The sequence below is a fragment of the Ursus arctos genome, unplaced genomic scaffold, assembly GCF_023065955.2.
Source record: "Ursus arctos isolate Adak ecotype North America unplaced genomic scaffold, UrsArc2.0 scaffold_5, whole genome shotgun sequence".
Classification (NCBI taxonomy): domain Eukaryota; kingdom Metazoa; phylum Chordata; class Mammalia; order Carnivora; family Ursidae; genus Ursus; species Ursus arctos.
In genome coordinates, this window is record NW_026623067.1 from 15,530,234 (window position 1) to 15,818,591 (window position 288,358).

The window sequence follows — 288,358 nt, forward strand, 5'->3', positions numbered from 1 at the left end:
ATCTTGTTGCTACCTTAAGGAGTCACAAAGCCAAGGAGAAGGAATAGCTTGTTAAAATATTTGAAATGTTGAGAATTACTGCTCAAAGACCTACTTTATTATTTTTGTACTTCTGGTATTCCTATATGTAAGCTGGGGCGGAGTTGTACCTGCCAAGAATTGACAGAAAGAAAAAGAGGCTGCATATCTCAGTTTTCTGCAGTATTTTACTTGTATTTAGTTCAGTAAACATTGTTTGTTTATTTATTTATAAAGATTTTTAAAATGTAATCTCTCTACCCGATGTGGGATTCGAACTCACAACCCCGAGATCAAGCGTTGCATGCTGTACTGACTGAGCCAACCAGGCTCCCATCAGAAAACACTTGAGCCTCACTAGAGCTAGATTGCCCTGGGGAACTGGAAAATTCTGAGATAAATAGGACATAGTTCTTGCCCTAAAGAATCTTAGAGAATAGAGGATAAAATAGGTTCTAAAAATGCGAGCAACATAGAGACTATGGAACAGAAGTGGGAAACATTGCACCTTTTTTTGTGAACGAGAACAGAGGTGGCATCTGAAGGATTGAAAGATGGGTAAGATTTGACAGGTAGACGGACAATCCTTCTACTTAGAAGACATTGCGATTGTCCCCCAGCATCCATCCCACGCCTCTCTTAGGTCATAGCAATGTCATTTGGGGAGATCAGTTCTATCTCTGCTTCCTGGATACCTTCGCTCAACCTCTATATCCTGATAACTCCCAAACATACAGCTTTAAGCCCATGATTTTTAGACTCTTGGCTACATCTTCTATCTGTACATTTTCATCGGGAGTTCTCAGAAGTATATCGGACTGAGCATGTCCCAAATGCCGTAAATTTCTCCCATCTGCCAAAAAGCCATTATAGCAGACAAGTGCATCCACTTGTCACGTTTCTGGGATTTATTCCCAGTAGCACCTTCTCTCTGAGTTGAACCCCCCATCCCCACTAATTAACCAGTTGGTCAGTACTCTTTCTTTTAAGTCTTTATAATTCCATTTCCTCCACCCACTGCCGTTGCCTTTATTCAGGTCATCAACGTTTCTTAATCAGAAATTAAAAGTGGGGGGCGCCTGGGTGGCACAGCGGTTAAGCGTCTGCCTTCGGCTCAGGGCGTGATCCCGGCGTTGTGGGATCGAGCCCCACGTCAGGCTCCTCCGCTATGAGCCTGCTTCTTCCTCTCCCACTCCCCCTGCTTGTGTTCCCTCTCTCGCTGGCTGTCTCTATCTCTGTCGAATAAATAAATAAAATCTTAAAAAAAAAAAAAAAAAGAAATTAAAAGTGGATCTCCTTGCCCCCAGTCTTGCATTACTTCCAGCCTATCCCCCATCCCCTCACCAACTGTTAGTGATCGTTCTAAAAGGGACATTTTAGATGACACCGTGCTGGCCCTGGCTGCCGATCTCCCCTGCTCCCAGTGTTGTGGTGGTGTTTTCTTGGCCATTTTACTTGTTTATGACTCAGCTGAAGTCTCTTTCCCCCATAGGGCACAGCCTTTGATGGCCTTGCTCAGAGTTTCCTCCCCATTTTTGTATTTCACTCGGCTCTGCAGGGTTCAGCTGAAGCCACTCTTGGCCAAAGTCATGTTTAAAGCCCCTTCTGTGGCCGTTTGGGTTTTTAGCCTTTAGTGGTATGTGTGGTTTGTTGCAAATCAGGGAGTTGTGTCGTTGTATGTTAGTTTTGCCCACCTTGCCTCCCACGGTGGCTCTTGGGAGGGCAAGCTTGGGCGTATGCACAGTCTTCCAGACTACTGGCCGTGCTCGTGATGTTATTTGTAAGCCCGGCTGCCTTGGAGTCGCCCCCTGCACAAGCAGCTTATTGTTCAGCCCGTGTTTGGTCCGAGTCTGTGCTGGAGCCCCTTGTACCGGGAGGCGTCCGCCCGGTGGTGGTGGATCTGTACGGCTTGGGCTGCTTTCAGGCGTGCGCCATCCCGTTGTGACCGCTCACGGGTGGGTGTAGGCTGGCATGCGTGCACCACTTTCCTGACACCCACGTCACCTCGAGGACCGAAGCTAATTTCCTTTATTTCATTGTTGCTTGTAAATATTGCAGAGGAAGAGGGAATGTGTCAGAGGCACAATGAAAATTGGCTATGTCTTCAGGATTGAAAACGCCTATTCAGGAGTGAGATTTCACAATCTCTTTTTTCAGTTATAGATTTTCTGTGGAAATCTGAGCCTACTAGTTGCCGCTTAATCGAGTTTTCCTCTCCTTATTGCTAATGCACATTAAATTTTAAATTGGCCATATTATAGCCATTCAAAGACTACATTTCCCAGCATCCCTTGCAGGTAGGTGTGGCCATGTGACTCAGTTTGGGCCAGTGAGACGTAGGTAAAGGTATCATGTGTGACTTCTGGGAAGTGTCCTTAAGGGGAGAAGCGGGCTCTTCTTTGTCTCTCGTTTTTGCCTCTGGAACGACTGTATAATGGCTGGATCTTAAAGAGTTTCTTAACACGTGATGGGCCAAAAAGTCAAGGAATTCTGGGTCCCTCACAGTTTGTGGAACTGCTCTACAGCCCTGGGCTATCCATCTGTGGACATTTAAAATGAAAGAATAAAGTCACGTTTTTAAGCCAGTATTAATTTGCCTTTACTTTCACGCAGCGCAGAATCTAATACTAATAATCTAATCTCATTGATGTAACGCTAGACCAATTTTTAATTAGAGAGTGATAAACATGGTGTTAGGCTACGTTTGAAAAAGCACAATGCCATTTTGTGATGGAAGTGGTTAATCAAAGATCAGGATGAGGGATGCCTGGGTGGCTCAGTTGGTTAAGCATCTGCCTTACGCTTAGGTCATGATCTCAGGGTACTGGGATCGAGCCCCGTGTCAGGCTCAGAGCCTGCTTTTTCCTCTGCCTGCTGCTCTCCCTGCTTGTGCTCTCTCTCTCTCTGACAAATAAATAAACAAAATCTTAAAAAAATATATATATATATAGCGATGGTACACTGTTTAAAAAAACAGATTTCCGGTGTAATCGACATATAATTTACAACTGCACGTGTTTGAATTACTCATCTTGTTAAAGTGTGACATATGTACACACCTGTGAAACCATCATCTCAATTAAGATAATAAATATTTCCATCATGGGGCGCCTGAGTGGCACAGCGGTTAAGCGTCTGCCTTTGGCTCAGGGCGTGATCCCGGCATTGTGGGATCGAGCCCCACATCAGGCTCCTCTGCTGTGAGCCTGCTTCTTCCTCTTCCACTCCCCCTGCTTGTGTTCCTTCTCTCACTGGCTATCTCTGTCAAATAAATAAAATCTTTAAAAAAAAAATATTTCCATCATACCCAAAGTTTCCTCTGCCTTTGCAATCCCTCCTTCCTGCCTCTTTCTTCTTCCTGCTCCCAATCCCTGACTCTGGGCAATCACTGATCTGCTTTCTCTCACTTTAGATGTTGCTGAGTTATTTTTATTGCTGAGTGGCATTGCACTATAAAAGTATATCACCATTTCTTTAACCATTCACTTGTTGATAATCGCTAGGTTGTTTTCAGTTTGGGGTATTACAGATAGGGCTGGCATAAGTCTTTGTAAATCTTTGTGTGAACATCTGCTTTCACTTCTCTTAAGGAAATGCCTAGGCGTGGAATGGCTGGGCCATGTGGTCCGCTTACGTTTAATCTTTTAAGAAACCGTAAAATGGTTTTCTAAAGTTTTACCTTCCCACTGAGTGTACAAGGGTTCAGTTCCTCCACATCCTATTACTTGATATGGCCAATCTTAAATGGTAGACATTGTAAGAGTCTAATAGGTCTGGTTTGGTATCTCATTGTGGTTTTAATTTGCATTTCCTTAAGACTAGTGATGCTAAGAATCTTTTCATGCTTTTCCTTGGTACATGTCTTCTTTGAAGGTGTCTCTTCAAATCTTTGGCCTAATTTTTATTGGATTTGTTTTTGTCTTTTATTTCCTATTAATTGTTGCTTCTTATTTATTATTGAGTTTTGAGAGTTCGTTATATATTTGATTATAATTCCCTTATCAGACATATGATTTGCAAATATTTTTTCAAGTCTGTGACTTTTTTTTATCTTCCTCTGAACAGTATCGTTCAAAACACAAAAGTTACTAATTTTGATTAAGTTCCATTTATCAATTTTAATTTTTTAAATCAATTTTTAAGAAATATTTTGTTTATTTATTTGGTAGAGAGCACAAGCAGAGGGAACAGCAGAGGGAGAGGGAGAAGCAGGCTCCCTGCTGAGCAGGGAGCCCGATGCAGGACTCGATCCCAGGACCCTGGGATCATGACCTGAGCCAAAGGCAAATGCTTAACCGACTGAGCCACCCAGGCACCCTTGATTTATCAATTTTTAAATGGATCTTTAACCCAAGTTTCTCCTACGTGTTCTTTTATGACTTACAGTTTTAGGGTTTTTACCTTAGGTCTATGATTCATTTTGACTTAATTTTTGTATATGTTGTGAGGGATGGATTATTCTTTTTTCTTTTCCTGCCTCCCTTCCTTCCTTCTTTCCTTCCTTCCTTCTTTCTTCTTTGAGTCGATTAATTTTTTTCATTCTCAAATGCATGGTTTGTATTTCATTGATTTTCTCTATTGTTGTCTATTTTTCTATTTCGTTTATTTCCATTCTAATCATATTTTCTTTTATTCTGCTCATTTTGTGTTTGCCTTGCTTTTCTTTTTCTAATTTCTAATGGACGAAAGCAGTGGCAAGCGATTTGAAACTTTTGTTTTTTCTAATATAGGTGTTTAGTGCTATAAATTTCCATTGAAGTCCTGCTTTTGTGCCATCAATTTTTTTTGAATTGTTGTGTTTTCATTTTCATCTGGTTCAGAGTCACTTCTAATTTCCCTTTTGATGTTTCCTTTAAGTCGTCGGTTTAGAAATGTGTTATTTAGTTCCCAGTTATTTGGAGATTTCCCAAATGTCTTTCTGTCGTTGATTTCTAACTTAATTCCAATATTGTCAGAAAACATACTGTGTGTGATTTGAATCCTTCAAACTTTATTGAGAATTGTTTCATTGCCCAGAATATGGTCTGTCTGTTAATGTTCTGTGTGCCCTTGAAAAGAACATGGGTTTTGCTGTCATTGGGTATTATTACCTTCTGCAAATGTCAGGTCTGGCTGGTTACTAGTGTTCAAGTTTTCTGTGTCTTTACTGATTTTCTGTCTATTTGTTGAATCAGTTATTACAAAATGGGTGTTGAAATATCTATCCCTATTATGGCCTATCTACTTCTTTTTGCAGTTTTGCCTGTTTCCTTTATGTATTTTGCAGTTCTGTTATTAGGTCCATGAATCTTTACGATTATTATGCCCTCTTAATGAAATGACCCTCTTTTTTCCTTTGCGTGTGTGTTTTGTCTTTTTTTTTCTTAAAAATCTATTTGTCTCATGTAAGATAGACACACGCTTGCTGTCTTTTCATGAGTGTTTGCATGGTTTATCCTTTCCCCCCCCCCTTGTAACCAATTTGTAGCTTGTTCAGTCTTTTCTCCTAGCTTCAGGAACCCATGGAATACATTATAGCAATGTTGAATTATCCTTATTTATGAATGCTACATCTCTGTAATTTCTGAATTGGTTTTATTTGTGCTTTCCCCCCTCTCCTAATGATAACGTCTGTTTTTTTCTGCTTCTTCGCATGCAGAGAATCTACTAATTTTTAAGTAGATACCACACATTGTGAATTTTACCTTGTTAGGTGTTTGGGACTTGCTGTATTCTAAGAAATATTTTTTTTAAAAGATTTTATTTATTTATTTGACAGAGAGACAGCCAGCGAGAGAGGGAACACAGGCAGGGGGAGTGGGAGAGAAAGAAGCAGGCTCCCAGTGGAAGAGCCCGTCGTGGGGCTCGATCCCAGAACTCCAGGATCACACCCTGAGCCGAAGGCAGACGCTTAACAACTGAGCCACTCAGGCGACCCATCTAAGAAATATTTTTGAGCTTTGTTCTGTGATGCAGGTGAGTTGCTTGGAAACAGTGTGATCATTTCAGGGCTTGCTTTAAAACTGTGTTAGGTGGGATGAGAGCAGATTTCAGCTGAGGGAAATCCTTAGCCCACTACCGAGATGAAACCTTTGTTATCGTTCTACCTGATGAACTACCTGTTAGGAGATTTTTCACTCTGGCTGATGGGAACAGGAATTATGTCCGTTCCTCTTTAAGCTGCAAGCATTCTTCCTTCTTCTGTTTTTAGGTGGTTTGTTATGTCCCTGAACTTGGGCTGTTTCCTTATGTGCATGTGCTGATGAGGGCTTAGCGGAATACTCAAGGGAGGCTCTGCACATTTCTAGAGTTCTCTGTCTGTGTAGCTCATTCCTGTCTGGGACTCTTGCCCTGCAAGCTCTACCCAGCGTCCCACTCTGCCTCCTCACCTCTGGGAGATGGCTAGACTCTGCCTGGGCTCCTCTTTCCAGAAGGAGAAGCAGGCTCCCCGCTGAGCAAGGAGCTCAATGCGGGACTGGATCCCAGGACTCTTGGATCGTGACCTGAGCTGAAGGCAGATGCCTAATGACTGAGCCACCCAGGCGTCCTTACAAGAGGTTTATTAGGGGATGTCAATTGTGAAGGATAAAAATGGGGAAAAAGCCGGGTTGCACAGTGAAGGTTTCAGACTGCGTGAAGATCGGAAGCCTATGAGAGGAAAGGGGAGTGGAAGAAGGATCTGGGGCAGCAAGCGCTTTAGACCACGCTGCAGATCTGATGAAGTTTCCAGCCGGCCGGCAGGGGGGCGCTACACAAAGACTGCTAGAGAGCGTCTTCTGCGGGACAGAAATGGCCAAACCTGTCGTTTCACTGTCTGGGGACTCCATGGGAAGAGCATGGCTTTGCTTAAAAGTTCTGGCAGATTCTGAAGGTGCTTAGAACTGTAGCCCTTAGATGCAAACAGAAAGTTCTTTTTCTAAGAGAGATTGACCAGCATATCTCTCCGGCTGCCAGTTTCATGGTACTGAATGATTACAGCCTCTCTTAGTAAATAATTCCACTAAAACGAAATCTATACTGTAAGTTGTAACATATATTCTTTGTTGACTGAACCCGTGAACACTTATCTGATAAAGATTTATTGACTTCCTGCTCCATGCTCAATACCGTTCCAGCCTCTAGAAATACGGTGTCGAGTAGACATTGTACCTCTCTCATGGAGCTCACATTCCAGTGGGGATGCATTCAGTTGAGCCATGAAGTTATCGACTTTAGATATTACACAACCTAGCAAAGTATATACACCAAACTTGAGTTCTCTGGGACTTGACGTCATTGAGCTTGACCAGCAGGGTCGTCTATAGGCAGGCGCCCAGAGACGGTCGAATGCAAATACGCATGACCTCTTCCTGCTTCACTCCACTGTTCCCAGCCACAGAGCTGAGGAGCTGCCGCTGGAAAAACACATACAAGCTCACCAGCAACCGGGGAGCCTCCCTTCCTGGACAGGGAAGAGAAACAGTCTGGCATTTACTCATGTAAGCCCGCCCACCTCTGAGAATCAGGACTTTTGGTCTTGGAGCAAAGCCTAGGTCCTGTTCCAAAGGCTATATGACCTGACTTCATAACAGGGGTCAGATGACAATATGTTAAGAGCTCCAGCTGCGCCCAGGTTCCTCACATTCTCTGGTATATGCTCATTTTATAATGTCAAGCAGCCAATGCTTCTAATTCCATTCCAAAAAGTGAAAATTCAATTCGCATCTCCCTGGCTCAGTCATATACACACGAAATCTGTCATTTAATAGAAGTGTTCCTATTTGTTTAAAAAAAAAAAAAAGCAATACAGAGAGACTAGGAAATTGTAGGTGATAAAAACTTATAAAAATGTCCAGCATCAAAAAAGGCTTTTTAATTTAATGTTGTTATTCATTGTCCAATTCACTCACTCTCGAGTAAGGCACAAACCAGATTGGCCAGTCGAGAACATAGTTCTTTAGGAATGGGGAGCTGTTTTCAAAACCAAACATGAGAAACCATTATGATGAAAGTCAGCTTTTTTTTGGAGCATCGGGTAATTCCAGGATTAATTTCACTGGTAATAACCATCAAGCCTAACATGTCCCTAAGTCCTGAGACTCCCTCACTTAGCCACTAATTGACCTGGAAAGAAATGTTAATAGATGATACGCGGTCTAGTAATGCAGTTTCCCACCAAAATCTAGTTGCACGCCATTCGTGGACAGACGGGATTTAGTTTAACACGCCTCGAGGGCTAGAGGTAGTCCGAGCTCTGCGGAGAGGCAGACGCTGTAAGATCTGAACTTACAACAGAATCAAGAATAAATTAAGGGGGCACCTGGGTGGCTCAGTCGGTGAAGCACCTGCCTTCGGCTCGGGTCATGATCCCAGAATCCCGAGATCGAGCCCCGCATCCTGCTCCCTACTCAGTGGGGAGTCTGCTTCTCCCTCTGCCTCTCAACCCGCTTGTGGTCTCTCTCTCATAAATAAATAAAATCTTAAAAAAAAAAAAAGAATAAATTAGGGGCTGGGATATTCAATGGGAAAGACCTCCCACTCCTCCCCCAAAACCCAGTCAATTATGCAAGTATCAATTTGTCCCCTTTTGGTCTAGGTTTGGGGCAATGCTACTGAACTGCTCTTTAGTAGACAGTAGGAGGTGGGATCTCTCTGAATCTCAAGCTTAGAAATTTCTGTTCCCATACAAATTGCCGAGACAGAGGAATATATTCTGTGTCATCCAGACCACCTGACAGTTTGACATGGTTTGTAGTACACTCATTTTTGAGGATAACAGATTCCAGGTTATTTTTAGGTTTTTAGCAGGAAGACAACCTTTTATTATATTGATAGAGTAAAATGCTGCCGATCCTGGCAGCTTTATGAATTCCATGAGCCAGAGCGTATGATTGGGGATCCAACCTAGTTGGATGGGGTGTATGGTGAGGAGCTGGAAGGTTTCACTGAGGAACAGATAGACACGTCAAAGGAGTTGGGGCAATGGTGGTGATTGGCGGTAAGAGCAGTTCAAGGAGAGGCATACTTGGTGGCAGGCCGTCAGGCTCCAGAAAGCTTGACATTTTTGAGGAACTAAATAAAAGACGGCATAGCTGTGAATAAAGAGAAATAGTGCCAGGTGAAGCTAGAGAGAAAAGAAGGAAGTTGATCACAGCAGGTGTTGTGAACAATCTTCTTTTTCCAGAAGTTCTCTCTCTCTCTCTCTCTCTCTCTCTCTCTCTCATTCCCATTCATTCACTTTTTGGAGCCAGTCACTGTTCGGAGCGCTTGATATATTTTAATTTATTTAATCCCCACCACAATCTAGATGCTTTTGTTTCCCCCATTTTACAGATGAGGACATAGGTCAGAGGGATTAAAGAACCTGTTCAAAGTTCCATAGCTACTGAGTGGTTCGAGTCCGGCTTCCGATCCCGAACTCCACTTCCTCCCAGGGAACAGTGGGATGCAACAAAGGATTTTAAGTAGAGGAGAGACAGCATCCATTCTGTGTGTCAGAGATGGCTCTACCCAGAATGTAGAGAAGGAATCTGGCAAGAGCAGGTAGACCGGTCAGGGGTCTATTGTAATATTCTCGATGAGGAAAGATGGTACCTGGAAATATGGGAGTGACTAAGGAGATGAGATTAACTGAGGGATGTTTAGGATTCACACTTGACAAGACCTCGTGACCGGAAGGTCAAGGGTGACACACAGTACTGGTAAGAGCAAGTAAGTGGATGGTGGTGTCATTTACTGAATCGGGAGCACTGACAAAGGACAGTATTTGAAGGGAAGGATGGTCGTATCCACTCATTATGTGTTGAGTTTGGAATAAGCATTTGAATGAATGAGTATGGAGCAGACGGCTAAAGTCTGGGCTGGATATATGAACTTGGGATTCATCCCAAGCCATGGAAAGAGACACAATTGCTGGAAAAGAGCATAGACTGAGAAGAGAAGGGTGAAAAATGGAAAACAAAAGCTAACCTATTTATACCTTGGAAGAATCCACAGCGTTGCCTTATTACGCTGGAATACATTTTCTGAATTATAAATTAGTGACTGCAGACGGCGGGAACCAGGCTTGTAATTAGAATATTAGTTTAAATCTTGGCTCCGTGGCATCTTAAAAAGCAAATGAGCACCAGACATGCTTGCTTACGGTCAAGCACCAAATGCCGCAGAAGCTTCTCTGGGATGCTTCCCGTCATCCCAGCATGGGGATTCATTGTGATCTCTACTCTGGAGTGGCCCTGGATGAGAAAGGCAGATCATCACATATGAATACTTCATGTCACAAAGGACCAAACGGACCGCCACCATTATCGTTAGCTCATCTCTTAAGAGTTACGAAGTTGCAACTGCCCTAGAAAATCGAAGCCACGAGCTTCGATATTCAGATCCAGTGGAAAATGGATCAATTATATTTTCTCTTTCTGACTCCTGGGTAGTAACTTATGGATACTCCCGGGACACAACACTGTAAATGTATTAATCTTATGTGCACTATAGCTAAGACTGCCTCCAAGCCATACACAGATAGCATCTGCTATAGAATGATAACAGCTGCGGCTTATGTCGTTGAGCAAAGTTCTGTTAGGAAAACGCTTCAAAAGTTAAAACTGAGTCGTGATTCATTTAGCCCAGATTAGAGGATCGATTACAAAAGTTCTTTTGGAAGAATGTTAAAGTAATTAGGCCAGTTAAATTATAATGTTCAAATATCTTTATTATTATTTTTATTTTATATTTATTTATTATTTTAAAGATTTTTTAAAAAATTTAAAATAATAGTGTGTGATTAAAAATGAAAAAATCTATATCTATCTAAAATCTCTACCTATCCATAGATAGATAATATATCTCTATAATATATAATAACATAATATCTATAATATATTAAAATATATAACATATATATTTCTGTTATTTGTTTGCTTTGTCTTAGAGTAAAATCTGCCTCTTCTCTGGGACATGGGAAATTTGGTATGCCAGGAAACAGTGTCTTGATTGTATCCTCTTAGGTTTGTGGTGTCGAATACACACATAGGAAGGGGTAGGAGGTTTGGGAACAGGTGAGAACAGATGGGAATGTGGTCCAGCACACTAACTAGGGTCATTCAGTATGGGCACTTGGCAGACACACAGTAAATACTTTCAGATTGGACGAATAGATCGGAAGAGAAGAGTTCACTGTGTTTACAAGTTAGATTCGCCATCATTCATTAATGCTTTTAGTGAAAATCTACCATGTTATGGACCCTCGTCTTATGAGCTTTACCAGTGCTCAAATATGATGTATGTAGAACACACCTAAATAGAAATAAGTCTTAGCTAATCTGTTTAAACATACACCCACCAGTATTGTGAAATGACAGAGAGAAAAGTTGGCAGAGATGTGGTACAAATACTTTTTGGAAAAGATCAGTATTGGGGTGCCTGGGTGGCTCAGTCGGTGAAGCATCTGCCTTGAGCTCAGATCATGATCCCAGGGTCCTGGGTTCAAGCCCATTGTTGGGCTCCCTGCTCCGCTGGGGAGTCTGCTGCTCTCTCTCCCTCACCCCTAGCTTATGCTCTCTCTCTCTCTCTTGCTCATTCTCTCTCTCTCTTTCAGATAGATAGATAGATAGATCCCTAGCTTATGCTCTCTACTGAAGTGGGACATATGCGTCCCCTACGATGTACCTGTTATGTTGGATAGTGTCAGGGAGCGAGAACTCCTGTCGTCTTCAAAGTCCTTCTAACTAGAGTAAGAAAATAAAATTGACATGAGACAGACTAACAGGAGAAAATAAAACTTAATAGGCGTACGTATGAGAAATCCACATACACATGGAAATTCCAAAGATAGCCAAAATGAGCTATATATGCCATTCTGAACTAAGAAGAAGGGGGTCGGGGGGTCTGGGATTTCAGAGGAAAGGAATGCACTTCACAGGATGATAAGAAGAGCAGATGTTTGGTAATTTGGTATTTTCCCTACCCTACAGTTGGGTCACTCAGATAAAATTTACCTCGGTTAATAACCCTGATTCTGGGAAAGACCCCCCCCCCCATTTCAATTCTTCTGTGTAGTTAAGGGGAGGACAGATATTTCTCTTGAGCTTACAGGATTTCAAGTGCTTTCAACTCAAAATAATCCACATGCTCAAGTGGCACATTCTTGGGGAGCCTGTCCTGAACCCCTTCACTATCAACAGAAATGTGTATTTGTGTTCACCAAAAACATCTACTAAAAGTGCACAGCACTGCTAGTCATCAGAGCCGTACTGGAAACTACCCATATGTCTGTCAACACTTAAAGGGAAGTGGGATATTGTATGGCAGTAAGAATGGACACTAGGTATCTTAATAGGGAAAGAATACTCTTTTCAACAAATGGGGACAAGACAACTCTACGTTAATAATTGGCTTTGGAAAAGACCTTACACAATTTGCAAAAAATAATTGGAGATCGATCACAGACTTAACCATAAAAGCCCAAACTGTGAAGCTCCTGGAAGAAGAAATGGGAGACGATCTTTATGCCCGTGGTGTACAACATTTTTCTTACATAGGACACAAAAGCGCTAACCGTAAAATAAATGGTATATGGGACTTCATAAAACGTTACAATCTGGGCATATCAAAAAACAGCGTTAAGAAAATGAAAAAGTGAGCCAGAGTGGAGAAAATATTTACTCTACCTGTCTGATAAAGGACTCCTGTCCAGAATATAAAAAGAACTCCTGCAAATCAATAATCAAAAATACGAAGAGCCTAATTTAAAAATGGGCGAGCGACTTCAACAGGTATTTCACGAAAGAAAATGTAAGCTCATGAAAAGATGCCCATCATCATTATTTGTGTTGGAAATGCAAATGAAACCTGCAGTGAGGTGTCAGTCCACACCCACTAGAATGGCTACGGTTAAAAGGACTGATAACACTAAGTGTAGGTGAGGGGATGAAGCAGCTAGAATGCTCACCTCTCAAGCATTTTTGCTGGGAGTGCAAAATGGTACAACCATTTTGGAATACGGCATTACAGGTGTTCCTGCCTTAATCTCCTTTACCTATTTTGCCCATCCCCCCAGCCCTTACCTTCTGGCAACCAGCCATTTGTTCTCGGAATTTATGAGTCCTCTTACATTTTTTTTTTGTATGTTTGTGCGTTCATTTTAGACTCCGTATATAAGTGAAATCATATGGTATTTGTCTTTCTCTCATGTATTTCACTTAGCAGAATGCCCTCTGGGTCTGTCCATGTTGTTGCAAATGGCAAGATTTTATTCTTTTTTATGGCTGAATAATGGTTGGGTAGTTTCCCATAAAAATAAACATACATCTCATTTCTTTTGTAGTATTTTTAAAAAAGTGATCTCTCCCCCAACTTGGGGCTCGAACTCATGACCCCGAGATCAAGAGTTGCACATGCTACCCACTGAGCCAGCCAGGTGCGCCATTTGTTTCTTTCTTTCCTTGCGGAATTGGCTAGGACCTCCGTCATTGTGCTGGGCTGAAATTGTGATGGTGGCTGACTTGTGGCGTTCTCGATCTTAAAGAAATGCATTTCAAACATCTGTATAATGTAGAATTTTGATTGTATGTTTTGTGGCTATGTCCTTTACTAATTGAAAGGTGTTCCCTTTTAACCTATTTTGCTGAGACTTTTTATCACTGTTAAGGATTGTATTAATTTTGTTTAGCAAACATTCTAAATCTAAGTAATCGTAGGATTTTTTCCTCTTTTCCTCCAGAGTGGTGAATTACATGAAAAAGTCTAACTCTTTGAATATCCTGAAATAAGCCCAACTTGATCATAATATATGACTTTTAATACATAATATATGTTTTTAATTAACAGTAGGATTCCATTCAGATAGGTAATATTTTATTTATGGTATTCCCAGGTGTCTTCATAAGTGAAATATGAAGGCATTTGAAGGAAATTTGAAGGAAAAAGATAAATGTTTATTATTTGCAAATGATGGTATTATTTACTTTACCAAAAACAATCCAGAAAAATCAACATGAAATAAGAGAGTTCATCAGGGTCGTTGAATATGGTATCTTTCCATAAAAAATGCCCAAAATAACCATCTAGGAAATATATTAGTTACTCTAGGGGCACCTGGGTGGCTCAGCTGGTTAAGCATCTGCCTTTGGCTTAGGTCATGATCTCAGGGTCCTGGGATCGAGCCCCGCGTCCAGCTCTTCGCTCAACGGAGAGTCTGCTTTCCCTCTCCCTCTGCCTCCTCCCCATGCTCTCTCACTCAAATAAATAAATAAAATTTTAAAAGGAAAAAAAAAAGAAAATATATTTTCTTTCCAAATAGTATCCAAACTATAAGTATATTGGAATTAACTAAAAAAACAAGGCCTCTATGCAGAAAATTTTATTTTATTTTTTTTATGCAGAAGATTTTAAAACTTGAATGAAGAAGCTCAAGGATGAAGAGGTACTCGATATTCTTTGATAAGACAAATTGACGCAAATGTCACTTTCCCCCCAGTTACTCCGTAAGTTCAAAACAGGCGATCAAAATTTTAGTTGGAGCTATTGTGGAATTTGATGAATTTATTCTAAAATTCATATGCAGATTGCATAGTTGATTATTAAAAAGAAGAAGATTATAAGGAGGAGCTAGGCCCATGAGATATTAATGGCACAGAGCTATAGCAATAGGACATTACGGTGTGGGTAGGAGACAAATAGATCAATAGACGAGAACAGAGAACTCAGTACCCAGGGCCGAGAGCCTCTGTCCTGGGTCTTCTCTGTTCTGTTTTCTTCTTTTTTCTATATGTCCCTGCTGTTCTCATGTGGTTTCTTGGGGGTAGACCTCAGCCGTAGCACCTCTGTGTCTGTTTCTCTTTCTCTGCTTATGAGCTCTTGCTCAGTGATACCGGAAGCGAGGCTTTGCTTCCTTCCATTGGGCTCTGGAAAACGTCTGTCACACTTGTTAACCCCGGGGCAGCATTGCTCCTTCATCGGAATGCATACACATTGAAGGATGTATCAGATACAGGGGAGAGCGTACCCGGGAACTGGTCTGCCCTGGAGACCAGGAAGCTAGGGGGTCTGTCTACCCACCCAATCCATCATTGGTCAAGGAGGAATGCTCCCCCCTCTTCTCTAGCACTTCTAGTTGGCCCCTTCTGTAGTCTGAGCATACTCGCCCTGCTAAGAAAGCCCTTGGTCTGAGAGCCAAAGGTGCTTGCTGTAAAACACTGTTTGTTGGCTCAGATGGGGAGGCTGGGCACCAAAACCACCATTATGGTATCTTACTGCCACCATCTTGGTCCAAATTCTAGAAAGCCTAGTAGAATCCTGGGGTTTTGAAGAAAAACCATAGCTATAGTTAGGTGGTGGTGTTCTTCGCCTATTACTTGGAACACCCTGGAAATGACTGGAGTTTGGGCCGACTGCCTCTAAGCTGCGATGATTTGTGTTGAAAATAAAGTCTAGTTTTTCTTCATGGAAACACCTTATAATTGAGCACCACCAGCTCTAAGGAAATGATCTCTTCCCTTTGCCGAGGCTGAGTTACTTATCATTGTCAGCTTTTCAAAAGACTCTCACTTGTCTTCCCCTTTTAGAGATAAAGTTCCTACCCAGTTGCCAATAGTTCTGATTTACACCAAAATCAAAAGGACCCCATTCTGACTGCTGAGAGAACCAGCCGCCCAGCCATTCTCGTGACCAGGGAGAGTCCCTGTAGGCAGAACTCCTGTTGAAATAGAAGTAGAACATTGATGCCTATCAGAAATGAATGGAGATTCCTCTTGGGAGTTATGCCTGAGATATTGGCTCCCTTTGCCAGCAAATCACTTAGTGACAAAGCTCCAGCCATGACTGTCCAGGTGAGGGCAGCACACGTAGAGGAGAAGGCTTTGGACTGCCAGAAGAGTGCGACCCAAGACTCCGGCTGACCATGTGGTAGTTCTGTGATACTGCGTGTGTATCTTAACCTCCCCACCCATCCGTTTCTCCTTATGTGCCAGGCAGGTTAACCTAGTTCGCAGGGCCATTTTGAGAATCGGTTGGGATAAAAGGAAGCAGTGCCGATATCAAAGAAGATGTTGTTGGTGCAATAATAATAAAAAAAAACCTTGGGGCACCTGGGTGGTGATGCCTGGTTGAGTATCTGACTCTTGGTTTCAGCTCAGGTCATGATCTCAGGGTTGTGGGATCGAGCCCTATGTCAGGCTTCACACTCTGGTGTCTGATTTAGATGCTCTCTCTCTCTCTCTCTCTCTCTCAAATAAATAAATTAAAAGAAAAAAAACGTCTCTTCTTACAGGCAATAGATTTTACTTGTTCAAGGAGTTTAATAGTCATTGGCTTTGACCCTTTCTGGGGGAACTCTAGGATGTGCCAAATTAATGCCGGGACTGAATGTATTACCTGTCATCTTAGGGCTGGTCGTAGCCAAATTCATATTATGAATATTCATGGGTTTTTCAGGACTTCAAGAAAAAACTCTTGCTTCTTTCATGGGCGTTTCCACTGTTCTTTGTAGAATTACCACATGGACCTAACACTGGGTTTTTCAAGCATGATGCTGTTAGATAGAAAATACAGCTGGTGATAGGAAATCCTTATCAAGCCAGCAAGACTTGGAAAGGAGGGCTTCAGAAGGCCCTTTGCCTGCAGGTTAAGTAAGAAATGCGTTCCCAGCCTGCCAGGCAGGTGAAATAGGTGGTCCAGCGGACTCAGTCCGTTCTGTGAATGGGTGGGCATCGTGGTGTCAGCAAATACAAAGGAGTCGGAAAAGTCAGGACTTCACTAGGAGGGCTCTTGGCTCTGGGAGCATCGCTGGTAGCTTGAGGTTACACGAGGTCAAATCCTGCTCTAACTACGACCGAGACATTCAAAAAGAGCATGGTGCAGGGAACAGGAAAGCTCATTGATCCTTTGGTATATATTTAAGCATGATAAAAATCAGGAATAGCCGTGTTGCAGGCTGAAATGGATAGAGAAGGCCTTTGTGTAGAAGGTGGGTCTTGTGTTGTGTCTTGAAGATGGTAGGGGTTGAAATGGCCAAGGAGAGAGATGAGGAATTTAGGGGCAAGGAGAACAATGCACCAAAACCAGATGCATGGATGACCATAAAGGAAAGGCAAGGGGAAGAACAGCCTTGGCAGAAGTGAAGGGTATTTGTTCGGGGGTGATGGGAAATGAGGTTGGTGTTGCCGGAGGTCACGCGAGATGGGATAGGTGTGGCAGGGACTTCTCTGGAAAGCAGACTCTGAGTCAGAGTCTATGCATATAGGGAATTTATAGGGACGTGTTCTTGGAATCTTGGGCGTATTGGAATTTCCAACATCTGTTGGAAAGGGAAGGCAGCAGGACTGGGCAGAGAGAAGCTGGACAGTGGCGTAGGGTCAGTCAATCCCCACAGGGAGCTCTAGAGCTAGGCTGGCCCTGCAGAATTATTACAGCCCTTTATACTCCCTCATCATTTTGTGTTACCTGGCTTGCCCCAGATAGAGGGTGTGATCTTGGCCACGGTGTCTCTCTACAGCTAAGGGCACCGGCCTGCAGTGAGGTGGGGACCCAGATGCTGGCTGTCAGCCTTCAATGGTCCCAGTGTTGTGGGGATCAATTCTTGAGCCCTTAAGTGATTGGTGGAGATCGGGTGGTACACCACCGTGTCTGCTTCAGGTGGGTAATCAGTGTAGCCCCAGATGATAAAAAGCCTGAGGACAAGGTGATAATATGGTGAGGGGACCAAGACATTCCCCTCAGGTACAGAATTTAAGGGAACTGTGGAAACAACTCAGACATAAAGATAAATTATATATATATATATTTTAGATTTTATTTATTTAGAGAGAGAGTGTGTGCGAGCAGGGGGAGGGGGAGAGGGAAAGGGAGGGAGAAAATCTCAAACAGATTCCCCTCTGAGTGAGGCACCCGACGCAGGGCTCCATCCCATGACCCTGAGATCAGGACCTGAGCGAAAATCAAGAGTTGGTTGCTCAACCAATGTGCTACCCAGGCGCCCCAGGGTAAATATTTTAATGCAATACTTGAAAAAAGTCCCAAGTCTGTGCAAAAAAATCCATGATGAGATAAATGTCGAATTTAAATAAAGACAGGATCAGTGTTACTGATTTTTCCTTTTGCCCCAGGCTCCAATATGTCTTGGCAAAATAGTGTCCAATAAATATGATTTATCCTGTAGGAGACGGGAGATCCTTGGGAGTTCTCCTCCTCTCATTTACCTATCAAAGCAGCACAATTATAACATTAAATTTGTTTTCATTGAGCTCTTTACTCAAAATCTGACAAGTGGGACTCTTGTTTGTAAGAGATGGAGAAGCAACCAACTCAGCTTTGTTTACCCAATGAGCACAGGGAATTTATTGCCCTACAAAGAATTCAGGATTCAGGTCTGGTTTTATCTAGGGACCCAAATGATACCTTTACGCCTCAGTTTCTCTTCCTCTCTGGGGTGTCTTCATTAAGTATCAACTTCATTCTTCCACGGGCTTTTCTCATGATAAAATAGATGGTGGGGCCCTCCCGAGCCTCTCGTTGTCCATCACCTAAAGGATAAGGGATTGCCTTCTTCGTCCAAAACCCAGCAGAGTTATTATCTGATTGGAACAGAAATTCAGCCTTGGGTCTGCGACCACTGTGACCAGGTGGACAGCATATGCTGATTGGCTTAGGTCATCAGGGGCACACAGCCCTCTAACTGAGTCCAGGTCATTCTGTACGAACTGTGTGGGTTGGTGGGGGTGCTTCTACAAATAGAAGCTGCAGTGGTTACCAGGGTCCCTACTGCACGTGAATTCACATTTCCCTGTTTCTGTCCAGTCTGCGTCCATACAAATATATATGTAGTAACAACGTCGCGCTGATCATTCAATCATACTATATAGCATTTTTATTTTAAAAAATATTCAAGTAACACGAATACTGTAAAAGGCGAGTAACATGGAGGAGGAAGTAAAAATCTGTATTCCGATGGTATAGTATGTTTTACAGTGTCCTTCAACTTCCATTAACATTTCATTCACTGGTATTGTTACTTTTACTTTTTAGTGAATTCAACTTAACGTGTTTCACTTAGCAATCAATATTCTTGAATATCTGTCAATATTAGTACTCACATTTAAAAAAACCTACAGCATGTATTTTATGGTATGGTTATTTTTGTAAGCATAACTTTAATTGAAGCATAACCACTTGATGGACATTTGGTTTTTTTCCCAAGTTATTCAGTACTATGAATTGTGCTGCAGTCAGCATTCACTGTACATGTGTTTCTACACAGAGGAGAAAAATAGAAGCCAAAGACAAATCTAGAGATTAACAGTTCATTCAAATAAATGAATTTATTTCAAGAAAGGATCTTAATTCTACCCTTTTTCTCAAATGGATAATTAAATGTCTCTAAATACATGTTACAGTACATCTTTCCCCCTGTGGTTTGAAATGTCACTTTTCGTATTATATTTCCATATAAAAGTGTGGCTATTTCTGGATTGTCAAAATCAGTACTCTGTTTAATCTGGCCGTGGCATTACACTATTTTTGCCTTCTTTACCTTCGAACATATTTTATATCTGGTAAGGATAAAACTCCCACCCTCTTCACACCATTTGTTCTTACGTTTTCACAAGTGCTTAATACATCTTGCTCACTTATCACTTCTTATAAATTTTGGAATCAACCTGTCAGATTCCATGTAAAATCTTTTTGAGATGGCATTGATTTTAAGATGAATTTGGAGAAAATTGTCATTTATCCAAGTCCTCTTTTATGTTCCTCAGTAAAACTTTCTCTCTTCTCTGTGAAGATCTTGCATGTTACTTACAGTTTAAAAAAAAAGTTATTTTATTTTTTAAGTTATTTATTTATTTATTTATTTGAGAGAGAGAGAGAGAGAGCATGAGAGAGTGCAAACGGGGAGCAGTAGGCAGAGGGAGAGGGAGAAGCAGGCTCCCCGCAGAGTAGGGAGCCCGACATGGGGCTCCACCCTAGGACCCTGGGATCATGACCTGAGCCAAAGGCAGACCCTTAACTGACTAAGCCACCCAGGTGTCCCTAAATTTTATTTTTAAGTAGTCTCTACACCTGACATGGGACTCGAACTCACAACCCTGAGATCAAGAGTCACATGCTCCACGGACTGATCCAGCCAGGCGCCCCAACTTATGATGTTTAGTTTCAATTATGTTATGGTAGTGGTTTCTATTTTGAAGGGGACAGGTTTTATCTTACCACATTTTCTGATTGGTTTCACTAATGGATCTCGATTTTAATACATTGACCTAACAAGCATCTTCATTAAACTCTTACGATACAATGCAACATGTGGTTCTTCCTGGCCTCTTATTTAAGATCTGGGTATTTCCCAATCTTCCTGGATGTTTCTAACCCTATGGCGGTATAGACCCCCTCCAAATAAGCTCTTATGAGTCTCTTGTCCTTCCTGATGGCAAACACTTTCATTGTTGCCTAGTCTGGCTGGGGATGAGGGAAAAATGTGTAGGATGTCGTCTGACTCAGATGACCTTGCTACAGCATGTCAGCTAAGAATTCTGTCCCTTGCCCTCGACTCCTTGTCCCTTGTATTTATCGTCTCTGCAGATAGAGCACTCTTGGTATGTCTTCCAACATTTTCAGTGGTATTCTCCTGAACATGTTTTGGACTGTGAGTAAAACGTTCAAGCGATCTCATCCATTTTCTTGCATCTCCCACCCCCTCTACAATTGCTCATCTGTCAAGGGTTCTACTTCTTGTTTGTGTGCCCAGTAATGTGTATGGATACATAGAAAAATACAGAGGCATGAGACGGGAGGAAATATTTAGATAGAAGCCAATTTTTCCCCCAGCTGGATAGTCCGTTGTTCTATTACCATTTATTAAACCCTGCGTCTTTCCCCCATGTTTTGAGAGATCCTTTGTAAAGTGAATTTTCAAATCTTATTGGAATTTTGATTGAATTTCTTGTGTATGTAGATTAATTCAGGTATAATATATAAATTTAATATTGTCTTTCTAGCCACGGACACAATGTATCTCAGCATGGATTCACGCCTGTCTTACATCCTTTAGTAGTCTTAAAATCTTTCTCCGTAAAGTTCCTGGATATTTTTTCTGTGGGTTTATTCTCAGGTGCTTTATTATTTGTGTTGCAATATAAATGGGATCTTTAAAAAAATTTTTTTTATAATAATATTTTTTTATTATATTATGTTAGTCACCATACAGTATATCCCTGGTTTTTGATGTAAAGTTCGATGATTCATTAGTTGTGTATAACACCCAGTGCACCATGCAATACGTGCCCTCCTTACTTTTAACTGCATTTTTGCTGTAACATAGGAAGATCGTTATTGTTTTTCCCCATTCTCTTTTCTTTTTGTTGTTCAGTTTGGGTATTTTTATTAAACCATATTTCCAGTTCATAAAGCCTTCTGTTAGATTCAATCTGCTATTAAAGGTATCTATTCTATCCTTGATTTCAGTATTACAATTTTCAGTTCTAGAACGTCCATTTGATTCTGCTCACTCCATTATCCGGGATCCAGAATTATCTGTGAATTTTCTTTTATTGGCTATTTTTTCTTTCAGTATTTGTCATGTGAATCCTGTGTCCTCGCATGCCTAGTAATTTCTTATTGAATATGGGATGTTGTTTATCTAACAAAAGTCAGAGGGGTGCCTGGGTGGCTTGGTTAAGCGTCCGACTCTTGATTTCGGCTCAGGTCATGATCTCAGGCTTGTGAGATCAAGTCCCGTGTGGGGCTCCGTGCTCAGCATGGAGCCTGCTTGAGATGCTCTCTCTCCCTCTGCCCCTCCCCCCCGCCCTCTTTAAAAAAAAAAAGTTGGAGACACCAGCTGAAGCTATTTTCCATCGGAGAGACTTTATCTTTTCCTCTACTGGGAGAAAAAGCATGGAAATGATTCCCTGGGTACAGCGAGAGATGAAATCAGACTCTCACCTGAGCTGTAGTTTGGTTGAGACCTGGTCTACCTGGGTCTCCCCTGTTCCAAGGTTGTGGCTAGTCTGGGCTGTCATTCGGGAGTGTGACAGTTATTGGCTGCAGGACTGACGGATGGAGGTTTTATTCTGTTTTTTAGAAATCTTAGGCTTAACTTTTAATTTTTCCTATCCCACGGAGCTGCAGACTTTGACAGTTACTAGGGGAGCCCCCCAGTGTGTTTCCCGTCTCTCTAATCTCTGTGCCCCTCTAGCCCCACAGAACCACCAAAGCTCTGCTGTTTTTTCTGTTCCTCTCCTGGGGCCCGAGTCTGGATGGTAAGTCTCTACGTTGGCTTGGATCGGTGTGTTCTCCTTACCAACAAAACAAAAGAGTTGCAGCTTATCAGTGTGAACTATTTACTCCCTCCAGGGATTTTAATTTTATAAGGCTTTTCCTCTGGGCAGCTATTTTTTTTTTTTTAAGATTTTATTTATTTATTTGTCAGAGAGAGAGCGAGCACAAGCAGAGGGGAGTGGCAGGCAGAGAAGCAGACTCCCCCCGTTGAGCAGGGAGCCTGATACGGGACTTGATCCCAAGACCCTGGGATCATGACCTGAGCCAAAGGCAGATGCTTAACCGATTGAGCCACCCAGGCACCCTGGGCTGGTATTTTTCTTTTAAGCCCCAAGGGAATGCAGAACGTTCTACTTTGCCTTCAGAGATTTCCTCCTTAGCCTGATAGCCTCCTGCCCTGCACAGCTTCGGAACTCAACAGATGTGGAGGGAAAACCGTCCGTGTGTTGGCAGCCCCTCTAGTGGACAAGTTGGCCTCGACCTCCCACCGTGACCACTGAAAGCTCGGTGGCGTCTCTGTCCCCCATCTGTGGGTCCTCTGCCTAGGACAGGGCCTGATTCCCAAGCTTCTACCACCTTCCGCATCAGCTCCTGCCCCCATTTGGTCTTCAGTTCCTCTCTGAAAGGTTCTCTTCTCTCTAGAATTTCCATCCCTATAGTTCTCATTGCTTCCAAAGCTGTGGATTTTCTAGCTGTTCTGAGTGTGAATGTTCAACCACTTACTGTGTGTTACCCAAGAGTAGAGATGCTGGACCACTTACTTTGATAAGCTGACCCTGAGTTCAGCACAGGGTTTTCTTTTCCTTCCTTCCTTCCTTCCTTCCTTCCTTCCTTCCTTCCTTCCTTCCTTCCTTCCTTCCTTCCTTCCTTCCTAAGACTTTGTTTATTTATTTGACAGAGAGAGAGCGCCAATGCATGAACAGGGGGAGGGGCAGAGGGAGAGGGAGAAGCAGGATCCCTGGCGAACACAGAGCCCAACGCAGGGCTCCATCTCACGACCCTGAGATCATGACCTGAGCCGAAATCAAGAGTTGGATGCTTAACGGACTGAGCCACCCAGGCGCCCGTCACCCGGTAGTTCTTTGTTTAATCTTTTGAGGCACCTCCATACTGTTCCACGGGGGCTGCCCCAATTCACATTCCCACGACAGTGCCCGAGGATTCCTTTTTTCCCACATCTTCCCCTTGTTATTGTTTTTTTGATGGCTGCTGCTCTGACAGGTGTGAGGTGCTCTCTCACTGTGGTTTAGGTTAGCATTTCCCTGTCGACAATGATGTTGGGCATCTTTTCCCGTGTCTGTTTCCCCTCTGTGTGTCTTCTTTGGAAAAATGTCTGTTCAGGTCCTCTGTCCATTTTTCAATCAGATGGTTTGTTACTGTTTTTTGTTCTTTTTGATGTTGAGTTGTGTAAGTGCTTGATATTTTCTTGGATATTAACCCCTTATCGGATATATGATTTGCAAATATCTTCTAATGGATTCTACTTTCTACCAAGCCTTCTGCCATAACTTCTTTCTTGCTCTGTGCTTTATTTCCAGTTTTTTTTTTTTTTCTTGTTTGGCAGGAATTCATTATGGGCTATTTTTTTTTTTTCAAAAAGTTTTTGTGGGCGTTATTGTCCTTGGCTGTTTTCACATTTGAGTGTGTCTTCTTGTTCCCTTTAACTTGGATTATAACTTGTCTGAGTATGATATCATTGGTTCCCACTTGTTCCCCTGGGTCATGTAGACATGTGTCCAAATCTTCTAGCTTTGATCATTACTATGGGGGAGACTGAGGCTGGTGTGATTTCTCACGCTTGTGGATAAGTCGTTCTCTAGATCTGGGTGCCTAAAGAGTTCTTTTTTTTTAATATCATTAAAGTTTATTTCCCAGAAATCTTTTTTTTAAAGATTTTATTTATTTATTCGACAGAGATAGAGACAGCCAGTGAGAGAGGAAACACAAGCAGGGGGAGTGGGAGAGGAAGAAGCAGGCTCATAGCGGAGGAGCCTGACGTGGGCTCGATTCCAGAACTCCGGGATCACGCCCTGAGCCGAAGGCAGACGCTTAACCGCTGTGCCACCCAGACGCCCCTACTTCCCAGAAATCTTGATATCGACCTTTTTAATGAAAAAGAGAAGTTGGTTTTTTTTTTTTTTTTTAAAGACTTTTATTTATGTGACAGAGAGAGAGACAGCCAGCGAGAGAGGGAACACAAGCAGGGGGAGTGGGAGAGGAAGAAGCAGGCGCCCAGTGGAGGAGCCTGATGTGGGGCTCGATCCCAGAACGCCGGGATCACGCCCAGAGCCGAAGGCAGACACCTAACGACTGCGCCACGAGGCGCCCCAAGAGAAGTTGTTTTTATCTGTAGGTTCAGCTCTTCCTTCATTTCAGAGAAGTCTTGAAGATATCAGAATATTTTGGGCGTCAACTTTTGGGTCCTTTACTTCAGAGAACTTGATTACCTTTGTGTTGTATTGTGTTTGTCTTCTTCATCTCTCATTTCTCCTCTAATTGCTGTATTTTTTCTTGCATATTCATTGTGACTTTCTCAACATCGTTAATTTGCTTCTCAGCTCTCTTTATTTTTTGCTCTTTGAAATTAAGTCTTACCTTGGCGATCACTGGCAATAATTCATGTCTTATCGAGTTATCAGTGTATTGTCTTATTTCTTATATCTCCTTTTAAATTTCATTCTTTACTTGATAGTCTTGTCCTTGAGCTCTTGTTCATTGAATGACAGGCTTCCACAATTCATTGCAGAAATATACAAGGAATCGTCTGTTGCTTGGGTTATACTTGCCTCATTCTAGGTAATCTCTCTCTTTGGTGTGCTCTTTCTCTTACTTTATTTGCTTGCCTATATGTTTCAGTCAGAGTCCTGGCAGGAAATGAATGATACATGCAAAGTGGAATAATTGAGGAAGTTTAATAAAGAAACTGTAAACATATAGGCAGGAGTGAGGGTTGCCCAAACCAACAAAATCTAGTACCCTTCCGCCAGCATCAGCAGGGAGCCACTCCTACCCCCAGGCCCGAAGAGGCAAAAAGAGGGCATGATTCTTGGAGCCCAGAGAAGAGAGTTGCTGAAAAACCCGCATGGTAGAAATGGCGGCTTGCTGTACAGAGACAAGCTTAGCCAAGGTCATAGGAGGTCACATGAGAGAGGTGGGAGTGAATACCTTAATCTTAATTTCTCATTTCCTAGAATTTTTGCAGGGGTCTTCTAGTGGGAAGACAGAAGGCATGTGTGCATAACGGTCAACCTTCCAGGGCATGGAGAATGCAGGAGGAGGGGGAGAGAGAGGGGACGGGGAGGAGGGCAAATGGGAGACATCCCCCAGCACAGAAAACTTGCCGAAATGCCATGCCGCGGCCCTTCCTCTTGCTCACGTTTGAATGACTCTGTCCAGATCTTCTTTATACGCTGACACAATGTGGGTTGATTCTCCTTGGCACTCATCATACCTAATTGGAGTCTGTTTTCTCCCTCCCTCCAAATGATATTTTGAGAGTGACGTGTTAATTCCATTTTACTTTTCTGAGGCTGGAGGCTATGGGAATGAATACGGGGAGATGGGGATGGGCGAAATTTCGAAATATGATCTGAATTTTGCTCTCTCTCCTCTGATTTCTATTGAATTTCCTATTTCAATGCCTTCTCTATCAACAAAGGAATATGTCCATTCCTAGGCTTTGACTCACTTCCTCAAGATTTTTCCCCCCACATCTACGATTTTAGATTCTATAACAATACTACTTTTTCTTTCTTTAGTGAGGATTTTACTTCATCTGGTGAAATTTTCATTGCTTTCTACTCTTTTGCAATGCATGAAGCTCCCTTTTTTATCCTGATTGAATATCATTGCAACTCCCCCTGTTGTATTTGCAATTTGCCTTTCACTCCTTGTGATTTTCTTTATATAGACAATAGTTTCTTGGGTCCTTTAGGGATACACGTTTCCCTAAATAACTGTCTATTTCTTGTGATAAGTCATTTCACTCACCCACTATTACTCTGGATCTTCAGGAGAATGTTTCTCTCCCTTTCTGCATATATTCTCATAAGTCCAAAGCTTTCTTCTCACTTTTATTCAGACAAGGCAGGAAATAGCTAGCCTCTGTCTTTGTCAAAAGACTAGATGTGTGGAATTCCCTTGGCTTTACCCATTGTCAACTTGAGTACCGGTCAAAGCCCCTTGTCAAATCTCCTGTTCAGAGGAGGGATTGATGTGGACAGCATCCAGCCAGATTCCTAACTTCGAGCAGGCATTTATGTAATGCAGCCTGACTGGACTGAGGTGGGAGCCTCCCTTGCTCCCAGTTCTTGGCTATCTGACGCTCTGAACAGATGCAGTCCATGAGAAGCTATAATTACAGGGTGAACCCCTGCCAGGGATTTTTCTGCCAGGGAATTTCCATGCCCAACTCCAGCACCTCATTGTAGGGTCTCCACGTGCTAGATTAGACTGTATCGCTGTCAGTGCATGCCTCCCCATCCCCCAAGTTTGGCCTGATGATGGATGGATATAGAGAAACACAACTGGGGGTGCCATGATCTTCTTCCTTGAGGAATACAATTAAGAACCCACGGACCATTTTTAAATGTTTTCAGGGGCACCTGGGTGGCTCAGTCGTTAAGCGTCTGCCTTCGGCTCAGGTCATGATCCCAGGGTCCTGGGATCGAGCCCCACATCGGGTTCCCTGCTCGGCAGGAAGTCTGCTTCTCCCTCTCCCACTCCCCCTGCTTGTGTTCCCTCTCTTGCTGTGTCTCTCTCTGTCAAATAAATAAAATCAAAAAAAAAAAAAAGAAAGAAAGAAAGAAAGAAAGAAAGAAAGAAAAGAAAAGAAAAGAAAGAAAGAAAGAAAGAAAGAAAGAAAGAAAGAAAGAAAGAAAAATGTTTTCAGAGTCCGGGTCCCTGGATGAGGACCGTGTTTGTAGAGGAGAGCCGCCATATCTCTTTGCGTTCTTTCAGACGGGACAGATCAGAATAGCTTTTGTCAGCCTCACCCCATCACTGTTCCCAGGTAATGGAACCTCCTCTCAGCTTCTGCAGTGGTTTTTGTGGCAATCTGAGTTTTCCTCTTCTGGGTGTCTTCATTGTGGGAAGTTTTGCACTTTTCCACTGGGAGCCACACTGTACTGGTCCTTGAAAATACAGAACAGGTGAGAAATTTGGACATAGAAAATATGCACTCATCCTCTCTTGGTCTGATGAAACCTCAAAAACTTCTTTAGCCACCTAGACAGACTTTTCTTGGATGGGGTTGCTGCCTTTAAATTTGTGTCACACGTGAGTCTGGAGGCCTTATTTACCATGTGCATGAACACTTTGAGTAAATAAACTTTAATAATTTAATGCTGACTGAATGGATCAATAAAGAGAGGTATGAGTTATAATTACGAAATTCCTTGCCCGGGTGTTTTGTAATAGTGACATTGAACTCCATGGTTAACTTCTCTGGGTTGTGACTGATGGAAGCAGATCCTGGGTTTTTTTTTTTTTTTTAAGTTTATTTATTTAAGCAATCTCGGCACCCAAGGTGGGGTTCAGAGTCATCACCCTGAGATCAAGATCGCAGGCTCTACTGACTGAGCCAGCCAGATGCCTCCAGGTTCTATTAATTAATTGTGGGCCTCCTGATATTTTGGCCACCCCACTGCTGTCCTAGGTGTGATACACTGAGACCAGAGATACTAGCTCGGCTCCCCAGGGAACCCACAGAAAGAGATGAATTCTTTTTAGTGGTTCCTCCCACCGAGAAGCCTATCGCTAAATTGCAGCAATATTTCTTCCTTCGATAGCTAATTTATCTTTTTGTTTCTCTGATGCTAAAAATACAAATTTTATGTCTCCTCTTCCGTAGATACGCCTGTGCCCATCCTCTCTTTTTGCCCGTATAACACATGGCAAATCCCCTCATTTGTCTTACCTTTTGAATAAGCTCTGCTTTGACAATGCTATTAAAAAAATTGCAACCCAATTCCCTACTTTGACTCTCTCTTTATGATGCTCTGTTATTATTCCATGGTATATGGCATCTTCTAACAAATCATAATTTATATGTTTATAGTGTTCTTTGTTATTTTATGTCCCTCCTTATCAGCCTTGCTAGGATATGAGCTTTATAAGGGCAGGCTTCTTTGTTTTCTTCGTGAATATATCCCAGGCATCTAGACCAGTGCCTAGCAGATAGGAGATGTTCAATAAATTCTTTGTTTTGGAAGGTATGAATGAATGAATGAATGAATGGACGAATGATATGTCCTTTTTCCTTTCTGTGCTCTTTTCTCAGTCAGTACTTTAAAGCCTTGTCTCCTCTGGAATTTTGGTTTTTGGTTCTTTTTTCCCCCTCTGTAGTGTTTAACTATTGTGATGTTCTCTTCTTTGGACCCTAGAAACATGCTCGAATCTCTCTCCTTCCAAAAAAAAAAAAAAAAAAAAAAAAAAAAAGTATATTGGTCCCACTTCTCTATTTAATGTCCTCTCTCTCCTTCCCAACATCATAAAACTTCTGGAAAGGGTGCATGTCTTTTTTTTTTTTTTTTTTTAAGATTTTATTTATTTATTTGACAGAGATAGAGATAGCCAGTGAGAGAGGGAACACAAGCAGGGGGAGTGGGAGAGGAAGAAGCAGGCTCACAGTGGAAGAGCCTGATGTGGGGCTCGATCCCACAACGCCGGGATCACGCCCTGAGCCGAAGGCAGACGCTTAACCGCTGTGCCACCCAGGCGCCCCGGGTGCATGTCTTTTAACCTCATTCCCCTGTTCAGTGCTCTGCCATCTGAGTTCTCTTTTGGCCACAGAACTGAAATATTTACTGCAAACTGTCTTGTTATCTCTTAGTCTTTGTCTCCTTTCATCTCTTTGTGGGCTCCAGTGGTGATAACTATACCCGCCATCTTGAACTTTTGTCCCCACTGATTTCTGAGGCTGTGTTGGTTTTCTTCCTGCCCACTGCGTACATTCTTTCTATCTCAGCTGTAGGGACTTCTCAACTTGGCCCCTGAGGGTTGAGAATTTAGGGCCACCCTTTCTTCTTTTTTTCCAACACTCTCTAGCTAATTTCAACCCCCCCCCCCGTGTTAGTTGCCATCAATAACCTAGCTTCTCACTTGTTTTGCCAAGTTACTATTGAGTATTTTCAACTAAGTGCCCAAAAGCACTTTAATACAACAGACCTACGAGGAATCTTATTACTTTTCCAATCCCTACACTCCCCGAACCCCATCTTTCTGCTTTCAGTTGCTTAACTAATGGCAGTCCCATCCTCATATTTTCCCTGGGTAGAAACATCAGGCTCATTAGTGACTCCCCCCTTATGCTTAAATGACTCATCCAGTTTGTGGCACTTCCAACAGAAGCTTACCTTTATCTCCCAATTTCCATATGCATTGGTTCCTTACGGTTTAAATCTGGATTGCTTAGATGTTCCTTACACTGATCGTGCTTTCAGCTTCTAATTCTTATCTTAATTCAATAAGCTCCTCACCCAGGCCAAGTAAAACCTTCAAAAACAGCTTCTGTCCCAACGAGCGCTTATGAAGCACCTATTTCAGTCCCATCAGAAAAAAATAATGGTCTCTACCTTTTGAAGACCATGTTTATGAGACCCGGGTATAAACAGAATGCACTGTGGTAAGTGAACCAATGCTAGCGATGGGAACAAAGTGAAATGAGGGGTAGTCTCAGAGTCACATGCATCTGTCACAGTGGGGGCCAGGGTATCTGGATTCCTAGTGAGGTACTCCCTCCGCTGTGATGGTTTCACTGACATTTCCTGCATGCCAGCTACTTTCCCCTGTGGATTTTTTTTTTTTAAGATTTTATTTATTTATTTGAGACGGAGAGACACAGATAGCAATAGGGATAGTGAGAGAGAACACCAGCGGGGTGGAGAGGGAGAAGCAGGCTCCTCGCTGAGCAGGCAGTCCGATGTGGGGCTTGATCCCAGGACCCTGAGATCATGACCTGAGCCGAGGGCAGACACTTAACCGACTGAGCCACCCAGGCGCCCGTGCTTTGCTTTGTTTTTGTATCATGTCCCAAATTTATCGTTGCTATCTGCAAAGATCGGGGCCAGTCTGTACTTCTTGCCCATGTTGGAAGCAAAAGTGAGTCTCTTATATTCTTGGCAAAACATGCCAGTTGTATGAACTATTTCACCGAAGGCATATTTTCTAGACCATTTCTCATCTCCTGCGGTCTTTTTCCTGATGCCAGCTGTTGATGGCCCTCCCAAGTTCAAGTGCTTGGATTAGAACATATCATGATGGCATCACACTTTCTAGCCAGATGACATTATCAGAAATGTTACTGTACTTTTTCAAATAGATTGGACATTGAAAGGAAAGACCCAAGTATAATAAGCTTTTTTCCTAAGTCAGCTGGTTTAAGGTATCCCTTCTTTCCGATACCTGATATATCGCTTTTGAATTCCACAGCACTTGATCTTTCCTTTGCTAATTTGACAACATAACTTTCTGCGCACATCTTAGATGACCAGTGATTCCTCAGTGAGTATAACATCGCGTCACTTCTGTTTCTTGATTCCTCTCCTTCATGGCTAAGAGGTATAAGCCACAGATAGAGCTAAATGATCCAAGCATCATCCCTGAAAAAATCAATTTATATTTACTCAGCTTGTTCAATCAATGTTAAATTAAACCAAATCATGACATAGAAAATGAGAGCTGGATCATACCAAGCCACTGATTCATTCAAGACAAAGCTATTTGCATCCCTCTTTAAATGGGGCGGTAATTTTTGATGTTAGAGACTCAAGCGATGGCTTGAAAATCGTGTCAGTCCGTATAAAATCTTCTCAGCCTCCTGCATGTGCAACGCAGCACAATTACAACGTATCAAGTCTCTGTGGGTTTTGACAACAATAGATTGGGCTTTCTAGAATGTTGAGTCAAAAATCGAATGATTATTAACTGAGGACTCAAGGGAATGATAAAAATGATAGGCTCCTTATTAGATAGGACATAAATTGACAATATGGGGCGCTTGAAAGCATTATCTGAATATATTAGGAAGCCAGCAGTGTGGCTGAAACACCAATTAGACCTCAGCTTCACAGTTCGGGACAAATAGACCCATTATCAGCTGAGCACTCACTGTAGTGTGCTTGCCATGGTTCCTAACAGAGAACAGAAGGCGAAGGGTGTTCTTCTGTGGAAATGGATTCATTAATTTAGTCACTCATTCAAAAAATGTATGTGTCAGGCAGTGCGCTAAGATGAGTAAGACATGATTAAGGAACTTGAGATTTAGTTGGAAGTGACAACATATTACCAAATGTACCGTCTCGGGTGGGAAGTGACTCCATAGCAGTGTGCGCCAGCAGCGGTGGGCTCTGAGGGACGAGGTCAGTGTATCTGGTGGGGCCGCAGGGCAGGTAGAAGTTCCGGGAGGTCAGGGGTCGGGAAGTCAAAGGGCAGCTGGGATGAGTAACTGTTGGTCGGGCATAAGTGGCAAGAGGGGCGCGGTAGGAGCAGGGAGCTGTTGGTGGAACACCAAGATGGCTTCTCTTGAGGACCCATCAGTCGTTGGGCTGATAGAATATTGGGGTCAAGATGTGAGCCTGGAAGCGAGAGTAAGGGTCATATTGGGTTGAGCTATTTAAGCAGGGAAGGAGCAGCTTGGAATCACAGGAGGCAGGCGCTGCTGTGGTGGAGAGCAGAGACTTTGGAGAGACCAGAGTCCCAACTCTGCCACCTCCAACCGCATGTGAGCTTGGTCTGCTTACTGACTTTGTTTAAGCTTTAATTTCACAATTCAGAAGAAGGGTGATGTGTCCGCCACCCTCATCTCGTCTAACTCCTCCCTTCTTCACCAGGCTCTGACTACCCTGGGCATCTTTTCTGCCTTCCAAGGAGGAAAGCTCTCTCCTGCCTCCAAGTCTTTGCTCTGGGTATTCTTTAGCTTGAAAGGCTCTTGGTCCAGCGTTTTGGGGTCTGGCTATGAACTCATCATTAAGCTTTCAGTTCAAATATCCTCTCCCCAGGGGCACCTGGGTGGCTCAGCCGTTAAGTGTCTGCCTTCGGCTCAAGGCCTGATCCCAGGGTCCTGGGATCGAGCCCTGCATCGGGCTCCCCGCTCGGTGGGAAGCCTGCTTCTTCCTCTCACACTCCTCTTGCTTGTGTTCCCTCTCTCACTGTCTCTCTCTGTCAAATAAATAAATAAAATCTTAAAATAATATATATGTATATCCTCTCCCCAGAGGGCCTTTCTTGTCCACCATACCTACGATGGTGCTTCCCACCGTCCCTCCCCCCACCGTCAGTCTCATCGCTCTGTCCCAGCTCCTTCTTACCCTTCTCATCATCAGAAATGATCTTGATTTATGATTGACTTGTGCATTGTTTATCTCCTGCTACTAGCATATAAGCTTCAGAGTCCTGTCTGTATCTCCATATACTTATTTTTCTGGGGGTAGATTCTCAAAGTTTCCTTTGAATCTGACAGTAGCCTGTGTTCCCAGTAAAACACAGCAATCAGATCCTGATGTAGATCCTGATAATTCATTCCTTTTATCCAAATAAATTCCTAAAGGCTCAAATATTTAGATATTTTGGAAAAATGAAGCCAGGAAGATTCTAGAATTGCACTGTCCAGGACGGTAGCCACAGGCCACATGTTGCTATTTATATTAAAATTAATTAAAATTAAATAAAATGGAAAATTCAGTTCTTCACTCTTATTAACTACTCAACAACCCGTGGCTACCATGTTGGATAAATGCAGATGTAAAACGTTTCCATCACTGAGAAAGGCCAAGGCCAAGCCTGAGTGGATTTACTTATAGTCTTACAGAAAAAGCTTTCGAAGTGGTCATGAAACCTAGAAAGGGTAAACTTTGATACATTTAATTATATGAAAATTAGAAACTTCTGCATAACCAATTGCATCATCAAAAAGGAAGGGAAAGTAACAAAGAAGGAAAAACATCTGCAAGGTGTATGACAATTAAAAAGTTAGTTTTCTTAGGTTTATATACAATTCACATGACTCAGTAAGTAAAAGAAAATGACTTGGGGCGCCTGGGTGGCACAGCGGTTAAGCGTCTGCCTTCGGCTCAGGGCGTGATCCCGGCGTTCTGGGATCGAGCCCCACATCAGGCTCTTCCGCTGTGAGCCTGCTTCTTCCTCTCCCGCTCCCCCTGCTTGTGTTCCCTCTCTCACTGGCTGTCTCTCTCTCTGTCAACTAAATAAATAAAATCTTAAAAGAAAAAAAAGAAAAGAAAATGACTTGATCGAAAATGTTAAAGGAAAGAGAGCCAAATGTCAAAGACAGCAGAAAGATGTTTGACCGCTTTCGTTCCTAAGAATCCGCAAGTTCACACAGTAGTGATGTGCTACTTGAAATCTATTAAATTGGCAACAGTGAATAGTCTTGGTACTCCTGAATATATGGAAAGTTGCCCTATCATATGCCTTCCTGAATGCGATAAAGGTTCTAAAGAAAAGAATGAAAAACAAGGAATTAGGATATATTTCGGTCAGCAGCTCGGGCCGCTAGAACGAATGTACCACAGATGGGATGGGTTAAACAAGAAACATTTCTCCTAGTTCTGGAGGCTGGGAAGTCCAAGCTCAAGGGCCAGCGTATCCAGTCTCTAGGGAGGGCCTGCTTCCTGGCCTGTAGATGGTTGGGCTCATGATCTAATCCCCTCCCGAACTCCCCACCTCCTAATGTAATCACACTGGGGCTTAGAACTTCAATATATGAATTTTGAGGGGGTGCAGACATTCAGTCCATACCCCAATGTTGTTGGCTATCATTAAAAGAAATTTGCCCAACAGACACCATGTTATAAACATGACTCTATACCTTGTTTTTCATCTCCTGTTAGAGTTTTGAGAATTTTCCATGTTAACCCCTAAATATCTATTTCGTGTTTTATGGCTGTGTTGTATTTTCTTGTGTGCATGTCCCTTCGCTTATTTAACTCTTAGCTGTAGATATTTATTTGACGCCTCAAGGATGGGGCATGATTCATGGTGGTTCCATTCCTACCTTCCCTTCTCCCGCCCTGACTCCCCTTGCCAGATCCCCTAACTCCAGCATTTGCTTTAGGAGTTGGTAGGCGACCCTGCCAATGGGACATGAGAGAAAGTTAGCAGAAGACTTCTTGGAAAATGTTTGCTTCTATAATTAAAGCAGATACTAATTGGAAATGGTCCCCCCACCACCAGATGTGATCACACCGGCGGCCATCTTGAGGCCATGATACAAGCTAGCCTAAGTGACCAAGTTTATGTTCCAATGATGACAGAGCAGAAATAAGGAAAGATCCTGGGTCCTTGATGGGGTTGATGAACACTTAATTATTCCCAGAGCTAACTTATTTCCATATTCTTGTTAGATGAGGTGGTAAGATATTCCTATTCTTTTAAGCCGATTGAATCAGAATTTTCTGCTACTTGTAGCCGAAAGCATCCTAATCTGTACAATTGGCGTATGTGTGGCTTTAAAAAACATCTTATTTTGGAATCCTTATAGACTCACAGGAGGCTGTGAAAACAGTGTAGAAAGCCCCGCATTCCCTTTAACATTTCCCAGTGGTAACACTGTCTACCTATAGTCCACATCAAGCCCACAAAATTGACAGTGGTATAATTCGACAGATCTTGTTCCGTTTTTTTACTATTTTTCCATACATTTCTGTATGTGTGCGTGTGTATCTCTACGTGCATAATTCTGTGCAGTTTTATCCCATATTGAGATTTGCATAGCCATCACCACAATCGAGGTCTAGAGTTGGTCCATCCGCCAAAGGATCTCCATCAGGCTATCCCTTTATACCCCCCCCACCCTGACGGCCACTCATATGTTCTTAGCCTCTATAGTTTTGTCATTTTTAGGTTGTTATATAAATGGAATCATACAGTATGCAATTTTTTAAGAATGATTTTTTTTTTAACTAAGCATCATGCCCTCAAGAATCATCCAGGTTGTTTCACACATAAATAGTTTGTTCTTTTTATTGCCAAGTATGTTCCATTATACGGATGTACCAAAATTTGTTGAGCCATCCACCCAAGGACATTTGGGTTGTTCCCAGTTTTTCCTATTTTAAATAAAGCTTCCATGAACATTCACATAGAGGCTTGTGTGTGTGTGTGTGTGTGTGTGTGTGTGAGTGAGTGTGTATTAGTGTAAGTTTTTATTTCTCTGGGCTAAATGCCCAAGAGTGTGATTTCTGGGTCATTGAGTAAGTCCGTGTTTAATTGTATAAAAAACTGCCAAACAATTTTCCAGAATGTCGATACCATTTTACCTTTTGACCAGCAATGTTGAAGAGTCTTGATTTCTCTGCATTGACCAGCATTTGGAATTACACTACCTTTTTCTTTTTTTAAGTTGTTCTCACGAGTGTGTCGTGATCTATCTCACTGAGATAGTTTTCACTTTTTCGAAGGATGTAGAGAAATTACTAACACTGGTGGCATCGAGGGCAAACAGTTTGAAACGAGAGGGAAGAGTAGTACTTTTTTGTAAACTTTCTGTTTTGTTTGGATTCGCTTCCTCGCATTTACTCGGGCAGCAGGATTATGGGCCATTGTGTTAGCTTTATCTTTATACTTCTGCTTGGAAATCCATAATAAATGTTTAAAAACTCTAATACTCTTTCACCCTGCAAGTGAATGTCTGCCTACCTCCCCCTGGGTTGACACCAGAATGAATGTCAGGGAAAAGCTGTAAGCTTCTAATAAGGTTGGCTGTCCTGGTTTCACATTTCACTGTCTTAACACTCATTTGCCCAAACGGAATGTAATTATTCCCTTGTGACTACAAATTTGCCAGATTACATCCTGTTCTAGACGTGACTCCATTCGTTGTCTTCTGAAGTCACACAAAGCAGAATATATTTTCTTGTTAAATGCCGTGCTTAATAGCATTTTGGAATTTAACTGCTTGTCTTTTATGCAACTGGGAGGGCGCGCCGAGCTCATTGCCTCCTGCACTGCCTTCCTTGAAATCTGTTTGTTTTCCCCCACAATACCTATTTTTACTCACCATTGGATCATTTGAAGAGGCATGTTTATACCTCCTTGGTTTTTTGAGTCAGGTCGCATGAAAGTAAATGGGTAAACACCGGTTGTCTGCTGTCTGAATCATGAATCTCAGCAAGGCCTCAGCAAGGCCTGCAGACCCTCTGCATTCGTCAGAGGCAGAAACGTTCCCTCATCGAGCACCACGGAAGGAGCAGGGATGGCATGAGGCAGAACGGTGTGTACCTGGAAGGAAGAGGGCATTATGGCTGCGTAGAATCGTTTCAGCCACCTTCAAGGTCATCACCTTTTCTTTTCTTTTTTTTTTTTTTTTTAAGATCTTATTTATTTATTTGAGAGAGAGAGAGCGCGCGAGCATGAGGGGGGAAGGGTCAGAGGGAGAAGCAGACTCGCTGCCGAGCAGGGAGCCCGATGCGGGACTCGATCCTGGGACTCCAGGATCATGACCTGAGCCGTAGGCAGTCACTTAACCAACTGAGCCACTCAGGCGCCCAAAGTCATTGCCTTTTGACCCGAATGGGCTGGTTGTGTGGTAGGCCGTGCTGATTGCTCACACATGTCCATGTCCTTCAGCCAGATCCCAGCAGGAGCACACCTGTGGTCAGACAAGTTCGGTTCATCACCCATTGCAATGAGGGAGAACACACACCACGGGGAAACCATGGGTGTCTTAGTGAAAGGACTGTAAAGTCTACTGTAGGAGTTGGGTGATTTGGCAGAGGACCTGAGGAAGCTGGGCTTTCCTCTAAATTGGCTGTCAGAAAGCAGGGGTAGGGGCGTCTGGGTGGCTCAGTCGTTAGGCATCTGCCTTCGGCTCAGGGCGTGGTCCCGGCATTCTGGGATCGAGCCCCATATCGGGCTCCTCCGCTGGGAGCCTGCTTCTTCCTCTCCCACTCCCCCTGCTTGTGTTCCCTCTCTCCCTGGCTGTCTCTATCTCTGTCAACTAAATAAAATAAAATCTTAAAAAAAAAAAAAAAAAGAAAGAAAGCAGGGGGAATCCAACAATTCTATAGTTGGATAAATCTTATCCATCTTATATATACGGAGATTGGGTCTCTAAATCTTATCGACAGACTGGAGTGAACATAGAGCTCTAACTGGTAAAGAACTAGCCATCACTCATCTGAGCCAAGAGGGGGGCGGTGCTTGGCATTTTGTGGGCAGCACGATGACCTCGATGTTGTGTCCGCTTAGGAAAAAATTATGTAGCAGCCTAGTTTTGTCTCGTTGAATCCATAGTCTCAGGGGAGCCTTGTCTGAGGTTGGTTCACTGTGAGCTCGTGAATGGTCCACAAAAGAATAGTGTGGTCTAGCTGTGGCTGCCAGGCCAGCTTCTCCATGTCAGTGGCTCCTCTTCTATTTTTTCTGTCTCGCATGGGTGAAAAAGTTGAAGCAGCCACACCATAGTTTGCGACAGTGGACCATAGCTCGGTGTATGCAGGACTCATGTGGCTTTTAAATATATTTCATTTATATGCCATCGCTTTTTGGCCTGGGTTTCAAATAGGGTGTCATTATTCCAAGGTTAAATGCAAACGGAAAATTCATGACTCTCCCATCATCCTGGAAGTCAGTCTCCAGAGCCTGTCTGATGCAGCCTTCTGCCTCCAGGCTAAGCTGCCCGTAATGACTGTGAAAAATTGGTGTCTTTTCTGCTTTTAATGATCTAACTGAAGGGAAGAAAATGCCACTGTTGCCCTCAGAAGGCCACAGCCTTCACTCTGACCCTTTGAAAATGTTTTTCTATTCCGTCCTCCATGGAGACGCTCTCTCTCCTGTGTAATTGAATTCATTTCTTGGAGCGGGCGTTAGGACGAAGGACTCAAAACCAGGAAGGCTTTGCACTGAATCGGGCCAGCTGGCCTGTTTCATTTTGTATACAGTGTGTTTTACAAAGGGAAGAGATTTCATATAAAATTCATCTTGTCACGTCTCTCGAAGAATCAGAATATTTGGCCACGTTGGACAGCAGTCTGGTTGGAGCTAACAGCTGTTCTTCAGGCTATCTAGAGATCACCCTGGTCCGCCTCCCACAGCCTCTGATCCTCATTTGTGTTTCCTGCGTAGGTCTCAAAACCTTGAGCTTTCAATCCTGGCATAGACTCCTTTTCTCTGCTGTTCGTATATATTTCTCAAAACAGACGATGGATTATCAGGGGGTCCTTGGGGGAATATTCAGTGTTATTTAGTGAACAGATCTTGCTAGAGTGTTAATTGAGTTTTAGGATTTAGAAAACACAGTGTTTTTATATTAAACCCAATATAGATATAGAATATAATAGGAAATGGATTTACAGATCAATCTAGAAATTTAAAAAAAACTTCTTGCTTCTAGAAGCTTCCTCAGGCTATGTCCCAGACCAACCCATGGGGTGATCATCGAGGAGAGATGCGTACCCTCATCTTTGCCGCTGGTGTCACTTTGGTGAAAAGTTACAGTACTCATGTAATAATCTCGAGTTTATCTTTTCCTATTCTTGTGGACATTCAGAGTGTCACAGAATTTATGAGATGGAAGGAAATTTAGATGTCAACTAACTTCTAATTAACCCGTTTATTAGGAGTATAAAAGACCAATGCAGACGCCAGTCTGGCCGAGACAGAACCCAGATACCCAGATTTCTAGTCTTGTCCTATTAAATGTATAATTGTAAACATAATGGCAAATAGAGTTACAGGAACTATTAGGTAGGATTACTGTCTCTTTGGTTTGATCATTCTACTTGTTAATTATAGAATAGTAGATAGACAACTTACGTCTCAAAGAAATTCAAAGGTGAGTAGTATGACAAATAGTTTTTGTTGCTGTGTAAGATAAATTATCTCAGGTAAGTCTCAAATGGAAGTTTCTTGTTGCACTGGGAACAGTATATGTGACTTTATAGGCTGGCACCTTTGGATAGTTTCACCCATGAGTTTTCGGGTCATCTGAAGTACAGTCGTTTCTGGGCAGAGAGAGCGAGAGAGCAAGAGAGCGAGAGAGCAAGCAAGCATTACAACTCACACTGGACTTTTCAAATGTGACTTGGAATATTTTCCTCCCCTTTGACAGTATAATGAAAATGGCATATTTATCGATCAGAATTCGTGCCCCTGATTTAACGAGTCACACATTTGTTTTCTCCTTTATGAAGAGTAGTCTCTTGAAAGTATCCTTGGTATAGAGTTGGTGATTGAATTACATTTGCGTTAAGTGTCGTTGAAGAGTAGTTGGTAAGATTTTGAACAATATGATATTACAAGAGAAGGAGTTTGATAGATGATCTGTGGTTGCAGAACCCAGAGTCTGACTTGTGAAGCCATTCTCTGATCCCAGAGGAGCTACCATGAGTCGTACTCGAAGAGTTTATTTCTGGACAAATCTCCAATGACAAATTGCTTCTTTTCCAAGTTCCTTTAGTTATTTATATCAACTACTAGGATGGATCATAATTACTTTGTCTTGAAAGAAAATGATAAATAACCAATGCCAGAAATACATGATGCATAAAGAGTATTTCACATCATGGGCAACTTCGAAACTTCTATATCCTTCGTAAGTGGCTCTCTATGGTGAAGCATGGTTGCTGCAGTAATTACGCTTGAAGAATATTCAGTCTTGCTTTTCTTTTTTTATAAAGGCACAAATATCACTGATTCGGATAGGAGCTCTAGGGGCTCACTGGATCCAAACATATGAGTTGCCTTTTATAGGTCGGGGTGGCTTGAGTATAATTAATTTCATATGATTGAACCTCAACTCTTTGATTGCCTTCCTCATCACACTTGTGCACCTTGATGAACCTTATATTCAGCATACAAGGTTCATGATCAAGAACAAATTTGTGATCTTCTCTTGCAAAGCTGGTGTCCCTGCCTTAGGAGATGTCACCACTGTCCATTCAGCTCCGTAAGCTGGAAACCTGTACCCCATCTTTTATACCAGATGCTGTGAAATTTGGTCCCTGTCTATGTCCCTGTCTATGTCTATAGCACTGCTATGTCCAACCCTATAGCTAATTGTCATTTCCCCAGATCGGGGTGTGCCATATTTCTTGGCACCGTTAATCTTCTGCATGTGCTGCACTCCCCACTTGGAATCTTCTCTGCGTACACCCGTTACTCCCCTCCTTTACCACCTAGATTTTTATTTATGTTTCAGAGTCCTTCAGCTTTAATATCTTGGGAAAGCCTTTAGGTTTTCACTAACATGTCAAATTCCTTTTAATATCTCTCCCGAAACTATGTTCTTTCTCTTTCCAATGTTTGCCTCAATTTTTGGGGATGGGGCTCCTGGTATTTGGTGGTATTCTTCCCATGCAATAAAATCCACCCTTTTCACGTGGCTCGTTCATCCACCACTATAGTCAGGATCTATCATATTTTCTTTGGCACAAAAAGTGACCCATGCCTCTTTGCAAGTCTTCCTTTCTCCCCATCCTTCAGCCTCTGATAACCATTGGTGTGGTTTCCCTATGGTTTTGCTTTTTCCAGAATGTCATGTAGATGAAATACATAGTATATAGCTTCTCTTGTCCTGCTTCTTTTACTTGGTGTAAGGGTTTTGAGATTCACTGACATTTTTGCTTGTATCCGTAGTTCATTCCTTTATTTCTGAGTAATATTCCACTGTATGGTTATACTACGGTTTGTTTACCTATTCAGTCTGCATTTGTTGATGTATATTTGGGTTGTTTCCAGTCTCCGGCTTTTAGAACAAAGCTGCTAAGAACATTCGCATGCAAGTCTTTGTATGGACATATGTTTTGCTATATCTCGGGTAAATAGAAGAAGCAGGATGAGTCGTATGGTAAATGTAAATTTACCTTCATGTGAAACCAGCCAACTGTTTTCCAAACGGCGTATGCTATTCTACTATTTCGTATTTCTATCAACCGTACATGAAAGTTCTAGCTGCTCTGTACCCTCGCCAGTAGCTGATACCATAAGTCTTTTAAAATGTAGCCATTTATACAGTGTATTGATGTTTCATTGTGGTTATTGACTTATGTCTTCCTAATAAGTAATGGTGTTGAGTGGCTTTTCATGTGCTTATTGGCATTTGTATACCTTCTTTGGCAAAGCATGTGTTCAAATCTACCCATTTTTTCTGGGTTGTTTGTCTTCTTACCGCTGTACTGCAAGAGTTAAAAAAAAAGGTAGCGTGGGTACAAGTTGTTTTTTTTTTTTTTAAATCAGATATTTGTTCTGTCAAGCTGTTTTGTGGCATTGTTGTATGTCCCTGAGAGCCGTATGTGAGAGTGCTAATTCCTCCACGTGCTCGGCAACACTTGGTATCGTCAGTCTTTTTAATTTTAGCCATTCGCATAAGTGTGTGTGTTTCAAATAGACTTTATTTCTTAGGACAGTTTTTGATTCACAGAAAAATTGAAAAGGTAAAATATGAAAAGTTTCCATAAACCTAGCTTCCAATTCCCACTATTATTAACTTCTTCTTCTTTTTTTTTTTATTTTAATGTTTTTTTATTATGTTAGTCACCATACAGTACATCCCTGGTTTCTGATGTAAAGTTCGATGATTCATTAGTTGCGTATAACACCCAGTGCACCATGCGATAACGTGCCCTCCTTACTACCCATCACTATTATTAACTTCTTACATTAGTATGGTATATTTGTTACGATTAATGACTCAATATTGATAAAGTCCATACTTTATTTAGATTTCTTTAGTTTTTCCCAAATTCCTTTTTCTATTCTAGGATGAGATCTAGAATACCAAGTTGCATTAAGTCGTCATGAATCCTTAGGTTCCTCTTGGTTGAGAGATTTTTTTTTCTTTAAATATGCATTTTCCTAATAACTAGCAATGAACATCTTTTAATGGGCTATTTGCCATCTGTGTATCTTCTCTGGTGAAGTGTCTTTTCAATTTGTTTGCTCATTTTTTATTGCTTTTCTATTATTGAGTTTTGAGACTTTTTTTTTTTTTAATATTCTGGGTACAAATCTTTTATCAGATATATTCTTTGCAAAGCTTTTCTCCGGTCTGTGGTTTGTGGCTTGTCTTTTCATTTCCTGAACAGTATCTTTTGAAGGACAGAAGTTTGCAGTTTTGGTGAGGTCTAATTGAACAGTGTTTTCTTTATATGGTTCATGCTTTTTGTGACTTTTCAAGAAATCTATGTCTAACCTCAGGTAAATCAATTTTCTCCTTTGTTTTTTCTAAAACCTTTATGATTTTAGTTTTTGTATTTAGGTCTTTGGAAGTTATTTATTTATTTATTTATTTATTTATTTATTTATTTTTAAAGATTTTATTTATTTATTCGACAGAGATAGAGACAGCCAGCGAGAGAGGGAACACAAGCAGGGGGAGTGGGAGAGGAAGAAGCAGACTCATAGCGGAGGAGCCTGATGTGGGGCTCGATCCCATAACGCCAGGATCACGCCCTGAGCCGAAGGCAGACGCTTAACCGCTGTGCCACCCAGGCGCCCCATGGAATAAAATTCTTAAACTACATCTAAGTGTTTTCCTTCTCTAAATTCTGTAATTCTAGGGATATTAGATGTGCAAATGTTATCTGTTCTTGTGTTAAGAAGAGTATGTAGCAAGAAAACTGAATACACAGAGATATACACAGGTATACAAGGTTGCCCAACAAAATACAGGAAACCCAGTTAAATGTGAATTTGGGATAAACAACAAACAATTTTAGACATAGTAAAAATGATCTAACATAATAAAAATTATTTGTTGTTTATCTCAAATCCACATTTAACTGGGTATTTTGTATTTTTACTTAGTAAATCTGGCTACCGTAGGACAGAGAGATGCACACATAGGAAAAGAATCAATTCATAAGAAGAACTAGAGGCGGGTTCTTGGATTAGCGTGGTTTATGTAATTCCTTCTTAATTGAACCTTTAGCAGCTTCAATATAATTTTTCACCTGAACTCAAGGGGTTTTCTAGATGGAACGACAATCCTTTCCCTTTATTGTAAGACTATCTTGGTTTCTCTTAAGAAATAGTGATTTTTAGTTCAAGCAGGTATTTCTCATTGCCCTTCATGATTTAATTTGCTAATTGTGCTGTCACGTACAAGTGCATGTTAGATTTTTACCTGGGGCATAGGTGTTTTTTCTTTCTTTCTTTCTTTCTTTCTTTCTTTCTTTCTTTCTTTCTTTCTTTCTTTCTTGTAAGGATTTTATTTCTTTATTTGAGAGACAGAGTGAGTGAGAGAGAGAACACAAGCAGGGGGAGCAGCAGAGGCAGAAAGAGAAGCGGGCTACCTGCTGGGCAGGGATCATGACCTGAGCCAAAGGCAGACGCTTAACTGTCTGAGCCACCCAGGCGCCCCTATTGGTGTATTTTTCTAAGCAGCTTAGTAGGTTGCTGGCTGAATGAATATTCTGCCTTGGGGAGAGATGGGGTTGACTCTGTCAATAAAACCCATTGGCTTTCTTAATCTCCTTTGTTTTGGGCTCTTGTACCTATTAATCACAAAGAAGCTGCTTATCCTTCATCATCTTGGCTTTGATGGATATGTTATAGAATAAGCCCAGACTGCAGCCCTGAGTAATCACTTGGGGCCTCCTGCTTATAAAGGCTCAATAACTATACAACAGAGATACTGTTGATCTACGAGCTCTTTTTCTTTCATGCTTTCCTTACTGCACGTACCCAAATGACAGAATATCTTTATTCTGTCTCTGTGATTGGCCATTGCTTATTTTCACTTTGACATGTAATGCAGGGGAGCTGAATATGAACACGGGCTTCTCATTTGTAAGTGAGGTTCTAGGTGTTTGAGGGCTGGCGTGCTTTTACAGACAAAATTTAACTCATTGACAAGACTAAGTTCTCTCTTGTTACGGCTCTAATAGGTAAGGACGGAGAGTAATCTCTCTTAACAGGCTCTGGCTTTGCTGTCAGAAAAGTCAAAACTAGAGCAGTACGATGAGGAAATGAATCGATTCGCTCCTGAGACAAAAAAAAAGTGAATACAAAAGAAAACCCGCTTGATGGTGTTGGAACTCAACTGAAAAAGGAAATGAATTTGGGGAGAGGGATGCGGAGATTGTATGAATCTTCTATAATAGGATTTCCTAGTGGTTTGGTGAACAAATTGAAAAGTCCACAATTCCTTCCCTACATTTGTGTCTGAAAATCACGGCCAGGAGAAAATGCCGAGTCGAAGGTTCACACATTTCCGAAACACATTTAGTAAAATAGACTTCTTGCTGATCTCCCTTTGGCGATCACTGAGGCACTTTTATGACATCTTCTTGAAGGTTCTAATGTTTTTTTTTTTCTGCTCATGCATTTAATGCAGTCTATTTAACGCTGTTTTTTTAAACTCCAACATTGAACTTTAATAAGCATTCTGTTTCTGCCCTTACCAATTTAGCGTATCTTTCATCTTTATCTTATCAGTTGATCTGGACTTTCCATGTAGGGCTGAAAAGAAGAGGACTCAAGAACCTAATTTCTCACTGATCATAAGGTGTGTGGTTTCCTGTCCTACAAGATGATCTCACCCCCTGGATTTCCCTCCTAAAATCGTCATGATCTAATAGAATTGTTCCTTGATTTCCCCTCATTCACCCCGCTGTTCCTGTATCAAGGCTGATCTCCTACCATGAGCCCCATTCAATGAAAGCCTCAGTAAATAGCTGGTTAAAAGTTTGTTCTTAACTTGATCTGTTTCTTTCTGTCTCCGCAGACCTCTCCCTTCCTCTGCTTGTCTTCGTCTCTTGCTCGGGCTCCTGCAGTAGGCTTCTAGCAGTCTCTCCCTTGCCACCATCCTCCTCTCCAAAGCACACCCGATGATCGTCTTAGGTCCCCCTGTGAACAGCTCTTGTCTGTCTCCCCAACTGCAAATGTATGATTTTCTTTTCTTTTTAAGATTTTATTCATTTATTTGTCAGAGAGAGAGAGAGCAAGAGTGAGAGAGAGAGAGAGAGCACAAGCAGGGGGAGCTGCAGGCAGAGGGAGGAGCAGACTCCCCACTGAGTAGAGAGCCCCATGGAAGACTCAATCCCAGGACCTGGGGGACTCGATCCCAGGACCTCAGGCCATGACCTGAGCCAAAGGCAGACTCTTCACCGACTGAGCCACCCAGGCGTCCCCGCAAATGTGTCATTTTCAAACATTTATTTAACTCACGAATGGGGAAGCCAGTGAACTCATAAAGTTGGTTCAAAGAAGGATAGGAACACAAATGTGTTGAAGGTCAGTAGAAAAACAAAAGCAAAGACAACTGGAGTAAGAACGCCGTAAGTTAGGTACAATGTGGGTAAAATGCTATGGAGGATTAAAGCCCTAGTCTTTGAGATTATTTGCTCTCCCAGGCAAAGATCAGTCTGTCAATTTCCTGCAAATTTTCATCTCTCTTTACAGAGATGTCAAATGGCTGGGCTTTAATCAGTGGTAAATAGAAGGTGGGTTACGATCCCCGAGAATCCGATGATTTTTAGTTGACTTCTTAAATAAGGTATGCATATGACTGGAAAGCTCACATGGTCCTCTTTTGGCTTCTTAAAAAAAGATTTTATTTGTTTATTTTTGAGAGAGAGAGAGAGAGAGAGATCACGAGCAGGGGTGAGGGGGTGAGGGAGAAGCAGACTCCCCGCTGAGCGCTGAGCGTGGAGGCCTACACAGGGCTCAGTCCCAGGACCCTGACTGAGATCATGACCTGAGCTGAAGGCAGACACTTAACCAGCTGAGCCACCCAGGCGCCCCTGGCCTTGCCTTCTTAATTATCCAGACTCATCTCCTGGTGTGCTTCCCTTTGGTCACCTCCTTTCCATGTTTTGAGCTTTTGTGTTTCCTCTTCCCTGTGCCTGAAATGTTTGGCAGACTCATTCTGCAGATCAAACCTCTTGGGTGTCCTGTGTTCAATGTTTGCGTTAAATCCCTGTCTCTCACCTGCGTCTGGTTCACTCCGGGGGTCATCATCCTGCTCCTTTATTCCTCAGCAGTGATGAAAACCTGTATGCATATTTGTCCGCACGTAGATATGAATGCATTTGTCTTGTCACTAAAATACAAGCTACACGAGGCCAGAGACATCATCTGTCTTGTTCATTCCTGTGTTTCTCTTGGCAGGAACAATGGCTACTCATGATAGGTGTGTGATAATTACGTGTTAAACGAGTGAATGTCTAAAGACTTGTCAGAACGTACTTTCTAAGAATTTCGGGTTTTGTTCACATTGCATCGGAACAAGGGCTGTCGTGTGTTCTTCAAAGAAGGCATATCAGCATGGGATATGCTGACAAATAGAAAAGTTTCATACCTCGAAAGCCAGAGCTCCTTTTCAGGTAATCAAGCTCCAAACCAGAAATCCTTCCCGAAAACACATTTCCAAAGGTCCAATCCGACAATCAAAACACGCTGTCCTCGATTCTATGTAAGATCTGGTATGGAGATGCCAGTTATCCCCGTGGCTTGTGGCCCTTGTAGAGATGCGGGTTTCTGTCCTCCACCACCCCCAGGAGATCCGAGTGCTACGGTGTGTCTGGGGCCCAGGAATCTTCATTTTAAATAGCATTTGGAGACTCTGACATTGTTGGTCTGTGGACCCCAGGTTGAAAAACACGGGTCTAGGAAATCCAAGGCTCCAGTTGTCTGCACGATGCCTCAGGGTTGATCAAACACAACCCTGGGAAAGCCTGTTTGGGGAGACTGGCTCCCAAACCCAAGGTCTTAAAGTAAGTGGTCACGTGTTCTGAGCAGGCTCAGGAAAAGGGGCGGAATTACTTAGAGATAAAAGGTTTGCATAGTCTGCATGACTTAACTGAAAGCTGCACTAGCACTGAGCTGGAAATGATAAAAATGAAAGAGTTTTAAAATTCGTAACTGCTTAAGGGACCTCGTCCATGTCCTGCAGATTTTCCCCCCATTGATTTTAGCATCCGATTTGAAGATTTCAAGGCCCTTCTGTGATACATTTTGGTAAGACATGATAAGCTCTTTGAACAGCCTCTTGAAAAGTTTCTTCTTTTTGCTGTTCACATCTTGTTTCACCCAAGTTCAGCTGGGCAGAGAGCCCAGAATAATTCAGCAGCTTTAGCGAGAATCCGGATGGTCCCCGTGACTTTCTTGCTGGAGGAGCGCACAAGAAAAAGACACCCCGTAGTCCCATCCCTGTTCCCACACAGACTGTGTGGTGTCTCAGCTGGCATAATAGGCAAAAATAAAGTAATGCATAATCTTGCTCGAAGGAGACTTTATTTTCAATCAGTGGTGTCTAATATAAAATAAGAGGAGGCAAGAGCAAAGGATTCATTCTACCTCTCTTATAAATATTGGGTCTAGACCAGCCTGGAGTTGGAAAAGGGGATGTGGGGGGCGCCTGGGTGGCTCAGCGGGTAGGCGTCTGCCTTCGGCTCAGGGCGTGATCCCGGCGTTCTGGGATCGAGCCCCACATCAGGCTCCTCCGCTATGAGCCTGCTTCTTCCTCTCCCACTCCCCCTGCTTGGGTTCCCTCTCTCGCTGGCTGTCTCTATCTCTGTCGAATAAATAAATAAAATCTTAAAAAAAAAGAAAGAAAGAAAGAAAAGGGGATGTGGGATGATCAGAGGGAAGTGAGGAGTCCCAAAGGACAACTTATGAGCGTCTCCTGCCTCTGAGGTGCTGTCCTTCCTGTTCAGCCAATGAAAGAACAGCTTGCCATTTCTGATCCTCTAAATACTTCTATCAGCTGTTATTGGAGCAGCCATTTTGGCCTTTCAACTAGTCCACCGGGCAGACAAGCACTCTGGCTAATTTTGATTTGCTGAATTGACTCAGTATTTCACCAAATGTGGATACATCTGGTGGCTGCCTTGGGCCGTGAGGACAAACTTTGAAAAAGGAGGAACTTGCATGGTATGGTTGAAACAGGACTAGACTGGGATTTGGGACACATGGGTTGTTATCCTAGGTTTGGTACTGACCAGGTCTGTGATTTCAACTGTCAGCTCACCTCCCTGGGCCTGCATTTTCTCATCTGTGCAGTTACCTCTGAATGGCGCTGTGCAGTTCACAAGTGATTCTTTGGGTCTTATTTTATCTGGTACACGTAAACATTCCAAAAGGAACTGGGACGCGTATAATTCGTATTCCCCGTGTTATAGATAAGAAGGCAGGTGCCCGTTCTGGTCATGACGAATTCCTATCAAACCAGCTCTTCAAATAAGAAGTATGCACTGTAGGCAAACGTTAAAAAAACCACCCAAAGCATGAGACTATACCCTCAAATAGGCCAGTTCTGGAAGGGGATTAACACTTGGCAGATAGAGTAGGATCATAAGAGGATAGCTGTAGGCACGTGTATATACTCGGGTTAGTATATATATATACAGAGAGAGAGAGAGAAAACTTTTTTGTGCAAAAAGTTTTATTTTACATTTTACATTTCTCTTGCTTTCTAATAAATGTATTTAAGACTGAAAATGTTCTTCTTTTTAAAAAATTTTTAAATTGTGTTCAGTTAGCCACTGTACAGCACATCCCCAGTTTCTGACGTAGTGTTCAGTGACTCATCAGTTGTGTATAACACCCAGTGCTCCTCACCCCATGTGCCCTCCTTAATGCCCATCACCCAGTCACCTCATCCCCTCACCCCCTTCCCCTCTGAAACCCTCAGTTTGGTTCCCAGAGTCCAGAGTCTCTCATGGTTTGTGTCCGTCTCTGATTTCTTCCCATTCAGTTTTCCCTCCCTTCCCCTGTGGTCCTCGGCGCTATTCCTTATGTTCCACAGATGAGTGAAACCATATGGTACTTGTCTTTCTCTGCCTGACTTATTTCGCTTAGCATAACCCCCTCCAGTTCCATTCAAGTCAATGCAAATGGTGGGTATTCATCTTTTCTGATGGCTGAGTAATATTCCATTTACATATGGACCACGTCTTCTTTATCCATTCATCTGCTGAAGGGCATCTCGGCTCCTTCCACAGTTTGGCTAGTGTGGTCATTGCTGTTATGAACACTGGGGTGCATATACATAGAGTTTCTTCCTCTGTTATCTGAGAGAGTCTAAAAGCAGCACTGCCTCCGTGGCAATGAGCAAATTCAACACCCAGATTTTGGTTTTAAATACCATCCTCCTACAAAGAGAAACAGGACTCCTTGGAGAAATGGCTGATTCTGGGGTCGGGGCAGGGAATGCAAAAGATAAGCCTGGAATGTCTTGTAGTGACGGAAAAGAAGTCCTCAAAAAAATTTTTTTTAATGGATGGGGTGTATCAAAGGGACACAGGAGCCAGCTGAAGGAGCTCCCAGTGGCCAAAGCTGGAATTATTTGAGAAATGGAATACATGGTTTAACATTGGATTCTTTTTTTTTAATAATAATTTTTTATTATGTTATGTTAGTCACCATATAGTACATCATTAGTTTTTGATGTAGTGTTCCATGATTCCTTGTTTGCGTATAACACCCAGTGCACCATGCAATATGTGCCCTCCTTACTACCCATCACCAGCCTATCCCATTCCCCCAGCCCCCTCCCCTCTGAAGCCCTCAGTTTGTTTCCCAGAGTCCACAGTCTCTCGTGGTTCATTCCCCTTCTGTTTACCCCCCCTTCATTCTTCCCTTCCTTCTCCTACTGATCTCCCTGCTATTTCTTATGTTCCATAAATGAGTGAAACCATATGATAATTGTCTTTCTCTGCTTGACTTATTTCACTTAGCATAATCTCCTCCAGTCCCGTCCATGTTGCTGCAAATGTTGAGAATTCGTTTTTTCTGGTAGCTGAGTAATATTCCATTGTATGTATGGACCACAACTTCCAGTCATCTGTTGAAGGGCATCTCGGCTCCTTCCACGATTTAGCTATTGTGGACAATGCTGCTATGAACATTGGGGTGCATATGGCCCTTCTCTTCACTACGTCTGTATCTTTGGGGTAAACACCCAGTAGTGCTATGGCTAGATCACAGGGTAGCTCAATTTTTAACTTTTTCAGGGACCTCCACACTGTTTTCCACAGTGGCTGTACCAACTTGCATTCCCACCAACAGTGTAAGAGGGGTCCCCTTTCTCCACATCCTCTCCAACATTTGTTGTTTCCTGCCTTGTCAATTTTTGCCATTCTAACTGGCGTAAGGTGGTATCTCAGTGTGGTTTTGATTTGAATTTCCCTGATGGCTAATGATTTTGAACATTTTTTCATTAACATTGGATTCTAACACAAAATATAGAATAAGCATCCCTGAGTCCATATGGATGTAAGTTAATAACGGAGTAGATACATAAGGAGAACACACAGAAATTCTACATAGAACTAAAAATAATTTATACAGATGATCTCTCCTGAAGGGATGGAGCAAAACTTCCCACCTCTTACGGGTAGGCTGCTCATCGTCACTTCCTTCGAAATAGCATAGTCTGGAAAGAGCCAAAAGGAGTCACTTTACACCTGCCAGCCACCACCTCAGCCAGGTGACTGGGGCTAACATCATCTGTGATAAGTCCCATTGACAGCATGTACCCTTGATGTAATACGGGGAGAATGGCACTTGACCTCTGTCATCTTCCCTCCCAAGAGCCCCCAATTCCATTTGCATCATGAGAAAAACATCAGACTAACCCAAATTGGGGGACGTTCAGCATAGTAGCTGAGCAATACGATTCGAAATTGTCAAAGTGATTCCAAACATGGAAAGTCTGAGAAACTGTCACAGTCTAGAGGAGCCAAAGGAAACACATCAACTAAATGTAATATTGTACTCTGGATAGGATCCTGCAACAGAAACAGGCATTAGGTAAAAACTAAGGAAATCTGAATAAAGTACGGACTTTGGTTAAAGATAGTATTAATAGGGGCGCCTGGGTGGCACAGCGGTTAAAGCGTCTGCCTTCGGCTCAGGGCGTGATCCCAGCATTCTGGGATCGAGCCCCACATCAGGCTCCTCCACTATGAGCCTGCTTCTTCCTCTCCCACTCCCCCTGCTTGTGTTCCCTCTCTCGCTGGCTGTCTCTATCTCTGTCGAATAAATAAATAAAATCTTAAAAAAAAAAAAAAAAAGATAGTATCGATATTGGCTCATTAGTCTCGGCAAAGGTAGCATACAGGTGTTGGCATTCGGAGAAACTGAGTGTGCGGTATCTAGGAACTTCTGTCAATGTTTGTAACTCTTCTGTAACTCTAAAAGGATTCTCCAGGGGCACCTGCCTGGCTCAGTCGGAAGAGCATGGGGTCTTGATCTCGGGGTTGTGAGTTCGAGGCCTGCACTGGGTGTAGCAATTACTTAAAAATAAATAAAGAAATAAACTTAAAAAAAAGATTCTCAAAACGTTTAAAAATGCATGTGTATGGGAGTAGGGGAGCATTTCTTAAAGTCTAGGAAATACAGTGTTCGGATTTCTGTTTGGCTCTGTTGGCTCACCAAAGACAAGTAGTTGGTTCTAAACTTATTAAATGATCTTAAGTCAGCAAGCACTTTAATAACTTGGAGCGTCCCAGGAGACTCTTTTTGTATTTTCTTCCGATCTGTCAATAATCCCAGGAGCGGGATTAATTTGCTTTGGGCTCAGGTAGACAGAATTCGATGCATGATCAACGTGGTGCTTTCCTGAGGAGACATTTCCCCCAAGAAGTAAAAGAGCTTTTTGGGGTACTTCCTAAAAACCCAGAGGATTGAAATAAAAGGCAGAGATAAAAATTTTTAATTATGCTAATGAAAAATGAAGTGTCGGCAGCCATTCACCACATTAAAATGTTTGTAGCAAAATTGATGAAAGCAAATATAAAAACAGAAAGATAGTAAAAAAAAAAATCAGGGTGATATAAATAGCATAGTACATCCTTGAGAAAAATAGCTCCGGATGGGGACTATGCTTAGTTAAGACAATGAATGGTCAGGAAGCGATGTCTTTTGTTCAGACCTACTGCGTCCCGTCACAAAGCAATCAAATTTTAAGTCTTGAACACCCTAACTTTTAGTAGCTGTCGGCAGGTGTGCAGGGAAAGAAATAATATACAAAAATTAGCTGTTTTATATTGTGTTCATGCTTTCGGTTAGGAACCCCACTGTGAAACCAGAAAGATATTATAGAAATTCTCAACCGTCCCCTGTATAGTTGCTGTCAAAAAAGGTGTTGTGCGCGCGTGTGCGCGCGCGCGCGCGCGCGCACACACACATTCACACACACAGCGTACTGCAAACATGCAGACCACACATGCAAGCCCTCAGCATGCTGGGGGCTCAAGAGGGGATGGACAGCACTGCCTAATCCAGAGAGTCAGCTAAGTGGAGACGGGTTAAGAAACCTTGTGGTCCAAGTGTATCAGGTAAGTTGCTCAGGTTTTTCAGCCAAATGTAGTGCTGAGACTTTGAGAGAAGGGGGCTCAGGACAGGTAAGTTCAGCGTAAGAGAATGTGATTGTGAGCTGGGTCGAGGACCGTGGGGAGTTGCCCAGGAGGAAAATGCAGCGTCGGAAGTTAGCATGAAGACCTTTGAACAATCAGTATGGTGGGTCAGGTCTTTATGACAGACCTCGCCAGGGAAGAATAAAATGCCAATTTCCAATTTTGTCCTCAGCCACCCTCCACAGGGAAGCTCCAGTGTAGCCTTGTAATGGGAGTAACTGGTTTGGAGACGTTGTCGTCGTCTTCGTCGTCGTCGTCTTCTTCTTCCTCTTCCTCCTCTTCTTCTTCTTTTGTGTGTATGTGTGCCTTCAAGATATTCTTTCTCCCTTCCTCCCACCCTCCCTCCCTCTCTCCCCCTTTCTTTCTTTTCCCTTCCTTCTTCTCCCTTCCTTCCTCTCCTCTCCTCTCCTCTCCTCTCCTCTCCTCTCCTCTCCTTTCCTCTCTGTTCAATTATCCAACATATAGTAAGCACATCATTAGTTTTTGATGTCGTGTTCAGTGATTCATTAGTTGCATATAACACCCAGTGCTCATCACCCCATGTGCCCTCCTTAATACCCATCATCCGGTTACCCCATCCCCCCACTCTCCTCCCCTCCAGCAACCCTCAATTTGTTTCCTATAGTTAAGAGTCTCTCATGGTTTTTCTCCCTCTCTGATGGTTTCCCTTTCAGTTTTCCCTCCCTTCTCCTATGATCTTCTGTGCTGTTTCTTATATTCCACATGTAAGTGAAATCATATGATAATTGTCTTTCTCTGATTGACATATTTCACTTAGCATAATACCCTCCAGTTCCATCCATGTTGATGTAAATGGTATGTATTCATCCTTTCTGATGGCTGAGTAATATTCCATTGTATACATGGACCACATCTTCTTTATCCAGTCATCTGTTGAAGGGCATCTTGGCTCCTTCCACTGTTTGCCTATTGTGGACATTGCTGCTATGAACATTGGGGTGCAGGTGTCCCTTCTTTTCGCTACATCTACATCTTTGGGGTAAATACCAAGTAGTGCAATTGTTGGGTCATAGGGGAGCTCTATTTCTAACATCTTGAGGAAGTTCCATACTGTTTTCCAGAGTAGCTGTACCAGCTTGCATTCCCACCAACAGTGTAAGAGGGTTCCCCTTTCTCCACATCGTCTCCAACATTTGTTTTTTCTTTCTAGGAGTGATCGTATGGCTAAATGGTGCTTTTGACTCTGTGGCATTTTGAATTTAGTAAGAACGCTCAAAGCAGTCAGTCCTGCATGGGATATGCTCCCATCCACCTGTGCTGGCACGGGTCCCTGACCTTGGTGGCAGGAATGTCCTCCCTTGCCACGTTGGGCTTTCCAAGAACACTGAGCAGGTTGGCAAGCTGTTGATCTCTCTCTGCCTCTCGTCAGTCAGCCTTGTCACCGGAGCATGGAGAGGCATTGACAAGAAGACTGTTTTCCCCAGAAAGCAGCCACTGGAAAGGGAAGGGAGAGGATTTTAACACATCAGCCATTTCTGGGGTTCCTGGGTGACAGTTTGTTGAGTAGGATGCAGGCAATGTACCATATGAAGCTCCCAACCACTGATTTTTCAACTGACAAATTAACTAGGGGATTTGCTCCATCATTAACTGCTTGACTGGCTGTCTGAGAGTGCAGACTGCTTTGGACTGATTCTTGGTGACAATCTTGTTAAGCTGTGACACATTATGTCTCTAATGTCTTCATTCTAGTATAAAATGCTCATCTAAAGTCCATACAAAGGAAATGTCTTTATAGGAGAGAATAGTCATATTTCAGCATTCGACTTAAAACCCCCCTTTGCATATTACTCGTGGAACGATTCGGAATACGAGAGAAAAGGAAATATACTCACCAAATATAATACACCCCACATTTCCCATAAGGGCAAACACAAAACATGAAACAATCCCTTAAGAGGCCAAAATCTGGTGATTCGTTGATACCCCACATTTGACCGTGGTGATGTTAAAAAGCAAAAAGCGTGGACCAGAGTGGTGCCCTTCCCTTCATACCCCTTTGGTCATGGAAGAGGCATGATTTTGAGAAGTAGACTGATTTAAGTACACTTTTCTTCTATAGGGTGGTTCCTAATGGGTTATTTAAATTAGAAAACCCTCGATTCCTCACAAAGAATAGTTGAGATGCCTCCCTCACTTTGGAGGGTGTTATCAAGAGTTGGGTCTGTGTCAAATGAAGCTGAATTCATTCATCATCTCTGAGTTGTTTCCTTACTTCTAGCACACACCTGGACTCGCCATTATTTTTTTTAAGATTGATCTATTTATTTTAGGGTGGGGGAGGGACAGAGAGAATCTTAAGCAGACTCCCCGCTGAGCATGGAGCACGGGCCCAGGGCTCCATCTCATGACCCTGAGATCATGACCTGAGCAGAAACCAAGAGTTAGACACTCAAACGACTGAGCCACCCAGGCACCCCAAACTCTCCATTATTTTTTTTCTCCTTTTCTTTTTCATCCCCTATGTCCATAAGCTTCAGCATTTCTTTTGTTCCCCTTACTCCTGCTCTTTCCCTTCCTCTTGAGGTATAAGGATAGAGGGCTGGAGACATTCATTCTTCTTGTGCGCTCAACCACCTTGACCAGCAACAGATCGTTATTGGGTTCCTATGCGTCGCTGTTGTAACATTAGACGCTTGATATGTATTACCTGGTTTTCTTTTTTTAGTAATCACAAACTGTCAGTTTAATTAGCCCCATGGAACGATTAAAATTTACATTGCAAGAAGAAGAATGTGCTAACTAGACTTACCGCAGTGGTCATTTCACAAGATGTACAAATGTTGAATCCTTATGTTGTATGCCTGCAACCTGCATTCTATGGCGTGTTACATGTCAATTACCTCTCACTTTAAAAAAAAAAAGATTAAAAAAGGAAGAATCAGAGAGATTGCGTAACATTCTCAAAGTCACACCAACCGGAAGTAGTAGAGTTTACATTTGAAGGCAGATCTGTTTGAGCCCAAGGACCAAACTTTTGAATTCATAGATTTATATTCATTTTCAATGAAGTCCAATCATGTATTGCTATTACACAGTCTTGAGCTTTTACTGTGAGCCAGTCACGGTGTTAGAGATTCATGTACAGGATTGTACTGAATTCTCAAAGCAATCTTCTGCAGCAAGAACACGTGCCTCGCTGAAGTGGCTTTTCTGTGGTCACACGGGGAGGACATGGCAGTGCTTTAGGGCAGATGCTAACTCTGGGGCCAGTTGACCAGGATAAATTTCATGCACAGAGCTAGACATACCCAGCCACATCCCTGACTGTGTCATCAGGAAAAAGGGACACGTGACAACGGCAAGATTCTACATCGTGTATTTTTGAACAAAGGTGTTCTTTCTGTTTGAGTTTGTTTCCCAGAGGGCCCATGCTCTATCTGATGTTCAGTTTCTTCAGTGACTCTGGCTAGATCGGGCTTGCTCTGGGGTGAAAAAGAAGACTGTGTCAGCTAAGTTAAGTTATTTGAATACCAAATGTGGGTTCTCCTACGTGAGTCATTTGCTAATTGGTCTTTTCTACCTCAGAACCGAGCCTGGTGTTTCCTGGTACATTTAAATAACCCTTGCTGGGGCGCCTGGGTGGCTCCGTGGGTAACCATCCCACTCTTGATTTTGGCTTGGGTCATGATCTCAGGGTTGTGAGATCAAGCCCCGTGTTGGACTCCATGTTGGGCTTCTCGTTGGGTTCTGTGTTGGTTGTGGAGCCTGCTTGGGATTCTTTCTCTCACTCCCCCTCCCCACCCCTTCTCTCCTTCTCTCTCAAATGAATAACTAACTAACTAATTAACTAATTAACACTTGCTGACCTGGTACTTTCAGGAGATCCTGCAATCCTCTGATTATAAAAAAGTATTTATACATTTTTAAATGATGAATTTGGGGCCGCGGGGTGTAACTATGAGCATCCTGGCGATACCAAGTGCTTTTTAGGAGCTGAATCTCATTGCTTGCTTTTATGTAAAAAGCATCAGACAGAGGCACAGAAAACAATGACATTACATTCTAAAACTTGGAGAAGTCAAGCATTATTGGACATGTTAACCATGGATTTCTTTGAAAAGCAATTTATTTTATAAATAGAATTAAAATCCCAGCCATCACATGGGCTTCTTCATGCAGAAAACGCTTTGCATTCTTCTAGGTTTTGCCCAAAAAGTCATTTTTTTTTAAACCTGGCAACTGCATAGTTTAAAATCGTATAGGTCCAATTGGGCTGCTCTTAAATTATGGATGGACTTAACCAAGCATGGTTCATTGTATTGCACTTGCTTTTAATGGAGAGCTGAACAGTGGGAAGCCTATCCAAATGCTTAATCAGAGAGCGGTCCCCGACACGAAAAGTTGCTGGAGTCTTAACACGCAGTGAGACCTCACACAGAACTGTGCAGGGCTCAGCTGCACAGGGCTGACACTCCCACAGCTCATTCCAGCTCTCTTCCTTGCTGCACAGTCCATGTATGGGCAAGCCATTCTCGTGGCTCTTGGGAGATCAGCTCACCACCACTCAATCTCAGGGCTGGGGATTCTTCTGGAATCCATCTAGGTTTCCAAGTGGATTTGAATCCTGGCTCTTCCAGTTAACCAGTTCTCTGACCACAGGCGGGTCAAATAGCCTCTCTACCTTGGTTTCTTCCCCAGTTAAAACGGATAGCAATACTTATAGGATTATCCTAAAGATTTAGCACAGCTCTGGACGAGTAGCAAACACGCAGGAGCTGTTGCTAACTGTTATTACCATCCACGGGCAGAGTTCCTATTTACTCTAACATGTTGCAATATCCTGCCATTTCTAATATCATTTGAGACCAAGATTCTGCTCCTTTCCAGGTAGCTCATTTCCATTTTTAAACCGATGTTTAAATTTGTTCTCTCTCGCCTCGTTAAAGGTTTAAGACAAATTATCATCACCCTGTGAGGGAATCTCAAACATGCATTCCTTATTATAAGTAAAATGTTAAGTCATGCCCTGTGAAAATTATTCAGGCAGTTTTTAAATGCCTGCAAACAGTTCCTTGAGAGTTAGAGCCTCAGAGTTGTAAGGATCTTGGAGTGGCACACTTGGCCCGTGACACGCGGAGCTGAGGTATGTTGGAAATAAACACAGTAGACGAAACCCTGACTTTGCACCCGTCTGTGTGCTCAATAATGTGGATAGAAAGAAGCTAGGCACGGTTCTCGACTGCTGTTGGGTTAGCTGGGGAATGCGTTATTCAGCTCGTCACAAATTTATCGTTATAATGAATACTCGCCTGTAGTGTCTGACTCCCCCTTCTCCCCATCTTTGTTTGGTGGCCCCTGTGTTTCCACCCAGACCCGGATCAATGTCCTATTCCCAAGCTACGCTGGAAAGTGTGGACTTTTCCTTTTGGTCCACTGCCCTACCCCCGCCTCTCCCATCCCTTCCTGCACCCCAGAGAGTTTGAAGGCAGGACTAGAACACTTCCCCCAAGCTGGCTGGCAAATGCCGTGGATCTAAAACACTTGATTGAATTTCCAATGGTGAATTTCTAACTCCACCGACAGGCAACCAGGCAGACAGCCATTTGACACCGATCCCAAGAAAAATGTGTTCTCTCTACAGATCCCATAGATCTGGCACCAGGACTGCCTGTCCCTAGATTCTAATGAAGGTCAAGGTGAAGCCGAATAGAATGGACAGAGTACTTAGGACCTCTTTGTGTTGAAAGCCAATTATTAGTCCTCTTTCTCTGAACCTGTTGTGATGTGAAAGACTGTTCGCTTAGTAAAAAATGCTTTGAAATTTAGTTCTTCTTATTATTTTTAGCTATAAGCTATTTATCTCTTCATAGCAAAGACTTAGCAAAGACATAGCAAAGACATAGCAAAGGAGAGAAAGACTTGTCATTCTTGCGCTGGAATTGGACTTCGAAGGATTAGGAGACCAAAATAGGGTTTTAAGAAATTACTATTCCTTTTTGTGAGCGAGCTTGTGATTTTCTATACTGTTGTTAGAGTGGTATCGTTGAGTGAAGGGCGGTTAGAGTAATGGACCCAGAGTTCTCTGCCTGGACGATCAGAAGCTCCCCAGCTGACAGACTTTCACCCTTTCTAGATCCCATAGAGATCATGTGTTCTCAAAACAAAACCAGAAACCCAAAAGCCACAAATAACACTTGCACCACCTTATAAAGCCTTAAAGCTGACAGACAGGAAAGGAGAAAAACAAGGTTTAGAAATACTCCAGTTCAGTGGCCTTTAAACTTTTACGCTCACAAACCCTCTAACAATTTTGAAAAACATTCACATGTTTTAAAATTGGCGTGCAATTTTTTTTGTCATAAGCTTACATAATGCTGAGTGTGATTTCTGATCTGTTGCAAATATTGACATTTAAAAAGAAAGCATCATTCTTTTTATGTCTACAATAGAAAATAAACACAACAGACATTTGAGAGCCCCCAACATCCTTTAAAATATACATGAGAAGACTCTCTAACAATTAGTCATTTTGCATTATCTGTGCTTCTCCTCAAACTTGCGTTTCCATTTCAACTTCCTCACAGAATTTTATCTGAATATAGTGTAACTTTATTTATGAAAGTCTTTCATTAACGCTGGCCATCCTCTTATACATTTCTGTAACTCTGTATATGTGTTTAACTTTTCAAAACATTTGTTGTTACCATAGGTTATAAGACTTGAGAAGTCTTTTTTCAAGTGAGTTATTACAATTATTATTAACACATGATCAAAACAATACTGATAATACATATTGATAGTTATTAAGCATGAAAGGTAATATTTTATTGAAAATATATGTAGTGACATGAATGGAGTATCCATTGATTGAAGGAGTTGATGGTTGAGCTCTTGGTTTGGTGCCCCAAAGCTGTACTCCGAGAAGACACATCTAAGATTCTGGGCTGGTTGTAGGGTATGCCTTTTTCTTACAGATTAAGAGCTGTAGTAAAGGGTGGTGGGGGAGGGGAAGGAAGAGAACTTTTCCAGCAGTTGAGTTTTAAGAAAGAAAACACATGAAGTTGAGGATTCTGGGATTTATTTCTCTAAAACTCTCCATGCCCAACTCTCCACTTGGAGGGTTTTGGAGAACTCTGGGGGTGCTCTCGTATGTCAGTTTGAAGACTGCTGATCCAGTCTACAGACATCTGCTCATTTTACAAATGACATTGAGGCTCAAAGAAATGAAAGAGTTTGTTCTAAGTTCCATAGCAAATGAGTGCCTGACGATCACCTTAGGCATAAACACCCCCACACTCACTAGAACACATTTTCCCGCATCTCTATTTGGGCTATAGGCCTTTCTGACATCCCTTGGAAACTTGTTTCCTGTTGCTCCTGCAAAGCTGTGTTTTTTTTGTTTTTGTTTTTTTTTAAAGATTTTATTTATTTATTTGACAGAGAGAAAGACAGCCAGCGAGAGAGGGAACACAAGCAGGGGGAGTGGGAGAGGAAGAAGCAGACTCATAGCAGAGGAGCCTGATGTGGGGCTCGATCCCATAGCACCGGGATCATGCCCTGAGCCGAAGGCAGACGCTTAACCGCTGTGCCACCCAGGCGCCCCTGGAAAGCTATGTTTTTAAAGTTATCTTTGTTCTCCCTTCCTCGGACTGCTGTTGCATAAACTACTCTGGTTTCCGTTTCCTTGCACTTTTTTTTGTTCACTTATGCATGTTATTTATTTGATAAATATTTTGAAATGGGCTCTTTGTTTGGTCTGGGCTTTATCTGATAAAAGATAAAGTGGCTAAAGTGACTGAAAATTAACTTGGTTATGCTCAACAGTTTTTTTTTTTGTTTTTTTTTTTTTAAGATGTATTTATTTAAGGGGCGCTTCAGTGGCTCAGTGGGTCGAGTGGCTCACTCTTGATTTCAGCTCAGGTCATGGTCTTAGGGTCGTTAAGATCGAGCCCCATGTGGGGCTCCACAGTGAATTTGGAGCCTGCTTGGGATTCTCTCTCTCCCGCTGCCCCTGCCCCTCCCTGCCCCGCTCATTGCACCTCCCCCCCCACCAAAAGATGCATTTACTGAAGTCATCTCTACACCCAGCGTGGGGCTCGAACTCACAACCCTAAGGTCAAGACTTGCTTGCTCTGTCAACTGAGCCAGCCAGTTACTCCTGCTCAGAAGTCTAAATAGGAGGGGGTTTTGATTTAAACAAGGGTTGGAGGCATTCGCCCTAGAAGAATGTTAAATTCTGGGTGTCGGAATGAGTGACCATATTCTGTGCAGTGGCTGATAATGGCTTTATTTAAGGTTGTTACTTATCACAGAAAAGAGTTTTGTCCAGACTCCTAATAGCTGTCTGAATTCGTGTTCTAAAGACTATTTTTTCCCCCTGAACTATCATTCTTTGGACATATTAACTTGTATTCATTCAACACAGCCGCTGTGCGGTGTCACTTCTGATATTAGCTACTAACGAAAGCGAGAAGAGAGAGCGAGAAGAATACTTCTCTTGCAAACACGGGTCTTTTTTCTCTACGAACAGCACAGTCCTCTGCTATCTTCAAAACCCCAGAGCGAGGGTGGGGAGACTGTTCCCTGTGGCTCCGTCCTCTGCGATGCCTCGTACTGGCCACCGAGTGTCACTCTTGCGCTTTTTGCTATTGAAAAAAACAGTTCTTACTGACAAAGGGCCACTTGACTCTGTCCCAGGCCTGATTCCTAGATTCTAGTTCTCATTGTGGGTGGTTACATCTTAACCAGCTTTCCTGTTTGACCTCACTTTAGCAACTACGCATTGGTGCTTTGGGTCCCGCTGTTTGGGTCAATGGCATGAAGAGGACGTCGCGACAGCGAGATGATGTGATGGATGGGGACCTTCGCGGCCCACTCACCTGGGTGAACTGGGTTGCGCAGCTCATTTCTCATCTTGTAGAAATCACTCTGACTACCCTCTGTGCGGGTGACCATTCAGAGTCAATCACCTGTAGGTTCCTGCTGGTCGAAATGAAATGCTGGCTATTTATAGCCCAGAGCCGTATAATTTCAAAGGGGGTAAAAACTGATTGTTCTTACCTGTGTAAGACCAATTACAGAAGAAAAATACAGAGCATGCTATTGAGAAATGAATGGATTTTGATAAGAAAACACGCTGTCCCAGAATGTCAATGACGAGGTCCTGACTCTTTTGAGTTTTTAAGCCTATAGATGTGGGGTTTGGGCAGGAGTGAATAGAGTTGGGTGTTAGTAAAACAGACTTTCATAGTTGTCAATGTTAGTAACATTGTAACATTGTAAGTAACATTCCCACCTGAGCTCATAGGTGGGAATATGCTTTGGATACACATGAATGCCAGTGTTTCTAGAATGTACATTTCTAGTTCCATGGTTAATAGATAGAAAGTGATATTTTGAGCTCCCTGCCAATGGGTTAATCACATTACAGTTTTGTACAGCCATTCTCCAACCTGTCATTCATAAGGCAGGGCTGGAAGCTTCCGTACTGGGTCCAAGCTGATTAAATGTGATCCAGGGCTATGACGGAGAGATGAGACTCTGTGCTTACTGCATGTCTCTGGTTCCCTAAAAGTGCGTCTTTACTGGGGCAAGCTGAGGTGAGTAAACTGAAAGTAAGGGCCAGGATAAAATGGGGAGCTATGCCCATTGACATCCTCTCTTCCCAGATCCTATTCAGTAGGCATTAATTGTTAATATTGCATATACATTTCTTGGTTGCTATACTCAGAGAAGGACCGGCATGATCTAGCTAAGGGACTTGGAGTCAAAGGTCGCTGGCTCTTTGGAAGCCACATTGGGTCACGAAATGAGCACAGACTTTGGACTGCTACAGGTCTAGGACTTAACCTCCAGTTCAGTGCCTATTAACTCGATGACCTTTAGCAAGTATCTTAAGCACTCCAAGACTTGGTATAGTTTTAAAATAAAGAGTGATAGCAGTAATTTTTCAGGGTAATGATTTCCAGGGTTATAATTAAAATGTGCGCATATATTATTATTAATATTTTTAATTTTTTTTGAGAGAGAGGTGCAGAGAGAGAGAACTGGTGTATAATAAGCACTCAATAAAAAGTATAAACAACTGGATGATGAAAAATATTTTTTAGTCCCCTTTAGGATGTCTAAGAGCTATATTCACACCACCATGAGGTAACTATACTCCGGCCATTCAGTGAAATGAAGGAAGATGGCCGCACCCTGGAAAAATGGCTGTTAGTGGGTATATTAGTTTTCTATTAATGCTGTAACTAATGGCCGCCCACTTAGGGGCTTAAAACAGCACAGTTTTATAGTAATTCAAAGAGGACTTAAATTAAGTGGCTTCAAGGAACGGGTCCCCCAGGTGGTATTCCTGGATGACATTAGTCTTTGTTTCGAAGGAGTAGAATCTTCTTGATGGTGGCGAGGCGAGGGAGGGACAGGGTACCCACAGCAGGCAGTGTAACCATTGTTATGCGGGTTATCATTGGTACTATAGGATAATGTGGGCATGGGAAATTTTGTCACCATAGCCACAAAATGATTATAAAGATGACTCTCCAGGCTTCTTAGTACGGTCCTAGGGAGATACACAGGGAACTTTGAAGGCCATGGGCCACTCACGTGGAAAGAACACACGTGGAAAACCTGAAGGTCTGTGTGAAAGCTTTGAAGGAATGCTTTGATTCCTAATGTTTCAGGGTAGATATGACTACAAGACAGAATCAGAGAGGGAGGCAAACCATAAGAGACTCTTAATCATAGGAAACAAACTGAGGGTTGTTGGAGGGGAGGGGGTAACTGGGGGATGGGCATTAAGGAGGGCACGTGATGGAATGAGGACTGGGTATTACATACGACTGATGAATCACTGACCGCTACCTCTGAAACTAATTATACATTGTATGTTGATTAATTGAATTTAAAAAGAAAAGATATATGTGTATATATATATATAATATATATGTATAATACCATATCATATATATAATATTATATATTATATATATATATATTGTAAATATATAAATATAAATATAAATATATATATATGATATGACTGTGGGATGATCCCAGGACAGATTATAAGGGTTACAGAATTGAAGACCTCACTCACTGTCTCTTACACTAAGGTAAGGGCACAGGAAGGGAAGAAGGGGGACCCTAAGAAATAGCATAGAGACACTGGGCTGATGTGGGTAAGACCAAAACATCTTGAAGTTCCCCCAAATTCCCTTTGCCTCTGGAAGGACTTCTGTAAAAGCCTTTCCGTGACTACACTGGATGCACCTGCTCCCAAACCCATGCTAGTTCTCTTCAGCACCCATCCCTCCACCTCTTATTGCCTCTGGGGCACTTATAAGGCTTAGAAATCAGCATGGCTGGGAGGCTTACATAGAAGGGCTGCTCAGAGCAGAGATAGCCTAGAGATGAAAAATGTGTAAGACCTCAGCAATCTCTAGCACCAGGAGGAGCCTAGAGAGAAAGTGGGGGGTGAATTCTAAGGGCGTTTCAACAAGGGGATGGAAGGTAAGGCTCAAATGGGCCAAATACACATCGTTATGGGTGGACAGCCGAGCAGTCAGGATTTGATGTGCTCGGTCAAGCTCTGGGAAGGCACATTTATCATCTGCTCGGTTCGCATATCTAAGCATCATCTCAACAATGGCCTTGATTTCTAAAAGTCGAGAGAGAGAAATTTCCCCCAGAACGTCCCCGGGATGTGAGGCTGAGGCTTTGGGGAAACGGAGGTGTTGCAATGATCTATAATTTGCAACCTGCTATGCGGCTCCGTAGCCGTACTTCCTGGGAGAGGCTAGGGCACACTCTTTTCCCCAAGAGATTGATAACGTGCATTGGTCTTTGACAATAAAGGGAAATTTTTAGTTTTTCAGTGTCATGTGTTATAACTGTAAAACTTCCTTCCTGAGCCCTCTTGTAAAATTTTCAAATAGCTTTTGTTAGAACGTTTGCCGAAGCAAACTGTGGGGATAATGTTATAACCCATGGGGATTTATTTAGAATACCAGACAGAACAGGATTTAAAATTGATGGTCGTAAGTTATGAGATATGCCAATGGCCGTATGTAAAAATGTCATTATTCTAATGCTGTCCTCCAAAATAGATCCTTAGTAATGGTTTTCGGTAGCTTGAACTTAAAGACACATTGCAAAAGCCGCCTTTATTTCGATCTGGCTACTGTCAATAAAAATGCTATGAGTGTGCTATTCTTTTTATTTATTTATTTTTAAAGATTTTATTTATGTATTTGATAGAGAGCGCACAAGCGAGGGGGGGAGGGGCAGAGGGAGAGGGAGAAGCAGACTCCCCGCTGAGCAGGGAGCCTGCCCAGGAGACTGGATCCCAGGATGCTGAGATCATGACCTGAGCTGAAGGCAGATGTTGCTTCACCAACGGAGCCACCCAGGTGTCCCTGTTTTTATTTATTATAATAATGCTTGACGATTGCATATCTGTTTATGTTCCGAAAGTATTTTATTATTATTATATATTATTATATTTTAATTTATTAAAATTATTCATATGTTCTAGCACACCTTTGTTTTCAAATGCATAAGCATAGGGTTATAATTTGGAGAATACTCATAAAGGAAATTCTTACACAACCGTCACTCTGGTCAAGGAATAGGATCCTGCCAGCTTTCCAAGGCTCCCCATTTGCACCTGATTCCAACTGTCGCCCTCTCCCCAGAATTAACCAGCGTAGCCTACATTTTCTTGCTCTTCTTTGAAGTCTGGCTACTTAGGTGTGCAATTTTAGGCAGGCTAAGTGAATTTTGCCTGATTTTGCCTTTTTTTCCCCAAATTTTCATTGAAAGAGGGTCAAGCCCTGAGAAAAGGCACAGGTGTCGTAAGTTAAATTAGTAAGAACTATTTCTTGCATTACTAAAGAAATTTAAATATGGACCGAGTATGAAATGCTCTCAAGGAATTCTAATTTTAAGTACAATGACGTTCGTTTGGTAAGTAGAAAGTATTTTCAATTTTAGAGATGCAGACTACCTCCTTAGGGGTGTGATACCAAGACGGCATTCACTTACTTTAAAATACGGGTATAAAGGAGGGCACGTGGGGTGATGAGCCCTGGGTGTTATACGCAACTAATGAATCATTGACCATGACATCAAAAACTAATGCTGTACTATATGCTGGCTAACTGAACATGATAAAAAAAATAAACAGTAGATTGGTAAAAAAAAAAAAAAAATTCTTTTTTGAATTTGCATGAACAAATAAAATGAGTCGTAAAAATCTATATGTGCAAACCACAGTAGGTGAAGAGAAGGTTTTCGAGGAAGATCTGTCGTCCCTCACCAACCAACAACTATTATGTACTTAATATAAACAGCTTATATAAACTTAATAAACAGTTCCCGGCTGGCTACTGGATCCTGGTGGAAGACTGAACCAATGGCTCTGGGTCTCCACGCTGAGTACGTGACCTCAGCTGCCAATCGTGAACTGCGTTATCTAATCCACTGAGCCATAAAATTGGACATGCACAGCCACGCTCTATTACGAAATGAAAGTGGAATATGGGGTCTGGGTGAGCAGGTCCAAAAGGCAAAAATAAACTACAAGTTCAGGTGACTCAGGTCCCCATGGTACCAGCTTCTCATGCTTCGCTGCCTCTCCCTCAATGCCCACCTTTGACTGCATGACTGATTCCCTCTGACTGGTTAAAGGAAGAGGGGAGAGCGTGGTCCTGGTTACAGGTGTATTTGCCCCCTGTGCTAAGGAAAGACAGCACAGTGAGACTGCGCTCTCACTGGGTGTGCTGGGGCTGCGGTGGGCACTCTGAAGGGAGATGCTCCCAGTGGGCACAACTTAAGGTGGTACATCTCTTGTCCACTTGGTGTTAAGTTAGATGGCCCAAGGTGCAAGTCTACACTGACTCACGGACAGCCGCTAGCATGTTGACCTGCCATTCAGGGATTAGGAACACATCGGAAGATGATGGAGAAGGACTTCTGGGAGCAAGAGATGTGGCTATTCCCCTCTGAATGGCACGGAGTATAAAGATATTCGTGTCCCAGGTGAATGTGTCCCATAGGGCAACCGCTGTGAAGGAGACCCTCAGAAATCGGGTGGACAGGGTAACCCATCCTCTAGATGTCAGCTTCTTTTCCCAGCCATCTTGGAACCAACCTAATGGATCCATGTACCACGTGACCATAGCAGCGGGGATAGAGGCTACTCATAGGCTTTCCTTACCTGGGCTGATCCGGCTGAAAGCCCAACTTTCTAAAACCCAAGGCTGGTGCTGAGCCCCATATGGTACCATTTACCCAGTCAAGCTGGCTACCTTGTGGTGGATTGTTTCTGTTGCTGGGTTTCCGATAATGCTAGCATTTGTGAACTAGCAGAATGCCTGCTTTATTCATTGCCACCGTAGTCCATGAGACATCACCTCTGACCAGGCGACACATTTTATGGCAAAGAAAGTGACGCTCATCCTCATGAAATGGTCTTACCCTGCTACCCTATAGTAGCTGGCATAATAGAGTAGCAGAGTGCCCAGGAAAGACTCAGTCATGGGGCCAGCCGGAGCAGAGTGTCCTGAAGGATTGGGGTGCTGTCCTGAAGAACGAGATTCTTGCCTTACACTAATAGCCGGTATATGGTGCTTTTTCCATAGAATGCATTAAGGCAAGGGAGGAAGGGGGAGTAGCCTCTCTTGCTATTATCCCTAATAACTCACTTGTTTTTTTCTTTTTTAAGATTATTTATTTATTTATTTGACAGAGAAAGAGAGAGGCAGGCAGCGGGAGAGAGAGAGAAGCAGACTCCCAGCTGAGCAGAGAGCCCGACGTGGGGCTCGATCCCAGGACCCTGGGATCATGACCTGAGCTGATGGCAGACACCCAACCAACTGAGCCACCCAGGTGCCCCCCAATAACTCACTTGTATTGTTTTGATTTGTCGTTGTTTTGTTTTATTTTGTTTTTGCTTCAAGTCCCCATGGCTGATGAGTTTAGAGGTCCTCGTACCCAAGTGAGGAATGCTTTCACCATAGTCCTAGTTCTGAGCAACTGCAAAATGAGACCACCCCCCAGCCATTTTGGGCTTTTCATGCTGGTGAACTGACAAAGAAATGGGTCTCTGTACCAACTGGGGTAAGTGGTCTTAACGTCCAAGAGGAATTGTGTTTCTGCTACAGGATAGGGACAAAGAAGGTTGTGTTTGGAACCCAAGAGAAAGACGAGAGTACTTCTTTCTTGCCCTGTAGTATCAGTCAATGGAAAACTTTGGCAGTCCAGTAGTATGACCAGTAAGTATACCAATTTTACGGGAATGAAGTTTTTGGCTGGTTCTCTATAAAAAGAATGGCAGCCAAGGTGCTAATGGACTTTGAGGGAGACACGGAATGAGTGATAGAAAAAGGCCGTAATAGTACCAACTTCGGTATTGGCACCAGCTGCAGAGAAAGCGTTGGTAATCAATTATTTTCCCCTACTTCCATCCTCTTATCGTCTACAAAGAACCCTGCCGATACTGACATTTTAGATTTCAGATGGGAGTATGAGCACATTGACATCACTCTGTGCGAATGTGGGAGTTAAGGAAATGCATGTCCCTTGTACTGGGGACAGATGTTTTCCACCCATTTGAAAAATAAGACAGGACTTAGGGGGTGAGGGGATGGATTCTTCTGTCTACCTGCCATTTATCATTTCAGAGGTATCTCCAGCCTTCTCCACCCTTCTCTATGCCACGGGAAGCTGATCTACATGGATTGCATAAAAAGCCATCTTAACTTTTGCATTTGGCCAGTGGGGAGCCCCAGTCAGAGATTGGAGGAAGAGAGGAGTGTAAGTTTATGATATTTATCCCCCTAGCCCTGTCTTACAGAAGGAAGCTTCTGCCTAGCGGGTTCCCCTTATAACGTCTCTCAATAGTCATTCTTCACGGCTGACTCTGTTTGAGTGCTAGTTGGCTCTTCCTTCACTAGGGACCTAGGCTTGGTAATGATGCCACTGTTATGAACCACATGGTACTCCCTATCTTCCATGTTTCTCTACACCCTACTCTTGCCTTTGTAAATGATCTCTTGATGAATCCTCCTCAAATTGTCCTCATTCGGTGCCACCAATTTCCTGCTGGTGCCCTGGTAGATACAATGGATGACATTAAAACATGTGTGCGTGCTGATGGGAATGATCTCGTAGAGAGGGAAAACTTGATGCAGAGGAGAAAAAAGATATTTGCAAGACAGAAGGTCTTACGTGGATGAGAGGGGATGGGAGGCAGTAGCAGGTTTGGCCTTGGTAAGGAGCAGGGAAGATTCATCTGTTGTAGTAGGGTGGAGGGCAGAATATATGAGTTGAAGACCAGGTGGTTTGCTGCTTTCGTTGTTACATGGGTATAAAAGCTGGGTTGCTTCTCTTTTCTCAGTGAGAAATTAATAAGTGTAAGCTCATTATCAAAGACTTCTTAAACAGGACATAAAGAGCACTAATCATAACAGAAAAAATGATCACTTAGACATTATTAAAATTAAGAATATCTGTGGATCACAAACCACCAATTAGAGAGTGAAAAGGTATGGTTTAGGCTGGGAGAAGACATTTAAGAAATACACAAATATCCAAGGATTCATATCCAGGATATACAGAGAACTGCAAATCGATAGGAAAAAGACAAATGACCCAATGAAAAAAAATGGATAGAACACCTGGACTCGCACTTGACGTAAAATGATATCTAAATGGCTAAACACGGGGCGCCTGGGTGGCACAGTGGTTAAGCGCCTGCCTTCGGCTCAGGGCGTGATCCCGGCATTATGGGATCGAGCCCCACATCAGGCTCCTCCGCTATGAGCCTGCTTCTTCCTCTCCCGCTCCCCCTGCTTGTGTTCCCTCTCTCGCTGGCTGTCTCTATCTCTGTCGAATAAATAAATAAAATCTTTAAAAAATAAAAATAAAAAAATAAATGGCTAAACACATGGGGGTGGATGGTCAATATCATTATTTATTAGAGAAATACAAGATAAAATCAAAACGTAATGCCACTACCCTCAAGTAAGAATGGCTAAAATATAAAGACTGATAATAACAAGTGTTGGCAGAGAATGGGACTCAGCTTGGGGGAGTTGAGGGAGTTGAGTGTCACAGAGAGAGAGAGAGAGGCAAGGGATGAGCCTGTGGACCAAGAAGTGATTGGCGTGCTGGTGCACAACCTCAGCAAGTGCGGTGGGAAGTGAGCACAGGAGAAGGGTGATGCAGGGTGAAAAGCTCAGTGGTGGGACCTCGTGTGCCCAGATAATTTTATTTTTACTTCTTTTCTTTTTTTTTTTTTTTTAAGATTTTATTTATTTATTTGACAGAGATAGAGACAGCCAGCGAGAGAGGGAACACAAGCAGGGGGAGTGGGAGAGGAAGAAGCAGGCTCACAGCGGAGGAGCCTGATGTGGGGCTCGATCCCATAACGCCGGGATCACGCCCTGAGCCAAAGGCAGACTCTCAACCGCTGTGCCACCCAGGTGCCCCTATTTTTACTTCTTTTCTATTAAGTATCTCTACACCCAACGTGGGGGTCCAGCTCCCAACCCTTCCACCAACTGAACCAGCCAGATGCCCCCCTGATAATTTTTGGAGTCTTAACTCACTGCTTGTACTTATTAAGTATTAAGAAATCTCATCTCCCCATCTTGTCTCCATGCATCGTACCTCAAGGCGGTGGAGACATTAAGTCCAGTCTTTTCAGGATGCCTAGGAGGATTCTTGCCCTGGTGGGTATTTTTGTTCCCGTTGTGTAGATGCATAGCTTTACAGTGTCTGTTACTCCGTATAAACACAGCATTAATCTTACGGCGCGATCTTACGCTTATAGTAAGGTGAAGGTATTCAGTCCCGGGGAATGCAGCCGGGCAGTAACTTCATGATGAAAGTGTGACAAGCTGATGAGAGGTGACTTTTGGAATGGCTGAACTCTCTTCAGTACTCATTTCATATAAACGTAAACATTCACCTGGTGTTAAAAAGTGAATGACTAATTTACATAATAAAGAAAGAGCTACTTTAATTATTGTTCTGCAGAGAGTCTCATGGTTGTTAGACAAGCTGCCAGGCTAACATATTGGCTTTTAAATTATTTCACCCATTCAGCCAGGAAAATGGTTTTATGCATTTTTTTTTCTTCCCTGAATACAATAAAGAATGAAAGATAGCCGGCCTGCCTCATGAATACATAATGAACAGTGACTAGAAGAGATGAGTCTGGTAGCACCTCAAAGAGTAAATCAACCATAAACTAGCCCCTCGTTCATTTTCTGCTCAGGAAGGTGCCATTGTTGTGAATTCGAGGCAACATGGAAAGACTCTCACTCTTCGGGAAGGCGTTATGCCCTCGTGACCTACAGGGCAGGTGCAAATGGCGTTCTCATCCCGTGTCACCTGTGGAAGGTAGGCACCTTGGCTGCTGTGTTTTGCTTCTTTTCTGTTTTCTTGGATTATTTTGCTCTCTCTCGCTCTCTCCAAAAATGTGCTTTTATTTCTTTAGCAGTATAGCTGAAGTCCGTTTTCTAGAAGGACTGCTTAAACAGATTCCATGCTATTATTGGAATAATTAACATTGTAATTAACATCTTATGCTTCTTAATATCTTATGCTTTATCACTCTTACTAATTTATTACGACTGAGGATTAACCTATTACACACTTGCTTTATTTGTAGGTTTCAAATTGATACCATTTGATTCCCTGATTACATTATGATAATTGAGAATCAGGGCATTGTCTGGGTACAGCTATCCCTGCTTATCCGAGGTTTCAGTTACTGAAGATCAGTGGTGGTATCTGACACATTGTCAGAAGGCCAGGAGTAGCCTATCACCGGGTCACAAAGCCTGTGTCATTCACCTGACTTCGTCTCATCACACAGGTATTTTATCATCTCACATCAAGAAGGGTGAATACAGGGTACGATATATTTTGAGAGAGAGAGAGCACATTCATATAACTTTTTTATATTATTATAACTATTTCATTATTAGTTATTGTTCATCTCTTGCCGTGACTAATTTATAAATTAAACCTTATCGTAGGTATGTAGATATAGCAAAAAACATGGTATATATCAGGTTCAGTAGTATCTGTGGTTTCAGGCATCCATTGGGTGTCTTGGAATGGATCTCCTGCAAATGAGTGGGGACTGTGGTACTTCCTTCACTGTGTATATCACTGTGCCTTGCATTCAGTGTCTTTATTTAAGAGGGGAAAGATGGATAATGGCTGGCTGGCTGGATGGATGGAGAGATGGAGAGATGGATGGGTGGTTGGATGGATGGATGGGTAGTGGATGGATGAGTGAATCTGCGATGCCTGTACGTCTGATTTGGTGAATGGGTGAGTAAAAGAGAACAAAATAGTGACGTATCTGACTATATTCCTTTTTATTTGTTTTTGATTTTATGTAGAGTAGTAACCTAGCTAATTTCCGAGTAAATTTTTTTAAGATTCTCTTTCTTTCTTTCTTTCTTTCTTTCTTTCTTTCTTTCTTTCTTTCTTCTCTTTCTTCTCTTTCTTCTCTTCTCTTTCTTTCTTTCTTCTCTTTCTTCTCTTCTCTTTCTTTCTTTCTTTCTTCTCTTTCTTCTCTTCTCTTTCTTTCTTTCTTTCTTTCTCTTTCTTTCCTTCCTTCCTTCTTTCCTTCTTTCTTTCTTTCTTTCTTTCTTTCTTTCTTTCTTTCTTTCTTTCTTTCTTTCTTTCTTTCTTTCTTTCATAATCTCTACACACAACATGGAGCTTGAACTCACAACCCCAAGATCAAGGGTCACTTGCTCTACTGACTGAGCCGGCCAGGCACCCCTCAATTAAGTATTTTGAATCCAAGTAATAAGACCTGTGCGTCAGGAAAGGCTCTATTTACCAAACACTAAATATATTTTTTAAAGATTTTATGTACTGATTTGAGAGACAGAGCAAGAGAGAGCACGAGCGGGGGGGTGGGGAGGGTCAGAGGGAGAGGCAGACTCCCCACTGAGCAGGGAGCCCAATGTGGGGCTTGATCCCAGGACCCTGAGATCATGACCTGAGCTGAACGCAGAGGCTTAATGGACTGAACCACCCAGGCACCCCCAAACGCTAAATATTTTAATAACAAAAACAAGGCAGTTATTGATGTATTTCTAAATGCTTTGATCTTTAGTATTTCCAAATACCTTGATCTTTTGATTTTGTAATCAAAATAATCGACTCAGTGAAACTCTCATGGCATAGAATAGCAGTCCCACAAAACATAAGGGCTCTCAGGGGGTGCCTGGGTGGCTCAGTCGGTTGAGCATCCCACTCTTGATATTGGCTCAGGTCTTGATCTCATGGTTGTGAGTTCGAGCCCCACACTGGGCACTGCACTGGGTGTGGAGCCTACTGAACCCCCCCCTCAAAAAAAAAACCCAATGAAACAAGGGCTCTCAGGAGACTCAAATTATTCCTTCCATACAGGTCAGAAAAAATCAGGGCAGTAACAGCCGTAATATTTTATAAAAAGATTGCTTTTTATTGTAAAAAAATTATTCTCATGAAATAAATTTTAGACAATTTAAAAAATGTACAGGAAGTAGTCATGATCTATAACTCCAACGCTAAAAGATAATTGCCATAAAGACACAGTTAACCCTTGAGCAACACAAGTTTGAACGGCATGGGTCTACTTACATGCAAATGTTTTATAGTACACACTCTAAATGTATTTTCTCTTCCTTAGGATTTTCTTAACAATTTCCCCCTTGCTTCGTTTATTGTAAGAATACAGTATATAATACATATAACATACAAAATATGTGTTAATGGACCGTTGATGGTGTTGGTAAAGCTTCCGGTCAACAGCAGCCATTAGTAATTAAGTTTCTGGGGAGTCAAAGTTATATTCAGATTTTTGACTGCACAGAGGTGGGGGGGTTGGTACCCCTAACCTCCGTGTTGTTCAAGGCTCAACTGTACTGCGCCATCTCTGAAAAAATTTGCTGTCTCTCTTCTGTGTGTGTGTGTGTGTGTGTGTACACAGGTGTGTGTGTGTGCTAGTCTGAAGGATAGGTTCAGTGTGGGGACTCAGCTCTCTGTCACCCTGAGCAGAACAAGACATCAGACACTAGGGAGAAGGCTTGCCCTTCTTGATGCCCGCAGCAAAGACTGCTCTCAGATAGTCACCTACTGTCATCCGCGGGCTGTTTTTCCCTCAGGGAGTCTTAAACCTTGTGTTTGAACCTCAAAATTATTGACGAAGCATACTTTTCCCTCTACTGCTGATCTTTGCTTCTTCCCAGAGCCCAGAAGACTGCAGCCCCATCTTTCCTAAATGCGTAGCACAGTCAAAGGTGGAAAGGTTTTAGGCTCAGGCACCTGGGCTGCCATTTTCCCGGAAACCTTGCTTTGGATCCTTATAGAATGTCTTCTGTGTTTACTATCAGCTGGGCTAAAACCAAACAAAAAAATCAGTCATGTATTTATTAAAATATTTTCACCAGATTGCTACTTTAAGCTCAAACACCAAACCTGTGCTGGATCCTAGTATGGTTTCTTCTGGAAACTCACCTTTCAGGCTTGACTCAACTTGGGACGAAGACAATAATGTTGACAGTGCCCCAAAGGGTCATAGGCAGAGAAATTCCATTGCTACTGAGAGGATCTACCTTGGTGAGGTCCTTGAAGGGGCCTCCTGATTCTTCTGGCCTCCGTGGGGCTGGAGGTAGGCTGCCATAATGGGTAACTGCTCCCCTTTTCTGTGGCTGGGAGAATACTCCTTCTGTGAGATGTGGAGAATGGAAATAGTCTCTCAGTACCTAAAAAAAAAAAAAAAATGAAAAGAAAAAGGTAAGAGGTTTTCATTTTACACACCTGGCCTTACAAGTGTGGAAAATGCTATGCCTGCCTATATGTCTCAGTGGGGAGACCCCGACTGCCTGACCCGCACGAGTGTGGAGGCAAGACAGGACCATGAGCAGATGAAGAAAATGTATGACCCATTCAAGGGGACCGTGCAACATGGAAGAGCAGGACCTGGCTGATCAGAACAGATGGCTCCGAATGAACTAGAGCTAATGGAAGGGAATTCAAATAAAAACCCTTGGGAACTCTCAAGGAGATGAAACTAGAGCATTAAAAGTGCTTAGGGAGCAAGATACCATCCTCTCTGCCTTTGAAAATTGGATAGATGAACTTAAAAGGAGGACGATTTCTCCAGAGCGCAGAATTAGTACTTTGAAAAAAAAAATATCTCACAACAGACAGCTAAAATACAGAGGCAGATAATCACGTAGGAAACAGTAAGGGATTTGGAGGATAGCTCCAGGAGAATTCTGCCAAGGATCCTCAGTTCAAAGGCTCGAGAGAAATTCTTAAGAGATTCCAGCAGGGGGGAAAAAGGTGCTATTTATATATGAAAAAGCATTCCAGTAGCTTCTCAGCATCCCTTGAAAGTAGAAGACAATGGAATAAACTGTGTGAGTCATTGAGAGGGAAGAACTGTGACCCAAGAACTCGATATCCGGTTGATGTATCATTTATCATTCGTAATAGGCAGGACTGTAAAGATGAGCCCCTCACAGCACACCCTCCCCATTGATCAAACACTCATCTAGATACTAATCTAGATACTGATCGGAAGGGATTTTGCAGATGTGATCAAAGACCCAAGTTAGTTGACCTTGAGTAATGGAGATGATCCGCATGCATCCGCCCGAACCAGTCGGTGAGCTCTGTAGAAGCAGAGAGTTTTCTCTGACCGGTAGCGGAGGGTGAAGTCAGAGATTCACACCTTGCTGGCTTTGAGGATGAGGGGGACCACCTGTGAAGGAACGGGGGCAGCCTTTGGGAGCTCTGAGTGGCCCCTGGCTGATGGTCAGCAGGAAGTGAGGACCCGTGATCTACAACCCCAAGGAAAGGAATTTGGCCCCCACTCTCAATGAGATTAGAAGTGGATTCTTATCCAGAAGTTGCAGATAAGAACCATCTTGACCTCGATTTCTGCCATATGAAAACTTAAGCAGACATTCTAGCCAAGTTGGCCTGAATTTCTGACCATAATTGTATTATGGGATAATAAATGGGTGTTGTTTTATATCGTAATGTTTTTCCCCAGTTTTATTGAGAAATCATTGACGTCTATCACTGTATACATTTAAAGCATCTCACATGATGATTTGCTTTACATATATTGTGAAATGGTTACCACAGTGGGTTCGGCTAACATTTGTCATCTCATATGCTATAGAGAACAGTTAAAAGAAAAAGAAGAAAGAAATGTTTCCTTGTAATGAGAACTGTTAGGATTTACTTTCTTAAGTTTCCTGTATATTACACATCAGTGTTAGCTATAGTCGTCATGTTGTACCTTATATCCCTAGTACTTATTAATCTCGTAACTGGAAGTCTGTACCTTTTGACGGCCTTCCTCCAATCCCTCCTACCCCATCCTCTGCCTTTGGTAACCACAAGTCTGATCGCTTTCCCTCTCTCAAAAAAAAAAAAAAAAAAATCCACATAGAATGTGCGATCACACAGTATTTGTCTTTTCCTGACTTATTTCACTTAGCATTATACCTTCAAAGGTCCTTCCATGTTGTCACAAATGGTAGGACGTCCTTGTTTTATGGCTTAAGAATATTCCTTTGTGTCTATATACCACGTTTTCTTTATCCATTCATCCACTGATGGACGCTTGGGTTGTCTCCAAGTCTTAGCTATTATAAATGCTACAATGAACATGGGGGGGGGGGGGCAGATACCTTTTCAAGTTAGTATTTTCATTTCCTTTGAATATATACCCAGAAGTGGAATTGCTGGATTATATGGCATTTCTATTTTTAACTTTTTGATGATCCCCCAGAGCGGCTGACCCAATTTACATTCCCAGCAACAGTGCATGAGGGTCCTTTTGGCTCCATGTCCTCACCTGGCATTTATCGCTTATCTTTTTGATGATGGCCATTCTAATAGGCATGAGGTGATATCTCGTTGTGGTTTTATAACTTGTGAGAGTTGTGTTGATTTGCTTTGTAGCAATAGAAAATGAATACAAAGATATTTTGAAACATAAATGTTATCAGAGAGCGTTCTATCCCATGCCTTATTTTTTTTTAAATTTTATTTATTTTAAGTAATCTCTCCACCCAACATGGGGCTCGAACTCACGACCCAGAGACCAAGAGTTGCCTGCTCCGCCAACTGAGCCAGCCAGGTGCACTTCCCCCCCACAATTGCCTTATTTTGAAGCAAATGCTCGCATTGAATCGAAACCGAAATTTGAGGATAGAGGAGAGGAAACAGAACAGCAAGGAGCCCTTCATTATTAGTGACTAAACGTACATGAAAAGAACTAACATTTGTTAGATGAAGGTTAAGACGAGTGTTAATGAGTTAGCCTGGTACTTACCAATTCTAAACGATCTCAGCAACACCTGGGACGTGAAAGGTGAAGCATAAGGACCGCTTTCTGAATGTTTTATCTGCTCAGCAAGGACAGGAATCAGAGGGAAAAGCAAGACTTCCGTTGAGGACAGGTGGTAGGATGGAGGGAGTGTTTCATTCTTTCAGTAAAAGCAAGGAGAGGATGAAAAAAAAAAAAAGGAGTGGAGACAAGAGGAAACTTTCCACTAAGTTTATTAAGTAGTAAAAATAAAGTGAGATAGAGGAAATAAAGCCACATACATTGTTTGTGGCAGTAAGTGGTAAGTGCTGAATTGCCCTGTTTGAATTCCCCCATCAAAAGACAGAGACTGTCAGATTGAGTTAAAAATCCAGTCCTGAACAGGAGGGGGAATGAACCATGAGAGACTGTGGACTCTGGGAAACAAACTGAGGGCTTCAGAGGGGAGGGGGGTGGGGGATTGGGATAGACCGGTGATGGGTATTAAGGAGGGCACGTATTGCATGGTGCACTGGGTGTTATACGCAAGTAATGAATCATGGAACATTGCATCAAAAACTGGGGATGTATTGTATGGTGACTAACATAACAAAATGAAAATTATTTAAAAAATTAAATTTTACCTATTTGAGGTATACATATGAATATTCTAAATACAGCTATATAATCTAAAAAAAATCCAGTACTGAAGTTATTTGTAAGAGATATATTTGAAACAAAAGGAGAAGGAAATGTCAAAAATAAAGGATGGGTGTTATGGTATATATCCTTCGTATAAGCCCATGTCCTTTATTTCTTTAAAGCCGATAAACATCTTAGTGGGCTGATTTTATTTATTTATTTAATTTATTATTTTTTTAAAAAGTAATCTCTACCAACATGGGGCTTGAACTCACAACCCCAAAATCAAGAGTCCTGTGCTCTACTGACTGAGCCAGCCAGACGCCCCAAGCCCATGTCCTTTTAAAATGATTTTATGGTGATAAAAATTTTTTGTCTGCTTGCCCTGGTTTTAGTTTTGCTGTGGAAATTGATATATTGTTTTACTAGTTTGGATCTTATTTTATTTTATTTTATTTTAAAGATTTTATTTATTTGAGAGAGAGAGAGAGAGAGGATGTATGTGGTGGGGGAGGGGCAGAGGGAGAGGGAGAAACGGGCTCCCTGGGAGCCCGACTCGGGTCTCGATCCCAGGACCCCGGGATCGTGACCTGAGCTGAAGGAAAACACGTAATCAACTGAGCCACCCAGGTGCCCCTAATTTGGATTTTAGACCAGTTTCTGATTTTATGAAAGAATATTCCACCATCGCATTCAACATTTATATCTTCTTGGTTTGTACTTCCTCTAAGGGTAGCCTAGAGTGAAGATTGACACGGTAGAAAACCCAGCAATTATTACTGGGTAGTCAGCAAAAAAAGTAACATTCAGATCTCCTGGCAAGACCACTAGCACTTCACAGAATCACTACAAGGACTTACTTTGCTATACCAAAATTTGTCATTTTTTTAGTCTGCCACTCAAAGGTGTTTTTTTTTTTTTTTAAGATTTTATATATTTATTTGACAGAGAGAGAGATAGTCAGTGAGAGAGGGAACACAAGCAGGGGGAGTAGGAGAGGAAGAAGCAGGCTCCCAGTGGAGGAGCCTCATGTGGGGCTCGATCCCAGGACTCTGGGATCACGCCCTGAGCCGAAGGCAGACGCTCAACGACTGAGCCACCCAGCTGCCCCGCCGCTCAAAGGATTTGTATGGAGTGTATTATGCATATAAACGTCTTGATCTTAATTTTATTTGCAGGAGTGACTTGTTGGTGGCAGACAGGACACACTTACAACATGGTGGCAGCTCCCAGGCAGTTGGACGAGGTCGTGGTGACTTCTCTCCTCCACCTTCCAGGTGCCCGCTAGCGTGTCCTGCTTCCTTGCTTTCTACTCGATGTTGGTGGATTCCTTTGAACCAGTAACATCGCTGTATTGATTAAACTTTAAGCCTCATGGCAGAATTATGCTTTTCTCAATTTTCTCAGTGTCTCACCTGATTTTCTTGGGATTTGAGATTTGGAAGAACATGCATGTCTCCTTGGAAACGCTGCAGAGTAATTCCCCCAAGGACACACTACCCTTATGTTTACCCTTCTGTGCTTTCTCTCTCTTCTATAACTTTGACCTTCCTCCTGGGATCATCAGTTTTTTGCCCTGGGGCAATTTTTACAGGTTTCTCTAGGGACAGGCTACAGGTTATTGAAAATGGCTTTATTCATCCTCATTCTTGAAAGATGACGTTGGTGAGTATTCAATTCTAATTTGATGGCTACTCTCTGTCAGCATTTTAAGGCTGATTATTGGTCTGTCTTTGAACTTGCCCTGCTGTTTTTGGGAAATCAGCTCCTCTTTGTGTTGACTTCTCTGGGCAGAGAGTAACCCGTCCTACCTTAGATTGGGGGGGGGGCGGTTGAAACGGGGGGAGGAGCAGAGGGCAAGGAGAGGGATAGAGAGTAAATCTTAAGCAGTCTCCATGCCCAGCCTGGAACCCCATGCGGACCTCCATCTCACAGCCCTGAGATCATGACCTGAGCCAAAATCAAGAGTCAGAGGCTTAACGGACTGAGGCACCCAGGCGCCCCCCCCTTATTAAGTAGGCTCCACGTCCAGTATGGAGCCCAACATGGGGCTTGATCTCACAATCCTGAGATCAAGACCTGAGCTGAGATGACCTGAGCTGAGACCAAGAGTCACTTGGGGCACCTGGGTGGCTCGGTCTGTTAAGCATCTGCCTTTGGCTCAGGTCGTGATCTCAGCGTCCTGGGATGCAGCTAGCGACAGGCTCCCTGCTTGCCAGGGAGTTTGCTTCTTCCTCCCCCTCTGCCCCTAATCCCCGCCCCCCCTTGTGCTCTCTCCCTCTCTCTCATGAATAAATAAAATCTTTAAAAAGAAAAAAAAAGTCGCTTAAGTGACTGAGCCACCCAGGTGCCCCCGTATTACTGTTTTTAATGACTATACGTACGTATTTAACTATGTTCGAGAAGAGTTCTATCTGTCTTCATAGCAAACTCCTGTGTTCGTTATTTCCTCAGAGTGCATAAAAGAAAAACTAGAATAAGTTTTCTTTCAAAATCAGAGAAAACATATAACAAATGTTCTTAAATTTTTTGGTAAATGTATTGTGTAAAATGTGGATTCAAAGTCTTCTTGGTTCACTATGATACCGTAGCAGAATAGATCCCGAAATAGCTCCAACCCTTGAATTCAATTATTAAAATACAAGTTGATCAACAAGCTAATACAACGTAACTTGTCAAAGTTATTGCTCTAAGTATACATTAGATACTTGCTATCTCACTACTTTAGTCAATTAGCAAAGACTACATTTTAGATAAAGCATTTGTTAAATTATAAATTAATAACATTTCCTGGGGCGCCTGGGTGGCTCAGTCGTTAAGCCTCTGCCTTCGGCTCAGGGCGTGATCCTGGCGTTCTGGGATCGAGCCCCACATCAGGCTCCTCCACCGGGAGCCTGCTTCTTCCTCTCCCACTCCCCCTGCTGTGTTCCCTCTCTCACTGGCAGTCTCTCTCTCTGTCAAATGAATAAATAAAATCTTAAAAAAAACACACACACACAACATTTCCTGCATTGGTTCAGCATACGTCGGTCTTACTGTAACCCCACTACATTTCAAAATAAATCACTGCTTTCCAGAGAGTACATTTTGAATGTGTTCCCATTTGATATTCTGCAAAATGTCCATTTACTCTATACCATATTTTTTCACAGTTGCTAGGAAAGAGTATTTGTTCCTCTCAGGAAGCGTGAAAAATTTTGCTTTCTTTCACTCTCTATTCATTTTTGAGGAGGAAAATTAAATTTTGTGTGGGTGGCAAGTTCAGTATTTGTGTGCAGGATTGGCCCAGTATCGAAATGAAAAATAGTGGTGAAATCAGTGTTTTCTCTTTCGAAGATATGGGTGAGTTTGATTCTACGTAAGTGGCGATAATCATTAATTATTACTTACAGGACTGTGGAAACAGAAGCACGTTATTGTTCTGAGATTATGAAATGGAGAATAATAGCCTTAATTTGTTATGCTCAGGCACACACTAATTCATTTTTTTTTTTTTTAAGATTTTATCCATCTATTTGACAGAGAGAGAGACAGCCAGTGAGAGAGGGTACACAAGCAGGCGGAGTGGGAGAGGAAGAAGCAGGCTCCCAGCAGAGCAGGGAGCCCGATGTGGGGCTCGATCCCAGGACCCTGGGATCACACCCCGAGCCAAAGGCAGATGCTCAATGACTGAGCCACTCAGGTGCCCCCACGGTAATTCGTTTAAAAAATAAGTATTAAGAGCCTGCCTTCTCTTAGGTACTGCCCTAGGTCCTGGGGGGACAGAGCAGTAAATAAAATAGAGAATCCCTACCCTCATGAAATTTGTGGTCTATCAAGGAAGGCAGGAAATGAACGAGTCTTACCCATTGCCTTCAGTATAGGTCTGTCTTCCAGGGCTGGTATTAGAGTTTCTGAATCATCTCGTGTTGTACAGAATCACTTAAAACAGGACTGTATTGGAAAAAGCTAAGCTCTGATGAGTTAATAGCAACAACAACAAATGCTTCTTACTGGCTTAAAACAGCACATTGGAACTTCTCGCTGAAGCTAGATATCCAAAGTTGGTTGGCAGAAGGCATCCGTTCTTCATAGTCTGATGGAGGCAACAGCATCTTAGCATACTGTCCTTTCAACTGGGGTTATATAGGGTCCAACTTAATAAGGAGGGAGCTAGAAATTCTTGAAATGGAATGAAATACTTCTGCCCCAAAGGGACGTATGTCATTTCCACTGACATTTCGCATAGCCATCCGAATTTCAGCGGGCTGGAAAAGTGCAGTCATCCGGGTAGCCAGAAGTAGACGAGAATGGAAGAGTCGTAGGCACCGGTGATGTTTCCCACAGACCACGAACTGGATCACCAAATCATCAGTTCCTGCTTCTTCCCACCATGTTATACGCTTCACCCTTGACAAAGGAGATGATCTCCAATGCTCATTTAATCATGGCATGAAGATCGAAGTCCTGAAAATACTTTTAGAGGGAAATCTTTTGCTCACTCTTCTCCATGGCCCTTAGCTCTCCCCTCTTGGAGGGTCTTCCTTTTCTATTCTACTGCTTGGCCAAATCTGAAATGAACACTGTGGAATGTGCTCTTGGCTCCATCACATCATTTTCTGTGGGTGGGCGTCTGGGTGACCCAGGGTCATTTTAGGTCTGAAATAGTCATGGGTTTCTGGTTCTTTTTTTAGTACAACTCTCTCAAACCTTAATAGGGATCGTATCTGTTTGATGCTAGCAATCTCTATCAGCCGGGAGCTCCAGCCTTCATTCATTTTTTTTTTTTTTTTTAAGATTTTATTTATTTATTTGACAGAGAGAGAGACAGCCAGCGAGAGAGGGAACACAAGCAGGGGGAGTGGGAGAGGAAGAAGCAGGCTTCCAGCAGAGGAGCCCGATGTGGGGCTCGATCCCGTAATGCCAGGATCACGCCCTGAGCCAAAGGCAGACGCTTAACTGCTGTGCCACCCAGGCGCCCCCAGCCTTCATTCTTTTTAGGGCAAGGTTCCCCCAAGTGCTACATGGACAACATTGGTCAAGCACATCTCTGCCTCTGCTGTTTGACTTAATGGAAGGCACCCCAAGTCTGTTGGCATTGGCGCAAGAGCCACAGCCTAACCTCTTAACCTTGAGTCTTTTTCTCAAGTTGAAAAGTGGTTGATCAGGACTTCCACTTCTGGCCATGATGGAGTAACCTGGGCCAGATTTCACCTCCTGCTTTACACAACCAGAAAACTGGGAAGCATCTGTTTTCAGACACTGGGTATGAAGCAGCCCAGGATTGCCATCACTGACAAAAAGGAAACAAATGAGCTGAGCTCTACGATGGCCTAGCTTTCCACCTGGAGGCACGTTTGGAACCGTGAAGCAGGAAGAGGATGCCGAAAAGAACTGCAGTGGTCTCAAGGAGTCGAGAAAACAGAGGTAAGCATTCAGGGTGCCTAGGTGGCTAGAAATTATGGAGAACAGATCGAGAGAGGAAAAATGCCATAGAAAAAAGCTCCAGAAATCTGACTATGAGTTCCCTGGACTGTTTAGCTGAATAGCCATCTGCTTGTGCCTGGGATGAAATTCTAGAAGTTCAAGCAAGGGAGCTACTGGAGCACCATGAGCTGAACAGTTCCCAGAACCCACCCAGGGTCACAGTGAAGAGTCCCCATTAACCACTCAGTAGAGACCAAGAAGGGCCACACCTCAGTTGTGGCCTAACAAAGCTTACGAACAAAACTTGACAAGATCTGACTCAACAGCAAGTAACTTCATTGTCCATCAGAACAAAGCCCAGACTTCTTTAAGGAATACAACAAAATCAAGAATCAACAGTATAAACGTCACGATATCCAGGATACAAAAAAATTACTAGATACAACACATTGGGAAGATAAGACTCATAAATAGAAGAAAAATTAGCCAACAGAAACAGACCCAGTGGCCAATAAAAATCTGTGGTGAACATGCAGTCTTTTATTTAAAAATTTTTTTAAAGTAGACTCTATGCCCAACGTAGGGGTTTAAACTCATGACCCCAAGATCAAGAGTTGTGTGCTGTACCAACTGAGCCAGCCGAATGTGCTGGTATTTTGAAATATCTATAAGGAAAAGAATTTTGACCTTGAAATCCTCATGCCATACACAGAAATTAACTTGAAATGCATCATTCATGTAATCATGAATGTTAAAGTTGTAAATCTTCTAGAAAAATATATAGGTACAAACTTTTGACTCTGGGATAAGCAAAGTGGGTTTTTTGTTTGTTTTTGTAAACACCCAAAGTACTTTATCATCATTAAGACAGAAACTATTTGAAAGACATCATTAGGAGGCTGGAAATAGGAACCACAGATTGAAAGAAAATATCCAATACATACATAAAATACATATAAGAGTTCTTTATGTATATTCTAGATATACGTAAAGAAGTCTTACAGCTCATAACAAGAAGACAAATAGCCCAATATGATATGAACCAAAGATTTGAACAGACATTTCATGAAAGAGTGTATACAAATGGTCGGTAAGCACATGAAACAACGCCCAACATCATTAGGCATTGGAGAAATGCAAATTAAATTCATGAGATACCACTATACACACATTTGAATAGCTACAATGAAAAGACGGAGAACCCCAAAGGTTGAGGAGTATGTGGAATGATTGGAACTGTCATATATTGCTTCAGGGAAGGTAAAATGGGACAACCATCTTGGAAAACTCTTTGGCATTTTCTTATCAAGATAAACATGTACATATCCTAAGACCCAGCAATTCTGATCTAGATAAATTACCCAAGGGAAATAACATCATGTGTGTCTACATGGAGGCTTGTTTATGATTGTTCAAACCAGCTTTACTTTTCATAGGCAAGAAGTGCATATGGTCCAAATTTTCATCACTATATGAATGGATAAAAAAATTGTAGTAGTCCCCACAGTGATATAGGACTTAGCAAAAAACATGATGACTTTGTTTGTTTGTTTGTTTTAAAGATTTTAGTTATTTGTCAGAGAGAGAGTGCACAAGCAGTGGGAGCAGCAGGCAGAGGGAGAAGCAGATTCCCCACTGAGCAGGGAGCCCAACGTGGGGCTCGATCCCAGGACCCAGGGATCATGATCTGAGCTGAAGGTAGACGCTTAACCTGCTGAGTCACCCAGGTGTCCCCATAATGACTTTCTGATACATGTAACAATGTGGATGAATTTTTAAAACATTATGCTGGGTGAAAGAAGCCAGACACAAAGGCATACATGCTGTATGAGTTTATTACATGAAATTCTAAGGAAACCGCATTTAATCTGTAGTGATGGAAAGCATATCAGTTGCTGATGGGGGCAAGGGTAGAGGGAGCTTGGGAAAGGGATGTGAAAAGGTTCTATATTTTGATTGGCTACGTAGAGTTGCCAAAACTCTCCAAATGGTGCCCTTAAAACGTGAATTTGATTGTAAATAAAGTAGATTTTTAAAAATATGGTCATTTGGGGGCGCCTGGGTGGCTCAGTCGTTGAGCGTCTGCCTTCGGTTCAGGGCGTGATCCCGGGGTCCTGGGATCGAGCCCCGCATTGGGCTCCCTGCTCCACTGGGAAGACTGCTTTTTCCTCTCTCACTCCCCCTGCTTGTGTTCCCTCTCTCACTGGCTGTCTCTTTTTCTGTCAAATAAGTAAATAAAATGTTAAAAAAATATATGGCCATTTGTATCTTTTTTTTTTTTTAAGATTTTTAAAAATTTTTATTTATTCAACAGAGATAGAGATAGCCAGCAAGAGGGAACACAAGCAGGGGGAGTGGGAGAGGAAGAAGCAGGCTCATAGTGGAGGAGCCTGATGTGGGGCTTGATCCCATAACGCCGGGATCATGCCCTGAGCCGAAGGCAGACGCTTAACCACTGTGCCACCCAGGCGTCCCTGGCCATTTGTATCTTAAAGGCAATTGTTTTAAAGATTTTATTTATTTATTTGAGAGAGTGAGTGAGTGGGAGGGAGAGGGAGAGAGAATCTGAGGCAGACTGTGCGCTGAGCACAGAGCCTGATGAGGGACTCGGTGCAGGGGTTCGATCCCAAGCCCTCTAGCTCATGACCTGAGCCGAAACCAAGAGTCTGATGCTTAACTCACTGAGCCACCTGAGTGCCCCCACTTAAAGGCATTTTTCAGCTTAGCTTTTATTCTTCAAAGTCACGTAAAAGTTACCTTTTAACTTTGCAAGACCCTGAATATTTTGTGTTCTCTCTACTCTGTTCCACTCTTACGTGGAAGCCAGCTAATTCTTTCACAAGCTCAACTTTTTTTATTTTACCTTGTCACATACAGGTAAATGTGTGCGTCTTCCAGGGCTGCATCACAAAATACCACCCACTGGGCAGCTTCCACTACAGAAATGTGTTTTCTCACAGTTCCGGAGGCCAGAAGTCCAAGATCAAGGTGCTAGCAGGATTGATTTCTCCCGAGGCCCCTTTCCTGGGCTTGCTGATGGCTTGTCCCACCTGGTTTTTTTCTCTGTGCATTGGCCTTTGGAGTCTGTCTGTTTCTCTCTCTCTTCTTATTAGGACATCAGTCGTAATGGGTCAGGGCCTCAACCTTATGACTTCATTTAGCCTTAATTACCCCCATAAAGGTCCTCTTTCCAAATGTAGTCACACTGGGCATTAGGGCTTTGACATAGGCATTTTGAAGGCATACATTTGGTCCATTCGATTCTGTTCTCTGGCCCCCAAATTCATGTCCTTTTCTTTCTTTCTTTGTAAACTTAAAAAAAAAATATTCACTTATTTATTTTTGAGAACGAGAGTGAGCGAGAGAGAGCGCACAAATGGGGGGAGGGGGAGGAGCAGAGGGAGAAGCGGACTCCCCGATGAGCAGGGAGCCCAGACGTGGGGCTCGATCCCAGGACCCCAGGATCATCCCTGAGTCAAAGGCAGAAGCTTAACCGACTGAACTACCCAGGCACTCTCGTGTCCTTTTTGCTTGCAAAACGTTCACTTCCTCCCAGCAGTCCCCAAATGCTTAAGTCATTCTAGCATCAGCGCCAGCTCCACAGTCTCCTCTTAATACCTTATAAATCAGGACTGGGTGAGATTGGAGGCATGATTCATCCTGAGGCAAAATTCCTTTCCAGCTGTGAATCTGTGACACTAGACAACAGTCATGGTGGGACAGGTGTAGGACAGACATTCCCATTCCAAAAGGGAGAAAAGGACAGGACAGTAGGGGTGACCGGTCCCAAACAAGTCCCAAGCCTGGCAAGATGATTTCCATTAGGTCTGTTTTTTCCCCCATTAGATCTGAAGGCTCAAGAGTAACCCCCTTTGGCTGCATCCTCTGCTCTCCAGGCCCACGGGGGCATGACTGGGTAGCAGCACTGTCCTCTGAGGTCTGGGTCACGGCCTTGCCCCTGGCTACATGAAAATGAGGAGACAGCCTTGCCCTCCGAAAACAAGGAGATGGGCCTGTCCCCAGGTCCATGATGGCAGTGACAGCCCTCTGGATTTCTGAATCACCCTTGGGTCCATTCTTTCCATTTCTTGACCGACCATATAATGCATGTTGGAAGCCAGACAGCTCTATTGTCCCACCCTGTAGAATCCCAGAATTCTCACAGCCTTCCCTCATTTCATCCTACCTCTGCCCCCATTTACTCCATACTGGTAGTGTTCCTGCTGGCATAAGACCGTCTCTATACCTCACTTCTGCCTGGATGGCTGCTTAAACCAGTGAGTTAAACCTATGATCTCATTATCAAATAATTTTCCAACCATACCCTTGGTGTTCTCTCCAGGTCATGCTTTCCCTTCCTTCCTCCCTTCCTCCCTTCCCCCCTTCCTCCCTTCTTCCCTTCTTCCCTCTCTTTCTCCCTCTCTTCCTCTCTCTCTCTCTTTTTCCTCTCCCTCCCTTCCTTCCCCTCTCTCTTCCCTCCCTCCCTCCCTCCCTCCCTCCCTCCCTCCCTCCCTCTCTCTCTCTCTTTCTTTCTCTCTCTCTCCCTCCCTCCCTCTCTCCCTCCCTCCTTATCTCTTTCTCTCTCTTTCTTCAATATGGACAGGTGACCATTTTCTAAATCTTCAAGTTCTGGTGGCTTTTTGCTCAGTAATGAATTTCTCTCTTTCTTCTCTCATTTTACTATAAGCAGTTTCTCCTAAGATACTAGGCTGTACCTCCAACACTTTGCCTAGAAGTTCCCTCTGCTAAATATCCAAGTTCATCATCTTTAATTTCTGCTTTCCAGAAAACATAGAACACAACTTGGTCAAGTTCTTTGCCACTTAGCTGGCAGTCTAACTAGGTCTTTAAAAGACCATTCCACCATTCTCTCAAGAGAGGGGAGGGGAGGTGGGGAACATGGTCATACCAGTGAATTCTACGAGCATGGGCCCATTGCCTCACTTATTTGCTGTAAAGTGAGTTCCTTGATCCGAAGCAGTGCCGTGTGGAATACCATGACAGTGGATAAGGCATGATGTCAGTCCCCGGATGGGAGTTTGGGCAGAAGCGCTGCATGCAGGGAAGAGAAATCCATATCCAGAGTGTCTTTTCCCATATGAATGACACGTTGCCTTGTCCATGGTGGAAGTGGTCCAATGTAATCAACCTGCCACTAGATGGCCGGCTGCTCATCCTGGGCAGGGGTGCCATATTGACTCAGTTTTGTTCTCACTGCTGGCCAACTGGGCGTGGCCTGGTCAGTTTCGGTGAATGGAAATCCGTGTTGCTGAATCCATGCATAACCATCCCTGCCATCATGGCCGCTTTGTTCCTGAGGCCCCCGGATGACGATGGGGTGGGTAGAAAGAGAGGCTAACTAGTATCCATAGAACAGGTCGTCCTATCCAGTTAGTTATTAAAATGCTCCTCTGCTGGGTTGCTCTTTGTCGAGCATTCCCCGGGGGACACAAGTACCTTCACATTTTTTGCCCATTCAGAGAAGTCTATTCACGTAACTCATCACCAGACCTGTCACCAGTTTTCCACTGGTGCTTGTTCATTGGTCCATAATCCACCCCCAAGTTTTTGCAGATAACAGTGTTACCAAATATTTTTCCACTGTTTTTTATAACTTCCATGATCAGTTTCCCCATTATCCACCAGAACAACTACTTAAGCTAGCACTACATGTTTTAAGATTTTATGATGACATCATCCCACTTCCCGTGGGGAGACCCACCCGCCATGTGGCTTCAGGATGAGAGAGTTGGAAAACTCCCTGTTGGTAAGGTCGTAGAGAAGTAGGATCCTCTGTGTACTCAAGATTAGAGGAAATCTGGATATTGGCGAACTTCCGTATCGTCTACCTTAAGAGCATAGGGTTAGACATTAACATTGGTTCCTTCCTTTGGATCACCCAAAACCGATGCAAGTCTGTAACCAGAGCACCGATAAAAGCAGTGGCCATCCTAATACACTCGATCCCTGAACAACACGAGCTTGAAACGCTGTGGGCATGAGTCAAACTGTGTTCTGTGTTGGTACCGTGTATGAGGCTGGGCCTGAAGATAGCAGGACAGGTTCTTTCGAGGGAAAGATGGACATTTTCACGCTCAGTTTTCAGTGTCAGCTTGACTGGGCTGTTGTCCCCCGTCATGGAATCTGTTGTATATGTGACCAAAGTGTGTAATCAGTTTCAGCAAGGTGGATTATCCTCGATCATCTGGGTGGGCCTGACTTAAGCAGTTGAAAGGCAGAACTCAGACTTCCCAGATGAAGAAATTCCACCTTTAGGTTGCAGCTTCACCCTGTGCCTGAGAGGTCCAGCCCGCCCTGCCCTTCCCGATGGCCTGCCTTATAGATTTTGGACTTGCCTCGCTGGTTTTGGGTGTAGGCTACTTCCTCGCGATCATTCTCCTTATATATATACCTTCATATACACCTCCTACAGGTTTGGTCTCCCTGGTGGAACCCTGACCAATACAGACATGATGTGAGATGGAACAAGGACACACTGGAACCCAGGAGGACCAAGGAGAGCCTGCACCTCCCAACCTCCACTCTGACGATGCTGGTGACCTGGAGGGAAAGCTGGCGCCTCCCGTCACGGAGCGAGCACGCACTTTGTTCGGGAGCTGGAGAAGCAGCAGGATCCAGCAGGAAATGCTGCAGCCCTAGTTGCTTTGTCATGCTGACACGGTGAGCTAGCAGATGCAGGACGAGGCGCCTGAGCTCCTGCGTCACCTGACTTGACATTGACCTTCCGAGTATAAACATGGCTGCTGCTTCCCTTGCACGCTCCAAACCTTGTGCACATTTTCCCCGTGCCCCATCCTAGCCCGGAGCCATACGGAGAAGCGGATTCGGGGAAGCATTGTTCTGGCTTAGCTAGGTTGACCCAATATAAAACCACCACCACCACCACTACCATCAGCTATCCTGGGGGAGGATTTCTTAGAAGCTTCCACATGACACTGTATTTTATAGCTCCTTGGCCAGAATCCGCGGGCCACCTCCGACTGCGTGTCTAAGAATCAAGGATTCTCTTCTAAAGAAAGGGAGATGGATACTGGGGTCAATGTTTGAGGACTACTCTTTATGGGACCTAGTTCCTACCTTGTAGAGCCGAACTTTCAGGAGGGGAAAGAAGACACTAGACCAACCGCTAGTGAGCTTAGAATTTCCAGTTAAATTGAAATACTTCCCCGGGATGGTCCCTTGGAAAACTTCACAGAGCGTTTTTATGTTTAAAGAACTTTTCGTAGATCAAAGTATTATCCTCAGGATAGCAGTGAACCACGATAAGCGGGCTGTCCCTTACCCTGGGCATCAGAGTGTGACAGATCAGAAGCTGGACTTTTGAAAGGCTTTTTGAGCAAGTGTTTTTCCCCCCTGGAAGAAGAAGAGGAAGGGTTAGTGGCCAGGGGCCTCCCAAGTATACAGAATGCTTTGGGTATCCGCTTTAGTACAACGGAAATGAAACCCATTTAGATGATGGGTTTACAGAGATGGGATGGATTTTATTGAAATGCCTCTTTATACGAATTCAGCCCAATCAACTCCAGCTCGTACTTGGGCAGTAATAATAATATGTCATGTCTGTGGTGCTTCATCACGGGCCAGGCACCGGTCGAAGGAGGTCATGTAGATGATCTCATCTATTCTCATAAGAACCACACGAGGAAGCTGCTGTGACTATTTTTCACATTTTACAGAGAAGGAGCCAATGCACAAATGGGTAAAATACATTCAGGAAGATCATATTAACAGCCGGGATGAACTCAGGACATGGGGCTCCAGGCCCTTTCTCTTGCATTCGCCTGGTGCCCCTCTGGATCCTGACTCGTCCCAGAAACAGCATATCCAGGACCTTCTCTTTACTAGGGCAGGAAAGTGAATACAGGGAAAAAGCATTTCAATGACAAGGTCCTAAACCAAAAGGGGTTTCTGTATAGCCCACAGATAACTGGAGAGTTCCATTAGCAGAAGCCCCATTCTTGGATCATTCTCATTAAATACAGTTAAATAAATAATAACTTCTTACTATATTGGGATCAGTTCTAATAGAAAAACATGGAAACTGACGGTGAAGGACAGGGAAGGAAAGGTATAGGTGGGGGAGCTTAGCACCCCTACTGGGGACCTGCAGGATTGCCCTTAGGTGGTCTTAAGGCTTCCTTCCACACCTATGGGGCTGGAGGCTTGGCCCTAAATTCTGTGTAGACGGTCCGGGTCCTGTTTGGCGTTCCTCCGAAGTTCCCCGGGGGCCCTGGGATTTTGCACAGCACAGGGGCTGAATAACTAGTTCAGGAAGGAGTACTTGAAGGAAGAGGCTTGCGAGCAAGTGACTAGCGTTAGAACCTTCTAGACTGGTGCAGTATGCCCCATTTTATGCTGAAGGTACCATTGGGAAAACAAAAACAGATGTTGTTTACTTCCATTACCAGGATCCACTGGGACCAGGAACCCACACGCAGCACCATAACTAGCCTGTTATGTCTGGGGGGTTGGTGTGGGATTTGACACAGAGCCCACCCGGGGGCGTGTATATGCTGACAGACAGCCCTGTGACCCCCAGTAAGAAGGCAGCTGGAGGGCAGAAGATATGATTTTGCATTGCTCTTGAAATGGCTTCATACCTCTTTTCCCCCCCCCCCCTTTTTTTTTTTGGCCATGTGCCTGGCAGACAAAAACCCCACCAGGCTGAGTGTTGCAGAAAATACGAAAGGAGCCTGAAGCCAGAAAACCCAGGGTGAATTTCGTCTCCGTTTCCAGGCCTCTGATGACAAAAGGCCCCCAGCGTGACAAAGTGCCCGCCTGCAATTCACCTGTCTTGAAATCCTCTCGCTTCCCTCCCTCTCTCCCTCTCTCTTCTTTTTGTACACGTGCCAATGGAATATAGGAAAGAAAGACTGAACAGTAGCCATCAAACTCCGGAGGGCTAGAGACATTTCTGCCATTCAGAGAATTTATGAAAATCCCCCGTCTCTGGAAGGCTCTCCCGGCTGGGAAGGCTCGGCGCGGCTGGTGAGTTCCCTGCAGCAGCTGGGAGCCGAGCTATAAATAGCGCGGGGCGGGAAGCGCCGGGCGGCGGGGGAGCGGGCGGGAGATCCCCGGCTCTCCCCTCCGCCCGCCGCGGCGCGTGCTCGGCCCGGGGAAGCCGGCGCTGCGGGCGGCGTTAACCCCCACGGCGCCTCGCCGCTCCGAGCGCCACCGGGCCCCGCGACAGGGCGAGCACGCCGGCGGTGGACCCGAAGACGCCCTTCTGACCGTGCCCCGGGAGAGCCACAGTTTGTGCTTTCCCGCCCTCCCTCTTTTGCCTCGGAAGCTCTGGGTAACACCCGAAATTCGGCCTTGAAACACGCCGCGCGCGCGCACACACACACACACGTATTTGCTCCGTGTACTCCCCCACCTCCCCCCCTTCTTTCTTCGAGCGGCTTAAATCCAAACATTAACCTTAAAACCATCCCCAAATTTGGTCTTGGGGATCATGTTGGCTTTCAGATTTCAGCCCAGGGTTTCCTCCCCCGCGCTGCTGGGGCTGCTTAAGGACAGTTACTTTCCCCGGGAGGGACCGGTCAAGTGGAAACTGTGTGTGTGTGTGTGTGTGTGTGTGTGTGTGTGTGTATGCGTGTGGTTTATTTTGGGCGCATGCACACCCCTCCGTAGCCTCAAGGTCGGCAATACCCTGCCGAGCACTCCGGGTCCCCTCCGATCGGGCTCGCCCCTGCCAGCCAAGGACTCACAAGGAGGGAGTCCCCCAGTCCCGGCAGGGCAGCCTGCGAGCAGGTGCGGTGTTGGGTACTCTCGGTGCGGAAGAGGCACCGGCGAAGAGCTGGGTCTTCCGAAGGTGGAGCCCGAGCAGCCGCCCCCGCCGCACCCCCAGCCCGGCCCCCGCGTCCCCGACTCTCCGGCGGGTGCTCGGCGCCCCGGACTCCGGGAGGAGGAGGGAGGGGCACGGCGCCCTCCCGGAATCTGACAGCCAGAGAGGCAGCTGGTTCCCGGCCAGGACTCCCGATCCTTCTCAGATGGAAACAGTTTCTCCCAGGGAACCTGCCGGAATTCTCCGTGGAATCTCACTTGGGCTTTGCCTCCTGGCGCATTTCACCAAGGCCGCGTTTACCACTTTGAGGCAAGGAAGGCTCCAAATGGAGCGGGGCTCCTGGTGGCCGAACGAGGTAAGCTTTCCACTAAGGTGACATTGACTGGGGGGTGGCACAGATTTAATGGGGACTATCCTCTCGCAGGCAGGATGGGGAAATGAAGTTTGCCTTGGGCTTCCCAGGCCTCTTTCTGCTTGACCTCCCCCCCCTTCCGCCCCCACTCATGCCTTAAAAAGAAAAATTACCCTGGGTGGGTGGGAGGTGGAGGGACTCCCTTAGGTTTTTATTTTCAGCATTTTAATGTTTTGCACTAGAGGCAAGGGCCTTAGTGCGACCAGAAATCTCCCATCTCCCCTCCATCTCTTCCACCTTCTGCCCTTTTTCCCTTGCCTTACTTCTCTGCTCCCTTCTTCCCTCATCCAGCCTACTTTTATTTCTTTGCCATCCCCCTTGCTGACTTGGCTTTCTCCTCTTGGAAAATACACACCACAAGAAAAGGAGAGAGGGAGACGTTGTGATTTTGTGTGTAACGCAGCCCTGGGGTTGTAGGGTGTATGGATTGATGGCTTGTGAATCATTTATTCATGAAGCATTGTTGAGCCCCTCCTCTGTGCTGTTAATTTCAGCTTCTTGGTGGGCCGGGTGACCAGGCCGTTTTTGGGAAAAGAAACCGCCGCCCCCCACCTTCCCCCCCAAGTACTCTCCACTTTCCTCCAGGCTGCGGGAGGGAAGGGGCATCTGCAAGACCAGTGTGGGTATAGAACCTGTGGGAGGAAGAGGAAACTCACCAAGGCCAGGCTGGTTTGGTTTCTGGTGCTGGGCAGCCAGGGAGTAGTGATATCAGCATTCACACATGAATAATTGTAATTGACGTTTATGGGGTGTTTGCTGTGTCTGTGGCATTTTCCGAGAACGTTGCAAGTATTAGCTCATTTAAACCCCATAAGGACCTCATGGAGTAAGGATTGTTATGATCTCGTTTGTACATGGCACAACTCAGGAACAGATGATTTTGGTAATGAGTTCATGATCACACAGCTGGTAGTAGGGGAGCTGAGATGGCAACTCAGAGCGTCTGACTGTAGAGCACAACTCTGAGTCCTTTACGCATCTCTGTCTCCAAGTACTGATCCATCCCCTCTGTTCTAGGCCCTGGAGATGGGAGGAGGGAGCAAAGCAAGCATGATGCTTGGAGCTTGTATTTTAGCTGAGGGAGACAGACAGACAATGTATCAGTTAACCAAGTAGATAATTTCATAGTAGATAACCACCAAGGAAAGAGAGCAGAGTGATGTCCTGGAGAGTGGCCAAGGGAAGTTCTCTTTGTGTGGCCTTTGGACATTCAGGCTGAGACCACAAAGCATTGAGGCGAGGAAATAAATAGCCAGGGAACATATGAAGTGACAAACATTCCCTTTAGTGATCAGGGGAATCCCCATCAAGGCCATGTGGAGATATTTTGCTTGTGTTCCCGGTTGAACACGTATAAGACTTTCTCCTAGGTATAAGCGTGGAAGCAAGTTCAACTGTTTGATCGCAAGTAAATAAATATTCAGGTTAGGATATAAAGCTAAACTGTTTTCCAAAGTCATGGTACCAATTCATACTCCCACCAGTGATGCTGGAAGGCCCTGTGAAGCCACATCCTGTTCGATCATTTCATAATGTCAGACTTTTTAATTTGGGGCCAAACAAATGGATATAAAAGGCTATCTCAGTGTGGCCCCATAATGAAAACCTGGAGAGTGGACGAATGTTCCTCACACAGAGGAATATTATACATCAGTCAACAATGAATAAATGACATAATGATATGATTGGATTTTAGCAATATATTATTAAGTGAAAATTAAATCTAAAAGATTACATATAGTATGATCATCTTTTATGACATTAAACACTACTGAAATAAAAAACCCTAACTATTTAGGAATATGCTGGCTGGAAGCCTTACTGATAACATAAAGCCTTACTGATAACAGGGATTAACACGTATTTTATATGTTAAATGTATTATATACTATATTTTAATGATCATACCTTTTCGTTAATTTTTTTTAGTATTCCTAGGCTTCGTGGTTCATTTGTGAGTTTTTTCAAATTGTTGCAAATCTCCAAAAAGTTTTCTAACATATTTATTTTAAAAAAATCCACATGTAAGTGGACCTATGCAGTTCAAACCCATGTTGTTCAAAGGTCAAGTGTATGTATAGATGCAATCACATTACATAAATAGGAAAGCAAGAGGATGATGAACGTGGGATCTGTGCTTATGCCTCCATCCAATGGGGAGAAGCCAGGGGACCATATGGTTAGTTAGACCCAAGTTAGTGGCAAGGTCCCAGCTGTGTTTTAGCTTGACACCGGGTATGCTTATGACATGATTAAAAATGACTAGTAAATAATGACATGCGACAAGGACTGCATGGGCTAGTGATGACCGTAGATGCTCAACCCAATAGTAAGACTAAATCTGTTCAATGTAGTGTGGTCCAAAGTGGCAGACACCTGAGTCGCAGGGCAGGGAACTTGATGTTTTGAAGGACAGGAACAGTGGCCACAGTCAGGGTGGGCCAGCAGGTCAGGCAGGGCCTTGGAGGTCAAGTTAGAGCTTGAAGGGTTTTGAGCAGGGAAGTGAAAGTGAAGATTTTTTTTTAAAGATTTTATTTATTCATTTGACAGAGATAGAGACAGCCAGTGAGAGAGGGAACACAAGCAGGAGGAGTGGGAGAGAAAGAAGCAGGCTCCCAGTGGAAGAGCCTGATGTGGGGCTTGATCCCAGAACTCTGGGATCACGTCCTGAGCCAAAGGCAGACGCTTTAACGACTGAGCCACCCAGGCACCCCAGATTGGGTTTAAGATTTTTAAAAGGCCACTCTGGGGGCACCTGGGTGGCTCATTCGGCTAAGCGTCTGGCTCTTGATCTCAGTTCAGGTCTTCTTGATCTCAGTGGCCTGGGTTCAAGGCCCGCATTGGGCTACAAAAAAAACAAAACAAAACAAAACACAACAAAAACAAAAAAACCCAGGCCACTCTGGATGCCATGTGGAGAACAGACTCTGGGACGGTCACTTGGGAGGCCACTGCGGTAGGTAGAGAGAGGATGATGGCCGAGAGTGTGACTGTGTTTCTGCAGGTTGCGTATTGCCCAGCGCGCTGGTCTGGGGGTCAAGTGGAGGTTGCGGTCTAGCCTGGGATGCACTTGCCAGCGAACATCCTGGTGCTGGGCGCTGAAGGCCTGGAGGAAGGGCGCCCTTTCAGATGTGCGCCAAGGGCTGTGTAGGCTGGCAGCAGCCCAGTGGTGGATCTGGGTGGTGAGAATGAGCTTGAAGAGAGGTGAGTGTATGCAGGACATATTTTGGAGGTAGAATGGACGGGACTGTTGCTGGATTAGATGTAGGTGTTCGAAAGGGAAGGAGAGGAGTCATAGGTCACCCCTGGATTTTTATCTGATGGTGAGGATATCGATGCTGCTTACAGAGAAGAGGAAGCCCAGGGAAGACGAGAACATTGTATTTTAGATGTAGTAATTTTGAAATGCTCTTAGAGGGCCAAGTAAAAATGCTGGGTGGGGAGCTGGGTGTGGGTCTGAAGCTTGAGGGAGAATTTGGGGCGACAGTCATAAACACCGGAACTGTAAGCCCACAGATGGTAGAGTTCAAGTCCCTCCCCTTGGTTGTCTTTGTCAGATTGTGAATGCCTTCCGGGTGGAGATACTTGGCCTTTCTTATCCCCGGCAGGGTGTGAGTAAAGTAGGTGTTCGATACATATGGGTTGACCAGATGATATAAATAATACAAGCGTGGAGCAATAGAGAGGAAGTGTCCTGGGGGGCTGGACCCTGCCCATGTCTAAAGGTGGAGGCTGTGTGGTTTCTAGTCCCTCCCGAGGGTGAAGCAGGTCTGATGGTGGTACCAGTCCATTAGGAGGATGTGACCCAAGGGTCTTGGGGCCGGTGTCACGTGTGGGTACCTGGAGTTACTCAGAGCAGCCAGAAATGGTGAGGAGGGGAGTGAGGACACAGAGGGGCCAGGAGAGCCCCGTGGATCAGAGGTGGGCGATGGGGTGGGGGTGGTGGTGCATGAGCTACAGACCAGAACTCGGCCCAGGCTGCGGCAGGCCTGTGGGCACAGGGATAGAGCGATACCAGGAAGAAGAGGGAGGACCAAGGGGCTGAATGAAAGGATCCAGTAGAATGGGGCCGTAAGATGAAGGTCAGTGAGTTGCAGGCATACTTGATAAACACCAGGGAGCTAGCCTGGGTGTGGCCACAACATGCTGACCACTCCAGTCCCACGGGACCTGGGGCTCTGTTGTCCTTCGTGGCACCCCATGCCCCATATCCCTGCCAGGCCTCCTCTGCAGGATTGCCTTCCCAGAATGCTCCCAGTGCCAGGCCTGAAGGGCTGGCCCCTCCCTACTGCATTTGGGCCTGCCAATTGCCTCCCAGGTCACCACGTCCCATCTCCCTGCTGACATTGAACTCCCTGGCCACCACGTCCTTGCAGTTCACATCTCTCTGTTGGTCTGTCCTCTCTCCTCAAATGACCAGCCCTCATCCCTACTCGCTGGCCCATCTGCAGCCCAGCAGGGCGCCTGGCTCATGTCATGTGTGCAGATCCCAGGAGGGAGAGATGGAGGAGGAGGAAAAATTCTTTCTTGCTCGGCCGATCAAGATGAGACCATCCCGTTCTCACTGATGATGAAGGTATAGGGACCTCTCTGCTCAGACAGCCAAGACCAGTATTGCTTATGACTGTAGGCTTTGGAGAAGGAACGGGGCTAGAGCCTGATATGGCACTCGATCGCACGATCCTGAGATCATGTCCTGAGTCAAAATCAAGAGTCAGATGCTCAAGTGACTGAGCCACTCAGGCACCCCTGGCATTGTGAGTTTTCAATGAGCTAATGAGGCGAAGGGCCTGGCAGGGAATATGGGTCCAAAGTTGAAGTATTCTGATCTTCCAGGGCATTTCATTATCAATGCCTCTTTTACTGACTGACTTCAAGGAATGCTTCTCATTTTGAGAATTTAGGCTCCTTGTCCAGAGGAGCCGAACATGCTGGAAATGAGGAGTAGCCATGTTTGGTAGATGGGGAGCTGTCCCTGGGCACGTGGGTACCTGCAGCTTCTTTTCACACATGGTTTCCCACTGCAAGTAATTCACGGCCAGCCAGGAGCCTGAATAACAACAGTGAGGATTCAGAATTTATTCATCCAACATCCCATAAACAGTGATTGAATGTCTTCCTATGTAAATGGAGATGCAGTGATGACTAACACACTGTCCCTGCTTTCAAGGAAATCATAGTCTAGTTAGGGAGGCAGATCAATAGACAACTAGAATCTACACATTCATGGGATCACTTTGGGTGCAGGCCCCCAACCCCAAGACACCCCCCCGCAAGGTTACCCCCAGTGCTGGGAAGAATGGTGTGATCTTAGTACTAGAGAGCATCCCTCGTATCTGCACGTATATTTACAATGACAAATCATGTTCACTTTGAATTATTTCATGTGATATTGATATCAGCTTTATGAAATAGGTAGAGCTTACTGTTCTCATTTTATGAATGAAATCTAAGGCTCCAATGAGTAGCTGCTTTTAAATAAGGCAGAGTGCCTTATGCGAGACTCTGCTGTGATCTGTCTTCCAGCCTCTTCCATTGTCTTTCCATTGTTCTTATTCAGGGGTCTAGCTCACCACCTTTGGGGGCCAGGGTTTAGTTTTGATTCTGAGTTCACCCCCTTGGATTGGATGGCCACGTTTAGCTTCCCTGTTGGGACCTGTGCTCTCCGGAGACCCAAGCTGACAACTCATCCCATGCAAGGGGCTTTGTGCAACTCTTCCAGTCTCCAGGCCGCCATCTTGGTTCTGGCCGGGAGGCACAGCCCAGGTGAGAGTCATGACAGTTCCCCTTAAGGGGATAGAAGCTTTCATCGACAGAAGCTGGGTTGATTAGCTATGCTTGGGCAGCTGGAGAGCAGAGGAAGCAGGAGAAGAATCTTTTCATTTCTCAGTAGTATTGCTGGACTATTCTCTTGGCTGGAGAAAGAATGTACAAGTCACTTTAGCCTCCTTACGAATGGAATGCCTTATTTACATTATATCAGAGGTTTTAATGACAGTGGCTAGGTATGAAATACCTAGAAGTCTTGTAGAGAGAATACATCAGCAGTTAAAATCTGCTTAGGGTTATTTACACAATGAATATGTCTTTCTAAAAAATTTAGGGAAAGTGAAGCTCCCAGACATACCTGTCACGTGATCGTAACATGGGGACGTGAGCTTATAGAGAACAGGTGTTTTCCCAGTCTACTTCTGTATGTTTTATCTTTGTGGAAGATAATATCATGGGTATTTTTGCTGCCCACAGATTGTGTGGGTGGGGCAGCTCAGACATCTTCTGCCAGACCTGCAGTGCAGCAAGATGAGGATTTTCACTGTAGCAGGTCAGAAATCTGGAAGGAGCCACCTCTCTCCCCCTATCTTGAACCTTACCGCAATAGCTCTCGTAACACTATCTTCTGCTGGAGGCAAACCAATTAACTGGTCATTACCTTTGAATATCCATAGGAGGTTTGGGAAACATGGAGAAATAAAAGCCATCGTGGATCAAAGATGAGTTCTGAAAAGGGCTTTTTAAAGTCCACTTGCTTCACTGAGTTAGGGATCAAGTTATATATTAATCGACTGGGAAAGAAAACCTGCTGAAAATTTTGTTCTGTAGGCAGGGAGTGTAGTCTGATTAGTAAAAAGTCTGAATTACAGTGTGCGTGAGTGTTTTAAGAAATACTTTTGCTTTACTCTCAATTCATGCAGTAATAGGACCGACAAAGTGTTTTGCGTTCGAGCCTTCATGTATTAACGTCAGTTGGGTATAAACAGGTGAGTCCTTACAACATTTATTTTTGTTTTAAGGTGGTTAAAATTATAGAGTATTGATTTGCTCGGGAGAGCTCCCCCTTGTCCTTAGGCACACGTCCACCCAAACGTGTTCAAAAGAGCATAATTTCCAAATGACTGAAACCTCCGTCATTCTTACTATAAATTCAAATTGAAAACAAAGCATCTAGTCACGAATAAAACTTGATTTTTCTGCCTAACTTTATTTTATTTTATTTTTTTTTTGCCTTCCACTTTGGAGAAAATGTTACCACCTGAGTTGTATTGATGGGTTTGTTGTGTTTTGGAGGCCATAGGCCTCGCCAACTGCAGACAGCTGTGCGTAGCCCACCTTTCACTCCAGATTCCAGCGTCTGTTGGGGGTGTAAAAATTGTTTTATACAGCCCCGCCAACGAATGACTGAAATAAAGACCCAGCCCCGAATGATGATTATCATGTGTGTGTCTGTGCTGGCTTTTCCCGGTCAAGATGTGTCTGGCCAGTTAGCCTTGCAGCAATCCCCTGCTACGCTTCCCGTACCTCTTACTGCAAACCAGAAATCTGATTTTGCTTTGTATGGGGTGGGAGAGATTGAGGAGGATGAAAGCATTTTACCACAGGCAGGGCTTCTTGAATTTATGCTTTCAAAACCCAGATTCCTGGGCCCTGCTCCCAGAGATTCTGACTCAGTGGCAGAAATTTGCCCAAGGTCCATCTCTAACGAGTGCCCAGGTGGTGCTGAGGTTACTGGTCTGTGGAACGGGCTTCAAGCGGCACTAGCCTAGGTCATTAATTTTGAAGAAACTCCACTGTAACAATGGAACTGCGGTTCCTGACTCCCCAGAATGTGACCAGTACAGCAGAGGCAGGTAAGGCCATGCTTAGGGTGACCAGCTGTCCAGTTTGACCCCCTCCAGTCCTGGTTTTAGCCCTAAAAGTCTAGTGTTCCAGGGAACTGCTCAGTTCTGGGCTCACGGGGAATTTGGTCGCCCAAAAAGCATACTGGGCTGGCTTCTCATGGTTGCTTTGGAGTGACGGCGTTTCACTTAAATTTTAAACCCAAGACAAGCCGCTGAGCATACTGTGAAATGACGTGTAACCGTGTACAACTGAGGACTGCCGGGTCGAACCTTCAGCTTTTCTTTTTTTTTTTTTTTAAAGATTTTATTTATTTATTTATTTGACCAAGATAGAGACAGCCAGCGAGAGAGGGAACACAAGCAGGGGGAGTGGGAGAGGAAGAAGCAGGCTCCTAGCGGAGGAGCCCGATGTGGGGCTCGATCCCAGAACTCCGGGATCACGCCCTGAGCTGAAGGCAGACGCCCAACCGCTGTGCCACCCAGGCGCCCCGAACCTTCAGCTTTTCTAAACCCCTTTTCCCACAGGTCGTGGTAGATCAGGCTGCCCAAACTCGCCTGTACTTCGGAATCACCTGGGGAGCTTAAAAAAAAAAAAAAAAAAAAAGACACAGGTGTCTGTGCTCTTTCCAATTGTGAGTTAATTGGTTTAGGGTGTGGCCTGGGTTCCTGAAGTTTTCAAGTCCCCTGATGAGTCTACTCTGCAGAAGTCTCGCGAGCCCTGTGGTCATTGGTTGTCAAAGATGGCGGCCACACCTCCCTCTTGCTGCACGCTCGCCGTTATCGTTTCCTGTCCTTGAGTCACACTGCCCTCGTGACTTGCTTTGGACAATAAGACGGTGAATTCTGGGTTCCCGAGAGCGCAGGCCGTGAGAGGTCGCTTTTGTTTCCTCTTGGAAGCCAGCCTGCATGGGAGAGCTCCGACCACCCTGAGTGCACAGCGCTGTGAGAAAGTTCCAGCTCATCTGGGGCGGGCGGGCCACCTCGTGAAGGGGCCGTGAGGCACGGAGAGGCGAGTGACGCTCTCGGATCTTGAAGCCCAGCCCGGCTAACAGCTGAATTTGGCTGCGTGAGTGACCCCAGCTGGTGCCACCAGGATCGGAACCAAGCAGGCAAGCCTCTCCTTAGCTTTGCCTTAAGTCCTTTTGTTTTGGGTGGTTTGTTACAGAACAATGTGTAGCCCCCACACAAGTGCAGTCCTTGCACTTACTGGTAATAAAAACAGAAAGGGGGCATTTTGGAAGGCCCGGCGTTAATGAGGAATAGTCTCTTTGCTGTCTCCAGGTTAACGTGCAAAGCCCAAACAAACCCACATTGCTGAATATTCGAAGGAAAATTATTAATCACATCCCTAAAATTACTGGTGATAGTGTGCAGAGATTTCACTCTTGGCAGCACGGTAGCTTCAACAATGCCGGCTCTTGCATCCTTTAGAAAGCAGAGCCCAGGGGAGAGTTCTAGAGCGCTGTCAGTCTGTCCGGGAAGGGCAGTCCCGGAGTGTGGGGGTGAGCAAGGCAAGAGAAAAGATGACATGATGTTGTTGAATGCCAAGGGGAACACACTAGCTGCTGTTGACCAGTGAGCTGGGGGGTAAGGCATCCTGTGTCACTCCACATGCCTGCCTACTTGGCATGTGGGGATTTCTCCAGAAGGCTGGCAAGGAGGAACCGTGGGGGGGGTGGGGCGTGTAGTTCATGGAAAGAAAAAGAAAGAGGAACGTAGCTTCCCAGCTCCCTCTTATTTCTCATTGAGGAAGTCTTACCCCACGGAGGGGCTAATGCCATGTACTCAGTGGCTGCCCAGGGGATCCAAGCACAATCCCACACCACACCTTGTTTCCTCCACGTCCCCGGGGTGAAGGGACACCTGTGCGCGGGTGAGGTGTTTACCAAGACAGACAGACAGACAGGAGGAAGAGGTTGAGGGAATCCGAGAAGGTGGAGAATAGTTTTGTGTGTTTTTTTGGTTTGGTTGTTTTTTTTACCAAAATGAAGACTGTGGACTGTCTTTCTTCATGACTGTTCTTGCCAACTATATTCTGAAGCTGAGCTAGGATCCATTAGTAGAGATGCCCATTCTGCTGGTAGCCCCATGCTCAGTAGCCGTTCCAACGCAAACGCAAGACTTGTCTTCGCTGGTCTTTTCCCTCCCAGTCGTCCCACCCAACGCGACATTCTCCCTGGACATTTGCAGAATGGTCACAGCAGCTCTGTGTTCATCTTCGGCTCCCAAGGAGTTGGTTCTTATTTTACTGTTTTGCAGAGCGAAGTCTTTTCTGGAAGAGAAGGCAGGGTGTGCATGCTTCATACAGCCCTGTGAGAACATCCATTCTTCTTGACGAGGTGTTACTGCTTTTCCTCGTCAGGTCTCTGCAGCGGGGAAGGAGATTTCGAGTGTAAACATCATGCCGTGTGTAGTTAGTTCGTGAGGCCGGGTGGTTCCTAATATCAGTGCCTGTCTAGGACTGGTTCCGTTCTATGTTGCAAACCCAGCGCCCTCCCTGACCCTAGGAGCCAGTAAGAGAATCGGAAGTCTGTTAACACATCAAAGGGTTTATTGTTTGGTGCCATCATTTTGCTGGAAAAGAATTGCTTCCACTGGTTTCTCAGTCGTCTGTTTTTCCCCTTTCCTTTTAATTGCTTTGTGTGTATAGCAGCTCACCTGACTTCAAAAGGGCAGACAAAGAGAATTTGGCCTAAGGTCTAGGAAGTTAATCCGGTCATTACTTGGCCACAGGAAAAGCAATCTGCCCTTCTGTTTCCCATAATTGAGGTGATTCATTGGTGATAGAGGGCCACCATTTTCCTTCCCTATTTGGGGTGCCAAGAGATGGGCTTCATCTCATTTTTACAGAAATATTTCTAAGTCATGGGGGCGCCTGGGTGGCTCAGCCTGTTAAGCGTCTGCCTTTAGCTCAGGTGATGATCCTGGGGTCCTGGGATCGAGCCCTGCGTTGGGCTCCCTGCTCAGCAGGGAGTCTGCTTCTCCATCTCCCTTGCCCCTCCCCCTGCTTGTACTCTTGCTCTCTCTCTTGCTCTCTTTCTCTCAAATAATTTTTTTTAAAGATTTTATTTATTTATTTAACACAGGTAGAGACAGCCAGCGAGAGCGGGAACACAAGCAGGGGGAGTGGGAGAGGAAGAAGCAGGCTCATAGCGGAGGAGCCTGATGTGGGGCTCAATCCCATAACGCTGGGATCACGCCCTGAGCCGAAGGCAGACGCTTAACTGCTGTGCCACCCAGGCGCCCCTCAAAAATTTTTTTAAAAAGAAATATATCTAAGTCATAAGCATGAAAAGTCTCTTACGGCATAGAGCAAGATAAGAGTGTTTGGTAGAACAAGTCCTACTTCAGTTCCCTCCCCATGTTGCAAGCATGTGCATGGTCTTTGGGAAAGAAAAGTCCGAAGCCTGTGGTATCGTTTCTAGTGAAAATTACTACGTTTATTTCATTCTCAAATGAAGGAGGTTTGACATGCATTTCATGTCCAGTAGTAGTCTCTGCTTCCTAGGAGGACGGACTTTCTACGTGTCCCCCTGAACAGGTGATAGATCCTTGGACCTAATTGTTGCTGTTGAAAGGAAGGGAAACTCCATATGTGAACGGAACAGAGGTGTTGTCTTATTTGACTCTTTTCTTTAGTAAATGAAAGAAGTCAGGTTCAAGCAGACTCAAAAAAGAGAATTGGTTGGCTCAGAGAAGACAAAGGCTGTGTGTCGGACCAACTGTATCCAGGATTCAAGCGGTGATATAAAGACGTCTCTCCCTTTTTCTTTCTCTTATTTTTTATCTCTAACTCTTGGTTCATCTTTTGTTCATGATGGCTTCGTTCTCAGGCACAATGCTCTCTCCTAGTTCCAAAACGTGCACTAACAGAGCTACGTTTTACCTCTAATGCTTAGTTGTGCTTTAACAAAAATTCTAGGGTTGATTTTAAATGGATAGGCCCTGTTCAGATTTGGGGGGAATCAGAGAATAGAAAAGGGTTGATTTCTCTAGGGAAAATTCAAGATGCTGTACAGAAATATGGAAAAGGATGTCATACCGGCAAAAAGAACAAATACCCACTACTCTGGGAAAGGGGCTCACTACCTCCTGGCTAAGAAGACTTCGGCTTTGAGAACTCCTGTACCCGTTTTGACAGTTATGTGACAGTGGACCCAAGTTTCAGGGGTAGACTCACATTAACTGAGCCCAGAGGGACTGATGTATAAACCCAAGTGCTGATTTATTCAGGATGAGAAGGACATTCATATAATCTCAAATGCCAACGTTGAGAGAGCAGTCCATGTTCTCCTTTTAAGCAAACCACAAGAAAATTCAGTCATAAGAACTCTGCTAAACAAGGGTGCTAAACAAGGTGGGTCAGAATGAGGGGAGATAGTGTAATGGTCCACAGTAGACTCTGCCTTGGGAGTCAGAGGACAGAACAGCATTGTTCCTGGATGGTAGATAGTCTCTGTGAGATTGTGGGCTGCTCTTCTGGCCAGTCTTTATCAGAGTTTGGCCCCAACCCACTGCACCGGCAACCTGACAAAACACAGATTTCTGTTTCCACCCAGACTTGCTGAATTGGAACCAATAAGAGGAACCTCCATTTTCAGCAAACTCCTTTGGGTTTGCCTCTGCTGTATGCAAGTGACTTCTCTAAAGCGAATCCAACCCTTCTGTTCACACAATCTTTATTCTAGCAGGATGTAATTGATTAGATTTCTACTTAGTGAATTATTAAACATCTTGGTTTTGACTACCTTTCCTAGCTCTCCATGTAAGTATTTTTAGATTCATTTTAATTCTTAAATTCTGATGAGAACGTATGGTAGAAATTTGGAAAAGAATGGAAATATATTAGGGTTTTAGTAAAATCGTCTGTAAGCTCATTGTTCTTTCTCTGTGTATATGGGTCCGTCCACTCTTCCCATTCAGGGGTCTGGGAATATTGTATATAGTGTTCACTTTCTGCTACATTTACTCTAATTTAATTTGAGGGCATCTCCTCACACCTTTCACTCACACGGTATTCACGTCTTTCTACAATTTCCGTTCACATATTTATGGATAGAATTTTATTCCCCCAGATCATTAATCCTGTATATTGTGTGTAGTTTTTACAGGTGTGGGAGAATGGGATTTTGTGTTTTACTTAAAAATGAAACCAATAGAAACACATTTATGTTTCAATCAAAAATGAGCTTTTTCTAGGAGGGAGATCTTTTAGATAAGTTCTTAATAACAATATTGTAACAAAGTCACAGAGGTCACAGTTGACAGTTAATTGTCTTAAGGTTGTAAGTACATTTAACCTCCTGTTACTGAAATTGTTTACAAGGAAAAGAACTGTTTTTGCCATGAAATACTCTAACAGATATCTTTTCCAATAACAAATGTACTTAGCCTCAAGATCAGTCCTTAAAAGATAACTATGAAATGAATTTCTGAATATTACATGAAAGATTTTCCCTTTCTGGAAGATAGACTTGGGCAGAAACTCAACTTTGAGCTTATAAGCTATAGAAGGAATAAGGGTTTAACAGAAAATTTATGGCCACATAAAAATTTTATGGCTACCTATAGTCTGCCGTCCCATCGATGGACTCTTCTAGGTCAGCTTAGCTCCGTCTACACTGTGGGCCTCAGGTGTGCAGCCAGAGCTGCCCACATGTCCGCTTACACCCGTTTACATGGGTCAGAAAGCCCTGGCTGCTGTTGCTTCTGATGCATACGTTTCAGGGTCCCTGGACGCAGCTCCCACCGACATGGAGCCTTCCTGGGAGCTGCTGGAGGGACCAGGCAACAGTCCTGAGGCAAGTGGGGGGGAGGTTAATGCATAGTGGAATGGACTTCCGCCAAGAGAGCCAGGAGAGGAAGAGCTGGCGGATAAATGGCTTGCCTTTCTGCTCCTTCCTGCAGACTATCCCAGGGTGCAGGGGTGTGTAGAGCCTGTCTGGGAATGGCATAGAAGACCCTGCAGCCAGTGCGGTCTGCAGTGAAGCCATCACCAGCTCAGTTGTGCACACCCTGGGATTTGCTCTCCTTTGGTTTCTGCCTCACTCTGGCTCCTCTGAGATTCCATCCGCCCCCCCCCCCACCCGTCAGAGAATTAGCGTGTGGCCTCTTCACCTTTTTATGGGCGTGGGTAAGTGAGTGATTCGCCTCCCAGAAGCACTTGTGCCAACATCTCTCCAGTTTTTAAATGTTGTTGAAGATGAAAAGCCTTTGACTATAAGTTCCCAGGACTTTGCACCACTTAGGATTCATGGTAATTTTAAAAAATTTCTTGCTAATAATTGGAGCGCCTAGGGAGTTTAGTCAGTTAAGCGTCTGCCTTCGGCTCAGGTCAGGATCCTGGGGTCCTGGGATCGAGTCCCACCTCGGTCTCCTTGCTCAGCAGGAAGTCTCCTTCTCCCTCTCCCTCTGTAGCTCCCCCTGCTTGTGCTCTCTCTCTTTGTCAAATAAATAAATAAATAAATCTTTAAAAAAATTAAATTTCTTGCTAGTAAGCTTCTGAGGCCAGTCTTCTTTTCCTGCTCTTTAAATTCCTGTGGGTCTCCGCACTGGCCATAGAGATCAGCAGCAGTATAATTTTCCAGGTATACGGTGAGAATCTCAACGTTTGTGTACATTGTTTTGGAATGCCAGTTGCCTACCTCCAATTTGCCAATCCTGCCTCGAGAGGTTTTAATGTGCTTTTTGTCTTTGAGTCACTCTAGGCATGCACATCACCTGCTTCTCCACTACCCACCATGGTGGGTGCCAGCCACGCCCATTTGTCATTCCCTCATCAGCTCAGAGGTGTAACAAAGGGAGTGTGGGCAGTCGCGCAGGTCCCCAGGTGCTCCTGGGTGTGACGCAAGGATACCAGTAAGCGAAAGTCGTATTGTAATTTTATGCTAAGTAACTGTCTGTAGGTTTAGTGCAAGTTGATTTATTGAAAGACAGGATGCATCCTCCTTTTCCTATCTATTTCTGAGTGAATTTGGGGAGATAACTCAAACGTTTACATCGTACTTGGATGCCTTTTATTTTCACCATGTCACGGCTAAGTTGAGAGCAACAGCGATCTGATGACTCCACTTCCTTAGTCAGTGTGCGTGCCTGCTTCTCTTCCTCAGTGTCCCTCCTGCTCCCTAATTTTGGCGGTCAGGGTCTCAACTTCAGACTGCAACCATGATCTCCTAACCAGGCTTCCTGCCGGTCTCACCAGCTTCCCATCTCTGGGGCATCATGAACCCACAGCCATCTTTTGAAATGGAAATCTGGTCCCACACATGGTGGGGTTGAAACCTTTCAAATAACCCCACTGGCTTGTGTACCAGCATGGGATCCGAGGCCCTCCTGGGTTCAACTGCCATTACTCGCCAGGAACTGGTACTGGTTTTTGCAGGTGCACAAGCTTGTATTGGGCCAGTGTTCTCAGCGGTTATCGGTACCCTCAGAAAACGAATCAAACTCCTGGCGATGAAGTGGTCCACCCTACTGACAACTGATCTGTTGTATAGGGAGCGGGATGTTACAGAGATGTGTCATTAAGGGACGGACCTGGGTGCGTGGTCCCTAGTGTGTGCGTTGGGCAGGTGACCAGACCTCTTTGTCAAATGCCAGTGTATTTACATGGAGAATTGTGGAAACGATACTTTTTATTACTGAGGTATGTGAGGAATGGATGTCCCCCCCCCCTTTTTTTTCCCATTCCAGTCATTGGTACAGAAGTTAATTAAAATTTTCCAAGTTGAAGTTGCTGGTCAATGGTAGATCCAGGATTGAAACCCAAGAAGTTTGGGCCCAAAGTTACTGGGCTTCACCCATGGCCCTAAAATATTTTCTTAAAATTGACTGCTTTTTCTGTTTTATTAATGTCAGCGTCATGCAAAGTAATGGTGTTTGTGAGATCTTGGGATTTGATGTATTAGACCTAGATGTGTGTGTATTTGACAGATTAGGTAAGTAAAGCTAGTTAGTTGCAAACAGGAGAATCCGCTCTAGCTAACTTTATTTTTTTATTATTTTTTTTAGATTGTTATTAGAGAGAGAGAGAGAGAAAGCACAAACAGGCAGAGGGTCAGAGGAAGAGAGAGAAACAGACTCACTGCTGAGCAGGGAGCCCGACTCGGGGCTTGATCCCAGGACCCTGGGATCATAACCTAAGCCGAAGGCAGACGCTTAACCAAGTGAGCCACCCAGGTGCCCCAACTCTAGCAAGACAGGAAGAATTTTTATTAAAGGATATTAGAAAGCTTCCAGAATTTCTGGAAGGCCCAGAGATTCTGTCTTGGGAACAATAATTCAGGAATCCTGGCAGCTCAGAAGCCTGCAGGAGGAAGAGCCCACACCACTGACACTTCTTTTGCAAGAACATTCTTTGCTCCCCTCCAGCTGCCCCTGAAGGACCTTCGCCACCTCCGGCCTCATCAGGAAATCCGAACTCCTACTCTGGGGCGCCAGATCATGTTCCTTCCCACACTGACATTTTGTGACAGTGGGTCTGAAAAAACTTCAGTTGCATGTTTGCACCGCCGCTGAGGGAATTCAGGGAATATGGTGTGAAGCGAAACCCTCCGAGTGGAGGAAGGCAACTTCCAGGGGCCTGAGATAGGGATGAAGTCAAAATACAGTGTCTGCTGCCACGTACAGCAAAAATGCATGGGTGTCTTACCTGTAGTCTTTGTATGTACAGAGCCTGTGTATCGCGTCTGGGGAAGAAAGAGAATGGATACTTACCTGGGGCTTGTATGTCAGGCTCTCAGTAGGGGTGGTAATGATATTATGGCTGTCTTTGGCTTTGAGTGAGAGCATCTTCCCTGGGCTGCTGCTAGGAGGACTCTGTCCAGTTCTTCTTCTCATCACACTTATAAGTGATACCCTTGGAGGTAGAATGGGGTAGCTGTGAAGTGCATAAGCTTTGGAGCCAAACTGCTTGGGTTCTCGTCCAGGATCTACCTTTGGCTGGCTCCTGGAACGTGGAAAATTTAGTTAACGTCTCTGTGCCTCAGTTTACTCATCTGTATCATGGAGGTAATAGGACCTACCTCCTGTGGTAGCCACAAAAGATAGTAAGTTAGGGGCTCCTGGGTGGCTCAGTCAGTTAGGCATCTGAATCTTGATCTCAGCTCAGGTCTTGATCTCGGGGTCCTGGAATCGATTCCCACGTTGGGTGGGGAGTCTGCTTCTCCCTCTCCCTCTGCCCTTCTCCCTACTTGTGTGTTCTCTCTCTCTCAAATAAATAAATAAATCTTAAAAAAAAATCTTAAAGTGTCATATAAATGTTTGTTACGTAAATTCTGTGGTGCTAAGAATGTCTATTTTCAGATAATATTTATAGCAGTTTTCTCCCCTGCCTACCATCCTATAGGACGTGGTGATCACTGCTTGTACGGAGGGACTTTCCTGGTCACTTACGAATAGGAGGCAGATTTGTTATTGTTGAGGTGGATTGGCCATCTCATATACCATATGTTATATCAGATATATACATATATATCTCATATATGTTTATATGAAATCCAAGGCAGGTGTAATAACTCCTGTGCTCCTTCAGCCGGTGTCTTCTTTCTTTTCTTCTCTTTTTTGCACTCAGTGGCATTTATCTTACTGGAATATCCCCATCGGATAAGCCCCAGAGGTTTGCTTTGAGGGGATCAGCATTCCCTCTGCTGTAGAACCAAGGAAAAGCATGTGGGTGGTGGTTAAGTAGCTTGATTGTGCTGTCGCTCATTTATTTGCCAACTTTCTTTACCTTGGAGTAACTTCTCCTTTGCCTGTCCTATTGATATATTCCCTCTCTCCCTTTCAGTCTGTATTTCAGACTTTATCCTGATTGTTCGATTAGCATGGACTTCATGGATGGCTCTTGATAGTATTTTTATGGCTCTGACTTCCTGTTATAATAACCTTTTAGAACCTGGTTCAGTGTGGATTCAAAAGAGCCTTACCTTTTACAGTCCAAACACCTGAATAACACCCTGTGTCTGAAGTTTCTGCTCGTGCTTACTTCCCTCTGTCTATGACCACCATCTCCTCCCTGCACAGTAGACACGTGTCCGCAGAAATTCACGTTTAAAACTCTTCACTACTTAACATTTGTCTTTGAGACCCCTTGAAAGCAGGTGTACGATCTGTTCATTGTCTGGTACAGTGCCTGACCCACAGTAGGTGTTCAATAACTATTAATAACTAGTAAACTGAGTGGTAAATACAGATAAAGCTCTTTCAGGAAAGAAAGAAAGCAGTATTGAGTATCTACCCCCATGATAGAAAATAAGCTACACTTAACACTTGCTTAAACAAACAATTCGAAAATCAGGAGACAAAATATGATTCCCTCACTTGGTCCACTAAACCCAGGGTTCCATTTGAATACAGTTCTGGTGGTAAGTGGGAATAATTTTTCTTCAAGTTTCTCAAGATGGGGTTCTAGAGATTATATCTTCAACTTCTAAAATTTCACCGGTGATTTATTGGAGCTTCTGTTTTTTTGAGGGGAAATTATCTTTCTGGTTTTTTTTTTTTTTTTTTTTTTTTTTTACAAGCCCAGGGCGGGGCAAAGGGAGAAGCCGACTCCCCTCTGAGCTGGGAGCCTGATGCTGTGCTCGATTCCAGGACCCTGGGATCATGACCTGAGCCGAAGGCAGACGCTTAACCCACTGAGCCACCCAGGTGTCCTTATCTTTCGGTTTTAAATTGCCTAGTTGATTTTTGTTTTCTCTAAGGGTCTAAGAAGGGAATTTTTATTGACTTAAAATTAACATATAACATTCAGATAGAATTAACACATAACATATAATTAATGTATAATATATAACATAATACATAAACATATAAGTTTCAGGTGTACAGTGTAGTGATTTGCTATGTGTGCATGCTATAAAATGATCACCCCAGTAACCTGTCACTACATGTTACAGATTTTTGTCCTCGTGATGAGAACTTTTAAGATCTCCTCTCTCAGCCACTTCCCAATATACACTACAGTATTATGAACTATAGTTCCCATGTTGTGCATGACCTCCTGTGACTTATTTTATCACTGAAAGTTTGTACCTTTGACCTTTTTCACCCATTTTGTCCACCTTGTGTTCCCCCTGCCTCTGGCAATCACCCGTCTGTTCTCTGTATCTGAGTTCAGGGGTGGGTGGGTGTGTGTGTATCCAGTGACGGACGCTTCGGTGTTTCCACGTCCTACCTACTGTAAATCAGCTGTGGTGAACCTCGGGTTGCAGGTGTCTTTTCTAGTTAGGGTTTTAGCTTCCTTTGGATAAATACTCGGGTAGAATTGCTGAATCATGTTCATTCTGTTTGAGGAACCTCCGTACCGATTTCCACAGTGGCTGTACCGGTTTGCATTCCCACCAACAGTGTAAGAGCGTTCCCCTTTCTCCACATCCTCACCAACACGTGTTGTGTCTTGTGCTGTTGATTTTAACGGTTCTGACGAGTGAGGTGGTATCTCATTATGGGTATTTTAAATGCCATAATTTTAAAGTGATGAATAAAACTAGGCACAACTCCTTTGCTCTGAGCTTCTGAGTTGACGGCATCTACGTTGAGAAGAGGCACCCTCTACCAAAATCTCTCTTAATGTATTACGTGAAATTTCATCAATAGTCTTAATCTTGCATGAATTTTAAAGGCTGCGGTGCAGGAGGGGTGGCGAATCTAAAGGTAGCCTATGAAAATGAAAACTTCTGCAAGGAGATGAATACCATGAGTTGTCAATTAAAAAGAAAAACACAAAGCGACAAAAAAAAAAAAAAGAAAAAAAAAAAAGAAATCCTTTCAACGCATACAGTTAAATAGCACAGGAAGCACCAAGAAGAGGATTTGGAAGGACAGATGGACCAGAGGCTAAATGTGGACTTGATTGTTTCAAATCTGTGGACGACCGGCCTTTGTGGATTTTAAAAGAAAAATGTTCGGGGCAATGACACTGACCCCCCTGACCCCCCTGACCCCCGTTTTCAGCCCTTTTCGTGATGCCCCAGCTTGGTGTGGTAAAGCGAGCTTCCTTTGAAGTGTGAGCTGAGAGGCCAGTTCCGTGTAAGAGGAAATTGACTCTGAGTTCTTTCTTCAACTGCCCAAAGAAATTAATGTCCTCAGAAGGACCTGGAGGACACAGTCAGAATTAAAAATAACTTGGTGACAATTTAACAGTGAAAAGAAGAAAGTCCTTCTCTCTTAAACCCTCTTCGGAGGAGACCAGGCTCTAGCAATTCAAAGCAATTCAGTGGCGGTGATTTAAAAATGCAAAATTCACCTTTATTTTGAAAATGAATCGAAGTTCTTGAACTTCATTTCTTGCAAACGTTACGGGGTTTCCGTCCCACTGAACTGCAAGGTACAAGAAGGCAGGTGCATCTCTGCCCTCCCGTCCTCCCTCCTTCTGGTCTTTGTTGTATCTACACTCTTAGCTCAGTGACTAGTGCACAGTTAATTGATAAGAAACATGAATCAAATGAGCGTCCGATGAAACTGCTGTCGTGCTCGGTTGAACTGCCAAACGCAGACTGGAGATGGAAGAGATGTACGATTGAGAGCCGTGCGCCTCAGAGATCTGAAAATTCCAACTGGCCGTGAGGACTCCTGAACTCCTTAGAGTTGTCATCCAGTGACTTGCCTGAAGGCATGAGCTCGGAGGGTTGGCTTTTGGAAGGGCAGGAATAATAGGAGATACAGGAGCAAACCATCCACGAGGAATTTCCTGCATTTGCATTTCCATGGGTAACTTTGGACGGAGTCCCCAGGCTTCCGGGAGGCTGACAATTTGCAAAAAGAATTTCCAATTCCTCTTTGATCTGCAGGCTCACAAATTTTATTTCTCTTGGAAATTTTACTATAAAACCTTCAGCCGAGTTAAAGGCAGGAGTAATTTCACCTCTTTACTTGGCAGCGTGAGTTTGGGAATAAAAATAAGGTCACCTTGACAGGGGACCACCTGTATTTCTCGGCGTGATCGGTTGTGTGAATGGCCACACATTCTTTCCCTCGTTCCACTCCTGTCCCTAGAATGTAACGTTATAAATCCTCTTACCGAGAGGTAGTGTCTGTGTTCTTAGCCCTCCAATCTGAGTTGGCCATGTGAATTATTGTAGCCGGTGGGGCGTTAGTAAATATGCCTCAAGCAGAGTCTTGAAAAATGCTTGCACGCTGGGCTCGTGTTTTGTGGCTCTGGGGACCATGTTGCGGGTTCTGTGAACAAGCCTAGACTAGCTGGCTGGATAATGAGAGGACACACAGCCCAGCTTCCAGCCAGAAGCAGAGTCACTTGGCTCACGGCAGGTATATGTCTTGAGCTTACGGGGGCAAATGTCCTGCAGCGCCCAGCCCAAATCATGAGCCAGATATTGTTTTTGAAGCTACTAAGTTTGGCATGGTCTGTGATTCAGCAATCGATAACCACACTTGACCTTGCTAGGGCTTCGTAGGAATTCCAGCCTTCTTAAATTCTTCCCCAGTTGTCCCAAGGTTGGGAGCGGGGGGCAGTGGATATCGTGGCTCTTCTGTGATGTGTAATACTCTTGGCTGCCATGCCTGACCACATTCCACTTGGGTTCAAGTTTCTGGTGCTGCCGGCGTCTTTGGTAGATGTCAGCTCTGTTGCTGGTTGCACCAGAGACAAATGATATCCTTCCTGTCATCTGCCAGAAAAGCCCACACCGTAATGTGCAATCCACTTCCTGTTGGGACCTCTGCTGTGTATTTATTAGGACAAAGTGAGAGACGGATAATTAGGACAAAACCGGAAGAGATGGGATTTGAGAGCTGGAGGGACCTTTAGAGGTCACATATTCCAATTTCTCATTCGGCGAAGGAGGGTCCTTGGGCAGAGTGCTTTGTTCCTCGTCCGAGGTCCCCTGATACATGAGTGTCGCGTCTCCTTGTTCCCTATTTAGGGATCGCTTCTACCTCTTTTTAATCCATTTTGCTTTTCTTCTATCACTTAACGTTTTCCAAAAGACACGTGTAGGTTTTTGGAAAACGTGTTAAGAGTGATGAATAAAAAGTCTGGGGGTATAGTGAATTACCCCGGGGAAGGAATTTGATGGCAATGGTAGAAAGATGCCCATTTTTCTTTCTTTCTTTCTTTTCTTTCTTTTCTTTTCTTTTCTTTCTTTTCTTTTTCTTTTCTTTCTTTTCTTTCTTTTCTTTTCTTTTCTTTTCTTTTCTTTTCTTTTCTTTTCTTTTCTTTCTTTTCTTTCATTTATTTGTCAGAGAGAGAGAAAGAGAGCATGAGCAGTGGGAAGAGGGAGCAGGCTCCCCGGTGAGCAGGGAGCCCCATGTGGGACTTAATCCCAGGACCTCGGGACCATGACCTGAGCCAAAGGCAGATACTTAACAACTGAGCCACCCAGGTGCCCCCAAAGATGCCCATTTTCCCTTTTACAGCTGTATCACTCTACTTAAATGGCTGTTTTATCTGAGAAGCACTCTGGAAATGGAGATATGGCACAAGCAGGCCCTACGATGTCTGGAGCCAAGCAGGCTGGGGTGCAGTTGGCATGATGTGTTGTGGAAACTTGCAGCACTACCACTGGGGGGGGGGGGGGTTCTGCCTTAGCTAAGATGCTGATTCTGCACCAGAGCACATTTGTTCTGAATGAGGGGTCCTGGAACACCCCAACACTACTGGGACCTCATGTGGCAGTGAGGCTCAGTGTGGTTGCCAGTGTGGACAGCCACAGGAGCCACACCGGATCCTGGATCGTGGGGTTCTATACCGTAGGGGCAAAAGGGTGTGTAGGATGCAGGGCCCTGAGACTGCTGGGGTGTTTGTGTCCTACGATCAAAGGGCAGAGGTGCGACAGCACCTGCCGCATTGCTGTCCTGTTCCGCACAGTCCTGTCAGGTGACAGGTGGCCCTTTGGAAGCCTTCCCTTTCCTTTTCATCTTCAGGATGATCACTGGCACTGGCTTTCATTTGCAAGCTTGGGAATCAGGGGAAGCGGGGGCTGAAGCCGCTAAGGGAGGAGTACAGATCTGTGTTCTGCGGGGGGCCCGGGCCCACCCAGCACTGGAGCAATGGGGCTGTCTCTTTGAGGCTTCACAAAGCAGGTGTGGGGAGATGTGACTGTGTCTCTCAGCTCCGAATAGCAGGAGGCCACCTGTGGCTGAGGATAAGAGAAGAAGCTGGCTCAGTTGGTTAAGCATCTGCCTTCGGCTCAGGTCATGATCCTGGAGTCCTGGGATCGAGTCCTGCCTCAGGCTCCTTGCTCAGCAGGGAGTCTGCTTCTCCCTCTGCCCTTCTGCTACCCCTGCTTGTGCTCTCTCTCTCTCTGACAAATAAATAAAATCTTAAAAAAAAAAAAAAGAAAAAAGAAAAAAAGAAGGAGCTTGGGGAATACCAGCTTCTATCTTCATTGGTTACTTTGTGTCCTTGGAAACAGAGATTGGAGAGACTTCATTCTTTCAAACACATGAATTTGTCTTCGGTATATTTTAAAAACATTCCCAAGCTTTTCTTTCTGAGTATCTATCTATCTGTATTTAATTTTATTAGTTTTTTATTTTAATTTATTTTATTTTAATTTAATTCTAATTTTATAAATTTATAGTTATATTTTAATTAAATTTAATTACTTGTATATTTATTTTAATTAATTATTTTGATTTACATTAGTGAGTTAACACAGCGTTATATCAGTTGCTGGTGTACAATATAATGATTCGACAATGCTATACCTTAGTCAGTGCTCAGCATGTTAAGTATTCTTTAATCCCCATCACCTATTTCACCCATCCCCCCACCCGCCTCTCCTCTGGTAACCATCAGTCTGGGCATACTCTTTTATCTACGTTCTGGGCAGGTTCTTGGTTTAATAATGCTGCTTCAAATAAGACAAACATTCCTCGAGGGAAATGATCAGGTCAGTTACAGTACAGATCCGAGGGGACCCTCCCTTGTATCAGTGTAGCCCAGAAAAATCAGGGCAGTCCGGTCATAACATTTCAATTTCAAGCTTCTGATAGGTATTAACAAGTGATTAAATAGGATTTAAAAAATAATGAAAAATACCTTACGGGTCTCGCCTCCAATTATAAACCCAAATTGAGAATTACATCGATGCTTTAAGGTAAATTACATCTCCCTACAGAGGACACATCTCCCTACAGAGAACACATCTCCCTACAGAGGAATGACCTTGGGGGTGGATTGAGGATGTGGGGCTGACTCATCCCGTGCTGTTGACATGCCCATTGGTGGAGTTTTGGTTCTTGGCTGGATTTCCTTTCCACGTATCTTCATTCAGGCATTTGCTATGCATTCATTGCCCATTTTGGGTCATCACTGAGCTAGGTGCTAGGAATCTGAAAGGAGGGGAGGACACAGTCCAGACTCCTCCCCTGATGCCCTGAGCCCTGGAGAGGACAGATGATGAGCAGGGTACCAGACGGTTGTGTATAGTCTCTGAAGCTAAGTAGAAGGAGGGATCAATTTCCATGGGGATGGGATTTTATTTTATTTTATTATTTTTTAAAGATTTTATTTATTTGAGACAGAGAGGACGAGAGGGGGGAGGGGCACAAATGAGGGGCAAAGGGAGAGGGAGAAGCAGACTCCCCACTGAGCAGGGAGCCCTCTGTGGGGCTCAATCCCAGGACCCTGAGATCATGACCTGAGCCGAAGGCAGATGCTTAACAGACTGAGCCACCTAGGCACCCCCATGGGGATGAGATTTCAGAAAAGAGCAGGTAGTTAAGCCTTAGAGGCTGTTAGAAGCCTGAGATGGATATGTCGTTTGTAGAGAGTTTGGAGGCTTGGAGGAATATTTAGAAAGTGGTTTGCTTTCTGCTGTGGCGGAAGCATAGGTGTGTAGGGGAAGGACTCGGTGGCAGAACGCGAAGCACAGAAATACAGAGTTGGGCCATATTGCCAGGGGTTGGGATTTCAAATTGGGAATGTGGACTTGGTCCACCATACCCTTTTAACGTAGAACACCTGCTGACGTCCCCTACGGAGAAGGCATTTATCAGAGTTCTTAGTGAGAAAGAATGTGCCATTTTTGGGTATGTGTCTATCAACCTTATGACCCTACCAGAAATTCACCTGCAAGTGGACTTGACTTTTATAGCCTAAGTATACTCATAGCTTACTACCTTTAGCCTTAAACGCAGCCAAACTCCTAACAGCCTATGTACAAAGCTTCGCAGAGACATCCACTCACTGAGCTTCTGGGTCCAGCCAAGGATACTCTCTATTAAGTGAAGTTTATTTCTACCTCAAAGTGGAGGGGGCAGAGTATTTTTTAAGGATTTTTGCATTTCAGACAGTTGACCAGAATTTTAAATGTATTCTAATAAAAACTTCAAAACCAGCCCTTCAGAAACATAACAGACAAGCAGTGAATATCATAGAGCACTGTTAGCAATGATAAAATACAGATCAGTTGCTCTGCTAGTGATATATAATATGTAATCAGGATCAATTTAAGCTCGTTCTTAACTTAGCAGGACAGCAGAATGGAAATGGCATGGGCTTTGGAGTAGGACAGACCTAGGCTCAAATGCTAGCCCTTCTCCTTTCTGGTTGTATGAACCTCAGCGAGACCCAGGTATTGACTCTGTCCCAGTGACAGCCCCTTTAGCCATACAATGGGCTAACAATAGTGAGCATTTAGAGTCAGGAACTAGCTGTTCTTGTTTCATCCAGTCTGTGATGCCTTTAGAACATAGATCACATACCCCATGAAGACCAATGCCATGTTTGATTTTACTTACCTCATTGCCTGGCACGTAGTAGGCTGTCAGGGAAGGGGAGAGGGAGGAAGGGAAGAAAGGAGGGAATCCTAAAGATCATTTACTGGAACAGTTTCCAGATCTTTCTTGCCACAACTATAATGTCTAAGAGGAAAATCAATGAGCAGTAGCTGTTTAAGAGAGAGACACTCAGGCACAGGGGTGTGGGGGTGAAGGGGTGGGGATCATGGGAAATGAATATATAACCTAGGCAGTCCCAGTCTGTTCTGTCCTCTGTGATGCATGCCTTCATTTCTAGTAGACTCACCCCTTGCTCTTGTGAGTTTCAAAGGTTGGAATTTACCTATTTTGTGAAGAGAAGACTGGAAGGGAAGAACCCCAGTGGATTCACATTAAAATCCTGCTACTTGGAGGTGGGAAGAGATGGTCTCTCAGCCCCTGGGAGTATCTTTTCCAAAGACCTGGGTCTGCGGGTGTCTGTGTGGGAAGGTTTTTATTCAATTTTATTTATTATATTGTTCAGTTTCTTTAATAGACTCGAAACTGTGTAGATTCTCAGTTTCTTTTGTGTAAGTTTTGAGTCTTTCAGGGAATTTGCTCATTTCATCTATTTTGACAAATTTATTCATAAGACATTATTTATAATACAGTCCCTTATTGTCTTTATGATTCCGTAGGATCCTTAGTGGTGTCTCCTCTTTTGTTTTTGATCAGCCTATCTAGAGGTTTATCTTTTGAAAAAACAATTTCTGATTTCATTGGTTTTTTTCATTATTTGTCTATTTCTTTAATTTTTCTTGTATCTTTATATTTCCTTTCTACTTATTTTGTGTTTAATTAGCCCTTCCAACTTAAGATTTGAAGCTGAGATAATTGATTTCAGACAGTTTTTTTTTTCTTGAATAAGGGTTTGAAGCTATAGATTTCCCTCTGAGCGCTGCTTTGCTTGAGTCTTACAAATTTTGAAATTGGTGTTTTTATTTTCATTCAGTTGAGAATATTTTCAAATTTCTCTTATTTCCTTGGTGACTATTTTTGGAAGTGGGTTTTTAAAAAATTAATAGACTGCTTTTAGAACATTTTTAGGTTTACAGATAATTGAGCAGATAGTACAGAGTTCCCAGTACCCCCTTCTCTCCGTTGCTCACCATTTCTCGTCTATTAACATCTTGTATTGGTGTGCTACGTTTGTGACAGTTGATGAACGATATTGATGCCTTAATATTTACTAAAGTCCATAGTTCACATTAGGGTTTTCTCTTTGTTTTATACGGTTCTGTGAGTTTTGACAAATGCTTAATGTTGTGTATTCACCATGACGGTATCATACAGAACAGTTTCACGGCCCTAAAAATCCCTTATGCTCCACCTACTTACTGCCTTCTCCCCATCCCAACCCCTGCCAATAACTGATCTTTGTCTTGTCTCCATAGTCTTGCCCTTTCCAGAATGTTAGACTCATACAGTATGTTGCTTTTTCAGACTGGCTTCCTTCATTTAGTAATAAGCATTTAAGATTCCCCCTGGGTCGCCTGAGTGGCTCAGTTGATTAAGTGTCCAACTCTTGATCTCAGCTCAGGTCTTCATCTCAGGATCATGAGTTAAGGCCCTGTGTGGGGCTCCATGATGAGCATGGAGCCTACTGAAAAAAAAAAGATTCCTCCTTGTTTTCTCAGGACACATTTCTTGTTTTGCTTTATGATATTACATTGTATGTACAGTCTGTTTATCCATTCACCTTTCAAAGGATGTCTTGGTTGCTTCCTTGTTTTTTTGGCAGTTATGCATAAAGCTGCTATAAACATATCCTGGGCAGGTTTCTGTATGGATGTAAGCTTTCAGATGGGGTGGGTAGATATCCAGGAGTGTGACTGTCGGACCATATGGTAAGATTATGCTTCGTTTTGAAAAAACTGCTCAAGTGGCTGTAGCATTTTGCCTTCTCACCAGCAGTGAGGATTTTCCTTGCTTTCCATCCTTGTCAGCATTTGGTATTGTCAGTTTTTTATTTAAGCCATTCCAATAGGTATGTCATGGTATCTTGTTGCTGCTTTAATTTGCTGTTCCTTAAGGATGTGTGATATGGACCAACTTTTCATATGCTTATTTGCCATCTGTGTATATCTTCTTTGAGGTGTCCATTCAGATCTTCTGCCCATTTTTTAATTGGGTTGTTTTTGTTTTTCCTAATCATTGAGTTTTAAGAGTGCATATTTTAGGTACTGTCCTTTAGCAGATAAGTATTTTTCACATACATTCTCCTTGTCAATGCCTTGTCTTTTCGTTCTGTTAACAGTGTCATTCACAGAGTAGAAATTATAACTTCAGTAATGTCCTACCTTTTTTTCCTATCATTTATCAAACTTGTGGTGTTTCTCTAAAAATCACCAAACACAGGCCCACCTAGGTTTTCTCTTATGTTAGCTTTTAGGAATATCATAATTTTGTATTTACATGTAGGCTTATGATCCATTTTGCATGCATTTTTATGAAAGGTATAAAGTCTATGCCTAGATTAATTATTTTGGTGTGTGGCCATCCCACTGTTCTAGCACCATTTGTTAAAGACTATTCTTTCTCTATTGAATTGCCTTTGCTCCTTTGTCAACAATTAGTTGACTCTGAACCTATTTCTGCGCTTTTCTCTCTTGTTGCATTGATAAATGTGTCTGTTCTTTAGCCAACATCATGCCGTTTTGATTATGGTAGCTGTATGTTAAGCCTTGAAGTTGGGGGCGCCTGGGTGGCTCAGTCACTTGGGCATCTGCCTCCCACTCAGGTCATGATCCCGGGGTCCTGGAGTTGAACCCTGCGTCGGGCTCCCTGCTCAATGAGGAGCCTGCTTCTCCCTCTGCCTCTCTCTCTTTTTTTTTTTTTTAAGATTTATTTATTTATTTATTTGACAGAGAGACAGCCAGTGAGAGAGTGAACACAAGCAAGGGGAGTGGGAGAGGAAGAAGCAGGCTCCCAGTGGAGGAGCCCGATGTGGGACTCGATCCCAGAACCCCGGGATCACGCCCTGAGCCGAAGGCAGACGCTTAACGACTGCGCTACCCAGGCACCCCTCTGCCTCTCTCTCTTGTGCGCACACACACTCTATCTCTCAAATAAATAATTAAAATCTTAAAAAAAAAAAAAAAAAGCCTTGAAGTTGGGCTACGTCTCCTCTCCAACTTTGTTCTTTAGTCTATAGTATTGTATTGGCTGATCTGGGTCTTTCGATGGAGACTTTAGAATCACTTTGTTGATTTTCACAGAATAGATTTCTGAGATTTTGATTGGAATTGTGTTTATAGGTCAAGTGGGGAAGAACTGACATCTTAATAGTCTTGATTTTTTTTAATCCACACACAGAGAATATCTCTCTGTTTATTTTGATCTTAGTTGATTGCTTTTTTCAGAGTTCGTTAGTTTTCTTCCTAGAGATCACGGACCTATCTTATGAGACTTAAGTGTTTCATTTTTGGGTGCTGTTGTAAATGGGATTGTTTTTAATTGCAAATTCCACTTGTTCATCGCTGGTGTACAGGAACGCAGTGGACTTCTGTGTGCTAACCGTGTCTCCTGAAATTGTACTAGAATCTCACGTAGAACATACTCTGTAAAATTTCAATCCTTTTAAATTTACTGAGACATATTTTATAACCCAGCGTATGATCACACTTGGTAAGTGACCCAAGTGCTCTTGAAAATAATTTTATTTCGCGTTTCTTGAGGAAATGATTCTGTAAATGTCACTTAGGTCACTTGGCTGGTAGTTTTTTTTTTTTTCCTTATGCCTGCCTTATTGTACTAATTTTTTTTTTTAAAGATTTTATTTATTTATTCGACAGAGATAGAGACAGCCAGCGAGAGAGGGAACACAAGCAGGGGGAGTGGGAGAGGAAGAAGCAGGCTCACAACGGAGGAGCCTGATGTGGGGCTCGATCCCAGATCGCCGGGATCACGCCCTGAGCTGAAGGCAGACGCTTAACGACTGCGCCACCGAGGCACCCCTTATTGTACTAATTTTTATCTTTTATCCCATCAATTGCTGAAAAAGGATTATGGAACCCTGTAACAGTCATTGTTGAGAATTAGCTTGTGCTTACTGGGACATACCGTGGGTTAAACCACTGTCTTAGATAATAGAGTAGTTGAAGAATTTAAGTTCAAGAATCTTTTAGAATTTTTCTATTCTTCTTTTATATATTTTAAATATAAATCAGGGATTTGAGTATGTTGTTTGGTTAAAACGTTCCTTGATAGCTTTGTGGTCTTAAGGGTTTTGTGTGTGTGTGTGTGTGTGTGTGTGTGTGTGTGTGTGTGTGGTTGCAGGTTGAATGACTATTCTCATGTTTGTATCTTAGGAAAAACTGAAGGGCTTGAATCAGTAGATATCCCTTGATTAAATGGGAAAAGCTGAATTTTAGAATGTGAACTATCCTATGTTGTCACTCCTCCTGTCTTTTCATGTATTTAGAGGAAAGGCAATTCCATAGATTTATAATGGTCGAAAACTAAATGAATGGTCTGTCTTCTAGTGCTGTATAAGTCGTTGGGTAAGGATTCAGGAAAATCTTGATAGTTTTACAATCTACACATCTTAAATGTGAGGGGGGAAAAATCAGGATCTTTTGATTCTCTTAAGTTTCTTCTGTGGCACAACCACAACAGTGAACTAAAATTTCCAGAGAAAGAAATGCATCAGTATCTTTATAACCTAAAGAGAACTAGTGTTGTTGCTTTGCAGAAAACAGACACGGACCATTATCTCAAATTGGAAGGCTGGATAAAATCTTCGCAGGTTTATGGACCCTACAGGAAAGACAGCCTTGGTAACCATTCCTGCGTATTTGTGCTTCTTGCTAAATTTCCTCTGCAGAGAAAGTTTATAATTAATCACCTTCGATTTCAACCATCTTCTCTCAATTAGACCCGAACAAGTATTGTGATACTTCTGATTCCCAAGTCTCAAGATGTGCTGAGAACCAAGAGCCCCATCACCAGAGTTGGGCACTGTGAACAAAATCTAAAAACTGTCTCCTATTATTCTTTGTCTTTATATCATCCTTGGTGTATCGTGACAGTTTTTGAATGTAGGTTAAACTGCATATAAATCGAACAAGGAACCTTTGAGTAGAGTTCTATGGTTTGCACAGTATTTTTTACATTATTTTCATTCTCCTGTTGCCATCCTGAGAAAGATGCTGTAGAGATCTGTGATACCTATAGGTTTCTCTCCTTAGCACATTTTCCTCTTTGCCTTACTCGGATACCAAAGCCAGCCTTCCAGTTTTCCTTAGGGAAATCTCTGCCTTGCTCACAGGGTTCCAGTAAGATCTGTGAATCTCAGTCCCTTGGCTACAGAGTCGGGTGGGTCAGGAAACCATTACCATTGCCTAGTCAAAGGAACTGGTTAAGAGATTGCGTATGATTCTCGTGGGCCCTGTAAGCGCTCTCCCTGGCAATTTCCTGCTGAAATTGATGCAGAAAGAACAACCTCTTGCCTTTATGCTTGTGTTGCCAGATGGATATAAATTTGGAGCGGCTTTGAAAATCCAAGATGCCTAGAGTGGGCTAGATGGAATGAGGTGAAGGTGTTGAGGCGAGCAGAGATGGAGTAAAAAGGTAAAAATTACTCAACAGGTTGCACTCTGGGATCCAGCCATATCTGAGCTGTGTTTCATGAGCTAATAAGTTCCTATTCCCTTAAGGTGGTTTAAGACGGGGGTCTTAGTCCGTTCAGGCTGCTGTAACAAAGTGTACCATAGGCTGGATGGCTTCTGGACAACAGAAAATTATTTCTCGTGGTTCTGGAGGTTGGAGGATGGTTAAGTAACCAATCTCTATCTATACAGAGTGGGGGAGACTTGAAGAAAGCCTATTCTCCTTACCCCTAACCATTCTGTCTCTGTTACCAGGCTGCTCAAGAAGAAACATCTGGGCTGTTATTTTGGGTGGTTTTTGTTGTTGTTGTTGTTGTTGTTTTCTTTTTCTGGCTGACCTCGGCCTGAGGGTATAAGCTTTTCTGCTCACACCCCAGCAGGTGGATGGCAGACGTGTGGCTCCTTGGCTCTGTTGTGACACCACGTGTCCTGGCTCCTTGACACCTGAATCCCAGGCCCCACGTCTTCCTCTCAGGATAGATTACCCATCAAACCACATCCACCAGGCCTGAGTCATTGGAAATCTGATTCTGGAGATGCTTGGGACGAGCATGCTTGGGATAGACCCACGCTGACCATTTTATCTTAAAAGGGGTCTCCCAGCATTTCAGAGTCTTTCAGAAGACACCCTTAGTGGGCAGGTGAAGGAGGAAACAAGAATTCTCCCTATTTGTTTCAACATGTGTTGGCTGGTCCCTAGATGGTCCTAGATGGTCCCTGCCATCCTGAGAATCCAAATGGCAGTGAAATGGACTTAGAATTGAGGAAGGAATACTTCCACACGTGGTGAACAGTAAGAAAAGGGACACGTAATGTGATTTTTTTTTTTTTTTGAAGATTTTATTTTTAAGTAATCTTTATACCTAGTCCCGGGGCTCGAACTCGTGACCCTCTTGCCAAGGGTCATATGCTGAGCCTGCCAGGCACCTGCAGTAATCTGATTCTTAATGGTTAAAGACACTAACACTCCCAGTGCAGTTTTGCTGAAGAAAGGAGCTGTGCCGTAAGTGAATTTAAAAAAAACACTTTACGCCCCCCAAACTTCATAAAAACCTATTTTGATCATGATAAGGCAGAAATCTAAGATCTGTTGTCCACTCTCCTGCTTTGCTTTCTGATTCAGAGCTCTCCTGATGTAAACTATTGCCTTAGAGACTCGTTGGCTGTTTGTAGATGTTAAAAAAGCATACTCTGCTTTTTAAGATTTTTAAAGATTTTATTTATTTATTTGACAGAGCACAAGCAGGGGAAGTGACAGGGAGAGGGAGAAGCAGGATCCCTGCTGAACAAGGAGCCCGATGTGGAGCTCGATCCCAGGACCCTGGGATCAAGACCTGAGCTGAAAGCAGACGCTTGACCGACTGAGCCACCCAGGCGCCCCTCCTGTATGTTTTTAAATGCTCTTTTTGTCCACACCAACTGCTCCTTTTTTTTTTTTTTAAAGATTTTATTTATTTATTCGACAGAGATAGAGACAGCCAGCGAGAGAGGGAACACAAGCAGGGGGAGTGGGAGAGGAAGAAGCAGGCTCATAGGAGAAGAGCCTGATGTGGCGCTCGATCCCATAACGCCGGGATCACGCCCTGAGCCGAAGGCAGACGCTTAACCGCTGTGCCACCCAGGCGCCCCCCAACTGCTCCTTCTTATGGCTATTAGAATGTTCTTTGCTTTGAATCTTCTTATTTCATACATAGTCTGAGACTTGCCCCCAGCCCTCTCTTAGGGAGTAAAGGTAAATACAAAGCTTCACTGGCCCCAGGGAGAGAGAGAGCGAAAGTACAACGTGGCCAAAGACCGCCTCCAAAACAGTATTATGCTGACCACTTGCATGGTTTCCGGCTCTGCGCCTTCTCTCATTTAAACCTCACCACGAGGCTTAGGGCAACGTTGCCAAATGCTTCATATGTATCTCATGTTGTGCACGGGACATCCCTGTGTAGCTCCGGGGGGAGGGGGGAAGGTAACTTGGAGGTAAAACAGAGCCTAAACTTGGACCTCGGTGCCCTGGATCGTGGGGCAGATTTGGCAACATGAGGGAATTACAGATTCTGTCCTGAAAGGTTCTAGGGGACAAGTTCTACTTCCCAGGGTCCCAAAGCAGGTGGCAGAACTGAGATTCATTCAGATTATTCCGGAGGCTTTTCACCATCATCTGTGTGGTTGTAAATTCCTTACCAACATTTTCTACCTTGTGTTTTTGCTTAGTTGGCTTTCTCTAGGGCTTGGTCTGCCTAAGGCCTTCTAGCTCTTCTTCCCTGGGGTGGAATTCTTCTCCCCATATATTCCATTCACCTGTAGACATATCTCTCTGTGTCCCCAGTATTGCCTATATGACTTGCAAACTGGGCCCTGTCTATGCACCTGCTGTATCTTTTCAGCATAGTTCCTAAGATAGTTGAGTTGTTCAGATCATTCGCTTTTCTGTGAGTCTGTGTTTTATCAAGCACCTCGCCACTAAATAAATAAGTAAATAAGTAAACAAATAAATATTTTAGAGAGAGAGAAGTGGGGAGGAGCAGAGAGAGAAGGAGCAAGAGAATCCCCAAGCAGGCTCAGCACGGAGCCCGTCACGGGGCTTGATCCCACAACACAGAGATGGTGACCTGAGCTGAAACCAAGAGTCAGACTCTTAGCCAGCTGATCCACCCAGGAGCCCCTATGCATACATATATTTTAAGATGGGCTGCGTTCTATATCTGGCCCATAGAGAGTGCACATATGGATTTGCAGACACCTTGCCATCATTCAGTGGCCCCCTGGAACCACAGGTCGAGAGCACGGCCTTGGAGCAGCGTAATTTAACGGGCGGAGCAGCGTAATTTAACGGGCAGAGCGCCAGGCTCAGCGGTCAAACAGGCATGGGCTAAAACTCATGACTCTGCAGCTCCCTGGGTCCCAGGATCCCAGCCACGGATCTCAGCCACCCCCCAACAAGACTACCTTTCTCTAAGGCTCGTTGCCAAGTTTCGGTGGGATCAGGCATTGAATGGGCTCAGCACGTAACCTCAGGGCGGAGACCTCTTCCTGTATGGCTGTCCAAGGTTGGCGGTTTAAAGGCTATAAAACAGAACTGTGTACCAATTTTGGCCACGGGGCGCCGATCCCGGGCTGATGTGGTAACACAACCCGGAATTGAAAGTTGTATTATGTAATAAAATCAGAACAAGGACTTGGGTTGTCCCGATGGTAGAGAGACTTATAACCGAGCTGTATGATGCTGGCATCTACGTCCCAGAGACAGGGTATGGGCTGTCATTCCTCCCACCTCTCTGTACAGGCTATCCTGGCCTGGTGGACCTTTCTCGTCACCCCCAGGTATGGACAGGAGCGCTGTAGCCTCTGGACGGTCCCTCTCACCCTCCTGATGCTGCCAGGCTCTGCCCCCCTCCACTGTCCTTTCACTCCCTCCACATCCCCCCCCCCCACTGCCGTTGGCTCAGGCTTCTATCAAAAAGCCAGGAAGCCCTGTCAGGCTCTTTCTGGGCCTCCCTACAAACCTACACCAGGAACGGGGAGCAGATGATGTGCCGCGTGCTTGATGGGGAAGGGGACGCAGACATGGCAGGGAGCGAAAGATTCCCCCAGACTCAGTGCATAGAACTGTTACGGAGCCTCTCTGCGGGACTCAAGGTTTACATCTTCTGCAGGTGGCAGCTCTAGGGGCAGGGGGTCTGGAGGGTCCAGAGCCCCCACGGGTTTCATTCTTCCTCAGTAGGAAGTCCCTGAAACTCTGCCAGAGAAACTCTAGGGATCCACCAAGCATGTTAAAAACCGGCAGATAGAGAGGAAAAAAGGCTCTGAGAGAACATGGATTTTTACATAGCAGCTGAACGAAGCATACTTTCTATACCCCACCTAGCCCATGTAATCTTTCCATGACCCTCATGCAGGCTCTGCTCTTACCTGCATTCTCTAGGCGATAAAACTGATGGACAGAGACCTGGTAACTGGCTCAGGGTTACGCAGCTCATGAGCGGGAGCTCTGAACTCAGGTCTGTCCGACCGTCTGCTCTGGCAATTATATCTTTGGCTGTGAAGGGACCCTGAATATATTAAGTCTGACGGGTAGACCTGATCTAATGGTTAGACTTCACAATGGGTTCTTTTGGAAATAAGCCTTTAAGAGAATTCCTCCGCCCCAGGTGACATTATAAATTAAATATTAATCTTAAGTTAGTTTTCCCATGATGGGAAGTGGCTGTGGCTGGGAAGGTGGCTCCCGTAGGGTCCGGTCAGTTCTAGTCTGTTTAGATTATAAATTGACCTACAGATGAGTCACAGCGTTTAAGCACTGCTGGGAAACTCAGGGTGACCTGTGGTTGTTGGGGTACAGGTGTCCTGTGTGTATGTCGAACACTCATTCGTGCTTTGTGGATAGAGCAAAGTTCTCTATTCGTTTAAAGTCTTCAAGCACAGACTCGTTAATCAGAACTTCTGTTCTGCCTTACACTTGGAGACTGGCCACTCGCGGCTCCCAGATTCCCCAAGTGACTCGCCTTTGTTAAGCACTTTGTCGGTCGCCCCTTTGGTTCCTCCTCTCCATTTTCTGCTGATGGGTCTCCAGTGCCCTAGATTTCTTACAACTCCCGCTATTCGGTTCTTTTTGCTGCAGTAACAAATGACCATACACCTAGTTGCTTAAAACAACACAAATTTATTATCTTACAGTTTGGAGTCCAGGAATCGAAATTAAGTTTCTTAGGGATACAGGCAAGCGTGGCATTTATTATCTTACAACCTGGAGTCCAGAAATCGAAATTAAGTTTCTTAGGGATACAGGCAAGCATGGGAGGGCTGGTTCCTTCTGGATGCTCTAGGGGAGAATCTGCTTTCTTGACTTTGCGAGCTTCTAGGAGCTGTCTTTGCCCCTTGGCTCTTCACCTTTTCTCCCTCTGCTTCCTTACTTGGGTGTGTCTGACCCTCTTTTAAGGGTGTGATTCCATTGGGCTCACCTGGATATCCTCTCCGTCTCAAGGTCCTTATTCACCTGTTCAAAGCCCCCCCCCCCTTTTTGAACCATGTCAGGTAACATTCACAGGTTCCAGAGAAAGGGAAATGTCCGTGTGGCTTTTCTTTTTTCTTCTGAAGGGCTTCTCAAAGAAAAGAAAGGTTCTGTGATACCATGAACGTGACATGGAACTTGGAGCAAAGACAGTTGACTCCACTCTTGAACCTGACACGACCCTCATTGTCAGACCGTGAACAGAGCGTGTCAGTTCTCAGGGTTGTGTAATTGGGGCTTTGGATTAATTCACTAATACCTTTCCCGCTAGGAGATTGCCTAACTTGACAAATTTATTTATATTAAAATATAAATGACTTGAAGCAGTTTTATTGTAGGTTAGACTTTCCTCCAAAGGGTTGAATTTATTCTAAAAATAGTTCATCAAGCTTGATGTGAGAATTATTTTCTTTAGGCAAGGAAACACACTCAGAACTGTTGGAACGACACCACACAGGCAACCAAGTTCTTCAAGGATTAAGGCATGTTCAACTTGGGGCCAGTCACGTACATGAGTATATAGGCCAAGGCTTCTCAAAGTGTGGTACGTGGTTCCCCTGCAGTTCGTTCGTTAGCTCTTTCTTTCTTTTTTTAAAAAAGATTTTATTTATTTATTTGACAGGGAGCACAAGTAGGTAGAGCAGTAGACAGAGGGAGAGGGAGAAGCAGACTCCCCACTGAGCAGGGAGCCCAGTGCGGGACTTGATCCCACGACCCTGGGATCAGGACTTGAGCCGAAGGCAGACGCTTAACCAACTGAGCCACCAAGATGCCCCCCCTTCTGCAGTTCTGTCACCTGGGATACTTGTGTAAAACGGACATTTCTGAGCCCCAGCCCAAGCTTATTATAAGGTCTCATAATCGTCATGTAACAAGCGGCCCAAGATGAATCATATGAATAAAGATTGAGAATCCCTAAAAAATAATTACTGATTGTGGGTTATGGGAGATAGACTGAAAAAAGTTATGGTACTCCCCTTTCCCAGCTCATGTCCATTTTGCAGATAGAAAACTGAGGCGTGGGGGGGGGGGCGGTCTTGCTCAAGTCCAAACAAGTACTTTGTACAGAGTCAAGCCAGCAAGGGGGTCTCTTGACTTTCTGTTTAGAGCTCATTGACAGTTGGGCTAGGGAAGTTTTTCTTCTGGGGAAAAAAAAAATTTTTTTTTTTGGCCCAGATTCCTTTTTTTTCAACATAATAGCCCCTGCATTTCAAAAGCTACCTAGTCAAAAAGATGGTCTATAGAATGAATGAACATAGTATTTTCTCTAATTGAGTTCCATTATTGATGTTAGAAAGGTCATCACACAAAAAAAGGTTGCTTTTAAATAACCTTTTAAAGAAATAATTTGACTTATCACACATTAAAAATAATATTCAATAGTCATTAAAATATACATGCTTTAAAATGGAAAATACAGCTTGAAATGTGTTCCTTTGATATTCATGCCATAGGCCTAGGAGATACCCTATGTACTCTTGAATTACCATCTATCATTTTATCTTTATTCCCAACTTAAACAGCCCTATAAATCTCAATCTTAGAGATTCATATGAGATAATTGAAATTAATTACCTACGAACAGTGAATGAAAGTAGGAAAGACAGGAATGAGGTATAGCCGAGAATAATTTTAACGTAGATTTGACTTTTGAGCCATGTTAATGTTTTACATCTTCCAAAAGAAAAAATTTGAATTGCAGAGAATGAGGAAAATCCCTAAAATCAGGGGACTTGAAATACACATCAAATTTGTAACCATAAAGAAGAAATAGTCCAAGTCACTTTTATGTAGGATTCTCTGATTTTATCCCTGCAGTGGGATATATTCTCTTTCTCTCTCTTTTTTTAAATGATTTTATTTATTTGAGAGAAAGAGAGACCCAGCTGGGGGGGGGGGAGGGGCAGAGGAAGAGGGAGAAGCAGACTCCCCACTGAGCAGGGAGCCAAGGTGGGGCTCTATCCCAGGACCCTGTGTGCATGACCTGAGCCAAAGGCAGGTGCTTAACCAACTGAGCCACCCAGGCGCACCTAGTGGATATATTCTAAGAGCAAAATGAATTCCAAAGAAAGATTAATTTGGTAAGCTTGTTGAAGTGGTATGGGTGTAGTATTACTGAATTTTGTGTATTAGTGGATTAATCAAAGAAGTGCATATATTGTTCTTGGAAGCCAGTATTCTCAATTGTGGAGGAGGGAAAATAAATATATGGAATGAAAAAAGGAGAGGGGTAATTCCTGCTTTGGATGTATCCGTATGGCTATATTATATATGTAGGTACATATGTAATTTGTGTGTGTGTGTGTGTGTGTTTTGTGCACCTGAAAGTTTACAAACGATGAGTCCCCAGTGTCTGAGTGTCAGTGGGACCTAGAGCCCAGGCCTTGGTTTCTGAAGAAGATGGAGATGTCAACGGGTTCAGGAAAGGACCCCCACTGGCCTAATTTGGACAATTTGAACATTGAAAGAATAGTGACAACAACACATTAAACGTTTAATAAAAAAAAGAATCTGTAAGGCCACAATAATACAAGATTTTATGTATTTACATAATTTTAAATATATCCATCTTATAGATCTTTTAAAAATATTTGCATAATTTTTACATATACAAGTGTAGGTATCTACTTCTGTTAAGTGCTTCAATAAATACATTTTGCTATTACTATTACTATAACTGTTATTTCATATGATTGTAAAAAACTGAGTATGCCTACAAATTCTAGGCTGAATATTTTTTTCTTTTTTTATTGAAGTGTAATTAACCTTGTGTTCTATTAGTTTCAGTTGTACAATATAATTCAATTCTACACATTTCCCAGTGCTCATCACAATAAGTGTACTTTTTTTTGTTTTAAACATTTTGTTTGTTTATTTATTTGAGAGAGAGAGAGCACAAGGTGGGGCTCTCTCAGCCCCTGCTCAGCAGGGACCCTGTTGCGGGGCTTGATCCCAGGATGCTGGGATCATGACCTGAGTCAAAGGCAGGTGCTTAACCGACTGAGCCACCCAGGTTCCCCTGCAATAAGTGTACTCTTAATCCCTATCATCTATTTCACCCCTCCCTCCACCCCCTCCCCTTTGGCAGCCATCAATTTTTTCTCTGTGTTTAAGAATATGGGGTTTTTTTGGTCTCTTTTTTTCTTTGTTCATTTGTTTCTTAAATTCCACATATGAGTGAAATGATAGGTATTTGTCTTTCTCTTTCTGACTTATTTCACTTAGATGATACTCTCTGGATCCATCCATGTTGTTGCAAATGGCAAGATCACATTCTTTTTTATGGCTGAGTAATATTCCATTATATATGCGTATACACACACACACACACACACGCACACACCACATCTTCTTTATTTATCTCTGGGCATTTAGCTTTCTTCCATATCTTGTCTATTGTAAATAATGCTGCAGTAAACATAGAGGTACATATATCCTTTTGAATTAGAAACTGAGTATTATTTGATATATATGTAAATTTTATGGATGTAATTTGGCAGTTTTTATAATTTATACCCCAATGGGGTTCATTTTACAAATTTGTGAATAGTCAGGATTTTAGCAATAGGAAGGAGTTCAAGGAATATTTGGTTTAATATTCATTCATGCCACAGGTATTAAGACTGGTACGGGACAGGACTGTCATAGACCTGGTGCCGTGTGTATACTACTCATCTCTAGGGGGCGCCATCCACCTAACAGTTGACACCCATGGCGCCTGTTATGGTTTGCAAAGCATAAAATGCAATGCATATGTTTGCATCACCCTAGTTCCTGGAGATAAAATAGTGAAAAAGACAAAAGAGCCCCAGCTCTTGAAAGCTAGGCAGTCTAGAGAAGAAAATAGACCCACGAACAGGCAAATATACAAGTGAAAAAAAGTAACAATGACTGGTTTCTATGGAAGCTCAGAGGAGGGGCACCTACTTCAGGACTGGGGGATGAGGGGAGATGCCCAGAGAAATGAGTTACATCTCTGCTGAGGTCCGAATGGAAAAGAGGCTGGGGAAAGCACAGAAAAGGAGAGAGAGAGGGAGGACAAACGCTCACAACAACACGATGGCAAGAACTTGGAGGTGAGGCAGAGGACCGCGCTCGGGGACTAGAAATCGTTCTCTTGCAGGGACAAAGAAATGCTAAGAAAAGCTAGAGGCTGCAAGAAGTAGGGTGGCTTGTCCCGTGTCACCTCCTCTGTCGCCTCCTCTGATTCATTCATGAGCATGTTAACTTGTGATAGATTCAGTCATCCCCAGTGCAGTGATCTCCTCTGGGAAACATGCTGTCGGCAACTATGTCGAGCTGTAATCTCCGATAATTGCTCCCCCTGGACTAGAGTTTGTCAGTTGCGGACCCCCGCACCTGTGTCCTGCCCATCTTTGCCCACCCACAGAGCCTGCCCATGTTGTTTGCTAGCAGTGTGTCTTCAAGGATGTTTTGGCTGTTGAGCTCTTGAGGTCTCCAATACAAATAACTGAGACGTAAAGAATTATTACAGAGAGATGTCTGATCTGGATGTGAGGTACCTGCATATTCAAAAGCTAAAAGCTAAAAGCAAGGAGGCTAAGAGCAGAAACATAGCGGCTTCGTGGACAGCATCCTATTTGCGGGGTCTGTTCGCTTCCACTGTTCTTCCTGTCCGCTGTCGATACAAGTCATCTGTAAGTCAAAATTGAATTGCTGCAATGACTAGTCAATCTTAAGAGAGTCTTAAAAACTCAAGGTACATTATATTTCCATTTATAGCAATGTTTAAGTAATAATGCTTTTGTTTAATCAAATTATGTTGTAATTTTATTTTAAGAAATCAAATATATTTCACGTAATTTTTTTGCTGTCAGAATACTAGGGTAATTTGTTGCTAATGGGTTATCGTATTTGCTTTTTTCTTTTATTAGGTTTATGCAATTTTCAGGAATTCAAGTTAGCCCTGAAGGAAGTTCATGAATGTCTAAGTAAGTCCCCAGTCCTCAGCTGGTTTTGCTTGGCAATATATGTTCAGTTCCTTTGTCTGCGTTAGTTTAAAACAGAACTTGTCATTTTCATCCGCATTATCCTTTTTTTTACAGTTATTCTGCGATAGTCTATATTCTGCAGTTATTCTAAGGTGTATTCTCTATTTGAAGGTATTCTGTATTCTGTATATGGTTTCTGTCAGTCAAATATGTTCATTCGTCGGTTGTTTTTCCAGAGTTGTTATTGTGGTCTTAGTGTAGTTATTCAAACTGTGTGTGTTTGTTTGACTGACCATGCTGCTGAAATACTCTATCAATTCTCATCTTTTCCCCAACAATTTACTCTGAAAAATTGGAAGCAAAACTGCAAGTTGAAAGGATTTTTCAGTGGACAGCTGTGTAATTTCTACTGTTAACGGTTTACCCTACCTGCCACTCCTTTTTAGTTGATTTTTTTTTTTACAAAACTTAATTCTCTTGGGTTTTCTGGGTAAACAATTACGTATCATGCAAATAATAATTTTTTCCTTATTCATATTATAGCTTTTCTTTCTTGGCCTAATTCCAGAAATGTTTTTTCAAAATTATGGCCACCGTTGACTTTGAATTAGAAGAATATCTCGCTGGCTGTCTCTATCTCTGTCGAATGAATAAATAAAATCTTAAAAAAAAAAAAAAAAAAAAGAATATGTCCAGTACTTTATTCAGCATGATGCTGATGGTGATTTTACTTCGATGTTCTTTTTTATATCAGGGAAGGCTTAATATTCACAGTGTAATATTTCTTCATCGGGGATAGATGTTGAATCTCTTCAGATAACTTTGGACATTTATGAATACTCAGAGCTTTTCTGCTTTGATTTTTCTCATCGACTTACTAATTGATTTCTTCATTAACTTAAGAAATGCTTATTAAATTTTTATTTTGTCCAATGTACCTGTGCTTGGTACTGAACTTACAGTGATAAAGAATTTCAAAGGTCCTGATTTCTGCCTTCTAGGTATTAGAGTGTGGTGCAGTTTGTCTGATAAGTGGTAAAAATAGATGTCCTGTTAAGACATCCCGTCCTTAATTGAATAAAACCTATTTGGTCTTCGTATTTTATTTTTTCAATATCTGGATGAGTTATATTTTCTAATATTTTTGTAAGGATCTCTGCATTTTTAATTTACAAATAAGATTGATCAGAGCCTTTGGTTTCGATTCGTTCTTTGGGAGGGGGCTGAATTTGCCAAATTCGCACACGTGGGTTATGCTTGCTTTGTAATTTTTCTCTCTTTTTCTGTGACCTGGAAATTTGCATAGCGTAGATGACATGGCATGAAAATTATTTCATGGCATGAGAATAATCTCTTCCTTGAACATCAGAAACAATTTGTCCAGGGTGCCTGGGTGGTTCAGTCGGTTAAGCGTCTGGCTTTGGCTCAAGTCATTGATCCCAGGCTGCTGGAATGGAGCCCCTCATAGGGCTCCCTACTCACTGGGGAGTCTGCTTCTCCCTCTCCCTCTGCCCCTCTGCCTGCTTGTGCTCTCTCTCCCTCTTTCAAATAAATAAATAAAATCTTAAAAAAAAAAAACCAAAAACAATTTGTCCAGGCAAACTTCTAGGTCAATTTTCTTTAATTCCAAATGATTTGTTTTCCCAGAACTTAATCAACTGTACTTAATTTTTTCATTTCTACACATTGCGTTGCACAAAAAATTCTCTGAAAGTTTTAAGTATTAATGATTGTGTTTCCTTTTTAATTTGTAATGCTTGTAAAATGGAAGCTCTCTCACTTCTATGCTACATAAATGCTATGTCCTAACGAGGGAACGGGTGATATGTTTTAAATAACCCAAGAGAATACCTGATATGATTATTTTTGTATAAACAAAAAAGATAAACATTATATACATTATATACATATAAATGTATATACAGGATATACATTGCTTATACATTTTGTATTAACAAAAAAGATATACACAAAATCTGAAATTTTGTGAATCTGTTAACAGTAGCTAACTTTGTAGGGAGAATAAGGGCTGGGAAGACTCTTAATTTTATACTTTCTTGTACTGTTTTAGTTTTCTAAACTAAAACATGTGCATTCATCCCTATTTTATTTTATTTTTTTGAAAAAGTCAACAAGAGTTCTCTGAATAACAGGATAATGATCGGTAATGATTATGGGCTGTGGTGCTTTCTTTTTATACGTTTCTGTATTTTAATAAATCTGACACATTTTATTTAAAATTGTAGACATATTATTTTTTTTTTAAGATTTTATTTATTTATTTGACAGAGACAGCCAGCGAGAGAGGGAACACAAGGAGGGGGAGTGGGAGAGGAAGAAGCAGGCTCCCAGCAGAGGAGCCTGATGTGGGACTCGATCCCATAATGCCAGGATCATGCCCTGAGCCGAAGGCAGATGCTTAAGGACTGCGCCACCCAGGCACCCCTGTAGACATATTATTTTTTTAATTAAAGGTTTTATTTATTTAATTGAGAGTGAGAGAGAGTGAGCATGAGTGGGGGAAGGAGCAGAGGGAGAGGGAGAAGCAGGCTCCTCTCTGAGCAGGGAGCCTGATGGGAGCTCAGTCCCAGGACCCTGGGATCATGACCTGAGCCAAAGGCAGATGTTTCACCAACTGAGCCACTCACATGCCCCTAGACATGTTTTTTTAAAATTATCTGTGAATGAATCACATCTTCTTCATCCATTCTGTGTAAATGGACTATTACTCAGCCATCAGGAAGGATGAATACCCACCATTTGCATTAACATGGATGGAACTGGAGGGGATTATGCTAAGTGAAATAAGTCAATCAGAGAAAGACAATTATCATATGGTTTCACTCATATGTGGAACATAAGGAATAGTGCAGAGGATGATAGGTGTGGCGGGGAACTGAATGGGAAGAAATCAGAGAGGGAGACAAACCATATGAGACTCTTGACTCTGGGAAACAAACTGAGGGTTGCAGAAAGGGAGGTGGGTGGGGGGATGGGGTAACTGGGTGATGGGCATTAAGGAGGGCACGTGATGTGATGAGCACTGGGTGTTACACGCAACTGATGAATCATTGAACATTATATCAAAAACTAATGATACCTTGGCTAATTGAGTTTAAATACCTTGGCTAATTGTATTTAAATAAATTTAATAAATTTAAATAAATTAAATATTGAAAGGGTAAAACATCTGTGAATGTCTCTTCAAATGCAGAAGGAAAAGAAAAACCATAATAAATTGGGGTAGTAGCTAGCAGAAGCACCTCCATTCATGAGTGCAGACCTCTGTGTCCATATAGGGATAATATTAATCTTTGAGGATCAAGGAGAAGAATGGATCTAGAAGTGTGGTTGCCAAAGGATTCTTCTGGATAGTGAAGGAAAAGGGGCGTGGATATTGGCAGTCTCCAGGAATCATTCCACTCCCTCTGTTTCTGTATCTTCTAAAAATACAGGGAAGCACACTAGGGATCTGGTAGTTTAGAACTCCGGGGGTCCAATACAGACTTTATTTTCAGAAGGAGAAAATCATTTTTTTTTTCTGGAATACAGTGACGATTTCCCTTAGGACAACGAACACTGAAGTCTTGGGGGAAGCGACTGCATTTACTTTATAATAAATTGTAAGCAGGTAATCAATGTGAGGGTGCAGTTTCCCTGTCAATCCCGACAGTGCTAGAGGCAAAGTGTCCAGACATTTGGAAGTAGCACCACAAAACTTTTGATCTTAAACGTCATTTCTGGGTCGGTTTGCTGATTAATGCCTGTGCTCTTCCTTTTAAGAATTCAAATCTATTCTCTGGCAAGGGTAACATAGGAATATAGTAGTGATATCACTTATGAGTAAGTGGACGATGAGGAGTCTGTGGCCTTTTTTTTTTTTTTTTTTCGGTGAGGGGGTTGGGCAATGGTTTGTAAACCTTAGTATGTGTCAAAATCATCTCGAGGGTCTGTGAAAGCCTAGATTTTTGGGTCTCATTTCAAGTTTCTAATTCAGTAGGTCTGGGTGGGCCTTACAAGGCCTTCCATGATGGTCATGCTGGTGATCTGGAGACCACACTGGGTTCGAATTAGTGGTTTAAGGCCTTTGGGAAGCCAGCTTTGTGAAGTTCATCCACGACCACGATTAGTGGACTGTAGTGTTTGACCCTCCATTCCCTGGTATGTAATTACAAGCCTTTATTTTTTTGTTAAAGATTTATTTACTTAGAGAGCAGTGGGGGGGGGGGTTAGAGGGGCAGGGAGAGAGAATCTCAAGCAGACTCCCCACTAAGCGCCGAGCCCAGTGCGGGGCTCGACCTCACCACCCTGAGATCGTGACTTGAGTGGAAACCAAGAGCCAGACACTTTACTGACTCTGCCACCCAGGTGCCCAATTACAAGCCTTGAATAAGACCCAACCCACCGATTCTCACACATTAGTGACAATAGGCATAAGTATCACCCGAGGAATTGTTGGGAGCAGGGAGCCTGATGTGGGATTCAATCCTAGGACTCCGAGATCATGACCTGAGCCAAAGGCAAATGCTTAACCAACTGAGCCACCCAGGCACCCAGCCTTTGAACTTTTAATAAGCATCACAGATATTTTCCATGCAGTGATCTAACAACTATGGCTTGATTCAAAATTATTTTGTTGTCATTTTAGGGGTTGCTATTTCTTCATATTTTGCTCTAAACTTTATTATCCGCTAATGTCAGAACCACATAGTCAAACACTGATGCTTCTTTATAAGTAAAAGAATAACAATTTTATTAAAGAAAAGCAGAGTATTGCATGGTGCACTGGGTGTTATATGCAACTAATGAGTCATTGAACTTTACATCAGAAACCAGGGATGTACGGTATGGTGACTAACATAAAAAAAAACAAAAAACAACAACAACAAAAAAAACAGAGTTGAAGAGAGTGATACTCTCTCCCCTCCTCATCTGGCAAAGCCTAGCTGATCCTTCCCTACATTCCTGTTCCAGAACATCCCCAAACAACCCATAGCTTTGCCAGAATTAAAACCCAGTGTCTTTGAAAGCATCACATTCACACAGCTGGCCTTGTAAGACCAAATTTGTACGGCAGAAATACAACTTGGAAGATGCGGGCAGGGAGTGGAAACCAAAGTAGAAGAAAAATAAATGATCCCTTTATATACATGTGTAGACACAGATGTTGAGAATCAATAGAAAAATCAGAAAGAGTCCATTTCCTAGGCCAAGGTCGAGACATTGTTTTATCAATAAAAGTTTGGGAAGTTTGAACTGAAAATAGTTGACTTTATTCCTGTCATTACAACAAGTCTTTAAAACCATGGTATTTGAGGCCCTTACTTCAGAACATCAATGATCTGAATGTCAAGATTCAAAATTAGAAGCTATTTTAAGTCTACACATACACAAAAACAAAAACAAAAAAAACCCCAAAAAACCAAAAAAAAAAAAAAACCCACAAAACCAACCAAGAAAAAAAAAAAACAGTAGTAAAGAAGAAAATTGCATTAGTCTCATTTTGCGTGTGTGTGTGTGTGTGTGTGTGTGTGTGTGTGAAAAATGAATTTAATCATTTTCTAAGTGCAAATGGCAAGTACAGGAGTAAGCCTTTGGGCCATGTAACATTGAGGTGCTCCACTCTGGCACAAACTCTGGCGGTATATCTGTCATTGTGTATCTGGCTTCTGGGATGATTTATACTTTTTTTCTGGCATACATTTTAATCGAAGTATAATAAAGTAATGTACAAACAATGGGTTCTTACTTATGTATACAGTCACCTTTCATATCAAAAAAGGGAGTATCCCCAGCTCCCAGAGGAAAGTTCCTTCATGTTCTTTCCAGTCAACACTCCCCACAAAGGGAACTGCTGTTCTGCAGACTTCTATCAACATGAGTGTGTTTGTTTTTAAACATAGTATGATTGGAATTACAGGCAATGGACTCCATTGTATTTGGTCTCTTTAACTCAGGTTTACGTCTGTGAGATGCATATGTGTTGTTTCGTGTTGCAATACTTGGTTCTGTTTTATTGCCGTATGATAGTCCATTGTTTGAATTTTATAGTTGACCTGTTCTATGGTTCATGAACATTTGGGTGGTTTTTCACTATTTGTGTATTAGGAAGAGGACTGTAATAAACATTCTTGGACATGTCTCTTACACATATACATTCATTGATGTACGGTGTGTATCAGGGAGTGGTATTGCTGGCTCCTAGGATTAACATAGAGCTTTCTGAGTGTTCCAAAGTGGTTATAGTAATTTCAAAGTGGTTGTATGAGTTTTAAATAATAGCAGTAGTATACGGGAGTTGTTGCTTCTCATCCCCACAAACACCTGGTATTATTATGTTTGTTTTATTTTTATCTATTTTGGCAGGCACATATCATATTGTTGCTTTAATTTATATTTCCCTGATAACTAAAGCAGTTAAGTCTTTTTATATTTGTTTATTGGCCATCTGAGTATTCCTTTTTGTGAAATTCCTGCTCGATCCTTTTACGCATTAAAAAAATAGCTTGTTGCTTTCTTTGTATGCTTAATGATGCATACAATATATTTATATATTGTGAGTCTTCTATCAGATACATGTATTAAGAACATCTTCCACCTGGTGGTTTATCTTCCTACTCCCTTTTTTTCTTCCTACTCTCAACTGGAACTTTGGATGAACATAAATTTACATTTTAATGAGGTCCTACTTATTAACTTTTCTGGTAAGCTTGATGCTATTTCTTGTTTAAGAAGTCTGGCAATTGCAAGGTCATGAAGATATTGTAGTTTTTTTTTTTTAATTAAAATTTTTTAAATTATGTTAGTCACCTGTGGGCCGTCATCATTAGTTTTTGATGTCGTGTTCCATGATTCATTGTTTGCGTATGACACCCAGTGCTCCATGCAATATGTGCCCTCCTTAATACCCATCACCGGCCTAGCCCAATCGCCCACCCCTCAAAGATATTGTAGTTTTATAGAGACTTTCTCCTTTTACCTTTCAGACTGAAGTCTTTAGGCCATCTGGAACTGATTTTTATGTATGAAGTCTAAAGGCCATTTTTCCCCCCTCTCTTATATGAATATACAGTTTATTTAGCATTGTTTGTTGAGGAAGCCTTTATTTCCTATTGGCCTGTAGTGGCATCTTTGTTATAAAGTAGGTAGCCATCCCCATATTCCCCTGATGGCGTATTCGTCTATTCTTGTGCCAGTATTACCTTGTTTTTGTTCTTGTATCTTTATAATAAACTTCATTATCTCTTAGTGTAAATCCTCCAAGTCTGTTCTCCTTTATGATTTCCTTTTCTAGTGTTTATCCTTCAGGTTATCTTTTGCATTTTGCAATGAGCTTGCCAGTTTATACCCAAAATAAAACTGCTGGAGTTTTGATTGGGATTGCATTAACTACATCGATTTGGGGTTCTTTGAAAACTTTACAGTATTAAGTGTTATCATCCTTGCATATAACATAATATAAATCTCTCTTTATCTAGGTCTTTGATTTCTCTGTGATGTTTTGCAATGTTTCTGATTACATTTCTTTGATTAGATTTACTACAAAGTATTCAATGATATATTAAACTATTAGATCGGTTTTGTTTTGAAGTTTTCTAATTTTGCCATATGGAGTATCCAGTGACCTTACTCAAGGTGAATTTGTATCTTAATATGTCACCTGCAAATAATGATAGATTGGTGTCATGGTTTCATAATTTGTGTCATGGTTTCATAATACGTAGCTTGTATTTCTTTTTTATAGGTAAGCTATCCAGGGCAGTCAACTTGGAATCGAACTGGTGTTTTTGGTGTGAATACAATGGCAGGGGAAATCTCAGAAGGAAAGATTTTGTTTTTCTGTCAGTAAGATGTTTTCTGTAGTGTGTGTGTGTGTGTGTGTGTGTGTTTGTGTGTGTGTATGTTTTGTTAGATTCATGGCTTACATCTATTTGTAGTTTGCTGAGGGTTTCTTTTTTTTTCTTTTTTTTTAATGATTTTTTGTTATATTATGTTAGTCACCATACAGTACATCCCCGGTTTCCGATGTAAAGTTCGATGATTCATTAGTTGCGTATAACACCCAGTGCACCATGCAATACGTGTCCTCCTTACTACCCAACCCCGGTCTATCCCATTCCCCCACCCCCTCCCCTCTGAGGCCCTCAGTTTGTTACTCATAGTCCATAGTCTCTCATGTTTCATTCCCCCTTCTGCTGAGGGTTTCTTTTCCCAGAGGGAAGAAATTGTTAATTTCACTTAAATAGTTGAATTTATCTCCATAAAATTAATCACCAAGTCTTTTGTGTTTTTTTTTTTAACTGTGACAAAATTTATACACAGCAAGTTGTACATACCCGAGGTTTTATAAATGTGTAAGTTTTGCCCATCTATTCAACAATATTAGATTTAGGATATTTTCGTCACACTAAATAAATCCCTTGTGCTCTCCCTTCCAGTCAATCTCCACACATTTTTGACTTCTTCTACAAATTGGACTTTCCTTCTGTTGAACTTCAGAGAAAAAGAAAAATTGTATTTTTTGGAGGAGGATTCTGGTTTTTTGGTCTCAACATAATGGTCCTGAGGTTGATCCGTTTCATTGTATGTATCAGTTTATTCTTTTGATTTTTGAGTAATATGCTATTGAATGAATAGGTCAAAATTTATCAATTCTGTCAGCTGACAGTTGGGTTCTTTGCAGTTTGGCGTGCCTGTAGTTAAAAACAATCTTATAATGTAGTCATATGCAATCTTAAATCTTGAAAATACCATATTGTGGACATATGTGTTGATTGCTCTTGGGTAAATAAGAGTGGAAATAACGGATCACAAAGTAGGTATACTTTTAAAGTTAGAAGACATGGCCACGTAGTTTTCTGAAGTGATTTATATATTTTACAGCCCCATCAGCAGAGTATGGAAGTGCACTTGTTTCCCTTCTCATCAATATTTGGTGTTGTCAGTCTTCTTAAGTTTAGCTAGTTAGAGTCGTAAAGTCCCTAAATCCTTTTCATTTGTACTAGTAATATTAGGCTCCATTTCTTATGCTTGTTAACCACTTACATATTTTCTTTTTTGTAGTATTCCAGTTTTTTGCCCATTGAAAAAATTGAGTTTTTCATTTTCTTGTTAACTTGTAGGAGTTCTTGTTTTTTCTCAAATTTAGATTCAATTAGGCAATGTATAGTACAGCATTAGTTCCAGATGTAGCATTCAATAATTCATCAGTTGCATGTAAACACCCAGTGCTCGTGTTCTGGATAAGTTCTTTGTCACATACACGTGCTGTGAATATGTTCTCCTAGTTTCTATCTTGCCTTTTCTAGAAATAAACTTTTTACTTGAAAATAGATCTAGGTTTACAGAAAAGTTGCAAAGATTGTACAGAGTTCTCATATACCCCACACGCAGTTTCCCTTTATTTATTTATTTATTTAAAATATTTTATTTATTTATTTGTGAGAGACAGATAGCACAAGCAGGAGGAGCAGCAGACAGAGCAGGCAGAGGGAGAAGCAGACCCCCCACTGAGCAAGAAGCCCGATCTCAGGATCCTGGGATTATGCCCTGAGCCAAAGTCAGACGCTTTACCTACTGAGCCACCCAGGTGTCCTTGCTGTTTCCCTTCTATTAATATCTTACATTATTGTGGTACATTTGTCATAATGAATGAACCCATAGTGATGCATGTTCTTTGACTAATGCCTACTATTTTACTCATAATTCCTTCATTTTTACCTACTATCCTTTTTTTGGTTCTGGATCCCATCCAGGTTATCACACTACATTTAGTTGTCTTATATCCTGAGTCTTTTCTTGGCTGTGATGGTTTCTCACACTTCTCGATTTTGATGCCTTCGTGTTTTGAGGAGTACGGGTCAGGTATTTTGTGTTCTGCCCTTGTCTTGGAATTTGTCTGCTGTGGGTTTTTAAACTTTTGTTTAATTAAAAAATTTTTTTATAATAATGTAGACCATGGTGATAGGATTTTGGGAGCAAGACCAGAGAGGTAAAGGGCCGTTCTGATCACATACCAAAGGTGCAGACTTTATTAACATGACTTAGCATGGTTAATGTTAGCCCTGAAAAGCTGGCTCGAGGGACTTTGTCAGGTTTCTCCACTGTAAAGTTACTCTGTTCCTTACCAGACTCATTAGAAGAAAGTTACTACGTGCAGTCCACGCTTCAAAGAGCGTAAACTCATGCTTCACTTCCTTAAGGGTATCTACCTAATTTTCTGCAACATGCTTACTTGATTATCATTTATTTTATTTGATTATGTGTTTACATCAACACAGCTTAGTGTGTGTTTATTGTACACTGTGGGTAATAATCCAATACTACATTATTTATGTTTTTATCCTCGTATTATTTCAACTTCAGACTTTGGGCACTTCTTCGGTTGCCTCCTGTGTTCCTTTGACATACTTCCATCATATGGTGTTCTTTGTTGCTCTTAGTAATTATTTTTTAGCAATTCTTTATTCCTTACCCTCTGCACTGTAAGATGCTCCAGGCTCATCTGGTATGTTTCTCGCTCTACCCCTCGAATCTGCCATTTCTCCGTGGAGCCCTGGTTCCTTTTATTGGAGAATGTAATTGCCAACTAAAATCTGTGATTTAGTTAACTTGTGGCTATGAGGGTGTCATCGATTCCAGCTTTCCTTAGCTGATAAAGCAATGAAATATATGTATCTGAACCCTGAAATATACACATATATAGATGTAGATATCCATCTGTATCCATATTAAACTAAACGTGTGTTCCTACAGATGCGTCCAACTCTAATCCAGTAGCATGCGGATTGTTCCAGGCTTCTCTTAACCTCCCACTCCAGCAGTGGGAAGCCTGGCTCCCACCACCAGCCATACATTTCCGCAATTTTTGGATTCCAGGATGTATGAATAGTGGTTTCAGCATTGTATCTCTCTATTGCTAGACTAGGGGACAGTGCTTATGTGTTATGCCTTTTGCCTTTAGTCTTGCAACCTCCGCTCATTTCCAGAGTTACTACTTAGATCTTTGCTTTGTTCCCTGACCACCTCAGTTTTACTCCTTTGTAAAACAGCATCTTTTATCAAAATCTGCATTCCATTCTGGGATTCCCTGAATGCCTAAAGGATTTTTTTCTAAGTTTGCATATGTTAAAATTGACTTTTTCTTTGAAAGTTTTATGGATTTTGACAAATGCATAATAATATGTACACACCTTTATGATACAATACAGAATAGTTTTACCACACTAAAAAATCCCTTATGCTTCATTTATACCTACCCCCAGATCTCCAGTGATCATTAACGTGTTTACTGACTCATACTTTTGTGTTTGTGATAATGTCATTTAAATGAAATTTTACAGTATGTAGCCTTTTAAGACTGATTTCTCATCAATATGCATTTAAGAATCATCCATCTTTTTGGGGCACCTGGCAGGCTCAGTTGGTAGAGTGTTTGACTCTTGATCTCAGGGTTGTAAGTTCAAGCCCCACGTTGGGTATAGAAATTACTTTTAAAAAAATCTTTAAAAAAAAGAAAAAGAATCATTCATGTTTTTAAATGGCTTGGTGTCCCCCACCCCCCCCCTTTTTTTTTTTTTTAACAGATTTTGTTTGTTTATTTTAGAGAAGGTGAACAGAGGGAGGGGCAGAGAAAGAGAATCACAAACAGAACTCCATCTTGAGCACAGAGCCTGACACGAGGCTCGATTCGACGACCCTGAGATCATGACCTGAGCCAAAATCAAGAGTTGGATGCTTAGTCAACTGAGCTGCCCAGGTGCCCCTTGGTATCTCCTTTTTGTGTGTTATTCCGTATTGCGTGTCAGTGAATAGTACGCCATTACATGGATATATCACAACTTACATAATCACCTACTGAAGAACATCTTAGTTGCCTCCAGTTTTGCACAATTATGAATAAAGCTTCTATGAACATATGTATACAAATGTTGTGTGGACATAAGTTTTCAGATCAATTGGGTAAATATTTAGGAGTGCGATTGATGGGTCATATGGTAAGACTATGTTTGTCTTTGGAAGAAACTGCTAAACTGTCTTCCATAGTGGTTGTACCATTTCGCGTTCCCACCAGTGACGAAGGAGAATTCCTGCTGCTCTGCATACATGTTGCCAGCATTTAGTATTATCCGTATTATCCATATTTTGGATTTTCAACATTTTAATAGGTAGTTGGATCTTCTTTTCTTTTTTTTTTTTTTTTTAAGATTTTATTTATTTATGTGACAGAGAGACAGCCAGTGAGAGAGGGAACACAAGCAGGGGGAGTGGGAGAGGAAGAAGCAGGCTCATAGTGGAGGAGCCTGATGTGGGACTCGATCCCATAACGCCGGGATCACGCCCTGAGCCGAAGGCAGATGCTTAACCGCTGTGCCACCCAGGCGCCCCTGGATCTTATTTTCATTTGCATATCTCCTAATGACAAATGCCGTGAAGCAGCTTTTTCCATGCATCTTTAACGTCTGTATGTATTCTTTATTGAGCTCTCCGTTATTTTTTCTGTTTTTCAGTTGGGTTGTTAGTTTTCGCATGGTTGAGTTTTAAGAGTCTTTGTGTATTTTGGATACAGATCCTTTATCAGATAGGTGTTTTGCAAACATTTTGTCTCAGCCCGTGGCTTATCTCTTCATTCTCTTCACCCTGTCTTTTACAGAGCAGAGGCTTTTAATTTCAATAGAAATGAACATCGGCTTTTTTCTTTTTGGAAAAAGTTTTGGTGTCGCCTCCAATCACCAAATCCAAGATCACGCAGATTTTCTTCTACATTTATTCTGTAAGTTTGATATTTTTGCTTTTTATATTTAGGTCTCTGACTCATTTGGAGTTAATTTTTATGTAAAGTGGAAAGTGCTTAAGTTCAATCTTTTGTGTATGGGAGTCCAATTATTGCAGCACCATCTGTTGGAAACACTGTCCTTTCTCTGCTGGATTGCCTTTGGGCTTTTGTCAAGAAGTAAGTTGACTATATTTGTATGTGTCTGTTTCTGGGCTCTTTATTGTGTGCGATTGGTCTGTATTCCATTGGTGAATACCATGCTTTCTCCACTACTGTAGCTTTGTAGTAGAACTTGAAACAGGATGACAGTAGTCACCCAACTTTGTTCTTCAGTGTTATATTGGATACTCTAGGTCTTTGCCTTTCCACATAAATTCTAGAATCAGTTTGTCGACAGCTACACAATAGCTTGCTGTGGTTTTAACCGGTATTCTGTCAAATCTGTTGATCAGTTTTGGAGGAATTAATATCTTTTTTCTTTTAGATAGAGAGAGAGAGAGAAATTGAGAGCGGCAGGCAGAGGGAGAAGCAGGTTCCCCGCTGAGCAAGGAGCCCAATGAGGGACTCTATCTCAGGACCCCGGGATCATGACCTGAGCCAAAGGCAGACACTTAACTGACTGAGCCACCCAGGTGTCCCTGGAGCAATTACTATCTTAATGATACTGAGTCTTCCAGCACGAGCGCGAAATAGTTCTCCCTATATTTTACTTTGGCTTTGTTTTCTCTCCTCAGTGTTTTGCATTTTCTGCATATACGTCCTGCACATATTTGGTTAATCTGAGAATTATAACAGATGTCTCTAGGAGTCAAACAGAAATGGATTAGGGATTATCCTGCTTTCCTCTGCATCCAGCTTTCTTTGTCCCACTTTTGAATGACATATTTGCATTTGAAATATTTCATGTTTTAATGCTATTTAGAAAAAGGCTGTGCATACATAATAATGAGAAGCAACCCTTAGTCTCAGGGATTCAGATTCAAAGAATACTGAGCTGCGGAGTGAGTGCCCCCAGAAATAGGCTGCAGCCATTCACCTGCAAAGAAGGGATGGCCAGCAACGCAGGATTGTGTAGTTTTTTTTTCCAAGAAGAACTAAAAATCCTGATTTTTAAAAAATATGAGATATCCCTATCATTAAATTTTGGTGATTAGTTAAAACAAACACTGTGAATCTAGCCCAGGGGGGCAAACAATGAATTTGGTGACTATATGAATTCAATGGGCCACCAGTTCATGTCTCTTAATGTTTATTAAATAGGGAAATGAAGGCCCCGATAAGGTGGGCTAAGGATTTGCTCAGGGGTTCACAGATAGTTAAAAATCAGACATATTCCTGATTTCCAGATCACAGTTTTTGTTTTTTTTTTTTTATTTTTTTCTGTTATCCTAGGCTTTTACCCAGGTAAGTGTGCTGATTATCTTCTGTGTAGTGGGAAAGAGTTTGAGCTTTAAGCTTACCAGGTAAAATGTAATTTTAATAACCAGTATATCAGTCATTTACTGCTTCATAATCTATTCCCATGAGTTTAACACCTTCCCACCATACACGTTTATTATCTCACTTTCTGTGGGTTGGGAATCTGGGGACAGATGAGCTGTGAGGGTCTCCCACTCGGCTCAGTCAAGGTGTTAGTCATATCTGGGGTCTCATGTGATCCCTGACATTATCAGGATGGGAGGGCTGTGTTTCAAAGGTCATGTGGTTGTTGGCAGGATTCCGTTCCTTGTGGGCTCTTGGCCTGAGGGCCTTAGCTCCTTGGCTGAAGGCTGCCCTTAGTTCTCCATCACAGAGCCCACTCCAGAGGGCAGCTAAATTAATCAAAGCCAGGAATGGAGAGAATCAATGGAGAAGCTCTTCGAGCAGGAAGAGTTACAATCTTAGGTAACAGAATCGAGGAAGTGACTTTTCATCCACTTGGCCTTATCCTTTTGCTTAGCAACGAATCATGGGCCTTGCCCACACTCGGGCAAACGGGCTGGTTTTACACAGGGTTGCGAATATCCGGGCCTGGGGATCATTGGGACCATCTTAGAGTCTGTCCACCACAACTAGTTTCAGAAATGATTATATCCCTTCTCCAGACACGCACAGCCTTTCTGTTTTGGCCAGAATGCCCTAGAGTAATGATACTGGGGCATATGATCAAAGAAATGCAAGAGGGCGGGACAAATAGGGAGGAACCAGGGTTTGTGATTGGATTTGTGCATTCACGTAGGGCAGCGACTCTTAGGAGGAAGGGTTTGAATAACAGAGATTCAGCTGAAAACATTCCAGGGAGTCCAAAAATGGGTCTCCTTAATGTCCCAATAGGAGCAGAGGAGAGGGATAGAGAATCCGGCCAATGACGCAGACGTTCACCAGCTGGGGTTCTGTCAGCAGGTGACAGGTGCCTGTCACGGCACGGGGGCATCTCTAGCGGCACTTGAGTTTCTGGGAGGAACTTGCAAGAACGCAAGCAAGGAGCCAATCCGGGATAGGATCACACATTAAAAACACAGATCTAAGGAATAACAACTGGGCACAAATTATTAGAACTGGGGCAAGAATTGAGGGAGAGGTCTTAGGCTAAGAAACAGATCTCCAGCCTCAAGTGCAAGGTCATGACCAGGTCAGGTGATCCCAGAGCAATTAAGGTTCTGAACTTACATTTCTTTTGCCCTCTGATAGGAAGGAAGCTAGGGACCGAGATGGGGTGAAACCTGCAATTCTGAGGAGAGGGGGCCCTCGCGACAGAAAACTGCAGGATCTGTCATCAGGTGACTCCTCCAAGGCCTCAGGGAGCGTGGCGACAGAAGCAGTCTCCCGTCCAGCTTGCTTTTTTTTCTCTCTTTGACACACTGTCTCCAGGGCCCCATGAAACACCTTTCCCTCCAGCTCCCAAGGGTGTTTCTATTTTAAGCGTCCTTTCAAATCGTGGCATAAAAGGGCCTCCTGCCTGCGTATTGGAATTTCAGATATCCCGGGAGAGGGAGGAGAAGTTACGCGGGAGAGTGATATTCTGTATCTCTTTCTTTCTGAAGTCCTACCCAGGGCTAGTCACTTCTCCTTCAAGGAACTCCTCTGCCCATCTGAACCATTGTGGAGCTCACCTGTGGTGCTATGAACTGTAGTAGTGCTGGAATAAAACTGAGAAAGAGATGCAGACTCTGCCCTCAAGATTGGTGTAGTGAGGGGTCGGACATATCAGTTATTCACCCACACTTGGTGAATATTGGGCTCGAGTTAGGGCACAGAGTAGGAGAGACATGACTTCCTAGGCATGGGTCCTTACAGAAGAATGGACGTGGTCACAAGCACTATTTTATTCCGGGTTAAGGAGTTCACTGTTTTTCCTAAAATGTTATGGGGATGGAAGGGACATAGTTGGGTTTAAAAGACCACTTTGAGGGCCTCTGGGTGGCTCAGTCGGTTAGGTGGTCTGCCTTTGGCTCAGGTCATGATCTCAGCGTCCTAGGATCGAGTCCCACATGGGGCTCTCTGCTCAGCAGGGAGACTGTTTCTCCCCCTCCCTCTGCCCCTCCCCCTCCCACTTGTGCTCTCTCTTTCTCTCAAATAAGTAAATCTTTTTTTTTTTTTTAAGATTTTATTTATTTATTTGACAGAGAGACAGCCAACAAGAGAGGGAACACAAGCAGGGGAAGTGGGAGAGGAAGAAGCAGGCTCCCAGCAGAGGAGCCTGATGTGGGGTGATCCCAGAACGCTGGGATCATGCCCTGAGCCGAAGGCAGATGCTTAATGACTGAGCCACCCAGGCGCCCCTCAAATAAGTAAATCTTAAAAAAAATAAAAGACCACTTTGCCTGTACAGTCAAGAATAGATTGAAGAGTGAACAAGAGAAGGTTCAGGGAGATCAGTAGGATGGATACTGTTTTAAAAGCCTGTACTAGGGTGGTGCGGCTGGAAATATAGAAAGTAAATTTTAGTGATACTTTAGCAGGTATAAATCAGCAGGCCTGAGGCAGGCAGCGCTTTCTGCTTGCACAACTGGGTGGATGATAGTTCGAGTCCCTGAAACGGACGAGACTGGAAGAGACCCATGTTATAGGGGAGGAGAATTTTTTTTTAAGATTTTATTTATTTATTCGACAGAGATAGAGACAGCCAGTGAGAGAGGGAACACAAGCAGGGGGAGTGGGAGAGGAAGAAGCAGGCTCACAGCAGAGGAGCCTGATGTGGGGCTCGATCCCACAGTGCCGGGATCACGCCCTGAGCCGAAGGCAGACGCTTAAGCGCTGTGCCACCCAGGCGCCCCAGGGGAGGAGAATTTAAGAGTAGGTCAGGAGTTAAAATTCAGATTTGTGATTTTGAAAATTCAAGAGGTATTGGAAATGTCCAAGGAGAATGTTGGGTGGACATTTGCTAGATAGTTCTAGAACGCAGAGTAAAGGTAGGAGCTGTTGGTAATTCTGATAATATTTGGATAATATCATCCAGAGAAGGGCATAGAACGAGAAGTGAAGGGAAATAACAAGGAGAAATAAATGGACCTGAATGCCACATATACTTTAAAAAGTCTTCTGGGTCAGGGCACTTGGGTGGCACAGTTGGTTAAGTGGCTGCCTTTGGCTCAGGGCATGATCTCAGGGTCCTGGGATGGAGCCGCACAGCAGGCTCCCTGCTCATCAAGAAGTCTGCTTCTCCCCCCTTCTCCCCCCTCCCCTACTTCGTGCTTTCTCTCTCTCTCAAATAAATAAAGCCTTTAAAAAAAAAAAGTCTGCTGGGTCCCAAGGTCTATTGGCAAAACACAACCGATCTAATTTGATTTTTTTCCCCCACTAATTTTTTATGGCGACTTTGGGCCTGAAACATTTCTCTGGGGATAATCTCGTAAGTATATAAACTGAGTAAAGCAATCTCAAAGGACTGTAGATGTAAAGAGCACTTTTTATATGACAAACCCAATTAAAAGATGAAAATTTAAATAAGCTTGTGGGTGGAGAAACAGGAAATGTCTATATTGTGTTTTATTTTTCAGACTGAATTAAAATAACTTCTGTAAAGATGAACAACACTAGTTTTGCACATGGAAGTGAGACCATATTACTTCATAGCTTGTAGGTCTGCACATGATAAGGGCGTTTCTCTCCAGCACCTCAGTTCAGAGAAAATTATTCCTCCTATTGGGTAATTTTCTCATACCTGGAAACTTGAAAGTCAGAGATTAATCGGTTAGCTTAAGTCTCAGTTGTTTTATGTTTTGACATCAAATTTGGATAACAATATACTAAGGATGGAGAGGGAATCAGGATTCAGAGAGCAGACAGGAACCTTATGAAACTGTGGAAGGTGGTTCTCCTTGGGGCATATTGTTTTATTATTTTAAATTTTTATTGATGTATAGTTGACGTACAGTGTGACATCAATTTCGGGTGTACAACATAGTGATTCCCAAGTCCATATGTTATGCTGTGCTCAGTAGTCATTAACCGTATTCTCTCTGCTGGACTTTTGATCCCCATGACGTATTCATCCCATAACTGGAAGCCTGTCTCTCCCACTCCCTTTCACCCATCTTTCCGAATCCTACCATCCACCCCTTGGCAACCACCACCTGTTTGTTCTCTGTATTTGTGGGTCTGTTTCTGCTTTGTTTGTTTTGTTTTTTATATTTCACCTATAAGTGAAATTATAAGGTATTTGTCTTTCTCTGACTTATTTCACTTAGCATAATACCCTCTAGGTCCGTCCATGTCGTGGCAAATGGCAAAATCTCATTCTTTTTTTATGGCCGAGTAATATTCCATTGTATATATACACCACATTTCTGTATCCATTCATCAGTTGGTGGATGCTGGGCCCACTTCCATATCTTGGCTTTTGTAAATAATGCTTCAGTAAACATAGGGGCACGTGTATCTTTTTGAATTAGTGTTTTTGTTTTCTTTGGGTAAACACCCAGTAGTGGAATTACTAGATTGTAGAATACTTCTCTTTTTAACTTTTTGAGGAATCTCTTAAAGGATTTTTTTAAAAACTTGAAAAAAAGTTTTGCTTTCTCTCCTTTAAAGACCTCTAAATAGGACTATTTTATTACCCTCATTTGGGAGGTTTTCAGTATCTAATCAGTCTGGAGTTCTTATGTCTAGTCACATTCTTTCTGGCCACACACTGAGACCATTCTTATTCAGAATGACTGGCAGATGTCTAGAATCTTTCATACAATAATTACTCACGTATGTGAGGATATTAATGAAGTCAGGCCTTAACCTCATCATCCAAATTAAAATCACCAATGAAAGGAACAGTGCAATCACACACTTAATGTGGGGGAGAAAAAAGGTACTGTGGACAACCGATTAGTGACACTCACAGCTAGCCAAAAAGTCCCTTTCCAAAGGTTGAATAAACATTTTTATACTTCTGCTTTCTCTATTCACTGTTGAGATTAGAAATAGGTATGCAGGAGGATGGTTCTGTATGTGAAAAGTTAAATCAGTGCAGACTCTTGTTGTTGCCCTGGACTACATTGGTAGAACTCCTTTGCTCACTTAACAAATGCTTATCCAGGCCCCAGTCTGTGCCGGGCACTGTTAAAAAAGTTCCAGGGATATAGCTGAGAATGTAAAAAAAATAATTGACCAGAGGCATCACAATTCCAAACCTCAAGTTATATTACAAAGCTGAAGTACTCAAAACAGTATAGTATTGGTATAGAAATAGACACATAAATCAGTAGAGCAGAATAGAAAACTCAGAAATACACCCACCACTATATGGCCAGTTAACCTTCAAAGCAGGAAAGAATATCCAAAGGGAAAAGGACAGTGTCTTCAACAAGTGGTGTTGGGACAACTGGACGGCTACATGCAAAAGAATGAAACTGGACCACTTTCTTTTTTTTTAATTTTTTTAATTTTTTTAATTTTTTTATTTTTTTATTTTATTTTTTTAATGATTTTTTATTATATTATGTTAGTCACCATACAGTACATCCCCGGTTTCCGATGTAAGGCTCGATGATTCATTAGTTGTGTATAACACCCAGTGCACCATGCAATACGTGCCCTCCTTACTACCCATCACCGGTCTATCCCATTCCCCCACCCCCCTCCCCTCTGAAGTCTGAACTGGACCACTTTCTTAACACCACACACAAAAATAAATGCAAAGTGGATTAAAGACCTAAATTTTACACCTGAAACCATAAAAATCCTACAAGAAAGCACAAGCAGTAACCTCTTTGACAACAGCCATAGCAACTTTTTTCTAGGTATGTCTCCCGAGGCAAAGGAAACAAAAGCAAAAATAAACTATTGGGACTCCATCAAAATAAAAACTTCTGCACAGTGAAGGAAACAATCAATAAAACTATAAGGCAGCCTACTGAATGGGAGAAGATACTTGCAAATGACCCGTTAAAGGGTCAGTATCCAAAATGTATAAAGAACTTCTATAATTCAACACCAAAAAACAAATAATCCAATTAAAGAATGGGCAGAAGACATGAACAGACATTTCGCCAAAGAAGACATCCAGATGCCCAACAGACACATGAAAAGGTGCTCAACATCACTCATTGTCAGGGAAATACAAATCCAAACCACAATGACGTATCACCTCACACCTGTCAGAATGGCAAAAGTCAACAACACAAGAAACAACAGGTTGGTGAGGATGTGGAGAAAGGGGAAACCTTGTGCACTGTTAGTGGGAGTGCAAACTGCTGCAGCCACTGTGAAAAACAGCATAGAGGGTCCTCAAAAAGTTAAAAATAGAACTACCCTACAATACAGGAATCACACTACTGAGTAAATACACAAAGAATACAAAAACACTAATTTGAAGGGATATATGCACCCCTATGTTTATGGCAGCATTACCTACAATGGCCAAATTACAGAAGCAGTCCAAGTGTTCATCAATAGATGAGTGGATAAAAAAGACTTTATATATATATATATATACACACACACACATACACATACACACACACAATGGAATATTATTCAGCCATAAAAAAGAGTGGAATCTTGCCATTTGCAATGACATGGATGGATCTAGAGGTATAATGCTAAGCAAAATAAGCCAGTCAGAGAAAGATATACAAATACCACCTGATCGCACTCCTGTGTGGAATTTAAGAAACAAAAGAACAAAGGAAAAACAGAGACAAACCAAAAAACAGACCTTAACTCTAGAGAACAAACTGGTGGTTACCAGAAGGGAGGTGGATGGAGGATGGGTGAAATAGGTGATGGGGATTAAGGAAGGCACTTGCTCTGTTGAGCACCTGGTATTGTATGGACGTATTGAATCACTAAATTGTATACCTGAAACTAATATTACACTCTATGTGACTAACTGGAATTTAAATAAAAAGTTGAAGAAAAAGGGGCGCCTGGGTGGCGCAGTCGTTAAGCGTCTGCCTTCGGCTCAGGGCGTGATCCCAGCGTTCTGGGATCAAGCCCCACATCAGGCTCCTCTGCTGGAAGCCTGCTTCTTCCTCTCCCACTCCCCCTGCTTGTGCTCCCTCTCTCGCTGGCTGTCTCTCTGTCAAATAAATAAATAAATAAAATCTTAAAAAAAAAAAAGTTGAAGAAAAAAAATAATCTCCAAATACCATAAATTTAGGAAAAAGAAAAGAAAACAAAAAGAAACTTGCCTCTCCTTGTGGACCATGAATAAAATGGACTGACTGTATGTATGATTCTGGACTCTTGGTAGAAAGAGAAATCCAAAACACCGATCATGACATGTAACTTATAGCAACCAAAAGATTGTGCACGGTAGTTGAAACAATGAGATAATACTGTACACCGATTAGCATGGCGGAAATCCACAGTACTGACAACAGCAAACGCTGGTGAGGCTGTGGAGCAACAGGAACTCTCGTCCATTGCTGGTGGAAATCCAAAATGGTACAGGTACTTTGGAAGACAGTTTGGCAGTTTCTTTCCAAACTAAACATACATTTACCGTAAGATCTAGCAGTCACATTTCTTGGTGTTTACCCAAATGAATTAAAGTTTTAGTACACACAAAAGCCTGTACATAAATGTTTATAGTCAGAATGGTTAACATTAACAAGTCAGCAAATGACAGATGTTGGCGAGGATGCAGGGAAAGGGGAACCCTCCTACGTTGTTGCTGGAAATGCAAGCTGGTGCAGCCACTCTGGAAAACAGGATGGAGGTTCCTCAAAAAGTTGAAAATAGAGTGACCCTATGACCCAGCAATTGCACTACTGTGTATTTACCTGAAAGATACAAATGTAGTGATCCGAAGGGGCACCTACACCCCGGTGTTTTACAGCAGCAATGTCCACAATAGCCAAACTAGGGAACGAGCCCGGATGTCCATCGACAGATGAATGGATAAAGAAGTTGTGGTATAGCTATATACAGTGGAATATTACACAGTCGTCAAAAAACTTGCCATTTGCAATGACGTGGATGGAACTGGAGGGTATTATGCTAAGTGAAATAAGTCAATCAGAGAAAGGCAGTTATATGATCTCACTGATATGTGGAATTTGAGAAACAAGGCAGAGGATCATAGGGGAAGAGAGGAAAAAATGAAGACAAAACCAGAGAGGGAGACAAACCATAGGAGACTCTTAATCTTAGGAAACAAACAGGGTTGCTGGAGGGGAGGGGGGTTGGAGGGACGGGGTAACAGGGTGATGGACTTTGGGGAAGGTATGTGTTGTAATGAGCACCGGGTGTTATATAAGACTGATGAATCACAGACCTGTACCCCTGAAACAAATAATACATTAATATGTTAATTAAAAAAATAAATCACTCATACATTTAGCAATTTAAAAATGTTTGTAGCAACTGTATTCGTATTTGCTAAAACTTAGAAGGAATCGGGATGTCCTTCAGGAGATGAATGAATACATGAACAGTGGTGCACCCGGACTGTGGAATATCATTCAGTGCTGAAAAGAAATTCACTATGAAGCCATGCAGACACATGGAGGAACATTCGGTGCATGTTGTTAAGCGACAGAAGCCCAATCTGGAAAGGTGCCATCCTGTATGATTCCAACTATATGACATTCTAGAAAAGGCAAAATTAAGACAAAAAGATCAGTTGTTGCCAGGGGTTACACATTTCATGATATGTTTGTCAAAACCATAGAATATACCCCAGGAGTGAGCGCTATGGTGGACTATGGCTTTGGGGTGACGATGTGTCAGTGTAGACTTATTACTGCTAATAATCTACCACTCTGATGTGGCGTGTAGATAGTGGGGGAGGCTGTGTGTGCAAGGAAGTGACAAATGGGAAATCTCTGTACCTTGTCTCCCTCATTTTTGCTGTGAACTTCAAAGTGCTCTGAAAAGTAAGTCTGTATAAAGGAAAAAGTATGTCTTGGAGAGACTGGACATGGCATGTCATTTGGTTAGAATGTTATGGGTGAGTCAGAAATTATATTGCCTGAATTTCTGTCTTGGATGATGCAGTAGCTGGGGGGCCGTTCACTCACTGTGATGGGACTAACAGGAAGAGGGGAGAAAAAGGGGACAATGAGGGAAAAGAGAAATTGAAAAGGAAATTCGATTGCTGGTATAAATTAGACTACTTCAGAAAAGAAATTTGCAAGGCAACACAGCATTAACAGATGAATGAGTGACTGGGATTCTTGGTGGGGGGGGCACTGTTTGCCAAATTATGTCATAAAGTGTATTTTTTCTCTTTCACAGTGTCAGTTGGTGGATTATATATAAGTAAAAATAGATTGATACCTGCCTGCATTCCTGTCAACTAATGGAATCTCTGTCATAGCATGGTGTGGAGAAGTTTGAATTCTTCTTCATTCTGGGAATCTCTTTGCTCTAAATCAGTTTAGGAATATATCAGGGTTTCATTAAATTCACTAAACCTAGTGATTATTCCACATGGTTGGGTTGGTAAAATCTATGCTTTCAGGCAGCAAAATCTGGACAATAATTCAGATGTTCCAGGAAACTTCGAACTTCTCTAATTGATGCAAATCATCTTTTTCTTGGTTAAGCTGCCTTGTAAACATCATGTCAAATACCAAGCGTTGATGACCTGCAAAATGGTATTAGAATTCTTCAGACTGTGGCTAGTATTGTGCAAATTATAAATACAACAAATTAATGTTCTCTGCTGTGGATTAGCTGTTGGAGACCTTGCATGAGACATCTGAGTAGATGAGGCCGACGGAAAGCCCTTGTGAAAATCCTATACTATCACTCACTTGTATGATCCTTCATAGATGATGACACCAGTGCCATTGTTGGCTATGGGTACATTGGATTCTTTAATGCATGGTACCTGGACTTCCCAAGTTTTGCCACCTTGTCTGAATCACGGTGGGCTGTCACTTGAGAAATGACCATTCTAGGAAATAGTGGGCACATGGAGGAATAAAAGTTGAATTAGAAGGGAAAAAGGAGATGGTAGTAGGTAGCCTTTGGGGTATCACCCAGCTAAAGAGCCCTCCCTCTCTTTTGGTGTTGGATCCCAGATTGATGAGGAATGGGCCATCCAACTTTATACTAATATAAGCTTACCCATACACTCTCTTGGCAATAGCTGCTTGGTCCAGTGGTAGATACATATGTGCTTGTTAGAGTCTTTTTCTTGATCTTTTGGAATTGGGTTATAAAGACATCTGGTAGGTGTTGGCATGAGTTTGAGGTAGAAACTACAAAACTTTGGGAGCTGTGGGGGCATGGTATTCTGTTATGTGGATGAAGTAGAGAATGAAGATCTGTAGAGATGGAGTGGAAGGAAGCAGAAGGTAGAGAACAGAAGACATGAGCTAAGGGAGAGTCTGATTGGTTCCAGCTCCTTCCAGGTGAAGTGGGTGTGAAATGTTCCCTGGGATCCATGGTGGGAAATCCACCCCCCTCCCCTCTGCTTTCCAGTTACAAAGAGCAAAGTGAGAAACAGGTGGATCCTTATCGGGAAACCAGAGGGTCATTGCCAGGGGGAAGGGAGAATGAATACTGGGAAAAGAAAACAATGGGTATTCTCTGCAGTCAGAGAGGCAAAGGAGAATTTTCAACATTTGGAAGTTTGTTTTTATGTTTCAAGCTTTTATTTAAGTTCTAGTTAACATACAGTATAATATTAGTTTAAGGAGTGAATGGAATTTTTTTTTCATTATCTAATGAAAGTGACCCACAAATTACATGAGGAGTCACTGTAGAATTGGATTTCTTGAGAATTTTATATATAGAGAGGATAAAGTAAATTGTTATTTTTTAAAAGACTTCGTTAGTATTGATTTTGTGATCATTTGACCAGGATTAGCTTTATACAGTGTATAAAGAAAGGATTCACTGGGAAATTGTCAGAAGAGAGTTTCTATTTACTCCCTTAACCAAAGGCTTTAGGAGGTGGTTTAGCAGTATCTGTTACTTCCTGCAAATATGGCTTATGATTACAAATGCATTTTTCAGGCCCATTGTGAAACTTAAAATAATAGTCAGTCATTAAACTTACAGGTGGTGTTTCCCACTGTTACTTGAATTTGGTAAATTTCTACTTGGATTCCATCCATCTTTCTTCCTCTGTCAAATTGTAGGAGACTTCGGTTTGGAACAACTATCAATTTATTTATGCTGTTGAAAGAATTTTTCTTGGATTATAGGGATGAGAACATGTCCTCATCTTTTGCTTTCCTGGACAGTTACTCACCCGTTCGGTCGATTCATCATAAAATTACCATCTGCTTCCATGAATCTGAGAAGTCATGCAGGGAAAGGGTCAGACAGCTCTTGTTTGATAATGGTCTCTGGCCACTGTCTCTGCTTGTAAGAAGGATAAGAGGGCTCTGTGACCTTGACAGTGGTAGACATTCAGCTATGGAAACAGTGGGACTTGGAAGCATGAACACATAGAACCAAGAGAGGAATTTGATTTCTGGATTTATTTTTATAGAGGAGATCAGGCATGACTAATTGCATCAGAAAAGCTTGCTTAGAAGCAGCTGGAACCTAGTTAATTCTTGCACCTACTCTTGGTAACTACTCCGAGAACCCCGGGAACTATTGTCAGCAAGGCTGACAGGGAAGGCAGCCTCTGTCTTACCTATTCTCCTACCTAACCTGCCCTGCCTGCTCCAGCAACCCTCTGAGTGCCTTGGTCTTCTTTTTCTAGTAAACACAGTGGATGTCACAGGATAGTCCCTCACACCTGGGAGCAGTGGGCACCACTGCCTGGGGCATTCTTTCTTCAGTCGTGGCAACATGCCACAGGTCACAGTAGTCTGCCTATAAAACGAATGGAGAACGGTGAGGTACTTAAGCTCTTGGGACTGTCTGTAAGTATGTGTGGACCCAGGTGTCCGTAAAAGAGATTAGCCAAGGAGCCTGGAGAAAAGAAGACGTCACCTGTCCTGAAAGGAGGGAAAGGTGAGGGAGGTCATTCAGAAGAGGAGGGGAAGCTTTCCTGGTGGGAAGAACTGAGGGAACCAAGACAGAACGAGGCCTAGCCACATCATTCCTGTTCCTTGCACCCTCATATGCTCCAAGGCGCTGTGCCCCTGTATGACCTGTGTTCTCATTTAATCTCCACAGGTAGGTGCTCTTCACAATCGTATTTTTGTGCTGAGGACAGAAGGTCAGGGAGGCGAATTGGCTTGCCCCAAGTCACAAAGCCAATAAGTGTCAAGGGCTGGACTGTATTAGGCAGATACATCCACAAAGATGGCGGAGAGGCTGGCCTTGTTGTAGCCGAAGGGTTGTGTCCCACTGAGTTCTGTGTGGGTAGCCTTCAGCTAGAACTACTGTGCGGCTATGGAGTTGCAGAGATGTAAAGGAAAGGGTTTACTCCGTAGGGTTCCCCAGCCTGCTGAAAGGGCAGATCTTTGACTCTCCTTATTTCTAGGGGCCCTAGTGATGTGGAGAGCTATTTGGAATTCCTTCTTTGTACCTTCCCCAGACAATCACAGCACAACACCATATCAGCAGTAATACTAGAAAAAAAAATTTTTTTTTAAAGATTTTACCCATTCATTTGACAGAGCACAAGCAAGGGGAGCAGCAGAGGGAGACGGAGAAACAGGCTCCCCACGGAGCAGGGATTCTGATGCAGGGCTTGATCCCAGTGCCGTGGGATCATGACCTGAGCCAAAGGCAGATGCTTAACCGACTGAGTCACCCAGGCATCCCAGTAATATTCAAATTTACACACACACACACACACACACACACGACTGGAAACATAAGATGGAAAGTCATCCCTACATGCCTACTGGATAGTCTTGGCCTGTCATGCAAAATCAAAAACCACATTTCCCCAAGTTCTGGGTGATGGCATCCTTCTCACTTTGCCATGCTCAGGAAGGTCTGGAGGAGAGGTCATGCCCAGAGACAAGATGGAGGCAGGATGGTGCAGGGGTTGAGGATTTAGGCCTTGGAGTACCACAGAAATGAACTCTGATCCCAGGGCCTCACTTTCTTCAAACGTAAGGTGAGGGTAATAATGATGCTCTTACAGGTGGTAGTGATGAATGACATCCAAAAAAACCCCCCAAAGGTGTTGATGCCTTAACACGGAGACACTGAGTGCTCTGTAAATACTACTAAAAAGCATATTGGCAGGAGAATCCATTTATTCCTAAATTGGTTACAATAGTTGTCCAGATTCAGCCAAAGCTTTCCAGTGGGTTGGAGCCTGTCCTAGAGCTCGGTATTCAGACTTGCAGACCTCTGGCTGTTCTTACTATAGTATGCTCCATTATTAAACAGTATTGTGGTGGGATAGTGTGTTCAGACATTCAAAGCCTATGTAAAAGTGATCCATTATATAAAAAAATAATAATTAGAAAATTGCATATTACAGATTTTTCTTTTAGAATGTTGCATTATAGAATTTCATTCTCTATTGGCTACTACTTTTTAAGTTTTTAATTCCAGTGAGTATACAGCACTGTATTAGTTTCAGGGGTACAATATACTGATTCAGCAATTCTATACATCACTAGGTGCTCATCAAAACAAGTGCACTCCTTAATCCCCATCACCTGTTTCACCCTTCCCCCCCCCCCCCCCGCCACGTTTGTTCTGTTTCTTCAATTCCATCTATGAGTGAAATCAGGTGGTATTTGTCTTTCTGTATCTGGCTTATTTCGCTTAGCATAATACTCTCTCTGTCATTGCAATTGGCAAGATTTCGTTGTTTTTTTATGGCTGAGTAATATTCCATTGTATATACACACCACCTCTTCTTTATCCATTCTTCAGTCAGTGGACACTTGGGCTGCTTCCATATCTTGGCTATTGTAAATAATGCTGCTGTAAAACATAGGGGTGCCTGTAACGCTTTGAATTAGTCTTCTTGTATTCTTTGGGTAAATATCCAGCAGTGTGATTGCTGGATCATAGGTAGCTCTATTTTGAACTTTTGGAGGGAGCTCCATACTGTTTTCTAGAGTGGCTGCAGCAGTCTGCATTCCCACCAACAGTGCATGAGGCTTCCTTTTTCTCCACATCCTCACCAACACCTGTTGTTTCTTATGTTGTTGATTTTAGCCATTCTGATGGGTGTGAGGTGATATGTCATTGTGGTTTTGATTTGCATTTCCCTGATGATGAGTGATGTTGAGCACATTTCATGTGTCTGTTGGCCATCTAGATGCCTTCTTTGGAGAAACATCTGTTCGTGTCTTCTGCCAATTCTTTAATTGGATTATTTGGGGTTTTTTGGTGGTGTTATAATAGAAGTTCTTTATACATTTTGGATACTAACCCTTTATCAGATAGGTCATTTGCAAATATCTTCTCCCATTCAGTAGGTTGCCTTTTACTTTTGTTGATTGTTTCCTTGACTGTATAGAAGCTTTTTATTTTGATGGAGTCCCAGTAGTTTATTTTTGCTTTTGTTTCCTTTGCCTCGGGAGACATACCTAGAAAAAAGTTGTCGTGGCTGATGTAAAGGAGGATACTGCTTGTGTTTTCTTGTAGGATTTTTTATGGTTTCAGGTGTAAAATTTAGGTCCTTAATCCATTTTGCATTTATTTTTGTGGGTGGTATTAAGAAAGTGGTCCAGTTTCATTCTTTTGCATGTAGCCGTCCAGTTTTCCCAACACCATTTGTCGAAGAGACTGTCCTTTTCTCATTGGATATTCTTTGTTGAAGGTTAATCGACCATATAGTTGTGGGTTTATTTCTGGGTTTCTATTCTGCTTTATTGATTTATGTGCCTATTTCTGTGCCAGTACCATACTGTCTTCATTACTTCAGCTTTGTAGGATAACTTGAAGTCTGGAATTGTGATGCCTCCAGCTTTGCTTTTCTTTTTTACAATTGCTTTGGCTGTTTGGGGTCTTTTGTGGTTCCATACTAATTTTAGAATTGTTGGTTCTAGCTCTGTGAAAAATGATGATGGTATTTTGGCAGGAATTGCATTAAATATGTAGATTGCTTTGGGTAATATAGACATTTTAACAATATTTGTTCTTCCAATTCATGAGCATGGAATGTCTTTCCATTTCTCTGTGTGGTCTATAGTATCTTTCATCAGTGTTTTATAGTTTTCAGTGTATAGGTCTTTACCTCTTTGGTTAGGTTCATTCCTAGATATTTTATTATTTTTGGTGCAATTGTAAATGGGATTGTTTTCTTAATTTTTCTTTCTGCTGCTTCATTATTGGTGTATAGAAATTCAACAGATTTTCATACATTGATTTTGTATCCTGTGACTTTACCGAATTTGTTTATCAGTTCTAACAGTTTTTTTGGTGGAGTCTTTCAGTTTTTCTATATATAGTATCATGTCATATTCAAATAGTGAAAGTTTTACTTCTTCCTTAATTGATTTGGATGCCTTTTCTTTCTTTTTGTATTCTGATTGCTGTGGCTAGGACTTCTAGGACCACGTTGAATAGAAGTGGTGAGAGCAGACATCCTTCTTTCTTTTTTTTTTTTTTTAATGATTTTTTTATTATAATATGTTAGTCACCATACAGTACATCCCCGGTTTCCGATGTAAGGCTCGATGATTCATTAGTTGTGTATAACACCCAGTGCACCATGCAATACGTGCCCTCCTTACTACCCATCACCGGTCTATCCCATTCCCCCACACCCCTCCCCCCTGAAGTCCTCAGTTTGTTTCTCATAGTCCATAGTCTCTCATGTTTCATTCCCCCTTCTGATTACCCCCCCTTTCTTTATCCCTCTCTTCCCCTACCGATCATCCTAGTTCTTATGTTCCATAGATGAGAGAAATCATATGATAGTTGTCTTTCTCTGCTTGACTTATTTCACTTAGCATTATCTCCTCCAGTGCTGTCCATGTTGTAGCAAATGTTGAGAACTCGTTCTTTCTGATAGCTGAGTAATATTCCATCGTATATATGGACCACAACTTCTTAATCCAGTCATCTGTTGAAGGGCATCTCGGCTCCTTCCACAATTTAGCTATTGTGGACATTGCTCCTATGAACATTGGGGTGCATATGGCCCTTCTCTTCACTACGTCTGTATCTTTGGGGTAAATACCCAGTAGTGCAATGGCTGGGTCATAGGGTAGCTCAATTTTTAACTTTTTAAGGGACCTCCACACTGTTTTCCAGCAGACATCCTTATTTCTGAACTTAGGGGAAAAGCTCTCAGTTTTTCCCCATTGAGGATGATGTTCACTGGGTTTTTCATATATGACCTTTACTATGTTGAGGTATGTTCCCTCTAAACCTACTTCATTGAGGGTTTTTATCAGGAATGGTTGTTACACTTTGTCAAATGCTTTTTCCGCATTTTGTTGAAATGATCATGTAATTCTTACCCTTTCTTATATTGATGTGATGTATCATGTTGCTTGATTTGCAAATATTGAACCACGCTTGCAACCCAGGAATAAACCCCATTTGATTATGATGAATGATTTTTTAAAATGTGTTGTTGAATTTGGTTTGCTGGTATTTTATTGAGGATTTTTGCATCCATGTTCATCAGGGATATTGGCCTGTAGTTCTCTTTGTTAGTGGTATCTTTATTTGGCTTTCGTATCAGGGTAATGCTGGCCTCATAGAATGAATTTGGAAGTTTTCCTTCCTCTTCTATTTTTTTGGGAATAGTTTGAGAAGAATAGGTATTAATTCTTCTTTAAATGTTTGGTAGAATTCACCTGTGAAGCCGTCTGGTCCCAGATTTTTGTTTGTTGGGAGTTTTTTGATTACTGGTTCCATTTCTTTGCTGGTTATAGGTCTGTTCAAATTTTCTCTTTCTTCCTGTTTCATTGTTGGTAGTTTATATATTTCTAGGAGTTTATCCATTTCTTCTAGGTTGTCCAATTGGTTTGCAGATAGTTTTTCATAATATTCTCCCATAATTGTTTGTATTTCTGTGATGTTGGTCATTACTCCTCCTCTCTCATTTGTGATTTTATTTATTTGAGTCTTTTCTCTTTTTTTCTTGATATGTCTGGGCAGAGGTTTATCAATTTTATTGATTTTTTCAAAGAACCGGCTCCTGGTTTCGTTGATCTCTTTTGTTGTTTTTTTAGTTTATATCTACATAATTTATTTCTGCTCTAATCTTTATTATTTCTTCCCTTCTGCTGGGTTCAGGCTTCAGTTGTTGTTCTTTTTCTAGCTCCTTTAGGTGTAAGGTTATGTCATTTATTTGAGACCTTTCTTGCTTCTTGAGATAGGCCTGTATTGCTTTATACTTTCCCTCTTAGAATCGCTTTTGCTGCATCCCAAAGGTTTTGGACTATTGTGTTTTCAATTTCATTTGTTTCCATGTACTTTTTTATTTCTTCTTTTATTTCCAGGTTGACCTATTCATTGTTTAGTAGCATGTAATTTAACTTTCATGTATTTGTGGTCCAATTTTCTTTTTCTTTTTTTAAAAAAGATTTGATTAATTTATTTGACAGAGAGAGAGAGAGACAGCCAGCGAGAGAGGGAAAACAGCAGGGGGAGTGGGAGAGGAAGAAGCAGGCCCTAGCGGAGGAGCCTGATGTGGGGCTCGATCCCAGAATGCCGGGAACACCCCAAGCCGAAGGCAGACACCTAACGACTGAGCCACCCAGGCGCCCCAGTGTGGTCCAATTTTCTTGTGGTTGACTTCCAGTTTCATAGCATTGTGGTCAGAAAGATGCATGATATGACTTTGAACTTCTTGAATTTGTTGAAGTTTGTTTTGTGGGGTAATATGTGATTTATTCTGGAGAATGTTTCACGTGCACTTGAAAAGACTGTGTATTCTGCGGCTTTAGGATGGAATGCTCTGAATATATCTGTTAACCCCATCTGGTCCAGTGTGTTATTCAAAGCCATTGTTTCCTTGTTGATTTTCAGTTGAGATGACTTGTCCATTAATGTAAATGGGGTATTAAAGTCTCCTCCTATTATTGCATTATTGATTAGTTCCATTATGTTTGATACTTAATTTTTTATATATTTGGATATTCCTATGTCGGGTGCATAAATATTTATGATTGTTATATCTTCTTGTTGGATTGTCCCCTTTATTATTACATAGTGTCCTTCTTTGCTTCTTTTTACAGTCTTTGTTTTAAAGTCTAGGTTGTCCGTATAAGTACTGCTACTCTGGCTTTCTTTTTGACATCCATTTGTATGATAGATGTTTCTCTATCTTCTCACTTTCAATCTGTAGGCGTCCTTCGGTCTAAAATGAATCTCTTATAGGCAGCATATAGATGGGTCTTGGTTTTTTTTTAAAATGTTTTTATCCATTCTGCTACCCTATGTCTTTTGAATGGAGCATTTTGTCCATTTATATTCAGAGTATTTAGATATATATTTATTGCCATTTTATTCCTTGTATTGTGGTTGTTTCTGAAGATTTTTTCTGATCCTTTCTTGTCTTTCTCTCTTTCATGTTTTGGTGATTTTCTTTAGTGATATATTTGGATTTATTTCTCTTTATTCTTTGCATATTTGTTAGTGGTTTTTGATATATGGTTACCATTGTATTTGTATATAAACTTTTCTGTATATAGCAGTTTATATTAAGTTGAGGATCATTTAAGTTTGAACTCATTCTTCTCTCTTCCCCACATTTTAGGTATATGTTATTATATTTTATATCCTTTTATTTTGTGAGTTCCTTGGCTTACTTTTTACAGAAATACTCTCTTTTTACTGCTTTTATGTTTCCTACCTTTACACTGTCACTTTTGGCCTCTCCTTTCTACTCAAAGAGTCTCCTTTAATATTTTTACAGGGCTGGGTTAGTGGTCATGAATGTCTTTAGTTTTTGTCTGGACCGCTCTTTATCTGTCTTTCTATTCTGAATGATAGCCTTGCTGGATAGCGTATTCTCAGTGGCAGACTTTTCCCATCCAGCACTTTGACTATATCATGCCCTCTCTTCTGGCTTGCAAAGTTCCTGTTGAAAATCTCCTGCTAGCCTTGTGGGTTTTCCCTTGTAAGTTAGTGTCTTCTTTAGTCTTGCTGCTTTTTTTTTAATAATAATTTTTTATTATGTTATGTTAGTCACCATATAGTATATCCTTAGTTTTTGATGTAATGTTCCATGATTCATGCTGCTTTAAAATTTTTTATCACTATATTTTTCCAATTTAATTACAATATGTCTTGGTGTGGGTCTGCTTTCATTGATTTTGATGGGAGTTCTCTCTGCCTTCTGTATCTGGATGTCTGTTTCCTTCTCCAGATTAGAAAGGTTTTCAGCTATTATATCTTCAAATAAATTTCTGCCCTCTTTTCTGGTTTTTTCTTCTTCTGTGACTCCAGTAATATGAATGTTATTACATTTGATGGATTCACTGAGTTGCCTAGGTCTTTCCTCATTTTGTGTAATTCTTTTCTCTCTCTTTTGTTCAGTCTGGTTACTCTCCATTACTTGGTCTTCTAGATCATTAATTCATTCCTTTGCATTTTCCATCCTGCTATTCATTCCAATAAATGTGTTTCACATTTCATTTATTTTTCCCTTTATCTCTGCTGTGTCATTCCTTATCTCTCTTTTAAGGGTCTCAGTCATGTCTTCCACTCTTTTCTCACGTCCATTGAATCATTATGACCGTTGCTTTAAATTCTCTATCAGGCATGATACTTATATCTGTTTTGCTTAGATCTCTGGCCGTGGCCTTGTCCTGTTCTTTCATTTGGGGTAAATTTCTCTGTTTCCTCATTTTTGTCTCCATCTCTGTGTCTGTTTCTCTGTGTTAAGAAAGTCAGCCCTGGTTTCTGCTCTTGAAACAGTGACTTTATAAAGAAGAGGTCATGGAGTACCCTGCAGTACAGTGTCCCCTGTTCAGCAGAGCCTGGCACTTCAGGAGAGTATCCCATGTGTGTTGCTTACATCCTGCTGTTGTGTCTGAGTCACTTTTCCTTTCAGTGCCGTTGTCTGCACTGACTCTCTGCCTGTTTGGGGCTGTATTTAGTTTCTGTGGTGTCACTAGGATGCAGTCAGGCCAACTCTGAGAGGGATGCCTGCTGGGGGACTCGGGAGCAGGGAGGCAGTGTTAGCAAAATTTGTACTGAGCCACTAGTCCTATGCTGGATACCCCAAGTGCTGTGGGGGCTAGGGTCATGCACTGGGCTGGCAGGGGGTGCAAGGCTGGGCATGGCATGTGACAATGGCTGGGCACCACTGGGCGCAGTGTGCAGCGCTTGCTGGGAGCATGCAGCTAGGTGCAGCCCATCATGGTGGCTGAGGGTGCCCTAAGGCGGATGAGTCAGGGTGTGGTAGCAGCTGTGCACCCATTGCCTGGGACAGGGTGGGGCTAATGGGAGGCTCTAACAAAATTTTCCCTGAGCTGAGACTAGCAGACTTGGGATGGGAGAGCCCTCTGGAGGACTTAGTGCGGTGCACTGCTAGAAGGTTCGGTAGCAAGTGTCTGTGCAGCCCCACCTTCCTTACATGGCCCTGTGTTTATGCTCTGGGGGAGGAAAAAGGGGCTTGTGCTCCCTCATTTTTATAGAAGTCCCCCAACACACTCTGCAGTCAGTATGAACAGATCTGTCTCCTGTTTGCCCTTGGTGTTACATAAACTGCTATGTTTATATTGTCTCTCTGTGCAGGCTGCTGTCTTTTTAAGGGCAGTGACCCAGTGATCGCTCGCCCTCCCAGCTTGCCCAGTGCTGAGTCAGCCAACCTTCAGTGCTTCCAGGCTCCAAGTCCCACTGGTTTTACAAACTCAGGGATTTTAGCCCCTTTGGCTTTTAAAGCCAAACATTATGAGGATCAGTCTTCCCTGTGAGCTCCCTGGTGTGCAGGCCATTTCCCTGCCCTCTCCATGCATGCAGCTCCCTTCCTTCCACAGGCAGCCTCCCGCTGCCTTTCTGACCTTCCTAACCTTTCAGATGCAGCTGCTTTATATTTAGTTGTGGAGTTTCTTCTGCCAGTCTTTGGATCACTCTCTAGTTTATTGACTTGGATGTGGGTGAACTCTAATTGAAAATGTGGGACGGGGTGAGGTCAGTGTCCTAGTCTGACATCTTCCCAAGGTCCCCTCTAAACTGGCTACTTTTTGATTAAAAACCTTCTTTATACTTTAATTTTTCTCAACTTAAAAACATGAATTCATGCACACCAGTTTTTAATCTGCCTTCACCATGCCTAGCAGATGTTGTTTTTAACCACTATGATTTAACCAATAAATGCAGATAAGCTGCCTGTCCCTCAGGTCCCCTCTAATTTCTATGAAGATCTTACTTTGTTTTGAGCATTCTAATCCCATCTCTTGGAGCACCCTTCTTCCACCTCTCTGGTCACATCCTCTGTTCAAGACCCAATTTAAGATCTGCATGTCCTAAGTGACTCTCATTGTGGACCCCACTCCACACTGATAGCTCCCTTCCCCTCTCTGCTTGTTCGTGGTCTTTGAGAAGAACCCAAAATGTCCTTAAAATTCACAGAGCTCCAAAAACCCTTCATTACTTAGCAAAATGACTGTCACCTGAACACTCTATCTGGGTGGCCATGCTGAGCAAGAAAGATAAGCAGGTTTACTCTCTCTTGGTGTCTGGTTTAGGTGTTGAGGACAGTTGAGATGCTGGAAATTATCATTATAATGCCAGTAGGAGATGGAAAGTCACCAGGAACAAAAAGAAACACAGACATGCACAGAGGTACAATTGTTTATTTACTCAGTAAAAAACGTATAAGGAATCTGTGCCAGGAAAGGTCAACCATAGCTCTTTAAAAATGAATTTCAAAAAAGAAAAAATGAACTTCAGTTTGGGCAGTACTGTAGTCTTTGATCATTATTCAGCCAGGAAGTGCTTGATTTTTTTTTTAATATATATAAATCCCCAAACATTATGGAAATGTACCTGTTTTCTGGGGTTCATTAAATTATACTTAAGTTCATTTTTCATGTGGAAAATGAGCTTCAGGCCTGAATATGATGAATCGTTTCCTCTGTATGGCTGAGTTGGAGGAAGTTAATTTAGTGCTGGTGCAGTAGGCTTGGTTTGTCTCCTATTTCATTCTGGGGCCTTGGTGATTAATAGGATTACACTGGAGTGATCACAGCTGCCTATTTGTTTATCCCATCACCGAGGTCGGTGCTGAGCCTCCAATTTCCGGATTTTCTGGGTTTTGAAACCCAGTTTGTCATGTTCATAATGTAATAAACTTCTGTATCATCACCCATGGACCAGAGCTAAGTAAACTCTCAGAGCCGTCCATGTTATGGGAATTGGGGTCATCAGTGGGGAAGGTGTTGATTGAGTGCTGGTGGTAAGCAGTATCTTGTTCTGCATAAAGGAAATCAAGGCCTCTGCACTGGGTGTGGTGGGCAGGCCACTTCATACTTTGGGAACCTGATTAGTGCCAGAGAGTGAACAGCAGGGTGCAGAGATGGAGGGGAAATGCCAAGTGACTGATATCTTGGCTTCAGTATTGTCAAGAAGAAAGTAAAGAGACTAAATTGGTCTACTGTAAATTAGACTAAATGATAATTATTTTCCTTATTTGTTCAGATGGTGGAATACCTCACTGTTTTGTGGAGTACCAAGAAATACCTATTTAATTAAATGTAGTTTAATATAAAGTAGGACATGGCTGTGGCATGGCATACTGAAAAGTATGAGCTGCTGTGTTGGGGAACAGTGCTACCTTTAGACTTGGGCAAGTGGGCCCCTACCCCTGGCCATTTATGTCTTCAGGTGCCCTGTGACTTAAACTGTACCTTTGTTTAAATATTCTAAATCCCCCTCTGATGCCTGAAACTGTCCAGGGGGCTTTTAGTGCTCACTAGTCAGGGTTTCCTCAGCCAGGTTTGGGACGTGAGTGGACCCCAGTCTTATTTTCTCCCTTGGAGTATCTGCAGTTCTCCACCCCATGCAACAGGTTGACCAGACACCCTGAGGCCTATGGGATCATCCTAGGACTCTGTGGTAGGGTTCATATAGCTGGGCTCTGGTTCCAAAAGGTGGCCTGGTAAGCTGATAACTCCTATGGCCAGTGCTGTATTTGTGAGGTCCCACAAGACTGGGCTGTTGGAATGGTGCTGACCTAATCATTTTGGGTAATTTTCACACATGTTGAATGCAGGATGAGTTTATGATTCTGTACCTGTGATCTGCCACCATCCCTTGGACTTGAGCCATTTGTATGGAATCATGCATTGGCTTTTGCCTCTCCATGTTGTGAATGCAGGGTCACCTCCAGTCTGCAACACCTGAGGACAGCAGAATTAGAGGCACGGGTCTTGTACTCATGATCCCTTGCTGCTGGAACCCAGAGCAGTTTCCCCACCCCCTCTGTAGGCTCCATATCTTTAGGGGTGACTGTGTCTATCTCCCCTCAAGTATTTCAAGACTGTTACTTTGCAGTGCTGGTGGACCCTTCCAACTGGTGTCCTCTCTTGCCTTTGATGTATATGGTGATTTCCTGCTCTCCCAGGTTGCTGGACAAGGGGAAGACCTTCCTTGCCCTAATAAGAATTCCCCTTGCTCCTTTTATCCTCCCCACTGGTGGTAGTGCATGGAAGACAAGGGTGAGGTCAACAGTGAGAGGGATCACATTTTAAGAATGCTGTGATTATGTCTTAAAGGGCTCAAAGAAGACATGGGGTTGGAGGATGTGTTGTACTATACTTATACCATACAATTCTGAAAAGTAGATTTAACATGACTATAACATAAGTTAATCATTTGTGTTTTCCTACATCCTCTGAGTAAGACTTGCTCTTGTGGACATTGTCCGTGAAGCAGAACACATACTTTTGTGAGAGTCAGTGGAAACCTGTGTTCCTGGGCAGCATGGCAGATGATAGAGTGTCAGGAGTAATGTTGTCATCAGCATTACATAAATAGAATTAGGGAAATGCAGAGGCAAGAAGTCCTATCCTTTTTCCAACGGTGGCATTGTGAGTAATAATGGCATTGCTACCTTTTTTTTTTTTTTTTCATAGGGAACGATAGGAAATTAGCCAGGAATGATGCCTAGGGCAGTGGAGAACGTGAATTGATGATGCCTGGTCGTGGACAGGAAGGGAGAGTATGTAGATACTAAGAAGAAACTTCACACACACTGGAAAATAAACCAATATGTATCTCCACTGTACCCATTATTCTGTCTCTTCGCCCACAAATCGCCATACCTTACGTCAGCCCACGAATTCTGTACAGTAAAAAAAACCCGAACTGCTAGAATTAGACAAGGGCCCCACAAAATTATTTACCAAGGGCCCTTCACACCTGAAGGATGGCCCTGTTTGGAAGGGCATTTATTAGCGGCACTCAGGAAATAAGTGAGCTCTATACTGCTCCTCAGAGGATTTGTGATGAGCTTGGACTCAAAGCTGGAATTTATTCTCCCCAATGAAAAGGAGAGGAATGTGAACTGGCTGTCTCTTGGCATAGAGGGAAAACAAAAGAGGGAGCTGAAGAGGTGGGAGGGGAGCCTGCTGGGCTGCAGACGCAGAGAGAGAAACTATCCTGGGGTGAGAAGTTACTGGCATCAAATACTTGGTTAAGAACATCAGAGGGGCGCCTGGGTGGCTCAGTCTGTTAAGTGTCTGCCTTTGGCTTAGGTCATGATCTCAGGGTCCTGGGATCGAGCCCCGTGTTATGTTGGGCTCCCCGCTCAGCGGGGAATCTGCTTCTCCCTCTCCTTCTGCCCCTTTCTCTACCCATTTCCCTGCCCCTCCTCCCACTCCTACGCTCTCCACCCCCTCAAATAGATAAATAAATCTTAAAGAACATTGGAGGAAAGCAGACTGTTAAGTAAAAGATGAACACCCTGTGTTTTGAAATATGTGCTGCATGTATTTGGGGACCCAGAGATTTGGCATATTCTACAACTAGTAATTAGGAATTTTGGAGAAGGATATGTCCACCCATCATACGTGTGACAGAGAACAATGTGAGAGACGTGGCTTAAGGATGATATGAAATGAACAGTGCACCTCCAAGATAAATCCAGATTATAAGTAAATCAGGCAACACTCTTATTGAGGCCACGTGTTTTTTTTTAAATTGAAGTATAGTTGATGCACGATGTTACATTACTCTTAGGTGTACAACATAGTGATTCAACAACTCTCTCTGTTATGCTGTGCTCACCCCAATTGTAGGTGTTACCTGTCACCAACAATGCTATTACGATACCACCGACGTTCCCTATGCTGTGCCTTTATTCCCATGACTTACTCATTCTGTAACTAGAAGCCTGTATCTCCTACTTCTCTTCATGCATTTTGTCCATCCTCTCCCCTCTCCCCTCTGGCAGCCACCACTTTGTTCTCTGTATTTATGGGTCTGTTTCTGCTTTTTGTTTGTTTGGTTTTTTTTTTTTAGATTCCACATATAAGTGAAATCATATGGTATTTGTCTTTCTGTGTCTGACTTATTTCACTTAGCATGATACCGTCTGGGTCCATCCGTGTTGTGATAAATGACAAGATCTCGTTCTTGTTTAATGGCTGAGTAATATTCCGTCGTATATATGTACCACATCCTCTTTATCCATTCGTCTCTTGATGGCCACTGAAGTTGCTTCCATATCTTGGCTATTGTAATAATGCTGTGGTAAACATAAAGGTGCTTATATCTTTTTGAATTGGTGTTTTTGTATTTTGGGGGTAAATACGCAATAGTGGGATTACTGGATCATATGTTAGTTCAATTTTTAATTTTTCTAGGACCCTCCATCCTGTTTTCCACAGTGGCTGCACCAGTTTGCATTCCCACCAACAGTGTAGGTGACTTCCTTTTTCTCCACATCCCCACCTTGTTATTTGTCTTTTTGAGTCTAGCCATTCTGACAGGTGTGAGGTGATATCTCATTGTGGTTTTGATTTGCATTTCCCTGGTAATTAGTGATGTTGAGCATCTTTTCATGTGTCTCTTGACCATCTGTATGTCTTCTTTGGACAAATGTCTATTTGGATGTCCTGTTCATTTTTAAATCAGATCATTTGTTTTTCCAGAGATCTGTTACATCTCTAATTCACTGTAATTTTCCAGATAATTATCAACAGATTCTTTAATCACTCAGTGAGGTACGTTTTTGTAATGCTTTTTGTCAGGTTGTCTTCAGCCTTTTCCTTAAGCCTCAGACCATTCTTGACTTTGATCCTCAGGATGCTTTAAAAGATTCATGTTTCTTTTAGGGACCTGGGTGGCTCAGTCAGTTAAGTGACCAACTCTTGATTTCTGCTCAGGTCATGATCTCAGGGTCATGGAATCAAGCCCCACATCTGGCTTAAGATTCTTTCTCCCTCTCCCTCTGCCTCTCCCCCCGCCAAAATAAAAGATTCGTGCTCCTCTATTGTATTTCTACTAGACTGTGTGCTTCTAGGTCCATTATTAAATAGATGCCTGAACATATAGCCCCCTCAGGGGATGCCTGTGTAGCCACTCTGGTTTCCCGATGTTTTGTACTTATTCTTCCTAATGGGCATTTTTGGCAATGCCAGGTCTTGTCAGGTACACAGCTGCTAGTTCAACCCAACTGACCCTTATCCACCTTCTTTCCTTCTCAAGATTTTGCAATAGAAACACTCTTAGGCTGAAACATCAGTATCTCAGTAATCAAGGTGTCACAAACATCTTCTGATTATTACATGTTATAAAATATACATTTCACTGACTTCCCTCATTTTCTGTCCATTTAATCAGCTAAGAGGCTCTCCATAAGAAAGACAGTATTGAGGCAAGCATGATAAGTAGATTGAAATTACCAGAGGGGTAATATCAGAAACTTACCGGGCATTCACATAAAAGAAAAAAAGAAAAAAAAAAAAGGACTTTCAAATGACTTCATAAAACAAGTTCTCCCCAGTGTCACATGTAATTCTCACATACTGTTAACTTTTCTTCAGAGACCCAGGAAAACAAAATTACAGAACAAACTACATGATTTGCGAAACTGGAATTCACTGTGGGCAATGAGGGAGGGGACACTGTGCCTTTGGAGGACCTAAATTATTGCACATAGACACCACAGCCTCAATAAAATGATCTGCCCCCCTGCACATTTAATAATGTGGGTGGCGATGTAAGGGGTGCCCTGTGTACCTTTGGAGAATAGAAGTTATTACAGGTGGAAACTATAACCTCAAATACCTGCCCGCCCATCATAGTTACCTGTGTGGCCTCACCTCCACCTCTCTACCTGGCTCTCTGCAGCACTCACAGTGGCCTTTTATCTGCTCTTCGGGAAGCACGCTTACCTTAGGAAGGTGTGATCACTAGCTCTTCTGTTCTGAATGCCCTTTCTTCAGAAACCTGCATGGCTTGCCTTCTTACTTCCTTTCGGTCTTGTATCAAATCTCTCCAGCTTAGTTCCATGTGGCCTTTCTTCCCTGGCTACATTATGTAAAATCAGCCCATACCTTCAACACACACACACACGCACATACACACGTACTTTCTATTTTTCTTCTCAGCATTTCCACATTATCAGTGTAAACACAAGCATGCCATGGAGACATTGAGCATTCAGTTCCAGACCATGGCAGTAAAGGGAGTCAGATGAATTTTTTGGTTTCCCGGTGCATATGCATGTTGTGTGCACACTATATCATAATCTGTTACGTGTGCAATGGTGTTCTATCTTTAAAAAATGCATACTTATAGAATTCTTTATGGACAAAAAGTGTAACCATCATCTGAGCTTTCAGCCAGTCATAACCACTGATCACGAATCACCGTAACCAATATAATCCTGATGAAAAAGTTTGAAATATCATGAGAATTACCAAAATGTGATGCGGGGATATGAAGTGAGCAAATGCTGTTGGAAACATGGCGCTGATAGACTTACTCAAGGCAGGGTTGCCACACACCTTTAATCTGTAAAAAATGCAATAAAGTAAAGTGCAATAAAGTGAAGTGTACCTGTATTTTATTTATCTACCTTGTTTATCTTTCCCCATCACCAGCTGTAACCTTGGGGGAGGAGGATTGTTTTCTGTTTGGATCACTGCTGTATCTCCAGCGCTAGATGAGATTTATAGGCCCTCTGTAAATACTTGTTGAATGAATAAATGAAACTTCCACTGAGCACACAGACTATGCATAAGGGAAGGATCGCAAGACCCAGGAGGGCGCAAGGAGAACAGAACCCTGAACCTTACTCTCCTTGTTCTCTGCGGACTCCTCCTGTGGCTCTCCATTAGCCAGACCCAGCTGAAATCCAGGGTAAAAGGGAGCCTTTTGATGAAGTCCATGCATGTCAGGCTTGCAAGATAGGAAGTGCATTGGGAGATAACCAGCAGAAGTCCCTTTTGCTGTTTAGTATCCACTCTTTTTCCTTCCTCTGGTTGCAACCCAACACAGGAGATGCCCGAAGTCCCATCAGCTGCTTTAGGGACAAATGCCAATGTGTCACACCCCTACCTAAAACATTAGCTGTCTGTTGTGTTCTTGCTTATAAGGTGGCTAGGAGGAAAAGGGCAAGAGGATAAGAGAAACAATTCAGTGACATAAAATATACCTGCTAATGTCCCTGATTCTGTAGCTGGTCATGTGGCCTTCCTCTTTCCCCATTGTGCTGGTCTTCCACCATCCACGCTATGGTCCCCTCCCTTTCTGCTGCAGCCTTAGCTGGATGGTGTTCTTTATCGAGTTGGTGACCCCATGTTCCATTCCTGCAGGATCTGAGTTTTTGGAGGTCTTCTTTTTGTTAGATGGCTGGAGTTTCCCATTGACTACTACTATTGGACAGGGGGCGGGGACTCCGAGGGGCCCCAGGGCGTCCCTGGATTTCGCACATAGCCCCCTATTGTGTGGCAGCAACCCACTTTCCTCCTCTCAGTGTGCCTAGTCTTGGCCAGTACAGAGACCTGCTTCTCAGACTATTGGCTTTTGGCATGAGGAACCTAAAATGATTTGGGGGCATTCTGTTTGCATTCTATTCCACACATTTCTGTTTTCTGGTAGAATTGCTCTTTCTGTGGATCTTAGGGCCTCCCAGCACATCACAGTCAATGTTCTTCAAGAGGGTTATTAGATGTGATTGGGAGAGTGGTCACTCCTACCAGCCCCATGCATTCTGGCAGCGGAGGAGACAGCACTAAATATTCGCTCTTAAGCCACGTACTTCACTCTGTGGCCCGTCACCTTGACCTTGTTCTCTACAATCAGCTCCTGCCCATTATTTAAGACTACAGAGAAGTTGCTGTTTACAATTTTGTCATTTTTTGGATATAAAGTTTAATAAACATGTTCTTCAAATTTGTTTAGTATGCTATCCATATTTTTTCTGTTTTATAGATCTGGGAATAGTTTTTCTTTTCCTTCCTCTTTTCTGTTATTTCATCCTTGATTGGGTATAAATCTCTTCAAGCCTATAGTCTCTCTAGAATGAAGGGGTAGGCTTTCTTTAGCTTGCTTTTCCGGTTACTTGGGCACTAGTAGAACTTCAGCAGGATGGGAAAATGTGGGCTCACACCATTACCGCATTCATTCAGGAAGGTGAGGGTCAGGGGAGGAAGGTAGGGGCCTTGGATCTTCTTGTTGGAGCTGCCCAAACAGGATCTGGCTTTCTTTTCTTCCCTACCAAAATTTGGGTCTACTCCCAGCGCTGGTGGGTTAACATCCTGTAATTCTGCTTCTTTGACTGCATGCCAAGCTATTTTGCCATCTCAGCTTTGTAGATTTCCTGCCAGCTCTGACTTGTAGAGCTGGGTGTAGATTTAATCTGTTTTGTGCTTTGGTCCATCTGGATCTCCTTATCCAGCTTTGCTTCTCTTCTCTACTCGCTGGATAAGGAAGCTTAGAAGCTTTGCAGTATTTGTCTCTTACAGCTCAGTGCTAATACAATCCATGCAAGCAGATAACCAAGGGTAAATTCCGAGAACCTCAGTTCCATGCGTGTCTGTAGAGGCACAGGTGTTCCCGTAAGTCCATGTACAGTAGTGATTCAAAAAAACTCAGCGATTTGATCTGATTACTCTTGCTGCACCCAGCAGCTCAGAGAATTTGACCTCAGTCTGGGACAAGCTTCAAACTGTGACAAATGAGTGACCTTAATTTCCTGGGTCAAAAATAAAGCTGTGTAGGGGTGCCTGAGTGGCTCAGTCAGTTACACGTCCGACTCTTGATCTCAGCTCAGGTCTTGATCTCAAGGTTGTGAGTTCAAGTCCTGTGTTGGGTTCCACACTGGGCGAGGAGCCTACTTCAAAACAAAACAAAAACAAAAAACTGTGAACATCCAGAAGTAAATGGAAAACCTGTATGGTTTCTCAGGCAGAATTCTTAAAATGACAAGTTCAAATCATATCCAATATACCTTTATAAAGTAAAAGAAGTAGATATGGGTGAGGATACATCTGTAGAGGTCTTTCTTCCCCCTTATTAGACTCCCTGTTTTGCGTACATCTTGACCTTTGGTTTCTGTTCCTCTTGTCCTAAAAGGGTATCAAAAGCAGTTTCCTGGTTTGGAAAATGGCAAACATGGCTGTACTTTCTTCCCTCTCTGTCTCCAGTTTCCTGTTCTCTTGGCCACGTATGCCTCACTCCCTTTCCAGCTTTTCAATTGTGTAAAGAAGAGATTGTTGAAGTTTTATCCGAGTTTATAAAAGCTGTTTTCAGAGGAAGGATTGGTATGAATAACCCAGCCTGTCTTAACAAAAATCTGGAAGCCTGCATTGAATTTTTGGGAGGATGGCGTTAGACGTTGGCAGAGGGAGATGTTAATGATACTTCCCAACCTGACCCCACCTTATTATTTGTACACCCCTTCTTGGTCCTGGGCCTTGCTCTTCTTTTTTAATTTTTCTTTTTAATGGAAATATAGTTGACATACAATGTTATATTCATTTCAGGTGTCCACCATAGTGATTCAGGTCTTCTATATATTAGTCAGTGTTCACCAGGATAAGTGTTGTCACCATACGATGTTATTACAGTATTGTTGACTATATTTCCTATGCTGTACTTCTCATCCCCATGACTTACTGATTTTTGTAACTTGAAGTTTGTACCTGGTAATCTCCTTCCCCTATTTTGCCCATTCTCCCAATCTGCTCTCCACCGCCCCCCCCCACCTCCCAGCAACTACCAGCTTGTTCTCTAGGTTTACAAGTATGTTTCTGTTTTTTTTTTTTAAGTTTTTATGTAAATTCCAGTTAGTTCACATACAGAATTATATTAATTTCAGGTGTACAATGTAGTGATTCAACACTTCTATACAACCCTCGGTGCTCATCATGATAAATGGTTAATCCCCATCACCTGTGTCACCTATCCCCCCCCCACCTCCCCTCTGGTAACCATCAGTGTGTTCTCTATAGTTAAGAGTCTGTTTCTTGGTTTGTCTCTTTTTTTTCCCTTTGTTCATTTGTTTTGTTCCTTAAATTCCACATATGAGTGAAATCCTATGGTATTTGTCTTTCTCTGACTGACTTATTTCGCTTAGCATCATACTCTCTAGCTCCATCCATGTCATTGCAAATGGCAAGAGTTCGTTCTTTTTGATGGCTGAGTAATATTCCATTGTATATACATGCCACATCGTCTTTATTCATCCGTCCGTGGACAGCTGGGCTTTTTCCATAGCTTGGCTATTGTAGATAATGCTGCTATAGGCTTTTTTGTTTGTTTTTATGTCTGTCATTCTTAATATGTGATCCTTCGGCTTTGAGAGAGGCATGCGCTTACTCTGATATTTCATTATGATGTCTAATCATCTTGATGGAGCCTCGCAATGTGGATTGGCCACGAATACAGCATAATGATCACACAGCAAAGCATCAGATGAAGTGCCACAGATATTAGTCTTTGGTAAGGTCTCGTTTAATGTCTTTATTTATAATAATAAAAAGAGGGGGAATGGCTTGCTAAAGAAATGAACACAAGTGCATTTTGTGTCATGAACAAATGTAAGAATTAACCATAACTGTAGGAGGTCATGTTTAGTTCATTTAGGATCAGACAGTTCTAAAAGATAAACGAACACTGGTGCTCTATGGAAAAGGACCGTGTACACACCCTGACCTAACTGGGAAGAGAGGACAAGAAAGGGAGAAGGATTCCTGTACTCCTATTCCCTTAGTTCCTGGTACTGATTAGGATTATGTCAAAACCGGAAACACCAAAATATGTTTTTTGTGGTTTTATTGCCTTTGCCTGAGTTTAAGAAACATAATTAATGAATTTGTCTCATTAAGGCATTACTTGGAGTTGGATAATTTTGTGAATCTGTTATTTATAATAGCTTCCGATTCCATTTAGACTTTTTATTACTTCTGGAGTAGATCACTCTACCATTATTCTAAAGCCACTAATAGCATAACATGCCCTAGAGAATAGACTAATACAGACCAGGGAATTTGATTTTTATGATTCTTTTTGTGCCATAAGATTTATCTGTTCTTTTACTTTAAAAATACCCTCTTGACTTCACTGGGGGCTTTCTTACGGGGTAAAGGCCTTTTACTGAAGCTAACCCTTCCCCACAGGTGGTAGACTGTGCTGTTTTATATCAACTCCTCAATAAAACATGTTCTCTGCTCAAATGCTCCAAAAAAAAAAAAAAAAAAAAAAAACCTTCTTGAAAATTACAATAGCAGTGTTGACCCTTGAACAATGCAGGGGTTAAGAGTGCCAACCCCTTTGAGTAACAGAAAATCCATATATAACTTTTGACTCCCCCAAAACTTCTTTTTTTTTTTTTTAAGATTTTATTTATTTATTCGACAGAGGTAGAGACAGCCAGCGAGAGAGGGAACACAAGCAGGGGGAGTGGGAGAGGAAGAAGCAGGCTCATAGCGGAAGAGCCTGATGTGGGGCTCGATCCCAGAACGCCGGGATCACGCCCTGAGCCGAAGGCAGACTCCTAACCGCTGTGCCACCCAGGCGCCCCTCCCCCAAAACTTCTAATAGCTTACTGGTGACCAGAAGCTGTTGACCCCCCCGCTCTAGAGGCAGAATTAAAGACGTTGTGTTTGAGGACAAGTAGACGACTTCAACACCTTTGGTGTTGAACTCTTGGGGTTCTGGGTAGCCAGGGGCATTGTCTAATATCCAAAGAATTTGATACTAGGTATTTGATATTTAAAAGGCTGCCCCTTACTGGCAAGATACTTCCTGATTTCAGGGACAAAGCATTGATGGAACCAATCCAGAAAAAATGTTCTCACTGCCCAGGCCTTCTCGTTGTACAACCAGAAGACTGGTAGGTGGTGTTTATATATTGCCTTCAAGTCTCAGAAGGCGGCTTTATAGGCAAGGGCAGTCCTGTTCATAAACCCAGCTGCATTTGCAGCCGACAGTAGAGTTAGCCTTTCCCTTCCTGCTTTAAATCCATGTGCTTGCTATTCTTCCTTACCCATTGATGTCTTTCATGGCATCTTTCTCCAGAATAGGGCACTTTTACCTGCTTTAAAACCTATTCAGGCAGATATCCTTTCTACTCAATGATTCTCTTAATGGTGTCTGGGACTCATCTGCTGTCTCTCGGTCAGCAGAAAGTGCTTCTCCTATTTTGACGGTTTTTAAACCAAGCCTCTTTCTGATAGTATCAAACCATCCTTTGCTGGCAATTAATTCACCAGCTTTACATTGTTCACCTTCCCTTTTTTTCCATAGTTACAAGCTAAAAAAAAATTTTTTTTTGATCTGGGTATAGTTGACACATAATATTACATAAGTTTCAGGTGTACAACATAGTGATTCAACATCTCTATACATTATGCTCTTTTCTCCGCCAGTGTCGCTACCATCTGTCACCCTGCAATGCCATTCCAATATCATGGACTATATTCCCTATACAGTGCCTTTTATCCCTTATTTGTTCCATAAAGAGAACCCTGTATCTCTCACTCCCCTTAGCCCATTTTGCCCATCTCCGTCAACCCTTCCCCTCTGGCAACCATCAGTCTGTTCTCTGTACTTACAGGTCTGATTTTACTTTGTGTTTATTCATTTGTTTTGTTTTGAGTGAAATCATATGGTATTTGTCTTTCTCTCTCTGACTTAGTTCACTTAGCATAATACCCTCTAAGGCCATCCACGTTGTGATACATGGCAAGATCTCAAGATCTCTCTCTCTCTTTTTTTTGGTCTCATCCTTTTTATGGCTGTGTAATATTTTCCTTTCTTTCTCTCTCTCAATCACACCTTTTTTATCCTCTTATATCTTGATGGATACTTAGGTTGCTTCCATATATTGTGGCTCTTGTAAATAGTGCTGCAGTAAAACACAGGGGTGCGTATTATCTTTTTGGTTGCTGTAGTTGCTTTCCTTGGGCAAATACTCAGTGAAATTACGAAACCATGTGGTGGTTCTATTTTTTAATTTTTTGAGGAATCTCCATACTATTTTCCACAGTGGCTGCACCAGTTTGCATTCCCACCAACAGTGCGTGAAAGTTCCTTTTTCTCCACATCCTCCTCAACACTTGTTATTTCTTGTCTTTTTTTATTTTAGCCCTTCTGGCGGGTGTAAGGTGAAGTCTCATTGTGGTTTTGATTTGCACTTCCCTCACAATTAGTGATGTTGAGCACCTTAAATCATGTGTCTGTTGGCCATCTGTAGTATTTCTTCGGAAAAATGTCAGACCCTCTGCCCATTTTTTCATGGGATTGTTTGTTTTTTGGTGTTGAGTTGTATAAGTTCTTTATGTATTTTGGACATTAATCCCTTATTGGGTAATATCATTTGCAAATATCTTCTCACATTCAGTAGGTTATGTTTGTGTTTTGTTGATGGTTTCCTTTGCTGTGTAAAAGCTTTTATTTAGACGTAGTCCCAATTGTTTATTTTTGCTTTTGTTTTACTTGCCTCAGGAGGCTTATCTAGAAAAATGTTGATTCACCTTCGCTTTGCTTTAAGTTGCCATATAATGACTTAGCTTTTTCTCAAATCATTTTAGAATCTATAGGTAAGCCTTTCTTATAGCAATCCTGCACCCATATAAAAGCTGCATTTTCTACATGAGATAAAAAATATTTTGCAAAAAGTGCAAGATTTTCACACCTGCTGGTATATAAGCAGTGGCGGCTTCACCAATTTTTTTTTTTTAAATTGCCCTTACACTGGATTCATTTATCTTGAAATGGTGGGTAACTGCACCTGCAGATCTCAGTCTACGGTAGGTATCAAGCAATTCAACTTTTCTTGTAATATTGTGGTTTTCCTCTGCCTCTTGGGAGCACTTCCCGCATCACTACTGGCACTCCGTATGGGTCCCATGGTGTTAGTCAAGGTTTACGGTATTGCTTTACACGTGATGAAATATATGTGAGAACCGGGAGAGATTGCTTTTTACTGTAACACACAAGTTCCTGGAGAGATGAACTGCTCAGGCAGAGATAATGAGTGTCTCATGACATTTTAAGTAGATACTTGTGACACTTGAGCTCACCACAATAGCAACAATAGGTTGCTACAAAATTATTACAGGAGGGCAGTGTGTACTACAGTTAATTTTATGCAATTATGATTTAATACTGCATCTTTACCCATTTGTTTACATTTCCTTTGACTGTGAATGGTGCCATGTATGGTGTCGTGTGCCTAATTTTTGACAAATCTGAAGTTCTTGTAATAGATTTGTGCACATTTTATGAGAATAAATGATAAGATAGTTTCTACATATATTTTATTTATGCAATTTGACGTACCTTTTTCTTATTTTTTTGATATTTCTAGGCTACGCAGTTCGTCTGTATGTTTTCCCAATTTGTGTACACCTCCAAAAAAAATTTCCAATATAGTTGTTGAAAAAATCTGCATATAAGTGGGCCTATGCAGTTCAAACCTCTGTTGTTCAAGGGTCAACCATAATAGAACTTCTGTTTGACATAGGCACTGACTAGTTTTGATTTGCTGTTTTGGTTGCGATTATTGATATTCCTTAAAATTATTTAGGGAACGAAAAGTAGGGGAGCTGAATTTTATGTGTTGTCTGGCCCGTTAACCTCCTTTGTACTTAGAGAAATCCAGGGAAGCAAGTGCTACATTGCACACTTCTCTGTGGTCCTTGGTCACAGAGGGACACGAGGGCCCCACCGGTGCCTTAAAAGTTTCATTCTCTTGGTGATATCTCTGATGTCACTTTGTGGTCTGTGATAGCTGCTCTGGGTTTATTGAAAAGAAACTTAGATCTTCATATGGGGAAGATAATTATAAATAAGTGAAGATCTTAACATTTAAAGAAAAACAGATGTTTAATACTAATACCATATTTCTACAGGTTATCAATGCTTACCATCACTATGGGCATCCTGGCCATGTAAGGAGCCTGTTGGTATTCTACTGATAGTTAAAAATGCATATAGATTGTGATTTTCTTCTTTTTTTTTTTTTTTAAAAAGATTTTATTTGGGGGGGGGAGAGAGAGAGAGAGAGTGAGCACAAGCTGGGGGAGGAGCAGAGAGAGAGGGAGAAGCGGCCTCCGCCCTGACCCTTAATCCTGTCATGGGGCTTAATCCCATGATCCTAAGATCATGACCTGAGCCAAAATCAAGAGTCAGTTGCTTGAGAAAGACAACTATCATATGATTTCTCTCATCTATGGAACATAAGAACTAGGATGATCAGTAGGGGAAGAAAGGGATAAAGAAAGGGGGGGGTAATCAGAAGGGGGAATGAAACATGAGAGACTATGGACTATGAGAAACAAACTGAGGGTCTCAGAGGGGAGGGAAGTGGGGGAATGGGATAAGCCGGTGATGGGTAGTAAGGAGGGCACGTATTGCATGGTGCACTGGGTGTTATACACAACTAATGAATCATCGAGCCTTACATCGGAAACCGGGGATGTACTGTATGGTGACTAACATAATATAATAAAAAATCATTAAAAAGAAAAAAAGAGTCAGTTGCTCAACCAGCTGAGCCACCCAACTGCCCCTGTGATTTTTTTCTTATATCACAAGGAGATAGCCAGTATATTTCCAGCTTATTATTATTCAGGGTCACTTCTCTAACTTACTTATTTTGATTCCATTAGAAATGACATCTAATCATACAACTTTATTGAGCCTAAACCCTATTGACTGAGTGTAATCTATAAGGAGAACTCTGCTCAGATTTCTCATGTACCCTGCCCAGAGATTCCTAATTCATCTTGAGATGCGCTCTCTCTCTTTTTTAAAGATTTATTTATTTATTTGATAGAGAGAGAGAGCACGTGTAAGTGGGAGGAGGGGCAAAGGGAGAGAGAAAATCCCATGCAGACTCCCAGCTGAGCCCAGAGCCTGTTGCAGGACTTGATCCCAGGACTCTGAGATCATGACCTGAGTTGAAACCAAGAGCTGGACACTTAACTTACTGAGCCCCTTGAGATGCTCTTTTACCAGCTTCTCTCTCCACCCAGTCTTGGGAGAGGCTCAGGGCTGAGCCCTTCTTCTCCCCTCCCCTCTCTCTAGTCTACTTACTCTACCCTGGCAAGGAATTCTTATTACCATCTGTAGAGCAGGAATTTCCTACCCCATGGTTTATGGTCAAAACCATATGTTGAGTCCTCTTAGCTTTGGTTCTAGATACTTATTGGGAAATTTTTGAATTTAGAAAAGTTCTTCTCTCTCTTAACTACATGTCTCTTGTCGTTGAAAGCTTGACTTTTCTGCTCTTTTTCCTGAAGGAGCCTATTTCGCAGTACTTTTTCTTGGCATTCCAGCTGTAATAATTCTAATTTTCCTCAAGGCAGAGTGTCTCTTGTGGAACAGAGGGGGAGCCAAAGACATGGAAATGCAAAGGAGTGAAATACATTATGTGATGTTTCTCTATGCTGGAACAGTGGTAAATGCATGGAATCCTGAGGGTTTCTGGTTAAAGGTAGGGCATGAATACATATATTATTAGCACAGATGCATATGCTCCCTGAATCATGTTCTTAAATCCCAGTGAAAAAATGTAGAAAGGCATAAAGTAGAGGGAGAGAGGCAAGTCAGCAACATCAGGAATATTTTAGAAATAAGGAAAAGACTTATTTGATCTGAGATTGCTAAATCTTAAGCCAGTCACAGAGAAATACAGGAAGCACCCTTTTGCACAGCAGACCTCAAATATGCCCCAAATATGGTAGCCCCAAATACCTCAGAAAGTGAGGGTGAATGTGGTGCTAAAACCAAAAGGACAGACTGAAAGACTCTTAATGGAGCAGCTTCCCCCCTCCATTAAACACTGTGCCTACTCCAAATCAACAGTAAATTAAAGAGTTTTCTCTGTAGATAGTAAACCAGATGTTGGTGAATGTGGCCCAAATGAAGGAGGAGAACCAAATGGAAACATGGTTATTAAATGAAATGTTATATATGAATATAAGATCCCTTCCCTTGCAGAACTTTTTTCCCCTGGGTTCACAAAACTCGAGTGATTGGAAGGTTATTTTCTGGAATTTCTGACAAGTCTAAGAACAAATATGTAAAGATAATGATACCAGGGATTCTCTCATAAAAGGAGAGCCAGATTCCCTTGTATAAAGGCCGTGGTTGGGCAGGCCATAGAATTTCCAGTCACTTTCTTGGATATGAGCAGATAGGCAACAATGAACAGACACCTGAGGGAGTGCCTAACATAAGAGAGTTCAAAACAAAACCCACACCAAGACTGTAAAACTTACAAAAAGCTAATCAGGAAAATGAAAGCTTTACAGAAATTGATCATTACTATTCTTAGATATAAGAGAAAATGCTGTGAAGGAAGAACAAGATATCAGTTTTTGAAGGAATATTCAGAGAAAAGCTCATGGATATTAATGAATGCATATGGGAAATTAGGAAGAAAAGTGAGTTGAGAAATTCCATAGTGGAGGTACCATATCTGAGAAACAGAGAAAACAGAAAGGAGGAAAACATTAAAAATTAATTCAGGAAAAATTTCCAGTATTAAACCATTGAGTTTCCCAGAATAGCAGGTGAAAATAGACTCACACTAAAGCATAGCATCATGAAACAGAAACCTGGAGACAGAGGGTCCTAGAAACACCAAGAGGGATGGGGGGGTGATGGTAACACATAAAGGATCAGAAATCAGAAGACCTTCTGAGCTCCTCGCAACAACTGGAGGCTGGAACACAGTGGAGTAATGTATTCATAAAGTTGAGGATAAACAATATTCAACTGAAAATTGTATACCCAGCAAAACTATCAGTTAAGTGTGAAAGACTGGAACATTTTCAGACATGTAAAGCCTAAAGCATTTTAACTCCTAAGAACTCTTTCTTGGGAAGCCACTCTCTGAAATAAGAGAGTACATGAAGAAAGGGCAATTCATGGGATTTGGAGAATAAGGAATCCAACTCCAGAGAAATAAGCGCAGAGGATGGGGACTGGTGGTCAGCATGGAGGGCCACCATGTTGGAGTGAAATAGGTCAGAAAGCTCTGGGAGCAATGTCTCCAATAGAAGAAAGTGACAAAAAAGAATATTAGGCATATTTGGATACATTGAGAGATTTTGAGAATCAGAGAGGAGTGGAAACAATAATGTTAAGCACATGGGGAGTGAGAACATATTAAATCTGAAGAAAACAAAAAGTTGTGCAAGAAAAACATAATCAAAGTATACTAAAGCATATGGGGTGCCTGCGTGGCTCAGTAGGTTAAGCATCTGCCTTTGGCTCAGGTCCTGATCTCAGAGTCCTGGGATCGAGCCCTGTGTCAGTCTCCTGCTCAGCGGAGAGTCTGCTTTCTCCGAGACCTCTGTCGCTCGCCTCCGCTTGTGTTCTCTCTCTGGTGTGTGCTCTGTCTCTCTCAAACAAATAAAATCTTTTTTAAAAAGTATACTAAGGCACAGATATTAAATAGTCATGATGAGTTAAATGCTGAATAGAGTGTATTACTATTTGGGGAGGGTGTAGGGGAGGGAACGATGGATGTGGGTGTGGAAGTGTTGGGAGTATAGAAATGGTGGAAGATTCTCATCTTTCATTGTGAAAAACAACAGTTAATCTCTGTCCCCCTGGCCTGCCCCTTCCTGTCCACCCCAATCAAGTAGTGTGCCATAAACACGATTATTTACTGATGTAGAGGTAAATGCCAAGAGAGAGACTGCTCAAAGACTTCTAGGCAGCCACCTCTGGGGGTTGGGAATGGTGGAAGGTAGACCTCTGAAGACCGTGGTTTTCATGATAAGCCCTTTAGAACAACTCAATGTGTAAACGTCTGTGTCAGTGTATCACTGATGAAAACAAACTTAATGAAAAACAGAAGGAAACATCCTAAAATTGGAGATAAAACTATGTTTCAGTCCCACATCCGTTGTTTCCTTACTGTGACTTCAGCTCTGTGAGCCTCCCTGCTTCACAAGATAAATCATGACTAAATGAGATAATTTATGTAAATCACTTAATAATAGGAAGCGTTAACCTTAAGTAAGCTGTAGTAAATGGGAGGCATTCAATTTAGCTTTACATGTTTTCTAAGCCTCTGAGGAAGGAACTTAGGGTTAGTAAGGTTCAAGAACTTGTTCAAAGTCAAACAGCTAAAAAGCCTAAAAGCCACATTTGGCTTGGAGAGTTTAAGTCCATTGCTATAAACAGCTCACTACCATTTCGCCTTCTCTTTCCTGCTATTCCCCGTTGACAGAAACTACTTTTTCATCCTCATGCCATATATCTGGTATAGCACCAGACTCATGATAGGTAATTGATTACTAGTAGAACCAATATTATACTAGGCTGTGAGTTCAATAGTTTTTCCCCTGCAGTTGAATCATTGGCTCTTTATATGCATAGATCGTGATGTTCACGTTTCGATTAACGTAATAGGGAAAAGAATATAGTCAATGTGCAGTGCGATGCACTATTTTAAAAAAATAACTAGCCCACCCCAAGCTTGTAAATATATGCCCAAAATATTTCTTAAAAACACTATGGCAGTTCTTTTTCAGTAAGGGATCCATGATGTTTGTCCCTTATTTCCCTGTTCCCCCTCTAAGTACATGGAAGTTCTTCATGCGTATATCAGAGAGGGGAACAGCTGGGGAGACACAGGATATGTCATCTTAATTTGTGTTGACTTGAAGTAAACCAGTCACATCGATGTTATCCTGTGTGAGAAAGCTGCCGAAAAAGACCCCAGAGTTAGATTAAATTACGTAAACTTAGCACAGCACCATGAAGCTTAGATAGGATAGTTTATCTTCTAGACAGAAACAACAGGACATTGGACAGGGTGGTCATAATTCTTACCTAAGTCTTAAAGAAATGGGGCAGGCTAAGTACTGACCACTTCATTAGCTCCAGAAATCTAGAAGGAATCAGAAAAAAAACAACAAGAATTACAAGGAGCTGGCACAGTGATTTATGAGGAAAGATGAAATGAATTAAACAGGAATTGCTTGGGTAAATAGTTGTAGGGGAGGAAAAATAATTTTACCTCTACCCTAGCCCCCCCCCCCCCCCCCACGGAATTAGGAGACTCAAAGGCAGCCAGGTAATTGAGGCTTCTATGCCATCCTGGGCTAAGGAAAATTATAGGGTCTAGGGCTTCAGAGTGGGGGAGACTGTTCATAGGAAGATAAGAGGAGAAGATGTTCTTTGGTTATCAGGTGTTTGCCCTTTTACATTAAAAAAAAAAAATTATCTCCCGTAATAGCTCTCTTTCTGGGACGGGTACCCTTTCTTTTGGGCATTTAAGAGGGAAGTAAAAAGTGTTTCCCGTCTGCTGGGTCTTGATTGCCTTTAGCTCAAAAGAATCCTTATGCCAAAGAGGCATGTTCTGGGAGGCACACATTCCGCTGCATAGTGATAAAGAAACGTCATGGTATTGCATATCAGGAAAATGGAAACGTTGGAAGAAAATATTAGAGGAAGCAATAGGATGAGTAATGACAATGATAATACACTGAAGTTTGTTGTTTTTAAGTCCATTGCTATAAAGAGCGTGCGGAAACATTTAAGAATATTTTAAATGGAACTAAGTTAAATATAACCTTCCAAGGAACAGAACTTTAGGAAAATACATTAACTGACTACTTCTATCATAGATGTTGACCAGGTGGTCAAAATGTGCATTAAACTCTGTTTAGATTAAGATCTTTTATTTTGTTAGTATTTAAATTAAAGCTAAAAATGTTAATATTTTTCAAACATGTGGAGAAAATTTCAGACCAGCTGTTGAAATTCTGCATTTTTTGGGTCAGGAAACAGGTCGACAGTGAATCCAATGAATCTTCTGTTGTTACATTTGTTCAGAGAAATGTGTTAATGTACTCTGTATCTCAAGAGACTATTCTGTAAGCATATTTGTTGTCTTGAGTTAGTTAATATTTTATCTACGACAAAGTGTGACAAAGAGTCTTAGTTCTAGGAGGACAGGGTGTCTACCTTATGCACTGTCCTATCTCCACCATCCAGCATAGTACTTGGGACCTAGAGGTGTTCAGTGAATAATTTTGAGTAGATGAATGAGTTACATGGTCTATACTTCTTTATCATGGGTCAGAAAATAAAATTTCCTTAAAGTTGTATGGGCTTCTCTTCTAATGGAAGCAAGATCATAGGCTTAGTCACCAAATGGAAAATCCAGATCTGTTTCTCCTTGGAGCTAGGTATGGGATGTATGTTTTTAGATGAATAGACAATAATATTATTAAGTTGACCTACTCATCCATGATAACCTCCATTTAGAGCTATCTCCATCGTCTCAAACCTGAATGAGAAACTTCAATGAACACAGACAGCCAAGTTCCACTCAGTCTGGGGAAAGCAACGTTTTTGGGATGGGACTTCAGCGTCTGTAAGGGAGGGAAGAAGAGGAGGGGGAGGAGAAGGAGAGTTGCATAGATGAGGACAAAGCAAAGGGAGAAAGGGAGAAAGATGGGTCAGAGGCTCCTGATTTTCAGTTTTGTTTCTAGATCTTTCCTTTGTGAACTTTCACTTGCCGGAAGGGTTTTTAGTTGATTTCTGGTGACGCTTTCTGACAGACGGGTGGTGCAGAGAGTTCCAAAAGCCAAGGAAATGCATACCATAGGTTCAACAGTAGACGTTCTGCCTGATCCCATACCTATCGTATATGCTTAACTCGAGTCACTGGGCAGCTCTAATATTACTTGAAACGTACAACGTCCTGTAGTGGAGGCCAGTGTGTTCGGTAATGGACCCTTTTACATGGCCACCTGTCTGTTCCTGTCATCCCACTTGGAATTTCCTCTCTAACTTGGCTGGACTACATCTTTAAGTACTTTTCAAAAAGGACTCGTGGCTAGCGTTTCTTCTGTGTACTTTGCTTATCTGAGAACTTTGTGTTCTTTTCAAATATTAAGTGATTTGATAGAGATAGGATTTTGAGAAAAAATCATTTTTACCAGGACTTTGTCAATTTTCTGTGCTCTTCTGGCATTAGGTGTCGCTCAAAAGTCTGAAAGTTGGTCTGGCTTCCTCTCCAACCCGCTCCCTCCACCTCCCTTTTTTTTTTTTTAATTTGAAAAACAAAGGTACATACACACAGGCACACAGACTCCCCACAAGAAAGAAAGTAAAACGTATCCATAATTCACGTGTCATTCTTTTTGGGATCCCCTTTCCTCCCCTGCCCCGAGTTATTGTAGAGGTTAAAGAGATACTATCCTAATAACGTAGTAAGTAATATTTACATACGATATATATTACACAATAATATATGATGCATATCATAGACGTTAAATAATAAAGTATTTATTTTTAAAGGACCTTTTCCTTATGCTTCCGGGGCCGTATTTACATATTCATGTATACACTTGGCCATTTCTTTTTCAAAAATCAAAAGTCGTTCTACATATTGATTGAGTAGCTTTTTAAAATCTAACAAATTATCATAAACTTTGTTTTAGATTCGTTTATAGAGTTTATGTGGAATATCCACAATTGAATGCAAAGTCAAAATACTCCTGCTTTCCATCAGTGTATCTGGACCAGATCTGATTTTTTTTCGTATGCTTCAACCAAAGCAACATATCTCAATGGATTAAACTCAGAAGCACATAGAAAATTACAGTTGTTTCCTGTTAAGCCAGACATAAAGAGATTGGCAAAACATGTGAAACAGTGCCCCTCTGATTGTATTGTTTTGTTTTGCAATATTATTTTTCATAAAAATATGTTATCTGTCTTCCAATATAATAGTTTCTTATCACTACATTTAATTAATTAATTTAGTGTTCAGTGATTCATTAGTTGCATACAACACCCAGCGCTCATCACCACATGTGCCCTCCTTAATACCCACCACCTGGCTACCCCATCCCCCCACCCCCTCCCTTCTGTAACCCTCAGTTTGGTTCCCAGAGTCCAGAGCCTCTCATGGTTTGTCTCCCTCTCTGATTTCTTCCCAAAATTTCCCTCCCTTCCCCTGTGGTCCTCCATGCTATTCCTTTGTTCCCCATATGAGTGAAACCATATGATAATTGTCTTTCTCTGCTTGACTTATTTCACTTAGCATAATCCCCTCCAGTTATTGTTATTTTAAAACTAATGAATACGTGCATATTTAAAGGACTGCTCAGTTTTAGTTTCCTATATGGTAAATAATGGTAGATGCAGACCATGGGACAGAGGCTTTCCTGGGCTCCTCACTAATTTTTTGAAATTGTAAAGAGATCTGGAGAGTAAAATTTGGAGATTTGTTGGCATACAGAGTGAGGTTTATTTTCAAGTAGCCACATTGCTTTCCATACTCTGTACCCACGTGTTCTTTCTGAGCTGTTTACCCCCGAAAGGTACTTGGTGTGAAAGTAATGTCTAGACATGGAATAATTAGTTCCTGAAAGACGCTGTGAGTAATTTGATTCAAATATTTGTCACCATCTGTATAAATGCACTTTGCATTTTATCACTCAAGTATTAGATAGAATGATGTACTTTATGGTGACTAACATCATAATAATAATAAAGTTCCTACTTTGATCACAGTGTAAATTTCTAGTTGGGTAGCAAGCAAACTGACTCAAGCAAAACATTACACAAATAACTCATGCTGTAGGCTGATGTTTGCTTATGAACATTTTAGAATTTTTGCTTTTTTTATGTTTACTTATAAAGAAATAAAACCAAAGACTAGTCTGTTGCGAAAAGCTACCATCATCCTTATTATTTTTTAAAAACCAAATATTGGTGACAAATCTTGAGGGGTAAAAACAGTTCTAAGTTCCACTTGAGAAAGAAGTGATATTTAATGATTGATTGATTGATTGGCAATCTCTTTATGACAGTAGAAATCACAGAGATTAAAGGACCTTAGCGTTAACCTTGTCACACAGTTTTATCTTTTTTTTTTTTTAAATTTTGGAAACTGAGTTAAAGATGATATAGTAACAGGTCAGGGACAAAACTCAGGTACCACCCACTTCGTTCCTTTAATCCAATATGTCTTTACTACACTGTTCAGCTGCTCCAGAGCCCCTCCCCCCACTCTTGGGGCAGAGAAAGGGTTGTAAAGAGGAATGTCAGGCGAATCAGTTGTAGGTTTTGTTGCTGATCTGCTCTTGCTATCCCTATCGGCTTCAGTTGCAACAAAGAAGAACGTATAAAAGAGAGACGTGTCCTGAAAAAAAATGGGTCAGTTCCAAGAACAGCCCAATCAAACTAAGCATATGAAGAGCTATGAATGCCCCCTCCTTAAAATAAAAAGCGTCATGGAATTTTGTTGGTTTGTTTGCTTCTCAGCTGGTGGCCAAGCTGTCCCAGGGTCGCCACCTCAGCTGCTGCTGACCCAGAACTGAAAATTTGAAGAAAGGTGGAAAAATGTGTTTCTGATGCCTTAGTTGGGTGTTTGGCTTTGGAATTGGTGGGACTGTCCACGAATATAAAATCTCTGTATGGCACTAAAGGGAATAGGCTCCTTATCGTATTTCTCAATTAAAAAGGGAGTGAAAATACCAATGTTTGTGTTCATGCAATGTTAACACTGTACCTTTGTAGATAAAAGCAAGGAAATGAAACTGTTCTTGTTCTCAGAGCAGTAAGATAGTGACAGATAAATTATATTGTGTTCTTACTCATGTGGAGCTAGTCCCTGTTTTTCATTTTATGCCTTTCTTTTTAAATATAAAAAAAGATATTAAAACCAGAAAGTCAAAGCTCAGATATTGCGAATGAGAATAAATACGTTGGCATAGGAATGAAAATGGCTCAGTTACAGTTCTAATTGCCATTTCTGTTTCTGCTACATTAATTTAGGTCAAATTGCTCTAAGGGAGATGTCACCTATTTTTTTTTTTTTAGATTTTATTTATTTATTCGACAGAGATAGAGACAGCCAGCCAGAGAGGGAACACAAGCAGGGGGAGTGGGAGAGGAAGAAGCAGGCTCATAGCAGAGGAGCCTGATGTGGAGCTCGATCCCACAACCCCGGGATCACGCCCTGAGCCGAAGGCAGAGGCTTAACCGCTGTGCCACCCAGGCGCCCCTCACCTATTTTTTTTTAAAGTAATGTTTTAGGTTTCAAAAAACATCAAGAAGATCACGAAAAATATTTGGATAGCAAATTTTCTCTTCAGCACAATGAACTCTTAAAAGTTATTTTATCTATACTTCACACGTCTTGAAAACATTGCTTTGGTAATTTTCCCATTTTGCTAAAAATTTCCCAGCAACTCGCAAAGAGATCCTCTGATTCAGCATTATGGTAGGTGAGTTACTTGCATGTGGAAATGTTTTATTGTTCTGTTGGGCACTGACAGAATAGGCATATTTGAGGGGTACCTCTCTGACTGTGGCCCAGACTGCTGAGTTTCATTGTACTCATCAATAGGACATATCTGTACTGGAGCCTACCCTGTGGAGACCTTGTGCTTGGAGCTGGCATTATCATGGTGAACAAGAACACACTGGTTCCTACCTTCAGAGAGAACATGATCTGGTGGGGAAAGAAAGACATGGCCTAGCTGAGGGTTTGAGGGAGGTATCTCTAAGGAAGAAACACTTGACCAGAGATCTGAAGGATGAATAGGCATTATCCACACAAAGAGGGGAAAAAAACCACGTTCCTGGAAAAGAAGTCAGCATGTATAAAAGACATGTCAAGGGAGGGAGCAGGGCCGGTAGGAGGAACTAGAAGAAAATCAATGTGGCTAAAGTATTGAGAGACCTCAAGGGAAGCTAGTCAGGATGAGGCAAAAATATTATTCTCAATGGGGGAAAACTCAGAGCTTTTCCCCTAAGGTCAGGAACATGGTAGGGATGTCTACTATCACCACGGCTGTTCAACATAGTACTAGAAGTCCTAACCTCAGCAATCAGACAACAAAAAGAAACAAAAGCATCTAAATTGGCAAAGAAGAAGTCAAACTCTCCCTCTTTCCGGATGACATGATACTCTATGTGGAAAACCCAAAAGACTCCACCTCAAAATTCGTAGCACTCATACAGGAGTTCAGCACTGTGGCGGGATATAAAATCAATGTGCAGAAATCAGTTGCATATCTATACACCAACAGTGAGATAGAAGAAAGAGAAATGAAGGAGTTGATCCCATTTACAATTGTACCCCAAACCATAAAATATCTAGGAATAAACCTAACCAAAATTCCTAACCAAAAAGGCAAAGGATCTGTACTCAGAAAACTATAGAACATTCATGAGAGAAATTGAGGAAAAAGTATAAGGAGGTTGATGTGTCTTCCAACAGGGACGTGGTGTTGTCCTGGCAGGCTGGTGGTCATAGAGATGAAGAGCAAGGAACAGACTAGATATGAATACATATTGACAACATGCGTTTGGGGGAGAAAGAGGAGTCAAGAATAAAACACAGGTCAGGCAACTGGACAGGTAGATGGTGATTGTCATCCCATGAAGTTGGAAACCTTGGGAGTCGGACAGCCATGGGACAGCCAGTGAGCAATTAGACGTATGAGTCCGAAGCTCAGGATATATTCCATCAGGCGTGGAGATACAGATTTGACAGACAACAGTGTTTAGATGAGTGGCAGGGACATTTCACTTTCCCCTTCAGATGGACTGCTGTGCTCTGTTTTTGCTCCAGAAGGCTGACCTCTGTGGATCAGTCAGGTGGTAGCTCTGCCCTCTGACTTAAGATTAGGTTCTGTCCTTAGGGACCTCTGTCAAGAACTATGAAGGGCTTGAGATTTTTCCTTACTTACAAGCAATCAAGTCAACTCACACAGAAGCTAAGAAGACACTGGACTCCTGGTCAGTAAAAAAACTATATCACTTATAGCAATAGTGGTAGCTTGGGTATCAAGATTTTATTGTGTCTGTTCCCCAAACCCTGATGTATCCGCAAGACAATGTGAAAAAGGCCAGCGACACCTGCACAGGAGACCCGTGAGCTTAGAGAACCTGAAGCTTTTAGAATGGGCAGTAAGCGCGCCTGTCCTCGACTCTGGAGGGAAACACAATCTTTATCTTCCAAGATTGTGTACTATACCAATGTCCTTGGAAAGGCAGTCTGTAACAAAGGCAGTCAGGGCCTCTGCTCTCAAGATGTGTGGAAATATGACAACCCGGGGAGAACTTCTCCAGCTAGCCCCAGAAGGAGATCAGTGGGAGCCAATGGGAGAGAGAGGTCATGTTTGTGTATTTGTTGATTTGTTTATTTATTTCCCTCCCTTGGACATGGCTTAGGTCTGGTTGTGTCCCTCAATAGAAGGTCACTTCTTCTCTCAAGTTGACCTTCTCTACACAACTTTCTCCAGAGTTCCAGTCATTACGCTCTTAGTTCCTCTTAGTCCGGGGATGGTGATAGTTCCTCCTTTGCTCTGCCCCGGCTTACTGCACTGTCACCTCAAGGTCCCTCATATCCTGTCCATTTCTTTGTCAATAGCTTCTTTTTAGATAAACTCTTCATAGTTTGCCCCACCTGGAGTGTGCCATCTGTTTCCTGTTAGGATCCTGGATGACACCGAGATCACCCGGTTAAGGGAGTGGGTAAGCCAGGGGACAATGAAGCATTGGAAGAAAAGAGAGCAAGGAAAGACGCTGAGGAACATCGCTACTATGGCACATGAAGGGAAAGAGAAGTCCGCCAAGGAGATGTTGGTGACCACAACAACTCGGCTTTCGGATTTCATAATACAGCCTTCAGCATTGGGAGGTTTGACACTGATGCTATTTTAGGGCTCTGGCAAGATGGGAGGGTGTGCGGGGGTGTGGATAGCACCACGGGACAGTCACCAAGACGGACTGGGACCTCTGGACAGATTTTGTTACCCACACCGCGGGCGTAGAAATCTGATTTCGCAAGCATACTGCAAATACCTGTTTCCAGAAATGCTGGAAATGCCAATTTACTGATTTCCAGGGAGAAATAGGACTGTCATCCAGGTGGTGTATGTAAATCAGCCTTGTCTATTGTAGGCATTTTTCTGGGTCACTAAAAGTTGCTTTTTTGGGTTGCTTGCCACACAAGATGCTTCCTAAACCAGGCTCCTATGAGCAGATCGTCACTCTGTACTTCCTTGGTCCTCATTTAAGCATGATATCTCTGCACTAGTGCTCTTCTGTATGTCATAGAATTTCTTTAGCTACGTTATGATGACTGATCACATTATCGCTAGATTCTTACTCTTCCTGTATCTGGAAATAGAATGTCTTGCCCCAGGGCATATTTCTGCATGTTGCTTTCATGTCTGTTTGGTATGGACTTCCTCATTTACTGCTTTCATGGTCTTCTCCCCTTCAACCAGGGTGTTGGGGAGTTTGTTGCTTCTTGCCCTCCCTGGTGGTCCTGGCAACATGGGGAGGCAGGATGTGTGTCGTCTCCTACACACAGGTTAGCATGGCTAGGGATCCCTACGTGAAGGTGATTGGCGAACAAGTGTATGAAGTGCTTTACAAACATTTAAGTGGTCAGTAAATTGTTGTGATTACTGACATGGTCAGAAGACACGCTGTCATTCTGCTGGGGTATTAACTAGAAGCTAGCAAGTTTTCTGTGCCACATTTTTAGTATGCTTTACTTCATTCACGGGTTCAGAATATTGGAAGCAGAAGGTGTTTCATTATTCAAGGTGGGGAGGTTCTGTCATCATTATTGAAACTCATGGAATAAACCTGATTCTCAGAATGAATGAGTTGCCAGTTTCTGATGAATTGCCCTGTATCTTACAGGAGGGATTATACAAATATTCAAAAGGATACCTGGACATTACTTTCCTGAGAAATGTCACCTAATAGATCCAACTTAAAAATATGAGGTATTTAGAACAAATTAGTGGCCTCCAAATCAGATTCAGTCAGGAAATGTTTTTAATGTGCGTCATTGGGACTGGGTTGAGTCAAAAATTAGCATGAGGCGTACTTGTACCATGCTGTATTAGGAACTAATGTATCCTTTAACTGGATTACGATGATCTGTTGTTACCTTCGTCATACGCCATTTAGACTTATCTTTCCATTTTAATATCAAAATTAAGTGCTATAGTTTTTCTCATTAAACAATTATTGGTAAGCTAAACTGACCACATCCTTTTCATGTGAATGCTGATAGGGATAATCAGGACAGTCGAGTTCCTAAGATGGGTGCACATTTTTGAGTTGTATATATTTAAACTTAGCCGTTCAAGGGTCCTATAAACAGAATATTTTCAGCCGTCTCTATTATTAAGCATAAGTTCTATAGCCAATTTTAAAAGTGTAATTACAGAGGGCATTTAATGAAGCCGTTACATACCAAGAATGATTTGGGCCTTTTCTAATACTGATAATGCCCTTATTTAGTGTTTATTATATGCCAGACACTGTTTTAGGGGCTTTGCATGTAATAAGAAACTTGATATTCCTAATGATTCCATGAGGAAGGTACTACTGTCCCATTTTACAGGTGAGAAAATTGAGGCACAGAACATTTACCGTACTTAAAGCTACAAAGCAAGTAAGCGGTTATGGGTCAGGTACAAACCCAGGTAGTCTGGCTTCAGGCTTTGTGCTGTTACCCCTAGTTCAATACTTGCTCTGATTCCTGCCAATGTGTGTGTGTTTTTTCTTACTAGCTTTGCCAGTTGATAAGAATAAGCGATCTGTGTGTTGTCGCATTTGCTGTCAATCCTCAATTTTCAAAGACGTTTCTTCTTACCCATCGTAATTCTGTGATTCACACGCTCTTGCCAGGATTCCTAAATTCTCTTTCCCCTCTTGTCTTTCACATCTGGCAAACCCTGCTCCTGATGAGCTCTGCTCTTTGCTTTCTTGGTGTTTATTCCATAGCAACTGGCAACCACCAGGGAAAGCCACACAGGAGAGCAGATGGTGCTACTATATTTAGATATCACCAACCTCAGGTGGGTCTTAGATGCCGCCTGGCAGCATGTAACTCACTACTACTCACTCCCCCACGTATAGGGCTTTTCCAAACTTTCTGTAGCCAATCAGATTTTTTCCAAAGATGGTCACCACCATATCCCACTGGCTGGTATAACAATGAGACTTTGCTGTTCCTTCCCTCAGAGTGGTTGACATCTATGTTACCTCTCTTTGAATTTGGGTGGGCGTGTTAATTAAAGCAGTAGCTTTCAAGTAGGTCATAAAAGATGGTGCAGTTCCCACCTGGTTCTCCTGGGAGGCTTTCTTCTGGTCTAGAGCCACATACTCTGTTGCGAGGAAGCCCAAGTAGCCTTCTGGAAAGCCTCCAGGATCCCTGTAGATAGTCCAGCCAATAGCCCCAGCTGGGATCCTGACCCACAGGCAGAATCCATCTGCAGACGTGTGAGAGGGTGAACCTTCAGATGATTTCACGCCTTGGTCATTGAGTTAACCTCTCTCTCTCTCAAGAGAACTGCTGAGATCCTAGACATTTTGGAGTAGAAATAAGCTATCTGCTCTGTGCCCTCTCCGTATGCTTGACACACACAATTCCTGTGCATAATAAATGGTTGCTATTTTATGCCACTAAGTTTGATTTGTTCTACAGTGATTGCGACTGAAATACTTCCCCTGTTGAGTTTTTAACTTCCCTTCGCCCCCTCTGACTCTGGGCAGGTAACCTTGCCAGCTTCAGGTCTTTGAAGTAGAAGTGGTAAGATGAGAAAACGGCCTGCCTTGCAGCAAATCTGTCTGTATGTACACACCTTCTCTTCTTTCCTGTTATTTTACGTCGGGCCAATAACTTTTACTTGTTCTTTGTAACCCATTCCAGCTTGCCACTGAACTAATGATAACGATGATCTCTCCTATTATATTTTGGACCTCTTCTCTTTGAACCAGACCTTTCTCGTAAAACAATACTGAGGTATAATCGGAGTACAGAATGTGAGAACGTGCATGTTGACTTGTTTTAAGTTACGTGTTCACCTGAGAAACCACTACCACAGTCAAGATAATGAATATTTATCCAAAAAAGTTTCCTCCTGCTCATTGCAGTCTGTCCCACACTTGACCCCAATCCCCAAGCAACAGCCAACTGATTTTCCGTTGCTACAGATTAATTTGCATGCTATAGAATTGTATATAAATGGAATCATATAGTATGTACTTTCTTGCTTGGGTTCTTTCAACTCGGTATAGTGATTTTTGAGATTGATTCATGCTATTGCAAGTATTAGTTGTATGTAACTTTTATTGCTGCGTATTATGCCATTGTATAGCTATTCCTTGATGTGTGGTCATTTGTTGGTGGCCTTTTGGGTTGTTTCCAGTTTTTAGATATATACATAATCTAGGTAGTGTCATAAATGAGAAATATTCATACGTGTGTACGCATACGCACGTGTACACACACACACCCACACCGAGAGTTTCCACATCTACATGAGTCTGATTATAAGTTCTATATTCAGCTTCAATGGCCTATTTCTCTTTCTCTGTGCCAGTGCCCAGTTTTAATAAAGTCGTATAATAGGGAAAGCCCCTTGTCCTTAATCATATACTTCAAAATGGCCTGGGCTATTTTTGTCTAAAAGATGCTTCTTTATCCTCTTGAAATGAAAACCTCAAGTTAATTGAGCATTTCTTTTAATTACTGAGGAAGCTCTGTCTTTGACAAATTATAAGCCTCCGTTTCTTAGGCTAATACTCTTCGTGAGGAATAGGCATTAGTCATTTCAGCTTGCCAGTGTTAGATTCCCTTTCAGGAAACTTTGTTGAGAAAACCTAAAATATTTACAGTTTTTATTTGTAATTACTTTGTATTCAGTGGGTAGGAACCTAATCTTAGAGGAAAAGCTTTTGGCTTTTCACCATCGAGGGTGATGTTACCTATGGATTTGTCGTATATGGACTTCATTATGTTTACTCACTTTGTTGAGATTTTTTCTCATAAGTGGATGTAGAATTTTGTGAATTGCCCTCTCTGCATCTGTTGAGATGATCATATTTTTTTTTCCCCTTCGTTTTGTTAATGTAGTGTACCACGTTGATAGATCTGTGGATATTGAACCATTCGCGTATCCCTGGAATAAATCCCACTTGATTGTAGTGTAGGATCCTTTCAATACAGTGTTGAATTCCATGTGTTGATATTTTGTTGGGCAATTTTGAATCTACGTTCCTTAGGAATATTGGCTTGTAATTTGTGTGTGTGTGTGTGTGTGTGCGCGCGCGCGCATGGTATCTTTGGATTTGGTATCAATGTAATGCTGACCTCATAGAATGATTTTGGAACTTTTTTATAATTCACATATAATTCACAACTTTTCTATAATAATTGAAAAAGGATAGGTACTAACTCTTTAAATGTTCAGTAGAATTCACCTGTGAAGCCATGTGGTCCTGGACTTCTGTTTATTGGGAGCTTTTTAAACTACTGATTTAATTTGATTCTCTATTTCTCCATGATTCACTTTTGGAAGATTGTGTTTCCAGGGATTTATCAGTTTCTTCTAAGTTTTCCAATTTGTTGGTGTATAATTGTAGAAGTCTCTGAAAATTCTTTGTATGTCTGTAGTGTCCATTGTAAATTCCATTTCGTTTCTGATTTTGTTTATTTGGGCTCTCTCTTTTTTTTCTTGATGAGTCTGGTTAGAGGTTAGTGATTGTGTTTGTCTTTTCAGTGAACCTGCTTTTAGTTTTATTGGTCTTTTCTTTTCTTTTTCTTTTTTTTTTTTTTGGTCTCCATTTCATTTATTCTGCTATGATTTTTTAAGAGATGCTATTTATTTATTTATTTGAGCGAGAGAGAGAGGTAGTGGCAGGACAGGCAGAGGGAGAGAGACTCTGTGTTAAGTGTGGAGCCTGACACGGGGCTTGATCCCACAACACTGAGATCACGACCTGAGCTGAAACCAAGAATCCAATGCTTAACCGACTGAGCCACCCAGGCACCCCTCTGCTATGGCCTTTATTTCCTTTTTCTACTACCTTTGGGCTTTGTTCTTCTTTTCTTTGTTCCTTTGTGTCTAGAGTTAGATAGTTTATTTGGGATTTTTCTTGTTTCTTGAGGGGTAAGCCTGTATCGCTATACACTTCCCTCTTAGAAATGCTTTTGCTGTTCCATAGGTTTTGGAAAATTGTGATTTCAATTTTCCTATGTCTCAAGGCATTTTTAAAATTTCTTCTTTGATTTGTTGACCCATGGTTGTTTAACAATATTGATTTACCTGCACATATTTGTGTTTATTCCAATTTTCTTCTTGTAATTGATTTCTGGGTTCATACTATTGTGGTCGGAAAAGATGCTTGATATGATTTCAGTGTTCTAAGTTTATTGAGACTTGTTTTGTGGTCTAATGTGTGTTCTCTCCTGGAGAATGATCCATGTGCAACATGCGAAAAATGTGTATTCTGCAAGTTTTGAATAATATATTCCGTCTATAACTGTGAAGTCCATCTATTCTAATGTGTCATTAAAGGCCAGTGTTTCCTTATTGATTTTCTGTCCGGTTGATCTTCCATTGATGTGAATCAGATATTCAGGTCCCCTACTATTATTGTATTACTGTCAATTTCTCCTTTATGTCTGTTAATATTTGCTTTATATATTTACATGCTCCTATGTTGGGTGCATAAATATTTATGAATGTTTTGCCCTCTTCTTGGATTGACCCCTTTATCACTATGTAATTCCTTCTTTGTCTTTTGTTAAGTCTTTGTTTTAAAATCAATTTTGTCTGGTAAGAGTATTGCTACTTCTCCTTCCCTTTTCTGCATGGAATATTTTCCTCCATCCTTTCACTTTCAGTTTGTGCCTTTATGTACTTAATGTCTAATCAGAGAATATAAACTCAAAATCTGTCTCCCAATTTTTTCAAACCCCTGATTATATAAATTGATTTTGAGGTCCTTAATCGGATTCATAAAGTCAGTCAGACCTTTATAAACCAGCTTTTTTTGGACTCCGTGTCCTTCCTATGAATAATCCACAAAAAATATTTCTCCATGATCTCAAGATATTCTTTTCTTGTGATTGTCTCATTTTAAGTTTACGTATGCTGGGAATGTATGTAACTTTTTGCTTTGGCCTATAAGGAGGCTCAAAGTCATATTTGTTGCCCCAGCTTTAACAATTGAATAAAACCTTATGGGCTGGCTTTCAAGTACTAACCCTTACTTTTTTATATTTATATTCCACCGGCCCCTAATTTTTCTTTTTTTTGGCTAATGCTCTTATAAGCATCAGTGACCATGTCAAAAAGTACCAGGACAAAAGCCATTTTTATGAAGGAGGTAGGCATTCTGGGGACTTCATCCTCAGCTGGGAGGCCACACCATGCAAGATGTTAAAAAATGACATCAACAGCAGCAAAAATAACCATTCACATTTCCCTTATCTACAACACATAGCCCACAAGGGAAATGCCCTCTGAGTGGAAGCAGAAAATTGATACTTTTTTTCTCATTGCCTTGCAAATTCCATTATTGTTCCTTTGACTAAAACATTTTAGAAAATCAGTGGAGGAGTTCAATGAGATTTACAAATTATTCAGTGAATACAGTTTTCAAAAGCATCCACAATTTCCCTCTTACATCTTCTCCATGGGGGGCAGAGCACAATGCACTGTATATATTTAGGTCCTTAGTACTCACCTTGTTGCACGTATGGGGATATATTTTTACCTCCTTGCAGACTTCCCTCTCTAGATTGAACACTTAGCTAAAATTCTGGAATTCCAGATCTTGGCTCTTTGTAAATGCTTCTTTTGGGGGTCATACTCTCCCCACTATCCCTGATGCCTCACCCTAATTGTGAGTACCTTGGGGATTATTGATTAATGATTTTATACAGTGATTATAAGTGTACTCTTTGACGTATGGGTGGTCATTTTATGGCTGAAGTGTTTATGACTTCTTTGAATTCGTATAGACTGAAACTGAGCTAAATTGTGCATGGGGCGGGTGGGAGGGTACTTATTACTATGTTTCCAATTTGCAGGGTGTATGGTGTTGAGATCTCTAATTGTGGTATAGCAGTAAAGATGAAAAACATGGAATCTGATCTGGGTCTTAGGAATTTAGGAAGTTTTATTGATCTTATGATGCCATCCCATGCCAAGCCTGAGCAAGAGAAGGAAACTTTTATTTACAGAGACTTTGTAGACAAGCCCTTGGAGAGGACCGTAATGGCTTCTCTGGTTGCTTCTCAATGTTACATGACCCTCACTTTTATCCCAACATAACAACGTACACACCTTAAAGTGAACTACCAGCATCATTCATTACTTCAACAAATGTTTATTTAGTGTCTATTATGGGCAAGGCATCATGCAAAGCGCTTAGAATAAATATTAACAAAGGAGGTAGGAATGATGTTTTTACTCCATGGTTCTTATCTCATTTTTGAAATTCTAAGACTCATGATATAAACTATTACGCAGAAGTCTTGAACCATTCCAGCCTGTTTTTTTTTTTTTTTTTTTTTTTTGAGAAAGAGCAAGCGAGAGAGAGAGAGAGAGAGAAAGCGAGCATGAGCTGGGGGGAAGGGCAGAGGGAGAAGCAGACTCCCCACTGAGCAGGGAGTCCGACACAGGGCTCAATCCCAGGATTCCAAGATCATGACCTGAGCCGGAGGGAGATGGTTAACGAACTGAGCCACCCAGGCACCACCACCCCCATTCCAGCCTTCTAAATACCCACTAGGTTATTTTAATTTTAAATTCTCCCACTAACAAGTTATCTGTGCATCAGAAGCCATGGGTCACATGGATTTTTATAGAGCAGGAAGAATAGGCTTGTCCTCCCTCACCTTTCTTTTATCTGTCATTGGGATAGTCACAGGTTCTTAGCAATTAGAGAATGACCCTGGCCTTGTGGAGATGAGGAGAAATACAGCGTGTGGGAAATTCATACTCCATAATGGAAGCTTTCAACTGAGAAGAATATAGGGAATGATTCATACGTAGCTCCATGTACATATTACCTATTATATATGAGTGTATCTGCATGCGTGCATAGAATTTTCCACGTAGTCACTTCACTTTAGTATATATTAAGATGTTTCCACGTTGGTACATTCAATGTGAATTTCGTCTTATAAGTTACCGTTTCAGTGACTCTTCCGCTTTTTAACATTTAAACAGCCTCCTGTTAACTACATTGGAGTGATTTCCAAATTTTCCTATTGCTAATAGTGCTGCAACTAACAACTTAAGACATTCTTACTGAACATGTTCAAGAACATTTCTAGGACTTTTAGGGAGAATCACAAGATTGAAGACCTGGGCTCCTGGGTGGCTCAGTTGGTTGAACTTCCCACTCTTGATTTCGGCTCAGGTCATGATCTTAGGGTCATGAGGTGGAGTCCTAGTCAGGCTCCATGCTTTGCACAGAGTCGGCTTGATATTCTCTATCTCCCTTCCCTTCTGCTCCTACCCTGCTTGTGCATGTGTACTTTCTTTCTCTCTCTAAAAAAAAAAAATAAATAAGATTGAAGACCTATCTTTACATACCCTACTTTGTATAATCTTCGTATTTTGCACTGACTGATCCTGAAATTGTAGCATTTTTATGAATTCATATTTAATATGCCAGAAATTCAAGAGGAGCTTTGAAGAATTCCATTGGAAACAATGTGTCCTTCCCAGAAGAGAGACCTTCAATTTATTTTCTTTGTGTGACCTTCAAATACCAATGCTTGACCGTGTGAGGATTGATGAGTGCTCAAAATGTCATAGAGTATTTTCATTAAATTATTCTTTATTTTCCACCAGTGACCTTGCCTAAACGTACCAAATCAAAAAAATGCCTGAGGTAGTCATCAGTGTCACTGGCAATGGGATGGTGAATTCAATAAGAATGTAGTTATGAAATAATGTCTCTTATTTTAACTCTAGCGAAATGTCTCTGTGACTATAAGGAAAGGGCTTTTATGTATCTAGTTTTCACAAGCAAGTTCTAAATGGATACATTTTCCCGGAGATTGCCTTTTTAATGGAATGTTTCTTATAACGACGATTCTTAATCCCTCCCAGTGGCTCAAAATTAAGGACAGTTGAAACCACGGTGTTAAAGAGAACATGAATTTAGAAAACCCAGGGACGCTTGGCAAATTTTTATGCCCCACTCTAACCTAGTAATGGTTGTCATGGCTTCCAAGCTACATGAGCTCTGCGGGAAACTTTTGTGCTACTTGAGAAAACAACGTGTAAAATGTTTCTAAAGAATTGCCTCTGGCAATAAGTGTGCTTTCAAGCCAAGCAGTGACACAAACAGACACACCGCAGATGTGTAATGGCTGCACTCCAGAGTTTAGAATCCTCTAGACAAGAACGCTCCCAGTGGATTATAGGACTTGACCTTCGCAGGGTCTCATTTTCACTTTGGAATGCAAAGTTTTCTAGGATCGCACGCTTCGCTTCTGAACTGACTTTTGCCTGAAATGGAAGATCCTCTCTCCCACAACAGGGGAAGAATTTATTCTGCACTGCGTGGGCTCTGATGTCGATTTCAAAGAGCTCAGTTACAGTCAGGGCGCTCTGTTTGCTCAGACGCAACGGAAAAGCTCTGTACCTGGCATACCCTGGCAGACGATTGTGGCCCTTCTCCTTCACAACGAAATAGCATTTCATGAAATCTGATTTCTGATTAGATCCAAGAGGCCTGCTTCCTCTGGTTATGGATTAATGTATATATTCCATTCTTGGGATGATTTTGGATGGCCTAAAAACGGCCAGACATCAATTAGATGAACGGACTTGGATTCCCTATCCAAGGCAAGGTAGGGATTGGGGAGTTATTTGACCTCTCAGGATATGAAATCAAAACCCTCCTCAGTGGGCTTTGTGGGTCTTGCTGTATGCTTCATCGGGAAATAATTAAAATCCTTAGTTCCCTCAAATGCCAATTCACTTTTAACATCTAATGCTATTTATTGCTGGTTCTTTGTTTTGTTTTGCCAGCATGTGGTAGCATCCTGGGTGTGTTTGGAGAGAGGTAGTTACAGGCTGTGGTTTAGACACGTTTTTCTAAAAACACTAGACTGTTATCAATCACTTTCTCTATAGGTGAGGATTTTGAGGAATTCTTACTTTAATATTCTTCTAACACACATGGAAAATGTTACACCCCGCCCCATACACATGTCACAAGGTTTCTCCCTGACGGTTGGAGGTTGATTTTTTTTTTTTTCAGTTTTTTTATTATGTTATGTTAGTCACCATACAGTACATCCTTAGTTTTTGATGTAAAGTTCCATGATTCATTGTTTGCGTATAACACCCACTGCTCCATGCAATACGTGCCCTCCTTACTACCCATCACTGGCCTATCCCAGTCCCCCCCACCCCCACCCCGAAACCCTCAGTTTGTTTCCCAGAGTCCATAGTCTCTCGTGGTTCATTCCCCCTTCTGGAGGTTGATTTCTGCCTATAACTACCTCTGTAGATTTTGAGTCTCTTTAACAGTAAGTTGTGTTCTTATGGATGTAAAGACTTCTGTTTCCTCTTGAAAGTAATGTGCTCATGGATCTGGGAATAGATTCTTAAAAAATCCAGTGTATGTACAAAAGTGATTAAGATTTATGGCTGAATATGATAGCATGTGCATCGCTTTTGAAAGGTGAGTATTTTGTTGGTTCTCTTTGTGCCCAAAAAGAAGGGCCCACTAGGATTCTCTTTACCATGATAACCCTGGTAAAAAGTGCTTATAATTCTGTAGATGAAATAATTTCTCAATCCTCATATCAAATGATGAAAGGAGACATAACGGATAGGTATACTCAAGCACGCGTGTTCTCCAAGGGGAAAATAGATAATTGGCCTCAAAATTCATGTAGTAAATGACCAAAAGTGAAATTAAATCTATGAAATATTTCATTTCTTTGCAGAGTTAACATAGTCCATAAAACAATTGTACTTGAGTCAAATTGCCGTATAATTTACCATTTTGCCAAAGTTGTTGTGAGACATGAAAATAATTTGCTATTCTTAATGTCCTACATCAATTCTGAACGGAATCACAAGTAATATTACCTGAAAACAGTGTGTTTCAAAGGTAATTGCTATACTGTTTCTTAGGCTGGTATAATATTCTCATACATAGTTTTTATTGGGGAGAATTACATTTCATTTGTAATTGTCTTCCCCCCTGCTTCTGCCTGCTAGTTTCTCTGCTGACTTGGCCCCGATCCCGTAGACCGGTGTTGCTCAGCATTAGCGCTACTAACATTTTAAGCCATCTTGTACCATGTGGGATCCTTAGCAGTAACCCGGGTCTCTACCCACACGATGCCAGTGGCCCATCCATCTAATTGTGGCAGCCAATCATGTCCTCAGACATCGTCATGTGACCTCTGGGGGGTACAAATTGTCCCGGTTGAGAACCACTGCAGACAAAGCATTAACACCATGTCTGAGTCTGAATTTTTCATTACTCCATCCCTTAACTCCTTGCTCACTTGGAAATAATTGGTCATTCATTCATGTCGAAGAAAATTATGAAATAATCATGGAGCCTGCTTTTCCCAGGGTTTGGAGGACTTCGAGCTTATAAGGTTGAATATTTAAGTGTAGTTTATAAAACATTTTACTCATGCATGGGTCAGAGCTTCTGTAAATGCTTTACATTCTAAATATCATGAGGAGAACATCACACAAAGGACTGGGGAGAATGGAATTGCTTTTGATGATGCATTTTATAAGGCAATGCTATCATTCGTTATTATTACTACTACAAGCTATTAGTTATGACTCCCATTTAAATATAGGGATGCCAGGGTGGCTCAGTTGATTAAGCGTCTGCCTTCCGCTAAGGTCATGATCCCAGGGGTCTGGGATCGAGTCCCGCATTGGGCTCCTTGCTCAGCAGTGAGCTTGTGCGTGCACTCTCTCTCTAACAAATAAATAAATAAAATCTTTTAAAAAAATATAGAATTAACACATGCCGAACATTTTTTATCAACACATAAATTAATAAGGGAACCAGTACGATGCCAAACTGGTCTGAAGGGCATTTGAGAGGCTATGAATTCATGAGCAATTTAATAAACAATCTTAGACACAGAATGGGCTAACGTTTTCTGAGGGCATCAAATAATAACTTCTGGAGATTTATTTTCCACCAAACAGAAATGATCTGCGTCTCTAGAAGAGAAAAGTCTCTGAGTTAACAATGGAGCTTCACTAAGTCTTAGACTTACTCTCAATATTCCTGATAGTGTTTCAACATTTCCTTGTTCATAGGCAGAAATATTTATCTTTTTGAGGGTTCATTGCTCCACCCCCAGAACTTGTGGCTCTCCAAGGAGTAGCCTCTTATCCATTCTTTTGCATCTTTCCAGAGGAAAGAGATTTTTTTTTTTTCGAATGTATCTCTTTACCTACCTCTGAAATACTCACCGAGTAAGTGGTCCCCAGTTACTACATCTGTGTTCCGCACCCTGAAATCAGGCATCCAGTATCTTCAGATTATTGAACCCCAGATATCAAATGTTGGGTACTAATTTGGATACTGCTAACATGTCACACTTCACACAAGAAAATTAATATGGATTACTAATATGTGACATACTGGAGTACTCTTGTTGGGGACCTAAGGTAAAATTTGGTACATTAACTGGGTTCTTTGGAATACATGATACAAAGTGCTAAAATAGGTCCTGAAAAATAGACTGTTAGTAAGTCGAAGCCATTAACAATAATAATTAGAGGTTTTTCCTGGAGTGTTTTAATTAAAATTGTGCTAACTCAGTGGAAATTGAGAATTACTTCCAAAGTTAAAATGAGGTAATTAATCAAGATGTAACTTATCCATATTATTCTGTTTTTATATTTTATTGATAATACTCTTCTTGAAGAAAGAAACAAAAAGGAAAGACCAGAGGAGGAAAGGAATAATTCTGATCAGTTAGACGTTGGTTTAAATAAAGGGCTTTGAAAAACTACATTTGAGATCTTTGCTAAACAGCATAGGTTATGATCCAAGTGCAGAAATCTGTCCATTTTAGAGAAGCCCATCAAACTGAGACTGCCTTTGCAATTTCCATGCATGATAGTGTTTTTCATTCAGTCGTGAAAGACAATAAAACTGACCTTAAATGTGACTCTGTTTTTTTTTTTTAAACAATCCAAGATATTTTTTAAGATTTTATTTATTTATTTGATAGAACACAAGCAGGGGGAGCAGCAGGCAGAGGGAGAAGAAGTCGGTTGACTGAGCCACCCAGGCGCCCCCAACATATTTTTTAAGTGTATATTTTAAAGTTTTTATTTTAAGTAGGCTCCACACCCAACGTGGGGCTTGAACTTACAACCCTGAGATCAAGAGTCAGACGCCCTGCCGACTGAGCCAGCCTGGCACGCCCATGTGACTCCTTTTGGATTCTTCCTAGTCCCTGCCCATTTCCGTCCACTGAGGAAGAAAGTGAAGGTAAATAACCACACCAAAATCACGTAGTAAAATGTCTTTTCCATTTCCGTCCTCATTTAAATAAGAAATAGACTTCTTGATGTGTGTGTCTTTGGACTTAACAGAGGCTCAACTTCACTCGTAAGTTAATACTTACAATAAGCTGGCGGAGGGAAGGCAAATGACAGCTTTATAAACTCTTTTCTGTCTGGCAGTTGCTTTCCACTTTGGTCTGATTCGCTTCATTGGGTGATTGAATGTGTCGGTCCGAAGATACGTGAATTCACACACAGCACAACTGTGTAATCGTGTTACATTGCAGGAGAAACTGAATGTGATCCAGCATGTTAAAGACAGCTTCTAAGGAAGTAAAACACTTTTCAAAGCTTTTAGAGAATGATCAAAAGCTGTAGATGAAAAATTCCAGATACAATCACCTGTTCCTCCTCGAAAGCCTCTTCTGTTTATGTCCCTTGTGATAGGAACATCTTAAATGCATAACCTTCCTGCTTCAATTCATTTAGTCTTTAAGTGGGCTTCTGTTGGCTTTATATAACACCATTCTTTTGATATTTTTAAGTGCTTCCTCTTAACAGTTCCAAGAATACAGCAGTTAATTTCCCCTTGCATTTTATCTCACTCTGAAATTTAGGTTAGTCATGGAGTTAGGGTTTCATTTGTCATTTTGTTGAGGTCACATCCTGTGGCTGTATTAAATTTAGGTTGTATGTTCGTGTTCTGGCTTGATGTATCTTCTGAATTATGACCAGAAATACTTGGCAAGTGAATTCTCTTTTCTGTTTCTTGTCTATGACCTTCTATCTTTTCTAATCCTGGTAGTAGTTTTAAGAGGGAGTTTGGAAGTGGTTTAGTCCTTGGAGACCGAATGCGAAGACATTAGTGTCTGTAGGTTTGTTGAGACTTCTCCGAGACAGAATTCATCTAACAGAACACAGACTTTAAGAAACTTTATTCGTTATCCATTGCGCTGTAAGAAATTGCCCCCCAACCTAACGGTTTAAAGCAATAAACATTTGTATCGCTCAGTAATTGAGGATAGGAAATGTGGACGTGGCATTACCAGATGGTTCTGACTGGGGTTCTCTCTCAAGGTTTTAGTGAAGTGGTTGCTGGGGCTGCAGCTCTCAGGGCTCGCCTGGAGCTGGAGAATCTGCCCAAACTTAGTCCTGTGGAAGTTGGTGTGCCTCTGTTCCTTGCTGGCTGTTGGCTGGAGGCTTCCTTTGCGTGTGTTATTCTCCATGGGGTTGGTCACCACTTGGGACCTTGCATCTCCTAGCACGATATGACAGGGAGGAGAGAACAAGGCAATGCTTAAGACAGAAGCCATGATCATGGGGCACCTGGGTGGCTCAGTCAGTTAAGCATCTGCCTTCGGCTCAGGTCATGATCCCAGGGTCCTGGGATCGAGTCCTGCATTGGGCTTCCTGCTCAGCAGGGAATCTGCTTCTCTCTCTCCCTCTGCCTGCCACTCCACCTACTTGTGCTCTCTCTCTCTCTGTCAAATAAATAAAATCTTAAAAAAAAAAAAAAAAAGAAGCCCACAGTCTTTATAACCAACAGAAAGTGACACATCGTCACATCTGCCATATGACATTGGTCACCAGGACCATCCTTTGTACCATGCAGGGTACAAGAGCTACCATGAGTCCTCAAGGGCTCTTGGACTTGGCACCAAAAATACTATAGCTTTCATTTCTTGGATGCCTACAGAATGCCTTACTGAAATGACCTTCTCCTTTCCTCCCCGTGATGCTTTCAAGCAGAGAATATTATCTTTAGAAAACAGAGGCTCAAAGTAGATGAATAACTAGCCTAGAGTCACAGAGCCAGGAAGTAGGTAAAGTGCTCAAGCTCTTTTCACTAGACTGTACGTTCTTTACCTTGGACATCTGCCCTGTCTACTTTGAGACCGTGTTTAAACTTCTAAAAGAAAATGCCAAACATCTTTCCCTAAAGCTGTCCTTGGCTCATCCCCCTCCCCCCACAATGACTACCTCTCCGGTGACATCAGCCTCCCATTTCCTCACGTAGGGCATTTGCAACATTAAAATAAGGCTCAGTCTTAAATGTCTAAAATGAATCTTAAAAATTTTATTTTATTAAACGCTTGAAAAAAAATCAAATACTACATTCTCAGATCATGACAGATACTATGCAAAGATATAAAAATATGGATTTTACCTTCAAGGAACTCAAAATATTTAAATGAAACAACACACAAGAAACAGTTCTGAACATTCCTATTTGTCTATTTTATTAATACAAGGTTCCCCTATTTCCTTCAGACTATTAAATATATTTTTAAGAAAATTGAAGATGACTTCTGAAGGTCAAAGCATATCATCCGTATATCTTTTGCCTCAAATGCCAAGATGGGTACACTCTGTGGGCAAATATAATAAAAGAGAATGGAATGTAAGAGAGATGTTGAATATGAAATGGCAAAAATAGTTTGGACACATTCATCACACTCGTGCTGCTCTTCCCACGTTCCAAAGCCATATGGACATTTTTCCCCCTTCGAGTCTCAACTTGAGCCCATGGTCGCCGTAGAGAACTTGACTCAGTCACTGCCATCAAGTCTCATTTTGTCCAGAAACAAACTTTGCTGTATTTAATATTTAATCTATTACTTTATGGTCACAATTACAGCTGGCAATACATTTCAGACAATATTATAGTCCTAAAAGTATATTCCTCCTTAAATCCCTTGCTTTTATTTTTATGGCTAGCTCTATACACAGTAAATTTGGGGGGCTTTCCATTTAAAAAAGCACGTGTGTAATTTTAATAACAATTTTAAAAAAGAAATATCAGCCTTCTTGTTCTCACTTTATTTTTTTATTTTTAAAAGGCTTATTTATTTTAGAGGGGATGGTGCAAAGGGAGAGGGAGAAAGAGAATCCCAAGCAGACCCCCCCCCCCCTTCACTGAGTGCAGAGCCCAGTGCAGGGCTCGATCCCATGACCCTGAGATCATGACCGGAGCTGAAATCAAGAGTCAGCCTCTCAAACAACTGAGCCACCCAGGTGCCCCCTTGCTTTATTTTTACATAAAAGCAGAGGTCCTTGTAAAAATACTGTTTCTAAGCCACTATTATATTAAAATCAAAGGATAGTTTAGCACTATTTATATGAGATCTGAAGGCTCCATCAAAGTTGGAAAGGACAAATCTATGACAAAACTAAGTATTTACTTGTGAATCCATCTTTCTTAATAGTTGAAGAATTATTTCTTTCTCAGTAACTGAAGTAGTTGACATTTTGTTGGAGTTTTGGAGTAGGAGAAAGACCAGGTTTGAAGTTCTGTTGCTTCAGACGCTCTTCATAGGAAAGTTCTCGGGCGTTTGTGTTGCTCCGATACCCCCGAGGTCAGTGTCCCCGAGTTATTTTGCAATGGCTCTCCTTTGGTGGTTTTCTCTGCCAGCTGTGCCTACACCAGGCATGAATGGTCAGCAAAATGAGATAACTTGTCACAGAGAACAAATTTATTCACTTCTCTTTATAAAAATCTTTAGAACTCATTAAGCAGCATGTGATAGTAGGAAATGGACGTACATTATTTATAAACATATGAGATGGAATAAGCAGTTTAAAGCTTTGCACTCTTAAAAGCCTACGTGGGTGACAGCAGGATTGGTCTGAATGGGGGCAAGGCCACTGAGACATTTTCTGAGCAACCTTTGCTGAAGCAGACAGGTCTGTTTCTGTCAAATGTGAGTGTAAGAAAGCAGTAAACAAACAAACAAAATCCCTTGAATTGAGGTCTCTTTGCATTTGGCTTTCATTTTGTATCAAATTGAAACTTGTTGAATTATTATACTCACCCACTGTGGTTAATGTCAGAACTTTTTATCCAATTTAATACATTTGACACAAATCCTTGGAAGGGATTGCGGACCAGAATTGAAAACAAAGCTGCTACCAAAAGGGTTGATTTCTTAGTTAATGGTAAAGAGGTTTCAAAGACTTTGCCTTAATTTCTAAATATATACCAGCATCTTTATAGAAAGTAAGAGATAATGGGAATGTATTCTTTCATTATGAGGGAAACATGAATCATCAAATTGTAATAAAATATCATTATAAGTCTAAGATTAACACAAAGGAAATACAAATGACAGCATTTTACTCCAGCCAAAAGGTAATTCATAGTAAATTCTAATTACTAGTATGTATTTTTTTTAAAGATTTTATTTATTTATTTTGACAGAGACAGCCAGCGAGAGAGGGAACACAAGCAGGGGGAGTGGGAGAGGAAGAAGCAGGCTCCCAGCGGAGGAGCCTGATGTGGGGCTTGATCCCAGGACCCTGGGATCACGCCCTGAGCCAAAGGGAGACGCTTAAGGACTGAGCCACCCAGGAGCCCCAGTAGGGTGTATTTTTAACTCTTAAAAAATGGAAGTATAGTTGACATACAGGTTTATGTTAGTTTCAGGTATACTCCATGGTGGGTCGACATTTATATACATTTCAAAATGCTCGCCAAGATAAGTGTAGTTACCATCTGTCGTCATAAAATTTGTTACAATATTATTGACTACATACCCAGTGCTGTACTTCACATCTCATGGCTTACGTATTTCATAACTGGAAGTTTGTACCTCTTAATCCCCTTTCCCCATTTTCCCATCCCCTTACCCCCTCCCCTTTAGCAATCACCAATTTATTTTCTGTACTTAAGAGTCTGTCTTTTGTTTCTTTGCTTTGTTTTTTAGATTCCACATATAAGTGAAATCAAATGGCATTTATCTTTTTCTCTCTGACTCACTTCATTTAGCATAATACCCTCTAGGTCCATCCCTGTTGTCACAAAAGGAAGATTTCATTCTTTTTTTTATGGCTGAGTGATATTGCTGTGTGTGTGTGTGTGTGTGTGTGTGTGTGTACACGTGTGTACCACATCTTCTTTATCCATTCATCTATTGATGGACACTTAGGTTGCTTGGCTATTATATCTTGGCTATTATAAATAATGCTGAAATAAGCAGAGGAATGCATATAACTTTTTGAACTAGCGGGTTTGTTTTTGTTTTTGTTTTTGGTCTTTTTTGGTGGAAAAGCACTCAGAAGTGGAATTGCTGGATTATATGATATTTTGATTTTCAATTTTTTGAGGAACCTCCATATTTTTTTCCATAGTGGCTGTACCAATTTACATTCTCAGCAACAGCACATGAGGACTGCCTTTTCTCCAACCCTCGCCAACACTTTGAGCTTGCCTTTTTGATACTAGCCATTCTGACTGGTGTGCGGTGATATCTCACTGTGGTTCTGACTTGTATTTCCCTGGTGATGAGTGATGTTGAACGTCTTTTCATGTGTCTGTTGGCCATCTGGATGTCTTCTTGGGAAAAATGTCATTCAGGTCCTCTGCCCATTTGTTAATTGCATTTGGTGTTGAGTTGTATAAGTTCTTGATACATTTGGGATATTAACTCCTTCTCAGATACATTATTTGCAAATATCTTTTCCTGTTTAGTAGGTTGTCTTTGTTTTCATTTGCTTTTTGCTTTTCATCAATAACGAAAACCTTCATATTAACTATATTTCTTTATATTCCTGTAATTTAGAAATATTATAACTTCTACATAATGAGAGAGGGATAAGTAAGCTTTCGAGATTTAAAGTTAGCTTTATACACTTGAGTTTTATTAAAGAGGCTACTCATGATATGTGATGTTTTTCCCCGCCTTAGTTTAACCTAGCTGATGTGTGTACTGCTGCTATTTTACCTCAGAAACCTGGTTACCCAGATACTGTTTTTGAATTATGACATGGAATGATTAAAAAATACTAGAAAATATAATTTTTTCCAGTTTTATGGAGATATAGTTGACATACAACACAGTATAAGTTTCAGATGTATAGTAGAATGGACTTATATATATTATGAAATGATGACCACAGCAAGTTTAATTAACATCCATCATCTCATATAGATATAAAAAGAAAAAAGAAAAAAATATTTTTGGTTTTGTGATGAGAAATGAAGATATTGTTTTTTTATAATAATTTTTTATTATGTTAGTCACCATACAGTACATCATTAGTTTTTGAAGATATTGTTTAAAGGATTTTTTTTGAATCAGTGAAGAAAAGTATACATTTTCTTTAAAAGAACTTTAAAACATTAGTATATATCAAGAAAGAGAGGAAGCTAATGTTTTATATTCTCCTGATAAATTAATTTAAATGTTTCATGGTAATTGTCAGAATACAATTTATATATACATTATATATACATATTATATATTATATACATTATATATACGTGTGTGTGTGTGTGTGTGTAATGAGGTAGAGAAATGAGAAATTTAAAGAATGTTGGATAGGGAAGATTTTACACACACACACACACACACACACACACACACACACACACTGAGTGTCCTCCCATTAATATCTCAGTTGAATTTATAGGTTGAGTTTGAAAATGCCAGCTGAAGATGGGGAAAGTCTAGCCAGGAAGCTCTCTCCAAGAAATTCTGCTAGAGTGACACCTTTCAATTATTAAAGCTTTCACACTTATTGTATTAAATAGATATTTCTTTTGTAGGTAAAATTTACAAACATTGTAATGCATAAATTTTAGCTGTGTAATTTTGATAAATGAGTTCACTACCTTCATTTTCATTTTCTTAATGGCATCATTAGATGAGAAGTTTTTAATTTGATGAAATTTAATTTATACTTTTTAAATTATTACTCTTTGTGTGTCTGAAGTAAGGAATATTTGCTTACTCCTGATTCAAGATGATACTCTCCTTTATTTTTGTTTAATAGCTTTATAGTTTCAGTTTTCTCATTTGAGTCTATTTTCCACCTTGAATTTGTATTTTTTTATGGTGTGAGGTAGGGATCGGGATTCATCTTTTTTCCTGTATGTATATCCAGTTGTTCCTACTAGTCATTTGATGAAAGTACTTAGCTTCAGCACTTTTATTGAAAATCAACTTATTGTGTAAGTCTTTATCTATCTCTGCACTCTCCTATTTACTTGTTACTTATTATTTGAGTACCTGACTTCTTGAATACTGATGGTTTATCAAAAGTCTTGAATTCAGTCTTTCCAGGAGTAATTCTAATTTTTTTATAACCTGTGCATTTCTATATGTATTTTGAATCAGCTTATTAATTTCTATAAAAAGTGTCTGCTGGGATATTAATTGGGAAGAGTGACATCCGAATAGCACTGGATCTACTAAGCTGTGAGCACGATGTATTTATCTGTTTATTTCTCTTCTTTAATTTTTCTGGCAATATTAGGGGCATGCATGACTTTATTTCTAAATCTTTTATGGTTTTTATACTATTGTAAATGAAATGGATTTTTAATTTTATTTTCTAATTGTCTTTTGCTAGCATGTAAAAGATACTACCGATTTTGTACATTGACATAAGGTCAATGTACAGGACATAAGGTCCTGTCACCCTCCCACATTTCCTCCCTAGTTATATGTTTTTGTAGATATCTTAGGATTATCTATGTATGTGATCATGTCATATGAAAATAAAAACAATTTTATTTCTCCAGTTATTTTTATGTAGATATGATGATAAAACTATGCTATGATGAAGAAACAGAAAAGACTGTGTGAAGCATGCTTTTGGAAAGCAGTCACACTGTAGGGCATTTAAGCAAAGAAGTCAGAGGTAGTGTTTTTACAAAAGGCTAGGGCTGTCATCAATCACTGGGGTCGAGGGTCTCTATCTTCAGGCCTTTATCCAGGCTCTATGCCTGATCTCACAATGTAAGGTTTTGGGGCAGAGGTTGGAGAAGCATACTTGGCCTAAAGTGGTTGATAGAGCATATCTTGAATAATGAAAGAAATGGAGATCAGAAGTTTGCTCTGGCATGGCACAAACTATTAAATTTCTCTGCTCCAACCACACTGATTATCCCTCCCTAGGATCTTGGAACTCAGGCCATCTCACTGTGATAGGTGAAGAAGCTAAGGGGCAGTTAGAGGTTTCCATTCAGGCATGGGATCAGGGAAACATTTTGGATGCTTGTCCATGACCCTGAAGAGGTATTGGGATTACTTTTGGCAACTGGGATTGCAGCAGAGAAAGGCCCTAGTGGCTGATGATGACTGATGGTGGGAAGGAAAGAGTCATCACAACCAAATGGAGGACAGAGTATTAATTTTGCTCTCTTCCTCTTTTGTAGAGGAAGAATTTTTTTTTTTTTTTGAGGGCAATCCTTCAAGTAACACTTCAGCTACTTTTTTGTGACCTGTTTCAGGCTACCTTAGGAAGGAACTCTGAAACAGACTCTGAAGTGAAGAGTATGCATGGGTGGGGACCACTCTAAGGAGCAACACTTTTGATGGAGTGAGGGAAGCAGGACTGGGCAGAGGGACAAGCTGACTTTAGATGCGATTGTCACAGAGGCCAAACCAATCTTGAAGGGAGCATTAATCTGAGATGGATTTCTAGAATTGTGCCTAGTTAAAGCAAGGCGATGGGTTTTGTCTTCCATCATCAATCAGTCATTGAATGTGGGCTTCCCCAAGGGGTGTTGTGTAAACCTTAGGCTAGGCAGGGCTTTCAGTGGGGGTCAGTTTCCATGCAGGGACTCAGCTGTGAGTTGTCAGCAGCCAGCCCTCCCACAGCTGGTGAAACGAGTAGCTTGGTCCTGAAGCAAGGGTCTGGCTGGTACACCACAGTATCCTCTACACAAATCAAAGCTACCCAACTGTGTTTGTAGGATCTCCACAGTAGAGTGGACTAGGGAAATAACTATCAGACATTTTATACTATTTTAACAATGGGGATTTTTTTTTTGAAGATCATCAAAATGCCATTATCACACAAAAATTACCGATAATTCCTCAGTGTCCCCTAAGCCTCAGTCTATTAGTATTTCCCAAGTAATATCAGAAATGTCATTCTAAAATCCATTTGTTTGAATTAGGGTCCAAAAAGATAGAGGAGTTACATGGCTCAAATAAGCTCTTACATTCATTGATTTTAAATCTGCTGAAGATGGCTACAATTCTGGGAAGTTCTGTAACCATTGCATGTCATAGTTGTTGGGATAGGATCTCGTCTTATGTACCATTATTTTAATCATTTTTTTTTACTAAAGGTAACACAGCTTTAATTTAATTTTGATTTTATTTCACTCTGGCTACTGACTACAGTGTCAAGCAAAATGCCATCCAAAATGTGTTTGAGGGGCACCTGGGTGGCTCAGTTGGCTGAACGTCCAGCTCTTGATTTCAGCTCAGGTCATGATCTCAGGGTCCTGGGATCAAGACTCACATCAGGCTCCGCACTCAACAGGGAGTCTGCTTGAGGATTCTCTCTCTCCTCTCCCCCTGCCCCTCCTTCCTCCCCCACCCCACACTCATGCATGCTTTCTCTCTCTCTCAAATAATAAATAAACCTAAAAAACGAAAAGACTCCTTCTCTAAAAAAGAAGAAAAACAACAAAAAATACACAAAATAAGTATCTGACCTATAATTTCTAATGTCATTACCACTTAAAATGTTTCACCAAAACTAATTATCTTCTCAGTAGAATTAGGCCCTCTTTTAATAGAAAAATTACAAGACTTAACTGATAGAAATGATCTCAAGAGCTCACCATTTCATTTTTACTGTTGAAATTGGTTTCTGAACTACTCCCATCCCTTGCATCCCTTTGACCAAAGTACGCATATATTCCTTAAATATTAAGATTGTTCTCTAAGAAGGCCATTAGGTTATCATTCTATGTTTTATACTCTGCAACATTATTCACGGAATTTGTAGGAAACAGATGGGTCACAGATTTAAATGGAGAAAGTCTAGTATGTGAACAGGGCTAAAAGAATTGAAATGAATCTTGTGCACTCTGAAAGCTAACATCTCTAAATGATTAATGCCACTCTAAGTGATTTGAAGAAAAAGTACTAGGGGATAAAAGGGTTCCTGAAATGTATCAAATTCATGATTCTTCCAAATCAAGTAGGTCTTAACCATATTTTTTCCAATATTTTCTTTAAATTTTTCCAAAGATACAGAAAGTTCAAAAGTTTTTCAGGGAAAACTAATACATTAACTAGAAAATTATCCTTATACTGGCCTTATCACATAACTATCCATTGATCCTTGCTTCTATATATCCATCAACTTACTGTATTTTTGATTCATTATAAAGTAAATTGCAGACATCAGTGCAACATGGCGCCACCACCACCATACTTTAGCGTGCATATTTGTATTTTTTTTTTTTTTTTTTTAGGGTTAAACTTATATAGAGTTAAATGCACAAAGCTTAGGGGTGCCTGGTTGGCTCAGTTGTTAAGTGTCTGCCTTCAACTCAGGGCATGATCCCAGAGTCCTGGGATCGAGCCCCACATCGAGCTCCCTGCTCCGTTGGGAGCCTGCTTTTTCCTCTCCCACTTCCCCTGCTTGTGTTCCCTCTCTTGTTGCCTGTCTCTCTCTCTGTCAAATTAATAAATAAAATCTTTAAAAAAATGCACAAAGCTTAAAGATACCAAACGCACAATGTTAAAATGTACTGCTAGATGAGTTCCAGCAATGCATGTTTCTCTGCAACCCAAATCCCTAATAAGATGGAGAATATTGCCATCACCCCAGGAAGTCCCCTCAACCCATTTCCCAGTCAATTCTCCCACAAACCCCTCAGACATGGCCACTGATCTGAATTTGTCCTGCTCATTTTGCCAGTTCTAGAACTTCATATCAATGGAATTATCCCATATGCAGTTTTTGTTTAACACTTCTTTCCGTCAGTATATTTTTGAGATCTATCACCATGCTGCTTATATCAGTATTCTGTTCCTTTTTGGTTTTGAATAGTATTCCTTTGTATGAATATATCAGTTTATCCATTCTCTTGTTAATGGACACTTCGGTCATTTCCAGTTTTTGGTTGTATGGATAAAATTACTATGCTTTTTGTGGATGTATCTTTTTTTTCTCTTGGGTAAATACTTAGTACTGAAATTACTGGGTCATAAAGTACATGTGTTTTTATTATTAGTATATATAGTTGTTCAGAAACTTCCAAAGCTTCCCCCAGAATGCTTTTATCATTTGCATGACAGTTTGAGATAATGCACTTCCTTGCCAACATTTGGTTTTGGGAGTCTTTAATTTTAGCCCTTCTGCTTTATAGGTATTGATATCTCCTTGCAGTTTTACTTTGCATTTCCTTGATGAATGAAGATACTGGGTACTTTTTGTTTTTTTTTTTTTAATTTTTAATTTTTTAGTAGAGTTGGCACACACTGTTGCATTGGTTTCAGGTGTACGACATAGCGGTTCAACATACTCCATACGTTGCACTGTGCTCATCACCACAGTAGCTGCCATCTGTCACCATACGATGCTATTATGATACTATTGACTGTCTTCCCAATGCTGGACCTTAGATACCGAGTACTTTTAAATGTGTTTCTTGGCTATTTGCTTATCTTACTTTTTGAAATCTTTACAAACAATTTGTCTTTTTTTATTAGATTTCTTATTTTTTTATTATGGGGTTATAGGAGTTCTTTTATATTCTGAATGGCTGTCCTTTGTCCATTTATTTTTTCCCCGCAGTGTGTGTATTCATTTTGCTAATCCTTTGTTGAGCCAAAATTTCTAATTTTGATAAAGTCTAATTTATCAGTTTTTTCTTTTATGATTATTGCTTTCTGCTTCCTATTATGAAATCTTTGCTTACCTCTACATTTCAAAGATATTCTGCTTTCTTCCAGAATCTTTATAGTTTTTATGTTTAGATCTATGATCCACCTAAATTAATTTGCTTATGTGCGTGGTGTAAGGTTGGGGCTTGTGTTCTTTTTTAAAACTATGATACCCGTTTATTCTAGGCCCCTTTATTGAAAAGATTCTTTTCCCCTTTCGAATTACTTTGGCATCGTTGTTAAACATCAAATGACCTTAGAGGTATGGGTGTGCATATAGGTTCTCTATTTTGTTTCATCAATATACTTATTGATCATGTCTGTTGATCTGTCTTTGTTACTCTAGTTTTATAGTAAGCCTAGAAATCAGGTAGTGTAACTTCTTCTACATCACTCTCTTGTAAATATATTGCTATGAATTCATGGTTCTTTATATTTCTGTATAAAATCAGAATGACAGCAAGATTTTGATGGAACTGATTCTGTAGAGAAGGAATTATGTCTTAACAATATTGAGAATTTTAATCCATTAAAATTATCTATTTCATTATTTCTTTTGGTTTTCTTTAATTTCTTGCAGGAATTTTTTTTTGTTTTGAGTATAGAGGATTTTATTTTATATTATTTAATTCCTAAGCATTTTATGTGTTTTTGCACAATAGTAAAAAAATTTTTTTCTGGGGTGCCTGGGTGACTCAGTTGGTTAAGTGTCTGCCTTTGGCTCAGGTCATGATCCCAGGGTCCTGGGATCGAGCCCTGTATTGGGCTCCCTGCTCAGCTGGGAGCCTGTTCCTCTCTCTCCCTCTGTCGCTCCCCCACTCTGCTCATATTCTCTCTCACTCACTTTCTCTCAAATAAATAAATAAAACGTTTAAAAAATGTTTGTCTAATCTTATTTCCAACTGTTAGCTGCTATTATATAATCATACAATTGATTTTTTATATTAGCCTTGTATCTCCCAACCTTGCTTTTCACTTATTAGTTCCTAGTAGTTTTCTTTTTTTCAATTCTGTAGGATTTTCTACATAAACAGTTATACCTTTGGCATGTAGTGACAATATTACTTCTTTGTTTCTGATGGTTATGACTTTAATTCCTTTTTATTAACTTATTGCAATGGCTACAATTATCAGTTCAAAGTCAAATAGAAGTTTTGAGACTGGATATTATTTTCTTGTTCCATAACTTAGGGGGAAAGCAATAATACTTCATCATAAAACATAACGTCAGCTGTAGGTTTTTGCAGATGCTCTTAATCAGAATGTGAACCTCTCTTTTTTTCTTGGTTCATTGAGACTATTTTTAATCATGAATGGATGCTGAATTTAATGAAATATTTTTTCTGCATCTATTAAAATGTTCATAATTTTTTCTCCTTTATAATATTAATAGAATGAATCACATCAATTTATTTTCAAGTGCTCTACCAGTCTGGCATTTCTGAAATAATTCTCACTTGATTATGATGTATTATTATTATTTTTTTTATATGGCCAGATTTAATTGACTCATGTCTTTAAGACTTTGAGTGTTACTGATCTGCAGTCTTCTTTTTGGAATATCTTTTTCATTTTTTAATTTCAGGATCATACTGCCTTCATATATAAGTTTGGAATGTTTTCTCTTTCCCTGTTTAATGAGAGCTAATGTAAGATTTGTGTTATTCCTTCATTAAATATCGGAAAAATTTCTTCAGTAAAACAATCACGGCGTGGAACTTTCTCTGTGGACCAATTTTAAACTCCAAATTAATTTTTTGATAAATATAAAAACATTCAGATATTCTGCTTCATCTTTTATCAGTTTTAGTAAATCGTGTTTTTTAAAGAACGTGTCCATTTCATCTTAATGTTGACTTTGTTGTATAAAATTGTTCATAATATTTGTCTTGTTATTTCGGTAGGATCTGTAGTTACAACTCTACCTTTGCTCCTGTTGTTAGTAATTAGTGTGCTCTCCCTTTGTTCACTTGACCAGAATAGCTAGGTGTTTTTAAATTTTGCTGTTAGATTTTTACACTTTTTCTGTTGTTTGCTTGTTTTCCATATCATTTTTTTTTTTTTTTTACCTGATCTGTACTATTTTCTTCCTTCTAAATTGAGTTTGCTTGGCTCTTCTTCTTATAGTTTCTGAAGGTGAAAAACTAGGTCACTGATTTCAAACTTTTCTTCTTTTCTAACGTAGGAATGAAGGGCTGTAAAAGTTAACATGACAGAGGATATACACCTTGGTAATGATAGAGTGAGTCTCAGACATTGTCTAATAGCTTCCTGTCCAGTGTTCCTTCCACTGGATTGTATTGCTCACTTCCCCTTCCTTTTCTGTATATCTACAGCCTTCTAAGTTATTTAGATGTTTCAGTTTGCTCCTAAGGATTGTGAAAGGCAAAGAGCTCATCTTTACTCAGAGAACTGAGAGTACCATGGTGTTTTAAAAACAATGCCTAGCTGATGAATAAATGCTGTGAATCCCCAGGACTACCCTCTAGCCTTTGGAAATGCTTTGGTTGGTGAGGAATTCAGAAGTGATTTTGTAGTGGGTAAAATTCAGAAATGTTATTGGATTGGTAACAACGTTGATAAATTGCTGGCAGTGCCAGGCAAAAAAAGCAACTTAGATCAAAATATTATAAGAAGATATATAGAAAGAAAAAATGGTCAGAACTGAAAGATGTTTTGATTGCAAATTCTACAATCTTGAACAAACTCTATGCCATTTTTTCAGAATTTTTGAAAAAAGTTTGTAATGCCCAATATGAGTTATATTTTATTAATAGCGTGGCTTTCTGCTGTAACATTTGTTAAGAATGCTTGCTTACTTAGGGATATGTGCTGATATTTTAAAAATTAGGTCATAATAATTAGCTACTGAAATTCCAGTATTGCCTTTTGTTTTAGGATTAACTGAGCCAAATGACACAAAATGCTCCCCACTCTCCTGGGGCAACATAAACAGTCTTAAATAATGTTAGTTACTTACCCCTTTTCTTCTTACTAGATTAACCATAATTTCTGAGGTTTCAGATATCCCTAATGTAACTCCTTTTGGATTTGATTTTGTAATGGGTATAATATTCATTGTGTGTAAGTTTTTTTTGGTAACATGTATGTGCATTATGTAGCTGCACTCGTTTTAATCTCTTGTTTACAACAGAAATTTATTTTATTTTATTTTATTATGTTCGATTAGCCAGCATATAGCACATCATTAGTTTTTGATGTAGTGTTCAACGATTCATTAGTTGTGTATAACACCCAGTGTTTATCACCACAAGTGCCCTCCTTAATACAGATCACCCAGTTACCCCATCCCCCCACCCCCCTCGGCTTCTGTAACTCACAGTTTGGTTCCCTGAGTCCAGAGTCTCTCATAGTTTGTCTCGCTCTCTGATTTCTTCCCCTTCAGTTTTCCCTCCCTTACTCTGTGGTCCTCCATGCTATTCCTTATATTCCACATATATGTGAAACCATATGATAATTGTCTTTCTCTGCTTGACTTATTTCACTTAGCATAATCCCCTCCAGTTCCATCCATGTCGATCCAAATGGTGGGTATTCATCCTTTCTGGTGGCTGAGTAATCCTCCATTGTATATATGAACCACATTCTTTATCCATTCATCTGTTGAAGGGCATCTCGGCTCCTTCCACAGTGTACCTCTTGTGGACATTGCTGCTATGAACATATGAGGGAACAGAAGGCAAGCTGAGGACAAAGCAGAAACTGACGCCCTGCAAAACCCCCCTCCCCCCACGGGATGTACCTGACATTCCTCAGGCACCCCTGGCTGCCCTAAAGGACAAAGGAATAGTTAACTTATAGATACCACAATCCTGCAAGACTTAAGTCTCCCTCAGTTTTACGTCTTTAGCAGTTTACAAAACCGAAGCATTTCTACCAATAACCTAGCTTCTGGAAGGGAATGTTAGAAACAGTTAAATGTCCTTATAATCTGCAGCCTCCAGGAAGTTCCCAACTATCTTAATGTTAATAACTTGTTAGAGGGAAAAACAACCTTAACTTGACAATGGCAAGGCCTCAGGTATCTTGTGAATCTTCTTTAACATATGAAAGTATTTTCTCAACCTCCCTTTTTCCTTACCTCCCCCAACCCCATAGTGTATAATCAGCCATCCCTCACAACCCCGGTGCAGCAGCTCTTTCTGCCCACGGGTCCTGTCCCCGTGCTTTAATAAACCACCAATTTTGCACCAGAGACTCCTCAAGAATTCTTTCTTGGTCGTCAGCTCCGGACTCCACCCCACTGAACCCCATGTATATTACCCGACCTTGTCATTGGTGTGCATGTGCCCCTTCTTTTCACTACATCTGTATCTTTGGGGTAAATACCTAGTAGCACAATTGCTGAGTTGTAGGGTAGCTCTATTTTTAATGTTTTCAGGAACCTCCATACCGTTTTCCAGAGTGCTGTACCAGCTTGCATTCCCACCAACAGTGTTAAGAGGTTACCCTTTCTCCACGTCCTTGCCAACACTTGTTGTTTCCTGTCTTGTTAATTTTTGCCATTCTAACTGGTGTAAGGTGGTATCTCATTGTGGTTTTGATTTGTTTTTCCCTGATGGCTAGTGATGTTGAACATTTTTTCAGTGTCTGTTAGCCATTTATATGTCTTCTTTGGAGAAGTGTCTACAACAGAAATTTTTAATTAAAAGGAACCATAAATCTCCTTGAGTCTAGCAAAGCCATTTTCAATGTGTAAGTGTTACTACATAAGCCTTTATTTCAGTTTTTAGAAAGATGGGTGATTGTTGGCAAATAAATATGGCTCTGAATTCTCATGAACATCTCGTACTACTTTCTAGGTGATTCAGATCGCTGCAGTTGAAAAAGGGAAAAGGGGGAACATGAAACAGTGGGAAAAGCACAGGACCAGGAGTAAGTAGAGCCAAGTTTAAGACCTGCCCTGACGTCATCCACATGGTCTGTCCCAGTGCAAGTTATTTAACCCTTTGTGGCCTAAATTTATTCTTCCAAAACCACAAAAGTTAATCATAATTACTAGACCAGAGATTCTGTTCATCCTTGTATGTGAATATTATTAAAGACCATATGCTGATCTTGAAAAATAAGGTAGTGATTGATTCAGTAGGGAGATGAGACTTGAAGTTCTTCCATCAACAAAATTTGGATGATTGCTCAGAATTCAAGGAATTTGACTAACGGCAAGGAGGGGCCAAAGCAAAAGGATTATGATACCAGGTCTTATCAAGTGGCTTGGGTAAAACTTGGTTTGACCTGGTGGAATCCATTGTGTTGGGAACAGGCTAAAATAGGATGGTGACTTCATTACAGAGACTGTTGAAAATTTTGATTTACATGTGATTCAGATGAACTCAGTAGCTGAGGCCTACGTTTTTAGGGTAGAATGAATGCAACCTGATTTGCATTGTTCCCTTCTCTGTACTTTTCTTGCTGCTGATTATTATTCAATTCCTAACAAATGTAATGTCAATTTTCTTCCTCTTTCAGTTGTCTGAGGAATTGTGGGATTTCTACCATCTTAATTGTCTTCTGTCACTGAAAATTACAGTTTAGTTCTCTGACCAATTATACTAAATAAGTACATGTTTATTAACATTTTTATTTATTTTTTTGCCCAGGATTTTGGTGTCATTAGTCTTAGTACTTAGATAGTCTGGCTACAGTAGGGTAACCCCAGTAGATTCAGATGAAAAACTTCTGGATTGTACTTGATAGTAGAAAATATACATTAAAAAAAAAGATTTTATTTATTTACGTATTTATTTATTCATTTATTTATTTAGAGTGCACACCCGCACATAAGTGGGGGGGAGGGGCAGTGGGAGAGGTAGAGAGAGAATACCAAGCAGACTCTGTGATGAGCAGGGACCCCGAGACAGGGCTCGATCCCAGGACCCTGAGATCATGACCTGAGCCAAAACCAAGTGTCCTATTCTCAACCGACTGTGCCACCCAAAAATATACTTTTGCAAACATTAACTCATCAGAAATTGGAATAAAAAGCTGAGGAAAGGGGCTAAAAGCAAAGTCACTTAGAGAAAAATGAAGTGTACTTTTCTGGTCAATATGAATGAGCTGAAACCAGCAATATCACTTGTGTTCCAAACACATCAGAAGCTGGATAAAATATAACAGCAAGTAGGTAAATAAGTCGGTCAGTCAGTCAGTCAGTGAATCAATCAATCAATCTGAGTTCAAAAGCCAGAAAGGAAAGAGCTCAGATACCAAAGTTGGTGTAAAGGCCGGAAGGTGCCTATATGCCAACATTGGAAGCTCACAAGTATAATTATATTGGGCTTAGAACCTACTATAAAAGTTTATGACAGTAATTTTGAAACCATAAATGAAATGGACAATTTCTTGGGAAACTATACAGGGTAAAAATGGACTTAAATAAACGCTAAGCACTAAAGATTTAGAATTGATAGTTGCCCTTTCGTCTCCCCACCAGCGAGACACCAGGCGCAGGTGGTATTACAGAATATATTAAAACAGTCCTTCAAGGGAGAGGCGATTTTTATTCTGTGCCAAGTGTCAGAGAGAAGGAAGCTGAAGCCACCCAGCCCTTTATAAAGCCACTATAACCTTAATACCAAACTTGATAAAATAAAGACATAAAATCACAAGACAGTCTCCACATGAACACTGATGCAGAAGTTCTAAGTAAAATGTTGCTTCATCCAAACTAAAAATGTTTGTCATTGAGGCACCTGGCTGGCTCAGTCGGAAGAACATGCGACTCTTGATCTCAGGGCTGTGAGTTGGAGTGTAGAGATTCCTGAAATAAATTTAAAAAAATGTTTAAAATGAAATATATATCATCATCAAATAGGGTTTGTCTCAGGAAGGAGGAAGTGATTTAACATGAGAAAAATCTAACGTAGTGAATTTTTAATATCCATGTTTATTAATTGTATCCTGAATGGCCTATGAGGTGTTCTGGATGAGGGGTAGATTTATTATTCATTGCCTTGTAATAAGTAATAAGCACATCAACGCTGCTTCCCCTTCCGCCCCGAGGGGTAACACAGTACAAGCCACACGGAAGAATCCTACACAAGTAGCCTGGACGCTCCATAGGCGAGGGGGGTGGGGAACAATGGATTTATTCCCACTCCTTCCTCAGGCAAGGAAGGAACTATATCTTTACTCGTTTGAGAGGGGATAAAAAGGATCCCCAAGTCTCAGTCTGACCTCTGAAATGCAAATATGTCTTTCCAGGGGCATGAGAAATGGTTGATGTTTCTGGCTTTTAAGACGTAGAGATGTATGTGTTCAAGGTTCATTCATACCAGTTGAAATGTAAAGACCCAGGGTGATGGGGCTTCAGTCTTCCCGGTATGTTGGGACCTAATTTATAGAGCCAGTCCAGGCTATAACCACTTTGCCCTCTTGATTCTTTCAGATCAGAGTAATTAACATGATGAATGGCTCCAGACCTATTTCTTAGAGCCATGTTTGTAGGGGCAGTGAGGGCAAACAGTACCTTTATATCATATACATTGTTTTGTGTATCTCAGAAGGCTAGGTCGTGGACAGTAGGCCAGTATTAAAGTCTTGTTGGGAGTCTTGATGAAAAAAGATAAGAATACTAAAAATGTATAAGGATAGGAAAAAGAAGAGAGACGGTCCTGGCATATACAGCAGTCTAAACAGCGTGTACACAGAACATGCAGAATACCACTCAAATCAATTATTAACAACAATAAAAAATTTCAGCAAGCTTGTTGAACGCAAGATCCATACGTAAGACTTGATAGAATCCTATGCAGTAACAGATTTTAAAACTGAATTTGTAACAAATTTCATCTGTAATAGTGAAAAGCTGATAACTAGGAATACATGTTTTAGAAACCTGTATGCAGTTCATCATGTGGAAAATCAGAATATCTAATTGGAAAAATAAAAGAAGACTCAAAGAAAGGAGGGGCTAGAAGCTAGTCTGGAGGTCAGACTCAGTTTTGTGAAATTTCAGTTCTCCTGAATCTGTGATCTGAGTGCATTTCTGATTGAAATCCCTAGGGCCTTTTTGAGGAATTGAAAAGCTGACACCAAAAGTCATATGAAAGAGTGAAGGTCTGAGGAAGTGAAGAAAAACTTGGAAGAAATAAAGAAAATGTGCAATATCAAAAATCAGGAAGTAATATAAACTTAAGATTCTCCAGAGAAACAGAACTGGGTTGGGGGGGGGGGGAGACACGAAGGGAGAGATTTTGATTGATCGAGATTGATTATAATGAATTTCACATAATAATGAGGCTGAGAAGAGCCAAGCTCTGCAGTCAGCAAGCCAGAGACCCAGGAGGGTCCATGGTGTAGTTCCATTCTGCATCCCAAGGCCTAAGAATTAAGAGAGCAGATGGTATGAATTCCAGCCTGAGTGCAGAGAACCAATGTCCCAGCTCAAGGGTTGGGCAGAAGTTCCTCCTTATTCTGCCTTTTTTGTTCTGTTCAGGTCTTCAGTTGATTAGCTCGGGGCCATGCCCAATAGGAAGGGCACCTGCTTTATGCAATCTACAGATTCAGATGGTCATCTTGGCCAACAACACCCTTACAGACTCATCCAGAATAATGTTTGACCAGTTATCTGGGCACCCCATGGTCCAGTCAAACTGACACGTAAAATTAACTATCACAATAGATAAGTCCTATATTTTACTCACTACCTACCACGCACTATTCTAAGCACTTGCATATGTTAATTTTCTTAGTTTTCACAGTAAGCTATGAAATAGGTATGATTTCTATCTCCATCTTATAAATGAAACAAGGGCTCACTGAGGTTAGGGACCTGAATTTTTTTTTTTTTAAAGATTTTATTTATTTATTCGACAGAGATAGAGACAGCCAGCGAGAGAGGGAACACAAGCAGGGGGAGTGGGAGAGGAAGAAGCAGGCTCATAGCAGAGGAGCCCGATGTGGGGCTCAATCCCATAACGCCGGGATCACGCCCTGAGCCGAAGGCAGACGCTTAACCGCTGTGCCACCCAGGCGCCCCAGGGACCTGAATTTTTATCGCAGTGGTATGAAATAGAGAGCTGGGAAATAGCTACACATACATGCGATCTTGGAATATGATGAAGACAGCATTGCCAATCATTTGGGGGAGAAGATGGTATCGTGATGATTGCTCATCTTTAATGAAAGTTTCTATTTCAGCTCATAACACACACCAAAGTAAATTGCAGATGAGTTACAGATCTCAAAGTGAAAAATGAAAGTTCAAAATCTTAACCAAAAAATGTAGAAGAATATCTTTATAACATTGTAGTAGGGAAGGAGTTCTCTAAGACAAGGTACAAAAAACCCCACTAAGGTTGATAGTTACATCAAAGTATAAAACATCTGTAGCCACTATACCTCAAAGGAGCTTGTTCCCTGCCATGTACTGCTAATCACTTGACTATATTAACTGAGTTAATCTTCCCAAGACAAACTGAAGACGTACATACCCTATGACCTAGCCGTCCTGCTTCTACAAAGATACGGTACAGAGAATCTTGTGTATCTTCGTGGCTGCTCTGTTGTAATCACTTAAGATTGAAAGCAACCCAACTATACCCTCAGGAATCAAATTGATGAATCGATAAATAAGTAATGGCATATTCAGATAATGGAAGTTTTTAGGATTAATAAGCTTAATCTATATGACTCAGTATAGATACAGCCCCCCAAATACTGAGTGGTAAAGAGCAAGCTGTAGAGCATACATATGGTGTCATATCATTTGTCTGCTTTTATAAACACAAAAAACTATTTTGTATGTTGTGTATTAACGTAAATTTTCAAAATGTAGAGATACAAGAAAACTCGAAACAATATATCATGAGTTTCTAGAACTTTAGTGTATTTTTTTTCAATGAGTAAATGTCAAATGTTAACATTTATTAATTCTGGGTGATGAGTATGTAGATTTTTAAAAATATAACCATCTTTACTCATGTGTATTTATGAAATATTAAATAAGAAATGAAATTAAGAGAAAAAAATTGTACCATAGAGACAGACCGGGGTGGTCATGGTTCTTTCATATGCATTTAGTGATTTTGATTAGATATCGATGAGAGAAGGATGATAGTTTAAGAGAGAGAGTGAGCTATTACTCTCTGTAACCCCCTTCTGTACTCATGGAACCCAAGGTTACTGACTCTCAAAGTAGATGACTAGAGTGTTTTTAGGATGAAATCATGAAGCTAGCCACACAGTCCTTATGGATATCACAGACTGGAGCTGAAGTGCTCCAAACATGCTCATGGGAACCATCCTTGATTCTTTCAGTAAGAACAGGTCAAGGCATAGATGTATGGAACTGGGCAGAATATCTGCCTCTCTACAAATGCTCAGTGCTCGTTGTTGATGGTATTATATGAATTGAGTTATTTGTAAACTTGAACTTTATTTTTCAGAGTGTACGCAAGGCGTAAAGCTTCTGTAAGTCTTTGGGAGCTGGGTGAAAACCAAGAGCTAGAAGAGTTTAGAAACTACTGTTTGAGACACGTTACCTCCTTGTCAGCAGTGATCTGTTATTTGAGGCATTTGCTTTTCCATCCAAAGCATCCCCATACCTTATTTATAGCTTGGAGTATTTGCCTACAATAAGTAGGAAACTTAAGCCTCTAAAATAATTTGGGGAATGTCTTTTAGCTTAGGAACTCTGTGCATTTTTATTTGACGGAGGTAGGCAGTGAGCCCTGAGGCATTGTCCTGTGAAGTTTGGCGGGCTGACCAGACAGGACCCCAAAGGCTTTCCTTAGGCCATTCACTACAGCCTGGAAGATGGCCTTGAGTGTTCCAGACTGTGAAACGCTTAATTGTGAAACACTAACCAGATGGGTTTAGTAATGTGGTGAGAGGGTATCTGCCTCTCAAGGATGGAGACACATTGAACCGAGCTCACAGAGGCTGATGTACACAAGCCAGAGTGTAGGTTATTGATTTACAATGACCTGAGTCCTGAGGTCGGCCTGACCAGTACATTTTCACCTTACTAGCAAAGCTCCTGGAGAGTCTACCAGCCAAACAAATGGTAAATATTTTTGTATGCTTAACAAAGATGTGTACTTTTCTGCCATTGCTTTAATGGACACTGCCAGCTTTGCCTTCTGAATTTATTTATTTAAGCATCTATATTTGACAAATTCTATCCTATTTGCATTTTAGATGACCTACCCTCTTTCCAAGTTCTTGGGGACTACTCGCTCACCATGTATGTGTGAACTTCACCAGCTTTTCCTTTTTCATTCTGTTGTTTCCGAGGGTTTCAGCTGGCAGTGAGAGTACTGTTTTTCTTTCTTGGAGGAAGATTTCATAGGGTAGGTGCATTAAAGATGTCTCAGGGTCATCGGGGATGGGAATATACGACCTTACGCTTTTGAGAGGTCCAGTAAAAAAAGTGTCCTCATTTGGGGGTTCCTGAAAGTGGGAGGTTCTTGTAACTATTACCCATGGTCATAGGTTAGCCAGGAAACAATCTTCATATTGCTTATATCATGAAACATGCAGCCGAGAACTCAAACCATCCTACGTTCTACCCATAGCGGATGTGAATCTTTAGTCATTTCTTTCCATGAGGCTTTAAAATGAAGCTACAAAGTTCTCTAAACAGCTGCAGCTATAGGCTCTTCCAGACTTCGCCCCCAGGCTTCTTCTCCTTCTTTTGCAGTCTCCATCTCTTGGGCTTTTCCCTCACTTCCCAGCCTTTACAAATGCCAACTGATTGTTTGAATATTTCATTAACTAGTTTTGTCCACTGGATTAGAGTTGCCATAGTTAGCAAACATAAATGCAAAGGAAGACACAAATTTAACAAATAAAAATATGTCCCATGCTCTCTATTTATAGGTTTGATTCTGCTTTTCGTTTGTTTGTTTGTTTGTTTTTTAGATTCCACATACAAGTGAAATCTTATCATATCGGTCTTTCTCTGTCTCGCTATTCCACTTAGCATAATACCCTCTAGGTCCATCCATATTGTCACAAATGGCAAGATATTATCCTTTTTTATGGTTGAGTAATATTCCATTGTATATATCTACCCCATCTTCTTTGTCCAGACAAAATGTGTGAAGAGAAGTGGGAGATACAGGCTTCCAGTTATGGAATGAATAAGTCATGGGAATACAAGGTAAAACATGGGTAATATGGTCATTGGTATTGTGATAACATTTTATGGTGACAGATGGCAGCTACACTTTTGGTGAACAGAGGGTAACATATAGATTGTTGAGTCGCTATGTTGTACACCTGAACTAATGAAACATTGTGTGTTGACTATACTGACAAAAAAGTATTCTACACTTTCTTTTCAAAATTTAAGCAACTTGATTGAGACATAATTCACAAGCTGTACAATTCACCCACTCAAAGTGTAAAAGCCAGTGTTTTTTAGAATGTTCCTATAATTGTGCCTCCATCATCATAATATAATTTTAGAGTATTTTCATCCCCCCTAAAGGAAACCCATATCCATTACTGGTTACTTCCTATCCCTCCCTTCTCCAACTCCTACTGCTCTAAGAAACCACTAATTTTGTCTTGGTCTCTTTAGATTCGTCTCTTCTGGAGATTTCATAAAAATGGAATCATACACTATGTGGTCTTTTGTGACTGACTTCTTTCACTTAGTGTGTTTTCAGGCTTTATCTATGTTATAGCATGTATCACTACTTCATTCCTTTAATGGCTGAATAATATTCCGTTGTATGAATATAGCATTTTTATGTATCTGTTCATCTGTTGGTCATTTTTTGGTTTTTATGAATGATACTCTATGAATATTCATATAGAAGTTTTTGTGTGAACATATGTTTTCATTTCCCTTGGGTTGATTCCTAGGAGTGGAAGGGCTGGGTCTTATGCTCTCTCTGTGTTTAGCCATTTGAGGAACTGCTAAAATGTTCACCAAAATGACTATATCATTTTTACATTCCTACTAGCATGGGAGGATTTCAGGTTCTCTACATTTTCCCCAACCCTTAATGGGGTCTCTTCCTTTTTATTATAGCCACCCTCGTGAAGTGAAGTAATACCTCATTGTAGTTTTGATTTACGTTTCCCTGATGGTGCATGATGTTGAACATATTTTCATGTGTTTATCGGTTGTATGGAGAAATGTCTGTTCAGATACTTTGCCCATTTTTAAATTGGGTTGTCTTTTTATTATTGAGCTCTAATTGTTCTTTATATATTCTTTTTTTTTTTTTTAAGATTTTATTTATTTATTTGACAGAGATAGAGACAGCCAGCGAGAGGGAACACAAGCAGGGGGAGTGGGAGAGGAAGAAGCAGGCTCATAGCAGAGGAGCCTGATGTGGGGCTTGATCCCATAACGCAGAGATCACGTCCTGAGCCGAAGGCAGACGCTTAACCGCTGTGCCACCCAGGCGCCCCTGTTCTTTATATATTCTGAATGCAAATTCTTCATCAGAGATTTTCTGTGCAAATTTTTTCTCCTATTTGATGGGTTGTAATTTCACTTCATCTTATTGTGTGCAGTGTGAAAGTTTTAAATTTTAATATAGTCTAATTTGTCTATTTTTTTCCTTTTGCCACTGGGTATTTGGTGGCACATCTAAGAAACCATTTCCTAACCCAAGGTGACTCCTTGTTTTCTTCTAAGAGTTTTATAATTTTAGCTCTGTAATCAGTTTGTAGTTATATTTTATGTATGGTGAGCTCTGTAATCAGTTTGTAGTTATATTTTATGTATGGTGTGAGGAACAAGCCCAATTTCGTTCCTCTGCATTTGATTTGCTCTTATTTTTGTAGTTTCTTAAGATGGAACATAATGTTACTCATTGAGATCCTTCTTCTTTGTTAACATAGACATTTACTGCTATAAGTTTCACCCTGAACACTGATTTGGTTGTAGCCCACAAGTTTTGTTATGCTGTTTTTTCATTTTGGTTCATCTCAAAATATTTTCTAATATCCCTTGTGATTCCTTCTTTGGCCAGTTGGTTATTAGCATGTTTCGGTTCCAGATATTTCCTTCAATTCTTGGTTTCCTTCCTCCCTCCCTACCTCTTTCATTTATTTTCTTTTTCTTTCTTTCTTTCTTTCTTTCTTTCTTTCTTTCTTTCTTTCTTTCTTTCTTTCTTTCTTTCTCAGAGAGAATGAGAGAGAGACAGAGAGAGAGAGCACGAGCACACAGAAGGGGGAGCAGCAGGAAGAGGGAGAAGCAGGCTCCCCACTGAGCAAGGAGCAGGATGCAGGACTCGATCCCAGAACTCTGGGATCATGACCTGAGCTGAAGGCAGATGCTTAACCAGCTGAGCCACCCAGACGTCCCTCAGTTATTGGTTTCTGATTTCATTCTTATGTGATCAAAAAACATACATTCTATTATTTCAATTATTTTTTATTTATTGAGATTTGTTTTATCGCTCAGCATATTATCTGCTCTGGAGAATGTTCTGTGTGTGCCTGAGAAGAACATGTATTCTGTTGTGCAGTGGAGTGTTGCAGAGAGCTGTTAGTTCTAGTTGGTGTATAGAATTCTTCAAGTCTTATCTTCCCTTGTTGATCTTCCGCCATGTTGTTCTACCCATTGTTGGAAGTGGGGTAATAAAGTTTCCAGCTATCATTGCTGAATTGCCTATTTTTCCCTTTTGCTTCTTTTCACCTTGCCCCTCTCAGTGTAGAACTTCCAGCCTATGAGCGAGTGGGACAAGGGGATCAGGGCCCCAGTATTTTCTGCCTGCAGTGCCTGGGGTATAGCTTCCACCCTCCAAGTGGCAGCTGGTTGGGGGAATACAGACCCAATCCTATTGGCCTCATCTGCCTGGAACAGAGCTTCTGCAACGTGGGCCTTGAGAGCAGGGGAGATGAGAAGTGCCAGAAGCCCAGTCCTCCTGTGGTGAATTGATGGCTTCAAACTGGGAGGCAGTGGGAAGGGAGCTCCAGTCTTCTTGGCTGCACATGCCTGGGGTCGAGATTCCTAGATGCTGGGGAATGGGTTTAAGGGATTGAGTCCCAGCTCCGATGGCACAGATTCTCTTTCTACTGAGATGTAGTTGATTATTTTGAGTGAATGGCTCTCCATTAGCTGTATATGCATTTAGGACAATTTCCAGAGACTATGAATGATTAATGGTTGTTTTTTTAATAATTTGCACCAGTTAAGTTGTTGCTTTTCTCGGGAGAGAGTCTGCCCAGCTCCTTCCTCCTTCATTTGCAAAGTCCTGTTCCTTCCTTTTTTAAGATTCTGAAATACCATGATTTTTTTTTTGCTTCCTTCTATTTCCTCTCTTACTTTTGGTTTGATGATTTATTTTTATAAGAAGATAATTTTGGTGTTAATAACATGAAATGGAATTGTAGAGGTATATTCAATAAATAGTGTCTTCTCTATGGGATCACTGTCTGCCATTTCTTAGCTATTCCATGAACACAGATGACTTCATTGAGATTTATGTGGAGTCTGAGTCTGATAAAAATTGTAGATAACATTACACTGAAACTGCTCTGGTTCCTATGTAACTGTGATATACTACTGTCTGTGAGCTTCTGCAGACAGCACTTTGGGGACAGTATCTTGGAACCTTATTCAGGCAAACCATCACATCCTTTGGTTTGCTTGTGCAGTGTCTTGTTACATGGCATTAAATTTCGGGCCAAACCTGATAACAGCCTCTGATTCTTACCTGGATGTAATACTGGTATCATTCCCAATCCAGACTTAGTGTTTAGCTTTATAATGGTGATAATGTACTAATTATATTTCCCTCTAGTAGCCATGGCCCCTGTGGTCAAAATTAAGGCAGGAATAATTTGCATGACAGTAATAATTTCACTGGACACAGGGCTTTCCCCATATTAGGAGAGCCCAGTGAAGACCAGGCTAATCATGCCTTAGAGAAGGAGGTGTTCTCAAATATTGTAGAAATCCCCAAATTAAACCAATTTTCTAGGTCTTTTCTATTAGTCCTGATCATTTTCTAATACGGCACTTTATGCATATTCACATAATGGCAACAGGCATGGTGGGGGGAAGTGGAAAAACTACTGTCTCTTTTTCCTTCTGAGAGTTCTAAAAAATCGTCTGGTCATTGTGAGTTCCTGGTATTTTATGATATGCAGTTTCTACCAAAAACATTGAAGAATCCTGGGTTTGATTAGACATCATAGTATTTCTTGCTGTACATTAAAAAGTAATAAGTATCAGATACTGTGTCTCAAATAAGGAGGAGACATTCATCTTTTCTAGTGTATTTTCTGAGGACCCTAACTGGGTCCAAACTCTAGAAGCAGCCTTGTTTAACAAAGCAATTTCAATTTAACAGGAAAGAAAACATTATACATTTGTCCTGCTATTCAAGGCTATTTTACTGGGTGGAAGATATTTCCAAGCAGTGGATGAAGGAGGCAGAGAAGAAAGTTTCAAGTTTTTTGGCTCCTTTGGATTTAACATCTAATTCGGTCTTAGCCTCACACTTTTTGTGATTATTATAAGTTGAGTCTTAAAGTGTATTGAAACCCAGCATCTAAAGCCATGGACCTTGTGTGACAGGATGAAGTTCTAACATCTTAATGTTCCTCTTCCCATGATCTCATCGAAGTTCCTCAGTTTACAGGGTAAGCCCTAGAAAAACCAACTGACTTGTCCAAAATCAGACAAGTCTCTTGCTTCCAACTCTCATGGTCATTTAGGCTCATGGAGCTACTTTCTAGGAGAGATAACTTCCCACGATGTAAAGACAGTGCTTTGTGTTCAACACTTCTTTCCCCTTCCTGGTTTCTTAGGCTCAACTGCAAAGCAAGTAGGAGTAAAAGTGGGGGTAAGAGTTCTTCATGGCTCACCTTCCTTGCCACAGGAAACCCTTCAGACACTTCATTTATTTTTCTGAAATGGCAGGGTCATGTTACGGTGGAGCCCCCAAAACCTGAGTGACTTTTCAGAGCAGAGCTCTGGGCTTGCCAGTTTTAGACGCATAGAGCGAGAAAGTCAGGAAACTCTGTTGTGTTAATCCACTGAGACTGCAGGGTCAATTTGTCACCTTGGCATCACCGGTTCTGTCCTTCTTAATATAATTTCCGAAGCTCAGGAGAAGAGATCACTTGAAGCCATTGTCGCATAGAAGATTCACTTTGAAAACAGTTTGCAGAATTCTTTGATAATGCGAACCAAAAAGGACACCACAGTCTATTCAGCCTGCTGAGGAATAGCAGGAGGGAGCAAGCTTAAGTGGAGCCCAAAGCCTGAGAGGATTCCTCAGGTTTTTTCTTCTAATTCAATAGACCACTTCTGTGTTTTGGTAAAACTGTCCATCCTTGTGTAGAGGTAAAGTGGACTCACTTTTGGTTGTTGGGCAGAAAGCTAATAGGAAATGCACTTAGACTTGAGGTTCTGTCTTTAAAAATATATATATTTTAAAACCCATTTGAAAATAGTCTAGTTAAAATCACCCCGTGTGGAAGACACACTAAAGATATAAAGTTTGCTGAAAGGCTTTATAGTGGATGCTAATGACACTAACGTATTTACCAGTAATATGATTTCTTTATATGCTGCATAGCCATTTTTATGTTATATTAACTTCATTTTGTGTTTTTTTGGATCATTCCCACACTGCTTAGTGTGCAGTGGGTTGTGGCCTAATTGCCTTATTATGCAGTACTAAATAACCTATTAAAAAAGGGAAGAGAAGCGTGAGGAATGAGCCTTGGTCACTGTGGGTGGTATAGGAGAGCCACACAATAGAATCATCACGAATGTAATAGGAATATTAAGCAGAACATACCACCAGAATAAAGACCTTTCAGAAGATTTCTTGTTTTGGAAAGAAACCCCCCAAAATGGACCGATGGGGACTTATTTAAATCCCAAAGAAATGGAGAGTTAAATATAACTCACTTAAGGATAGTTTCTATTTTACAAACAATACTTCTTTTTCAGTATTTTACACCTAATTTAAAATGTCCACATTCTCGCTGCTCTCAACATTATATTAGAAACTGTAAGTGATAATACTTACAGGGTTTTAAAAAAGTACCTAAGTCATTCCTTTTCAAAGGCACCTGCCTCCTACAGATAATTGGATAGGGGACAGAATGAAAAGGACAGATATGTTATTCTTCAAAAGTAAGATTCTTAGTGTACTAAATAGTACTGACTAGGGATTGCCCACTGTAACTGTTGCTTAGAGTTCAATTAAAGGAAAGACTTGAAGGTCACAGTTGATAAGAATCCGGTGTCGTTCTCATAAATGCTAGTTAGTTGGGTTTTTATCTGGCTTCTCTGATTCTGTTGTTGGTTTTGTTTTTATTTGCACAAAGTGGACATTTCCATCTGAAACAATCTGTTTGCCTACTTGCCTCACCCAGGCACCTGTTTCTGTAACTTGGATTATTAGTCCCCAGTGCGTGAACTGCCACATCTGGAGCTCTCAAGACTTCCCCCCTTCTTCCAAGATTAGTTCCTAATCTCCAGCCCCTCTGTGCTTATTTTTGATGTGATGATAAACTGAAATTCAATGTGTCTAAAACCAGATTTGCCTTCTTCCTACAGTCCTTGCTCCGAAACCCGCTATTTCTCTCAGTGGTGCCATCTTGGATTCTCCAACTCACCTTTCTTTCTCCCATCCTCTAGTTCCCTTCCACCCACATCTCTTCAGCACCAGATCCAGATCATTCTTCTCTTTGAATTTCTCTCACATCGCTCCTGCTTTCTGACCCCATCATAACCCTCCACAGCCCGTCCCAGCCCTCATCACAGTTCATCAGCACTGGCGTAACAGCTCCTTGACTGGTCCCATTGCCTCCCTCCCTCCTTCCCTCCCTCTCCTGACTGTAGTCCATCCTCTGTAAGGCCACAGCAGCCCTCCTCAAATACTCCTGTTGCCATGATTTTCAGCTGTTTGCAACACCCTCCTGCTTCTCTTTTGCCCACAGAGTAGAGTAAAAAGGTCCCAGCCTCAGACTCAAGGATTGACCCGGGTCTGTCCCCAGTCTGTGTTTTTTCTCTGACTTTCTAGTCCTTCTCAATCAGGTCTTTCCACTCCAACCACACCCATCTTTTGACCAGAGTGTAGTTGTTCTTTTGGATTTCGAGCCTTTTCTTCCGTATTTCTTGCTTAGAATTCCCCCTGCTGGGCCCAGCCACATCCATCTTACTGCCTGTTCACCATTCTCCTCTTTATTTTTGTAGACTCTTTCCTGTGCTCAATATGTATTTAGTGGGCATCTGTGGTGGGTTGTGTCTTAGAAGCCGGTCCTGGTGGGAGCTGAGGGAAGAGTCTTTGTGCCTAGCTCCCTTGTGACAAGCTCCTGCTCGGTGTACAGCACAACGAGCCAGGTCCCTGAGGAGACCTCCCGTAGTAACTGCTCTCTGAACATACAGAGAGCCTCGTGTTCACTTTCTCACCACCATAGACAGCATGGCTACCTGGCGCCTTTTTCATCCGTGAGCGAACTAACCATGCCTTGAACAAAGTCTTACCTTTCATGAGTCAGCCCCCTCATTTGTAAAAGAAGGAATTGAAAATAGTGCATTGCCAAGGTGAATTCCCTGACTCTTGTCATTGGGCATGTGTTTTCGATGGCCATGCATTGTTGGCCAACTTTCTATAGCCAAACCTGTTCGATTGCTTGATCTTTGCAGAAAGACTGGTAAATTCTCAGCAAATGCAGGCTGCTTGATTTTTAGCATCTTCGGCATCTTTCTTATACATCTTGTCTGGGGACATGCATGTCTGCTCCCTTCCCCTTTCTTAACTCATTGTAGGAATTTTTTTTTTTTTTTTTGAAAGAAAGGCAAACAGGAACATTCCTAATACACTGTCTCAGAGTGACTTTCAGGAACATCGAGCCTGTTTGTGTTTTACCTCTGGAGGGCAGTTTTAGGAAAGAAAACATTAGACTCTTTTCATAAATGGTGTTCATCTCTCCAGTGATACCCAGGACTCTAAAGTTACCCAGGCTCACTATTTGCCTGCTAGAAAGGAGTGGGGATGTCTTCTCACAAAGAATCAAAGTGATAGCACATTTAGTCATTAAACGAAAAGCCCGGTGTGAGTCACAAGTGATTTATATATGTGTGAAGCCCAGAAGAGGCTGGTGTGTAGGCTCTGTGTGTCAGAACAAGAATCTGCAATGGGAATTCATTAGGCTGGAGGTGGCCCTGGGTTCCAGGCCTTTAAATGTTGCTTATTGCGTCTGTGTAGATAATACTGCCAACACCACCCCATGGGCTCAGGGATTAAAATAAAAATGAGAATAATTCACATTTTTTTTTTTTTGTTAGGATAAGATATATATTCTTCTTCCATCTAGGACAGAAAATCCAGCCTGGCTACAAATCAGGTTGCTATAAATTCAAGGTTTCTTTCTTTATCTGGGTTCTCATTTGGTGTCGTGTATCTGTGTCAGATTTACCCCTCCCCACCTTTGGGGTAAACCAGTCCAGACCCTTGTCCTTTTCTTAAGTTTCCTTCTGTTTCTCACTCTCAGTAGACAATTGTACCTTTAACTTCATGGCCACTAAGTGATAATTCCCTTCAATCCCGCCTTTCCATCCATCCCAGGCTGGCTTCTTTCCCTGCTGTTGAAACGCATGAAGACAGTACCCAAGGGCCGGATCTACTCCATAGCTCTAAAGGGTATTGATCAGCCTGTCCATCCCTCTAGAACCGTGGATCTCAGCCCTTGGCTGCACGTTAGAATGAGCTGGCCTGATTTTGCAAAACTGATGCTCAGGCCCAGCCTCTGGCCAATGAAGCCAGAATCTCTGAGGGTGAAGCTCACGTATCAAATTATTCTAAAAGCTCCCTAGGTGTAGTGAGGCTTCCACGAGCAGCCAGGCTTACAAACTCATCCTTAGCCTAAAAACTCCACGAAGTCAAGTATCTTGTGGGTGTTGAAAACTGTTCCACTCTGCAGAGCACCTCTATATGAAGTAATAATCATGGTATAATGTCCTTCTTCACATACCTGCCAAGATTACTATACCTGACTTGAGCGAATTTTAGCATTCATATAACCCAAGTGAAAAAAATGATAATATGACACTAATGTTTAAATTTAAATTTTAAGAAGTCTCTAAATACCAAACAAAATTATAGTTATTAGTGGTGGTGAGAAGAGAAACACAAAGAGGTAAATAGTTTATGCCTCAGTTATTAGAATTGGTATGTTCACTATTTCTCACGTATACACTTGACCTCAAAAGTTGTAACCATTTCTCACTTAGAAACCTAGGCACTCAATGCTTTGTTCACTGAACGTAAAGTTCCTTTGCTCTGGAAAAACTCTAATGACTAAGGTGTTACAGTGATTGGTATACTAAAATACGATTTTATTGAGAGTATTTCCCCCATAGACAGAAAAAAATTCCATGGGCCGCATTTCTATCCTTACCACCTGTGTCTATGCCTGGACCTTGAACAGGGCTTATTACTCTACCATAGTGATAACTACATTTGCAGTTGGTTTCATAAAGTACCCAATATTTTAATTCAATTAAGTGTTGAATTTGTATTAGAGTAGCATTTAAGTATTTTGTATTAAATAAAGTATAAGATACTTATTAAAATATTAAATGCATCTTATATTAAGTATGTTATTTATTTATTAAATATATATAAAATGTTAAATATATGCCCTATACTTAATGCGATAACCATATCAAGGACAATGCTGATGGACAAAAATTCATTCAAACCATATCTTACGTACATTTTTGTCAGTTCTTATTTCCATTCAAATGTTCAATTTTGTTTTTTAGTCTACATATGCAATGGAATATTAGCCATAGGAGGGAATAAAGTGCTGATATATGCTGTAACATTGCTAAATCTTGAAAACAGTGTGCTAAGTAAAAGAAACCAGCCTCCCAAGACCATATAGTACATAATTCCGTTTCTATGAAATGCCCATCCCAGGTAAATCTATAGGGACAGAAAAGAGTGGTTGCCCAGGGCTGGAAATGTTGAGGGGAAAGGGGCAGTGATGGTTAATGGGGACAGGGCTTCTTGTGTAGTGATGAGAATGTTCTAAAATTGGGATGATGGTTGAACAGCCTTGTGAATATACTAAAAAGCACTAAACTATAAACTTTGGGTGAATAGTACTGTATATGAATTATATCAATAAAGCTGCTATGAAAATTGTACTACTGGAAGAAAATATGAAACACATTTTGTCTTCATTCTACTTCAAGTAGAAGGGCTGGATAGAACGTCCACGAATGCACAGAGGCTCAAGTATATTGCCATCATGAGCTCTTCCTGCAGAATCTTCTAGATAATGGGTTTTAGAAGATGAGAATGACTAGAAATACCAGTGTAAGGACAGGTGATAACCACGAAACAGACGTGTACTTATTTCACTCAGCATTATACTCTCTAGCTCTATTCACATCATTGCAACTGGCAAGATTTCATTCTTTTTTGTGGCTGAATAATATTCCATTACACACCCCCCCCATCTTTATCTATTCATCTATTGATGGACGCTTGGGCTACTTCACCAGAATCTGGCTATTATAAAGAATGCCACAATAAACATAGGGGTGCATATGTCTTTTCAAATTAGTGTTTTTGTATTCTTTGGGTAAATACCCAGTAGTGGAATTAGTGGATCATATTTTTGGTTTTTTGAGGAACCTCCATACTGTTTTCCATAGTGGCTGCACCAGTTTGCATTCCCACCAATAGTGCATGAGGGTTCCTTTTTCTCCACATCCGCACCAACACCTGTTGTTTCTTTTGTTGTCGATTTTAGCCATTCTGACGGGCGTGAGGTGATATGTCATTGTGGTTTTGATTTGCATTTCCCTGATAACGAATGATGTTGAACGTGTTTTCAGGTGTATGTTGGCCATCTGGATGTCTTCTTTGACAAAATGTCTAGTCATATCTTCTCCCCATATTTTAATTAGATTGATTGTTTTTGGTGTTCAGTTGTAAGAGTTTGTTATATAGTTTGGACATTAACCCCTTATTGGCTATATCATTTGCAAATATCTTTTCCCATTTGCTAGGTTTCCTTTTCATTTTGTTGATGGTTTCCTTCACTGTGCAAAAGCTTTTTAGTTTGGTGTAGTCCCAAGTATTTATTTTAGCTTTTGTTCTTCTTGCCTGAGGAGATGGGTCTAAGAAAATAGCATAAAGACTGCTGTCCAAGAGTTAACTACTGATGTTTTCTTTCAGGAGGTTTATAGTTTCAATTCTTAAAGTTGGGTGTTTAATGCATTTTGAGTTTATTTTTATGTACAGTGTAAGAAAGTGGTCCAGGTTCATTCTCTTGCATGTAGCAGTTCAATTTTCCCAACACCATTTACTGAAGAGACTGTCTTTCACCTATTGTATATTCTTGCCTCCTTTGGTATAGATTAATTTACCATATAAGCATGGGTTTATTTCTGAGGTCTCTATTATGTCCCATTGATCTATGTGTCTGTTTTCATGTCAGTACCAGACTATTTTGATTACTTTAGCTTTGTAGTATAGTTTGAAATCTGGACCCATGATACCTCCGGCTTTGTTCTTCTTTCTCAATATTGCTTTGGCTATTCAGGACTTTTTTTTTGTTGTTCCATACAAATTTTAGGATTATTTGTTCTAGTTCTGTGAAAATGCTAATGATATTTTTCCGGGGTGCCTGGGTGGCTCAGTTGGTTTAGGTGTCTAACTCTTGGTTTCAGCTCAGGTCATGGTATTGGGATCATGGGATTGAGCCCCACATCAGGCTGTGTGCTCAGGGGGTCTGCTAGAGATTCTCTCTCCCTTTTCATCTCCCTCTAATCCTCCCCCAACTCATGCTCTCTCTCTCTCAAATAAATAAATCTTCTAAAAAAAGGAAAATGCTATTGATATTTTTGGTAGGGATTGCATGACTCTTTAGATTGCTTTTGGTAATATGGATATTTCAGCAATATTCTTTTAATTCACAAGCATGGAATATATTTCATTTATTTGTGTCATCTTTAATTTTTTTCATCGTTGTGTTACAGTTTTCAGAGCTCAGGTCTTTCATCCCCTTGGTTAAATGTATTCCTATGTATTATGTTGTTTTGATGCAATTATAAATGGGATTATTTTCTTAATTTCTCTTGATAGTTGGTTATCAGTATACAGAAACGCAAAATATTTCTGTATGTTAATTTTGTACCCTGCAACTTTACTGAATTTATTTATTCCAAGAGATTTGTAATGGAATCCTAGGTTTTCTGTATATAGTATCATGTCATCGGCAAATGGGGCCGTTTTACTTCTTCCTGATGAGTTTGGATGCTTTTATTTCTTTTTCTTGTCTGATTACTGTGGTTAGAACTTCAGTACTATATTGTATAAAATTGGCAAGAGTGGGCATTCTTGTCCTGTTCCTGATCTTAGAGTGAAAGCTTTCAGGTTATCACAATTGCATATGATGTTAGCTGTGGGTTTGTCATATATGGACTTTGTTATGTTGAGGTATGTTGCTTGTTGAGAATTTTTATCCTAAATGGATAAAAATACCCACGTTGTTGTTTTTATCCTAAATGGATGTTGAATTTTATAAAATGCTTTTTGCATCTATTGAGATGATCATATGATTTTTACTCTTCCTTTTGTTAATGAGGTATATCATGTTAATTGATTTGTGGTTGTTGAACTATCCTTGCATCCCTGGAATAAATCCCACTTAATCATGGTATATGATTCTTTAGATTTAGTATGAAATTCAGTTTTCTAATATGTTGTTGAGAGTTTTGCATCTGTGTTTATCAGGGATACTGGCCTGTAATTTTTTATTTTTTGTGCTGTCCGTTTTTTGGCATCATGTTAATTCTTTCCTCATAGGATAAATTTGGAGGTGTTCCTTCCTCTCAATTTTTTGAAATAGTTTAAGTATAGGTATTAACTCTTTAAATGTTTGGTAGAATTCACCCATGAAGCCATCTTGGCTTGGACTTATGTTTGTTGGGAGATTTTTGATTAACAATTCAGTTTCATTACTATTAATTGTTTTATTCAGATTCTCTCTTTCTTTCTGATTCAGTTTTGGAAGATTGCATGTTTCTAGGAATTTATCCATTTCTTCTAGGTTGTCCAGTGTGTTACTAGTCTCTTATAATCTTTTGTTATTCTACAGTGTCCATTATTTCTCTTTCACTTCTGATTTGATTTATATGGGTTCTTTTTTTCTTCCTTGATGAGTCTGGCTAAAGATTTATCAATTTTGTTTCTTTTTAAGGAACCAGTGCTTGGTTTCATTGTTCTTTCCTATTTATTCTAGTCCCTATTTACTTCCACTCTGATCCTTATGTTATTTTCCTTCTATTTGGGTTTCGTTTGTTTTTCTTTTTCTGGTCACTTTAGGTGTAAAGTTAAAATGTTTATTTGATATTTTTCTTGTTTCTTGAGGTAGGCCCGTGCCATTATACAGCTCCCTCTTAAAACTGCTTTGGCTACATCCTAAAGATTTTGAACTGTTGTGTTTCCATTTTCATTTGTCTCCATGTATTTTTTAAATTTCTCCTGATTTTGTTGACCCATTGATTGTTCAGTAGTGTTTTGTTTAGCGTCCACATGTATGTGGTTTGCCAGGTTTTTTCCTTGTAATTGATTTCTAGTTTCATACTGTTGTGGTTAGAAAAGATTGCTTGGTGTGATTTCAGTCTTCTTAAGTTTTTGAGACTTGTCTTGTGGCCTAACATGTGATGTTTCCTGCAAATGTTCCATGTGCCTTTGAAAAGAATGTGTATTCTGCTGGATGGAATGTTCTGTATATATCTCCTAAGTCTACTTAATCTAACATGCCATTCAAAGCCGCTGTTTCCTTGAGGATTTTCTGTGTGGATGATCTCTCCATTGATGTAAATAAGATTTATTTTAAGCCCCTCAGTAATACCGTATTACTATCCATTTCTTCCCTTATGTCTGTTAATATTCGCTTATATATTTCGGTGCTCCTATGTTGGATGCGTAGATGTTGACAGTTGTTATATCCTCTTGTTGGACTGATCCCCTTATCATTATGAAATGCCCTTCTTTGTCTCTTGTTACAGTTTGTTTTAAAGTCTATTCTGTCTGACAGAAGTGTTGCCACCCCAGCAACTTTTCATCCCCATTTGTGTGGAATATCCTTTTCTCTCCCCCACTTTCAGTCTGTATATGTCTTGGTCTGAGGAGAGTGTCTTACAGGCAGCATATAGGTGGTTCTTGTTTTGCCTGTTCGGTCGCCCTATCTTTCTTTGATAAGAGCATTTAGTCAGTTTGCATTTTATTTTATTTTAAGGATTTTATTTATTTATTTGAGAGAGATGGAGAGAGAGAGAGATAGAGTGTGAATGGGGAGAAGAGCGAGAAGCAGACTCCCCACTGAGCAGGGAGCCTGATGCAGGACTCAATCCCAAGACCCTGGGATCATGACCTGGGCCGAAGGCAGACGCTTAACCAACTGAGCCACCCGGAGGCCCCTCAATTTGCATTTTAAAGTAATTATTGATAAGTGTATACTTATTGCCATTTTGTTAATTATTTCCTGGTTGTTTTCATCGTTATTCTCTTCCTCTCTTCTCTTGTGATTGATGACATTTTTGGTGTTATGTTTGGATTCTTTTCATTTTTTTGTGTATTTTATGTGGCTTTCAGTTTGATGTTACTTGAGATGTTCATATATAACACCCTATGTATACAGCAGTCCGTTTAAGTCAGTGGTCCCTTAGGTTTGGGCACATTCTAAAAGCACTACATTTTAACTCCCCTCCAGGGTTTTATGTTTTTGACATCAAATTTTACATCTTTTTATTTTGCATATTCCTTAACTACTAATAGATATAATTGGTTGTACTACTCTTGTCTTTAAAACTTCATACTAGCTTTAAAGTGGTTGATCCACTACCTTTACTATATGTTTGCTTTTACCAGGGATAGATAGATAGATAGATAGATAGATAGATTGATTGATTTTTTTTTTTACATAATTTTCTTCCAGTTATGACCTCTTTTTTCCTACTTAAGGAAGTCCCTTTAACATTTCTTGTAAGGCTGGTTTGGTGGTGAAGAACTCCTTTTACTTTTGTTTGTCTGGAAGACTCTTTATCTCTTCCTCGATTTTGAATGATAATGCTGCCTGATAGAGTGTTCTTGGGTGTAGATTTTTCCTTTCAGCACTTCGAATAGATCATGGGACTCTTTTCTGGCCTGCATAGTTTCTGCTGAAAAACCATCTGGTAGCCTTATGGGGTTTCCCTTATATGTAACTGTTTTCCTTTCTCTTGCTGCTTTTTAAATTCTCTTTATCATTAATTTTTGCCATATTAATAATTGTGTATCTTGGTGCCGACCTCCTTGTGTTAATCTTTTTTGGGGTTCTCTGTGCTCCCTAGACCTGGATATCTGTTTCCCTCTTCAAGTTGGGGAAGTTTTCAGCTATTGTTTCCTCAAAAAGTTTTTTGCTTTTTTCTCTTTCTTTTTCTTATTCTGGGACCCCTATAATGGTCCTTCTTCCAGAGATCACCTACACTATTCTCATTTTTAAAAATTCTTTTTTCTTTTTGCTGTTCATCTTGGACGATTTCCACTACCCTGTCTTCCAGATCACTGATCTTTTCTTCTGCATCCTCTAATCTGCTGTTGATTATTTCTAGTGTGTTTCTTGTTCATTTATTGTATTCTTCAGCTCTGATCGGTTATTTTCTTTATTTTCAGTTTCTTTGTTGAAGTTGTCATTGTGTCCACTCATTCTTCCGAGTTCAGGGACCATTTTTATTACTTAGAACTCTTTATGAGGTAGATTGCTATCTCTGTTTTGTTTTGTTTTTGTTCTTTCATTTGGAACATATTTTTCCTTTCTCATTTTGCCTGACTCTGTTTGTTTCTATGTATTAGGTAGGTCAGCTATGTTTCCTGGTCTTAAAGGAATGAACTTAAGTAGGTGTTCTGGGGGACCTTGAAGAACCACTCCCCCTGGTCACTAGAACCAGGTGCTTCAGGGGTGTCCCTGTGTGGTTTGCATGCACTCTCCTGTTATACCTGGGCCACGACTGCTGAGGGTGTGCAGGTAGCTGTGGCAGGCACCCAGCCTGGCTCACTGTAATGGGCAGCTGCAACTCCTGCCAGCTCACTGGTGGGCAGGGCTCATGCCTGGTGTTACTAGCTGCAAGGTCTTGCCATGGCTGCTGTAGGTGTGCTGGCGATGCAGCTTGTGACCACCCCAGGACAAGAGCCACTTTGCGAGGGGAGGAGTTTCCAATCCCAGCTGAGGTCACCCATTGGTGGGGGGGCATTGGGAGCCACTTTGGTGGAGTGGTGGTGGGGGGTGACAAATGCTAGTTTTTGCTGAGACTGCTGCCAGTGGAAGTTGGGGGGGTGTTGTCCTAACCACGGCCACTGACTATGTGTGGTGTGGTGGAATCCACTTTGGGTGAGGATGCTGATCTTGACTGAGGCTGCATGCTGGGTTTGGTGGGGCAGGAGCCACTTCGGAGGGGTACCTGCTCTGGTGGGCCCATGAGGAAGCCAGGGTGGTATGATGGTGCTAACAAGGTGGATGGAATGTCAGAACTAGCACCAGCACTTCTTTCCTGGAGAAAGTTCCTACAGATCCTCCTCCTCTGGCACTAAATTTTGTCAATAAATCCCCTTCACATATGGCTCAGGTACTTTTCAAATGGCTCCTTCTCTGCTGGGTCTTGGAGTCCATGAGTTTGTATACACGCCCTTTAAGAGCAGAGTCTCAGTTTCCTATAGGACTCTGGCTTTCCCAGACTTAAGCCTCACTGATTTTCAAAGTCCCTGGAATTAGCCTTGCTGATATTCAAAGCCAGACTTATGAAGTCTCTTCTGCCCTGTGCAGGTGTCCGTGGTGGTGGGGGGGGGGGGGGCGGTGGTTTGCCTGATGTGGGGCTTAAACCCCTTGCTCCTCAGGAAGGACCTCCATGCCTGTGATACCCCTCCTACTTGTGGGTCACCAGGCCAGGGGCGTGGGTCCCAATCAGACCACATCTCTGCTGCTGCTACCATTTAGCTGTGGCAGAGCAGTTGTGCTAGTCTTCGCGTCATTGTCAGAGTTGCTCTGCATGTAGTCGTAGCTCTGGTGTGACTTTGGGAGGAGGTGGGCTTAGGTCACTCCTTCTATGTCATCTTGATCGGGGTCTCCCTAATAGCTTCTTATACAAATGGTCATCTATTTCCTGAGAGTCTTTCTTCTTCTCATTTTTCAGCCTTTTCATTGTTTTGAATTGGGCCTTGACTTGCTTTTTATCTCCCCCCACCCCACTGTCCACATTTAGCTTTCAGCTTCCTCTAATCATTGACACTTCATGAGCTGCTTCCTGCCTTGTAAATATACATTAACATTTCTTATCTGCTTCACCTCTTCACCGGCACCCTTAGATTTTGCAGAATTTGGGCTTTTTACTTGATTACTGTCTTTTTTGTTGGACATTGGGAGATCTTCATGGAGACGTGTATTTGGTGTCCCATCTTCCTTGGTAGCTCACTGGTACAGCCACCCTCCAAGGTAGCTTTCTTTAGTCCCATTCCATAGATAAAATAAAGGTGCAATAAGTTGCCTAAGATAGCACAAGTAACAACTTGTACTGTATAGAATGAGCCTGGGTTTGACATTCTTGTCCTTTGTACAAACTGCTTTACAAGAAATAGTTCAAACTGATAGCTTCAAAAAGACATCTGGCCACAACAATACAGACATTTACTGATTGCTTCCCCAGACCCTGTGCTGAGTGCTTCAAATACATTATCTGATTTCATCCTCACAAGAACCTGCATGAGAGAGTTACTATTTCTCTCCCCAATTTATAGATGAGAAAGTTGAGCCACAGAAAGTTCACACAGAACGTAAGAGAAAGTCCTAAATAAATAGTGTCAGGACCCTAAACCGGGGGCCAGCAAAGTTTTCTTGTAAAGGGGCAGTTAGTAAATGTTTTAAACTTTGTATGTCTTGTCTCTTGCAGTTATTCCCCTTTGCCATTGTAGCATGAAAACAACCGTGGACACTGTGTCAAGAATGAATGTGGTTGTAAACCATGACTTGATAGCTTTCACTCTTGCAACACCTTAAAAAAACAACTTTCTCTGGGGAAAATTTTTAAAAGCAACCTCAGTGTCAATCAAAAGGGATAAATCAGTGAAGTCATCAGTGCCTAACTTTCATGTTACAGCCTCATGGTTTTGGTAACAAGACACAGATGGTATCATCAGTTCCAAGTGAATAATGAGATGCTATGTCTCATATTATTCATTTGGAACCAAGATCAGAAGAAAGGTTTACTTATCACCTCCACATAGCCAAGGGCTTAGGAAGGAGTAGGAACGTACTGGTTGGGTGACAGAAAGATTTTGCTTTGCCAAGAGCGTAACTTGGAGAGACTTAATGAAATATTTCCATTTTTCAAAAGGATTCGGTTCACAGTTTGTCTTTGTATTGTGGAGGAAGCCAGCATGATAGCAATCATTTAAGATTTTATTCCTACTAGAGTATAGACTTGTCAGCTGTAACCAGGATCCACGGCTCGGGATGGAAACTCATCACTTTTTTATCCTCTCTGCCACAGTGAATAAGAACAAAATTTCTAAACGGTGATTTTAAAGTGGAAAATGTATTTTATATTCAACAGGGAGAAGGAAATCGGTAGCTAGATAAAGAGTAGCAAGGGAGAGTTACTTTTCTTCACTGGGAAGCATAGTCCTTATGCTCAGTTACACAAAACCCTTTCAGCATGATTAGGGACTAAGACTCTGGAGGCAGGAAGGAACCACACTGTCTCCAGGATTTGAAAAAGAGTCGAGTGTAGTCACTGCAGTTAAATCAGTAAATCAGATTAGAACCCAAGACACAAAACTGTTAAGAGTCAGTCCTCCCTTTGTATTCAGTACTTGAACCATTTTTTCTGCACGCCAAAAAATTTCACCATGTGTTTCTGTATCAATTATTTCCTGGACCCTCTATCTCTGGGAGGAGACAGGATGGCAACAATGGATTGTTCTGTCATCACCAAATTAGAAGTCACCTGTAGCCTTCACTTGTTGGGAAGCTAGCCCTGCAAACAATTTTAGAAGCTCTTTGTACATTTATGTGAAGAAGTAGATATAACTTTACCCTGGAACATTTCTGTTTGCACCACAAGCTTTCAGCACTTTTTAGTGGCCAGAATAAGACTAAGAAACAAAAAAGTTTGGGGGCTCCACCACCTAGAACGGGGAGGATTTTTATTAATTAACTGGCTACCCAAACATATACCATTTGGTTCATTTTTATTGGTAGAATTGATATATTAGTTTCAGGTGTACAACATAATGAAATTGTAACATAGAACTCAGTTATTTTATCAAAAAGAACATTATTTGGTTTGAAGAATTTACTTCAACTGGGATTCTCCTATCTGTGGTTTTCAAAAATTCTTGATTCAGTGACTCACTGTTTTTCAACCAATACCTTGCTATTTCTCTCTTCAGTCTAAGAAAAGAAAAATAGTTTGAAATTTCAACAATATGAGAAAAAATGGAGAACAGAAAGTAACTTATTTTCTCAGGCTTCGTCCAAGGAGGGAGGATGTACTTATACATATGGTGTTTGGGTTGGGCGAACAAACAAATTAATTGATCATTACTAGCACAGGGCTCTGTAATCAGTGACAATTAAAAATCTTCAAATGATTTGATTCCATTGTAAACACTTTGGGAAAACTTTGTTTGGTGGATCTTAGTATCCCTGCAGCTAGTGTGTATGGACTCCCTCGGACAGAATATTTTTGAAGTGTGGTCTTAGAACCATGTGAATCAAAATCATCTGAAGTTTTTACGTAAAAGATGAATTTCTGAGCCTTACTCCAGATTTTTAGAAAGTAAAATCACTGGGTGGGAGCACCTGGCCGGCTCAGTTGGTAGAGTGTGCAACTCCTGATCTTGGGGTCATGAGTTTGAGCCCCATGTTGGGTGTAGAGTTTACTTAAACAATAAATAAAGTCTTTTTAAAAAATCACTGGGATGGTATCAAGATGTAGAAAAAGCATTTGACAAAATCTAACATTCATAATAAAGCTTTCAGTTGTCAACTTGATGGAAACTTTGTCAACTTGATAGAAACTTTGTCAACTTGATAAATAATATCTACAGAAATCTAGAGCTAGCATCATACCTAACGGTGAGAAACTAGAGGCTTTCTCATTAAGATCAGGAACAAGGCAAGGATGTCCTCGTTCACTACTGTTTTTCAACATCATACTTAAAGTCTAAGCTAATGCAGTAAGAAAAGGAAATGAAAGTATACAGGCTGGTGAAGAAGAAATAAAACTGTCTTTGTTCACAGATGACATGATCCTTAAGTAGAAAATCTGAAAGAATTGAATTTTAAACACAATGCCATACCCATTAGCACACCTCCAACTGAATACTTAGGTATAAATTTAACAAAATATGTATAAGAAGTGTGAAGAAACTGATGAAAGAAATCCAAGAGAATTAACTGTGATATAGACAATGGAATATGATTCAGTGCTGAATAAAAAATGTGAGCTGGTGAGCCATATAAAGACGTGGAGGAACCTTAAATGCATATCGCTTAGTGAAAGAAGCCAGTTGGTAAAGGCTACATGCTGTTTGATTCCAACGATACGACATTGTTAAAAAAGGCAAAACTATGGTGATAGTCAAAACATTAGTGGTTGCCAGGGGCTAGCGGGGAGGGAGGGATAAATGGGTAGAGCAGAGGGGATTTTTAGGGCAGTGACTCTATAATGATGGATACATGTCATTATACATTTGTCTAAACCTGTAGAATGTACAACACCAAGAGTGAACTCTAAACTATGGTCTTTGGGTAATAATGATGGTCCGTGTAGATTCAAGTATAATAAAAGTCCCTCCCTTGTGGGGAATGTTGAGAATGGGGGAGTCTGTGGTATGGAAGGGGCAGGCGGTACATGGGACATCTCTGTCTTCCGCTCAGTTTTGCTGTGAATGTAAAACGGCCCTGGCAAATACAAGCTGTTTTTAAAAATCAGAGGGAAAAAAGTTATTGGATGGCATCTGAGGATAGACCATGTCAGGAATCAGGAAACTTTTTCTGTAAAGGGCCAAATCATAAATATTTTAGGTTTTATAGGCCATGTATGGTTTCTTTAGAAATGTGAAAATAAGTTTTAGTTGATGGGCCTTAAAAGAACAGGTAGCAGGTCAGATTAGGCCCATGAGTTTATAGTTTGCTGATCTCTGGACCGTGTAATTAGAAACATTGATCTTGCAAAAAAAAGGTTCTGGATGTTCATCTCGCCAACCAAAGCTATAAGGTATTTTTGCACACCTCCTCGTTTAGCAAATAAGGCATTAAAAAGGTATATTTGAATATGATTAAAATCCTGTTGTGAATTGATGCATTGACTTCTTCCCTCAACACCGCTGACATAGCAATCTTGGACAAAAATCTTTTAAGATATATAAAGTATCTTGAAGCTTCTATCACTTACGGAAGTGAGCAAAAGAGAAGAAAAATCTTACCCAAGAACAGGGACACACAATTTCATAAAAGGTGGCCAGTTAACTCAGTGAAAGAGTGAATTATCATTTAAAGAAATACAAATACTAAGGCAGTCTTCCAAAATGGATTTTTAAATACATACTTCTGAAATTCTAAAAAAGATGCAGAAATAAGTAATATTCATAACAGAAGAAAGGGGCGCCTGGGTGGCGCAGTCGTTAAGCGTCTGCCTTCGGCTCAGGGCGTGATCCCAGCGTTCTGGGATCAAGCCCCAAGTCAGGCTCTTCCGCTGGGAGCCTGCTTCTTCCTCTCCCACTCCCCCTGCTTGTGTTCCCTCTCTGGCTGGCTGTCTCTCTCTGTCAAATAAATAAATAAAATCTTAAAAAATAAAATAACAGAAGAAAAAGGAATCGTGAAATAAAAAGACAGGTTGTGACTCACAAACAGGAAAAACAAAAAAGAACCAATTGGGAATCCTGGAATTGAAAATTCTGGTCATTTTTAAATTAACAGGTGAATATAACTTTAAGAGATAATTAATACATTGGAACACCCAGAAAAAAAAAAAAACACTGAGAGGTGTTTGTTTGTTTGTTTGTTTGTTTGTTTGTTTTTTAAATGACAGGGGCATGTGGGTGGCTCGACTGGTTAGGTGTCAGACTTGATTTTGGCTCAGTTCATGATCTCAGGGTTGTGAGATCAAGCCCTGCATCAGGCTTCATGCTCAGTGGGGAGTCTGCTTGAGATTCTCCTTCTCCCTCTGCCCCTCCCCCCATCTTGCATGCACATGCTCTCTATCTTTCAAATAAATAAATCTTTTTTAAAAAAAGTGACAGTAAAGTTAAATGTCAGGTCAGAAGATGAGTTGAGAAGTTTCCTCCAACATATGCCTTATGTATTTGAAAAATTAGAACTATAACAGTGAGAAAGTATCTTCCAATTGAAGAAAGACATAGATCTGCGAGACTCAAGTGACGAATATGAGAAATAAAAATCCAGTCCTTTCTATGGTACAGGGACACCACCACCCTATAGGACACTTCTATGTGACATTGAACTTGGGACTCTCTGGTGGATGCTGTCCTCCAATTTTGTGACTTGGTTGAGGGGCCCATGGCCTAATTTTCAGCCCCCACTTCCTCCCTTAGCCCTACTTCTTTGTCCAGGTCAGGAATCACAGGACTGTATGTGGACTTACAACCTGAGGTTCTCTACAGCACAAAATTATCATTCCAGAGTAAATATGAAATAAAGTTTTGGACAAAGTCTAATAGAGTTTACTTCTTACAGATTCTTTCTGAGAGAACTACAAAAGGATGGGCTCCAGCAGGAGGAAAAGTGAATCCAAGGAATGGAGTGGGCTATAAGCAATAGCGGTGAGTAAAAAAAATAAAATATGTTCATTTAATTCGGATGTAGAACATGGTGATTTATTGAAAAAAAATGTTAAAGTTAGGTCAGCTATAGTAACTTTAATTGGACTCTCCTCTCTCCTGTGGCTTCAACTATTTGCAATATAGTGACTCTTTTTCAACCCTTAGCTACTCATTCCTCTTACTAGCTGACTGCCCCCATGCTAAGAAAAGATAAACAGTTGTAATATTGATAGGTTGAGGAAAAAACCCCAGAAAGTAATTTTTCATTTGTCTTTGTAACCCTGGAAGTCTCTTCCAGTGCTTAGAAATGAGCCAATTACGTAGAACGTGCTAAAAAATATTTCTTGAGTGAATAAATATATTCTTATTTAAATTTTAAGGATAGTTTCCTGTGAGAGACAGCACTTCGGTGGGATTAAGTATCAGAGCAGAGAATGATATCCTTGATTGTTTCTACCAGAACACTGTGATAAAAATGAACCCATAATTAAAAACATATTACATGGTTGACATTTTTAAGAACTTACGGCAAGCTTCAGTAAATACGTTGTGGGGTGACAGCCTTCTGTAGAGTTCTCTTTTAGGTCCTTGAATAAATTAATATTAAGTGAAAAAATACTTTCTGGTTTTATTTGGATGATAAAAATGGTTTTTGGTTAGAAAGTGGAAACATATTTTTGAAGATAAAGTTCTTAATGAGAGACTCTTTCAAGATATGTCACCTGGTTATTTTTATATGTAGCAGACAGACACAAGCTTCTCACCTTCCCTTGCTCAGTGTAGAAGCAATTTCTGAGTCCAGGCCACATTGCTGCCCTATTATTTATTTAGGGCAATCTCAAATACAGCCTGGCAGCTCCATCCTGGTGATTAAATCCTCATCTTGGCAGACTAAGGGTAATTCTCTTACACTCTTGCTCCCCGCCTAGCTTCCCAGCCCACGGTTGGGTACACTTAGGGTACTGGCATTAATGTCAAGGTCTTTTGCTTAATTTTCTGATTCCAGTCATCCCCCCTTATTTGCAGGCAGTATGTTACAAGAGCCCCAGTGGGTGCCAGAAACAGTGGACAGCACCAAACTCTATATATACTGTGCTTTTTCCTACGTAAACATACCTACAATAAAGTTTAATTCATATATTAGGCATAGCAAGATATTAACAAGAAAACTAGCACAAATGTCTTTTTCCTTTGCCATTTCATGGATAGAAGATTCATTCTTACTGTAGCATATGGTATTTTTTCCTTATTAACTTGAGGACTTTTCCCTTAAAGGAAGCACTTCATGGATTTCTTTGGCATATCCAAATTGCCAGCATTGCTCCTCTTGCACTTTGGGCCCAGTATTAAGTAAAATGAGGGTGAATTAAGCACAGCCCTGTAATACCATGACAGTCGATCTGATAACCGAGATGTTTACTAAGTGACTAAGGGACAGGCAGCAAATACAGAGGGACAAAGGGACAAGTCACCTCTCAGGAGGGACAGAGCAGCCTGGCTCAGAATGGCTCCTAACGTAAAACTTACGAGTTGTTTATTTCTGGAATTTTTCTTTTAATATTTTCAGGTCATGGTTGACTATGGGTCACAGAAACCACAGAAAGCAAAATCATGGATAAGGGAGCTGCCGTACCTTAGAGAGGCCTGACTTTATGTCCATAGTCTCATGACTGCTGAGGCATTCTAAAAAGCCAGGCTTTTTGTGAAGCAGGTGGCTCTGTTCTCAAAATATGTGTTTACTTGATCCTTCCTGCCAAGTCTGTTATGAAAAAGTCCCGGTCTTACGTATGTTGTGTTACTGGTTCATCTGGAGTTTTTGATTATTTTTATTTTATTTTATTATTTTTTTATTATGTTCAGTTAACCAACATTATTTTATTTTTTATTATGTTCAGTTAGCCAACTTATTTTATTTTATTTTTTATGGCGTTTTCAATTATTAACCCTGGTGATAGGGTTAGTTGGCACAGGGAGTCTATATTTGAACTCAAATATTTAATCACTTAGGGCAGGCTGATGAATGCCAGGACTCATAATCCAAAAAAGCGATCTAACTCATCCTTTTAAACAGCTCCATAATGTTTCGGAGTAGCTGGTACTTTTGCAGATGATGCCTGTTCTGTTGTTCTTGCTACTGTTAATAATGAACATTCTTGAACAACTACTCTTGTGTAAAGGAAGACCGCCAAGTCAAATCACGTGGGAGGACCCTCAGCAGTAGCTGACACTGCTGAATTTCTTTGCCTTTAACCTCTTCATTGTCCTGACCACTCAGTCCAAGACAGACTTCTTGCTCTTTGCGTTTTCGTTCGTTTTCCTTGCATTTTACTCAGTTCACCTCTAGAATGCAAGAGACTTTGTCCCACTTGCTATGTCCCTAACATTTACAGCAGTCAGTAAGTTCCTGCTATTCCCTCTGCTAAAAATGTTGTCCCCTGGCAAACTGTACTTAATCTTCAAGACCTAGTTCCATTTCCTCTTAATCCACGAAGCATCCCTGTATCGTCTTGCTGTCAGAGGCCGCGTTCTCCTCCACTCCTGTCTCTGCTGTGCTCTGTGCTACAGTACTCTGCACGTACCTCCCTCTGGCTTCTGCCTTCAGGACATCATTAGCTGTCCACCCAGCTGTCTTCCCAGTGGATTGCAAACTCCTTGAGGGGAGGGTCTATGCGCATTCTTCTTCCTGCCTCGAGGGCACCGATCATTGTACGTTGCACTTGACAGAGTTTTTAATTGAATTGAAAAATTACGATTAAGTACCTTCATACTTTTAATAGCAGGTTTAATAGAAAAAGGGCAAAGTTTGGAATTGTTGATGGCCTCGGGGTTCTTTGACTATCCATGTGGAAACAGACGCAAGCTGGGGAGTATTCATTGCAAGCTCATGGCCAGGCGTGAGGGCGACAGCCTTAGGAAGAGGGATACCTGGCTGCTCCCCGAACAGTGGCCAGGGAACATTTCAAAGGGGCTGAGATGGAAAAGGAGTGACATGTAAGCATGTGGGGGAGGGGAAGCCCAGGAAAGTGGGCGCGCAGGCGCAGTTGACAGAACTCACGCCATCACGCACTGTTTTATTTGCATGTTAAGTCTCCACCCCCGGACATGGCTTTTAGCGTTATCCTGAGGGGGAAGGTCAGTGAAAGGTCAGAGGTGGGATGCCTTGTGGCTGTGATTGGTCTGGTCTGGTCTTGGTAGGAACAAGCCTGTTGTAAATGGGGCCCTGGAGCTTGTTTGAGCTTGTGGCTTTCGGCTTGGTTGCAAGCAGCGCCTGCCAGGTGAGCTAGAGAAGTGGGTGATGTGAGGGGGCCTGGGCTTTTCTGCAAGTTTCTGTCCTGTGCTAAGAAAATAACAAACAGGCAGGCAGATATTCAAGAAGCTTTGATTTTGAAAGGGACTGAAATTGTAACAAGATTAGGTCGGACCCAGGGCAACCTCATGCCAAGGTCTGCTTTTCTAGGCAGGTCCTCAGAATCCCTGTCTGTCTCAGAACCAGAAAAAAACAAAAAAACTATGAAACCTAGTTCTTTCCCTCTTAGCACTATAATACTGATTTTCAGTTAACCTCCACATACCTTTTTCCTCGTGTCAATGAGGATTAGAATTCCTAACTTGCAAGGTTGCAGTGGACAGTAAACATAAAACGGGGACATGTGAGATACCTATAAAAGGTATATATGAAGCTTATAGCTCTTGAAACATAGTAGATGGTATTTGGTGATTCATTCATTCATTCATTCAGGAAACATTTGATTCACTCATGATGATGATGATGATGATGAAGGAGAAGTCCCAACTTAGTAGAATTTCCATTGCCATAGGCTTGTAATTTGGGGAAGGATAAAAAACAAGGAAATACAATTTTATTTAAGTGATTAAGACATTTGGAGTTCAGGTATACATTCTGTTGCAGCAACAGAATTTCTGTCTTGAGGTGTCCTTTCAGTGTCTTTAAAATCAAGCTCCATTTCATTGAAAAATGAGTAAACAGAGCCCCTTCTCAATAGAAGTCTCAAAATAAAATGAAGAGCATGTGAATTACCTTTGAGGTTCTGTTAGGTAAACAAAATATACTTATTAAAATTTATTAACATGTGGAGGACAAGACAAAATCTTGAATATTGTGTTTATCAAAATCTTAAAAGTGAATTTAACGACAGCATTTCCAATTTTTTAAGTGTTCTCAGTCAGCTTAAAATGTATACCACGTAACCACCTATCTTCTTTGAAATAAAATCCTGATATTGTATTCTACTTCTGGCAGGAATTACAGTAAATATCAATAATTAGAAATAGTTTTTTTTTTAAATCAAAACATAGACCAAATAGAATACTGCCTGGAATTTATATTTTGATAATTTCTTTTATGTTGCTCTACTTCTCGTATGTAAGTGGAGCTTTTTTACTCAACTCTTCACTTGGAAAGTACCCATTCATGATTTTTCACCCTGGGCTTTCTTCATTATTTTATTTGGGGTTCAGAAAGTGCAGAATGGGGGTGCCTGGGTGGCACAGCGGTTGAGCGTCTGCCTTCAGCTCAGGGCGTGATCCCGGCGTTATGGGAGTTATGGGATCGAGCCCCGCATCGGGCTCCTCTGCTATGAGCCTGCTTCTTCCTCTCCCACTCCCCCTGCTTGTGTTCCCTCTCTCGCTGGCTGTCTCTATCTCTGTCGAATGAATAAATAAAATCTTTAAAAAAAAAAAAAAAAGAAAGTGCAGAATGTTGTCAGTCATAGACAAGAAGAAAAAGTGACTTTTGGGTTTATATGATTTGAGGTTCATAGTATGGCTGTCTTCTTTTTACACATAAAATCTATCATTTGTGTTTTCTCTTTACAAATGTTAGGATTTTTTTACTGTCAAACATGAAAAAAAATTTTTTTTACTGTCAAACATGAGAGACAGTAACAACAATAAATTATCAGTTTAATGGCATATTACCTAATATTTAATTATTTTTTAAAAATTAGAATACATTTTTCTGAATATATCAGTAAAGAAAATAGTTCAAGGAGAATTTAATTTGATTTTCTTATTTAAATAATTACATGGATTATTGAATTAGTTAATTAAAGAATAGAAAAAGTCAAGCTTCAAAAATAGACGATCGCCCTAGAAATGAACACAGATTTACTGATCCTTTTTCAGAACTTCAGAATAAGATATTTTCCGCTGTGTTACTCTGTGCTCGTTTTCATAGGATTCACGTGATGGTAATGGTCATCTTCCTAGAATTTTGATTCCTGGAAAATGGGAACCACTAACTTGTTTTCTTTATCATCTAATTAGATTTCTGCAACCATCTTTTGCATTTTCTCTTTTTTATTTTATTAGTGGGCGATCTTGATTTAATGTAGTATTCAAACACGGCAAGTCCATTCCCACTGGCCTAGTTATCCCCTCCTTTCCCCTAAACACCCTACTTTTTATCTTTATCTTAACCATCTTGTATACTCTCGTGTTTCACTTGCAAATTGATAAAGTTCTTTCTAGTATTTTAAATTTATAAAAGGCTCTTTAAAGAAAATTCTGTCGGTCATTATTTGCTTTAGGAAATGAAGGTGTGGAGGCAACAGTTAAATCTATAACCTTTTTTTAAAGCTTATTTTTATTTTTTAAATTGATTTTACAGAGAGTGTGGGGAGGGGGAGAGGCAGAGGAAGAGGGAGAGAGAATCCCAAGCAGACCCTGCACAAAAGCAGAAGGTAAGGGAGGGAAAACTGAATGGGAAGAAATCTATAAACTTTTTTAAGCAAAACAAAATAACCTGTTTTGTTCAGACTTAACTATTGGAACAAGTCTAATTATTCTTACGGCATTGCTGAAAAAGGTAGCAACAATTGGACCCTTAAAACACAGGGCCGGGGCGCCTGGGTGGCACAGCGGTTAAGCGTCTGCCTTCGGCTCAGGGCGTGATCCCGGCGTTATGGGATTGAGCCCCACATCAGGCTCCTCTGCTATGAGCCTGCTTCTTCCTCTCCCACTCCCCCTGCTTGTGTTCCCTCTCTCGCTGGCTGTCTCTATCTCTGTCGAGTAAATAAATAAAAAATCTTTAAAAAAAAAGACAAAACACACAGGGCCATCTGAGGTAGATGGGACAGGGAACGACGTCCCATTTTAGAGCCAGAAACAAGGATGGAGGTTGACAAAGGACAGAGCCCTGGAAATGGACTTGAACTGGATACATCTTCACAGCTAGAAGACACCTCACAAAGTCTTTTTTCTTTTTGCTTGGATTGAATGCCAGGTGTTTTATTTTATTTTATTTTTAAAAGATCTTATTTCTTTATTTGAGGGAGAGAGAAAGCATCAGTGGAGTGAGGGGCAGAGGGAGAAGCAGGCTCCCCGCTGAGGAGGGAACCCAATGTGGGACTTGATGCCGGGACCCTGGGATCATGACCTGAGCCGAAGTCAGATGCTTAACCGACTGAGCCACCCAGGCACCCCAAATCAGGGTGTTTTAGACAGATACACCAACCTGTCATAACAGACTTAAAAAAGCAGACTGGCACTCAGACGCAGTAGAAGTTAAAGAATTTGCCTTAAAACTAAGAGGCTGAATTTCTTTTGAGCTGGATTGGCGATTAGTTTTCTCCTTTCAGTGTAGTTCTGAAACAGAACTTTGAAGGGTGAGTTTAGAACTACAATAGTAGTTCATTTCTGAGAGATACTGAATGATAGACTCAAAGAGTAGTGACATCTTTATTAATTTTTTTTAATTTAATTTTTTAAAAAATTTTATTTATTTGAGAGAGAGAGCACGAGTGGCGGGGAGTGGAAGAGGGAGAGGGAGAAGCAGACTCCTTGCCAAGTGGGGTGCCCAACTCAGGGCTTGTGCCCAGAATCCCAAGATCTTGACCTGAGCCCAAGTCAGATGCTTAAGTGACTGAGCCACCCAGGTGCCCCAACATCTTTATTTTAAGGTTACCTGGGGAAATTGGTCTGTTCTTTGATTTTCCATGTGTTTAGCTGATGGTAGATGATACGTGATCAGTTACACTGGTAGTGACCACCACGGTCACATTTATTAGCCTTTTGCTTCTAATATTTTTCTAACCCCAGTGTGAATTAAGTTTGCCAGTTATGGTTTAAAAAACTGACAGCCAATTAAGAGAAAATTCAGACTGGGTTGGTTGGCAGAATTTTGTGCAATCAGGAAAGGTGAATACTCCAGGGCCGTGCCCATAACTGGATGACTTAATCCCTTCATAATCCTCTTTTCCAATTTCTACTGTCCCATGAAATGCCTTGTTTTTCTCTTAATACTGCGTACTTGGCATCAGGCTCATACAGGTAGATCTGTAGGATAATTGGATTTGAGGCCATTAGCATCTGAGTTGGCAAAAATATGTTCAAGTGAATTGAGTTCGAAGTATTGAATTCAGTTAAAAATACAATTTTAATCCACTGATTTCAATGTTTTTTATTCTTTTAATCTTGTACTGATATCCTAAAGATAAAGAATATTACAAAATTTGTGGGAATCTCAGTATTTTTAATTCCACTGAGAATCTGTGATTTGGCCACAGATTGTTTTGAGTTGATTTATTGTTTATATTGTTTTGAGTTGAAGTAGAACATGGCGCATAGGAGTAAACCATTAAGTCGAGAGGCTCCATTGAATAGAAAATTAACGGTCTAGTCTGAATTGGAAATAGGATCAGAACACATCATCAATCCTATTTATCCTACAAGTTATTACAGTAAATTTAATTCTAAATTAGTGTTATAAAATATAAAAATTAACGGTCCACCTTAAATCATGCAGTATTTCCTTCTCTTCCTTTGTAAATTACAAAAATTTCATTAAAAAACCTAACTAAATAGTCCCTGGTAACCATCAGGAATCTTTTCAGATTAGCATATTGTTTTCCAATCTGTCCACCTAATACTCATCCAGCCTTGTATCATCCTATTTACAGTATGCTTTTTTATGTATTCATGAAAATGCATAACTATATTCACAGCAAGGAATACATCACAATAAATCAGGCTTAACTAAAAGTTTTGTCACATCTTTTTTACTGTCTTGAGATGATCTTAGTTTGTTGAAGTTTTTAATAAGGAATTCTCATTGAATTATCTCCTCTAACTTAAAAAGACCTGTTCTTGGGGTGCCTGGGTGTGCAGTCAGTTAAGTGACCCACCCTTGATTTTGGCTCACGTCATCATCTTGGCTCAGGTCATGATCTCAGGCTCATGAGATCAAGCCCTGCCTCTGGGCGCAGTGCGGGCGGCGGGGGGGGGGGGGGGGGGGGAATCTGCTTGAGATTGTCTCTCTGCCTCTGCCCCTTCCCCTGCTCGTGCTGTCTCTTTCAAAATAAATAAATCTTAAGAAAAAAAGACTTGTTCTTTAAGCCTGTGATGTCACATACTTTCATTGTAAAGGCCAATTCTATGAAATTGATACAGAAGTCTTAGAACACGGTGTTGAGAAGGAAGGATACTGAGTATTCATAAGAACTCCACACATGATTATCAGTGTTGCTCAGGGAAGCAGGAGGACAATTTTGAAGGAGAAAATGTTTATTACTGATTATCAGAGGTGGTTTTTTTTACGTTGTATTTAATATTCTTCCCAGATGCTGAAATAATCGAGTCTTTCTCCTTTTAAAATTGATTTTACTGCTTGTGACAGCCCTTTTTTAAGGCGGTAAGCCATTTTGAATCCTTGATTATGCTCTATTTCTGGGTCAACTGGAGTACCTCTTCGGGTACTTAACATAAAATACTATATATTCCGGTCACTCATATGTCTGAGAACATATTTCTGCCTTAGTTCATGAAAAGAAAGCTTCTATAGAATTTTTAAAAATTGGGCCACAGTCTTCTCTCATCACTGTTTGTATATTTCTTCCTTGACTCCTTGTATTTTATTATATGGTAGGAAGGTCTGGAGCCAGCTTGGTTTAGGTCTTTTGTGGGAAACCACTTTCTTTTTATTTTGAACTAATATATGCAGAATTTTTCATTATTTGTACAGTTTAAAAAATACCAGAATTTCCTTTATTTTTATCAAACATTTGCCAAGAGTTGCGTTTTATTCAGTCACAACTCAGAACACAATGAGACTTCTCAGTTTGCTCAGAAAAGATTGGGTGTGCTTTATCTCTGCTTTTGTTTGAATTATTTTGTTCCCCCTTTAAGAAAATTTCTTGTTTGTGTATTTTCTTCTCTGTCTTCCATTCTCTGTATCAGCCATTTCCTCTTGCATTATTTTAATTGTGTCTCATTCTTCTGAGTTCTGAGAAGGCTTTTGAGGTTTTCGTACACTTCACTGACATACATCTTCTTAGAAATTCCACTTCTTGTTACAGTCTCCAACATGAATTTTAACCTGACTATAGCATTTTTTCCTTTTTTTAAGCAATCCACCTTGATCTCATTTATTTTGACTTCTTGCCTCAACTAGTTTTTATAACAGCCTCCTTTTACTTCAGTGACCATGTAGCTTGAACTTTATTGAAGATGTCAACAGTTCCTGAAAGTTTTTTTCTGAGTCCTACTCTAAATTATTTTGAGAAGTATCTTTTATCTTTTGAATCTTTACCTTCTTTGGCAATATTTTCCATAGGCCACATGCAATTTTTTTCTCTCATCTTCAAACTAGGCACAATTAGAATTTTCAGTGAACAGGGAACGCTGACTTTGGTCTTGTCCTTAGTCCACATGTGTGATGGTCAGTTTCCCTTGTCAAATAAACAGATTGGGCTGAAGGGCAGCTGTATAGTTTCTACTTAAATTCTAAGATTCAGTCAGAATTCCATGTAGAATTCCATTCTGCTCAGATGTCATTTTCTTTCTTCCCCAGGGCCTTGTTATGTTTATTATATTGAATGAATGGAATATATATCAAACAAAAAAAATTCAGGAAGAATTAGGGTATTCCTTTATTCATAGATTATTCAATGAGATGTGGTTTGGAGGAGGACTAATCCAAAAATGCACTGTGCTACTTACTTCACAGTGATCGGGGATGTGCTGTCTCAGTTTTATGTATGTGTTGAGGGGGTTGTGGAGGAGAGGGAAGTGGGAACAGTGGTGAGGACCCCATTCTCCTTACCCAGAGTGGCAGGATATAGGCACTGGAGCAGGATGCCAACCTCGTGACAAGTGTGCTTCCTTGGAATGGACTGAGGAGCCAACACTGGTCAACTACATTGTCCTCTTCCACTCTTTTTAAAGATAGTCTTTATTTCATGAAGCAAATTCAGGATATTTCAGGAGCTAAAGCTTGGAAAGGAGTTTTTTCACTCTGTCTAGATTTGCACTCTGTGAATTAAACATAGTTATGGCCCACATGGGGGACCATGGAAAAACGGCTTTAAGTTTCGCAATTAACTTCTCTGCAAATGTGAATATTACTTCGAAAGCTTTGTTTTCTCATCTTCTATCTCATAAGGGCAAAGGAGGACACCCAGGACATCATTTCAAAGTCACCCCTCTGCGCCCCTCCCTGCCCCAAGTAAATTGGCTCCCTCTTTCATCAACACATGATTAACCTAACTACCATTCCCAACAAAATAGCTCAGTTACTCTCCTGAGCATGTTTATAAAATATGCAAATCTAACTTGTCCTTTGCTTCATTATTGCATCCATTATTTAGTTTCATTATAAAGCGTTTGAGGGTGAGAAAGGATAATTAATGCAATTAAATTTCCATGGTTTAAAAATTCTCTAATTTTAGCAAATGTTTTAATGGAACTCTAGCACAAAAATGAAGATGAAATTCATTACCTTCATTATAACAGTGCCAAATAGAACAAAATCATGACTCGGAATCTCGAAATATTCTATAAACGAACATTGGTTATTTAATAGAAAGCTTCAAAACCCTTCCTATGGATTACCAGGGTGTATACATATTTCTTTTTCTGTGGTTCTGGATGCACAGATTTAGGGACAGGCGGAGGCACGAGGCTTAGCTATTCGTTTGTAAAGGACTCACCTCTGCATCATCACCTTGAAGCTCGCCTGAAACATCCTGAAATGTGATGTGTTCAATATTCTTTTCCTTCTTGTCTGCCTCGAGATTAAATTCAATCAACATTTCTTGGAAAACTATTACGTATCAGACGCTGTACTGGTATTTTCATTTATTTCCTAATGCTAACAGAAGTTGATGGAGAAACTAGGGTCTGAAAACTTGGGGTGGTAAGCTCAAGATTACCCAGCTGGCCAGGGAAGAAAACTAGTTAGGGTGAAAGGTCACCATGCTGTGTTGAGGATGTGAAATGAGAAGTGGGGGTGCATGCAGAGGCTACATGATTTAAACTATTCTGATTCAAACTTAGCCTCCTTAGGTGAAAGGTATGTGTTTATATGTATGTAAACATCCATAATTGAATGGATCTTAGATATTTTTCTCCTATTTGGGGTGTGAAAATCCATTGTTATTCTCCAATTGGGCATAATTTACCATGTGTATTCTTCAGGTCACCTAGAATAGTTCTTTATCTTTCTAAAAGCTACTGATATTAACAGATAATTGCTAATTTTCCCTTCAGTAGAGTACCCGAGTGTGTATTTGGTGTGCTTGTAGAGGAATAGAGAAACAGGTTTTGCCTCCATTTTTTTGGTCTGAAAATCCATTGAGTTGCTTTAACGTTATTCTTCTCCTTTAGACCTAAGGCCCCAGACTGGATTAATCACAGTAGTAAGGTTCAAATCACATGTCCATTTTGGGTCCATATCTATCTGTCTAACTATCTAAAATCAGTAAGCACTTGAGAACCCAGAACCTACAGCAAAAGCTAAGACCTCAGAAATAGGGACTGGCATCTAACCATATGTCCTCCTTCCCTTTGCTCTCCCCCTGCCCCCCCATCCAAGCTAATTATCATCTTGAATCATGTTTATCATTAACCTGCCTTCCTCTGTGTATGTGAAATACACATCTTTTGCTTCCATGTGTATTACACACACACATTGGAACACATGTATACACACTTGTTTAACTTTGTAAAAATATCATGCTATATTAATATATAATTAATATATTATATATTATGTATAACATTAATATATAATCTCTTGGAAATTAATTTTTAAAAATATTTTATTTATTTATTTGACAGAGAGACAGCCAGCGAGAGAGGGAACACAAGCAGGGGGAGTGGAAGGGGAAGAAGCAGGCTTCCAGTGAAGCAGGGAGCCCGATGCGGGGCTCGATCCCAGGACTCCGGGATCATGCCCTGAGCCAAAGGCAGACGCTTAATGACTGAGCCACCCAGGCGCCCCGGAAATTTCTTTATAATATTCCATTGCCAAGATTCGTCCATATTTTTCATGTTACTCTAGTTGGTTCATTTCACAGAAGTTGAAATCGTAATAATCAGCTTTCCGTTGGGAGATCACTATTCACAGTAGGTCCTTTTTACAGTGAACAATGCTGCTAAAAATATTCTTGAATGGGAATTCCATTGTACGTGTGCAGATGTTTCTCTTGGGAAATATTTGTAAGATTGGAATTTCTGGGTCCCAAGAGTTACGGGGTTGTTTAGCTGTAGGAGGTAATGCCAAACTGATTTCCAATATGACTGAAGCACTCCTCATTTACATTTTGAATTGTTTTTTGGTGCCTTGGGTATATGCAAACATCAATACATCCTCTGATAAATATCCAACCAGTGACTATTCACTGAGTATCAACAGATAGACAGTAGGGTGGGCTTTGCCCTAGAATCAAAGCATAAACCAATGTTATAACCCCTCTCCTCAAAAACTCACCATCTGGTAGAGTCAAACCTCCACTTTACGGTGTGGGTTGACAAAATTCACACATGTACATAGAAAAATAGCCCTAGTTCTGCCTCTGTTTCTGAGAAAGAACCTGGGAGGACATAGAAGTTCCTAGAGCTTCTGCAAATGGAAACTGGACTAGATTCAAACAGTGTGTTGTGGCGACCTCGCTGTGTGTGTCTGTGGAGGTGTGGATGTTAGAGATTATTTGGTAGATGAAGGTGAAGGGAAGGGACGGGAAGAAGAAACAAGACTGGGACTCCAGGAGATCCGTCAACACTGCTAACAAAGCATGTTTCATTTTTATTGCTAAGTATTTTATATTTCATGTGGCTAAGCATAATCAAAAGTGTGAAACACACTGGAACAGGTAATCTTGTAAGTCTCTTTCTGCCCTAATATCCTGTGATTATGCTTTGTATGATTTTAGATAATTAATGCTAGCTGCTACAACAGATAGAGCCCCAGATCTCAGTGGTTTAGCCTGTACAGGTTTATTTTTCACTCTGACCTGGCCTGCTATGGGTTGGCAGAGGCTCTCCTCCAGCAGGTGTCACAGCTCTCGATCCTGTCTCAATCCTGTCCTGCTGTGTTCTCATCCTGTGGCCTCGAAGGTCATAGGAGCATCGGGAGGAGGAGAAGAATGGACAAAGCCCACTTACCTTTAAGGGATTCGGTCCAGAACTGATCCTTGAGCTCACAGCCCATTGACCAAACCAAGTCCCATGGCCCCAGGGTCACCACGAAGGAGGCTGGGACATGTTGGGGAACAGAGCGAATATTTGGTATATGGTAACTCTAGCATATGCAAGTTCAAGAAGCATGATTCAAAGGCAGAAGGGCAGGATAGTCAGAGTCAAGGCGATGTACAGTTAAATAGCAGAAATTTCCTCAGAAAGATACTTCGTTATCCTCATAGCAGCTACTCTTTTAAGAAGATTTGCAGTGCGGTCCTTCATTTTGTTTTGTTTCCTGGGAAATAGGCAATGTTCCCATAAGGAACCATAATTTTCTTGCTTTTAGGGTTGAAAGATAAAAAAAAAATTGGGTTATTGGTCTCTATTGAACTAAAATTCAATTTAAAAAAACAATTTCTCGGGTTTTAAGATGAGGAGTGGGTACAGCCATTTCCGTTCATTTGGAATGTAATTCCGCCAACCCCCGTCTTTCCAGCCTGAGCTATTTCCTTTAACACAGATCAAAATGTCAAGGCCCTTTTCTCCTGACATGTGTCCCTGTTTTCTTCTGTGTTGGGCTGAGATGAAGGAGAACAGAATACAAATAGTCTTTCTAGCCATCTTTGATGTGACTTAATTGTGTTTTTTGAGCTTAATGGTACGGTCTTTCTCATTAGATCTGTGTCTCATCTCCTGGTGGTGCGGCTTGCTGTATATGGTTCACTTTCTGAAACCACAGATTCAGTTTGGACTTTGTTGATGATTGGGAGAGGTTCAAAGCTTGTATCAGAAGCAATTAAATCATTTCAGGAAGGGACCACTGCTGGGAGAGTGTGCTCTTGGGGGGGGGGTGATTTCTGGTGACTCAAAGCAACAGTGAGAGCAGAATGGAAAGAAGCCCATGCCTGGCGTGGGCGTGGAGCTTTGAAAGGAGAGCTGGGACAGTAGTTCAGCTGGAGAAGTGAAGATAAAGTTACAGACCTAGTGATGTAGGAAATGACTGGCCTTGGGGACATGTTTGAATGATAAAAAAAGCCACTGGAGAGACTTGGAGAAGGACGAGAGGCAAAGTTGCCTGGTACGGAGAATGAAGACTAGGAAGGAGGTGCTTATGGAAACCCTGAGAGAAATCTATGTAGGAGCTTAAAACATGACTTCTGGGAAAGAAATGACAGACTTGTTTACTGACCCGGCTTTAAAATGGAGGCTCGCCGGGGCAAAGCTGGTGTGGGGGCAAAGCAAACGGGACGGGACCACGTGATTCCTCCTGTCTCTCTCCCTTGAAGTACTTGAGAAAGGAGTTTGGTGGTTTGTCCTGCTGCCTCCAGTGGTGACTCAGGTCCAAGTGGGAAAGGTGGTTCTTTGCCATCTTTGTGAAGTGACTCTCCGCTGGGTTTCTGGAGGGGGGGGGGGGTTCTGCTCTTCCCAGCCACTTTTCTTACCAGTTTTCTGGAGGAAAGATCTGCATTCTATGCCACAGGTGTCAGAGCCTTTGATTTATCAGCTGCAAACACCAAACAAACAGGAGCCACCAGAGATATTAGATAGGAAATTAGAAATCCAAACTTTTTGAAGCAATAGACTGAAATGATTTTAGGGTTGAACTCTAACTAAACATTTTTTTTTTAAAGTGTCATTCCTGTGTTACTTAAAGAATCCAGGGAACACTTAAATTAAGAAACTTCCTTTTTTTTTAAGAGATCAGCAGAACTTTAATACCAAAGTTTTAGAGAGATAGTAGCCCCTAAGAAAACTAAAGATCATTTTCGCTGATGAATATTGCTGTGAAAATTTAAATAAAATGTTAGTTTATCCAGTCCAGCCACGTATTAACAGAATAATAATCTGTAAGTGAAATTTACTTCAGGAATGCAAGTGTAGTTCAACATTAGTAAATCAAATACAAAATATATTATGCCAAAAAATTTTAAATTATAGTTATGTAATTACATCATAAGATGCTGCTGATAAATATTATGTTCATTATATAACATTCAGGTACTGATAAAATTCATCAGTCATTCCTCATAAAAACTTATAGAATAGAAGGGAATTACTTAAGGTAAAATTATTTATATAAATACCTACTCTTATTGTGGTATTTTAAAAAGAACACCATTTTCAATAAAATCATGAATAATAGAGATATATACTTATCGCTACTATTATGCAATACTGTTTTAATAATTATATGTAATGTAATCAGGCAAAATATTTTTTAGATCCTTGAAAATCTATGTAAATTTTTGAAAAGAATAAAAAATTTACTGATAACCTAATTATACCTAAAATCTCAAAAAGCTTTATTAAGAACACTTAGACTGAACTGGAGGGGGTTATGCTAAGTGAAATAAGTCAAGCAGAGAAAGACAATTATCATATGGTTTCACTCATCTGTGGAACATAATGAATAGCAGGGAGGACGATAGGGGAAGGGAGGGAAAACTGAAGGGGAAGAAATCAGAGAGGGAGACAAACTATGAGAGACTCTGGACTCTGGGAACCAAACTGAGGGTTACAGAAGGGAGGGGAGTGGGGGGATGGGGTAACCAGGTGATGAGTATTAAGGAGGGCACGTGTTGTGATGAGCCCTGGCTGTCATATGCAACTAATGAATTGTTGAACACTACATCAAAAACTAATGATGTACTATATGTTGGCTAAGTGAACATAAAAAAAAAAAACATTTAGGTCGAATTAGGGAATTGGTAAAAGTGCTGAATAAAATATATATATATATATATATATATATTAATAGCTTTCATGCAAACCAGCAATATCTAGTTAGTGAAGATTATTTTGGGTAGAAAATAATTTGTGTGTCTGTACAAAAATAAAAAGCATAAATCACTGAGAAAAGAAGATAATTATAGGAGTATGAAATATTATAAAAGTACTTAATAACACCCAAATAGTAAATGTCTAGGTAAAAAGATCTAATATCACAAAATCGCAGTCATTCCAAACATATTACATAAATTAATAGAATTCCACTTGTCATTTCAATAGATTTATTATAAAAATAGGTGAAAGTTATTTTAAGTAATCCGTACAGTAGGATAAATGTCTGAGTACTAAAATATCTTAAATAAAAACAGTCATGCCTTAACAAAAGTTAAAATGTACACAGAGCTGTTATAATCAAAACATCATTCTGTTTCCACAAGAATGTAAATAAGTGGGTTGGTGGAACCTAAAATATTCTCATAGAGATTCACGTATGTATGAGGAGTTAGAGTACAATAAGGATAAACTTTTCATTCAATGGATAAAGGATGATTTATTTAATAAAGATTCCTGTCCCGTGGAAGCAAAAAGCTAAGGATCTTCCACAGTAACAAAAATGTAATCTGTTTTGATTATTCAAATGTAAAAAATAGTAGAAGAAAATTTATGAGAGCATAATCTGAGAGTATAAAGACCATCAAAATGAGACATGATACCCAGAATGCTTAAGTACATACATATTGTGCTATCAGTCTTTTTAACCTGTGTGTAGCTATTTAAAACCATGAAGTATCCAAGACTTGACCAACTTGCGAGCTAACACATTAGCCTGCCACCATTCGATGGATGCTGACAGAAGGTACGTTTCCTGGTCCAGAGACAAAGGACTTTTACTACTCACAGAAATAGCAGCAGCCAGAGCATTTTCTTGTACCTGTTTCCAGAACCCTGACTCCCACTTAGTGAAGCAGAGAGTATCAGGTAACAACTGCAGGTCCCATGGGGTATAGGAGAGGTACCCTGAACTTACAGACTCTGCATTTTTTATAACGGTCAGTAGCATATGTCCCTTTCCCCAGAGTGAAACACTGTTTCTGCTGGTCATGCTGCTCTTTGTACAAACATCCTGATGAGGATAGTGTAGGTCACAGGCAGTCAGTGCCTCTGCACGGGAGACAGACAGAAAGTCCGGACTCATGGAGAGCTGTGTCCCAAAATTGGCATAGACTAAGTTAGAAGTAAAACAATAAACTTCATAAAAATAGTTATACCATATATGATAGACAATGAGTTTGTTTTATGTGTATGTGTGTGTGTGTGTGTGTGTGTGTGTGTGTGTGTGTGTGTTTTACATGCATAACTTTGACCCAGAAATTCCATTCTGGTAATTTATCTGACAGATGGAAATCCGGTTCTCTGTAAATATCTATTTACAAGGATATTTACATAAACATCGTTTATAGTGACAGGAATTGAGATACAACCTGAATGTCCATCAAAAGAAGAATGGTTACATTAATTTAAATATGTTTCTATGCAGTCCTTAGAAAGGTCAATGTTAGATCTATTTCTGTCGAACTGGAGGGCAATCTGTGTTATAGTAAGTGGAAAAAAGGTACTTCAGAGTAAATCTTAGAAAGAGAAAGAAGTAAGGAGAGCAGAAGATTGGGGAAGAAAGGAAAGAAGGAAGGAAATCTATTGTGAACATAAGAACGGTTAGAAAAATATATTACATTGAATTCTTTAGGGGGACTGCCATATAGAGAGGGTAGATTATTAACTTAAAAAAAAAATCCTGCCCCTCTTTGTGTTGTTTCTCCTATTATAAATTATTTTTTTAAAGATTTATTGATGTGAGAAACAGAGGGGGAAGGGGTAGAGGGTGGGAGAGAATCTCAGGCAGACTCCCCGCTGAGCACGGAGCCTGATTTGGGGCTTGATCTGAGGACCCTGAGATCATGACCTGAACTGAAATCAAGAGTCGATGTTTAACTGACTGAGCCACCCATATGCCCCTCTCCTGTTACAAATTATTTAATTAAAAAAGGAAGGAAGGGAGGGAGGGAGGAAGGAAGGGAAGGGACAGGAAGGGAAGGGGGAGGGGAAGGGGAGGGGAAAAAAAAGAAAAGAAAAGAAATCAAAGTAGCCATTACTTTGACAGTATATGAGTCTCGACATGCCTTGTTTGGGACTCATTCATTTGTTAATTCAGCAAATGTTATTGAGTATTTTCTATGTGTCAAATGCTGCTTAGGCACTGGAGAATATAGTAGTGAACACAAATTCTCATGCCATGGAACTAGAATAATAGTGGGGATGCCAGAAAATAAACAAACATATAATATGCATTTATACAAAATTCTTGGTACCTAATATATTTCATACAGAAAAAGAAAAACCTTTGGGGCATCTGGGTGGCACAGGTGGTTAAGCAGCCAGCTCTTGGTTTCAGCTCAGGTCATGATCTCAGGATTTTGAGATTGGGCTCCACGCTCAGTGCAGAGTCAGTTTCAGATTCTCTCTCCTTCTCCCTCTGTCCCTTCCACTGATGCTCTTTCTCTCTCTCTCAAAAAATAAAAAAAATAAATAAAAATAAATCTTAAAAAAAGAAAAAGAAAAACCTTTATGGGGCTTGTTTGGATCGTGGCTTTGAAGGAAGGTATCGTAAATTCTCACAATTAAATGGAAAGAAAAAGAACAAAAACTTAAAGGGACTTTTGGTGTTAATGCAACTATGTAACAATTTACACGGATGCCTACTTAATGTTGTAGACAACCAAAACAAGTTTTATTTTGGGCAGCGCTAAGCAGGAGAGGACCAGGCTTCCATCCAGAGTCCCTTATTGGTATAAAAACACTTTTACATCCCTGTCTTCAACCAGTGGCAGATTACAAGTCTCTGCTCCCAAAAGGAAGGACTCACCGAAGGTAACTACAAGATGAGCCTGGTTAATGTTGACCCAGTGACACCAGCAGAGCTCACCTCAACAGCTGGTCAACTGAGGTATAGATGCCCTTGATAATGCTCCTGAAAGACGTGCCCTGCAAATCCAGAACGAAAAGACAGCTTTAAAGGAGCTTCCTGGGCGTCTGGTTAGGGCTGTCCCCAAATGGTAGAATTTCCTAAGAATAGGAAGGGATAAAGTGACTGCCACATTTTCCTGTTAGGAGTTAGTAAACAGATTCCAGACGGGACCATCCGTAGAATTTTTGGCCCTAATAGCTAGAAAGACTTATTGCTTGTCTCTTTAAAAAGGGCGGGAGGAGGGGAGGGTCACGCCTGGGTGGCTCAGTCAATTAAGTGTCCCCTTTCGGCTCTGGTCATGATCCTGGGGTCCTGAGATGGAGCCCTGCGTGGGGCTCCCTGCTCAGTGTGCGTGGGGGGGTGCCTGCTTCTCCCCCTCAGACTGCTCGTTTCCCTCCCCCTGCTTATGCTCTCTCTCTCTTAAATAAATAAATAAAATCTTTAAAAAAAATAAAAAGAGAGAGAAAGAAAAGGAAATGTGTGGACTTCTTCAGACTCTAGTCCAGGCATATTTCCTTGCTGAAGTTTGAAATGATTGTAACAGTTTCTGGTCTTATATTTATGTTTTCCCCGAACTGTGCTACCTGACACTGCAATTATTGAGTTTAATATGCCAGGTTATGGGTCTCTAAAGTCATCAATTTCAATTCATTTTCTTAGTTCACTCGTTTAAAATGGTGCCTTCATTTTGGAGCTCCTGGAACTGCTGGATTATTCTGTAACTCAATCATACCTCTGCAAGTGAAATCCTTAAATAAAATAAAGCAAAAAAAAAAAAAAAAAAGAAAGAAAAAGTTAATGGCTGCCAAATTACTCAGCATAAAAGCCAAGAAATAATGGGTTTACAATGCATTAGCTGTTTAAAAATTGTCAATTAAAGGGCTCAGCCAGTTGCAAACAAATTCATCAGACAAAAGCAGGTGCTGATAAAATATTTAAGCCCTTAAAATAATAAAGGAAGATTAAGGTGTCAAAGTGGATGAAAATAAATATTCCCCGGTACAAACAGGGTAAGTTTCTTCCTTAATCAAAAAGTGTGGTCCTGCTGTCACGGTAGGGGCGTTTGGTATGCAGGTGAGGGAGGCAGAGAGGAATTTGGGTGTCTGGTCAGACTTAAAGCGGCTGAATGTTAGCAGGATTATTGATGGATGTGATCTCTCTCCAGGCAAGTAATAAAACACCGTGCAATTGTGTAGCATTTTATACTTTGCCAAAGCATTCACATATATTATTACACTTAATCTTCTCAAGACTGTTGTTACTAACAAGAGGTTCAGGAGGGAAGATGAATTGCCCAAGTTTACATGGACACTGTATCAAAAGCAGATTTTCTAACACCCCCCTCCCCCCGCCGGCCCGGCACACCTTCTTTCAGCCATGGGATGGCTGTGTGTTTGTTTAAGGAGCTCTGATGAGTTGTTTTTCTTCTAGAACAATTTATCTGACGGTGAAATAACAATATAAGCAATTTTCTCGACAAATTTCAGTATTCTTTTTGAAAAAAAAAATAAAAAAAAAAAAAATACCCTGTAGAGCTGCCTGAGATGATGCAGTTGAAGTCATCCATTTCACAGATGGGGAAAGAGAGGTCCAGAGAGCTAAACAACTCTGCCAAGGTGCATTTAGCAAGGTGGAGAAGAGTCTGGAATGAGCCGACATCCTGTACACACCCAGCCAGGGAGTGTTCTTTCTGCTCTCCTGGGCTGGCGCTACGTTGCCCCCCCCCCCCCCCCCCGCCCCGATACCCCATTTGCCCATTGCCATCTCCGCTAAAGCTCACGGGGAATTATCCTTGAAGGTCAGATGCGTTGGTGTGGCCTCAAATCCCTTGGGGGTATTAAAACCTACAAATAGATTTCCTAGGCTAGAAATGATTTCTCTCAGTGGCAGGGTGATCTTTAGGCTTTGACACAGCGTTGTGATTTTGATTTCTGGTTTTCACTGATCTGTTGGCTGAATTGTCCCTGTTTTTAATTCCTGCCTTCATGAATGTCAGGCTGTCTCTCTCATTCTGTCTAGAAAGCTCTCTCTACACTTCCTCCAAAAGTAGCTCTCTCTGTGAAACGGCCTCGGTAAGTCCTCAGGTACTTCTTGGAGACAAAAATGTATCTCGTATCAACAAGGTCACTATATACTGTTGTTTTGTTTATTTATATGCATAAAAACACCTAATAAATATGATTTGGGGTGATGATTCTAGTTGGTAAAATTATTTTGTGATTCCTTTAGGCAGTAAGAGCAGTCTAAACTTTTAGGTAGAGGTAAATTGTGTTTTTGAAATTTAGGAAAGAAACATAATGTCAAGGTAATTTTTCATGTCTGTGAATTTCTCCCTATTATAATGATGTATTTTGGCCTCTGAACTGAATCATTTCTAGAGTAAAACAAATCATTGAGAACCCAGAAAGGCTATGCAATAATCAATAATTATGCCAAGTAGGGGTGCCTGGGTGGCTCAGTCGTTAAGCGTCTGCCTTCAGCCCAGGGCATGATCCCAGGGTCCTGGGATCGAGCCCCACATTGGGCTCCGTGCTCCACTGGGAGCCTGCTTCTTCCTCTCCCACTCCCCCTGCTTGTGTTCCCTCTCTCGCTGGCTGTCTCTCTCTGTCAAATAAATAAATAAAATCTTAAAAAAAAATAATTATGCCAAGTAAAATCAACACGATCGTCATGTAAAACTGAAAACTCTACTATTTTGTATCATACTCCTGAGACTGATTGTACATTATTTTAAGGCCGATTAACCAGGGAAACATTTGTGATCATCAAAATCCCAAGGAGATTTCCAAAGCCAGTTGGTTTTTAACTTTCAAATGAATTACTTTGGCTCCCTTTAGAAGCCTCAATACGTAATGCTTTTTATCATCTCACAGAAGTTCATAGTAATTTCTCAAATCTGAATGGAGGAATTACTGGAAAGTTCTTGATCGATAAAGAATAAAATGAACACTTTCCTTGGAATATGCTTTCTCTAATTTGCCAAATCCTTCCAAGGACAAAAATCAAGCAAGATTTATGTTACCTGGAAATGGTAAGATGGTATCCATGGGTAATGAATGGATTCAAAGAGTGATATGGACCAAATCAATAAGGAAGTATTTGTGCTGACCCCACGGGTCATCGAGAACTTCCTACACCTGCTTGCATCCCCTTGTTACTCACTTGAGTAATGAATCTCAGTCCTTCTCTATCAATAAACAATCCCAAAAGTAGGTTGGTTGGTTGGTTGGTTGGTTTATTGACTGATCGATCGATTGATTGTCCATTTAGATGAAAAGGGCATTATAAAACTTGATGATTTAGATTTTACACTCGGGCTCTGTTATTGGCCAGCACCAAAAAGCTAACACCGTTTTGGAAATGTAGCCCAGAGCGCATAACTTCTGCCCTCTTGCATAACTTCTGGAAGCATTTTTAATGAAAGGACCAGGAGTGAGGACCGATAGAGGATCCACTTTCAAGTTATCCATCCCGTAGTTAGAGCCACTGCAAAAAAAAAAAAAAAATCAATCACCTCATCTGGTTTTGGTAGCCTGAACTTGCTGAGGACATGCCTGCGCCATCCTTTCTGTGGTGGAGCTTAGCAGACATCCTGAGTCCTTTATATAAATGCACATGTAATTCTTCTCCCCTCTGCTCCAGCTAGAGCATCTGGCGTGGTGCCCGCAGCCGTGGGAGAGGTGCATGCATAGGAAACACCGTGAGTTGGTGGGTAGGGGAGTAGATGTGGAACGTCTCGGCTGGTGTGTAAGAAGAAGCGAAAGAAAGAAAAGGAAGAAGAGGACCAATACAGTGTTTATCCCACGGATATCCCTTAGTCTAAGACAAAGGAGGCTGTAAGTCACAGCATCATCTGTGTAAGTGGTATTCACTGTGCACAGTAGTGCAGGACCATAGCAATGAGTGTGCATGCTGAAAATGGACATAGCGATCTTAATAATCCATGGGAAAGATTGATATTGTCCCATGAGCTTTCAAGATGGTTGTCAAAACATCAGAAACTCTCTCACTGTTGGATATAAATACACAGAGAAATGGGAAAGCAGCAAAACTAGTATTTAGTACATTATCATTTAAAACACTAGAAATACGGAGAACGACAGTGTTTAATTTCCCTGTCAACAATCTGGTAAAAATAGTTTGAACGGTGCTTGCGTCGTCCTTCTCGTCATGCACGTTACTAGATGGAGTGGATGTCTTTTCTGTGCCTCCGTGAATTGTCACAGTGCTTTCTAAGCATGGATCAGCTTTCAGTGTTTTATCCTTTGTGCTTTCAGTGTCATGAAATGGCTCCAGGGGTTCCTTTGATGGGAAGGTTTTTTCTCACATTACTTCTTCTAGAGCATTTTCACCCTTTTTTGTTTTATTTTATTTTATTTTTGGAGAGAAACAGAGAGAGAACAGGTGAGCAGGGGGAGAGCAGAGGGAGAGAATTTCAAGCTGACTCTGGGCTCAGTGCACAGCCCGATGCAGGGGCTTGATCCCATGACCCTGAGATCATGACCTGAGCCGAAATCAAGAGTCTGACGCTCAACCGACTGAGCCACCCAGGTGCCCCTAGATCATCTTCACCCTTTAATCCATAAATTCACCTTCACCAGATCTCTCTAGCTGCAAATCAGAGTCTCTTAAATGTCGGCATTGTCAGCATTCCCATGATCAGCTATTTCTTCTATAAGCCCAGTTAGCTTCGATTCCAGTTTTGCTCGGCAGGTTACTATTTTTTGGTGTTTCTTTCCTGCAATTTCATCTTGATTGATCATTTCCTTCTGTCCATTACCATTTTTGTGAAATGTCATGTGGATTTATCGCTGGCAGGACAAGTACATGCTTTGCTGTCTCTGTATGAACTGAATTCCAGAAGCACCGTGACCAATCAACGACAGGTGCTGGGAGAAGTCTCTTTGTGAGCAGTAGAGGTCGCAGCAATGTTTGCACCTTGTACACTTTCTCGTGGTTAATACAGTATGGTAATTGAAATTTCACCTGTGTTGTTGAGGGGGCTGGTGTTATTTAACTAAACCATGGCAACTGAAATTCATGCGTGTCTGAACCATGCCAAGCCAAGATGACTTGCATTATACTATAATGTTTATAAAATATATTGGGATGGAGACGACCCAGTGTAGTGCAGAATAACACTTGTGGCAGAGAACACACTGGGACACAGGGGAGCCCCTTACAGCAATGACTGAGTCACAGACAGACCAGCCCACATCTGTCCTGCAGAAGAAGCTGGAGAGGACATCATTTTCATCATTGGATGCCAGTTGGTAGTCACCAAGGGAAGTCAGAGAGGACGTGGAGAAAGGAGCAGACTCCAAGTGTTACCTGGGAGGGTAGATGACCCTTGAGAACATTCTAAAATAATAAGTGTGTGGAGGTCTCTTGCGAAGGTGGATCTAAAGTGAGGTCCTTCAGTGGCGGCTGGAGATAGAGCCAGGGGAATCCGTATCATGACCCAGATTGCCATCTCTGCGGGTGTGGCCTGAGAAGCATGATTTCTAATCTCCTGCTCTGGGAGTGCTTAATTAAGAGCCACAGATAAAGTCTCATCTCCAAAGAATATGCGTGGAGCATCTTGGAGGGTGTCTTTGGAATATCCCAAGGGCCTTTTTACCCCTGAATGATATTTTTTCCACAGTAAAGGAAACATTTTAGTGACCTGTTGGGGTTTCCAGTCCCAGTCTAGACAATCCTAGAAAAAGTAGCAAGGATGTGTTGGGAACTCTCTGGAAAAATGTGTTGAAAAACTGCCTCTCAGTTGCCTCTAGAGAGCCATGTGTCTGTTCATTATACTCACAGAGGAATTTAGAGCATGTAAACACAGAGAAGCCCTTTGAATCTTCACCCAATAGATTAAGTATTAATCACCTGTGATATTCACAAATAATGACAGTTTCGTGTAAGATCTCCGAGGCCTGATATGCAGCAATTGCTGCAGTGTCTGTTTCTGTGGACGCCCACTATGATGGCAGTTTTGCCTTCTGAACTGGATCATGAGACGTGAATAGAAGGTTTGCTGTTATTTAGGAAGTGAGGGAGGGGAGCTGGTACTTCACTTTGAAATGATACATCTCTTACCGCTTTACCTAAATGAGAGTTCATGCAGCTCTTGCGACATTTCAGGGGTTCTGAGCTGCATTTCCTAAAACTGTACCCATACAAACCTTTATAAATGTCTGTCCCAGATGGATTTCTTTCCCTCAGCTGAGAACAGGCACTGGGTGGGTTGGATTGCTGCCATGTTGTGCTGGAACGGGCCAAAGGTAACATGCTGGGCTCTGTCCCTTCCTTCTGAATCAGCGGGGGCTGGGAGAGCCTGGGACTGGTTGCCAGATGAGGCCAATGAAATGGTGACGGGTGAGTTAGGCAGACTACTGTGTCCGGTTCAGTGTGCCAGGATGCAAAAGAGAACAGGGTGCTGGTGCCAGGAGCCAAAGTGGCTTTGTTCAGTGCTTTTGGGCAAGCCATTCCCAGGAAGGCTGGGGACGGAGAGGTTCATTGCGTCATTACCTAGGGGCAGTCACTCATCTCAAGAGTGGAAAATTCCAGCACAGACATGCACTCAGGTTCTCTACGGCAATGTATCTCAGTACTACCCCTTCACCCTCTTCTCTGTCCAGCTCCTGGGCCAAGCTTGTGGTTCGGTAGGGGAGGAGGAAATTCTTTGTATCCTCTTTGATTCTGCAATTGGGCCTCAGAATTAAGCTGGTCTAAGACACAAACAGGAGAAAAACATACACATTTTATATAATATTTGTATTTGTACATGGGTGTCTGCAGAGGCAGATGGAGACTTGAAGAAGCTGTTAGGTCCATCATCTTCTATATGAATGGTGGGGACAATTTACTTATCGTGCGGCAGCAATTAGGAAATACATGGAGGAACCAAATGGAGGCTAAGGGTTAATTTAGTAGGTTTGCTTGTACAGGTCCCGTTTTGCCATTGATTCTCGGTCTCTGGTGATAAGGGTGTTCTTTTCTTCCTGGTTCAGGGAGGGCACCTTTCTCATGGGAAATTACAGGACCTACAGTGAGGTAGAATGGGAGGTTAGAGACCCTGCTTTCATCCGCTCTTTCTCAGGTGCCTTCAGCCCAGAATAATCAACATGCCAACTTTCTGTGTGGCATGTTCTAAATGTCTTCCTTCAGGGTCATCCTTCCAGCGTGAACACAGCAGTGGGGTCACCACAGGGGCCATGCTCCCTGTCTCGTGCCCCACCCCCATGGCAGTCAAAGGGTCCAGTCAAGAGCCTAGAAGGGTGATCTTTTTCTCAGGTTTGGTGCCAGGACAGCTGTAAGCTTCCCACCAGCCGCACAATGCTAATTTGCATATTTTTGAAAACACAGCAAATGTTTGGCAAGTCCAGCCAAGTGGGGATTCTGTGATCCAGTGGGGAGATGTGGCTACAAAGTGGATACCATCGTACTTACTTTGTAGGGTAGTGAAATGATAGAGCGATGTTTTTTATAAGCCCCTCTAAGAGTATCTGACTTCTGGGTCCCTCCCTAGCCCTGCAGAATCAGAAGCTCATGGGAAGGGCGTTGGAGACTGTTTTTTACAGGTGATGGGGAGACTTGCGTGTGTTTGGCTCAGCATGGGTCACCTAGGTAGCTTTTGGTTGTACAGCAGCTGGTGTCCTACCTGCTCTGTGAATAGTAGCTATCAATGCTTCTGCTGTGGCTACTGTTATTATTAATGACAACTCTAAGAATTATCCAAAACTATAATGCACTGCCTTGGAAGGTACTGATATCATGGAAAATGGGATACGGCTGGGTCTATACTCTGGTGGTTGAGAGCGGGGCCTCTGGAGCCAGACTGCCTAGGTTTGAATGCTACCTTTTCCATTTAACTAGTGCATTAACTTTGCATGAGTGACGCTGACTCAGTTTCCTTATCTGAAAGTCAAAGATAAGAAATAGTGCCTCTTTCCATAATGGACTTGTAAAATGACCATCTCAAAATTAAAAAAACACACACGTCTAAAATATATTTTACCATCTCTGCAATCAGAGTACAGTCTACGATCGATGCTGTGTTTTAATACATGGCATTTTTTCCCTTTTCCAGTGGTACACAATATAATGGTGCTTCTTATAATTAACGGAAGCCTAGATTTAATCAAAGATGGTAAATAATTTAATCTATGGAAATTGCTAACAATAGTATCTGACTCACTAGCTTTCAGGAAGGTAGCTCTTACTGATTTAGTTGGTGTGTGTGTGTGTGTGTGTGTGTGTCCGGAAGAGGGATTATATTTCAGGTTGATCTCTGTATTTGATGTTTACTTCTCCCAAGTTGCTTTTTTTTTTTTTTTTTTTAAGATTTATTTATTTGATGGGGGAGGGAGTGCACAAACAGGGGGAGCAGCAGGAAGAGGGAGAAGCAGACTCCATGCTGAGTAGGGAGCCCAATGCGGAACTCAGTCCCAGGACCCTGGGATCATGACCTGAGCTGAAAGCAGACGCTTAACTGACTGAGCCACCCAGGCGCCCGTGCCTCTTCCAAATGTAATTGGAGCCCTCCTTGTGCCTCTCTGAGCACAATTGTTTTCAGAATTCAGATTAACTGTCTTTTTGTTTTGCAGCTGAGACTCTGACCTTTCCTTTGGCTTTCCATTGTGACTTAGAGCACGACATTAGGCTTTCCACCAGTAGGATGATTGCTATGGAGGGTTCCCCATGCTTCCTCCATTAATTGGGCTGGGTCATAGGTGTTTCCCTCGAGGCTCCTAGTCCTAGACCTTCTTATGTAATAACACTCTTTACTTTACATAGACAAGAAAGGGGGAAATGAATACTAGGGGCTCAAGGTAATTCAGACACATACCCATGAGCAGCCTCAGAGTGGGTATTACCCACATAATGATAAGAAAACCCCCCATCATCCTCAGTAGAACACTGACCAAAGGTAGTTGCACCATTAAATGGTACCTAGAGTATGTACTATAATTTATCTCCATTAAAACTGGCCAGGCCAATGAGAAGTTTAGTTATTTTTGGAAAATTACACTTAATATAAAGTGCATGCTTGACCAACTTGCAAAAAAAAAAAAAAACATACGAGGTGGATGATCATAAAAAGTAGGCTACTTACGGGTCAAAGAGCTCAGAGTCTGTCTGAAGGAAACAGAGGGCGTAGATGTTTCTAGGCACTTTTGTGAAGGATTGCATTGCTTTCGCAGTAAGTTAGGCTGTATTTCCTGGTAGCTAAAAAAAAAAAAATAAGTGGGTGCAGTTTTGTCTCATTTACCAAGGAGAGAATAATATCAAATGTATTTACAGAGAAGAAAGCACAGTCTTTGAAATTAAGCTCAACTATTTATCACATGGATTTCTGATCTTGGAAAAAGATACCTTATATCATCTGAAGCAAGCATTTCCAAATAATTTTACTGGCTTGCTTCTATGATAATGAGCATATTATTAACAAATTCACTGAAGTGGTTCCCATTAGATATTTAGCAATGAAGGCTAAATTTTTTTTTTTTTAAGGTCATGAATTGGAAATGCCATGGACCCAATTTGTAGAGGATAGAAACATGGTACCCTAAACGTTCTTTGTCAATTTCCAAAAAGAATTTTTCCCTGACCATATTATAATAGATTCACATTTGCAGAAAATCAGTCCAGCTATTAAAATAGGCATAAGTTGGGGTTTAGCTGAATGAGTAAAAGCCTCAACAGTTAACAATTTTTTTCAGAAAATTTCCTAGCTTCCCAAAGAGAGAGAGAGAGAGAAATGAACGGGAAGCATTTATTTTGTCTTTCAGCAAGACGTATGCAAAGCTGATTTCCTGCAAAAAAAAAAAAAAATGCAGTGGGTCAAACCATGAGGAGATTTGCAGGTCAAATTAGAGTCTAGGAAAATTGGGAGAATTCTTTTCATGACCGGGTGATTCTGTATCTTTGCTCTCTATGGACCAGTAAGGAGACCATTTGGGTAAACCTTTAGTGAGAGAAATATGATATGTGAAACCACCTCGCTGTTGTTTTAATTGATGCCTCTCCCCAGAGACAGCAAAGCTGTCTGTTATCTTCACACGTTTGGATTTAGAATTGGGAACTTGGCCAAGCTGCGGCTTCATGCCTGGGATCCTGGGTTTCTGAGCTCACCCACGTCGGGTCTCGGGAGAGCTGGAAGTATCTCTTTTCCTGAGGAGCGGACAGCCAGCTCTCTTAGTGTTGAGCTCATTTTCAAAGGTTCTCTGAGACCAGAAGTTTAGAAATGAAAGGCCGCTCTACCTGCTTTGATGTGTCGGAACAAAATTAACGACATTTTCAGCACTTGGATGGAAATGTCAGCTGATGCCATGAAAAGGTAGAGCTCACAGGGCACATCTCAGGGAGTCTGATGAAAATGGCATCCGGAGATGGCTGGTAATTGGACCCTCTAAATGATGTAATGAAGTCGAAGGGCCCTGAAGGAATGCAGGCATGAATCTGTGAAATGCACAAGCAGGATTCAGAGTGAGTGGCGCCATGGTCTTTTTTTGGGCCACAAGGAGAGCCACGTTGGTATGACCAAGTTGTTCCTACTGCAAGTCTCAGTCTGGTACTAACTGAAAGGAGCTGAATCCTTCTGTGCAGCTGTCCAGAGACCATGCCTTGCCCACCTGCCGTGCTGAGGAGACTGAGACTCCCTGAGTGGAGGAGAGAAGCGGGTTACTCTGGCTTTGAGGTTTTAAGGACATATCCAGGCCAAATGGTGCACAGAAGATCGATGTGGTTTGAGGGCTAAGCCACATCAGCACCAATATTTAGAAATAGAGTCATTTCACAGAAACATGTATAGACTTACAAATTCTCTGAATCATCGAAATCTCCTGTAATGCTGGTTCCACGTGGTGTCCTGGGAGCAATCAGGCGGGCTCCTCGTAGGAGGGGGCAAGACCTTTCCTCACTGCTGAATTGTCGTGCCAACTGTCATTACTACCTGCCTCCTTCCCCCACTTTTATTGCCCCTTAGCCTTCCTGAACATCTGATTTTGTAACTTTGATCCCGATGGGTGGGAAGTCACCATGGCTTAACGGAAGGTTCAGGGGCTTATGAAACAGATCTTGATTTGGTTCTTTCTGTGCTATTTATTAGATGTATCACATTGAACAAATGACTGAACTTCTCTGAGTCTCATTTTACATATTTGCAAAATGAAAGTACGAATGCCTGCCTTGCAAGGTTATTTTAAGGATTCAAGAAGATACATCAGGGCACCTGGGTGGCTCAGTCGGTTGAGTGCCTGACTCTTGATTTTGGCTCAGGCCATGATCTCAGGGTCATGGGATCGAGCCCCATGTTGGGCTCCACACTCAGCGGGGAGTCTGCTTGAGATTCTCTCTCTCCCTCTCCTTCTGCCCCTCCCCCTGCTCTTGCTCTCAAATAAATAAATAAATAAATAAGTAAATAAATCTTTTTAAAAATGAAGAAAATATATAGTAAAAAAATTCAGAAAGAACGACTACCCAACATTTGCAGCAACATGGACGGGACTGGAGGACATTATGCTAAGTGAAATAAGTCAAGCAGAGAAAGACAATTATCATATGGTTTCACTCATTTATGGAACATAAGGAATAGGAAGATTGGTAGGAGAAGGAAGGGAAGAATGAAGGGAGGTAAACAGAAGGGGGAATGAACCATGAGAGACTGTGGACTCTGGGAAACAAACTGAGGGTTTCAGAGGGGAGGGGGGTGGGGGATCGGGATAGGCCGGTGATGGGTATTAAGGAGGGCACGTATTGCATGGAGCACTGGGTGTTATACGCAAATAATGAATCATGGAACTTTACATCAAAAACTTGGGATGTACCGTATGGTGAATAACATAACATAATAAAAAATTATTATAAATAAATAATTTTTTAAAGAAAATTGTAAAAAAGAAAATAGCACTTAATCAATGCAAGATATTATTTTTGCTATTGTTATGATTTTCTGGTTCTTTCTACATTGCTGTTTAAAAGAACAAATTCTTTCA

The 288,358-nt window shown here is 41.5% G+C and overlaps 1 pseudogene; it reads left to right on the forward strand.

Annotated features, from left to right (window-relative positions):
- The first annotated feature begins 5,967 nt into the window (after nucleotides 1-5,967).
- LOC113261950 (protein SPO16 homolog) lies at nucleotides 5,968-10,610 on the forward strand (annotated as a pseudogene).
- The last annotated feature ends 277,748 nt before the right edge of the window (nucleotides 10,611-288,358 follow it).